The sequence below is a fragment of the Ovis aries genome, chromosome 3, assembly GCF_016772045.2.
Source record: "Ovis aries strain OAR_USU_Benz2616 breed Rambouillet chromosome 3, ARS-UI_Ramb_v3.0, whole genome shotgun sequence".
Lineage (NCBI taxonomy): Eukaryota > Metazoa > Chordata > Mammalia > Artiodactyla > Bovidae > Ovis > Ovis aries.
Window position 1 is genome coordinate 211,918,111 of NC_056056.1, and position 233,483 is coordinate 212,151,593.

General features: G+C 48.2%; 2 protein-coding genes and 2 long non-coding RNA genes across 14 annotated transcripts; 3 read left to right on the plus strand and 1 right to left on the minus strand.

The window, feature by feature from the left end:
- The first annotated feature begins 9,648 nt into the window (after positions 1-9,648).
- On the plus strand, positions 9,649-20,299 carry LOC132659638 (uncharacterized). Its single transcript, XR_009600298.1, has 2 exons — positions 9,649-9,828; positions 16,954-20,299. It is a non-coding gene; the product is annotated as an uncharacterized LOC132659638 (long non-coding RNA).
- Positions 20,300-26,150: 5,851 nt separating this feature from the next.
- Positions 26,151-64,597, plus strand: PARP11 (poly(ADP-ribose) polymerase family member 11). Of its 5 annotated transcripts, none has more exons than XM_042247636.2 (9): positions 26,151-26,555; positions 45,107-45,305; positions 49,434-49,562; positions 50,405-50,525; positions 53,168-53,243; positions 56,775-56,847; positions 56,930-57,060; positions 58,529-58,680; positions 60,553-64,597. In XM_042247636.2, the coding sequence occupies exons 2-9, from the start codon at positions 45,162-45,164 to the stop codon at positions 60,867-60,869; spliced, it is 1,143 nt and encodes a 380-aa protein (XP_042103570.1). In that variant the 5' UTR covers positions 26,151-26,555; positions 45,107-45,161; the 3' UTR covers positions 60,870-64,597. The 5 variants fall into 5 exon arrangements, with proteins under 5 accessions (XP_042103570.1, XP_014950467.3, XP_014950468.2 ...); XM_015094981.4 differs by having other exon boundaries at positions 26,151-26,362; XM_015094982.4 differs by lacking the exon at positions 45,107-45,305 and having other exon boundaries at positions 26,151-26,362.
- A 1,516-nt stretch (positions 64,598-66,113) lies between these two features.
- Positions 66,114-219,888, plus strand: CRACR2A (calcium release activated channel regulator 2A). 7 transcript variants are annotated; one of them, XM_042247632.1, is made up of 19 exons: positions 103,745-103,950; positions 128,592-128,739; positions 144,559-144,809; positions 153,060-153,171; positions 155,054-155,237; positions 159,385-159,531; positions 171,089-171,179; positions 172,235-172,330; positions 174,944-175,131; positions 179,868-179,939; positions 181,365-181,410; positions 186,857-186,963; positions 190,529-190,847; positions 195,691-195,823; positions 201,866-201,947; positions 202,058-202,172; positions 211,463-211,564; positions 214,177-214,253; positions 215,817-219,888. In XM_042247632.1, the coding sequence occupies exons 3-19, from the start codon at positions 144,594-144,596 to the stop codon at positions 215,899-215,901; spliced, it is 2,172 nt and encodes a 723-aa protein (XP_042103566.1). In that variant the 5' UTR covers positions 103,745-103,950; positions 128,592-128,739; positions 144,559-144,593; the 3' UTR covers positions 215,902-219,888. The 7 variants fall into 7 exon arrangements, with proteins under 7 accessions (XP_042103565.1, XP_042103569.1, XP_042103566.1 ...); XM_060413473.1 differs by lacking the exons at positions 103,745-103,950; positions 128,592-128,739 and adding exons at positions 107,058-118,373; positions 118,497-119,122; XM_042247631.2 differs by lacking the exons at positions 103,745-103,950; positions 128,592-128,739 and adding an exon at positions 66,114-66,224.
- On the minus strand, positions 103,141-104,549 carry LOC121819222 (uncharacterized). The gene is made up of 2 exons (XR_006059468.1): positions 104,401-104,549; positions 103,141-103,470 (listed from the first exon to the last, which is right to left on the minus strand). It is a non-coding gene; the product is annotated as an uncharacterized LOC121819222 (long non-coding RNA).
- Positions 219,889-233,483: the final 13,595 nt, after the last annotated feature.

A 233,483-nucleotide genomic window follows, 5' to 3' on the forward strand; every position in this document is an offset into this window, starting at 1 on the left:
ATGAAGTCATGAGACTGGCAGGCAACAGCAGAAAGGAGCCTGGCTCCTCTGGGGTGGCAGAGGCTAAGTGTCTATGAAAAGGTTGGTGGAAACTGGCTCACTGTCCAAAGACAGGGTCTGACTCTCCCAGAAGCTGTGGGATGAGGGAGCTGAGACCCAGCCTCCCAAGAGGGAATTGACCCAGCTTTCTTGTGTGACTCTGCAATATTCCTCACCACGGGGCAGGAGACCCCAGAAAACTATTATAAACCTGGCTATGGACGGAGGCTGCAGGGAGGGGTGGGGAAAGCATCCACAAAGCTTTTCAGTCGGGTGCAAGAGAGAGCAAACAAACAAAACAGAAAGCCTCCTGTATAAAGTAAGTGTTAATCACTCTGTCGTGTCTGACTCTTTGCGACCCCCTGGACGGTAGCCCGCCAGGTTCGTTTGTCCATAGGACTTTCCAGGCAAGAATACTGGATTGGGTTGCCATTCCCTTCTCCAGGGATGTCACAAAGAAGATTTTAATAGTTTTCAAAGAGGTGGTTTTATTGTTTGTGTATTTACTTATTTTTTTTTAGTGAGTGGAGGAAAAAAACATGTGTTACCTTAAAAATGCTTTCCTAAATAACTTTTGGGTTCAGAAGAAATCATACTGAAAAGTCCAAAATCGTTTAAGTAAAAATTAAACGTAAATACATATGATGTCATTAGACTTGTAAGGTTCAGTTAAGGCCTACATTTATAAAAAGAAAGAAAGGTAAAAAGTAAATGAGTTTACAGTCAATTCAAGAAGCAAGAGGTGGGGTAAAAACCAGAAAGAGCCTAAAAAGGGGAAGGAAGGAAAAAATAAGGGTGAATGAGAAAACTGACAATACAAAAGGTCAATAAAATTAAAATTTGATTTTTTGAATAAAAGAAAAATGTCTCATTCGGATAGTAAAGAAAAAGGCACCAAACAATAAAATAGGGAACCAAAAGGGGAACAGAACCACTTTGTCTCAGAATGGAGATTAAACAGATCATAAGAGAAAATGATACATCTATGCAAATAAGTTTGAAAAGTCAGAAGAAAGGATTAAGTTTATTTTTATACTGTAATAAAGGGAGAATAAACACTGGGATGAAATTAGCAATCTCAGCCACACTTTCTCGGCCTAGTTTATTAAGTTTTTTTTTTCTTTTAAAAAATCACAAGTCAGTGATAAATGTTATTGAATGCTTTTTCTTTACCTCTCGTGAGAAGCATACATTTCCACCCCCCCTTTGCATTCTGACAGTGGTGCAACATGACAATAAGAACCTGAATCTTTGAGATGTCACAAATGGACTGGATTTCTTGAGCATGGAAAATAAATTTCTTCCTTATTTAATCCTCTGCCATTTAGTCTTTTTGGGTTCATTTTAGCTAAGACTAATCCTAACTGATACAAAAAGAAGTGAAGTGAAGTCGCTCAGTCGTGTCCGACTCTTTGGGACCCCATGGACTGAAGCCTACCAGGCTCCTCCCTCCATGGGATTCTCCAGGCAAGAGTACTGGAGTGGGGTGCCATTTCCTTCTCCAGGGGATCTTCCCGACCCAAGGATCGAACCCAGGTCTCCCATATTCCAGGCAGACGCTTTAACCTCTGAGCCACCAGGGAAGCCCTGATATAAAAAGGGAACACATTAACTTACTAAAGATTATTTATTAAAATATGTTACAAAATGATACATAATAATCTGAGTGAGACTCCCCCTGGAGCTGTGCCCTGGGGGGCCTTGAGAGGTGAAACACAGTTAAGTCAGGAAGAAACAGGATTGCACACTCTAACACCTCCTTTTCCATCCTGTACCCAAAGTCTTAGCTAATATAATCAGATAAAGAACTTAAAAAGGAAAATGGTTTTTATTAGCAGATAATATGACAGTCCATGGGGCTTCTCTGATAACTCAGCTGGTAAAGAATCCACCTGCAATGCAGGAGACCTCGGTTCAATTCCTGGGTTGGGAAGATCCCTGGAGAAGGAAATGGCAACCCATTCCAGTATTCTTGCTTGGAGAATCCCATGAACAGAGGAGCCTGGAGGGCTACAGTTCATGGGGTCACAAAGAGTTGGACATGACTTAACATAGCACAGCCTGATAGTCCATAAGATATCTTACAAATTTTATAATAAATGAGTGGTCACTAAGCTGGATATAAGATCAACACATTGGTAGCCTACCTAATCACCAAAATTAAACAATTAAGAATGTAATTTTTAAAAAAATGTCTTATTCACAAAAATGAAGAGGATGCTTGTGGAGAAGATGATGGGCTGTTATCTAAAGAGATGGAAAAAAAAACGCATGGTGTATTAATTAGGATTATTTCACATGCAAGTAACACATGGCAACAAGAAATGTCTTAGCTCTATGAACGTTTGTTAGTCTTTGTAACAAGAAGTCCAGTATCGGCAAGTACAACGCAAACCTGTCGTCAGATGCTCAGTGTCTTTCCATCTCTCTGCTGCACAGCTTCTGCCTTCAGATTGGTCCTCCGGTGGCTGTTGGTTGGTTGTACTACCCACAATCTACCTGTAAAGCCTCCTTCCTACAGCCTCATTCTGAAGGAAGTAAAGGAAGCATCTCTTCACACACCCATGTTTATCAAACTGTTCTTGAAGAATGTCACACCCCCAAGATTAAGTTGTGAGGTCATGCTACCCGCAAGGGATGTTGGGAAGGCATCTCGTATTTTCAGTCTCTGTCGTGGGAAGTGTGCTCAGCCAATAAGAAAAGGAGTAAGGGGACTTTGCTGGTTGTCCAGTGGTTAAGACTTCACCTTCCAGCATGGGGACTGTGGGTTTGATCCCTGGTCAGGGACCCAAGATCCCACATGCCTCATGGTCAAAAAACCAAAGCATTAAACAGAAATAACATTGTAACAAATTCATTAAAGACTTTTAAAAATGGTCCACATTAAAAAAAATCTTTGAAAAAGAAAGGGGGTGCAGTGGGGTAGGTTACTAATGAAAAAGCCATTTATGCCCCCAAATAAATGGATGGGGAGACCCAATAGCATTAAAGCTCCTCAAATTTAAATCTATGAATTCAGGGCAACTGCAATCAAAAGGGAAATGAGCTTTTTCTGAGGCAGTTGAAAAGGTCATACAAAAATTAATACGGGAAGGGGAAAAAAAGGGCCAAGAATAGCTCAGACAATTTTGGAAGGAAAAAAAAAAACAACTAGAGCACTTGTCCTACCACCTTGTAAATCAAAACACCTTGTAAAGCCATAATAACTAAAGGTGAGAACATTTATGTCAACACCCACTTCACAAAGCTGTTACAAGAATCACATTATAAGGTCTCCATGAAAAATGCTTTGTTGACTGTAAAATGCCGTCAGGGTGCGAGTCAGTACAGAGGACAAAGATGTACATTGCATCTCTGAGCTACAGTACTTCCTCCAGCAGTGAAATTAATGACATTGACTTCTTTGCTCCGTACCTGCCGTAAATCTTCCCGTGAGCAGGGTCAAGGGAGGGCAGGAAAGAAGCGTGAAAATCTTCCACTTGGAAGGAGTCCCAGAGGTTATTATTCCAGTCTCCCACTCTGAGGAGGAGTCCTACCGACAAATTCCAGCCCCAGGTGGCCATCCTGTCTCGGCTTGAGCACTTTCCGTGATGGAAGGGTTGCTCCCTCTCAAACCCTGTTGGTCCATGGGCAGGCAACAGGAATCGTTACAGATGGAGCTGGAAGCAGACTCACTCCAACCTTTCCCACTTGCCTTAGTTCAACCTTCAAGAACAACACAAAACAAATTCATTCCCTTGGCCACCAGGGCCATTCCCTGGCATAAACATTCTCAGCTTTTTAACTGTCCCTCTAAGACCCTTCCCTAAACAGGCTGACCTTCCTGGGGTGCCTACTCCTTTGTCAATATTCTTCTCAAATCTTGTGTCACCTCTCTGCCCCTGCCTCTGAATGGAAACAGGAATGAATCAATTTAAACAAATGAAGGCATAGTCCTAAAACAATGGATTACCTATGAAAACGGTGTTTTTAAAGAATATATAATGAGTTGGGGGGAGGGATTTAGGATATGATGTTAATTTAAAAAAAGAGAATATAAACTCTACCTAAGCTACATTGTAAATTCTTCCTTCCATATGCCTCCATCTCACACACAAAAAAAGACTTGAAGGACACACGAAAACTAGTAATTATCCTGAAACGGTGACATTGGGATCATTTTTATTTTCTCCTTTTCAACTTCCTACATTTCTAGGTTTTCGACCACAACTGTACTTTTCTTTCGCAATTTAAAAAAATTACAGAGGCCCACAAAGCTGAATGTGGAGGAAAAACACGGCGCTTGGAACAAACCCGGGTGCTCTGATGCAGGTAGCCCGCGGCACACGCACCATCTTGGTGTGGCTGTGACAAACACCGGTATTTTTGCAGCCACATCAGAATTTTGGGCTCACGCTGAGTGTTTTGTTCACTAAAATCATAAAAAAAAATTTTTTTTTTCACATGAACTCTTTGTCAATAGTTTGAGTAACTGAGTCGTTGTTTTTTGAAAATCAAAATGAAAATCTTTCCCCCATTAAATTCCACGTGTTTGTTTTGGCTCCTTGCTCAGCAAACTGTATCCTGCTGAGTATTAACTTGTGTGTCTCCATCTTATATCAACTCTCATTTATCTGTTGCAGTATCTGACACGTCACTGAAAGGTATTTAGCAGAACCAGTCCCCACACAAGGATTGGAGGCTTCTGGCCCTGCGCCCGCTTTCTTTGGATGACTCAGCTCAATCCTTCAGTGCTTTCTCTATACACTGGTTTGCCTAGCTGTGCCTTTCCCCAACTGGAGATCATCTCTAATCCTTACCTATTCATCTTACCATAAGAAACTTTGCCCAAACCCCTGCTGAAAGACTCAGTACCTCTGGGAAAACCTGGTGGTTTTTGGTAAGCTTTCAAAAAAGAAAAAACTGTGAAATGATGTTCAAGTTGTCATTGGACCATAAAGAAGGCAGAGCACCGAAGAAATGATGCTTTTGAACTGTGGTGGTTGAGAGTCCCTTGAACAGCAAGGAGATCCAACCAGTCAATCCTAAAGGAAATCAACCCTGAATATTCATTGGAAAGATTGGTGGTGAAACTGAAGATCCGATACTTTGGTCATCTGATGCGAAGAGTTGACTCATTGGGAAAGACCCTGATGCTGGGAAAGATTGAAGGCAAGAAGAGAAGGGGACAACAGAGGATGAGTTGGTTGGATGGCATCACCGACTCAATGGACATGAGTCTGAGCAAACTCCAGGAGATAGTGAAGGACAGGGAAGCCTGATGTGCTGTAATCCCTGGAGTGGCAAAGAGTTGGGCACGACTGAGCGACTAATATTTTTGAAGCAATTGCAAGCTAGCCAGGTTAAGGTTTGCTGGAGCTCAAAGTTAAACTCAACTGTGAAGACTTCCCAGAACCTACATGTTCCCCCTGTTGACAACTCGGACTGCCCCTCGTCGCAAATCCCTTGGCACCACTCCTGAGATTCCTGAGAGATTACTGACAATGATTCTGTGACGAAACCTTCAGGTTCTTTCTTCCTTGGGGATGAAATGTGTCAGGGCCTGGAAATCTGAGCTCATTTAAAGAGACTGGGTATTTATTTTCCGCAGGGCTTCAAGCCTAGGGCTGCAGTTTCCTCTTAACCAGGTTGAAGATCTTCTTGGAGACAGAGGAGATGGCAGCTGGGTAGGAGGGGAACTGCTCTGCTTTTTTCTGTCATCTGCTAGCATTACCCCACCTGCCCCAAGCACGGGACTTGGCCCTTCCTTGTTCTCCCAGCTCAAAGTACACTCACACAAAGCTCTTCTCACTGTTTCAGAGCACTTTTTGCAAGTCCCAGCTAGATTCTGAGTCCCAGCCTTGCTAACATCATGGCTGGACGCCCATGATAGTTTTTGCTGTTTTTCTCTGGCTCTGTGTTTCTCCTTTGCACTTTTGGGAAGTTTCTTTCAGAACCTGATGCTTCTGAAGGGCTTCCTTTGCTAACTCTGGGTCTTCCCTCTGCTGTATCATCGAGATCACAGGCGGTTGTACTGTCAGAATTTAATTTCAGGAAGAATTTTTTTTTTTTTTAGTTGAAGTATTTGGACAGCAAGGAGATCAAACCAGATAATCCTAAAGGAAATAAGTCCTAAATATTCACTGGAAGAACTGATGCTGAAGGTAAAGCTCTAATACTTTGGCCACCTGATTCAAAGAGCTGACTTATTGGGAAAGATCCTGATGCTGGGAAATACTGAGGGCAAGAGGAGAAGGGGACAACAGAGGCTGAGATGGTTGAATGGCATCACTGACTTGATGGACATGAGTTTGAGCAAGCTCTGGAGTTGGTGAACAGGGAAGCCTGGTGTGCTGCAGTCCATGGGGTCACAAAGAGTAGGACACGACTGAGCGACTGAACTGAACTGATAGTAGATTTACAATGCTAGGTGAGTTTCAGGTGTACAGCAGAGTAATTCAGTTGTAATATATATGTATATGTATATAGTCTTTTCAGATTCTTTTTCATTACAGTTTATTATAAGACATTAAATGTAGTTTCCTATACTATGCAGTAGGACCTTGCTGTGTATCTATTTTATATAGTGTATATCTGCTAATCCCAAACTCCTAATTCATCCCTCCCCATCCCCTTTCCCCTTTGGTAGCCATAAATTTGTTTTCTATGTCTGTAAGTCCGTTTCTGTTTTGTAAATAACAGAAACACTTGTATCATTTTTTTTACGAGATCATTTGTATCATTATTTTAGATTCCACATGTAAGTGACATCATATGATATTGACTGACTTACTTCACTTATGATGAAAACCTCTAGCTTCATCCGTGTTGCTGCAAATAGCATTACTTCATTCTTTTTTTATGATTGAGTAATAGTCCATCTTATATGTATATATATTATCGCATCTCCTTTATCCATTCCTCTGTCTATGGACATTTAAATTGCTGGAAGAATGTTTCTTTAGTACATCTTCTGTACTTTTACCCTTTACACAATGAAACACTGGCATAATAAAGCAAGACACAGGAACAACAGCAAATTAGAAGTTCCTCTTGAGGTTTACTTCTCTTCACAGATGCACACGAGGTCTGCTGAACCACTAGGATTGGGCACTTAGGCTCCTCATGGTCCGTTTTCCTAGAAAAACATACGATGAATGATGAAAAATGACGCTTCACTTGCTTCAAATAAAAATGGGGAGGAGCTATTCCTTCCTATTTATTGTGCATGGAGAAAAGAGGGGAAAGGGCAGAGATGGAGAAAGAGGGGACATTAGTATTGGGTACCAACCTTCTGGTTTCATTTACTCTTCATATCAATCCTGGAAGCACTGTCTCAATTTTATAGATGGAAAAAATGAAACTTAAGTTACTTGAAATAACTTTGTGATCCAGTAGGCAGAGCCAAGGGTTGAACCCAATCAGTATGATGCTAAAGCTCATGCTTTTTCCTACATAACAGGTGGTAGGTAAGTAAGCAGCTTGCAGGACAATCCAGACGGGAGATGTGTGTGTGTGTGTGTGTGTTTGGACAACTGGTATTTAAGTTTTTTGAGTATATTGCCAACATTTATATTACATGCCCCCTTTCTCCCCACTCCTGTGTCTGCAAGTCCATTTCCTACATCTGAGTCTCTGTTCCTGCCTTGAAAATAGATTCATCTGTACCATCTTTCTAGATTCCACATATGTGTGTTAATATACAATATTTTGCTTCTATCTTTCTGACTTACTGCCCTCTGTATGACAGATTCTAGGTCCATCCACGTCTCTACAAATGATCCAATTTCGTTCCTTTTAATGGCTGAGTAGTATTCCATTGTTTTCCCACATACTTGTAAATCTGGATGCAAACGTGTGTCTCTGGGGGGTGTTCTAACAGGGCTCTATTCAGTGTGAGAAGTCTGACAATTACCTCCTGGAGATGCCGCCTTTGAGGCTAGATCTTGCAGCATTAGGGGAATAATAACACATTGTGCTTTGGGTCCTAAAATATCTTCTTAGAAGCACCTCACAAAGGCCTTCATGGATGCACAGAGTCAAGACCTTTAGCCACAGTAGACAGAACTGCTTCACGCCCCCTCCTTCCAGGCATGTCTCTGATGTTCTTAGCGACGTTTCCATTGATTGGAGCTCAAGTGCCAGTGAATACTCTGGGAAAGGATTTCTGTTTTTCTTACATTTTAAAGATGCTTGTATTTGTTTATTTATTTACTTATGTTGTTGTTCAGTTGCTACATTGTGTCCAACTCTTTTTGACCCCATGGACTAGAGCCTGACAGGTTCCTCTGTCCCTGGATTTACCAGTCAAGAATACTGGAGTGGGTTGCCATGCCCTTCTCCAGGATCTTCTTCCTTCCTGACCCAGGGATCAGACCTGCATCTCCTGCATTGGCAGGCATATTCTTTACCCCTGAGCCACCAGAGAAAGAAAGAAAGAAAATAAAGAAAGTGAAGTTGCTCAGTCATGTCTGACTCTTTGTTCCCCCATGGACTATAGCCTACTAGGCTCCTCTGTCCATGGGATTTTCCAGGGAAGAGTACTGGAGTGGGTTGCCATTTCCTTCTCCAGGGATTGAACCCAGGTCTCCCACATTGTAGGCAGATGCTTTACCATCTGAGCCACCAGGGAAGCCTTAATTTATGCATTGACTAATTTATTCATCAATTCATTAAAGTGGAGAAAATAAAATTAAAAAAAAACACTTAAGGTAACAGCCATTTTCATGTAATAAACTAGATATTGCTGGAATATCCCTGGTGGTCAGTGGTTAAGACTTCACCTTCCAATGCAGGGGGCTTCCCTAGTGGCTTAAATGGTAGAGAATCTGCCTTCAATGCAGGATAGCCAGGTTTCCCTGGGTCAGGAAGATCCCCTAGAGGAGGGAATGGCTACCCACTCCAGTATTCTTGTCTGGAGAATTCCATGAACAGAGAAGCCTGGTGGGCTACAGTCCTTGGGATAGCAAAGAGTTGAACACGACTGAGCGACTAACACTTTCACTTTCCAGTGCAGAGGTTGCAGGTTTGATCCCTGGTTGCGGAGGTAAAATCCCATATACTTCGTGGCCAAAAACCAAAACATAAAACAGAAGCAATATTGCAACAAACTCAATAAAGACTTTAAAAAATGACCTGCATAAAAAATTCTGGAAAAAAAAAAAAAAAGCCCAGATATTGCTGATAGTTCGTGAAATATGCCAGTCCTGGGCTTCCATGATCAGATTTAATCTTCAGAACAAACAGATGAGGTAGGTGTTTGCTGTCCCTGTTTGATAAATGCACAGAAGGAAGTTCCGAGACATTCATGGGCTCAAGACCAGGAGCTGGTAAAGGGCAGAGCCAGGGTCCCAAGCCCCAACTACTCCCCTGAATGCTTGTTTCTAAATCTTGATACGCCTTGATGGTGTTTAATGAGCATTTTTTTTTCTTGTGGCCACCATGGTGATGAGAAGGACATAAATCCTGCATCATTGCTTCTCCTCCTGCACCAGTGATGCCCTAGTTCCAGGAGGCCCTGGACCACTTGCATACCTCAGCCTCAGGAGAACCTCTGGGGGTGGAAGGAGGCAGGAACAGAGCCCCCTGCTGGTGGGAGGCCAGCTGTGCAGACACTCAGGAGCTCCCAAGTCCATCCTGGGGTCCCTGAACTGTGAGGTTAGCCTCTGCTCAGGAGGAAGGAGACTGTGATCTCACCCACCTCCCCGGAAAGGTCCAGCTGGGGAGTGGGCAGAAAGGAGCTCTCCTTCCCAGGCGTTGGAGATCAAGCCGGAGGAGAAGGGGAGGAACCATGCAGCAGCCAGGATCCAGGTGAGGGGCTGCCTGGAATTTGCAGCCTGGAGGGCTGGGGGTGGGGTGGGGTGAGGGTCAGGGGTTCAGGCATGGGAGGGATAAGGTTGGCTTCCCAGGCATAGGGTTTCCCAGGGAAAGCACTTCTTCCGCTCCAAGTGACAAGGTGAGCAGTGGTGCTTGGGAACTGGAGGAGCTGCTGCTTCGGTGCTGTATTTTCTGGGTGATTGCTACATGAAAGGATCCCCGGTGCAGGAGTCTATGTTCCCACGCCTGACGATCCATCCAGCAGCCCACATGGCCAGGCCGTTCCTTCACACACTTTTACTTTTGCTTTCCTGGAAGGAGTTCCAGTGTTATCATTCTGTTTAACAGTTATAAACACTCCCATTTATTACGAGCTTCCTAAGCACCGGCTTTTACTTCTCTGTGCCTGGGAAATTTGTGCTTATCACCCCCAAGCAGGGCAATGAAGGTGCTGTGCAAACACTGCTTTACAAGCAGGGAGTGACTTGTTGGTTTGCAGCTTTCATTTTAACAGTAAGCGCCAGGACCTCCCAGTCCCTGGCTTCCTCCTGAATATGGAAGACTCCCCTTAAAGCAGAGGTAGTGACCCCCAGGGAAGTGAGAGAGCTTTTTTTCCCCCCTGTTGTTTGGGGGCGGGGCTCAGGAGCATGGAGAAGGGTGTTTGCTACTAAGGCCCAGGACATGGCCGCAAGAACAAAGATGTTCACGTCCCCCTAAGTTCTGGGCCATAGGCTCACAGGTCCCTGTCACAGCTCTTCTTGTATCACAGGTATTCTCTCTTTATTCAACAGCTTCTCCCTTAGCACCGTGAATGCCTTGCCAGCAAAGTCTGTGTATCTTTTCTCTATTTCTACATCCCCAACACCATGTCCTCAGCAGCCCTTGGTTCACGGTGGATGCCCAGCGCGTGTGTCTCTGACATGCTTTGTGAGCTTATGAGTAACTTGTTTGGGGAAAGACTTTATTTTTCCTCTGTTCCATCTCATCCCAAGTCTTCTCTCACATCTCTGGTACTTTTACGACAGTGGTGTGATTCTGAAGTGTTCTGTTAGGATTACCCGTTACAGTTTACAATTTACTATGGACGAGAATTTCACAGATGGGAGGGGGTGCCTTTCCACATGTGAGCATTTTTGCACAGTCCATGTCTGCTGGAATATATATTGGTACTGATGTAGGACGCACAAAAGTAGTTTCTCCCTTCCTAAGAAATGCAACTGCACTATTTATCAGATAAAGTATAAACCTGGCCTTTGACTCAAAGCTTTAGGTTGTGCTGGTCAGTACAGGGAAGGTTGGATTAGCTCAGGCACCGATGAATCAGACTCTATCCTGAGTCATTCTGTACACGCAACAACCTTTCTTCAATCCCTAATCTGCACTGGCTTCGGGAGGAAAGTGAGCCAGTTTTGCGTTTATCAGTTGTGCACTAGAGCCCTTTTCTTGTCTTAAAATGTAAGAAGACACCAAGTGTTTAACTACTCGAGCTCACCTTTCCGTGACTTCTAAGGTGAAAAAGGTGCTTCCACCATGTTAGGTAATTACCTCAATGTTCTGATTAGGGAAAACTGATAAGGGCCTGGAATTCATGCAACATCCACATTGGTTTATTGAGTTCTCTGGGCAGTGCTCAACAAGGGTAAAGCAATAACTATACAGTTCAGCAACATACCCACACCCAGATGTCACAAGGATTGTCAGGACGAAGGGCCAGATGATCTGTACTGAAAACAGCAGAAATTTAGAGGAAGGACAGTCTGGGGCTGAGAGCGGGGAGGGAACACTTCCCGAAGGAAATGGGCACTGAACTGGGTCTTAAAGGGAGTGTAGGATCTGAGTGGGGTGGCTGGAAATACCAGTCCACCATGGGGAAGAGACCTCAGGAAAAGGTTGGGGGGGGGCGGGGTTCACACACGTGACCACTGAGTGGTCATGCCCATCTGAATGGAGAGAGAACTGGTACCCAGGGAAGGAAGAGGAGGAGACACAGGCAGGATGAGACATCAGGCCAGGTATGTCAGTTCTAAGTGCCAGACTAAGGTGTTTGGATTCGAAACCTCATTGTATCCTCAAAACCACAATGACAAGAAAAAAGAGGACCTAATTTCTAGAGTTGTTGATGGACAGGGAAGCCTGGTGTGCTGCAGTCCATGGGGTCACAAAGAGTCGGACATGACTGAGTGACTGAACTGAACTGAACTTATAGCACAGGAAACTATACTCAATATTCTGTAATAAACTAATAGGGAAAATAATCTGAAAAAGTTATCTATCTATCTATGGAGTGGAGTGTTAGTTGCTCAGTTGTGTCTGACTCTTTGCGACGCAACGGACTGTAGCTCGCCAGGCTCCTCTGTCCATGGGATTCTCCAGGCAAGAATACTGGAGTAGGTTGCCACCCCCTCCTCCAGGGGATCTTCCTGACCCAGGGATCTAACCAGTATCTCCTGCATTGCAGGCAGATGCTTTACTGTCTGAGTCACAGGGAACCCTGTCTCTCCATCTATCTATCCATCTATCTATCTATATCTGAGTCTCTGAAACTAACACAACATTGTGAATTAGACTCACAGGCTTAGAGCAAGAATGCATGGTTACTGGGGAGAAGGGTGGTGGGGAGGGATAGGCTGGGACTTTGGAATGGACTTGTACATGCTGCTAGATTTAACATGGATAACCAACAAAGACCTACTGTACAGCACAGGGAAAATGGCTCAATATCATGTAACAGCCGAAATGGGAAAAGTATTTGAAAAAGAACAGATACATGTATGTGTACAACTGAACCACTTTGCTGTAAATCTGGAGCTAACATAACATTGCTAATCAGCTATGCTCCAATATAAGATAAAACGTTAAGAAAATAAATCAACTATTCTTCAATTTTAAAAAGAGTAGAGCAAATTTTATTGAGAGGACACTGAAAGACAAGGCAAATGAGAACAACTCGTTAGAAAAGGTTTGATTGCCTGAAACATAAAACAGAGACCATCAGACCTTGAAGGGGCCTTCAACTTCATCTGATCCAAATGCCTGATTTCCCAGATGGGGAAATTTCAGCTGAAATAAAACCAAAACCTGCCCACGCGCACTCAGCAGATAAAGGGAAAAGCCAAAGCTAGAAACCAGTGTGGTGTTTTTTCATCTCCCCCCCACACCCTTAATAAATTCAAATCTCCAGACGTAGACAAATCACATCCCACGTTGCTCAAAGAACTAGCAGAACCCTTGTCAATAATCTTTGAAAAAGCATGGAGAATAGCAGAACTGTTAAGAGACAAGAGAAGAACAAAGTTGTCCCGAATCTCAAAAAAAAAAAAAAAAAAAACCAGGGGGGAGGGAAGGGGCACATTATAAAAACGATAAGCTAGTCAGCTTGACAATTATCCCTGGCAGAATTCTAGAACAGAATTTTAAAAAGCTATTTACTCCACAAACATTATTATAATGATAGAAACGAAGGGGGAAATAACCCACAATTTGACCACTTTAACCCATCAACTGAACAGAGTATTAAGTAGACTCTTTGTAAGTCTTTAGAAAAGGAGGGATCACTCAGAGCCAACCCGAAATCTCAGGAAACAAAACACGTCTTCATTTATTTCTTTTTTGATAGGGATGTTAGACTGGTAGAAAGCAGTGGCGTCAAAACCATGCTTGCTTTCAGCATGGCGCTTGACAAGATCCATCATAATCTTTGTGGGTGAGACATGAACTGGCTCACAGCCAGTAGGAACAGCCATGGCTGGGTAGGGATTGTACCTAAAGACTGCTGATTAGTGTGTACATCAGCTTGAAGGGACGCTATGGTGCTGAGCCACAGAGGTCTCTCTTTATTCCTCCCTGAGAGTAACATTCAGTATTTTTGTCTGTGTCTTAAAGGAGATGTTTATCTGATCTTCATATGACACGGACAAGGGGGAATAGCTAGTACGAAGGACCCTTGCTGTGTTCTGTGAATTGTGTTACACATACTTTTCCCACAAAACGATCACATTTCCATCGAACCACCCCTGGGAGGCAGATGGGAATGTGATCTGTTTCTGAGATGAGGAAATTGATGATCTGAGATGAGCCATGTGCTTAAGATGACACAGCTCAGCAGGGCAGGAACAAAACTTTGAATCCAGGGATGTCTGGTACCAGAGTCAGGATGAAATGATCGTGTGTCATTTCGACAGACCACAGCTTTGAGCTTAAATCCACGTGGTTATCACAGAGCCCAACATCCGCATTTTAATTCTAAAGATCAATTGCATATGCAAGGATTGGGTTGTAGGCTGCAGTCCATGGGGTCACTACTAGTCGGACACGACTGAGCGACTTCACTTTCACTTTCTTGCATTGGAGAAGGAAATGGCAACCCACTCCAGTGTTCTTGCCTGGAGAATCCCAGGGATGGCGGAGCCTGGTGGGCTGCCGTCTATGGGGTCGCACAGAGTCGGACACAACTGAAGCAACTTAGCAGCAGCAGCAGCAGTATTTAAATCAAGACAGCTAACGGTCCCACTGCAGAGAAAGGTAACTAAGAGAGATGCAGAAGCTCTGTTATATGAAATATGGTTGAAAAAAACGGATGCTGTTGTAGGCTGAGGAGGCCTGAACCATCCCATATTGAAGGAGAAGCCATTAAAAAAAAAAAAAGTTTAGTTCATTCTGCATTGCTCTAAAAGGCAGAACAGGGATGCATGTGTGGGAGTTAAAAAGGGCCAGGGTTTGGCTTAATCTGAGAATGAATTTTCTAACTATTGGAACTGTTTGGAAATAGAAGACAGCAGTCAGTTTGCTGTTCCCATCACATTTTAAAGACTGGACAAGCCCTTGTTGAAGTGGAAGAGGTTATGGCGGGAGCTGAGAGGGAGACAGAGGCCGTGCCTGTGCCCCTCCAAATCCAAAATCCGACCCTACTTGTTAGTTTTGTTGAGTCGCTAAGCCCTGTCCAGCTCTAGTGAAATATTCATCAGACGACCAGATAAATCCTTGCACAGATCTAGATTTGTTAAAACAATATGGTTTCTTGGGAAGAAGGAGAGGTCCTACTTTAATTCCTAATTTAATTTGGGGATACCTGAATTTCCTGGTGGCTCAGATGGTAACGAATACGCCTGCAATGCAAGAGACCTGGGTTTGATCCCTGGGTCGGGAAGATTCCCTGGAGAAGGGAATGGCAACCCACTCCAGTATTCTTGCCTGAAAAATCCCATGGACAGAGGAGCTTGGTAGGCTACAGGCCATGGGATCACAAAGAGTCAGACATGACTGGGCGACCGAATTCATATCAGCATCATCTCATTGGTAAAGACACGTCCATATCAGAATAAGAATCTAAAATTTATCACCTTTGATCATCGTTAAGTCTCCTGACCGCTCATCTTTGTTTTGGACACTACATAGTTTGAGAGATTTATAGTTCTTAAATTTAAAGTATTTATAGCATACTTTTACCCCTACGTGTGTTTCCTTTTGGTTTCATTCAGTCTTGACTATTTGGCTGATTTAGGGTAAAGCTGTACAGTTAGATTATCGTTACTCCAGAAAGCCATTCTGACATGTGCTTGACAAAAGCTAATCTTGGTCATCCAGAAACAAAGGAATTCTCTGGCTTATAGAAGTTTGTGCTCACATTTAAAAATCAGAGCCATTTCTTGCCTGTCTGCCAGCGCCACCTAGTGGGACTCTGAGTACATTTTCCCAGCCCTGGAGTAAAAAACCCAGTTTGGAAAGATCTATGTGGGATCATCATTCCTTTCTGGACCTCAGAATATTTGGGGTGGGAGAAACCTCTAGGGGTCAATATTTAATATCCCTGTATTATATAGGTGGGCCTTCCCCAAGATCCTACCCAGAGATACCAATTTTAGTCTAGTCCCCAGGCAGATTCTTTACTGTCTGAGCCACCAGGAAACCCTAAAAGGAATGCATAGTCGGCAGGATTTGAACCTGCTCAGGGAGACCCCAGTGGATTTCTAGCTCATTTCCTTAACCACTTTGCCATGACTACATAAGCCTCGTCCCCAGAGTGAGCATTAATCCTGAAGACCAGAGCCCCCAGGAAAAAGGAAAACAAACAAATTGAAAAAGAGAGAACATAGTGAATTTTTTCCTGTCTGTTTCCTTTGCATTTCACTTTTTTTTTTTTTTAAGAAATCAGGGCAGATTAAGACTTGATGCAAAGACTTGTGACCTGAGACTTGCAGAGGTTCACAGAGCCTCAGCAAATGGGATCGGACCAGATGGAAAAACACACAAATACCCTACAAAGTGGGGTAAGAACTTAATTCTTTTCAGGATTTTTGAGACGTGGTTGCTGGGCAGATCTTGCTCAGCTCTATGTCAGTGATGAGACTCGTCTTAAGTCATTTCATATTTAATCCACTGTGCTTTCAAGAAAAGGATATCATGTGCATTCTTGTTCTAGTGTCAGGATTATTCAGGATTGAGGATAATGTTAAGGATAGTCTATCAAAGAAAGAGTCCCTTGGATTGCAAGATCAAACCAGTCAACCGAAAAGGAAATCAGCCCTGAATATTCATTGAAAAGACTGATGCTAAAGCTGAAGCTCCAATACTTTGGCCACTTGATGCAAAGAGCTGACTCATTGGAAAGTATCTTGATGCTGGGAAAGGTGGAAGGCAGGAGGAGAAGGGGGTGACAGAGGATGAGGTGGTTTTGAATGGCATCGTCGACACAATGGACATGAATTTGAACAAACTCCAAGAGACCGTAAAGGACAGGGGAGCCTGCTGTGCTGCAGTCCATGGGGTCACAAAGAGTTGGATGCGACTTAGCAACTAAACAGCAACCAGGGACCCGGCCCATGGGACCTGAGAACTGGAAGGGTAAGAGCTTCCTTGTTGCCTTTAGATGCACGGGTGAGTCAAAGCAAGGTGATCTGGAGCAGTAAACTGATCACTCCTGACTCTCAGCCACTTCCTGTCCCTCGCATTCTTTGGATGGTTTGTCTCTTTACTTTGTGTCTCTTATCACATCTTACACGGGGCTCTCTTTTTACTCTCCTCTGGTAAATGAAAAGTTCCTCAAAGGCACAGGATGTATCTTTTGCTTCTTGTATCTCTTGGCTGACATACCTGACCTCAGTATCTGATTTATCTCCCTAGGGCATCAAATCATGGACTGTGAGGGCTGGCAGCCACCTTGAAGATTACCGGGTCCACTCATCTCTTCTCAGCTCAAGAGGGATGTGACTTGCTTCAAGTCCGTCACTCAGCTCATTTGAACCAGAACTGGGATCAGCCTCTGCATCTTCTGACTGTTCTGGACATTAACATGGCAGGTTCAGTAGTGGAAGGGAGGGAGGAACCTTCCTACCCCCAACCGAGAGCAGCCAGCCACCAGCAAGAAACTTCCCAAACCCTCATGGATACAAACATTGCCTTCTGCTCTATAATATGTACGGGTTTGTTTTAGCATGGAAATGTTAGAATATCTTTTTTTTGTCTCATCAGGAAACTTGGTGCTGAAAGTACAATGAGAAAGAGTTGTCTTCCTTGGCATCATGTTGCAAGCCTCAGAGTCAAAACAAAGTTGTGACATCATGCTTGGGATTGAGGAACCAGTTGGTGATGGACAGGGAGGCCTGGCGTGCTGCGATTCATGGGGTCGCAAAGAGTCGGACACGACTGAGCGACTGAACTGAACTGAACTGAACATCTTCCTGAGTGTGGTTCTGGGTTCCTGAGGATAGAGGTCAGAAGGAGGGTAAACCAGGGAGGGGAAAGCCAAGATTCTATCTTTTGAAAAAATTGATTGTTTTAACGCCTTATTGAGATGTAATTCACATACCATACAACCCCTCCATTTAAATTGCATAATTGAATGGCTTTGGGGATAAAGGTGCTTTGTCTTGAGTGAATAGCTGCAAAAACACATCCCTACACAGCACCTGTTAGAATAGAAGGAAAAGCAAGTGTAGTTTTTATTTTTAAATTCCATTTATGCTCCATCCTGCCCCTCATGATCTGTAATTGTTGTTTAGTCGCTAAGTCATGTCCAACTGTTTGTGACCCCATGGACTGCAGCACCCCAGGCTCCCCTGACCTTCACTATCTATCTCCTAGAGTTTGCTCAAATTTATGTCCATTGAGTCGGTGGTGCCATCCAATCATCTCATCCTCTGTCGCCCCCTTCTCCTCCTGCCCTCAGTCTTTCCCAGCATCAGGGTCTTTTCCATTGAGTCAGCTCTTCCCATCAGGTGGCCAAAATAGTGAAGCTTCAGCTTCAGCATCAGTCCTTCCAATGAATATTCAGGGTTGATTTCCTTTAGGATTGACTGGTTTGATCTCCTTGTTGTCCAAGGAACTCTCAAGAGTCTTGTCCAGCCCCACAGTTCAAAAACATCAAATCTTCAGTGCTCAGCCTTCTTTAAGGTCCAACTCTCACTTCCCTACATTACTGTAGAAAAACTATAGCTTTAACTAGAGGGACCTTTGTCGGCAAAGTGATGTCTCTGTTTTTTAATAGGCTGTCTAGGTTTGTCGTCCTGGAGAAGGGATAGGCTACCCACTCCAATATTCTTGGCTTCCCTCATGGCTCAGTTGGTAAAGAATCTGCCTGCAATGAGGGAGACCTGGGTTCGATCTCTGGGTTGGGAAGATCCCCCTAGAAGAGGGCATGGCAACCCACTCCAATATTCTTGCCTAGAGAATTTCTGTGGACCAAGGTGCCTGGTGGGCTGCAGTCCATGGGGTCACAAAGAGTCAGACATGGCTGAGGCACTAAGTAGAGCACAGCACAGGTTTGCCATAGCTCTCCTTCCAAGGAGCAGGCGTGATCTGTAGGGCATTATTAATCCATAGAAGCACCCCTTCACTGCTCCCCAACTGCTCCTCCCAAACTGAACAGAAACTCTATCCATATTCGCTTGATTTGCTGGGCAGAGACAATGGTCTCCGTGATGAACTTGCAGGAAAGAAGAGTTCTTGCATTAATGGGAAAGGGAGCAAAGGGATAGGGAGAGGGTGGTAGGTGATAAAGCAGGGAGAAACACTGCTTTTGAAAAGAAATTTCAAAATTTATCCTAGGGCAGTACTTGAATGCCAATTGTGACTGGATGACCAAAGCAGGTGGCAGTAGTGGACGACTGAAACCAAGAGCAGTGGTCAGGAGTGCGATCCTGAAGTCAGGCACCGAGGCTTGGATCCTTGCTCTTGGGCAGGTCAAATGATATCTGTGCCTTAATTTCCTTGCACATAAAAGGGAGTAAAGGCGGTGCCTACTGAATAGGGTTGCTGTGTGAATTCTACTTGTCAATTACATATTGTACACAGCTTTACACAGTGTCAGGCCCGTTCTTGCTGTTATACCAGGGCCTGTTTCATCTGCACCCCTTCTACACAACACACACAGACACGCACACGTGCACACACACTCCTTAAGAATTCTGACTGGCTGTTGCCTCTACATGGAACCCTCTTTGCCGGGGTACCATTCAACATGCTCCCTGACCTCCTCAAATGTTACTTTCTTAATGAGGATCATCCTGAATGCTCTCAATATCCTTTACTCTTAACTATGTTTCTTTAGCTGTTGCCACATTACAGCATACCATACAATGTGTTTACTTATTACATTACAGTATCTGTGGCCACCTCTCACCATCCCTCCCCAGCCTCAAGCCAGGCCCCCAACCTTCCCCAGCATGTAAATTCCACAAAGGTAGGAATTTCCCTCTGTTTTGTTCCCTGGTACATCCTAAGAGGCTAGAGCCTGTGCCTGAAATATGGAGGGAGCTTGCTAAATATTTCTTGAATGAAGAACTGAAGAGCAACTCATATTAGATAATCCGCCATGGTTTCCTGACCTCCCTGAATGTGATTCTTAAGAACTGGCGAAAGTTCCTGTGTCAAGGTCCCCCGTGTCTGCGGTGAGCTGAGTGCAGGCAGGACACGCTCCAGCTGTCCTTTCCGCCACTCAAGGCTTGTCCTTGCTTCCCTCCTAATTTTACAAAGGATTTCTTATAGACGTGCTTTCTGCTTTTGAACTCAAAGCCTCTCACACTGAGTCATGTCTGTGGTCTCTTTCTGGATCACCCCCATTAAGTCCTTTTTGACAGAGTGATGACCCAAACCCTGGAGTGGCGTTCCTGGAAGAAGAACCCCAGCCAGGAATGTCACAGCCTCAGAGGCTTTTTTCAGAGTTCTCCATCCTCTAATTAGGATGGTCGCTCATCTCAGCTGCCGCTTTGGGCCCGCGGCTGTGAGTTGCATGCTGATGTCCATTGCTGTGCCTGCATCATTTCCCCCAGCAGCCAAGGGTAATCATCAGCGGGATTTTCGAGACAGCCTTTCCATTTACTGTGAGTGAATTACTTCATGCTGCATTTTTTTTTTTTCGGTTGAATTTAATTCCTTGTTCTGTTTTCTAATTAGAAAGATTTATGGGATTTGTTCTGATTTTTTGGAAAAAAACAAATAAAAAAAATCCTTCCCAGGGATACTTATCCCAGTTTTGACAAATGTTCCATCTGCTTATTTCACCTCTTAATTCCTGCTGGAGTTGTTAACTGTCAGACTCCGACAACGGGGCTGATTCTGCAACTGCCTCATTGTTGGCTCTTTTTCAGACGGAGGCTGGGTCTTTATACTCAGGGCCGATGGGCACAAATACAGCTCTTTCTCCCCTCATTCCTGGACCCTCTTGTGGCCCCCCATCCTCTCTCTGTCTCCTGCTTACTCTTTCTGTTGGATCCTGCCGTCTCCCATATATTATACACTCCTAGTATGCTCGCCCCCATTTTTGGCTGTCCACGTGGCCCTTAAATATAAAATCAAGGACTTGCCTGGTGGTCCAGTGCTTAAGACTTCGCTTCCAGTGGAGGGGTTGCAAGTTCAATCCCTGGTTGGGGAACTAAGATCCCACATGCCTTGCACCCAAAAAAACCCAAAACGTAAAACAGAAGTGATAGTGTAACAAAGTCAAGAAAGACTTTATAAAAATGGTCCACATAAATAAATTTTTAAAAAACGTACAAAGAATCAGTTATAAAAATACCACTAAAATGGCTAAGACTAAATCCTTCAGCTCACCAATCACTTGGTTCTCTATTCTCTTTCTGTTGTCTTAGGGGACATTGATTTTTTTTCCACCATGAATTGACCTTGCCACTCTTTTCCTTCCTCCGCATGTATTCTCCATCTGATTATTTTCTTTCCTTCCAGAGATAAGATGGATCTCCTCTGCTCCTCCCCACCCTCACCTCTCCTTGCCCCTTGGGCCTTTCCTCTGCTCTCTAGGCATTCTGAGATCTAATCCATTCAACCAGGAAAGCTGTGACAAACCTAGACAGCATATTAAAAAGCAGAGACATTACTTTGCCAACAAAGGTCTGTCTAGTCAAAGCTGTGGTTTTTCCAGTAGTCATGTATGGATGTGAGAGTGGGACCATAAAGAAAGCCTGAGTGCTGAAGAATGGATGCTTTTGAACTGTGGTGTCAGAGAAGATTCCTGAGAGACCCTTGGATGATAAGGAGACCAAACCAGTCAATCCTAAGGAAATCAGTCGTGACTATTCATTAGAAGGACTGATGCTGAAGGTCAAACTCCAACTTTGACCACCTGATTCGAAGAGCTGATTCATTGGAACAAGAGTCTGATGCTGGGAAAGACTGAAGGCAGGAGGAGAAGGGGATGACAGAGGGTGAGATGGTTGGATGGCATCACCGACTGGATGGATATGAATTTGAGCAAGCTCAGGGAGTTGGTGATGGACAGGGGAGCCTGGTGTGCTGCAGTCCACAGAGTCACAAAGAGTCGGACATGACTGAACGACTGAACTGAGCTGAATCCACTCAACCAGGTGGGAGGGAGGATTCTGTCCCTCAGGATCCCTGGGCTGGGTTTAGGGTGGTTTAAGACATCTCTTGGGCTGCAGTCCATGGGGTCACTAAGGGTCAGACACGACTGAGTGACTTCACTTTCACTTTTCACTTTCATGTGTTGGAGAAGGAAATGGCAACCCACTCCAGTGTTCTTACCTGGAGAATCCCAGGGACGGGGGAGCCTGGGGGCCTCCTGTCTATGGGGTGGCACAGAGTCGGACACGACTGAAGCGACTTAGCAGCAGCAGCAGCAGCAAGACATCTCCACCCAGAACACAAGAAAGATAAATGAAAACGTCTTCTCTTTGTCTGGCTTTCCTGAGAAAGCTAGTGACTGTCCATGGTCAGGATGCCTAGTTTCTACGGCTGTGGCATTTAGCCCCAGACAATGATGCAATGGGAAGCCGTTCCAGCCTCAGGCTGCGTCACAGAGAGTAAGCTCTTGGAAGACTATGAGAGGCTGAACACATGTCTGGACCATCCCTGGAGACAGTTACAGAAAAATGCATGATGATGTTTCCTGTGAGAACATTCTAGAAAGTCCCAGATCCATTCCATTTCCTCAGAAACATAAGAGGAGTGTTATTATTAATTAGGAGCCCAAATACCCAAGGGGCTCGCGCAGGTAATTTGGACGAGAATAAGAGATACTTGTCTGGTGACTCAGGTAAACCAAGAGTCCATTCCTAGTCCAAAGTGGAGGGTATTGCCAGTTGTTGCACAGGAAGATGCTGTGTAAGGGGAGCTTGAGAGACCTATTATTTAATGTGAAATTTTCCAGGTTTTAAAACGGTGGCCATTTATCAAAACTTTTAAAATACTTTGTGTGCTAAAGCCTCTTAGCTCTCAGTTTGAGACCCTGTGACTTAATGTGACCCTGTGACTCATTTCTCACGCTTGCTCTCTAATGGCGGTTATAAGTCCAGAATAATAAGAAAAAAGATGATTGAGAAACTTTGTACTGTTCTTTCCAGTTTATGAAATGTGTTCTCTTCACATTTGGGACACAGCAGTATATTTTAAAAACATATCCATCTGAGGTTGGACAGCATCACTGACTCGCTGGATATGAGTTTGAGCGAGCTCCAGGAGTTGGTGATGGACAGGGAGGCCCGGCTACAGTCCATGGGGTCGCAAAGGGCCGGACATGACTGAGGGACCAAACTGAACTGAACCTGAGCTCTATGCATCTCACTCTCCAGCTGCCAGGCCAGGCAACCCCAAGGTTTCACAGAAATGAAACCCCACAAAAGGCCCTAACCTTTCCAGTTAAACTTTCATTGTGAAAATCCATTCTGTCTTAGGGAAGTGCTAGTTCCTAAATTACTTACTACTGTTCACTTTGCAAAACTTGTTAAAGACAATTGCCATAAGCCAGTAACAATTTCATAATTATAGATAAATTTTATTCCTAAATAGAAGATGAAAAAATTGAACCCAGCAATTTATTCAAAGAATAATGAATATATGACTAAGGAAAGTTTATTTCAAGAAGGTGAGGATGGGTTGAACATTAGAAAATCTGTTGATTCTTGTGTTATGACTTCCCTGATAGCTGAGACAGCAAAGAATCTGTGCCTACAGTGCAGGAGATCCAGATTTGATCCCTGGGTTGGGAAGAGCCCCTGGAGAAGGAAATGGCAACCCTCTCCAGTATTCTTGCCAGGAAAAGTCCCAGGACAGAGAAGCCTGGGGGCTACAGCCCATGGGGTCCCAAAGAGTCAGATAAGACTGAATGACTAAGCACATTCATATCTGGGTTGAATAAAATTTGAAAACTGTGGGAATTATGAATTAAAATTTTGCTTGGGCCAACATGAGGACTGCAGCCCAGGAGACATTCTTTTCGGATGGCTCTGAGAAACTGCCCCAAGGAGGCAAGAGGAGGAGTCAGGATATATAGGAGTTTTGCAACAAAGGGCAGGTAGTCATTTGGGAACACCAAAAGATTACTGTTAATGAAAGAAACCAGATATGTCAAGTTAAGGAATTTAGCACTTTTCTTTGCATGGGAAGATTCAAGAGTCTGGATGCACTGAAATCATTCCTTTGATCTGCAGCTCAGCTTTCTGGGGTAAGTATCCTGTATTTTCACGTCCTGAGTTCCCTCAGGGCTCATCAGCTCGCCCTCCATGGTGACTGCAATTGTTGGTGACTGTGACATCCTTTGTTAACTGATGTGGCAGGACATATTCCATTTCTCCTAGTGTAGTTCATTATATTCAGGAGTCAGAATAGACAAGGAACAGTGATAGAGCTCAATAGACAGTTGGTAAATTTAGTATCTTTCCCAATTAAACGCTTATAATAAATAAGGAACAGAAAGATGACGTGTGTGTGCTCACTCATGTCCGTCTCTTTATGACTCTCTGGATGATAGCTTGTCTGCCTCTCTGTCCGTGGGATTTTTCAGGCAAGACTACTGGAATGGGTTGCCATTTTCTCTTCCAGGGGATCTTTCCCACCCAGGGATCAAACCCACATCTTTTGTTGTCTTCTGCATCAGCAGAGAGATTCTTTACCCCTAAGCCATCGGGGAAGTCGTTAAAGATTATAGTGTTCTAGCACCAGCTAGGGGCAAACGCTTGTCATCCCGAGTTAAAGACTGAATGCCCTTTTTCTTGGCCAATGCAAGAGCAAGAGTGAAAACTGCATTATTTGTAGGTGACATGATTGTTAAAATAGAACTTTCAGAGACATCAGTTGATAAGCTATTAAAACTATAAGACATTTTCAGTGGGGTAGTACACAAGATAAATACATACAGCATTCCATAGCTTGTATGTATGTTACAGACATTTACATTTGAAATATCCATTGATTGATATTTAAGTCGTCTTCAAGTTTTTACTATTCCAAAAAATGTAGCAATGAACATTCTTGTACAGACCATTTCTGTACATTTATTCATTTACCTCCTTGAAATTAGCTCCTAGAAATGGCATTGTTCAATAAAAGATTATGGAAATTTCATATTGCCAAGCTATGGGGCAGGGATCTTTATTTAACCTTTTTTTTTTCCACTTTATTTTTTGTCAAGTGGCTAACCAGTGTCCCAGTATTACTTACTAAATAATCCATTCTTTCCTCACCACTTTGTAATCGATTTACTATACATATTGGATTGAAGGATATCTGTATATCCTATATTTCATAGTAAGTGAAAAAAGTCAGATTCTCAATCTGTAGGTATTCTTGGACAAATAAAAAACTGTAATCTGTGGAGTTATATAAAAGCTCAGAAGTATCTTTTTTTTTTTTTAAGTTTTTTTCCTTTTTTTTTTTTTTTTGACGTGGACCATTTTTAAAGTCTTTGCTGAATTGTTACAATAGTGCTTCCGCTGTTTACACTTTAGTTTTCTGGAGGAGGGGCTCGTAGCTCCCTGACAAAGGCTAAGCATAGGAAGGTGAATCCTTAACCACCTGACTGCCAAGGAAATCCCTCAAAAGGACCTTAAATTGTTTCCTTATAGTACTTCTTTGCCTAGAAAATCCTTCCCCTCTTGTAGCTCATTTTACCTAGGTAACTTCAATAGGAGGGCATCCTATTTAAGTCTTAGCTTAAATTTCTTGGTGGGTGTGGGGTAGGGGGGCTCGACATAGTGGGTAGGCAGACACGTTGTCCTAGGTAAGCATTCTTTCAAAGAATCCTGTACTTGCCATACTACCTACAAACCATCCTGCACGTTCTTACTTATCTAAATTATACCTTATTGTTTCTCTGGACCCCAAGCTCTATGAGGGCTGCATACGGGTCAGTCTTACTCACTCTGGAGCCTAGCACAGTGCCTGGCAAAGAACCTTCACTAACTGAGCACTTACTGTTTGCCAAATACCGCGCTAGGTGCTTTTAACAACCTCACTACACCCTTGCTAAGTCACTTCAGTCGTGTCCGACTCTGGGCGACCCCATAGACGGCAGCCCGCCAGGCTCCCCCGTCCCTGGGACTCTCCAGGCAAGAACAGTGGAGTGGGTTGCCATTTCCTTCTCCAATGCGTGAAAGTGAAAAGTGAAAGTGAAGTCGCTCAGTCGCGTCCGACTGGGTGACCCCATGGACTGCAGCCTACCAGGCTCCTCCATCCATGGGATTTTCTAGGCAAGAGTACTGGAGTGGCTTGCCATTGCCTTCTCCGCACTACACCCTTAGATACTATTATCACCTCAGTTCTGAGCGTGAGGAATCCGAGTCTGAGCGTGAAAGCTTGTCCTGGGGGCTATTAATTCCCAGGCCTGTCTACCTCTTGGTCACTACGCGGTGATCAATAAATATAAGAGGGAGAACAGCCAGCGAGGCTTGACGTTCTCTCACAGTGGACGCTACACTGCAGCTGCAGCCCTGGAAGGGCGCTTCGACTGAAAGCCCTTAAACAACCCCAGGACCACTTAGACTCTCGCAGGCCCCGCCCACCCCGCGCCGAGGGCGGAAGGGAGCGTCAGGGGCGGGGCGGGCTTCCGGGGACGGGGCGGGGCCGGCGGTGGTTGGCCGGCTGCAGCCGGAAGTCGGGAGGTTTGGGGTCCGAAGACGCCGGCCTGTAACAGGGGAAAAGGAGGCCTACGAGAAGGTTGCCTCTCCATCCCTTGGCTCCCGGGGACCCTCGGGAAAAACCGAGTGCCCCGACCCTGCGGCCGGCCCCTTCCCCTAGGCTCTCTCCGCTCGATTTCGCCACCGCTATGTGGGAAGCGAATCCGGTGAGTAGCCGGGAGGGATGGGGCGGACCGATGGGCGGGGTTGACGGGAGAGGGCGGGCGGAGTTCCCGGGAACTGCGTCCCCCACACCCCGCACCTCTCCTGGCCCAGCCGGCCGGCTGTTGAGTTCCGAGAACGCGGAGGCCCCGGGTTCGGCGGCTCCGGCAGCGCCTTGCGAACAGTGGAGAAGGCTCGGTGGGTCCCCAGCGCTGGGCAGGCTGTCTGTTCCGTCCCAGTGATTGATTTGGACTCGCTGTGGTTTCTCTGCCCCCCGTCACGCCACACCGTCGTTTTAGACTGCGTTTTGCTGTCTGGCTGGCGTTTCCTGGGCCTCGAATCTGTGAGTCTTCGTTAGGCTCAGATGTACTTGCCAGCCCCCCACCTCACCCCTCTCCAAAGCGAAGGGGCTTTCCCCCCGGACTCTCCCCTGAATGGGCCTAAGGGGAACCGCAGGGGCGCCGTTCCCCTTTCTGATGGACAGCCTGCGGAAACTGGGGTGGGAGGGGTGGAGAGGCGAACGTATGTTCTTAGATTTTTTTTTTTCCTCCCCCGGATGGACAGAAGTGGTGACCTGGAGCGTTTCCGTTGCAAGTCTTTTTCCCTCCGGTATTCTCATTGTGTCTACATATATTTTTGTTTATTTTGCTTTTGGACCTTAATATGCAGCTTTCAAAGAGAGGAGTCCGTTTGCCATCTCCTGTTAGAGGCGAAGTCGCCTGGTAACACAAATATACTCTGTTTACACCTTTGAGTTAACTGGAAAATGGCAGAATCATGTATCAGCGAATTGTTGGCCAAAATATGTGCAGCTACCCCGTCTACTGAGAGAAATTCCTAAATCTACTTTAATAACCTCGTTTCCATCAATACTACATCTTCCCCATCCCTGGAATATATTTCCAGGTAAATAAGAGAGTTATCAGTAAATTCCCATCTGTTTTTCCCCAGCAGAAACTAGTCTGTTGCTCTGGATTTTTTCGCTGCATGTTGTGGTTCCATCCCAGACCTTCGTGTAATGATGGTCATCATTTAAGACCTTTTTTTTTTTTTTTTTTGCTCAGACATAGAATCCTCTAATATAAGGCCACATCAGAGGAAAGTAATTGCTGGGTTTTGATTTTAGCAAAAATAATTGCAGATTGTGAGAATGTATTCTGCTTATATATTCACTTTCGCTGTCATCAGTCAGTTTCATATATTATTATTATATGTGTGTTTGTGTGTATATCCAAGTTTTTATTGGCTGTCCTCTTTCTGGTTTCTCCCTAACACATCTTTACTCATCTAAGTACATGTCTTGCTCAGAGTCACATGTCTTAAATCCTTCATTATGTTGTAAGCTCCACAGGGGCAGAGATTTTTGTCTGTTTTGTTTCCTGTGGCATCCAAAGACTAGGGAAGAGAGCCTGGCATATAGTGGGTGCTCAGTAAATGCCTGTTGAATTCACAAAGGCCATTGTATCAACACTGGGAAGACTCCTTTGCTCCATTTTTTTTCTCCTTCTCCATCACTTACAGATCAGAATTCACTGTTGGGTCACTGGTGTGTTTGTGAGGGTTATAGAGGCGCTAGTGAATATCTCCTGTATTTAGTTTGTTTTGTCATTATCTCACTTCTTTGGAAGGAATGCTTGGTTTTCTCTGAAATCACCCTAGCAATTTTGCTTGATTTCAGTAGAGCAGACTGACTTTTGTTAATTGTGATGAACTTTCCACCTACAAACCCACATTCTTCTTCTGACCCTTGTGATGCCACTCTAACATGTCTTAATGCTCCTGTGTTTTCTTACTGATACTGTTTTTCTTCCTCTGAGCATGTGAATACTGTCAATAAGGAAAGTTTGTGAAGTGGAAGTCGCTCAGTCATGTCCAACTCTTTGCGACCCCATGGACTACATAGTCCATGGAATTTTCCAGGCCAGAATACTGGAGTGGGTAGCTTTTCCCTTCTCCAGGAGATCTGCCCAACCCAGGGACTGAACCCAGGTCTATTTTGTATAAATACAGTCAGCATCCTGCATTTGGTTTTCCTCTGGCAATTTGTTAGTTTCTTTTAATAGAAGAAGCATCTGGATTGTCTGTCCAGCTGTGCTCCTGGAGTAAAAATTAATTTTAATGTTTTTCTAAACCAAACACAATTGGGAAGATGAAAAAAAATGCATCCTAAAGATGAATATTTGGGGGGGCTCCAAAATCAGTGCAGATGGTGGTTGCAGCCATGAAATTAAAAGACGCTTACTCCTTGGAAGAAAAGTTATGACCAATCTAGACAGCATATTGTAAAGCAGAAACATTACTTTGCCAACAAAGGTCCGTCTAGTCAAGGCTGTGGTTTTTCCTGTGGTCATGTATGGATGTGAGTTGGGCTGTGAAGAAAGCTGAGTGCCGAAGAATTGATGCTTTTGAACTATGGTGTTGGAGAAGACTCTTGAGAGTCTGTTGGACTGCAAAGAGATCCAGCCAGTCCATTCTGAAGGAGATCAACCCTGGGATTTCTTTGGAGGCAATGATGCTGAAGCTGAAACTCCAGTACTTTGGCCACCTCACGTGAAGAGTTGACTCATTGGAAAAGACTCTGATGCTGGGAGGGATTGGGGGCAGGAGGAGAAGGGGACGACCGAGGATGAGATGGCTGGATGGCATCACTGACTCGATGGACGTGAGTCTGAGTGAACTCTGGGAGTTGGTGATGGATGGGGAGGTGTGGCATGCTGCGATTCATGGGGTCGCAAAGAGTCAGAAACGACTGAGCGACTGAACTGAACTGAAAGATAAATACTGATGACTCTGTTACCCACCAGTGTGAATTACTGTTTACTATTTCTTTCCATTGAACGGTATAATAAATTCTACTTTGTGGAGGAAGGCATAGTGAACTGTTTTAATTGAAGACGTCTGCTAGTTTCTCCCTGTATTGTTTTGGTAGTATCCATGACTCTGATATGCCACCTGTTATCTGCAAATATATCTCCTCTGGCAAATACACCTCCTGTGTGATACTGTATTCTACTTGCAAGTGTTTTGGGGAGATACTGCGCTGACTCTGGCTGTGGTAATACTAGAAGCAGCCGCCCCCTTCCACCTGGAACATCCCCCAGACATGTTTGGAGTGTGGAAAATCACCATGAACTTGCAGCATTTCCTTGGGTGGGGGGAAACCCCACACAAGAAAACCAAGGAGCTATAAATAAACTTTATCTCAGCACACAGTTTTATTTTCCTTTTTCAAGACAGTCATGAGGTTGGTGGTGATTCTCTTCAAGTCTTTTACCAGCCAGGCACCGACCGAGGCAGACCCGGTTGACAGGCGGCTGGCTCTCAGTTCCAGTGGGGGTTCCTGGCAGTTCTCCACCCACTGGGGGAGGCAGCCCTTGGCCAGTGTCCCCCAGTTTAGGAAAACGGCAAGATCTGCAGAAAGGACTTGGAAGGGGCACCATCACTGCCTTGATTCTGCATGCCCTGATCTTGCCCTGCCTTTTGCTCTCTCTGCCGTTGTCTACCCCTCTTTGCTGAAAGTAGATTGTCAACATTATGACAACCCACTCCAGTACTCTTGCCTGGGAAATCCCATGGATGGAGGAACCTGGTAGGCTACAGTCCATGGGGTTGCAAAGAATCGGACACGACTGAGTGACTTCACTTTCACTTTTACATGGGAGGGAGTTCCAGCTTCTCTCTGATGACAGAAAGTGAAAAGTGACAAACGTCTCTTAAGATAACAAATCATCTCTTGCAGCAACAGGGCCTTAGTTCATAAAGAGTGATAAACTCTTGAGAAATTCCTTGTCCCTTGTTAGCTCGGACGGTGAGAACAGTCTAGTGACATAGCGGAGGGAGGAGGAGATGACTCTCCAAGATCAGGCAGGTGGGGAAGCCACGGAACCGTTAGCACCCGTGTCCTCGCTACCAAGCCTCCTTTTCCTCTATTGTTTTATAATCACAGCTGAGCTGCTTCCAGACCTCTCCTTTCTCTGTCCAGCGTCTTGAGAGAATAGTCTTACACTTTTGGTCATTCTTACTCAAACCTCAGCTCCGCCAGCCCCGCCTCTGCCCCAGCACCTGGCTTGCTGGGAGGTCACCGAGAGCTTAAGAATCACACAACGCCCACCTGCACACCTGACCCTCTTCTGTCTTTCTGCAACATTAATGCCACTGGAAGTATTTCTCACAACTTCCTCTCTTTTTTTTTGGAATTTTCTGGGACTGTACTTCTTTGGATTTCTTTTCCTTCCTGTGATTAATCCTTGAATCCTTATCCTGGCTTAGCTGCACTGCCTTCTTCTGCCCTGAAATGTTCCACCTTCCCCTTGTTCTTGTCTCAGCGTGTCTTTCTGAACTCCTAGGGTTCATATCACTCTGATGGCCATGCCTGCCCAATGTACACCATTAGCCCTAATCCCCTCTCTGAACTGGGGGATGGACAGAGCTACCAATTGTCTGTCCAAGAGTTCACAGGTAGTATGTCTAAACCCAGCTCCCTGAGCCATCGAGTCATGATTTGACCCCATCAACAAACATGAGATAAACACCTGCTTACTCCAGACACTAGGAAGGGACCAGTGCAAACCTGGACCACATCAGAGCCTGTCCTCAAGGGCTGGAGGTATAGTTTGAATGGGGCCAGTGTTGCCAGAGGGTATCTGGGGGACTGGGTAGGTTTAGTGAAGTAACTTAAGAGTTTGAGCTAGGTGTCCAAGTCCCAAGATGTGGTCTCATGGAAAGGACAGAGGAAGCAAAATAGCTGAAGCCCACGAAAGCAAGAGAGACTGACCCGTACAGCTTCAGTGGAGGAGTGACATGGAAGAAGAGCATGGCTGGTGGGTCAAGTCTAGGTGAGGACATTGCAAGAGAATGAGTGTGGAGGGCTGTAGGGGGCGGCAGCTGACATCTGTGGCTGTGTGTGTGGAGTAGGCAGTGCCTTTCATAGACGTACCCTTGGGCTGGAGAGGGGATGGAGGTAGGGTGGGTTCCTCGCAGGGAAAATTTAGACAGTGTAGTGTCTATGCAGACGTTCTCAAGATCAGCATCCACTTGGGGTTTGGTAGCAGCAACTGACAGCTGCTTCCAGACTTCTCTCCTTTCTCTGTCCAGCGTCTTGAGAATAGTCTTACACTTCTTGTCATTCTTACTCAAACTTCAGCTCCCCCAGCCCTTCCTCTGCCCTAGCACCTGACTTGCTGGGAGGTCACGGAGAACTTTGGCATTGTCTTGGCATTCTCTATAATTGTTCTGGCAGTGGGTTTAGCTGAGCTTAGAGAGGCGTGTGATGTGTGTGGTGTTTGGTGGCTGGGGGCAACACTGACTAGTTTTAAGGGGTACTTCTGTGAGGTGGGGCCTTGTAAATTACTGTCCTTTTGTTTATTGATGAGACAAAGGCTCAACCTTAGGTGCACTTTCTGAATATAGGCAGCCCAGTTTTCAACACAGAGCTTTCTGGCCCCAGAACAGGTGCTCTTCCCATTCCAACTTGGGATGTAGGATTTAGAGTGAGTAGAAAAGACGCTGTGGGGAGGGCTGCAGGGAACCAGAGCTAAAGGAAGGGCTCCTGAACTGCAGAAAACCCTTGTGATGACATCTCTGGGGATTCAGGACTTTTCTAGTGATGCCGCCCATGAGCAGGAGGGGAAAGACAACGCGGCCCTCCTGGGATGGGCACTGCGGGCGCCGCACAGGGCTTGGGGTGAGTCTGATGTCACGGCAGATCACAGAGTTGGGGACAAAGCTGGGGGTGTGTGTTCGTGGTTGAGGCCTGAAGGGATGGCGTGGGGTGGTTCACCGAGGGATTCCCACCTGGCCTGGTGCTCACGCAGGGTGTTGAGGCCTTTGGCACGTGCAGCTTCCCCTCCCAGAGTTAGACTTGCTTTGGAAATAAGGTCTGAGGTCGCTCGCTCATTTATTTAGCATTTACTACAAGCCAGTGAGTTCTCAGGCCCAGAGGTCACGGTGGTGAGCAGCCCAGCAGGCCTGGCCCTTGTGAGTGTGCGGTCTGTGCAGCGAGGCAGACATTACACCGATAACTGCACCGTAGCGTTCAGCTCCAACCGTAGTAGAAGCTCTGGAAGAAGAGGCACAGCGGGATGTGTAAGAGGAGGAGCCAGTGCTGGACGCAGAGATCCGGTCAGGCCACCCAGTGAGAGCTCCTTCTGCAGAGATCTGAGGGACTGAGCAAGGGTTAGCCAGGGACAGTCATCCTGGGAAGGGAAGAGGGCTGCTCAGACAGCAGAAATGCCCCGAGTGAAGGCCCCGAGGCAGGAAGGAGCTTGAGAGAGAAGCCGTCTGTGGCTGGAACGCCGGGAACCAGGAGTCCGGCCAGTAGGTCATTAGGAATAGGCCACGTGTGGATTTGTGGCACCTGTTTAGGATTTGACCTTTACCCTTGGAGGAGGGGTTTTACAAAGATCATTCTGGCTGCTGTGGGGAAAATGAGTTCTGTGTTAAGAGAGTGTGCGAGGCGGAGTGATGGGCTGCCAAAGATCTCCACATCCTGGTCACCAGAAAGTGTGACTCTTGTCAGGTCACAGAGCAAAGGGGAGTTAAGATTGCCAGTCAGCTGACTAACAGTGGGGAGTGTGTCTTGAATTGTACAGGTGTACCCAGTGTCATCGTCACTGGGTCCTTAAAAGCAGAAGATGGCGATAGGAGTGAGTCAGGGAGCGTGAGGCTGGAGGCAGAGTCGCAGATGTGCGTTGTTGCTGACTGGAGGTGGACTAAGGGAGCCATAAGCAAGCAGTGCGATTGGCTTTTAGAAGCTGGAAAAGCGGAGGAAATTGAGCCCCCCGACAGCCTCCAGATAGGAACCAAGCCCACCTTAATTTTAGCCTGTGAGGCCCACATCAGACCGCAACAGATCTGTGAGATGAGAAAGTGTGTTCTTTTAAGCCACTGAGTTGGTAGTGGTTTGTTCTGGCAGCGACTGGAACTTCCATGGACGGACGTCTGAAGGACCATGGGGAGGCACTTAGGGAGCTGTAGTGTGTGGTCCAGGGTTGAGGAGAGCAGGGTGGATCAACCCAGGTCAACCCAGTTGCCAAGTTGACACACTTATAGTATCAGATAACTGTAGGATTCAACCAGCCAGGATGTTTAGAAGATGGGAGCAAGTGGATTCTTGGACTGCTTCAGTCTCTGGAAAGTATCTGTTCCTGTTCTCTTGTGACACTGGTTGTGTTCTTTATATATTCACAATACTAAGGTCAGTCTTACTCTCCGATGAGTCAGGAAAACCATCAGATTCTTGGAAGAAATCAGAGCCTAGCAATTGAGACATTTCCAGCATAGTTTGGTGACTTTGTGAAATCTGGTATTGTATTCTCAGCATTAAAATTTGGGGTAAGAAAAGCTTTAGGGATATTTTGGCCTTGTAGTAGTAGGTTGCCATTATTTATGATGCTGACTGCTCAGCATCACTTGCTTAGGCCTCTGGAAATCAAGCATGACCATAGGCTTAATCCGTATCACGAAGAAGTGTTTTTAATCTCATCCCTACCTTCAGCAGCTCTTGTCAGCACTCTTATCCTTGGCAGCCGGTAAGTCGGGTGGGAAGAGGACTCTTACAGACACTGCCATTTCTTCCTTCAGCATCTGAAAGCACGTGCTCTGAGGTGGCAGGATTTGCTGGTATTAGGTTTTCACTTTTTCCTTCCGCAGCCAGTTACAGTCGGGAGGCGCATCGCTGCCTTCTGAGTGTCCCAGATGTTTAAGCATCATTTAGGAACCCAGCAGCACATCTCCTTGCTGTTTGTATAGCTTGAGCTCTTTTAGTTGTGAATAGATTGCACCTTTTCCTGCCCACGTCACAGCCCACAAAAGTATCACTGCCTGAATGAAAGCCAACTTCACTTGTACCATGAGTTCCCACCAGTAAACAGCACAGAAGGCTGTCGAGTTTCCCTACCCTGTTACATACTACATGTACTTCAAGAATGGATTTGTATTTTCTCTCTAATAGTCTGTTCAATTTTAAAACTAAATACATGTTGAAACACTCAAGTGATAACAATCACTCTGCTGTATCATTTGCCATTGATAAGATGTGACTTCCAACAGAGTAATTTAATAAAGAAATTTTGTCAGTAGCTTATTTTTCTGGGGGGGAGGGCACAGCAGTTAAATTGGGCATTAAATTTGGAATGACAGGTTCTCAGCAATATCAAGACTTTTACTCATTTTAGCTAGGTAATGCCTGTTTAGCCTGAGTTCCTCTGTATCCTTATCAACAAAGCAGATTGGTTTGGGCTCTGTTTGAAAATTGTGTGGAAGTTTATTTGTTTTTACACCATTATATTTGCTGAACACCAGCTTATATGAGCTGATTAACACAGACTGAACATAGGCATTATGGTAAGAAAATAAAGGATTTTTGTGAAAATCATTATTTTAATCTTATATTTCAACTTTGCAAACTGCATGTGAACAAATTTCTTCCTTTACCTTTTTTTCTCTGAATATGCCCTTGAACTACTTCCTAATTCTTAAGGACCATGTTTTAAAGACGCTAAGGAAGACAAAAAGGGACCAGGACCAAGCACCAGGAACCTGTGAAGTTATAGCCTGAATAGATGTAAAGTTGCGAACGGTTGAGGATCATGACCAGAAATCTGAGATGATATGGAGAGTGTGATTCAACGAAAACTGAGAAAACAGTAATTTAGATTAACGGGTAAAATGTCACTGAGAGATTAAATAAGATAAGGTCTGATAAAGGTGCACAGGACTGAGCACAGCTCAGTGGAGGTCCTGGCAAGCGCCTGTGTGCATGCGCGTGTCTGTCTGTGACAGTGGTAGGAGGTGCTGGGCCAGAAGCTGGAAAACCTAAGTTAGAGTAGCTTGTAGCATGCCTGGAAAGGGAACCAATAAGCACAGTGTGTGTAGACACACAGTTATAGTTAGTAAGCCTCCACGGGAGATGAGGCGGAATCCCCAAAGCACTCAACTGAAAAGAAGATTGAAAAAAAAGATGAAAAGGGGACAAAGACCAGGGGATAAGTAAAAAGCAAATAGCAAGATGATAAACCTAACCAATCAATAATAATAAATAATACGCCAAACATCCCAGTTAGAAGGCAGATTGCCAGATTGGATTAAAAAGCAAAACCCAACTCTAAATTGTCTACAGGTAACACACATGGGAAATGAAGACCCAAGTAGGATAAAACTAAATGGAAAGAGATACACAGTGCTAACTCTAGTTGAGACAAAGAGCGGTATATTAATACTATAGTAGGTCTCAGTGATAATGGTATTATTAGTTACAAAGAATGCCATATCCTAATGATAAAGAAGTCAGTTCATCAGAAAACCTTAAACATTTATACACCCAATAACAGTATCAAGATACAGGGAACAAAACTAATAAAACTGTAAGGGGAAATAGACAAATCCCAGTTGGAGATTTTAATACTCCTGTCTCAATAATTGATGGAATAAGTAGTTAGGAATGAGCAAAGGGTATAGAAGACTTGAACAACAGAATCAACATCAGCTTCACATAATCAATGTTTATAGACCATTAATTACATCCAACAACTGCTCAATACACATTTCTCTTTTAACTACACAGAGAATATTTAGCAACATAGATCATATTTCTGGGCCATGAAAGGAGTCTAAATACATTTAAAAGAATTTGGGTCATAGGTATACTCTCTGAGTGAAATGGAATTAAATTAGAATTCAGTAAACAAAAGATCTGTAAAATCCACGAGTATTGGTAAGTAAATAGTAACCTTACAAAACCCATTGATTAAAGAAATAAGGAAAAATAGAACATGAAAACCTATCAAATTTGTGGTATGCTGCTAAGCATTACTCAGGGCAAGTTATAGATATATATATGTAAAGTCACATATATATATAAAGTCACAAATCAGTGACCCCAGCTTCCTCCTCAAGAAATGAGAAAAAGAAGAGCAAATTAAACTAAAGCAGGAAGAAAGATAAAGTTTAGAGTGAAAATCACGAAAATGAAACAACAGAGAAAATGAAACCAGAAGAAAAAATAGGAAAAGGGAATACGGACTACCAATATTGAGAATGAGACCGACAATACCACTACATATTCTACAAATGTGAAAGGATAGTAAGGGGGTGTTATGAACAACTGAATGTCAATTAGTGTGATGACTGAGATAAAATTGACATGTTCTAAGACACAAATTACCAAAGCACCCTCAAGAAATAAATCACACAAATAGCCCAATATTTACTAAAGAATTTAAATTTGTAGAAGAAACTTACCCACAAAGAAAAGTGCAGGCGTAGTTGCTTGCCAGTGATTTTTATAAACATTTAAGAAAGAAAGAATACCAATTTTGCTTAGACTTTCAGAAAATTGAAGTTAAGGTAATGCTTCACCACTCATTCTATGAAACTGTCACCATGCCAATACCAAAACCAGTCAAAGACGCTATAAGACAACTACAGATCAACATCCCTAATGAATGTGGATGCAAACATTCTAAATAAAATTTTAGCAAATCAGACCTAATAATATATAAGGTTAATGCATCATTACCAAGTGGTGTTTATCCCCCAAATTCAAGGTTTGTTTAATATCTGAATAGCAATCAGTATGTGTTAGTCACTCAGTCATGTCTGACTCTTTGTGACCCCATGGACTGTGGCCCACCATGTGCACTTCTGTGCATGGGATTCTTCAGGGAGAATATTGGAGTGGGTAGCCATTCTCTTCAAGGGATCTTCCTGACCCAGGGATCAAATCGAGGTCTCCTGCATTGCAGGCAGATTCTTTACAATCTTAGCCATCAGGGAAGCCCAGCAATCAGTATAACTCATCTGCAAATACCCTAAAATAAAAAACCATATGATTTATTTCAATGCATGCAGAAAACGCATTTGACAAAATCCAGTATTTCTTCCTGATAAAAGGTCTAAGCTGCCTAGGACCAGAAGAAAACATGCTCAGCCTAAGAAGGGGTATACAGTTCAGTTCAGTCGCTCAGTCATGTCCGACTCTTTGCGATCCCATGAATTGCAGCACGCCAGGCCTCCCTGTCCATCACCAATTCCTGGAGTTCACTCAGACTCAGGTCCATCGAGTCAGTGATGCCATCCAGCCATCTCATCCTCGGTCATCCCCTTCTCCGCCTGCCCCCAATCCCTCCCAGCATCAGAGTCTTTTCCAATGAGTCAACTCTTCGCATGAGGTGGCCAAAGTACTGGAGTTTCAGCTTTAGCATCATTCCTTCCAAAGAAATCCCAGGGCTGATCTCCTTCAGAATGGACTGGTTGGATCTCCTTGAAGTCCAAGGGACTCTCAAGAGTCTTCTCCAACACCATAGTTCAAAAGCATCAATTCTTCGGCACTCAGCGTTCTTCATATTCCAACTGTCACATCCATACATGACCACAGGAAAAACCATAGCCTTGACTAGACGGACCTTAGTCGGGAAAATAATGTCTCTGCTTTTGAATATGCTATCTAGGTTGGTCATAACTTTTCTTCCAAGGAGTAAGCGTCTTTTAATTTCATGGCTGCAGTCACCATCTGCAGAGATTTTTGGAGCCCCAAAAAACAAAGTCTGACACTGTTTCCACTGTTTCCCCATCTATTTCCCATGAAGTGATGGGACCAGATGCCATGATCTTCATTTTCTGAATGTTGAGCTTTAAGCCAACTTTTTCACTCTCCTCTTTTCACTTTCGTCAAGAGGCTTTTTAGTTCCTCTTCACTTTCTGCCATAAGGGTGGTGTCATCTCCATATCTGAGGTTCTTGATATTTCTCCCGGCAATCTTGATTCCAGCTTGTGTTTCTTCCAGTCCAGCATTTCTCATGATGTACTCTGCATATAAGTTAAATAAGCAAGGTGACAATATACAGCCTTGAAGCACTCCTTTTCCTATTTGGAAACAGTCTGTTGTTCCATGTCCAGTTCTAACTGTTGCAGACCTGTATACAGATTTCTCAAGAGGCAGGTCAGGTGGTCTGGTATTCCCATCTCTCTCAGAATTTTCCACAGTTTATTGTGATCCACACAGTCAAAGGCTTAGGCATAGTCAATAAAACAGAAAAAGATGTTTTTCTGGAACTCTCTTGCTTTTTCCATGATCCAGCGTGGTTCCTCTGCCTTTGATCTGTGGTTCCTCTGCCTTTTCTAAAACCAGCTTGAACATCAGGAAGATCACGGTTCGCGTATTGTTGAAGCCTGGCTTGGAGAATTTTGAGCATTACTTTACTAGTGTGTGAGATGAGTGCAATTGTGTGGTAGTTTGAGCATTCTTTGGCATTGCCTTTCTTTGGGATTGGAATGAAAACGGACCTTTTCCAGTCCTGTGGCCACTGCTGAGTTTTCCAAATTTGCTGGCATATTGATTGCAGCACTTTGACAGCATCATCTTTCAGGATTTGAAATAGCTCCACTGGAATTCCATCACCTCCACTAGCTTTGTTGGTAGTGATGCTTTCTAAGGCCCACTTGACTTCACATTCCAGGATGTCTGACTCCAGGATGTCACTCCAGGATGAGTGATCACACCATGGTGATTATCCGGGTGGTGAAGATCTTTTTGTACAGTTCTTCTGTGTATTCTTGCCACCTCTTCTTAATATCTTCTGCTTCTGTTAGGTCCATACCATTTCTGTCCTTTATTGAGCCCATCTTGGCATGAAATGTTCCCTTGGTATCTCTAATTTTCTTGAAGAGATCTCTAATCTTTCCCATTCTGTTGTTTTCCTCTATTTCTTTGCATTGATCACTGAGGAAGGCTTTCTTATCTCTTCTTGCTATTCTTTGGAACTCTGCATTCAGATGCTTATATCTTTCCTTTTCTCCTTTGCTTTTTGCCTCTCTTCTCTCACAGCTATTTGTAAGGCCTCCCCAGACAGCCATTTTGCTTTTTTGCATATCTTTTCCATGCGGATGGTCTTGATCCCTGTCTCCTGTATAATGTCACGATCGTCATTCCATGGTTCATCAGGCACTCTGTCTATCAGATCTAGGCCCTTAAATCTATTTCTCACTTCCGCTGTATAATCATAAGGGATTTGATTTAGGTCATACCTGAATGGTCTAGCGGTTTTCCCTTCTTTCTTCAATTTAAGTCTGAATTTGGCAATAAGGAGTTCATGATCTGAACTCCCGGTCTTGTTTTTGCTGACTGTATAGAGCTTCTCCATCTTTGGCTGCAGAGAATATAATCAGTCTGATTTCGGTGTTGACCATCTGGTGATGTCCATGTGTAGAGTCTTCTCTTGTGTTGTGGGAAGAGTGTGTTTACTATGACCAGTGCATTCTCTTGGCAAAACTCTATTAATCTTTGCCCTGCTTCATTCCGCATTCCAAGGCCAAATTTGCCTGTTATTCCAGGTGTTTCTTGACTTCCTACTTTTGCATTCCAGTCCCCTATAATGAAAAGGACATCTTTTTGGGTGTTAGTTCTACAAGGTCTTGTAGGTCTTCATAGAACCGTTCAACTTCAGCTTCTTCACCGTTACTGGTTGGGGCATAGACTTGGATTATGGTGATATTGAATGGTTTGCCTTGGAAACAAACAGAGATCATTCTGTCGTTCACAGAGATTGCATCCAAGTACTGCATTTCAGACTCTTTGTTGACCATGATGGCTACTCCATTTCTTCTGAGGGATTCCTGCCCACAGTAGTAGATATAATGGTCATCTGAGTTAAATTCAGTCCATTTTAGTCCGCTGATTCCTAGAATGTCGACGTTCACTCTTGCCATCTCTTGTTTGACCACTTCCAATTTGCCTTGATTCATGGACCTGACATTCCAGGTTCCTATGCAATATTGCTCTTCACAGCATCAGACCTTGCTTCTATCACCAGTCACATCCACAGCTGGGTATTGTTTTTGCTTTGGCTCCATCCCTTCATTCTTTCTGGAGTTATTTCTCCACAGTAGCATATTGGGCACCTACTGACCTGGGGAGTTCCTCGTTCAGTATCCTATTATTTTGCCTTTTCATACTGTTCATGGGGTTCTCAAGGCAAGAATACTGAAGTGGCTTGCCATTCCCTTCTCCAGTGGACCACATTCTGTCAGGCCTCTCCACCATGACCCGCCCGTCTTGGGTTGCCCTGCAGGCATGGCTTGGTTTCATTGAGTTAGACAAGGCTGTGGTCTTAGTGGGACTTTGTGGTGGCTCAGACGGGTGGTCCTAGTGTGATTAGATTGACTAGTTTTCTGTGAGTATGGTTTCAGTGTGTCTGCCCTCTGATGCCCTCTTGCAACACCTACCATCTTACTTGGGTTTCTCTTACCTTGGGCGTGGGGTATCTCTTCACGGCTGCTCCAGCAAAGCACAGCCGCTGCTCCTTACCTTGGACGAAGGGTATCTCCTCACCGCTGCCCTTCCTGACCTTCAATGTGGGATAGCTCCTCTAGGCCCTCCTGTACAGAAAAGGTTAACTGAACAGGCCTGGGCTGCTCCAACTGCACATTCTCAAGAAAGAGCCTGTTTTCATGACTGTCCTTTCCTGAACTCCAAAGAACTAAACTCTTGGAATTGGTTATCCAATGAGTGTAATTGCATGCTTGCGATCTTCAGCCATGCTCTATCAGTGTCCAGATAGTTTATACCAGCAGTGTGATTCATGGTGAATTCTAACCTTCTGGAGGTCTGGAACTTTGGCAGCTGAGGTGGGTCACCCACACAGGTACTATATGCTTGTATGACCAATACCCAGTAGAACCCCTGGACACCTAGGCTCAGGTGAATGTCCCTGGTGGGCAGCACTTTGTTGCCCACATAGTTTCTGGGAGAATTAGGTGTCCTGTGTGACTCCAGTGGGAAGGGACACTTGAAAGCTTGAACATGGTTCCTCTGGACTTCACCCTGTCTGCTTTACCCATGGTGTTTTTTTCACTCTGTATACTTTTACTGTAATAAACTGTAGCCGTGAATCAACCAACTCTGAGTCCGGTGAATTCTCTCATGAGCCTGAGGTTGACCTTGGGGACCCCTGACCCAAGGGACATCTATGAAATAACCTGTATCTAATATCAAACTTGGTAGTCAAAGACTGAATGCTTTCCCACTAAGATCAGGAAAGAGGAAGTGATGCTTGCTGTTTATGCACCTTTATCCTAGAAATTATAACCAGTGCAGTAAGACAAGAAAAAGAAAGCACAGAAAAGAACAGACATCTGTATGCTAGGACAAAGAAGGAAAGCTTCAGTCTGTATGACGCCTGTATAGAAAATGTGATGAACTGTCCAGAAGTTTTCTACAAATAATAAGTGAGTTTACTAAGGTTGCCAAATATAGAAACCATATCCCCAAGTCAACATATCTCTACATACTAGCAACATTCAATCAGAAATTGAAATTTCAAATGCAGTTCCATTTACAGTAGTATCAAAAATGTGACATACCTAGGCATGAATCTTGCAGAAGTGATGTGTGGGATCTGTACACCAAAAACTATAAAATATTATTGAAAACAGTTAAAGAAGATATAAATATGAGGTATGTCAAGAGACATACCTCATTCACAGGTTGGAATACTAAATATTGTTGAGATGCCAGTTCTTTCGGGTAGCTCACTCACTATTCAATCCCAATCAAACATGAACGGACCTAGACTTGCCAAAGCAGTTCTGAGAAGGAAGAACAGATTTGGAGTGCTAACCAGACCACCTGACCTGCCTCTTGAGAAAGCTGTATGCAGGTCAGGAAGCAACAGTTAGAGCTGGACATGGGACAACAGACTGGTTCCAAATAGGAAAAGGAGGACATCAAGGCTGTATATTGTCACCGTGCTTATTTAACTTATATGCAGAGTACATCATGAGAAACGCTGGGCTGAAAGAAGCACAAGCTGGAGTCAAGATTGCCAGGAGAAATACAATAACCTCAGATATGCAGATGACACCACCCTTATGGCAGAAAGTGAAGAGGAACTAAAAAGCCTTGATGAAAGTGAAAGAGGAAAGTGAAAAAGTTGGCTTAAAGCTCAGCATTCAGAAAACGAAGATCATGGCATCTGGTCCCATCACTTCATGGGAAATAGATGGGAAACAGTGGACACAGTGTCGGACTTTGTTTTTTTTGGGCTCCAAAATCACTGCAGATGGTGATTGCAGCCATGTAATTAAAAGACGCTTACTCCTTTGAAGGAAAGTTATGACCAACCTAGATAGCATATTCAAAAGCAGAGACATTGCTTTGCCAACAAAAATCTGTCTAGTCAAGGCTATAGTTTTTCCAGTGGTCGTGTATGGATGCGAGAGTTGGAATATGAAGAAAGCTGAGCACCGAAGAATTGATGCTTTTGAACTGTGGTGTCGGAGAAGACTCTTGAGAGTCCCTTGGACTTAAAGGAGATCCAACTAGTCCATCCTAAAGGAGATCAGTCCTGGGTGTTCATTGGAAGAACTGATGTTGAAGCTGAAACTCCCAATACTTTAGACATCTGATGTGAAGAGCTGACTCATTTGAAAAGACCCTGATGCTGGGAAAGATTGAGGGCAGGAGAAGGGGAAGACAGAGGATGAGATGGTTGGATGGCATCACCAACTCAATGGACATGGGTTTGGGTGGACTCCAGGAGTTGGTGATGGACAGGGAGGCCTGGCCTGTTGTGGTTCATGGGGTCGTAAAGACACGACTGAGCAACTGAACTGAACTGACCTGAATGCTAAAGTGAAGTAAAGTGAAGTTGCTCAGTCATGTCCGACTCTTTACGACTCCGTGGACTGTAGCCTACCAGGCTCCTCCGTCCCTGGGATTCTCCAGGCAAGAATACTGGAGTGGGTTGCCATTTCCTTCTCCAGGAGATCTTCCCAACCCAGGGATCGAACCTGGGTCTCCCGTATTGCAGGTAGACGCTCTACCATCTGAGCCACTGAACTGAACGCTACCTGATTAAAAGATTCAGTATGAAACTGTGGCCTTCCTAAGTGGCACTAGTGGTAAAGAATCCACCTGCTAATGCAGGAGATGCCAGAGACGTGGATTCAATCCCTGGATCCGGAAGATCCCCTGGAGGAGGAAATTGCAAGCCAGTCCAGTATTCTTGCCTGGAGAATCCCATGGATAAAGGAGCCTGGCGGGCTACAGTTCAGAGAGTTGCACATGACTGAGCAAGCAACATGACATGAATCTCCACTCAAAACCATGTAGTCAAGAGAGAAAAAATGTTTATTAGAATAGAAGGTCTAGAAGTAGGCCCACAAACATACAGACAACTGATTTTTTTATAAAAGACTCAGCGGAAAAGGGCGGTTCACTCGGTGTTTTGTTAGAAGAACTGTTTAAGCCCCTTGTGCCAGTGAGGTTCCCCCTGTGCTGATGGATTGGTGTGCAGCCTTGGAGATGCCACGTCCGCCCCAGAACCTGCTCTGGCCACTCCTGGGTTGGTACAGCCGAGAGCTTGTGCACAGCCTTCCCAGTTACTTTTTGACTAGTCTGCCATTCTGCTTATATCAGAGCTTCTCCTTAATTTCATGAAAAGACTGCTATTTTTTTTTCAATAATGTTCTTAGGCATGAGGTTCTCTACTCTCTGTTCACGTAGAGCCAGCCCCCTCAGGCAGATACATGGATCTCTACATCCTAAGCAGGGGTGTACCTTTGCTCCCGTAAATAGAAGCCCAGTGTCACTGCACCTGGAGCTGGAGATGGGAGCCCATTCTTCCCAGAGTGCCACCTTTCTCTGAGTGGGCACTGGGTGAGAGGGGACAGCCCTTGGTCTTGACTTACTAAACCTCCTGCCGTGAATCCTTCACCCTGGGAGCAAACTAGGTGGAAGCAATCAGGGCCCTGTATTCACAGCACATTGGGTCTGGACAGGAGCTTCCACCAAGTGAGTGGGGACTGGGTAGAGGAAAGGAGATGAGTCCTTGGTGTTGTCTGCCCGAAACAGACCTTCTGCACGTGGGGCAGTCAGCCCCTTCCAGGGTGTCGTAGCCCCAGACTAGCAGCCGGGGAGAGAGGAAACCCATCTTCTTGTCTGCAACACAGAGCAGGGGGAGCGGGGCTGATGGAGCAGACCTCAGCTCAGAGGCCAGAGCCTCCCTTGCCTGCTCTGAGACTGCATAGATTTTCTTGAGCAAATACTTCTTTTGCCTTATGCTCTTAGGACAGTTTCCAGAGACTCAGTGTTGTTGTTCTTTTAAATAATGTCCACCAGTTAAAATGCAGTTTTGTCATTCCAAAAGTTCCACGCTGTTTCTAAGCTTTCGATGGCCAGTTTTGGACCTTCTTAGAATCAGGGGGGCTTCCCTGGTGGCTCAGTTGGTGAAGAATCTGCCTGCAGTGCAGGAGACCCAGGTTTGATCCCTGGGTTGGGAAGATTCCTTGGAGCAGGAAATGGCAACCCACTCTAGTATTCTTACCTGGATTATCCCATGGACAGAGGAGGCTGCGGTCCATGGGATCGCAAAGAGTCGGATGCAACTGAGCGACTAACAGTTCACACTTTGACACATATAAGAAACAAGGAGGTTTTCATTACCAAATATTATTTCCTCAAGGTGTTATGTTTATACTAACCAAGTAATTGATACTTATTTTAATAAACTCATCAGAGGGTTTTAGCCATCTGGAATGTCAGTTTTCTCCCACAGGCCAGGATTTTGACTTTAATCTTACCTTCCACCTAGCCTTTCAATTTGATGATCCAAACTGATTGCTCCCAGGCCCCATAAATATTCCCTTTGGAATAGCTAGCATTGTAGACAGGCTCTGCCAGCATACGCATTGCACTTGAAAATTTACAAAATGGTTTTTTCCACTTTACATTAACTTTTTTTTTTTCTCCTCAGCCTGATTTGCAGGAAGTATCATTGTCTGCCAGTTAACCAGAAGATCAAGCTGAGGATGGCATCCTGGCTGATCGAACCCATCTCACTGACATTTATTGACTGCCTCCTCCCTGGTGGACAGCTTGCGCACACTCCTTTCGTTGCCTATAAATGTATTATAACCTCGATACATTACTTCTGTGGTTACAGTATTTTAAAGGTATTCACTGAAGCTTGACTTAACTCTTTGAGCCTAATTATATACACTAGCCATTCCTTTGGAGGGTGAACTTGTTGAAAACCATACAAGTTAGTCTTATGAACTGAGTCTGTAGAAAGAAAGTCACAGCATCTGTGAAGCAAAGCGGTCACATTCACCTTTAGCCCCAGAGGTGAGAAGAGACAGGGGGCTGGCATCTTAGGGAAGAACCAACGCTCCAGAGGCCTCGGGTATTTCTAGGATCTTTGAACTGCCAGCTGTGTGATTCTAGACAATGTAATTATCTTTCCTCTATTTTGTCCCCCCCCAACATTAATTGGAGAGTAATGACTTCTTTTGTGCCTTGGGATGTGGAGGAAAAAATTAGTGTAAATTGACGAAGAATTTTATAAAATCTGAAGCTCTTTAGGGCAGTGGTACCAGCCTGTGGTATTGCCCTCTCTGTACAGGGATGATGAGACAAGTCTGTCCTGGGCGCCCCCTCTCTGGCCTGCTGACACACACACAGCTGCCTATGACGGGCCGCCGGGAAAGGACTGGTGAACACGCCCCTTCGTGACCTGGCTCACAGTGTGGTCCTGGGTTAGTGTGACGCGCTCTACAGCACACCGGTTGCATGTTTGCTGTGTCCAGGGGGCTTTTCTATTTCCCATCCCTTTCCTCCTAGATGGAACTCATAAGCCAAATATTTATCTGAACTCTTTCCTTGAAATTCATCCTTTGCAATTTTTCAAGTTATTTTCGGAAGAAAAACTAAATTTAGGTCACTCTTGCTTTCTGTGTCTCACCGTAAAATGGGCAAATTTGGTGAACAGTAAGTAATAAAGAAGGAAGAGTAGGCGCTGTGAATAACTTATACAACTGATCTTAAAATTTAAATCACTGCCTTTATTCCCGGGTTAAAATACATAAGGTGGAACGTGCGTATGTGTGTGCTCAGCTGCTAAATCACGTCTGACTCTGTGACCTTACGGACTGCAGCCCGCCAGGCGCCTCTGTCCATGGGATTTTCCGGGCAAGAACACTGGAGTGGGTTGCCATTTCCTCCTCCAGGGGATCTGCCCAACCCAGGGTTCAAGGCTGTGTCTCCTGCGTTGGCAGATGGAGTCTTTACCTACTGAGCCACACAGCAGAGCCTAAATCTACAGCTCTTGCTCCGAGGGTGATCTGGTTTTCATTTCTTAGCAGCCAATCCACTTTAAAACATGAAGGGAAATTCCTGAACATAATTTTACAAAGTGTTCCTTGGAGAGAGTTTCCAAACATGAATGAAAAAATAACAAGCCCCATCCCCTGTGCTCAGGTACTGTGCTTGGTACTCTGTAGGACTGGGCATCATGTCTCCCAGCAGCCCAGGAAGAAGGCTCTTCCTATCTCAGGTTTGTGAGAAGGAAACCGTGGTCTCAACAAGGGCATAGAAGCTTATCCCAGGTGACACCACTTCTGGATACTGTAAGGAATGAAATTTGAAACAAGTATTGTCCAAATTACCCAAGTAGTACATATTCTTTGCCAAAAAAAAAAAAAAAAAAAAATCAGAGAGACAGGAAATTAAAGTTTTGACAAATCACCAGTAACCATTTAACTTTGTGTGTGTGTGTATGATGAAACACACACACATACATGCACACACACAGCAAAGTCTGAATGATACAGTTAAGTAAAATAGTATTGATTAACCGTGGAGAAAGAAGCTGAGAGCTACCAGGAAGGGAAGTGACGGTCGAAGTCTTTATCTTGAATGTTTTGCTTTTTTTTGCAAGGAGAATATTTTCATATATTAGCTGTGCAAATTTAGTAATTTAAAAACCCTTAGAGAATGAGGACAGAAAGCTACATTCTAGGTAAAGTTGAATCTTCATGACTCACCTCTTTCCCTCTTTTCTGGTGACCTCCTCTTCATCACATTCTCCACCCAAAAATGTTTAAAACTTTCAAAAATAATAACATGTACATGATACAGACAAGATTATAAAGTCGTTGATAAGGAAATACAAAGCAGTGTTCCATGGTGTGGAAGTGCACAGACCCTAGGTCTGCACTGCCTGGATTTGAACCCTGGCTTCCCTGTTGTGACCTTCTCATTTATAAATGTGGGGTAATAATAGTGCCTGTGTTGCAGGGCTGTTGTGAGTATTGCTTGTGCAGTGCTGGGGCATCATTTGGCACCTAGTAAGAGTCCATCCTAAAGGAGATCAGCCCTGGGTGTTCATTGGGAGGACTGATGTTGAAGCTGAAACTCACAACACTTTGGCCACCTGGTGCAAAGAGCTGACTCATTTGAAAAGACTGATGCTTGGAAAGATTGAGGGCAGGAAGAAAAGGGGATGACAGAGGATGAGATGGTTGGATGGCATCACTGACTCGACGGACATGAGTTTGGGTAAACTCTGGGAGTTGGTGTTGGAGAGGGAGGCCTGGCGTGCTGCAGTCAATGGGGTTGCAAAGAGTCGGACACGACTGAGCGACTGAACTGAACTGAACTGAACTGAAGAATCATATAAGGGTTACTATTATATTACTATTATTATCCTAACATTCAGGGAAAAAGCCATGTTAAATGTATATCCATTTGGACTTTTCCATGTATATGCATATACACGTGCGTATATAGACGTATACACATTCATGTGGCTAAAGATAGATGTATATTTTTATTAGAATTGGATCATACTGTTTGCATTTATTATAGCCTTCTTTGTACTCTCAATACTATATATTATAAACATCTTTCCATGCCACTAAACGAAATATGAATACTTAATTAATTGCTTTTTAAAAAGATACACCATACAGCTTACAGGATCTTAGTTCCCTAGCCAGGGATTAAATCGGGCACTGGCAGTGAAAACTCCAGTCTCAGCCACTGGACTGCCAGGGAGTTCCCGAAATACAAATGTTTAAAATAAAAATCAAATGTGTCAGTATTTGGTCTTAACTAGTTGTGGTAGTGTGGATCCTTTAGCCAAATACATGAATGTAGGATAAGACACATTTCTCAGCGCTAAACTGAGAAGCTGGAGTGCCTCTAGGTGCTGATACAGCTTACTTAAGTGGTTGCATGGACATCGAAACATCCATCCAAGTGTCTGATTGTCTTATTTGTTAAGCAATGATAGTATTTTTTTTAAATGCCACGATTTTTTAACAGACCATGGACAGTTTTAATGTAAAATTAAAATTTGTGGTTTACTTCATAATCCCAGACTGAATCGAGGCTTCCCAGGTGGTGCAGTGGTAAAGAAGCTGCCTGCCAGTGTGGAAGACGTGAGAGATTCGGGCTTGACCCCTTGGTTGGGAAGATTCCCTGGAGAAGGAAACAGCAACCTGCTCCAGTATTGTTGCCTGGGAAATAACAGAGGAGCCTGGTGGGCTCCAGTCCTAGGGTCGCAAAAAAGTCAGATCTGACTTAGAGACTGAGTGCATGCAAACGGAAGCTTTCCTTTTTTTTTTCTAAACAGCCCACTCTGGGAACTTCTCTTATAAGCAGTTAATCCAAAACCTCCAAACTGTTTCTCCAGCAGTTGCTGTAAAAACTGGAGCTTTATGTTCCGTGTCCACTATGCAGATGTGGTATTCATCATTTTAGATGTCTATCTTCAGAGCCAGCATGCGAGCCAGTGTGCTGTCTGTCAGCATCACAGTTGACACGCAGCTCTTTGTGAGAAGAAAGAGGATGTGTAGAAGCTGCCTGGTGTCCAGTGGCTCAGACTGAGTGTTCCCAATGCAGGGGGGCCGATGTTCAATCCTTGGCTAGGGAATGGGATCCCACGTGCCACAACCAAGATGTAGTGTGGCTGCTAAGTCACTTCAGTCGTGTCCCACCCTTGGTGATGCTATGGACCATGGCCCGCTAGGCTCCTCTGTCCATGGGGTTCTCCAGGCAGGAATACTGGAGTGGATTGCCATTTCCTCCTCCAGGGAATCTTCCCGACCCAGGGATCAAACTTGTGTTTCTTAAGTCTCCTGCATTGGCAGGTGGATTCTTTACCACTAGCGCCCCCTGGACTTGCAGCCAAGTAAATATATTAAGTAAATAAGTAAAAATTAAAAAAAAGAAAAGTGATATGTAAACAGTGCACTGGTTACTCAGAGAACGATCTCTCCTCTCTCTTTCCGGCTCTTCAGGAGATGTTTCACAAAGCAGAAGAATTCTTACCCAAGACGGCAGACAGCGAGGTGGATGAGATGGACACGTCAGACACGCAGTGGGGCTGGTTCTACTTGGCGGAGTGCGGCAAGTGGCACGTGTTTCAGGTAGCGCCCCTCTGGGTGGGGCGGCGGGGGTGAAAGGCACGGAGCATCGTCCTGCTCATGTGAAAAATCAGTAGAAGCTGCACCCGCCAGAAACCAAACCTTAGAGAAGTCAGAGAGCAGAACTAAAGGAAAAATCAGGCTCTTCTGGCTCCTCTCCCCTTCCCCAGGTTTTCACAGTGTTTTCTTAGAAGGTATGGTGTGTGTTTTCTGTGTGTCCAGAGGGTGAGCGTGTCTTCGGGGTGAGTGTGTCTGCAGGGTGTGTCTTCTGGGCATGGGTGCACAAGGCCAGGCCTGGTTTGGTGGACAGACGGTTGGGGAAGAGACCAAGCCTGCACGAAGCGCCTCTGAGCTCCCATTGTCAGGTCAGAGGGTGTAGGTGTGTGTTCTCCTTCAGCCTCGTGGCAGCCTGAAAGCAGATGCTAACACTCTCTCAACAGCCAAAGACTGGGAAACTCAGGAAAGTTAAGTTAATTAACAGTTAAGCTGAGACGCGAGCCCACACTCAAAAGTTTGTGGTCTTTTTTCTTTTTCCACTTATGAGGCTACTTAAAAGATTTGAGCCACTTAAGGTGTGTCATTTTGGCAATAATCTGAAAACGTTGCAATACTTTGGAAAAACGCCTTATAACCAGTTGTTAGAGTTTTTTTTTGGTGTGTGCTGAAAATCCTTAAGCCATTGCCCACATGTTGTCTTAGCCGATCTCCCCATGTGTTGGTGACTAGGACAGGTCAGCAAGTTTCCTCTGTCCCTCCATTCTCTGTCTTGTCCCCCAGCACCTGCCTCTGTGGCCAAGCCGTTTCTGTGAACAGCTGGTAAATGAACTTTCTGGTTTGTCTTAAAGCCGGATACCAACATTCAGTGTTCAGTTAGCAGTGAAGATATCGAAAACAGCTTCAAAGCAAACCCTTGTGGCTCCATTTCTTTTACCACTTCCAAATTCAGCTACAGGATAGACTTTGCAGGTATGTTTTCTTTCCCTAATAGTTGTGTGTTCTTAGTGTGTTGATATGCTGAAATATACAGTTCTGCAGATCAGGATTAGTTGATATATTAATATTTGCAAACAGCGAAGTAAATTCTTTTTGTAACACATAAAGATGCCTCTACAAAAATTCAACATTTAAAATCTTTCGGATTTGCCTGTTATAAAGGTGTGTTCTTATGCTTATAGATACTGATGTATATGGAGAGTTTCGTATATCTTGAGTTCATATAACGCTTCTCACCTAAGGAACACAAAACACCTCTAAAGCTGTTGTTTTGCTCCTCATCCTTTCAGTCTCTTGAAATAGGTAGGAGCCATCAGGCGATTTCAGGATCAACCGGAGCAGTTACGTGACAAAGTCCTAGGTAGCCGGTTCTAGCTTTAAGACCAAAGTTCAGCCAAATGACCCATCTCTTGGTATCTTTCCTAGAAAACCACTCTTCAGTGGACATTGCCTTCAGCCACTTTCTGATTTCTGGCTCTCTCATGGGTTAGCCAGCTAATTTGAAAATCAGCCCCACTTGGATTTCATCAGTGATGAAATTAGTCCGGGATGAACATTCATCTGTGATGAAATCCAAGGGCATGCTTTTAGGGACCCCATGACAAACCTCTTGCACTCACACTGCTGTCTCCAGTTGCCAGCCTCAGCTGTTTACTGCTCAGAGGCAAACAGGACCTGGAGGGAGGGCGGCTTTCATAACAGAAGTGCCTTTGCGCTGCCACGCAGCTCTGTGATCCAGGTCAGGTGTTCTTTCCTGGTTTCTGAGAGTAGAATCAGAAACCTTGTAACAGCGAGTGCTGGCTGTGGTGGGGGGTGGGGGGCTGGTGAAACCCAGGAGACTCCCTTGGAGGAGCCAAGGCCCAGACATGCCTTCATGCCTGAAGGGGGTTAAATTGTCCACTAAGACATTGATGTAGCCAAGTTTCCAATGACTCCTGTGCCCCCAGAGTTGTTCATTTGTTTTTAATCAAGAGTTAGTGCTGACTATGGAGAAGGCAATGGCACCCCACTCCAGTACTCTTGCCTGGCAAATCCCATGGACGGAGGAGCCTGGTGGGCTGCAGTCCACGGGGTTGCTAGGAGTTGGACACGACTGAGTGACTTCACTTTCACTTTTCACTTTCATGCATTGGAGAAGGAAATGGCAACCCACTCCAGTGTTCTTGCCTAGAGAATCCCAGGGACAGGGGAGCCTGGTGGGCTGCCATCTATGGGGTCGCACAGAGTCGGACACTACTGAAGTGACTTAGCAGCAGCAGCAGCAGCAGTGCTGACTAAGCATAACATTTTTTACGACATTAGGCAAATTGGCTGCCTTTAAGGGCCGACGCTTGTCTTGGACAGAAGGTGCTGATGGACACGTGAGGCTGACGCACACCTGTCAGTGTTGAAGCCTCACTGAGACATCGCAACGTGCAGGCCTCAAGCTTCTCGTGGAGGGCAGGACTCGTCAAAGCGTTTGGTGGTCCAACAAGCCACGTGTCTTTGAAAGAATACTTCCTAGTGAACTGTATTTGGGGGAACATTTCTCTTGGACAGTGCAGTTTATTTTAAAAGAGTCTATCAAAAAACAGGAGTCACATAAACACCAGCTCCCACCCCTCTATATAATGACACTGTTACGAAAGTGTAGGTATTAGCATTTCCCATGTACACTGGCAAAATTAGCCCCCATCATTTTGTCACAAGCCAGCTCAGCTTCTCTTTATAAAAAAACTGGTGAGAAGTAAACTCAAGCTGGTATAAGATGAAGGCATCACAGGCTTACCTCCATGTGCTGGGACGACCTTGCTTTCTCACCGCATGGTGGTTGCGCCAGCGTGTACAGAGCTTAGGAGTACAGGAGGGGTGAGCACACTTCTCACAGCATCAGCCCGGCTGGGTGAACCACCTCATCTTGGAGTGGAATGACATCCACTTAGACAAGGTGGTAAATTGACCAGAAATTCCCTTGATAAGACTTAGCACCTACCTCGGTGGGGATGATGAGGTGGACCTGGCAGATACTGCCATGGCTGAGAAAGAGAGGAAAGAAGAAAGTGACACGTCAGTCAGCTCATTAGTCTCTTAGCACTAGCCTCTCTCGTGTGAGTCTGTATTGAGTCTAGCTAGGTTTTCTATTTTTTTGGTTTAGGTGTACAATTTAAAGAGAAGGCAAGAGATGTACAAATTTTTGAAACTGTGAGTTGTGCAAGTTTTATCCTGGTAATGTATCTTTTTTGTTGTTGTTATTTCCAACATTTTTGAAACAATCAAAGTAAACATTTAAGAAGCCGGTCAGAAGATGCAATACGTTCTTTCTCGTCCTAGTACTTTTTAATTTTCCAAAGTTGAGAACCCCTCTGTGTTCACGTGTTTAACTCAAGCGTGGTACGAAAAGGAATAGACCCTACATACCGAGCCGTGTGTGAGGCTGGCTTCCTCCTGTGTGAGCTTAGATCAAGCAGGGACGCTGATAACCAGACGTGTGGTCAGGTATCCCTGATAACGCTGGTGCTGGCAGCTGCTCCTGAAGCCCCGTGGCCCTCGACCGTCCCGTTGTGCGGCTGCAGAGCTTCGCGACATTGCGTCGCCCGGTGTGCTCCCGTGACTCACCTCTCTGTCTCTGTGCGCAGAAATGAAGCAGATGAACCTCACCACGGGGAAGCAGCGCCTAATAAAAAGAGCCCCCTTTTCCATCAGTGCTTTCAGGTATTGTGGGGGAAACGGGGTGCAGAGAGAGTGGGCTCTCTCTCTCTCTCCTCTTCTTTAACGTTTGGCAGAGGAATAAGTAGACGGAAACTGTTTTGGTGGGTTATTTAATGATCTTAATATTAATCTTTATTGAATTTCACGTTTGTTGATGCACGAGTTGTACTGTTATTTTCGACTGGCGTTTCCTTTCCTGTTGTCCTTTTCATTTCCCTTAGATAGATTATTTTTCAATTCTTCAGAGCAGTTTGAATGGTAGTTTAAAGAATGCCTGATGGTCTCTACTATAAATCCTTAAAATAACCTACCAAGGTAAGTTCAAATTAGCTTGGAAAGATTCTCCTGGAACCATCCAATTATTTGGGTTGTCAGTCCTAAGTAATTACCCACTTTGTCTTCACCTCCACTGAACCCCATTGGGCCACTCCTGGAGGTAATTTCAGATGTGCAGTGACTGAAGGGAGCCTGGGAAGACAGGAGTGCGTGGGATGATGGCCCAGCTGCCTGCTGTCCGTATCCTGAAAAGCTATAAATGCCTTGTTGTTGTTTAGTCACAAGTCATGTCCCACTCTGCGACCCCATGGGTTGCAGCCCCACCAGGCTTTTCTGTCCATGGGGATTCTCCAGGCAAGAATACTGCAGTGGGGTGCCATTACCTCTTCCAGGGGATCTTCCCGACCCAGGGATCGAACCCGCATCTCCTGCCTTGGCAGGCGGATTCTTTACCACTGAGCCACCAGGGAAGCCCTGCTATAAATGCCACAGGAGAAACAGGAGAATAGACAGGTGTTATTCACATGAATAAAGTTGAAGGGAGAAACTTTAGGGTGTGTCTCCTATTATTGGGAATGATCCCTCAGTCAAATATTGAGATTCCTGTTGTTCAAAGAATTTAAAATGAAGCAAAAAATGCTGTTTAATAGCATGTGAATTGTAGGAGATGCCCATTTGCTTCTTCCAAGGAGATGTTTTGAAAGGATTAAAGAAAAAAGTTTTTGAAGTTTCTATCAGTTTGCTTCTTGGGACTTTTGGCATCTATTTTAGGATCATGATTTATAAGTTATGCAAGTACTTGTATAATGAATGCTCTAGGAAGGGAGAGAACTTTACTTCCTTACCAGCTACATCATATCCTCATTCTTAAGTACAAGGAATTTAAGAAAGGAATTGCTTATCTTCAAAGGGTATGTAATCTGAGAGAAAAATGAGACATAATAATGGAAGATGTTATAGTAATTGTATGTCGCTATCTGGTGTCCTTTTGTGGGGAGAGGCCTGTAATGCAAGGCACTTTGTTCTCTCGCGGACCATAGAATCCATAGCAGAAAGACAGGAAAGGGAGAGAAATAACCAGAATGGAGTCTAAGACGCAGGATAATAAAAGGAAGAATGGTTAGGCAGGATACAGACAAGCAATGACGACAAGGAGGTGTTGATACAGAAATGCTTATTTATTGCAGGAATACGTCGACCGCTTATGGCAAGCAAAGTGAATAGCACATTTCCTGTTGGCCAGAAATTTGCAATTAACCAAGGCTGCAAATATTGAACAAATAAGCAAACAAAAACGTTTTACATAGCTGAAAGATACTTCTGTTGCTGCTTAGTTGCCAAGTCATCCCTGACTGTTTGCAGTCCCATGGACTGTAACCTGCCAGGCTCCTCTGTCCATGGGATTCTCTAGGCAAAATATTGCAGTGGGTTGCCATTTCCTTCTCCAGGGGATCTTCCCAACCCAGGAATAGAACCCAGGCCTCCTGCATTGCAGGCAGATACTTTGACACTGAGCCACCTGGAAAGCCAAAAAGATACTTCAGGCACAAGCAAAAAAAAAAAACCCAAAAACAAAGAAAACCTGGGAAAGGTATTGTTATGTGGTATCACAATCTCTGTAGTATCTAAAGTACTTTGAAGAGTCTCTAAGTAGAAAACCAATAGCCCTTTAGAAGAATAAGAAAAGAATTTGTGCAGTTCATGCAGCCTCACTTATAAAAAAGAGAAATACAAATTATACCAGGTTATTTCTTATTATCAGATTGACAGAAATTCCAGAGTCTGATAACGCGCCTCTTTGGAGAGGTTGTGGACAAGTAGGCGTTCTCTACATTTCTGCTGGGAATGTCAATGACTGTAGCCTTCGAGGAGGGCCTCTGGGAAGTTTCTGTTAAAGTCAGGAATAAATATATTCTTTAACCCAGAAATGCCATTCCAAAAATTTTATCTTAAAATTTGACAAGTGGCCACGTACAATGACAAGTGGACAGACTTGTTCTCTGTAGCATCTTTAATGGCAGCAGAGAGTTGAAAAACAGCTAAATGTCATCCATAGGGAATTTGTGATCAATAGGAGGGGATGTGTCCATGCACTGGGGTACTCTGCATCAGCCCAGTAGAATGCACGCCTTCATCCTCCAGTGTCCAGAGTGTCTGCCCTGTGCCAGGCTGTGTGCTAGGGAGTTCTCTCCGTGATACAGAAGGGTCTCTGAGAACACAATGAAAAAAATAGAGCAGCTACAAAAGACACAGGAATATGCTGTCATTCCTGTGTGCAAAACAAACAAAAAGACCCCATAGGTTTGTGTTAACCTAAAGTTCTAGAATACCCAAAAGACTAAAAGCAGTGATTGCTCGGCGTGGAGGCAAGAGGTGAGAACTAGATCAGGGACTGGAGAGGGAGGGAAACCATCCGCCGTTCACTCTCTCACAGCTTTGTAGTTCAGTCGCTGAGTCGTGTCCGACCCTTTGCGACACCATGGACTGCAGCACTCCAGGCTTTCCTGTCCTTCACTGTCTCCCTGAGTTTGCGCAAACTCTTGTCCCCATCTTTAAATCATGATTGTGTGATGTCCCCAAAGGTAAAATGAGTTAAAAAATAAAAAATAAGTTAAAGACAGGGTAGGAGTTGATACATTTCTTCCACAACCTCCAGTCACCAGACAGGATCCATGTATCAGTTACAGCCTTCTGCCATCAAGCTCCCCAAGGTCATTATCTTTTTCTGTGTTCACATCCAGTGGCTCAAACATGGTAGATGACTTTACCAGCTTCTGCTTTGGGTGAATTAATTAGGACCATGCAGGGGCCTAGTGGACAATAAAGAGAGAAACGTTTAGATTTGAGTTAATAATAGATCTTAAAGGACATTGAACATGTAGCTGAGGGTTCTGGGTGGTATTTAATAGACACTAAATCTGTTAAAGGAGTTTTATTTTAATCAAGAAGTTGATTTTCTTCTCGGAAATTGCTTTTCTTCACCTAAAGTCCTCCTACATTTAAAAGAAACTCTGGCAAATTCAGGAAAACAAGATCGAAATAATATCGTTTTTGAAGTTTCCCATCAGATTTCTCAACACAGCCCCTAAGAAAGTTGCACACAAGTCAGTATTCAGTAAGTGTTTTAAAATAAAGAAGCCAAAGATGACACTTTATTGCTTTTGTCAGATGATAATTCAGCTTGGGAGAAAATGTCTGAGTCATTGACAGTGATTATAATTGGCTTCTAACATGGTGTTTTGTCTTTTCTGCCCCAAGTTACATCTGTGAGAACGAGGCCATCCCCATGCCGCCACACTGGGAGAACGTGAACACCGAGCTGCCCTACCAGGTGAGGGCAGCAGCGTCAACCGCCTGCCCGCAGGAGAGGTGGGGAAGGACCGCGGTAACACGCTGCCAACTTCTCTTTCCAGCTTATTGCTTTGCACAGTCAGACACACGAATACAATGAAGTCGCTAGTCTCTTTGGGAAAACAATGGACCGCAACAGAATTAAAAGGATTCAGAGAATTCAAAACCTAGACTTGTGGGAGTTCTTCTGCAGGTGAGACCATTTCCACTGGGAACCCCGCTCCTTGGCCTCTGAGACTTTCTGCAGCCTCAGAGACGGCAAAGCACAAACGCTCAATGGTGTTCACCGCCAGCAGTACCCCGTGCTCTCCTCCACGTGTTTTGACCTGGTTTCCCAGCCTCTTCCTCATCCCCGGGGAGAGCTGCTGTGTAAGCTGCCAACTTCCTGTACAGCAGGGGTCCCCAGCCTCTGCGATCTAATGCCTGGCCCCCTGAGGTGGAGCTGGTGCAATAATAATGGAGATAAAGTGCAGACATTCCATTCGCTTGAGTCATCGCAAACCATCCTCCCAGCCCTGGGCCTTGGAAGGGTCGTCTTCCACAAAACCGGTCCTGGTGCCTGAAAGGTTGGGGACAGCTGTTCTTATCCACAGCTGGATAATCTTGACTACCTTCATTTGTATACAATACACATTATTATTTTGGGTTATAGGTCTCTTTCTGCATCGTTCTTTTGAAAAATAATGTTGTCTGTAAAAGAGTTATCGGTGTTAATACATGTACATCTATTTCATTATTTTAATTTTCATATCTAAATATGTAATTATGTGTTCAGTGTTTTCTCTTGAGAGGATTTTAGGCCATTTTCAGTATGTTTGTTTTTTTGCTTTTAGCGTAAGTCCTATGTGGAATATCTTTGTATGTTTTGGAAGAGGTTTGTCCGCTGAGAAGAGGGTTGAACTGAATAGCTTTATGTCCCTTCCAGCCCGAAGATTCAAAATTTAGTGCAGTTCAACCAACATGTAGCACTCTGGGGATAAATGATCAAGGCACAGTCCTTGCTCAGGAATTTCACTATTTAAAGACTCTGTGAACTCTGCTATTTATTGTCTGTAGTGTCCCCCTGGTGGCTCAGAGGTTAAAGCGTCTGCCTGGAATGCAGGAGACCCGGGTTCAGTCCCTGGGTCGGGAAGATCCCCTGGAGAAGGCAGTGGCAACCCACTCCAGTATTCTTGCCTGGAGAATCCCATGGAGGGAGGAGCCTGGTAGGCTACAGTCCACGGGGTCGCAAAGAGTCAGACACGACTGAGCGACTTCACTTTCACTTTCAGTGTCATTTTTAGGTATCGGCAAAGCTTGACTGGTTTAAGCAATCAGTCATTTTACTGTGATGGGGCATCATCTGGGAGATCTGTAGTGTTTTTTTTTTTTTTTAATTTTTAAAATTAAAGTATTAATTGAAGTATAGTTGATTTATAGTGTAGTTTTGGGTATAATTTTTACCCTTGTCTGTTAACTAGTAATTTCTGATGAACCAATTTAGATGTCCCAAGAGCATTTGAGATTATCTTTTTTCCAGAGCTGTTGTATGTCCACTTACGGTAGATGTTAAATTACCGCGTTCTGTTTCACCCTTCCTGTTGCGCTTCACTCCTGAAGAATCAGTGATGCCACTTACAGTAGATTTCTGTGTGTTTTGTGTCTGGGCATTGTGTTTTTAGAAAAAAGGCTCAGCTCAAGAAAAAAAGAGGCGTGCCTCAGATTAATGAACAAATGCTGTTCCATGGCACCAGCAGTGAGTTCGTGGAGGCGATTTGCATTCACAACTTTGACTGGAGAATCAACGGCATCCACGGCGCTCTCTTTGGAAAAGGTACTCATCCGAACCTAGTTGGAGTGCTAGGAGACAGTCTTCTCTTTGAGAGAGGTTTAATGATGATTCAGGGGCTTGAGAGGCATTAAGTTAATGTTAGAGGCAAAAGTGAAATGCTAGGCTCCTGGCACACCCTCAGAGTTTCCTAGCCGCCAAAAAGCCACTTCCTGCTTGTGCAAGATGGAAGGAAGACTTTCCACATCTCTCCGAGGTCAGATAACCACCTCCCACTGCCACCCCCAAGTCCCAGCCATTCAGATGGGGCATCATGTCTAGATTTGCTTGTTTTTGCATTAGGACATTTAGTTTCCACATGTAAGTCCTTTCCATGGATAAGTCTGTACACCAAACTGTTTTATGTCAAGTACACTAAAAAGTAAATCAGTTAGTGTGTACATGGTATATAGGTCTATTTTTTGTTTGTTTTTTTAGAAAATGATAGGTTGGAATGTTGATGAGCTTTAAGGAGTAATGGGGGAAATCCTCCCCTTTTCCCTAATGTTGTGGAAGTCTGAGTTCCTTAGTCTGCTCACTAGACAAGCACATTAAGGAGAGAGGGGAGGGGAAACATTGACATTAACATAAACATAAACATTAAGAGGTGGACCTTGACTTGGGCTTCCCTGGTGGCTCAGTGGTAAAGAATCCGCCTGCATTGCAGGAGGCGTAGGCTTGATCCCTGGTCAGAAAGATCCCCTGGAGGAGTGCATGGCTACCCACTCCAGTATTCTTGCCTGAAGAATCCGATGGACAGAGGAGCCTGGCAGGCTACAGTCCACTGGGTCGCAAAGAGTCGGACACGACTGAAGCAACTTAGCATGTATGCAGACATTGCTTGGTCCTTATTTTGTACCTTCCCTCCAGCAAGAGGGGCTGCATTAATTTAAAAAATAACAGCTGAAAAGGCCATCCCCTTTATTTAACTGTGTAAGAGGATCAGAAAGGTGTTACATAAATCCCACTGGATTTGGGTAATAGGGGATTTTGCAATTCATTTCCAAAAGTGTTTTGGGTAAGTATTCCCTTAGTGAGGGCAGCTTCCTAGACCTCCCAGTTTGGAAGAGTCAGACGCTTCATGGAGATTCCTGTTTAGCCCGTGGACCTGTGGGCTTGTCCTTCTGGAACGTTCGGGTGTGAGCTGCATTGCATTCTCTCCAGAAGTCTTTTCCTGGATGTGGAGTTCTGTCGTCTCCAAAAATATTATTGAACTGTCACCTTGTAAAACAGAAACAGGATTTCTTGGGGTTTGAAACCATCTGTGCAGACCCACGGTTTCCCTGTGCTCCCCAGTGGTGGGTGCTTAGATGGGTGGGTAGCAGGTGGGGAGAGGGTAGAAGGAAATAGAAGAGGGAGGGAGGTCCCAGCGGTTACGAGGCAGGCCTGCCACTTGTAATTACGGAAGCCACTTGGGTCTGTCTTACACACTGGATTTATTTATAAGATTTTTTTTTTTTTTTTTTTTTTTGCCACACCACGTGGCATGTGGGATTTTAGTTCCCCAACCAGCGATCAGACCTGGGACCCCTGCCTTGGATGCTTGGACTCTTAACCACTGAACTGCCAGGGAAGTCCCTGTAATATTCTTTTTGAATACCACTACACAAGTCTAGTAGCTGCATTTTGATGGGGATGGGGATGGTGGTGGGGACTGGTCTGTACTAACACACATACCCCAGTGGCCGCCTGCAACGCAGCTGTCCACAACAAACAGATTTCTGTTCTTTTCTTTAACACCTATAGTTGAGGGAGTTCCGCATCTGTTTTGGCTATATGATTCCATGTGTCTGTCCCCCTAGCCATCACAGTATTTTCGCTTGTGTTTCATACATTCCTTGGAGTAACCTTGGCTCTCCGGGGCCCTTTTTGTCTAAGGAACCTATTTTGCTCGAGACGCTGCTTACTCCAGCCGCTTCTGCAAAGATGATGTAAAGCACGGAAACACATTCCAGATCCACGGGGTCAGCCTGCAACAGCGGCATCTGTTCAGAACACACAAATCCATGTTTCTCGCCCGAGTGCTGATTGGAGACTACATAAATGGAGACTCCAAATATATGCGCCCTCCCTCCAAAGACGGCAGCTATGTAAACTTGTATGACAGCTGCGTGGATGACACCTGGAATCCCAGGGTTTTTGTGGTGTTTGACGCCAACCAGATCTACCCCGAGTACCTGATAGACTTTCACTGATTTCACATCCAGGTCTCCACGGTTGAGGGAGCAATATTCTTTTTCGCAGGGAGGTCTGCTCACCGATCATCTAGCCACTCAGTGTTAATGCTCTGATCCTTTTGAAGCAGAAAGAGGCCTCTCTGTAAAAAGACACGCTGACTTCATGGTTGGTTGGTTGTTCTGTTTCCGTTTGTCACTGACGTTTGTTAAAGCGCAATACCACTGCTGTTTAGAGGCGGTGTTCAAAATGGAATGGTCTGAGTCACTCCATCTTTAAAGTTTCCATGTGTGTCTTTAGGATGAATGTTTTCAGTTCAAGTAGACTTATTCCTATATATGATCAAAAAATAAAAATGTAGACATAAAAAGTGTCCCTTCAGAGGAACTGAGCCTTTGTAAACAAATTCTGAAATGGTCATCCACTGACCTGCGTGTTGCTTTGTTAGTCTTTGGGAGGATGGGAGGCAGTTTAAAACCTTGAAGCAGCCGGAGTAACTTGAGAGAAATCAGACACAAAAGAGTCACTGGCAGTGCTGCCAAGCAGGCCAGAAGGAGAGGGTCAAGACAGGGTACCCTCTCCTGATGCCTTTGGGACAGCCAAAGAGTTCCCGCGGGGTGTAAGTGGCCTTGCTCACCTCTTCTGCCTCCTGCAGCCCAACTGACTGCAATCAGCAGGCACCTCATCCCCTAGAGCTCCCCAATTCTTATACCCAGACTCACTGCACAAGGTACTTATTGCATCTTCAAAAGGAAATTTTTTTTACAACATGTTCTTGTTCAGTCACTCAGTTGTGTCCAACTCTTTGCGACCCCATGAACTGCAGCCCTGTCCTTCACTGTCTCCCAGAATTTGCTCAAACTCCTGTCCATTGAGTCAGTGATGCCATCCAGCCATCTCATTCTCTGTTTCCCCCTTCTGCCCTCAATCTCTCTCAGCATGAGGGTCTTTTCCAATGAATTGGCTCTTCACATCAGGTGTCCAAAGTATTGGAGCTTCAGCATCAGTCCTTCCAATGAATATTCAGGGTTGATTTCCGTTAGGATTGATTGACTTGATCTCCTTGCAGTCCAAGGGACTCTCAAGAGTCTTCTCCAGCACCAAGCGTGTACATTCCCTTTGTTTTGGGGCCTTACAATAATTACTTCTAAGAGATTTTTAATCCGATCCTCCCCCCCACCAAATGCACAGCTATTCAGCAGTGATTTATAAAACCCACACTTCTAAATTCCCCATTTTGAATCGTTGCAGAAAGCCTGAGATGCTTGCAACAAATCTGATTTGTTCTTTTGAGTAGCAGCAGACAGTCTGTTCACTGTCTTGAAAAATTAGGTACAATTCATAATCGTGCTCAGTGAAGTTTGTTTACCTGCTCCATCTGCCTGGCTGTTCTATTTTAAGGAGGAATAACTGACGTTGAAAGAACTTCCTGCCCCTAAAGCTATTCTAGCAGAGACAGGACAGCAACTTGGCAGAGATGTTACATAGGCGTTCAGGTGTCCAGTGGAGGATTTGGTCATATGATTGTTAAAGAGTTTTTCCAGCCTTGATTTTCTGTGGTTATACCTGGAAAAAAAAAAAAAGAACATTGGTATCTCTTTTTTTTAAGTTTTGCCATCTCCTTGATTTATTTATTTATTTTCTGTCTGCACTTCGAGGGCATGTGGAATCTTAGTTCCCTGACTAGGGATTGAAGCCGCACACCCCTGCCTTAGAAGAGCAGGGTCTTAACAACCGCACTACCAGAGAAATCCCCAGAATACTGGTATCGTTCCTGGAAAACCTTTCTCGAGCTCACTTTGCTACTAAATTCCATCTCCATTACCTTCACCCAATTTGGGCTGAAAGGCAGTGAAGGTAATTTAACTTCTCAAGAAAAACCCAGTAAGTGTCCACACCTGGGACGCTCAACTCTGTCCCTTGAACTGCAAAGACATCATACAAATAAGGCGTAGGGAGCAGGTTAGGTGAGGTGGTTCTTCAGCTGCCACCTCCCCCAGACTCACTGCAGCCCTGAGGGCATGTGACTGCGCCGAGAGTAGGTCACGCACTGACGCCTGGTGCACAGGAAGCTGTGTCCAGGACACTGATGCCCAGTGACAGCCGAGAGTTCCTGACTGATGTGCAGAGGAACAGCTGGTTTTGATGAAGTGCTGTTAGTGTTTTTAGAAAGGACACATTTTATAAACGTGGAAGTCACCATGGAAATACAGGAGAGAAAGTCACCAGGCTGCTGCCTTGTGGGAGGTGGCTCACCTCTGCTACGGACCTGCTCACAAAAACGACCTCAAAGACATCAGGAAGGCAGATGCTGAAAATCTTTTTCTTCTACTTATTTGTTACTTACATACAAACTGATGTTCAGACAGTCCCCAGTTCAGCACAGCTATTTTTTTTCCAGTTTAATTCGATGGCCTCCCCAATGCTTGAATGGAATAACTGTGGCAGATTTTATCTCAGTTGGTAAAGAATCTGCCTGCAATGCAGGAGACCCTGGTTAGATTTCTGGGTCAGGAGGATCTGCAGGAGATGGCATAGGCTACCCACTCCAGTATTCTTGGGCTTCCCTTGTGGCTCAGCTGGTAAAGAATGCGCCTGCAATGCAGGAGACCTGAGTTTGATTCCTGGGTTGGGAAGATCCCCTGGAGAAGGGAAAGGCTACCCACTCCAGTATTCTGGCCTGGAGAAGTCCATGGACTGTATAGTTTGTGGGGTTGCAAAGAGTTGGACACGACTGAGTGACTTTCACTTTCATTGGCAGGAAACTCCAGAGACATGGTTTTGATCCCTGGGTTGGAAAGATCCCCTGGAGAAGAAAATGGCAACCCACTCCAGTATTCTTGCCTGGAAAATCCCATGGACAAAGGAGCCTGGTGGGCTGCAGTCCATGGGGTCACAAAGAGTCAGGACTGAGTGACTGAGTACGTGCGTGCACGTGCACACACACACACACTTCTGGACATTAGCTGATCTCTCTCTCTCACACACACACACACACACACACACACTTCTGGACATTAGCTGATCTCTCTCACACACACACACACACACACTTCTGGACATTAGCTGATCTCACACACACACTTCTGGACATTAGCTGATCTCTGACACACACACACACACACTTCTGGACAGTAGCTGATCTCTGACACACACACACTTCTGGACATTAGCTGATCACACACACACACACACACATCTGGACATTAGCTGATCACACACACACACACATCTGGACATTAGCTGATCACACACACACACACACATCTGGACATTAGCTGATCACACACACACACACACACACACACACACATACACATCTATATTAGCTGATCTGACCTCCAGGAGACTAAGAGCCTGAGGTTGAAACTTGCAAGGCAACCCCCCCAGTGAACTCTGAACTTGACTAGCTAGCTCCTCTCTGTAGGCAGAGTGCGGTGAAATAGACATTGTAAGAGAGAACTGTGCTGTGATTCTTGTCTGAGGTTGTACTCCAAATCCTCTTTCATAAGAAAGACCCGATTTTGATGAACTTCTTAAACGTGGTCGTGTTGAGTTCATTGATGGTAGTGTCCTCTTTGTTGTGATCAGTAGACTGACTTGAGAATCGTATCCTCACTGTGTAATAAGACTGGACACCATTGTTTGCCATCTTTTCCTCTTGTCATCATGCGTGTAGGGGTTGGAGGAGAGGGAATCCATTCCAGATTCATGAATAAATGATTTTTAAAATTCTGCCCTGAATAAACTGCAGCTGATAGTAACTTTTCTTTTATCACTTTGGTAATGTAAGCTTCAGGGTAAAAAAAAAAAAATATGTGTTGATAAGAAACAATCTCCTAGATCTTGTGCTAACAAAGAAGAAGGTTTTGTATCAGTGTTGCTTTTATTTCTAGACTGTTCCTGTGAGGATGGTCAAGACCTGGGAGCCGCTCTGGACTCACAAATACACTCTTTCTACATGGAGTAATCAACGCTCCCTGTAGCGGGTCATGGAGGGCTGCATATGTTATAAATTTCTTCCTGCGATGTCTGTGTCTCATTTCCACCTTGCAGTATTTAAACCTCAGTTCTCAGCTCAGCGTTAATGGACTCTTGAGGTGTTTGTTCCCTGTAACTCTTACGTGACCCACTTGCAGGTGTGGGAAATGTGTTGCTCTCAGTTTGAATCATCACAAGCAACAGCCAAACATATAACCTGTGGTGGAAAGCATTTACTCCACGCAATTGAAAATTCTGAAACAAACCAGGGCCTGGCACCTTCACTCTCGCTGGCTCCTGGCCCAGAGGAGAATCCAGGAGGCTGTTTGCCCTCACCCAAAGAGTGAGCTTCCTGAGTCCACCGGCCTCCAGCCTCTCCCAGGTATGTCTTTTTGAAGCGAGTTAGACACTTCACTTAATCTTTCGGCTTATGTTGGTCAAAAAAGGAGGTGTTAAAAGATCCCTTAATTGTAGAGTGGTAGAAAGGCAAAACAGAATGACTAAGACTACCTACCCATGGAAACAAGCCAGGTTTCCCGTTTGCTGAAGCTAGGTCCCTGTCTGTCTAAATTGTACATTTATTGGGACTCATGATGATGAAAATTCTGCTGAGCTTTGATGGATGATGTAGAAAGGTGATATCTTTACAGGAGTGTGTCTAAGCCATCCAGGTATTTGATGTCACCTCCCAGGTTGCCCCAGTGGAACAGCAGGAGACACAAGGGACCTGGGTTTGATCCTTGGGTTTGGAAGAGCCCCTGGAGGAGGGCATGGCAACCCACTCCAGTATTCTTGCCTGGAGAATCCCATGGACAGAGGAGCCTGGTGGGCTACAGTCCATGGAGTTGCAAAGAGTTGGACACAACTGATTGACTACACGCGTATGTGTACGCGCGCACACACACACACACACACACACACACACAGATTGCCAAGAACAGTGCTAAAAACCATCTTATAGTGAGTGTTTCTGGTCACCCTTCCATCCCAGACTGCCCTCTGGCCTCTGGGGGAAGAATGTTTTATTTATTTTTCAATAAACATTGTATTTTGCACAAAATAGTCCATTTCTAGATGAAAGTATACATCCCTGTACTCGTAAAGTGAAAAAGGGACGGTAATGAAAAGATAGCAAGGAAAAGGAAAAACAGAAGCCTTGTCAAAAATTATTTTTGATCAGAAGCTTCAGCAACGTGACTTTGCTTCATTTTACCCCTTTGCCCTGAATGCAGGGAAAGGTTTGGTGAAAGAAGCCATCCTGCTTCACTTCCTGCGGATCACTGGATCATGATGCTTGGGCACTGCTGATGGAAAAAGAGAAACATTTCAAAGAAATACGAGGTGCACGGCTTTCGTGGGCTGCCTGGTCATCGAGAATGATGTCCATGGGAGAGGTGAGTCCCAAATGTCTGGGAAAGAAGTTCACAGCTCATCACCAACCCCCACTATTCCTCAGGGAGTGTCATTCCCAGACTCTAGGCTGGGAGCTGGCTGGGGAGTTGGTTTGGTGTGTCCCGCCTTTCCCCAACCCCTGCCGTCCTGTGTTCCATCCATTTTGCTTCTTCCTAACACCTCAGTGAGGGCTCCTTCCTGAATGTGACTCAGCTTGGCCTCCTGCTGCAAGATTATGTAAAGCGTTTTCTCAGCTCTAATTGCCTGGCTTTCGTTCCTCAGCCCTGCAGGCTAAGAGTTTGGCTTTTATTTGAACCTTCTCCCTGTGTGGCTGTGGATCTATGAAATTAGCACTGGTCTTATTTATTTTTAATGGCTCCTCGTGAGAAGGGAACATACAGGATATGCCAACGACGCTGTGTTCTCTGCAGCTTTTTCCGCTGTGCTTTGCCCTCCGCCGAGAGGCTACACAGCAAGCTGATCCCGGCTCCCACCCCACTGTTTAAGCCGGCTCAGGAGAGTCGCAATCCAGAGTTGAATTCAGCTCATCTCTGCAGTGTTAACCATGAACCCAGATGGTGCTTCTTGTGTTTTCCTGTTCCTTTTTAAGAAATACCTTGTCCTGAAGGGCTCATGACACAAGTATCTCCGCAGGTTGCATACAGAATCAGTAGGCATTCTCAGTCCGCATTTGATGAACATTCTTAGAGAATTCTTAGAGAATCAATGTCCGGCCCAGTTCCTCCTCTTTATTTATTTAAGAAAAGGACCATCTTGGGAGCACTAATCTGAGTCTTATTTCTGACCTTGCTGGCTCCGGGTGACCTTGGATAACTCACCAGAGGGGAACCGTCGCTTCTCAGAAGGTGGAGTTTACTGGGGACTGACCAGGCTCTTGGTAGAAGAACAACCTGTGGCTGGATTTCTCTAGGAACATCTGATTTGGCTGAGGGCCAAGGGCTTGGGACGGGAAAGGAAAGGGATTGACCTAGTTCTCCCCGAATCTCCCGCTACTCAGTCTGTCCCCCTCAAGTTCACATCTCTGAGTTCTAGGGGTGAGCCAGGCAGCAACCCAGTCCAGCGTAGCCCCAGCCTCGTGGGACTCATGGTCCAGCAGGAGGACATTCTGCACTGCCACAGGCTTTAGTGAAGGGGAAGTTAAGGCTGCTTGGCAGCCTGTGACCAAGGATGTAACCAATCCCAAGGGATCAGAGGAGGCTTCCCTGAGAAGTGACGTCTGGACACAGATCAGAAAGAAGGGTGGGTGCTAGTTAGGGGGACTCTGGGCCTGGCCACACCCTTCTATGCCTCCAGGTTCCAGGAGATGAGGAACAGGTGTGGATGTAGGCCAATGGGACGTTCTGTATTACTCGAGTGAAGATGGCAGGATCCGAGCCACTTCAAGAACCAGAATCTGTCACCCCAATGCCTGCACCTGGCCCTGAGGTCTGGCCTCCAGGGGGCTGGGTCAGTGCTGGGGGTGGGGGTGGGGAAGGGACGGGGGGTGTGGTGACTGGGACATCAGCGGATGTTGCAGAGATTTTTATTCGACTTAGAATCCAGATGCTGATTATGCAGAGTTGTTCTTTCCTGTTCCTGGGCCTTTGCTCATGCCTTCCTCCCCCGCTCCCACTGCCAGCCCAGAAAACACACGCACATTCCTCCTCCTACTTTCAGAGTCCTTCAGAGCCCCGTCTATCTGCAGCTTGGGCTCTGGGGTCAGATAACCAGGCTGAACCCTGGTTCCGTCTCCTGCCCGCTGTTTGACCTTGCAGAGGCAGAGGTTACTTAACCTCTCCGTGCTGCGCCTCTGTGTCTGTGAATGGGAATGATAATCGTGCCTAGGCTTCCCTGGTGGCTCAGCAGTAAAGAACGCCTTGCCAGTGCAGGAGACCCGGGTTTGATCCCTGAGTTGGGAAGATCCCCTGGAGGAGGGAATGGCTACCCACTCCAGTATTCTTGCCTAAAGACTCCCATGAACAGAGGAGCCTGGCAGGCTGTAGCCTAGGGAGATTGCGAAGTTGGACATGATGGAGCGACTAAACAACAGTGCCTGCCTCCTGTGCTGAGCTGACTGTGGAGTGTTTAGGAGAATGCCTCAGGAAAGGTTATTGGGTGTTAACATTCAAGACCCAGAGCTCTTGGGAGCCCGACAGGTTCCACACAGAACTTGGAGTTCTGGGCATTCTTTTTTCTTAGCGCTTGCTTAGCCAGACAGCCCCAGAAGCAGCCCTGGAGCTAAACAATCAGGGTTGTAGCCAGCAAGAGTCCAGACTTGGAGCCATGTGGAGTCCCAGCAAGCAGGGCTTAGGAAGAGCTTATTGAAGATCTGGGGGGAGCCTCTAGGGACGTGGGACTCTGCCCAAGATTGGAGGCTGCCAAGAAGCAGGCAAGTCTGCAACTGGGCATTTCGATGAGTCTTATCTGTGGTACAGGAAGACGAGCCGGAGGATGAGCTGGACTTGGTCACGGAGCAGCAGACGCTCCTTCTGATGTGGGGTGGGTGTTTGGTATTCCGTGGGTGGCTCACTGACCTTATTGTCGTCTGTGCTTAGACACAGTTATGAAGTGGCCTTGCTCTGTCTCATCTAGCCAGAGTCTCCTTGTACCTTCTCCTGAGGTTGGTATTCTGCAAGTTTATCAGTCAGTTCAGTCGCTCAGTCGTGTCCCAACTCTTTGTGACCCCACTGCAAGTTTGTGGCCACTTTCTAAATGTCAGAGGCTGCTGTCTTTTTCTCTCTTGACCCATGAGTTATTTATTTGAACTAATTTTTTCTTCCTCAAGAGAAACTGTAAGTGAATGTATTCGTTCATGCAACAAAGCAATAGCTGAGTATCTATGTGGACAATGTGCCGGGCAAGATAAAGTGGTGAAAACCCTGCCTGCCTTCACGGAGCTCCAAGTCACAAGTCAACACTGAAAGATCATCTGTGTCAGTCTAGTTTGCTCATCGGCTTGCCACCAAGAAGTTTTCCTGCCTGGAACTCCCAAACCCCTGCTTCCACGAGGCAGGGTTAGGAACTCAGTGTGAAGGATGAACCCGCCACCTCCCCATTCCTTGCACCCCTCGGACTGTGTCTGCCCAGGATAGGCCCAGGGACCAGGCGTTCTGTGCGTGTTCCGTGCTGTATCCACGTGCGGTCCACAATCAGGAGGGTTAAGGGAACTCGACACCCTCACATCTCAGCGCCGTATGCTCTCTTCTCATAGTTTTCTCAGAAGAGGATTTTAATTCAACAAGCTCCTTAATGTTGGTTCTCCTTTCTGAATGGCTTTGCTCTGTAGGGTGATTGTGTTTGGCTGGAGGTCAGAGGCCACCTTACAATTCGGTTCCGCTGCTCAGTCGTGTCCGACTCTTTGCGACCCCACGGACTTCAGCACAGCGCGCTTCCCTTTGCATCACCGACTGCCGGAGCTTGCTCAAACTCGTGTCCATCCTATTACGGGCGCTTCCTAATTAGACCAGCATCTGGGCTGTGAGATGCTATTGTAAGCAGTGGACACTAGAGGGCAGCATCTCACCCAGACCGCACACAGCAATGTCAGGCGCTGAGCTACCAGCGGTAAACTGTGGAGAACAGGGGGAAAGGACCCCCCCAGAAGGTTTCTGGTCTCTTCTGCTCAAGTCCATGCGGGCCTGCATTCATCTCTTTTGTAATAATTGCTGGGAAAAGTGAACCCTTTTCGAACAGTAACCTCTTAACAGGTTTTGTTTATTTTTAAAGCAATTGCTTTTTGTTTGAAGCACACAGTGCAAGAACTCCCTATATCAGATTCTTTAAAACATACACATCTTCTCTTCTGTTTTAGATCCCAGCAAATAGTGTGGTGGGGTATTATGTCTGAAGCCTGCTCTTGGAAGGGCTGGGGAAAAATTTCTTTGTCCTGTTTTTTTTTTTTTTTTTTTTTTAATTGGCATCATGTCCAACAGTGGCTCAGTCTGCCTGCCTGTAATGCAGGAGACCCAGGTTTGACCCTTTTGTAGGGAAGATCCCCTGGAGGAGGGCATGGCAACCCACTTCAGTATTCTTGCCTGGAGAATCCCATGGACAGAGGACCCTGGCGGGCTACAGTGCATGGGGTCGCCAAGAGTCGGACATGACTGAAGCTGCTAAGCACAGCACAGCACATTTGACCTCTCTAAAATATTTGCCCAGATAACCTTTTCCCATACCATCACTGAATCTTTATTTTCTTTTCTCATATGAAATTTTATGTCACCTAGCAAATAATTTCGAAGTACTTTTTGAGTCCATAAAGACCAAAATAGTTACTCTTCAAAGCTTCTCTCTCCAGTCATCAAATTAAATAAAATCACCATCTCTAATACTGTAACTTCTTTCTTGCTTTCAGTTCAGTTCAGTCACGCAGTCGTGTCCGACTCTTTGCGACCCCATAAACTGCAGCACGCCAGGCCTCCCAGTCCATCACCAACTCCTGGAGCTCGCTCAAACTCATGTCCATCGAGTCGGTGATGCCATCCAACCATCTCATTCTCTGTCATCCCCTTCTCTGGCCTTCAATCTTTCCCAGCATCAGGGTCTTTTCCAATGAATCAGTTCTTCCCATCGGGTGGCCAAAGTATTGGAGGTTCTGCTTCAACATCAGTCTTTCCAATGAGTATTCACGACTGATCTCCTTTAGAATGGACTGGTTGGATCTCCTTGCAGTCCAAAGGACTCTCAAGAGTCTTCTCCAGCACCACAGTTCAAAAGCATCAATTCTTCGGTGCTCAGCTTTCTTTATAGTCCAACTTTCACATCCATACATGACCACTGGAAAAACCATAGCCTTGACTAGACGGAACTTTGTTGGCAAAATAATGTCTCTGCTTTTCAATATACTGTCTAGGTTGGTCATAACTTTCCTTCCAAGGAGTAAGTGTCTTTTAATTTCATAGCTGCAGTCACCATCTGCAGTGATTTTGGAGCCCAGAAAAATAAAGTCAGCCACTGTTTCCACTGTTTCCCCATCTATTTCCCATGAAGTGATGGGACTGGATCCCATGATCTTCGTTTTCTGAATGTTGAGCTTTAAGCCAACATTTTCACTCTCCTCTTTCACTTTCATCAAGAGGCTTTTTAGTTCCTCTTCACTTTCTGCCATAAGGGTGGTGTCATCTGAATATCTGAGGTGATTGATATTTCTCCTTGCAATCTTGATTTCAGCTTGTGCTTCTTCCAGCCCAGCGTTTCTCATGATGTACTCTGCATACAAGTTAAATAAGCAGGGTGACGATATACAGCCTTGAGGTACTCCTTTTCCTATTTGGAACCAGTCTGTTGTTCCATGTCCAATTCTTAACTGTTGCTTCCTGACCTGCATACAGATTTCTCAGGAGGCAGGTCAGGTGGTCTGGTATGCCCATCTTTTAAAGAATTTTCCACCATTTATTGTGATCCACCCAGTCAAAGGCTTTGGCATAGTCAATAAAGTAGAAGTAGATGTTTTTCTGAAACTCTCTTGCTTTTTTGATGATCCAGCAGATGTTGGCAATTTGATCTCTGGTTCCTCTGCCTTTTCTAAACCCAGCTTGAACATCTGGAAGTTCACGGTTCACGTATTGTTGAAGCCTGGCTTGGAGAATTTTAAGCATCACTTTACTAGCGTGTGAGATGAGTGCAATTGTGTGGTAGTTTGAGCATTCTTTGGCATTGCCTTTCTTTGGGATTGGAATGAAAACGGACCTTTTCCAGTCCTGTGGCCACTGCTGAGTTTTCCAAATGTGCTGACATATTGAGTGCAGCACTTTGACAGCATCATCTTTCAGGATTTGAAATAGCTCCACTGGAATTCCATCACCTCCACTAGCTTTGTTGGTAGTGATGCTTTCTAAGGCCCACTTGACTTCACATTCCAGGACATCTGGCTCTAGGTGAGTGATCACACCATCGTGATTATCTGGGTTGTGAAGATCTTTTTGTACAGTTCTTCTGTGTATTCTTGCCACCTCTTCTTAATATCTTCTGCTTCTGTTAGGTCCATACCATTTCTGTCCTTTATTGAGCCCATCTTTGCATAAAATGTTCCCTTGGTATCTCTGATTTTCTTGAAGAGATCTCTAGTCTTTCCCATTCTGTTGTTTTCCTCTATTTCTTTGCGTTGATCTCTGAGGAAGGCTTTCTTATCTCTCCTTGCTATTCTTTGGAACTCTGCATTCAAATGGATATATCTTTCCTTTTCTCCTTTGCTTTTTGCCTCCCATCTTTTCACAGCTATTTGTAAGGCGTCCTCAGACAGCCATGTTGCTCTTTTGCATTTCTTTTTCTTGGGGATGGTCTTGTTTTCGTGCCTTAATTCACTGCAAAGTCAGCACCGTACAACGTTCTGCATATGCCATGTCCTTTACCAAACGTGTGTCCAAAAGTTGGGCCATAAACTTAGCTTAAAATGGGAATCTTTGACATATCAACACATATTTCTTTTTAAATTTTGAATATTATTGATTTACTTATTTGGCAGCGCTGGGCTTTAGTTGTGGCATGTGAGACCTAGTTCCCCAACCTGGGATCAAACCCAGGTCGCCTGCATTGGGAATGCAGAGTCTTAGCCCCTGGACCCCCAGGGAAGTCCCACAACACACACTTCTGAAATCCCTCTCTCAAAGTCCGAGGAATTGCACTTGGTGCCCTGCGGAGTTTTAAAAGGTCAACTTTCACACTTCCTGTGAAATGGAGGTGGGGTGGAGGGTTAGGTAATAAGCTGTCACTGCGAGGACAGGAAGTTGACTCCCGAGGTCACATGTCAGGGTCAGAGCTGGCAGAGACCCCAGACACAGGCTTTGTGGTCACCCGGCCAGTGATCCAGCTTTTCCTGCATCTTTGTTGTAACGTGGCTGTGATTGCCTGATCTTGGCACTGATACCCTCCATTAAAAAAAAACAAAACAAAAACTATGTGTTATAAGATCAACATTTAAAAAATATATGTGTCATAGGTTTAGAATTTTCTGTTTGTAAGGCAGTGTGCCATCATGGAAAATACAGGTTTCAGAGTCAGACCACCCTGTGTGATAGACCCAGCTCAGCCCCTTTCTAGCCGTGTGCCTGGGAGGAGCCACCCAGCTCCTCTGAGCTGCTGCTGCTTTGTCGTTTTTCGTATTGGGGTATTTATTTGTTTTTATTTATTTTTGGCTGTGCTGAGTCTTCATTGCCGCATGGCCTTTCTCTAGTTGCCTCGAGTAGGGGCTCCTCTCTGGTTGTGGTGCGTGGGCTTCTCATTGCCGTGGCCTCTCTTACTGAGGAGCACGGGCTCTAGGGTGCACCGGCTTCAGGGTGCCTGGGCTTAGTTGCCCCCTCTGCATGTGGAATTGTCCTGGACCAGGGGTCAAACCCATGTCCCCCGCCCTGGCAGGCGGATCCCTAACTACCAGGACCACCAAGGAAGTCCTCTTTGTCTTTTAACGTTGTTATAAGTTATCAGAGACTGGGCATTTGAAGGCACTCAGCACAGTGTCTGATGTATGTTGGCAGCTGCGCGATGGGGCCCAGTTTTATGGCTGGCTGAGTTCTTCCCGGATGTGGGCGTCCATCCCTTCAGGCCAAGGTGAAGGCTCAGAACGTCTGGGAGAAGTGACCCTGTGGAGCCAGAGTCAGAGCCCAACACAGACCTTCACCTCTCAAAGAGCTTGAGAGGGCAAGATGCAGGAGAGGAGAACTGAGGCACAGATAGGCCAAGCAGCACGAGGAAGAATCCATCTGTGATCTAGATGCCACCTCCCGACTTCCAGACAGCCCCGGTGCGCTGGGGGCAGAGCGCGTGGTGCGCCAGGGTAGCAGGGTTTCAGACATTCCTTCCAGCCCGAAGACTCTCTGCTAGAAGCCTGTGTACACCTCCACCGTCAGCAAGAACAGCGATGGCAGCTGATGCTTTGGCTCTTCCCACGTGACTGTGGCCTGCGGTCAGGTCCTCAGTGTAAGTGAAAGAGTCAGTCACTCAGTCGTGTCTGACTCTCAACGACCCCATGGACTGTAGCCCGCCAGGCTCCTCTCTCCATGGGATTCTCCAGGCAAGAATAGTGGGGTGAGTTGCCATTCCCTTCTCCAGGGGATCTTCCCAACCCAGGGGATTGAACTCGGATTGAACTCCTGCATTGTAGGCAGATTCTGTACCATCTGAACAATTTTCTTCTCTTTTCTTCTGACAGAACCTAGCTCGTTGCCTTCAATACTGGCACGTCTCCTTTTTGGTTTTAGAGTCACCTGCATTAACCCAGGTCTCATTTTGGCTCTTCCCCGACCTTGGCAGGTCACTTCCTCCCCCTGGGGCTCAGCTCCGTGTCTGTAGAACGAGGAGGTGGTCTAAGGCCCATTCCGGCTCCTGTCTTCTGTGAAACACAGCTCCCACTCTCAAAGCTGTCGAAAATAAAAGCAAGGTCACCTCTGCAAAGCAATTTATGTTCACAGCTCTCTGGCCTAGCATCAGATGTGGATCATAAAAAGGCAAGTAGACAGAACACCAGATAAGAACCAGCATATATTGAAATAAAGGACGAAGTAGCAGAGAGTAAGGGTGTTTCCAGTGTAGCCGGAGCTGTTTGAGAGAATGTGGGCCCTCTTGCTGGATGGCCTTTGAGAGTCTGGTCCTTTGCAGTAAAAGTAGTGATAGCACCAGGGGTGTGCTCCGCTGTCGCACAGGTTGTCTGCCCCCCACGGGCTGGGAAGAACCTCATAGGGGATCTAGATGTTGAGGAATTGCCCCTAATGACTGAGGTCATGCAGGATAAGGTAGTTGGCACAACCCAGGTGGTCAGTCCCCGCCTAGAGCAGAGAGAATACGGCGGCGTCCCAAGAGGCTGACGTCATGCCTTGGTCTTCTACATGAAAAAGCAAATTGCAGAGAAATGAGATGGGGCCATGCTCACTTCGAATCAACTCTGATGCACATGAAAAGTTAGATCACTCAAAAACAAATGCCCTTTATCGTGATAACAGTTTACGCATCACAGCTACTTGGAATCTGCTAATCGAGGGGAAAAACTCAGGACGGAAAACCGGGCATTTGCATTATTTAGTGTGTAGCCAGTGCCACAGGTTTATGGTTCATTTACCTGCCAGTGGCCCAGTGTGCACTTCGGAGCTCAGGGAAGATAAAAATCTATGTACTATTGGACTAATATGGCAGTGAAGAAGCTCCAGAAACACACAGCAATTTGGGGAGGTGGTTATTGCAGTAGCATTTTGGGCTTCCCTGGTGGCTCAGCTGGTAAAGAATCTGCCTGCAGTGCGGGAGACCTGGGTTCCATCCCTGGGTTGAGAAGATCCCCTGGAGAAGGGAAAGGCTACCCGCTCCAGTATTCTGGCCTGGAGAATTCCATGGACTGTATAGTCCATGGGGTCACAAAGACACAACTGAGTGACTTTCACTTTGGCAAATCTGAATAAAGTATTTGGGATGGAAGTAATGAAACCACATTCACCAATTCATTAGCTTTTAATTCACTCTCCTATCCTAAAGAGAACTAATGATATCCTAAAAGGGACTAAGAAGTTTTGGTAATATGAGGCTTCATTTATTTAAAGTATCAAATAAATGCTCAAAATTAGAAGCTGTTCATTGTTGCTTTAGTCATTAAACATCACAACAAGGCCAACTGTCCAGCACAGAGAATTCTATTCCATGCCCTATGATAAACCGTTATAGAAAAGAATATATGAAAAAAGACTGCTATATATGTATAGTTGAATCACTTTGTGTACAGTAATAATTAACAAAACACTGTAAATCAACTATACTTCAATAAAAAAAAGAAAAAGAAAAACATGGATTGGCCATCCACTGTAGGCCAGGGGATAGCCATTCACCTCCCAGGCTGGTGCTTGGTAGGACCAACTTGAAAGATGAACAGCGTGTGGTCCTCACCTTCTGAGGGCTCTTGGTCAAGTGAAGAGACATGCAGGTCAACAAGTGAATGATAGCTCCGTGCGATAAGTACTGATCAGAGAGAGGAACTCACACGTCCTGGGACATACAAAGGTATCGGACGTGCCTGGAGAGCAGGTGGGTTTAACTTGAGGGTAAGGCCGCTTCCTACCTTCATCTTGTTGTTGTTCAGTTGCTCAGTCATGTCTGGCTCTTTGCAACCCCATGGACTGCAGCACGCCAGGCTTCTCTGTCCTTCAGTGTTTCCTGAAGATTGTTCAGATTCATTTCCATTGAGTCAGTGATGCCGTCCAACCATCTCATTCTCTGTCTCCTCCGTCTCCTCCTGCTTTCAGTCTTTCCCAGCATTATGGTTTTTTTTCCAATGAAGAAAGATACCCAGCTGACAAAGTGAGAAACGACAGTCCAATCCAGGCAGACATGAGCTTGGGCGAATGTATGGGGCTGGAAGGGACGGAGGCAGTCTGTGTCTGAGGAACAGTGTGCAGGCGTGGCAGCCACGTGTGGTTATTCAGGAAGCAGAGAGGGGAACAGCTGAATCACAGGGGTATGGCTGGAGAGAGGGTTCGGGCCAGGGTGGGAGGGGCTTCGTGTTCCAAGTGAAGGAGATTGGATTTTGTTTGGGAACCTGACCAGAGTTCTTAGGAAGCTGAGGCATCAGCGAGACTAGATAAATCGAGATGTTGCTGGTGGAGATCAAGAGTACAGGCACAGGGAATTCCCGGGAGGTCCAGTGATCAGGGCTCTACATTCTCAATGCCAAGGTTCAAGGCCCCACAAGTCGCACATAGGGCCTAAGGAAAAGAGTACAGTACACAGAGCATCCTTGGAGAATGCAGCGGACATCGGTGTTTTATTTACCTGGCACAGCTCCCATCTCCTGGAACAGGAGACACACCTGGATGCACCTGTTCTCCCCCGCCCCAACTTCAATATGTCAGCCTTCCCAAGAACTGCCTTTCAAATGTAAATTTAAAAATCATAAAATATTTAATAAAAAGCCATCTCCTTAGCTACAATGATTGATCTAAGGGTGGATACCAGATACAAGCTAGTTCAATCATAGTATCTTATTGTCTCCACTCTGTCCGGAGTGTTTGACCAACATACGGGCATGTGACCCCAATCGGAGACCTTCCCTGGTAATTCTGAATTTTGAATTGTCACTAGGGGAAAGAGCTGGTTTTTTTTTCTGATGGCAAATCTGTCAAGTTGCAAATTTAGCGATGCTGCTGGTTATGTCTCTAATATTTGGGGAAAAAAAACTGGCCTTCAATAGAAAAAAAGTTTAACCTTAGCAGAGATGCAGATGTGAGGCTCAGAAGGAAGTTAGTTCTGGTGGCCTTTCAGCCTCTGGTTACAGGCATCCCTGGAGTTAATTTCATCCGCTCCTGTCTTACAGTTTGGTTAACATGAACCCATAAATTACCCTTTATACTGGAGGTAGTTCTTATTGGGTTTCTGACACTAACAACCGAGAGTCCTGACTAATGAAGACAGGGAGATAATTAAGTCTGATCTTGATACATTGCCTTTTAAAAGACTCTTCCCTGGGTGGTGGTGGAGCTTAAGGGGAAGAGCAGGACCAGAGATAGAGATTTGAAGGTCATGTTTGGTTTAGAGGTTGAGCCCTGGGAGTGAATGAGCTCACCTAAGGTAAGCGTAGGAAGTGATCTGAGGCCTAGGAGGGTGCCATCCTAGGAGGAGGCATTTTGAAGGATGCCAGCATCCAAGGGGACAGAGGAGGACCAGCTGTCTCACCCAGGCCATTTCTTATTTCACCCAGCTCTTCCACTCTCACAGTCCTCCTTGGGGAGAAGGCCACGTCTAAGTCCAGGAGGGGTCACTAGCTTCTCTTTTTTCTATCTTTCTTTTCTTTATTGGCCATGCAGCATGTGGGATCCTAGTTCCCTGACCAGAGACCAGAGATCAAACCTGAGCCCCCCTGCGCTGGAAGCTCAGAGTCGTAACCACTGAACCAACAGGGAAGTCCCCTTTCTTTTTTTCTTTTTTATTTAACGCTCTAGGTTACATCTTTTGAAATCTGCAACAGAGAATTCTAGTTCTCCATCCCCCCAAAGTTCTTCCTCTTATTTGAAACCTGTGATCTCATAATTTAGGTCTCCAGGGTTAAATTTCTCACTTCATTGAGCCATTGTTGTTCAGCCACTCGGTTGTGTCTGACTCTTTTGTGACCCCATGAACTGCAGCACACCAGTCTCCTCTGCCCTCCACTATCTCTCAGAGTTTGCTCAAACTCATGTCCCTTGAGTCGGTGATGCCATCCAACTATCTCATCCTCTGTTGCCCCCTTCTTCCCTCAATCTTTCACAGCATCAGGGTCTTTTTCCAATGAATTGGTTCTTTGCATCACATGGCCAAAATATTGGAGCTTCAGTTTCAGCATCTGTCCCTCCAATAATATTCAGGGTTGATTTTCTTGAGGACTTACTGGTTTGATCTCCTTGCAGTCCAAGGGACTTCACTTATCTGGTAATGATCAGATTTTACTGAACCCTTCTGGTCTTTCTCATCTGTGGTTGTTCTGCAGAGAGTTGTGATTTTTGGTGTGCTTGTGAAAGGAAGTGAGCCCAGGGTCTTTCTACTCTACCATGTGTACACATATCCTTCTGTATACTTTAAATCATCTCTAGATCACTTATAACACCTGAAATAATGAGATGTAAGTAGCTGTAAATAGAATGTAAATTCTATTTAAATAATTGTCGCATGTGGAAAATTCAGGTTCCACTCTTTTGAGGTTTCTGGACTATCTTTTGCAAGTATTTTAAATCTACAATTGGTTGAATCCATGAATGGGGAACCTGTGGATGCAGAGGGTGATGATTATCTGGGTGGAGAGCAAACTTCCCTTGCCCCCTAAACTGAGGTTTTAGATGAACTTTTGTTTTGGGTTCACTCCTACATAACACAATCATGTCTGACTCTTTGCGACCCCATGAACCGTAGCACGCCAGGCCTCCCTGTCCATCACCACCTCCCGGAGTTTACTCAGACTCACGTCCACCTAGTCGGTGATGCCATCCAGCCATCTCATCCTCTTCTCCTCCTGCCCCCAATCCCTCCCAGCATCAGAGTCTTTTCCAATGAGTCAGCTCTTCACATGAGGTGGCCAAAGTACTGGAGTTTCAGCTTTAGCATCATTCCCTCCAAAGAACACCCAGGACTGATCTCCTTTAAGATGGACTGGTTGGATCTCCTTGCAGTCCAAGGGACTCTCAAGAGTCGTCTCCAACACCACAGTTCAAAAGCATCAATTCTTTGGCACTCAGCTTTCTTCACAGTCCAACTCACATCCATACATGACTACTGGAAAAACCATAGCCTTGACTAGATGGACCTTTGTTGGCAAAGTAATGTCTCTGCTTTTCAATATGCTATCTAGGTTGGTCATAACTTTCCTTCCAAGGAGTAAGCATCTTTTAATTTCATGGCTGCAATCACCATCTGCAGTGATTTTGGAGCCCCCCAAAATAAAGTCTGACACTGTTTTCACTGTTTCCCATCTATTTCCCATGAAGTGATGGGACCAGATGCCATGATTTTCGTTTTCTGAATGTTGAGCTTTAAGCCAACTTTTTCACTCTCCTTTTTCACTTTCATCAAGAGGCTCTTTAGTTCTCTTCACTTTCTGCCATAAGGGTGGTGTCATCTGCATATCTGAGGGTATTGATATTTCTCCTGGCAATCTTGATTCCAGCTTGTGCTTCTTCCAACCCAGTGTTTCTCATGATGTACTCTGCATAGAAGTTAAATAAGCAGGGTGATGATATACAGCCTTGAGGTACTCCTTTTCCTATTTGGAACCAGTTTGTTGTTCCATGTCCAGTTCTGTTGCTTCCTGACCTGCATATAGGTTTCTCAAGAGGCAGGTCAGGTGGTCTGGTATGCCCATCTCTTTCAGAGTTTTCCACAGTTTATTGTGATCCACCCAGTCAAAGGCTTTGGCATAGTCAATAAAACAGAAATAGATGTTTTTCTGGAACTCTCTTGCTTTTTCCATGATCCAGCGGATGTTGGCAGTTTGATCTCTGGTTCCTCTGCCTTTTCTAAAACCAGCCTGAACATCTGGAAGTTCATGGTTCACATATTGCTGAAGCCCGGCTTGGGGAATTTTGAGCATTACTTTACTAGCATATGAGATGAGTGCAATTGTGTGGTAGTTTGAGCATTCTTTGACATTGCCTTTCTTTGGGATTGGAATGAAAACGGTCCTTTTCCAGTCCTGTCGCCACTGCTGAGTTTTCCAAACTTGCTGGCATATTGAGTGCAGCACTTTGACAGCATCATCTTTCAGGATTTGAAACAGCTCAACTGGAATTCCATCACCTCCACTAGCTTTGTTCGTAGTGATGCTTTCTAAGGCCCACTTGACTTCACATTCCAGGACATCTGGCTCTAGGTGAGTGATCACACCATCGTGATTATCTGGGTTGTGAAGATCCTTTTGTACAGTTCTTCTGTGTAGTCTTGCCACCTCTTCTTAATATCTTCTGTTAGGTCCATACCATTTCTGTCCTTTATTGAGCCCATCTTTGCATGAAAATGTTCCCTTGGTATCTCTAATTTTCTTGAAGAGATCTCTAGTCTTTCCCATTCTGTTGTTTTCCTCTATTTCTTTGCATTGATCACTGAGGAAGGCTTTCTTATATCTCCTTGCTCTTCTTTGGAACTCTGCATTCAGATGCTTATATCTTTCCTTTTCTCCTTTGCTTTTCACTTCTCTTCTTTTCACAGCTATTATTAAGGCCTCCCCAGACAGCCATTTTGCTTTTTTGCATTTCTTTTCCATGGGGATGGTTTTGATCCCTGTCTCCTGTACAATGTCATGAACCTCATTCCATAGTTCATCAGGCACTCTATCTATCAGATCTAGGCCCTTAAATCTATTTCTCACTTCCACTGTATAGTCATAAGGGATTTGATTTAGGTCATACCTGAATGGTCTAGTGGTTTTCCCTACTTTCTTCAATTTAAGTCTGAATTTGGCAATAAGGAGTTCATGATCTGAGCCACAGTCAGCTCCTGGTCTTGTTTTTGTTGACTGTATAGAGCTTCTCCATCTTTGGCTGCAAAGAATATAATCAATCTGATTTCGGTTTTGACCATCTGGTGATGTCCATGTGTAGAGTCTTCTCTTGTGTTGTTGGAAGAGGGTGTTTGCTATGACCAGTGCATTCTGTTGGCAAAACTCTATTAGCCTTTGCCCTGCTTCATTCCACATTCCAAGGCCAAATTTGCTTGTTACTCCAGGTGTTTCTTGACTTCCTACTTTTGCATTCCAGTCCCCTATAATGAAAAGGACATCTTCTTTGGGGTGTTAGTTCTAAAAGGTCTTGTAGGTCTTCATAGAACCGTTCAACTTCAGTTTCTTTAGCATTACTGGTTGGGGCATAGACTTGGATTACTGTAATATTGAATGGTTTGCCTTGGAGATGAACAGAGATCATTCTGTCGTTTTTGAGATTGCATCCAAGAACTGCATTTCGGACTCTTTCGTTGACCGTGATGGCTAGTCCATTTCTTCTGAGGGATTCCTGCCTGCGGTAGTAGATATAATGGTCATCTGAGTTAAATTCACCCATTCCAGTCCATTTTAGTTCGCTGATTCCTAGAATGTCGATGTTCACTCTTGCCATCTCCTGTTTGACCACTTCCAATTTGCCTTGATTCATGAACCTGACATTCCAGGTTCCTATGCAGTATTGCTCTTTACAGCATCGGACCTTGCTTCTATCACCAGTTACATCCACAGCTGGGTATTGTTTTTGCTTTGGCTCCATCCCCTCATTCTTTCTGGAGTTATTTCTCCACTGATCTCCAGTAGCATATTGGGCACCTCCCAACCTGGGGAGTTCCCCTTTCAGTGTCCTGTCATTTTGCCTTTTCCTACTGTGTAGGTATATGTGTATGTATACATATACCTGTATCTATACATGTATCTACGTCTATGCCTGTATCTATCAAGGAGGAAAAGCCCAGAGACATTAATCTCTTTGATTTGTCTCCTACGATGGGATAGTGGATCCTGTTCACCAGGGTGAGAGAGACATGAATTGAATCGTATGAGGAGCTAAGTCCCCACCTGTATCTGAGACCAGTCCTGGCGTCTGGCTGCCCAAGCCCAGCTGGCCCTATGCCCGCTCCTGCTCTGGCTGAAAAGAGCAGGCAGGTTTCCAGCTGTCCGGCAGGATGAGGGTGGCCGGGTGACCAAGGGGTGCTTGGAGCCCTGATATGTGTGTATGTGTGTTACTGGCTGGCCCGCGTGGGTCTCAGCGCTGCGTCCACCTGCAGAGCCCATTTCCATCTCTTGCATTCTGGCCTCTGAACCACGGGCAGCAGGATCTCTGCCGACAGCCCGACGTAATGGTTTATGCTTCTCTCCTTCAGCTGATTTGTTCTTGTCTCTGGTCACTAATGCACTGCAAGAACTGGTGATCAGACGCCTGTCACAGAGCACCAAGGTTGTGATGGGTGTGGCTGCTACGGCAGAAACAGCAACGCTGAAACGGGTGGTGTGCACTACCGCGGGGCCTTGTGCATTGGGTTCTCCCAGCGAGTTTCTTACTTTTTGACCAAAGATGATGTTGGTCTGCGAGACTCCTTTTTTAGAAACCTACAGATTCCTTCCTTGCCATATTCACCAAGAAAGTATAATTTAGTTTACATACAGTTTTCTTGGATCGAATAAATCAGCTGAAAGCAATCGTCTGTTTCTCCTGATTTACTGAACTCTGTGTGACAGGCTCTCAGTCCATCCACACCTCTACAAACGACCCAACTTTGCTCCTTTTAACGGCTGAGTCATATTCCATTGTATATGCGCACCACAACCTCCTTATCCATTCGTCTGCTGCCGGTGGAGATCTAGGTTTCTTCCACGTCTTGGCTACTATAAACAGTGCTGCAGTGAACACTGAGGTACCTATGTCATTCTGAATTGTGATCTTTCCAGGGTTTATGTGCTGCTGTGGGATTGCTGGGTCCCCGCTTTGGAAGAGTAGTGGAATTCAGAAATAACACCCACCAGATTGTTCAGTTCTCTGTGAGTGAGGCGTACGCTATATGTTTGTATCTGGCACAGTATGGTATTTAGCGGTATAGACCCTGGAGCCAGGCATTCTGGGTTCACATCCTGCCAGGAGCACTGGCAGGCCGTGTGGCCCCTCTGTGCTTCGGCTGCCCCATCAGTAAAGCAACACGGGTCTCCCAGCTGTGATGGCTGCATGGGTGGGACAGCTGAGAGTTAGGACACAGCCTGGGCTGTGAGTACCAGAGGTCAAACCCAGTGCCCAGTGCCTCCTTGGCTCAGCACAAGTCTGTGAATGAACAGCAGCAGTCTTCGACTGCTCACCTGGCTGAATCCCCACAGGTATCCTTACCTCTGGATCAGAAAGGTAGGGACATAGCTCTGGGTGGTGCGGGAGGGAAGAGACTGATTGGAATGACTGGCCAGGGAGGCTTTCTCTGGGATTCTCCTAACAATCCTGACTCTCCTGGCTCGAGAAGGCAGGGGTGGAGTCCTGTGCGTTTGTGAGGAGGTGGAGGCATGGGAGGGAAGGGTCCTATGAGACCTCAAACAAGAGAAAGGATAGTCCTGACTCTGACCTTACGCAGGTCCACGCTGGCAGTAGCCACTAAGCTCCACCAGAGGGCGCCCTGGGGTTAGCATCCCTGAGCCAGGATTCGCTCACACCCTTCCAGGGGGTCTCAGCAGAACTTCTCAAGGGCTGTTCTTGTTCTCTATTGAATCTTTACCTCCTAGAGCCTTGGCGCTGTCAGCACCCACTCTTCATTCTTTCCTGTGACCTCGAGCCTCTGGTTAAGAATGATGTCCTGTATCAATTCACAGTATTTAGAGATCATGGTGAATGAGATGAGATTCCTCAGAGGGGATTGTATGGGGTCTTCTAAGCATTACGGATGTGGCAGAGCCACTCACTGTCAGCCTGTCTTCAATATATGTGTCTGTGTGCATGTACGTATGTGCGCGTATAGACTCATGAATGTGATAAGTGATCATAGAACCTCTTGATAAAAGTGAGGACAGTGAAAAAGCTGGCTTAACACTCAACATTCAGAAAACTAAGATCATGGCATCTGGTCCCATCACTTCATGGCAGATAGATGGGGAAACAGTGGAAACAGTGACAGACTTTATCTTTTGGGGCTCCAAAATCACTGTAGATGGTGATTGCAGCTGTGAAATTAAAAGACGCTTACTCCTTGGAAGAAAAGTTATGACCAACAAAGACAGCATATTAAAAAGCAGAGGCATTACTTTGCGAACAAAGGTCCATCTAGTCAAGGCTGTGGTTTTTTCAGTAGTCATGTATGGGTGTGAAAGAAAGCTGGGCACTGAAGAATTGATGCTTTTGAACTGTGGTGTTGGAGAAGACTCTTGAGAGTCCCTTGGACTGCAAGGAGATCCAACCAGTCCATCCTAAAGGAAATCAGTCCTGAATATTTATTGGAAGGACTGATGCTGAAGCTGAATCTCCAATACTTTGGCCACCTGATGCAAAGAACTGACTCATTTGAAAAGACCCTGATGTTGGGAAAGACTGAAGGCGGGAGGAGAAGGGGACAACAGAGGATGAGATGGTTGGATGGCATCACCAACTCAATGGACCTGAGTCTGAGTAAACTCTGGGAGTTGGTGATGGACAGGGAAGCCTGGTGTGCTGCAGTCCATGGGGTCGCAAAGAGTCGGACACGACTGAGTGACTCAACTGAACCGAGATGTCCATGCACTTTGAAAATATAATGTTTATATTCATGTTCCCTTAAACTATAAAATGCCTTACTTCTCTTACTGCTTGAGGCTTCTGGCTTGTTGTGTTCCCTCTACTTTCCCAAGACTGCAATCTCCAGAACTTAACTTGTTACTGAAACCAAACTCGGTCCCTTCCCCTGAGTGCAGTAAAGTCAATCTACCGACACCAGGTTGTAAAGAAGGAAAGGAGCGTTTATTGCAGGTGCCAAGCAATGAGTCCAGGAAAGCTAGTGCTCAGAACACTTGGGCTCCCTAACGGAGTTCTCAAGAAAGCATCTTTAAAGGCCAGGTGAGGGAGGTGGGGATCCAGGGTACACGATCCGCTTGTGCAGTTCTCTGATGGGCTGATGGTGGTACCAGGGTGGTGTCACAGGAGTGAACATTATCAGTCCTCAGCCTCCAGGAGGCCTGGGGGTATGTGCTCATGGTCGTCGAGTACGTAACATTTTCCATTTGGTGGTGGTTTTAGCATTTGTAAAAAAAAACTCAGAAAGTTTGAAGAGGGAAATGTAATTGGAAGACTTGTTCAGTGTAGAAGATACTGGCACTTTGGAGAGGGCTCCAAGAGAACTCTAAGGGGTAGAGGATGAAGGGAAAAGTGGACAAGGAAGAAGCTTCAGAGCTCAGAGTAAAGAGCCCACATGCCCGCTGGCCTCAGACCCCAGAGGGGAGGTCCCTGTGTCAGGAAGCATGCTGCCTGCAGCACGGCGATGGTGATGCTCTTGAGGACGAAGGTGCCCAGAGCTGGTGGCTGAGGGCAGCCTGCCACCCCCCTGTGACGCCACTGGGGTGCCTGCTTGCTGCTGCTCTGAAAAACAGACAAAGGGAAGGGGGAGAAAAAGGCCCTTCTTTCTCTCCCAACCATGCATCGCCCCGCCCACACTCCTATTGTCCAACCTCAGGGCCAGCCAGCTGGCAACAGGAAAGCTAGCCTGCAGAGTCCAGCTCCAGTATTACAAAGCGGGAGAAGGCTGGGGGAGGCGGGTGGAGCGGAAAGATGTGAAATTAATAACTGGTACAGATGGAAAGTACATTTTTTCCTCCCAAGGATGGAAGGAAGCCCAAAACACCATCATGTAAAAGGGAGATAGATTGACTCAGAGAGGCATTTGCACCTAAAAACCGAAGGTTTGGGTGAAAACATCTCTTGGAGCAAGGCTATGAGATGCATTCTGCTTGCTGCCAAGGTATTGGGTAAGCAAGACAGGATGTTATAAAGCCTATTGTGCAAAAAATGTGCAGAATGCTGAGGGCTCTTCAACTGAGCAAATGCCCAATACGGAGTTGATATAGCTGAGAAATGCATTCTAGAAGAAATGGAGTCAAAAGTCAATCATTGAAAGATCGCTCTTCAGGGAGGCTCTTTATTACTTTGAGAAACGATGATAAACTTTTTCTGTGCACATAGCATTTGGCAAGCCTCCCCCTCCCCCCTGCCCAACACTCGAGCTCTTGATATTTCTGGAGAGTCTAAGACTGAGGTTTGTAGGATCTGGGGCACAGCCATGATGAGCTGTGAAGCCCCCTCTTCCTGCCAGAAGGGAGTGGGTCTGAGGGTGACGAGTGGGAAGGGTTGTTTCCATGTGATAGAGAGGCAGTCAGGGACCCGTCTGGCCCGGTCTGCTGCCTGCACGTGTGACGTGGTGACCGATCCCTGCAGTCAGCAGTTCCTCCTCTCTCCCCAGAACCCTGACTTTCCTGCCTCCATTGCCGCTTCTCTAATTGCAAAGTGTCCTCCCTGATTTGCTCTTTAGAAAATCATGTCTGTCCTGCGAAGTGCTGACTCCCAGCCTTGCTGGGCAAATTGAACACATCGCTCTTGGAGATGCCGGTGCTGCCTACGCCAGTCCAAGGGTCCCTCTTCTCCACCGGAAGCCTGCCTCCCCTCCTGTCCATCCCAGCAGTGGTGAATCTGAGTACGTGTGGGACATCTACCCCCAGCTGCACCAGGTCCACGAGGACTGAGTTGGGCCTGAAGCCATTCTATAAGAGTGATAAAGAATCTGCCTGCCAGTGTAGGAATTGCAGGAGATGGGAGTTCAATCCCTGGGGCAGGAAGATCCCCTGGAGAAGGAAATGGCAGCCCACTCCAGTACTCTTGCCTGGAGAATCCCATGGACAGAGGAGCCTGTCAGGCTACAGTCCACGGGGTCGCAAAGAGTCGGACACAACTGAACGACTTAGCATGCACACGCATGCATTATGCTCTGTGTACATTTGGAAAAACTCACTTTGTACATATGAAAAACAGGTATGTACATTTGGAAAAACGTAAGCTCTACAAATTTAATTGTGTATAAATTATTCCTCAATAAAATTTTCTTGAAAGTTAAAAAGTACTTTCATACACATTATTCTGTTTGTTCTCCATAACAGCCTGAGAGAGGAATGCAGTGAAAATTCTCCCCATTTTATGTTTCAGAAACCCAGCGTCCAGACAAAAGATTCTACGAGTTGCCTGAGATCTCAGAAATGGGATGAAATTCAGCCTTTTACTCCTGTTCCATTTTTTCTTTCTATTACATGTTCTACTTAGTGGTTTCAGCGGCACCGTGAAACAGGGTATAAATTGGGTCTTTTATAAATAAGTGAATGGAATGCAAGGTTCCAGAGCCAAACCAAACCTGCAAGTTTCCTGGCACAGTGGACTAAAATAAAAACCTGAGCGTGAAGATGCTTCCTGGTTGGTTCAGTGGTGAACAGTCCATCTGTCAGTGCAGGGGACACAGCTTCGATCCCTGGTTTGGGAGGATCCCACAGGCTGCAGAAAAACTAAGCCCATGCCCCACAGTTAACTGAGACTGTGCTCCAGAGCCCAGGAGCCGCAACTGCTGAGCCCACAAGCTGCAACTGCTGAAGCCTGGGCACCGGAAAGTCTGCGCTCTGCAACAAGAGAAGGCACTGTAAAGAGAAGCCCAAGCACAGTAACTAGAGAAAAGCCCACCCAGCAGTGAAAACCCAGCACAGTCAAAATAAATAAATAAAGCTGGACGTAAAAATGCCCTCTACAGTGATCATTCACATGGGCAGGCATGGTGTATATTTCAAAACTTTAAATTAAAATATGATTGGTATATTAACACCATAATATGTTATTTTCAGGTGTACGATGTTTTTGTTGTTCAGTCACTCAGTTGTGTCCAACTCTTTGCAACCCTATGGACTGCGGCACGCCAGGCTTCGCTGTCCTTCACCATCTCCTGGAGTTTGCTCAGACTCATGTCCACTGAGTCGGTGATACCATCCAACTGTCCCATCCTTTGCTGTCTCCTCCTGCCTTCAATCTGTCTCAGCGTCGGGGTCTTTTCTAATGATTCAGCTCTTCGCATCACGTGGCCAAATTATTGGAGCTTCAACATCAGTCCTTCCAATGAATATTCAGGGTTGATGTCCTTTAAGGTTGACTCGTTTGATCTCCTTGCAGTCCAAGGGACTCTCAAGAGTCTTCTCTAACACCATAGTTCAAAAGCAGTAGGTAGTAATTTAGTATTTGCGTACTTTATGGAATGATCACCATGATAAGCCTACATCTGTCCCTGTACAGAATTATTATAATATCATTATTTGCCATGTTCCTTATGTTGTATATTATATCCCCACAGCTTATTTATTTTATCAGCTTTCCAAGTAGCTCAGTGGTTAAGAATCCACCTGCAGTGTAGGAGACATGAGTTTGATTCTTGGGTCAGGAAGACCCCCTGGAGAAGGAAATGGCAACCCACTCCAGTATTCTTGCCTGAGAAATCCCATGGAGAGGAGCCTGGTGGGCTACAGTCCATGGGGTCGCAAAAGAGTTGGAGACAACTTAGCAACTAAACAACAGTATTCCCTAGATCCATCCATGTTGTCACAAATGGCAAGATTTTGTTTTTTTAATGTCTCAGTACTATTCCATTGTGTAGGTACACACGTAATATGTACATATATATATATGCATGTGTATATGTATACATACGTATGGGCTGCCCCCGTGGCTCAGTGGTAAAGAATCTGTCTACAATGCAGGAGCTGCAGGGGGCAAGGGTTCGATCCCTAGGTCAAGAAGATCCCCTGGAGGAGGGCACAGCAACCCACTCCAACATTCTTGCCTGGAGAATCCCATGAGCAGAGGAGCCTGGCGGGTACAGTCCATGGGATCTCAGAGAGTTGGACATGACTGAAGCGACTTCACACTGCATACATATGTGCATATCATGTGCATAGATATGTTTTGTTGTCTTTTTCATAGTAGCCCTTCTGACAGGTTTGAGGTTCTCATTGGGGTTTTACTTTGCACTGCCCTGATGATTAGTGATGTTGAACACCTTTCCATATGCCTGTTGATCATCTGTGTGTCTTCTTTGGAGAAACGTCTATTCAGGTCTTCTGCCCAATTGTTGGGCAGTTGTTTGTTTTTCGATATTGTCTTGCATGAGTTCTTTGTATATTTTGGATATTAACCCCTTATCAGGTATATTGTTTGCAAAAATCCTCCCCCAGTCAATAGGCTGCCTTATGTTTCATTGATAGTTTCCTTCATTGTGCAAAAGCTTTTTACTTTGACACAGTCCTATTTTATTTTGCTTTTGTTTTCCTTGCCTGAGAAGACGTATCCAAAAAATACTGCCAAGACCAGTGTCAAAGAATGTACTGCGTGTGTTTCCTTCTGGCAGTTTTACGGTTTCAGTTCTTACATTGTTATCTTTAGTACATTGGAGTTTATTTTTGTAAATAGTGTGAGAAAGTAGTTCAGTTTGGTTCTTTTGCATGTAGCGGTCCAGTTTTCCCAGTAGCACTCATTAAAGAGGCTGTCTTTTCCTCTTTGTATATTCTTGCCTACTTTGTCTTAGATTAATTGACCGTAAGTGCATTCGTTTATTTCTGGGCTTTCTCTCCTGTTCCACTGATCTATGTGTCTGCTTTTGAGCCAGTGCCATACTGTCTTGATTACTATAGCTTCATAGTATAGTCTGGGGTCTGGGAGACTGATTCCTATAGCTCTGGTCTTCTTTCTCAAGATTGTTTGCTATTGGGGGTCTTTTGTGTTTCCATATAAATTTTGGAATTGTTTGTTTTGGCTCTGTGTAAAATGCCATCGTATTTTGATAGATATTGCTTTGAATACATACATTTCCTTTTTGGTATGGTCACTTCGCCATATTGATCCTTCTCATACAAAAACACAGTACAGCTTTTCATCTGTTTGTGTTGTCTTCATTTCTTTCATTTACATCTTATAGTTTTCCTAGTACAGGTCCTTTATCTCCTGAGTTAGATTTATTCCTAGGTATTTTATTCTTGTTGATGTGACTATGCACAGGGTTTTTTCTTAATTTCTTTTTTGGATAGTTTATTATTATCATATAGAAATTTCACACATTTATGCATGCTAATTTTGTATGTTGCAATTTTAGTGAATTCATTGACTAGTTCTAATAGTTTTGGCGTTGTGTCTCGGGGATTTTCTACATACATATAGGATCAAGTCATCTGAGAACATCGCTATCATTAATTAGCTTCTTTTTAAAAAGATGACTTTGGTGTGAGTTCCAGCTTTGCCTGCTCAGCGGTTTATATTTCTGGGGAAACTTCAGGAAGTGTCCGTTTCTGTATCTGTCTCCCTGTAGAGGACACTCTTCTCATCCTAACTTCTGTACCTCTCTCCCTGTAGAGGACACTCTTCTCATCCTAACCCAGGTTTCAAGGTTTCCAAAAATGCCTAGGAGGAAGATGGCGCAGACATTGTCATGCATTCTTCATGAGAAGGTTCCCACACAAGGAATCTCCCCTCCTTCCTTCCATCCTCCTTCCTTCCTTCATCTCGTTCAGCAAAAAGTTTTGAGCACCTACTGTGTGCCAGGCATTGAAAGTGTGAATGACATGATCCTTCAGTTACATCTAATAACTGAGACAGATGTGCACCCAGACAATCAAAACACAATTAAAGAAAATGTTTATTTTCGGCTGGGTCTTCATTGCTGCTTGCAAGCTTTCTCTAGTAGCAGTGAGTGGGGGCTGCTTCCTAGTTGTAGCATGTGAGCTTCTTATTGTGGTGGCTTCTCTTGTTGCAGAGCACGGACTCTTGAGAGCAGGCTCAGTAGTTATGGCACGTGGGTTTAGTTGCCCTGTGACGTGTGGGATCTTCCTGGACCAGGGATCGAACCCATGTCCTCTGCATTGCGAGGCGAATTCTTAACCACTGGACCACCAGGGAATCCCTCAAAACATGGTCTTTAAGTGCTGTGACAGAGGAGGAAAGGTTGAGGACCCTACAAGAGAAGGTTAACTCTAGGTTGTGAAGGGACTTGTGTAACATCTAAGGTGCTAGATTTTCTCAGGTAAGGTGGGCAGGAGAGACTTAGCAGGGAGGTGTCAGGAACCCATCTGAGTTTGGAGAGGTCACCCTGGTCTCAACATGAAGGATGGATTAGGACTGAGAAGATCAGAACCCCCTTTGCTGGCTGTGGTCCCTCCTTCTCCTGAACGCAGATCCTGGAGGGTCACAAGTCTCCATCCTGGGCATTCTCATACCTGCCTTTATCTTCTCTTCCCTCCTATAGCAGCAACGCCTCCGCTGCTGCCTGGTAATCTCATGTAGTCCCTGATTTTAATATGCTCTATGGAGCAATGACTCCCAGTTTCACATCTCCAGCCCAGACCTCTCTCCTGATCCACAGTATCTTGCATCTGAAAGCCTTCTTGGCCTCCCCTGGACTGTCTTAACCTGCTCTTCCCCCTTGTTTTTCCCAGCGTAATAAATATCACCACCATCCACCAGTGAGTTACTTTTAAAATCTCCAGAACCACGTGACTTTCCGAAGCTGACTGAGGTAAAGGCATGGAGTTTAGTTTTAGGCATGGTAAAGTTTTAAAGGTGGACAGGACTTCAGATTGATCAGTCCAGCAGAGGGAAAAATGTCCACGTTCAACAGAGCCTGCCAAGTGGCTGAAGCGGAAAAAGGACCCAGGGGATGTCTAGCTCATTAAATCCACTGAGCACCCCGGAATCTGATCTCAGCTTCTTCAGATTGCTGGTGGCCTGGGCCGTGCTGTCTGGTCCTTGTCTCTGTATTAACTGAGCTTAATTGTCCAGTCATCACAGTCGGCGGCCAGCCTCATCCTTATCTATTTGGGGCCGATCTAGCTGCTGCTGTGGGATTTATGCAGCAGTGAGTACCTTTAGCAAGACATGTGCTTTGTGCTTTTAATGACTCTCTCAGCCTCCTCCCAGCCACCCTCACCATACCTGAGGCTCTGAAAGGGGGTCGTCTGACCTACATCTCCCATCCCTCCAACCCTCTTTCTGAAATAGGAATCCCGGCTCTCCCTCTTCCCTTTCTGTTCCTGTCACAGGACTTCTGGCCTCAGAAGGCATTTTGTATTCATGGCAGCGGCAGCCCAAGTTGTCCAGGGAAATGACCCCCAGAGGAGAGCTGGGAAAGACTTCACATATTTGTCAGCCTTCTAAACTCTTCTGACAGCCTGCCTGAGGCTGCCTGGTTACTCCACTTAAGAACTTTTGTCTGGAACAGTGGAATTAATAGCGTTCACATAGATCTTGAATCAGCATGGGCACACACACCATGCTGGCCTCCCGTTGTGCTAGCAGTGGGGACCAGCCCACCTGGTACTTGAAACATGAGGGACCACAGGTGTAGGAAGGCCATCCTCACTTTCAAAGTTACAGGAGAGATGGGCTTCTGAGTAAACCACGCCCAGGGCATCTCTCCGGCAGGCCAGTTCTCATTCCCATCATCCATACGTGGCTCTGGCCACCCCAGGCCCCAAAAGACAAGAGTTCATCTCCCATTCACAGCCTGCTAGGGCCCACTGAGCTTCAGTCTTAGGCTGGTTGGGGATGAAGAGTTACCCAGGACAGCCATCCAATGTTTTGTGACCACATGGGTGCTCTCCAGGTTTGACTAACGGATCTGGTCAGGGTGGAGCCTGAGTCTGCGTCTTCATTTCAGTGTCTTTTGAATCAGAGAAGGTTCACATTGCACGTCTGGAAGGGAATTAAAATCTTCCCTGGGAGTCAATGTCCCATGTGATTGAACTCCAACTTATATTTATAAATACATGTGCTGCTGCTCTCTAATACTTATTCTGTGTTTTAGCAAAAGGATATGGTCCTTTGCTCACATACACCGTTTCTGAAAGTCGCATCTTCCAGGCACGTATCTTTCCTTGTGGTCTGGCAGCTGTCACTCACAGTTAACATCCATCCTTAAGGCCTGATTTCAGCCACGCTTTCTCCATAAAGGACTTTCCTGGCTCTTTCCCTAAAAGATTTCTCTTTCCTCTATGCCCTGATGGCTCAGTTGGCATCACTGTGACCATGTTAGTGACTAGTTTAGGTATTTGTAGGCACCTTGTTTGCCTTCTGCTGTGATCAGATTGTAAACTCTCCAAGGATGAGCCATTCTCTGCCACCTCCGTAGCCCCATCTCATCTCTAAGAGAGCCTTTTGCACAAGCTAGGAGCTCCATAAACATCTGTTGTGAAATGAATGTGAATCAAGAAATGAGCAGTTAAGGAATTTTGGAAAACTCAGCTGGTGATGGAGTCCAGAGTAAATGAGAAAGTCAAGAGCAGGAAATGTGCTGGTTTGATCTCTCTTCGGAAGAAGCCAGCTGCAGCCCCAATGAAATTCTCTCCTTTAAAAAAAAAAAAAGGAAAAAACTAAAAGCAGCAAAGTTGGCAGAGGAAGTGATAACATCACCTTTCATTCCTTCACAGATGTGTCCCTCAACTAAAACTAGAAACATCAGATGACTGCATCTCCAGGCCTCATCTTCCACTGTTTACCGGAATGTGCGCGCGCGCGCACACACACACACACACACACACACACACACACTCCTTCCTGGGGAATGTGCACACACACACACACACACACACACACACACACTCCTTCCTGGGGGACAAGCATCAAGAATGTTTTAAGTGCTTGTAAGTATTCTTAGTGGGGCAGAAAGTGTCACCAACTTATGCAAGTATGAAGTATTACGGTACATTTTAGTTCTTTGTGTGCATAAAGGCCGAGACTGTAGAGAAGTGTTTATTTTTGTTGGATTTATGATAAATCCATGTGGGCTGTCACTGGTAACAGAAGTGCCACCATATTGCGATGCTGGAAAGTATTGAGCAGGGGGCTGACACCTGGCACCCTGTCCCAGAGCTCGTGACAGTGAGATCCAAGAGGCCACAGGGACACTGGACCACAGGAAAGGCATGGCCTGACCAGGACTGGGTATGGCCGGGCCCACCTGCAGTCACCCAGGGTGGCCCAGGGGGAGGGAGAGGGCATTTATGTCATTGCAGGATGTTGTCTGTCCTTATTGTCTGTCTCTCCTGTCATCTTCCAGAGGGCTCGTCTCTCTTGCTGAACTGATTCTGAGCATCAGACTTTATGTTTACAGATTTATTGATGTATTATTTACATACCTTAAAATTCACTCCTTGAGAGTACATGATTTAATTATTTTAATCAATGTGTAGAGTAGTACAGCCATCACCGTGAGCCAGTCTGAGAACGTTGCCATCGTCCTAAAAATTTCTGTCAAGTTCATGTGCAGTCAGCACTGACTCCCACCCCTCAGTCCAGGTAGTCATGAATCTGCTTTCTGTCTGTAATCTGTCTCTTCTGGACGTTTAATATAAATGAGTCATATAATATATGTAGGCTGTACGACTGGCTTCTTGAAGCATGGTTTGTTCAGGCTCATCCATGCTATAATAAGCACTGGTGTCTCATTCCTTTCTATGGCTGAATAGTATTCTACTGTGTGGATAGTCCACATGGAATTTATCCATTCAGCAGCTGGTAGATGTGTGAATTATTTCCAATTTGAAGTGATTATCAATGATGCTGCTGTGAACATTCACTTACAAGTCTTTGTGGGAACATGTCTTCCTTTCTCTTGGGTAGATTCCTTAGAGTGAATTTGCAGGTTTTGGGTAACTTTTTGTTTCACTTAAAGAAACAACCATTTTCCCGAAGTAGATATACCATTTTCATTCCTGCCAGGAATTTTTTTTTTTTAAGTGGCTTGTCTTATTATTGAGTTGTAAAAGTTCTTTTTGTATTCTGGATACAAGTCCTTTATCAATTACACGTTTTGCAAATATTTTATCCCAATCTATGACTGGATTTTTCCATTTATTAAGGTTATTTGTTGAAGCACAAAGGTGTAAAAAAATTTTTTTTGGTTCCAGACTTTAAACCTTTTATTTTGTGTTGGGGTATAGGCGATGAACAATGTTGTGATAGTTTCAAGTGAACAGCAAAGGGACTCTGCTACACATATACAATGTATCTATTCTCCCTGAACCTGCCCGCCCATCCTAGCTGCCACATAACATTGAGCAGAGTTCCACCTGCTACCCAGTAGATCCTTGTTGGTTATCCATTTTAAATATAGCAGTGTGTACATGACCTTCCCACTTTATCCATTTTTTAGTGACTCTTGTTTTGGAGCCATAAAGATTTTCACAAGACTTTTATCCTATGTTTTCTTCTACAAGCTTTATAGTTTTAGCTCTTTAGCTTAGCACAATGACTCATTTTGAGTTAATTTTTATGCATGATTGAGAGCAGGATCTAGGTTGTATATATTCCTTATCCCAGCTCCTATTGCTGCAAAGATGACAATCACTCCATTGAATTGTCTTGTTACTTTACTTGATAGTCAACGGATCATAAATGTAAAGTTTTATTTCCAGAATTTGAATTCTGTCAGAGACATTACTTTGCCAACAAAGGTCCATCTAGTCAAGGCTATGGTTTTTCCAGTGGTCATGTATGGATGTGAGAGTTGGACTGTGAAGAAAGCTGAGCACCGAAGAATTGATGCTTTTGATCTGTGGTGTTGGAGAAGACTCTTGAGACTCCCTTGGACTGCAAGGCGATCTAACCAGTCCATTCTGAAGGAGATGAGCCCTGGGATTTCTTTGGAAGGAATGATGTTGAAGCTGAAATTCCAGTACTTTGGCCACCTCATGTGAAGAGTTGACTCATTGGAAAAGACTCTGATGCTGGGAGGGATTGGGGGCAGGAGGAGAAGGGGATGACCGAGGGTGAGATGGCTGGATGGCATCACCGACTTAATGGATGGGGTTTGGGTGAACTCCGGGAGTTGGTGATGGACAGGGAGGCCTGGTGTGCTGCGATTCATGGGGTCGCAAAGAGTCGGACACGACTGAGCGACTGAACTGAACTGAATTCATACACCTGTCTTAATCCCAATATCACATTGCCTTGATCACTGAAGCTTCCTAATATATTTTGTAATCATGCAGTGGAAATCCTCCAATATTCTTTCTTCTTTTACAAAAGTTTCTTGGCTACTCTAGATCTTTGCATTTTGCCATAGGCAATTTTAGGATCAACTTGTCGTTTCAACCAAAAAGTCAAGTGAGAGAGAAATGACATCTTAACAACTTTGTCTTCCAGTCCATGACTATTTCACCTTCATTTATTAAGATCTTGCCTTAGATTTAATTAGCTCTTTTTCTAGCAGTTTCCTAAGATGGAAACGTAGGTTATTGATTTTAGATCTTTCTTCTTTTCTAATATATGCATTTAATCCTATAATTTCCATCTAAGCTCTTCTTTCACTGAATTTGACAAATTTTGATAAGGTGTATTTCCTTTTCATTTAGTTCGAAACATCTTAAAATTTCTGTAGCTCCTGCTATATGAGCTCCTCCTTGTGTTTTCTGCTCTTTTGGTTAGGATCCTGTTACGTGGATGTGGTGGTAAAGTGTTGGGGAGGGGAAGCATCCTAAATAATCTTAGGATAAAAGTCTCAGCCTTTTCATGCACCTTAGTCTCTGGGCTGTGCCCTTCAGAACTTCATCTTTCCCACCCTTTATTTATTTTTTAAATGAACTGTAACTTGATTTACAAGGTTGTGTTAGTTTCAGGTGTGCAGCAAAGTGATTCAGTTATAATGTTTATATTATAGCTGAAATGCCATGAGCCAATAAGACCTCCACTCTCAGCTGATAAATCTGAGACTGAGCTGGGCAGTGCATTCAAAGGTACAGGTATTTTTTTCCCCCAAGTCTGCTGAGGCTTCTATTTTCCGTCAAGCCCTTGCATCTCCATTGTGCGTGTGGGCAGGTTCCATTGACCAGGGCTGTGCGGGTGGCGTGGGCTGCTGCTGTCTGTGTAGTGCTTGCACCTCGGTCAACCCGTGACATGTGGAGGGTTTATCCATCTCCCCAGGGCTGGTTCAACTCCCCCAATTTCCCGTTAAATCTCCAGGTCATCACTGGTCCGTTGCTCCCCGATTTCAAGCTCTCAGAGCTGCCAGCCCTCCCTGTCCACTTATTTATGAGATGGCCATTTAAACTGACACCTCTCCAAACAGAGACCACTCTGGCTGTGACAAAACGCCACTCGGTTTTCCCAACCTGCCCTGGTGGAGTCATCAAACAACAGAACTGCAGGGGATGGGAACAGCTCCAGGCAAGAACACGAATTCAGTTGTTTTCACGAACAAACGTGTCTGTTTGTGTGTTTTCAGCCAATTTCCAGAGGGCTGAAACGGTTGTTTTTGACAGTTCTGACCAAGCTTTATAGTTGCTTTTTGGAGAAAGCATTTATCAAACTCTTCCTGTTCTCATGCTGAAAGATCCCCCCCTGGGCGGGAGGTTTTTATTGTGTGTTTTCCAAGACTGGTGATGTGATGTATGGGGAGGTTGGAGCTCTGGGCTGAGAGATTTCCGATCTGGACCCTGCCACTGGCCAGTCCTTGCCCTCTGCCCTGTTTCTTTAGCAGACAAGCAATGGGAGTGGACAGGGTGATGGCATTTTGAAAATGTTAAGTTTCTAATAGAATTCAGCTCATAAATATACACAGTGGATCTTAGAAGATTAATTGATTTCACCCTTCCCCCGATCTTTATAACATGTTTATGTCAAATTTTCTCTCCAAGGAAGGTTATGTATGTGTATATTTTCTTCTGTGGAGCAGGAAGTTCTTTGACTCTGGTGGAGAAAGAAAGAAGGCCATTGATTTCTTTTTCTTCCTTCTCGTCCCTTCCCTTCCCTCCTCTTCTCTCTCTACCTCCGCCCCACCCCCATCTGCCTTTCTTCCTTTGTCTCCCTCTCTCTCCTATGTTCTGTCACTGTACCACTGTGAGCCCTGACTTAGTCCCAGGCTGTGGACTAGATGCCATCTACGTGAATTACCAAGTTTACCCCCCACCGAAGACGACTTCATTGGGTCAGTCCTCCTTTAAGGACATTTGACAGATGAGGAAATGAGATCAGAGAGACTTCCCAGCTTGCTCAGGGTGAAAGAGTTAGTTCGTTTCTGCCTCTCCATCCCCTTCCCTTCCCTGGCACTGACTCCGCGAATGACTGGTTCTAAGGCTATGGTTTTTCCTATGGTCATGTATGGACGTGAGAGTTGGACTGTGAAGAAAGCTGAGCGCCGAAGAATTGATGCTTTTGAACTGTGGTGTTGGAGAAGACTCTTGAGAGTCCCTTGGACTGCAAGGAGATCCAACCAGTCCATTCTGAAGGAGATGAGCCCTGGGATTTCCTTGGAGGGAATGATGCTGAAGCTGAAACTCCAGTACTTTGGCCACCTCATGTGAAGAGTTGACTCATTGGAAAAGACTCTGATGCTGGGAGGGATTGGGGGCAGGAGGAGAAGGGGATGACCGAGGATGAGATGGTTGGATGGCATCACTGACTCGATGGACATGAGTCTGAGTGAACTCCAGCAGTTGGTGATGGACAGGGAGGCCTGGGGTGCTGCGATTCATGGGGTCACAAAGAGTCAGACATGACTGAGCGACTGAACCGAACTGAACTGAAGGCAGCGGGGTGATCAAGTCTCTGGGAGATGTGGTTGGGAGTCCGGGTGGGGCAAGGATGCTCCTCCTAGTTCTGAGATGAGGGCAAGGCCATCCTTTGAGAGCTGGATCTGGCCCTGGACTTCAGTTGGAGACAGTAGGGAGGGCCCTTTGAGCGGGAAAGCAAAGTTAGCACAACATTGTGGCTGGAGTCCCAACGAGGTGCTCTCATCGGCCTGCTGTGGGTGAGCTGCAGGAAGCAGGCTCTCAGGTGTCGAGGGCTTTGAAGGCCAGGCTAAAGGTTTTCCCCCATGGCTCAGTGGTAAAGAATCTGCCTGCCAGTGCAGGAGACACAGGAGATGTGGGTTTGATCCCTGGGTCGGGAAGGTCCCCTGGAGGAGGAAATGACAGCCCACTCCAGTATTCTTGCCTGAAAAATCGCATGGACAGAGGAACTGGGCTGGCTATAGTCCAAAGGGTCAAAAAGAGTTAGACATGACTGAGCACACACAATAAAGGTTTTGGATTTTATTCTGAAAACACAGAAGGGGTGTCCATGGAAGGGGTGTGTGTGTGTGTGTGTGTGTGTGTGTGTGTGTGTGTGTGTGTGTGCAGAGACGGGGCAGTCTAGACTGTGCTTTGCCTTTGTCATCATCTGGCCATGCTTTGTACAGAGTATTGGGTGCAGGAGAAAATAAAAAGTATAAAGTCAAGGGTATCGCCCAGAAAGAGGTGAGAAAACCTGAACTCAGGGCATAAACCCGGAAAAGAGACTGTGGGCAGGCCAAAGTCACTACTGAGGGAGTCCACAGAACTTGGGAGGATTTGCAACCTCTTGACTCAGTAGCAAAATCCTGCAACGATTCTGATCTTTAATTCCTGTCTAGTGAGCTGTTTTATAGCCTCTGTGTTGTTTTTCCTAAAACAGTGTTACACAGTTATGTCTTATTTTCTCTTTTCTAATGGGTCAAGAGATGACTGTCGCTTTAAAAAATAGGTCATTCCGCTTTTATCTTCTCAAATTCCAACTTGTGAGCTGGTATCATTCTTGATGTCTAAAATCTATTCTTGGTTGAGAACACCAGCTTAGAAAAATCAAGCTTCTTTTTCCGTACCCAAACAAAACATCTTCCCAAAATGATGATGCTGCTGACAAACTTTGGATAGTGGAAGACAGAAATAATTTGGAGCCATCTCGTAACCTCACTGGCAACAGATTTTCTTCATACTCATTATGCTTAGAATCTGGTTGACGCCACAGAACTCTAGGTTGGAGAGCCTTCTATGGAGCAGAGTCTCTTATTTCCTTATTTGTTGCATCAACAGCCAGGGCACTGGGGTTGGGGTTTGTGTGCGTGTATGTGCACCCGACAAGGTGAAATTAGGAGGCCAAAAGGTCTGTACTTTCCTTTCTCAGACATTCTATAAAGAGCAAAATTGTAGATATAAAACGTGAATTTCCTCACGCCCAAAGGGGCTCATTCTATCTGGATTTTCCTGTATTTGGGGAGCCATGTATTACTCATTGTAGAGTCTTAAACTTTTTTTTTAGCAGAAGAAGTGATACCGCTTCTCCCATCCTTTAGGGAGCGGCCTCAATTACATGGTGTCTTTTCCTTCCCTGCTCTCTAAGCTTGGGATTCAGAAATTCCTGATAGAAGACAGTAGTATGTCAGACAAGGTGGTACCAGGCACTCTGTCTCTCTTTTCTGTCTCTCAGATACGGCTTTTAGAAGTTTGTTTGTTTTTTTTTTAATTGGAGGCGAATTGCTTTACACTATTGTGTTGGCTTCTGCCATACAGCAACATGAATCGGCCGTAGGTATATGTATATGTCCCCTCCCTCTGGAACCTCCCTCCCACCCCCCGCCCCATGCCACCCGCTCTGGGTTGTCACAGAGCACTAGGCTGATCTGCATGCCCAGCAAATCCCCCTGGCCATCTATTTACATACGCTGGTGTGTGTGCTTCCGTGCTGCTCTCTCAGTTTGTTCCACCCTCTCCTTCCCCGACAGGACTGTTCTCTGTGCCCGCTGCCCTGCGAATATGTCCATCAGTGCCATCTTTCTGGATGCCATTTATCCATGTTAATAGACTGTATCTAAGTTGCGGTACATGTACACAATGGGAAGACAGCATTTATTCATCTATTCGGCTGTACCTGGTCTAGGTTTAGGCATGCAGGGTCTTCACTGAACCATGTGGGCTCTCTAGTCACAGTATGCGGGATCTATTCATACTTCCCTGATCAGGGATCGAACCCAGGCCCCGTGCCTTGAGAGTGTAGTGTCTCAGCCATTGGGCCACCAGGGAAATCCCTCAGAGGCTACTTTCGAGAACTGGGGACCAGACACAGTCCTGCAGTGGAGCCCACGAGGAATCGTGTCCCCACATCTTTGGTCAAGTCATCCTGGACCGTAGTTACATCATCTGCCATCATGGGGCTGGTACTGCTTTTAGCTCTCTCCCAGCTCTTTAGCCATGATACCGTCTGAGTGGGGAAGTCCATTCTTGCTGCTGGGGAGAGTAAAAAGTCATGGCTCACAACGAAGTGAAACCTTACCTGTCCTGCTCTAAAGGACTCTAGGTTTGTGAATTCTCTAGAGGAAGCATGTGGCTTTCAGAGGCATCCCCAAGGAGCCTTTCTTTCCCTACCTTCTTTTCTTTTATAAGCCCAGTGGTGAGCATGCAACCTGAATTGGGCCCTGCAATCTTAGAGAAAATGTCTCCTTTCCCCCCTAGTCCAGCTGATCCAGGAGGAGAAAGACGGGCAGTGTGGAAACCCAGGGCCATTGCTTCTGGAGTCTGCTTTGTGGCAGTGTGCCCAGCTCTCTTACTCTCTGACCCTTTTGTTTGGTTTTGCCTTTGCTGGCGAGGCTCTGGGAGGCAGGACAGACGATAGCCTTCTGTGGAGCACAGGAGAGTCAATATTAAAAGGTCTGTTTGTTTTGTTGGCCTCCACCTGTTGGAAACTCTGTAATCATAGCCGCTCATAATAAGGAAGAAAGGCCAGCAGGAAATTCCTGCACTGGAACAGGGAATGTCTCCACACTGTGCCCCTGGGTGCCACGCCCGAGCAACTGGCCTCTCATTACAGTTGAGGGCAATGTATGGGCAAAAGAACACAGACACCAGGAGAAGGGTGTGAGGATCAGAGGGGGGTGCTCAGGAAGAGGGAGCACCCCTCCCTGGAAATGTGCCCTGCAAGCCCACTGACTGCTCTCCCCACCCATAGTACTTGGGTCTAAGTGCCCCTACCCCAGCAGGGTCCCCCCACCTCTCCAGGCTTTCCTTGCTTTCCTGCATCACCGAGAAAGCAAGGCTGGTGTCCCAGGAGCCCCGCCCACCTTCCTCCCACACCTTGCTCCCTCTGATGCTCCCGACTCTCTGGCCTCAGTTTTCTCTTCTGTAAAATGGGGATGGGTAGGTTTCACATCATGTGATCTGCAAGAGCCCTTCCAATCCTCAGATGCTGATGATAAGGGGCTGGGAGGAGGGCAGGCCACCCGTGCAGCTGGCTCTGCTCTCTGAACTACCAGCCCTCAATCTGTGTGCTGGAGTGGCATCGAGACTCAGAGATGGACACAACCGTCTTTGACCTTGGGGCTGATGCAAGCAGGCATGCCATGTAATAGGGATGCAGAAGCCCTGTAATGGGCGGGGGCATCAGAAGAAGGGCGAGGGAGGCCTGACCACCTTCTAAACCTCTGGTGGCCAGGGCTTTGGTGCAGCCCTGCTGGTTGGGAGCGAGGTGGGGTGGGGGAGGCTGTGAGTCATGGTACCCAGGTTTCATGGAGAAGCAACACATGCGTGGGTGTTCAGTCACTCAGTCGTGTCCAACGCTGTGACCCATGGACTGTAGCCCGCCAGGCTCCTCTGTCCATGAGACTTCCCAGGCAAGACTGCTGGAGTGGGCTGCCATCTCCTCCTCCAGGGGATCTTCCTGACCCAGGGATCGAACTCACGTCTCCTGCATTGGCAGGCGGGTTCTTTACCGATGAGCCACGTGTGAAGCCCCAAAGTAAGTACAGCACGTAGCAGTTTATGACAGCATCTCAGCAAGTGTTCACTTCCGTCCCTCCTGGAACAGGGCTGAGTGTGGAGGGGAGGAGAGCAGAAATGGGGGGAGATGGAGGATGCTAATCCACAAACCAGCGAGGGAACCAGGAAGGGCTTCACCAGGAAGGGGCTGGGAGTTCTGCGGGGGCCAGTGTCTGGGGACGGATTCCCTGGGAAGGGAGCATTTCGGTGGGGCCAGGGTGGCTGAGTAAGATTTTTCAAGCAGACAGGGATGGGAACGTGCACTCCAGGCAAAGCAAGAGTGCCAGCAGCGGGCCAGTGGCAGCAGCCGGTGTGCAGAGCGGGGCTGCATGTGGGTGTTTTCGGAGAGGCCGTGAGGCTGGGAAGTTAGCTCATGTGCGTGGACAGTCTCGTGCATAGGGTCAGGGTCATCCTTCAACCCCACTGCCTCGGGAGGCCTTTGAAGGTTTATTAATATTTATTGCTTTATTAATTGGATGCTTTCTATTACACAAGCACTCATGCCCACAGTAGAGTATACAGAAGAGGTAGAGAAGTATTACTATAAAGAAGGACAAAGCCCCCAGAGATACCAGCTGCGGGGGAGCCTGGATGGTGCAGGTTTTCAGGGAGACATGCAGGAGACGCAGGTTGGACCCCTGGGTGGGGAAGATCCCCTGGGGGACAGCATGGCAACCCACTCCAATATTCTTGCCTGAAGAGTTCCATGGACAGAGGAACCTGGCGGGCTGCAGTCCCTGGGGTCGCAAAAGAGTGGGACATGACTGAGCGACTGAGCACACACACACACACACACACACACACACACACACACACACACACACACACGTCTGCATCTTCTTCCAGTCTGAGGGCAAGGCCCAGGACGGATGTCCACCTCTACAGAAAGTCCTGGAAACATCCTGGAATGGGACAGCCTCTAGGATTCCGGAACAGAGGGGCCCAGGAAGCCCGACCAGTCAGGCAGGCCACGTCAGCCCCGCCCTCGCCACCCAGGCTCCCCCGCAGGGCAGTCAGAGGTTGCTGCCTGCCGGCCTCACATGCGCAGGCAGATCCTGGAGGGCTCCCAGAGGGCAGCGTCTCCTGGCACCACTCCCACCTCTGCCGCTGGGGCCAATCCAGCTGCTGGGGCCAGGGGGGTCAGGCAGAGCCTAAAAGCTGTGGGCCTGCAGTGGTGTCGCTTGGAGACTGAGAAAGGAGGTCGCTGCAGGTGCAAGGTAGGTCTGGAGGAGGGAGGGAGGGGGCAGAGAGGGGGGCAGAGAGGCGGAGGAGGGCAAGGGGAGGGGAGAGGGAGGTGCGGCGCAGGTGGGTGCTCCAGGCCCCTCTGCCTGGCCGTCTGCCGGGTGGTGGTGCTTCCTGCTGGGTTCCCCGCCGAGGAGCGCAGGGAATGTGTGTAGCACGTGGAGTTCCTAGGGAGGCGTGAGCCCAGGAAGCCGCTGGGCTCCCCAGCCCTGTCCCCAGGCCTGATCCTGGCCCACCCCCCACGATGCTCTGAACCCCGTGGGGACTGGAGGAGGGCCAGAAGCCACAGGGCTGGGATCAGAAGGGACTTCAAGGGCCCTGTCGCCACACCCAGCCTCTTCATTTCAAGGATGAGGAGACCGAGGTTCAGAGCCGTGAGCCGCCTTGTCCAGGACAAGAAGGGTCTAGAAGCCCTAAGTCCTCACCTGGGGCTCAGGGCTGCCGGGAGCCCGTGCCGCGGGGCCAGGATGCAGCAGGCTGTTGTCCTGAGTAGAAGCAAAGCCCTGGAAAGAACGGAGTCAGAAAGACAAAGAGACAGAAGAGAACCTCTCAGAGCAGAGGACGGTCAGGAAACGGGGCGTCACTTCCTCCCTGGCCGCGCTTGAGCTGTGGTCTGGCCGCGTGACTCAGCCAGACTTGCTGCCTCCGGCCTAGGTGTGTGTGCCTGTGTGTGCACACGTGTGTGTCTGTGTGAGCATGTGTATGCCGTGCATGTGCGCATGTGTATACATGGGTACGTGTGTGTGTGCATATATACACTCCACGCTGCATGTTTGCTAAGTCGCTTCAGTCGTGTCAGACTCTTTGGGACCCCATGGACTGTAACGCGCCAGGCTCCTCTGCCCATGGGGTTCTTCAGGCAAGAACACTGGAGTGGGTTGCTGTGCCCTCCTCCAGGGGATCTTCCCCACCCAGGGATCCAACCAGTGTCTTTGTCTCCTGCATTGGCAGGTGGCTAACTCCACCTGGGAAGCCTACTCCAGCAGCTGCGAAAATCCTCTGGCTTAGGTGTGTGTCCATGTGTGTGTGCATACATACACTCCAGCAGGTGGGAAAGCCCTCTGCTCCATACGTCTGTCCCTGATCAACACAGTGACCTTGTTGGGAGCCAATCCTGGAAGAACCCTGGATGAGTTCGTGGCTCCAGAGGGCAGGAAGAGCCTAGGGGTGGGAGTCCCCAGGGAGATCAGAGCGCAGGAGAAGAACCTAACTCATGAGGTGGTAAGTTCCCTGTCTCTGGAAGAAACCAGCAGTTATCCACGAATCTTTTCATCAAGGCTGTGGGCTGAGGGACATGAAACTGGGGCAGTGTGTTCTGTACAGAACTGAAATTTTAGTTTGAGGGTCCAGGGTTTGTGCCCCTCTCTGGGTGGCATTAGCCTGCAGGGTCAGGTGGTGTCTGCCCATCAGAGCTGCTCTGCCCATAGGTTTGGGGGGTGAAGGAGAACTTGTGTCTGCCCTCTGAGGTCCCCTTGCTGCTTGGTACTGACTGGAAAGGGTGATGAATGCCCAAGTCTTGGGAAGCTGGCAGGAGGGGTCACCTCTGTAAGGAGTGGATTGAGTGGCTCCCTGGAGGTAGCACTTCACTACGCCTTGAGGAGGAAGCTGGGTCAGTGCATTTGAGGGGAGGGACATCAGGGTAGAGTTGGGGAGAGGGATGTGTCTGGGGACCACCAGGGAAAGCGCAGTGGGCGCTGTGGCCAGGGATGGACACACCAGTAGCATCAGCAGACGTGACGTTTCAGTCCTGGTCCGCCCTTCCCTGCTGTTCTCAAAGTTGGATTTATTTATTTATTTTTGGGGGGGATTTGCTAGATGGTGCTTAGGTTTATTTATTTATTTCATTGGAGTATAATTGCTTTGGGAGCTTCCCAGGTGGCTCAAGTGGTAAAGAATCCACCTGCCATTGCAGGAGATGCGGGTTCAATGCCTGGGTCGGGAAGATCCCCTGCAGAAGGAAATGGCAACCCACTCCAGTATTCTTGTCTAGCCCATGGACAGCCCTGACGGTCTACAGTCCATGAGGTTGCAATGAGCTGGACACAGCTTAGCGACTGAGCACACACATATAATTGCTTTACAATATCGTGCTAGTTTCCGCTGTACAGTGAAGTGAACCAGCTTATTTATGTAAACGTTTGGTTTAATGACCTTTGACACACGTACACACTCATAACCGCCAGCACAATCAAGATACAGAACATTAAAAAACCCTGAAGTATAGTTGATTTACAGTAGTAGTTTCAAGTGTCCACTCTAGTGATTCAAATTTTTATGGAGCATACTCCATGTAAAGTTATTATAAAATATTGGCTGTATTCCCTGTGCTGTGCAATATATCCTTGCGGCATATTTACTTTATACGTAGTAGTTTGTCCCTCTTAGTCCCCTGCCCCTATCTTGCCCTTCCCTTCAAAGGTTAACTTCACGTGATTTCACCCGTGGATGCGTCGCGTGATGGGGCGGGAGACCTGCAGGGTCTGTCCTCAGGGGCCTCTGCACCTGCTTCAGGCTGATCTCCCTCCTTCCTGTTTGTTGGACTGTAACTGCTCTGTCCGTTCAGACAAGGTCATCGGGATCGATGCACTGGGTCAGACGCAGGAAGACCCTCTTGTAGGCCAGTGTAGGGGATGGGTTCCAAAACCCACTCTGTCTGGGGGAACAAAATGACCTTCAGAGGCGTCTCTCAGCTTGAGGGATATAAGTTTTTCTTTTGCGACACTTTCTTCAGGAGAAGTTGCCTTCCCTTCGTCAGTTTGTTTTGGTTCCCAGCCCTGGTTTCTCAGAAATGCCAGCAGTTCTTTCTCCTCCGCCCGTTTGTTTACACACCCTGGTCGGGTTGGCAAGGCCGAGGCAGGGGTGTGGCAGTCAAGGGGTGGTGAGGGTCCTGGAGTCAGACCCTCCAGCATGGAGGCTGCAGGGAGGCAGGAGCAGACGGGTGTCCCTCGGGGCTCAGATTCCAAGGGCCTCTGAACCCACAGAGCCTGTGCTGAAGGCTCCTTGTTCGCATTATAGAGCAGCCTTGTGGCTGGTTGGCGTTGCCTGATCCTCTGTTCCTGGGGCCCCTGGGTCTGGGCAGCTCCATGTCCTGCTGGGCCAAGGGGACGGGTAAGTGGGCAAGACTTAGTGCACACACTGGGTGTATTGAGCCCTACCAGACCCAGGGTCCAGCACGGTGGACACCCGCCTTCCAGATCCAGGTTCCAGTGTGGTGGACACCCACCTTCTGGACCTGCACGTGTGTCTTTGGCCAGGCAGCCTCCTAAACTCCCTTTCCAACTCACAGCAGCGCCAGTGGAGGTTGGGGGCTGGCTCCAATGGCTCAATTACCAGCGCAGGCAGGAGGAAAATCTCCTATTACCTGGGCAATTGGCTGGTTTTCTCTTTATTTACTTAAGAGGCCATTCTCTGTTGAGCTCCGGGATCTGATGGATGGATGGAGCTTTGCCACGTGGAAGCTGCAGAAACATACACCCTTGCCTGCTGGCTTGGAAGGTCGCATGGGTGCTGAGGGAGGGGTGGGGAGGTAGACTGGCTTCCTGCAGCCTCACCCTGATCCAATGCAGAATGTCAGGAACCCCTTCCCACTGCCCCTTGAGGCTGGATGCACAAAAATGCATCAGGCATGGTTGAGAGCTCGGCTCCACATTTGGTCCTGTCCCTGGTGGCTCAGATGGTAAAGTGTCTACCTGCAATACAGGAGACCCGGGTTTGATCCCTGGGCTGGGAAGATCCCCCAGAGAAGAAAATGGCAACCCACTCCAGTTTTCTTGCCTGGGAAATCCCATGGACAGAGGAGCCCGGCAGGCATGGGGTTGCAAAGAGTCGGAGCCAACTGAGCAACTAACACAGGCCTCATTACAGATGAGAAACTCAAGGCTGAGAGCTGGAGTAACTTGCCCGAGATCACACAGCTCCCAAAAAGCTGAGCTGGGGTTTGAACCCAGGCAGGCTGGCCCCGGGGCCATTGGCTCCACCCCGCCCTGCCCCTAGAGATGCTGAGTGCCAGAAACAGTTCTGACTCTAACCAGTCATGTGTCCTGGGAATTCAGCCTCTAAGCTCGAGCTCCTTCCATCTTCAGTGAGATAGGAATGATCACCAGCTAGTTCAGGCTGTGAGAGGCTCTGTGGCCACGGCTCACATCCCCTGCTGGTGCTGGTGGCTTTGCCCACTGAGTGTGTTCTTGAGTCCTGCTGTCTAGAGGGTCCCTACCAGGGTGCCAGTGTTGGACTGAAATTCCCCAAAGGGAAGGGATAGAACTTCTCACTTAATTGGCATCTATACTTATTGAGCCCTGGCTGTGCCAGCTAAGGGTCCCTGTGCATGCATGCTAAGTCGCTTCAGTTGTGTCCAACTCTTTGCAACCCTAGAACTCCAGGTACCTGTGTCCAAGAGATTCTCCAGGCAGGACTACTGGAGTGGGTTACCATCCCCTCCTCCAGGGGCTCTTCCCAATCCAGGGACTGAGCCCTCGAACCTTATGTCTCCTGCATTGGCAGATGGGTTCTTTACTGCTAGTGTGACTTGGAAGCCCAAGGGTCCCCAGGGATCTGGTTTAGGAAGAGAGACCACAGCCAGCCAGCATCCTGGGGAACGATGATCTTCAGTGATGAGCGATGCTATGAGCACCTGCAGGGGAGCAGAGGAAGTGGGATGGAGTTGGGCCTGGAGGAGGGCAGGACTTGGGCAGAGAGGACAGTGGGCAGCGTAGAAGGGGAGGGGTCTGTGATCGGACTGAGCGTAGTGGACAGAGGCATGCTGGTGGGTGGGATCCCTTAGGGAGAGGTCTGCGTCACCGACTCATTCTGTCCATTTTCCAGCAGAACCTTCTACCAAGGAGCTGCCCCTGGGGCTGCTAATGACTGGGAGCCTGGAAATAGGCAGCTGGGTAACCCCCTTGGGCCCTAGCCTGTCGGTCCCAGGCTGGGGGCTTTTGCAGTCATGGGTCCCTGGGGGTATGGAGACAGACCTTTGGTGGCACCAGCCTGCCATGCCCTCTGGGGACAAGAGTGAGGTCATGACCAAGGGTGTTCAAGACACTGGCCAGAGAGACTTCTCCAGCCAGGGTTTGTTTCTCTCTGGGGAGGGAAGGAAGTGGTGGTTTGCTGAAGGTCTGCTTTCTATGACCTGAGCAGGATGGAAAGTTCGAGCCTTTCTTCCTGAAGGCAAGGGTTTTCTCAAAAAGAGAGAAACACCGCCGTTCCCAGATGAAGACACGGGGAGGAGGAGGAGTCCTTGGATGTTTCATTCTTCATCTGAATCATGTCAGAAATGACTGGGGAGGAACCATCAAGAGAGACACTGCTCTGCACATGAACCTCGTGACCTTGCTCTGCTGCCGTGGCCTCTGGTGGCCTTGGGTTTTCAAGCATTCGGGAGCTTGGGTTCCGTGGGCGTTCTGAGGAAAGATCAGCTCCACGCCATGGAGGTCTAGACTTGCTGGGCCTTGGGTGCAGGGGTCTGGTGCCCCTGCAACATCCCATGGACCGAGGGGACCCTGATCTCTGTGCTGCTTTCGTTTTAGGGTCTTTAGTGGGCTGACTTTTGGGTTTTAGGGTATTGTCTTATTTATTAATTTTTTTGGTAACTCTGTCTTTTTTCATCAGAGTAAAATATACTTGACATAAAATGTACACTTTTAACCCTTCCTAAGGGTACAGCTCAGTAGCATCAGGACATTCACAGTGCTACATAACCACCCCTATGGACACCATCCCAGGAACTTCTTCATCTGCCCAGCTGCTTGGGTTTGATCTTGACCTTGACTCCAGGGAGGCCCCAGTCTCACTGTGTCTCAGCCTCCCCAGTCTCACTGTGTCTCAGCCTCCCTCCACACAGCCCCCTTGCCATCCGATGCCCTCTGCACTTGGGCAATCTTTCTGCTGCTGATTCCTGTCACTTTCTGGTTCTTTAATTCTCTGCTTCAGCCAATGGGCTCCTGTGAGACCGCCCTTCTTGGGGCTAGGTTCTGCGTTAAGCACTTCCCCGGTGGCTCAGATGGTTAAGTGTCTGCCTACAGTGCAGGAGACCCAGGTTTGATCCCTGGGTTGGGAAGATCCTCTGGAGAAGGAAATGGCAACCCATTCCAGTACTCTTGCCTGGAAAATCCTATAGCTGGAGGAGCGTGGTAGGGTCACAAGCGTCGGACACGACTGAGCAACTTCATTTTCTTTTCTTTCACTGTCTTCTGTGTTTCTCCCAGCCATCCTGTAGGGGATCATTATCATTATCACCCTTTTCAAAGATGAGGAAGCACTGTCAGAGGTGACACACCCAAGGCACAGGATTTCAGAGCCAGGATTCGATTCTGGACCCTCTGATCTTCCTCCACCGTCGTCGTGTAGAACCAAGCACAGCCACCCCCAACTCCTCCAATAGCATCTGCTTTAGAGGGCTTTTAGAACCTGCACGGGTTTGGGTCTTCCATTAGGATTCTCAACGGGAGCCTTTATCCAGAAAGGATTGGTTTGGAAATAGCTTAATTATGGACCATGTGGGCTACCCTGGTAGCTCAGTCGGTAAAGAATATGTATATACATGCACCGCATCTTTTTTTTATCTGTTCACTGTCAGCGGGCATTTAGGTTGCCTCGAGGTCTTGGCTATTGTGAATAGTGCTGCTATCAGCATAGGGGTGTGTGTATCTTTTTGGATTATGGTTTTCTGTGGACACGTGCCCTGGTCTCTGGCATGTTTCTTGTTGCTTGTCATTACCCTCTCCACGAGCTACACTAGTCCCTGCTGTGTTGCCTTATACTCAGATTTTGGAGGTTCATTTTTGCTTGGGGCTCAGGGTTCTGGCTTCGGTAGATGTGATATAACTCTGAGGATGACGATAGCTGGAGAAAACAGCAAGGAATAGACTCCCACAGGGAGTCTGCAAATAAGGCAAGGTATTAAATGCCCGCTGTATGTCAGGCACTTTTTCTAGGACTTAGCATCCCCATTTTACAGATGAGGAAACTGAGGCTCCTAGAGGTTAAATAGGGCATTTGAGTTCATGCACCTAGTTCTGGTACAGACACCTCCCCCAGGGACACTTCCACACCATGCTCCTTCCACCCGACATGGGCTCCCTGCAAATAGCTGCGTTGGTGGGTGGGGGGCCCTGCTGGATTCCAGAGATTAGTTAACAGACTTGTAGAATGGGTGCAGGATCCCCTGACTCCCCACCAGGTGGGTTGCCCCAGGCGCAGGCCAGCTGGAAATACAGGCGTGGGGAGGGCCAGTTAAAACATCTACTATGGAACTCTTTTATGAGGAATGCAGTTTTAATACATTGAACCGCAGCTCGAGTCAAAAACAAAGACCCAGAAAGGAACTGCTAAGGGAGATGAATGTTAATGAAAAAAAAAAAAAAATGACTCGGCCTCCATTATGTAATCACACATTGCAAACTAAAAATATTTTTTTTTAACGCACAAGCCCCATTTACCGGGATTAGAAATAGAATAAAAAGCTCTAATTTGTACTGAATAGCAATCAGGTTATTCCACACACCACATCTGAATTTCCTGACATGGTAGGGACTAAATCAGTGTGGTTTTGTGGAATGCTAATGCCAAACCCTGAAAAATCCTCCAGAACACAAAAGCAGAATGCTTGAGCACCTACTATGTCCAGCGCTTTGTACTGGGAGAGAGAACAAAGCCCATAGGACTTCTTCTGACAGGATAAGTGACCCTGTCAAGGGAGTAGGTCAGACTCTATGTTCTCTAGAAGGAAAGGGCCTTTGCAGAAAGCTTAACTAGGTAGCCAAGAACAGAGCTGGGCTTGAAAGGATGGCAGAATTCAGCAGGTGGGGATGGCAGGGTTCTGGAAGGATGTTCCATGAGAGTCTTTCAGTCCCTCTTAGTAGGCAGTGTCTGAGGACCAGACCACATAGAAATTGAACCATTGAGGTCCTGGCTGGACTATAAGATGTGCCTTGACCCTCCCCGTATTTCTATGGGTGACCTGCTCTGCTGGCTGGCCTCTGCTGACTCGGCTCACCATCTAAAGCAGTGAGGAGCCAGGAGGCTGTTCTAGATCCTTTGAACCCTCATCTTTCCTATAGATACAGGGGTCATAGGGAATCAAGCACAGCTTGCCCTGCCTGGACACACGAGTGTCTGCTCTGGGGGTTTCTAGAACACGTGTGGGTGTAGGTGTGCGTCATATGGCCAAGCTCCGTTAGAAGGAGGCAGCGTTCAGAACCCCGAAGAAGGTGCTGTGGGGCTGTAAGAGGAAGCAGGCAGACCCACTCTCAGAGACTTGCACTTTTCATACCACGTTATCCACCAGGAAAGCCAGACAAAACAGAAGTCAGAGAGGAGAAGCCACGTGGCTTCCCTGGTGGCTCAGATGGTGAAGAACCTGCCTGTAATTTGGGAGACCTAGGTTCGATCCCTGGGTTGGGAAGATCCCCTGGAGAAGGAAATGGCAGCCGACTCCAGTATTCTTGCCTGGAGAATTCCATGGACAGAGGAGCCTGGTGTGCTGCAGTCCGTGGGATCACAAAGAGTCAGACATGGCTTAGTGAATGAACAACAATAAGCTTATATTTTTTATAGTCCAGTGGTTTCCATCCATTCATCAGATTGGGCTCAATTAACATTTGCTTCCTAGGTCATCACAACAGCTCCACGTGATGTTGGCAGAGGCCTCGGTTGTTGTTCAGTTGCCAAGTCGTGTCTGACTCTGTGACCCCCTGGATGGCAGAACCCCAGGCTTCCCTGTCCTTCCCCATCTCCCAGAGTTTGCTCAAATTCATGTTCATTGAGTTGGTGATGCTATCTAACCGTCTTATCCTCTTCAACCTCTTCTCTTTTTGTCTTCAGTCTTTCCCAGACTCAGGGCTTTTTGTCAACAAGGTGGCCACACAGTCTAGTTAGGGGACTGAGGCTTGGCCAGCATCCTATATTCCAGAACTTCCCAGCCACTGAAGCAAGACCCTCAGATGGCAGTGGGAAGGGTCAGGGCTGCCTGGAACCTCAGGGAGCCTGGACTCTGCTTCCATCCAGAGCAAGCTGGAGACACCCCCAGATCTAGTGGGACTCTGAGGCTTGATCACCTTTAAGAAACAGTCCACAGTGCACCCTGCTGTTCAGAGCTTCCAGCCTCCCTTTGCCAGTATTTGTCCAGGGCTATGGAGATCAGGTGTAACCGTGGATAAGAAGGAATGGAAGATGGTGGGGGTCAGGGAGTGTGGATGTGTGTGGTCAGACTCCCGTGGACTTAACTTGTGTTGATTCCATCATCTCTCATTCCCTGAGTATCTCCCATGTACAAAGCCCTGGGCTGTGAGACGGGGCTATTGTTATCACCCTTCATATAGAAGCGAGGAGCTGAGAGGCTCAAGGTCCCATAGCCAGTTGGGGTAGAATCAGTTCAAATTCGGCACTCAGGCAGCAAAGCCCTGCTCTTAGGAGTGTCAGTCATGGGACCCTGGTGATGGTCCCTCATGTGGATGCAGCTCTTTGCCATGTACACAGTAGTCCATGCTCTGCTTTTAGATCTTTACAGCAGCAAGGTGACCATTATGCTGGCTGTTATACAGCTGACCGTGCATAGTAAATGAAATTATGACTGTGGAAACACTCGGGAAATTGTAACATCCTCTACAAATATGGTGTAATTGTTGACTCCGACTTACAGGTGAGAGGAAGATAAAATCAGAGAGGTGAAGGGGTTTGCCTGGGGACACATAGGGGACAAAGGGCAGAGTAAGGATGCTAGCCCAGGTCCTAGAACCTCTGGTGTTATTTGCCTCCTTAAGTCATCAGGGGAGACTGCTTTTAGGCTTCTCTCTCCCTTGTCCATCACCACCAGTTTGGTGGTGGAAACCCCACCAAATTGGTACCAGATAAAAATTAGGCAGAGATTCCAAGGAAGACTAAGCTAGCTTTTCTTAGCTTGGCTTCCTTGTCCTAAAGGGAATGGGGGTGAAGTTGAGGATGGAATTGGGGACCGTGGCTGCCAGCATGGGGGGTTAGAATGCAGAAGCTGCACAGAGGGGTCCTTTGTGTGCCGCTACTTTCTAGTTGGTGGAAGAGCCCTGGAAAGGGGTGGGCAGGACTGGTCATTTTGCCCCATAGATGGACCAGCAGGTGTTTTATGATCTCAAAAAACTGTTGCTGTTCCATCACTAAGTCATGTCTGACTCTTTTCAACCCCATGGACTGCAGCACGCCAGGCTTCCCACTTCACTATCTCCCAGAGCTTGCTCAGATTCATGTCCATTGAGTCAGTGATTCTATCCAATCGTCTCGTTTTTCCTCCTGTCTGACATACACCTTTAAAAACTCCTTTATTAAGGGTCTCTTTGTGGCAAACTAGAATTTCGTTTATCAGATATTGCCTTCATTTCCTTCATTCTCGTAAAACTGTGAACGCGAATTATGTTAAAATTGTGAGCGAAGCTGGAATCTAGGGTCCACCCCTGGGGCTTGTGTGGTCACATGCAGTATTTATAAAATAAAGAAATCATAAATATTTTGTTAGAAAGATCTTAGGCTTGCTACTGCAAAGATGAAAAGACTAGCTTTAAAGCATCAGCTCTGCAGTGTAGCCTCGTACGACAGGAAGAAGTGCCAGCCTTCTATCTCACACTTGAAGCAGAGGGAGGAATTCTTTGTGGCTAACAACATCTTATTTACTTGCTTGTTTATTAATTTTTAAAGCGATAAGGAGTAAACATTTATTTCACGCCTTCTAGATGCAGAAGCTATGCTGGAAACATTTATATGTGGTCGCTCATTTATTCCTTACAAAGACCTCGCTTATGAATTTTGAAGATGAGGCTATCAAGACTGTGAGAGATGAACTTGATCCAAATTTCCCAGACAGTAAGAAATGGCAACTTGATATGGAGATAAATATGTCTGACTCCCAATTGCTGTTTCTTCAATAATAGACCGAGAAATCTATTTTCATTTTCTTTGTTTTTCACTCCTTCTTAATCTCAGATCTTCCATATGGAATCTTTCTTACTGTCTGGAATACCCCTTTAAAAATGTCTTTTATTAAAGGGTCTGCCTGTGGCAAACTAGAGTTTTATCAGATAATGTCTTTATTTCCCTTATTCTTAAATGACATTTTCTTTAAGCCTAAAATTGTGAGATGACACTTTCTTTCAGCATGCAGAAGGTATTCTTTTTTCATCTTCCTCATGCTAAAAGAAAGTGTCAACTGAGAATTCCATTTAGCATGGGCCGAATTGTGCAAGAGGTAAGTTAATTCAGTGGAGGTCGGCCTTCTGGACCTAGAAGCCTGCCCTGTACGGATTGGATTTTGTGAGCGATCTGACTGGCTAGTGAGATGTCTCAGGGGGGAGGTGTGGCTTACCCAGCAGAGATTGTTCTGCTCAGCACCCCACCCCCGGAGGACGTGATGCTGGAAGTAGCAGGGAGCAAACAAGAGGAGATTTGCAGAGACTTCCTCTCTGAAGAGTCATTTTATTTCTGAGAGTTTCCCAGATAGATGTAGGGGAAACCACTGAGTCCGAGCCGGCCTCCACCTCTCCATCTCCGCCTTTGCCACATCCAACCCCTCCATCCTCTTGATCCTGTATCTAAACAGCCCGAGCACCCATTCGTCTGTCCCTGCCACAACCCGTTCAGGACACACCACTGCTTGTCTGGACTGTGAAAGTGAAAGTCGCTCAGTCATGTCCATCTCCTTGCGACCCCATGGCCTCTACAGTCCATGGGATTCTCCAGGCCAGAATACTGGAGTGGGTAGCCATTCCCTTCTCCAGGGGATCTTCCCAACCCAGGGATCGAACCCAGGTCTCCTGCATGGCAGGTGGACTTTTTTACCAGCTGAGCCACCAGGAAGCCCTGGACTTTATACAGTCCTGCCTGGACGGTAATATTCCCCTAACTGGTCTCAGTGTATCCACTTCCCCAGCTCCTCCTCCTAAATTCATTCCCACAAGAAGCCCAGGTCACCTTTTTTTTTTTTTTTTGAAATTTCACAGAAGAATTTTAATCCAGGTCACCTTTTAAAAATGCAAATCAGATCCTGTCTCTTGCAGCTCTGAGGCGTCTCTTCAGTGATTCCCACGGCTGCATGGGTGAAGCCCCGTCCCTAACCTACCCCTCAAAGCCTCGCTCTTCAGCCTCATCTCCGGCCGCCTTTGTCAGCTTACCACTGTTCTGGCCGTCTTGGTTTCCTTCCTGTTCTGAGCACATTAAAGCTCTTCTCCCTGAGGGTGTTGGCACCTGCCGTCCCCTCTCCCTAGAACGCTCTCCGTCCCCTTTCCTGGCTCACTCCTACGCATCCTACAGGACCCAATGTGAATGTCCCTTTCTTTCCCGCATCCTCTGTCTTTGTCAGCCTTGCCGCTCCACGCTCCCTCCAGCAAGCATCTGCATCTTTCCGTGTCTTCAGCAGAGCAGGTACCTCAGTTGTGATCCCATCACTGACTTGCAGTGTCTGTTCATTGCGTGTGCTCCCCACTGCCTGATGAGGGCTGGGCTCACGGACGTCTGTTCTTCTCTGTGTCAGAGACACAGACCACAGCGCCCGGCCCGCCGCGGGTGTTGCTCACCTGGAGAACAAATATCCATCTGGCTTATTTAACCGCATGATAATAATTATGAAACAACGACCCCATCTACCTCACCTCTCAATATTTGAGAAACAAGACTCCCTCAGAAACTTTTATGTCCTTTGCTCTTCCTGTAATATGTACAGCAGCTGCCTACCTGTCTATCCCATACATGTGCATATATATACATACATATCAAAATTGTCATTGACATAAATTGACACATATACCAACATATAATATACCTGTATGATGTGTATATCTCTAATGTGTATGTATGTGATGTGTATGTGTGTATATGCTGTGGCTTATCTGAACCATCACCTCACCTCCTCCTGGTCTCTTTACCCCCTGTTCAACCTCCATTCCCAGCGTTTGGGCCAGAGATCTCATCCCAAAGAATAAAGCTTCATCCCACCACTTCTGCGATAGCAGAGGGAGGCCGTCCTGCATCTCCCTTAAGAGCCAGGAAAGCATTTCCAGGGACAGTCCGCAAAGCCCCTCTCCTGTCTCAGTAACCAGAGGTGGGTCAGAAGCCCACCCCCACCACCCTCTGGAAAAGGCTTGTGCTTGATTTGATGGGGCCCTGAGCTGAGCATAAACTCGCTTATTCTGAGTAATCAACAAAATCGGAATCTTGTTGGAAAGGAGGAAGGGAGAATGGATGATATTAGGCAGGTAACCAGGATCTGCTTCAAAACCTGACCCAGACTCAAGCTAGCAGTTGATTTCAGAAGCCCCAGGAGGAAAATTAAGTGACTCTCAGCATGTTCTCTGCCTTGAGCTCTATCATGAGTTACTTGAAGCCAAGCTGAGGACACTTTCTTGCAGTCTGCTCCGCCTGCAGGCCCTGCCCTGACCACATCTGTCCTTCAGGAGGCTGACCCACAGTTGGGCCGCTGGGCCGCTTGTCAAGGGTGGGCAGCAAGTCTGCCTCTCTCCCTTGTGATCAGTGCAGCCACGGCTCTTCCCATGAAGAGGGCTGCAGGAGGGGCGCTGGACAGCCAGAGCCCAGAGCCGGGGGTCCAGGGGAAACCCCAGGAAAGCCCAGGCAAGGTGAACTCCCTCTCCAACCCCAGGTGTGGAGCTGGACACAAGGCTTCTTATGGTGAGAATCAGAGGTCCTAGAGGTAGATATGGTGGGAGCAGCCACCTGCAGGAAGGCTGGGCCACATGAGCAGAGGTTCCGAGTGATGCTGCAGGAAACAGCAGCTCTGACCTTCGTAGCCCCACTTTTAAAAAGTCAATCTTCAATCAATGGTTTTTGGCTGTGCTGGGTCTTTGTTGCCACACTCAGGCTTTCTCTAGTTGCAGTGAGCGTGGGCTGCTCTCTAGTTGCAGGGCACGAGCTTCTCTTGTCGCAGAGCGTGGACTCCAGCGTGCAAGGGCTTCGGTAGCTGCAGCGCGTGAGCTCAGTAGTTGCGGCTCCTGGCTCGAGAGCACAGGCTCAGTAGTTATGGTGCATGGGCTTAGTTGCCCCAAAGCATGTGGAGTCTTCCCGAACCAGGGATCAACCCTGTGTCCCCTGCATTGGTGGGTGGATTCTTTACCACTGCACCACCTAACAAGTACTGCACACTGGGTGATTTCAAGCAACAGAAATGTGTTGTCTCAATTGCTCTGGAAGAAGGAAGTTCAGGTTCAAGGAGCCGCAGGGCCCTGCTCCCCCTCCGGCCTGTAGGGCGATCCTTCCTGGCCTCCTCCTAGATCTGGTGGTTGGTAGGCAATTTGATGTTTCTCAGCTTGCAGTAACAAAGCTCTTGCCTGCATTGCAACATGGTTTGTCTTCGTGTGTATCTATCTTTAGGTGGCTGTCTTTTTCTGAGGACACCGGTCATATTGGGGTACCTTCTGAAATCCTGGGGGTAAGGACTTCATTGTGCCTTTTCTTGGAGATCAGAATTCAACATTAAGTGAGCTCATTTCGGTGACAAGATTAGGATATGGGTGGGGCTGGGGTGAATACTTAACTGTGTCTCTTGGTCCAGGTGGAAGAGACGGGTGACATGCATCATCTCACCAGAGCCCCATGGGGACACCCTGTTCCTATTCCTGTTTTATAGACAAGAAAACAGTAACAAAGTCCCTTGGCCAGGATTCATAACTTGTTCATGGCAGACCTAAGACCTGAACCCAATAATTTCTGTCTTTAGAAACTCCTGTTTTATTCAATATATTATGCTGCCTCTGGAAAAAAAAAAAGTGTGTGGCTTATGGTTACACCTCTCACCTTTGTGATTGTTGTCAGTGGTGGCACAGCAATAACCATCAAGAGAAAGAGAACGTCTCTGAAAATGGGTGAAATGATGACGTACCCTGAAGAAGGTACGCAAAGAGGATGCTGTTTTGTTCTCCTGACAAAGGCGATGGCTCCTCCTTCGTGGGCTGTCTCATTGTAGAGAGGAATTGACTTCATCACGCCCTGTGCCCAAATATCAATGGAGCAACTTCTGCATGCCCGACTCTGTGCCAGGGGTGAGCGAAGAGACGAATGAGCCACACCCGGGTCCCAGGGGCCAAGGGATGACCCATTGACCAAACCTGGTACAGGGATGTGTCAGCCTGGGTCCTGAATTTCTTGACAAAAGAAACAAATTCACTGTGGAGTAAGGAGGTGAGTGGTTTCCTATCTTGGGCCCACCATTGCTGATGAAGGAAGGAAGTGGGGACCGGAAGTGGAGGCTCTGAGTTAAGGTGTTGAGCCATCACTTGCCCGCTACCCTGGGGGAGGCTGACAGTCCTGGGCTCCCGAGACCATGGGCTTCTTGACCCTGGACCTGGCAGGGTCTAGAGGCAGCCAGAAGGAAGCCTCCTTTCCCCTTTCCACCCCCAGCTCAGCATTTCTCATTCCTGGTCATTCATTGAGTGGCTGAGCCACGCTGCCTCCCTCTGGGGCATTTACCTTCTTCCCCAGTGAAGCTTGGGGGCCAGGATGAGTCAGGAGGGCACCTTCATAGGTCCCTGTGTTGGCCTTTTGAAGTCACACCCCAGCAAAAGCATCTGCAGGCCAGGGCTTCTCATCAGAGACATGCCTTTCTTGCCTTTTTTTTTTTTTTCAATTGTTTCATTCTCTCTTCCATCTCCCCCAAGTCTGCATGTATCTGTCATCTCTGTGGTTATCTTAGAACAAGAGGGTTGCTTTCTATTTATTCTTTCTTGAGTGTAACACTAACCACAAAGGCTGCAGGGGGGAGGAGGGAGGGAGCCAGTGACTCTTCAAGCCCTGTGGTCCCGGGTGCAGTCAGAGCTGGTGGTGAAATTGACAAGACAAAGGTGGCGAACCCACCCCAGGGCTTCGGGAGGATGTGGCCTCTGCATCTACAGATGAGTCAAGGGGACGAGTCGCTTTCTGGTTAAAAAAGAAGAATTTGGAGTCCTGAGGGATACAGACCACTGGCATTGCTAGGGCCACAGCTGGTGGGGTGGACTTTTCAAGAGAAAAGTCCCCTGTCTTTCTTGTCCTTGAGGAACCTGGTGGCAAGAAGAGGAAATAAATAACAAGGCTTCACTGTAGAACACAAAGAACTGTATTAAATATCCCATAATAAACTATCCTGGAAAAGGATCTTTTAAAAAAAGAACATGGATATATACATGAGAAAAGTGGAAGTGTTAGTCGCTCAGTCGTGTCCAGCTCTTTGCGACTCCATGGACTGTAGCCCACCAAACTCCTCTGTCCGTGGGCTCTTCCCAATATGAATGCTGGACTGGATTGCCATGTCCTTCTCCAGAGACTCTTCTCGACCCAGGGATCAAACCCGTGTCTTCTGTATCTCCTGCATTGGAAGATGGATTCTCTACCCCTGAGCCACCTAGAAAACCCATATATGTGTGTGTGTGTATATATATGCAGTTTAATAATAAGAAATCTCTTGCAAAATTTACATGTTACAATGATTTCCTTTGGGGCTGCCTGTGTGTTTCATTCTGACTCTGATGTTTTCATTAGTGATCTACCAAACAGCTTTTTCCAATTCAACTTCCTCTCCCTACCACCTAAAGAAAAAGGGTTTTTCCAAGGGTTTTTAATGCTAAAGACTGTGTGCCCGCCTCCCTCCGTGAGTGGAGTTTCCCGGATGGACACTTGTTCTCCGTGAAATTTTGTTCCAATTCTCAGCATGGCCAAGTGTATTACAGTATACTTGTATATAAGGCTTAGCTCGTTCACAAGAAGAACATTCTTCCTTGTTTCCTTGTTTTCTCCGTTTCCACATCATAATTTAATTTGGCAGTGAGGTTATTTCCTTCCTGTTATCAGATGCAGACAGGTAAATGTCCTCACATTTTTTATCTTGTTGTCCTGTGCTCTTTTATCTCCTCCTGCTGTTTATATGGGTGGTTTAGCCTAACCTTATCCATCAAGAGTAGGTGTGAGTATTGCCTGCCCCATTAAGTGTTCTAGGGCAGTCATGTGTGAATGCTTCCTTCCTGAAATAGTCATGATTTTGTTATAAGAGGCTTTCCCTTTTCTCTTTTATATCACAATTATAGCTCAATGATGCATGTAGGTCAACTGACTTATCGAGGAATTCCATCTCTGGCAGTGAAGAGGGCATTTCCAAATATTTGTTATAAAGATGGGGTATTGATTGGAGAGGGTGGGGTGTCACTGGGTGGAATGATCTCTGAGGTCTCTGATCTTCTTCTGCAACACTGAAAAACCAGGAGACCACAGACAGTGCGACTAGTGAGGAAACTGAGAATCATCCTATGGGTGAAAGGTAGTGTCGCTCCTAATGTCTGCCTGGATGGGAGGCTGGGAGTCCTTGAGACTCAAGGCACTGACTGCCTTCCCAATTCCTCCCATGATGCCCAGCACATGGTCAGTTGTTGTTCAGTCACTAAGTCATGTCCAACTCTTTGTGACCCCATGGACTGCAACACTCCAGGCTTCCCTGTCCTTCTCTGTCTCTCAGGGTTTGCTCAGACTCATGTCTATTGAGTGAGTGATGTCATCCAACCATCTCACCTTCTACCAACCTCTTCTCCTGTTCTCAGTCTTTCTCAGCATCAGGGTCTTTTCAAATGAGTTGGCCCTTTGCATCAGGTGGCCAAAGTATTAGAGCTTCATCTTCAGCATCAGTCCTTCCAATGAATATTCAGGGCTGATTACCTTTAGGATTGATTGATCTCCTTGCTGTCCAAGGGATTTTCAAGAGTCTTCTCCAACACCACAGTTCAAAAGCATCAATTCTTTGGTGCTCAGCTTTCTTTATGGTCCATCTCTCACAACCGTACATGACTACTGGAAAAACCGTAGCTTTGACTAGACGGACCTTTGTCTACAAAGTGATGTCTCTGCTTTTTAATATGCTCTCTAGGTTTGTCATATCTTTTCCAGTGGTCAATACATATATTCTGAGAGACTAAATGCAGTTCCATTTGAAAGTATTCACTTTGATGTCAGTCAGAACTGTGTATGACTTTTGCTCTCTGCAATGTAATGTTGTTAAAAAAAATATGGAAAATCCATCAATAAGGTGCAAAACATGAATTGATGAAGGTGAAAAAAAAAAGCACTGGGTCTCCCTAGGCTGGACTTCAGAAGCTAGGAAACTCTAAAACACAAAACAAAACCTCACCTAATACCTCCCCAGCCCGTGCACACACCTCATGCCTTGACCCCACTCAAGATCAGGTGAGTCTCTGCAGTGAGGGCCAGGGATCTGGAGTCTAAAAGCATCTCCAGATAACTCTCATGAACTGAGAGGGCTGTGATGGGACCCACGTCCCATCCTCCAGACCCCAGACCCCCTGAATTGGGAGTATGGAGTCTTAGCCACTGGATCACCATGGAAGCCCCTCGTGCTGTCCCTTTGCCTGGAGTCTCCTCTGCTCCTTTCCTTCCCGCCCAGTTCTCCGTACCACGTAGGGCCCACATACCTACCCCATCCTCCGTCAAGTCATAACTTCTCACCCAAATCATAGTTCTTTATCATGTGCTGAAGTTTTCTTGAAAAACGTCCTTTATCGTATAAGCAATATATGTTTGTCCTAAGGGGAAAGAGCTGAGAATATAGCAAATGGTAAAGAAGAGAAAAAAAATCACCCGTAAACCCAATAAACGGAGAGAGTTGCTGGTAACATCGGGGTATATTTCCTTCCCATCTTTGTATTCAGTACACACTCACACATACATACACTCACAAACATGCACACACACCCACACACACATGCTTATTCCCTTTCTACCTTACATTTTCGTTGCTCACATGCATCTGACTCCATTCAGTGCTGAGCTCTCTGGGAACCCTGACGCTGTGTCACTCATGTTTTATCTCTGTTCCCTAACACAGCATCTTGCATTACTGTGCGTGCTAAGCCGCTTCAGTTGTGTCTGCCTCTCTGCGACCCCATGGACTGCAGCCCGCCAGGCTCCTCTGTCCATGGGATTCTCCAGGCAAGACTACTGGACTGGGTTGCCATGCCCTCCTCCAGAGGATCTTCCTGACCCAGGGATCCAGCCCTCGTCTCTTGCATCTCCTGCACTGGCAGGTGGATTCTTTACCACTGGCGCCACCTGGGCCTCTGTCAGTGTGAGCCCAGGAGAACCGCTGGGTGAATTGGTTTGGCCTCAGGATGCAGATTGTGAATTAGAGGAGGTGAACGTGCAGTCCTGGCACTTGCTGATGATTTAAAACTCACATGCAGCCTTCCAGCACCAGCTGCTGCTGGCCCATCAGGCGCTCTGCTGGGTGGCTGGGGAAGTGGATCAGAAGCCACAGTGATTCCACCAGCGGCTGGGACACGGCTGGATGAGTCAGTGTATTCTACATCCCACGTCAGGCCAGTTCAAAAGCAGCTCTATCCTTGCTAGTTCACAGAGGCCCTTTTCTTCACTAGAATGACACACTTGATTCTGGCCAATCTTTCTTTTTTCTTTCGGATCAAAAATAGTGTCGGCGTTATACCTAGAGAGGGGGGGATTTTTTCCTTCTCTGAGACATCAGCTTTGGCTCTAAAATACTCTTGCTTAGATGAAAATTCAAGAGGTTCTTGAGCTGAAGTTGGAAGTGGAAATGACAGACTCTTTTCCAAAAAAGCATGGTATTTGGTGGAGGTGGGTGGGAACAAGTCAGGGAGGGGACTGCAGGGGAAAGCAGATCGGAGCACTTGAGAGGGTTTCACGGGAAGAAAGGCAGCAGAAAATGTTCACTGAACATCAGAATCCCTTCATGGCATAAATGGGGAACATGAGAGGCTGGCGGTGTATCGAGTACCTTCCTTTTGGGGAATGAAATGTAGACACGTCATCGGTATAGATGGCAACCGCACCAAGGGAGCAGACAGAGGGTGACAGGCCCATGTGTCTTCTGAGATGTGTGCTTGACTACAGCAGGAGGTTTGTTATTTAGACATCCTTTTTCTTTAAAAATATGTGGCAGAGCAGAAGCTATTTCTAGAATTAAATACCTCCGAGGGAATTTCATGACAAGATCAAGGGAAAAGTCTGCAAAGTTTTGGCTTCGGATGAAAAGCATCTAAAACCAAGTGAAATCAAAGGGAACCTTAAGCTAACACATTATTGATGTGGGTGTTGGGAAGCTCAGCTGGGGAGGCTCTCTGGGGACCAAAGCTGGGAGAGGAGAACGTGGAAATATTCAGGGTTTGATCTCCCTCTGCACACCAGGATCAGACAGGAAATGCAAGGGTTTTGGTGGTTGACATAGTGCCAAGGGCAAGCTTGGGAGCCCTATGCCCAAGGAGGCTGAAGCTGGGATGTTGGTGGTGATGGGGGTAAGGGAGATGTCTGTTTTAAGAAAATCCCAAATCTAATTTTCTTTCTCAACTCCGCATTGTTATGGGAGGTAAAGGGACTTAGTAGAAAGAATATGTGGTTGGGAACTACTTGGTCGGACTCTTGCTATTGGTGGCAAGTTTCTAATATTTCCCCAGACTCAGTTTGCTCCTGGAATCCCAAGGGCTTCCCTGGTGTCTCAGTGGTAAAGAAACTGCCTGCCAGTGCAGGAGACATGGGTTCGATCCCTGGGTTGGGAAGATCCGCTGGAGAAGAGAGTAAATGGCTGCCCATTCCAGTATTCTTGCCTGGGAAATCTCATAGACAGAGGAGCCTGGTGGGGGTAGCAAAGAGCTGGGCACCACTGAACGACTAAACAGCAACTACATGACTCCCAAACTAACCCAACCTCCTCAAGCGTGACCTCCATAACTTCTGACCCTGCAGGCTCCCTCCTCCTTGTGCTCGTGAGTTCAGGGCCTGTCCCAGGGGGTGGGGCCTGGACACCAGCAGGGAACCCGAGCCATAAAACCTTGGCTTCATGGGGCTCATGTGCTAGATCAGGGCAATGTAGCAGACGAATATCTGAGCACAGGAGCTTTCCAATTGTTCTGGTTGCCAACACAGAAGAAGGAAAGGAAGCAGGCAGAATTAACTTCATTAACATTTTCCTTTAACATAATATTCCCCCAAGGATATCATTTTGGCATGATATAATATCATGCTGTTGCTGCTGTTGTTCAGTCGCTAAGTCATGTCCAACTCTTTGCAACCCCATAGACTGTAGCCCACCAGGTTCTTCTGTCCATGGGATCCTCCAGGCAAGAATACTGGAGTGGTCTGTCATTTCCTTCTCCAGGGGATCGTCCCCACCCAGGGATCGAACCCGAGTCACCTGCATTGAAGGCAGATTCTTTACCGACTGAGCCACCAGGGAAGCCCCAAGTACCATACGAGAGCTTGCTGTTGTTATTGTGTGGTTAGAATCATTGTCAGAGTTGAGCTGATGGTGTGGCCGGAGAGCTCACTGCAGCCCGGGGCGCTGCAGTGGTGCCGGTAGTGTCAAACAGTAACTGACGTGACCTGCACTGTCCGCTCCTGGAGGGGCCCAGCACCCGGCAGGTTGACACTTCTCTCATGAATGTTATCACAATAGATCCCACTGGGCAGGTGACCTAATTAGCCAGGTGTTCTCAGCCTTTGCCAGCTCGCCCTGTGCTGAAATCATCTTTACATCCAGCTTGGGGTGGCCAGCAGCATGCCTGAATATTCAAAGCAGAGCTGCAGAGACACTGGGAAGCCCTCAGACATGATGGAGGGCTGGGAAGCCAACCACGGGTGTCCAAGGAGGAAAGGACACCATCAACTCAACCCCAACAATGACACTAACCACAAAATAACAGCAGCAAGCTTTTATACGTACTTTGGGCTTCCCTGGTGATTCAGACGGTAAGGAATGTGCCTGCAATACAGGGGATCCAGATTTGATCGCTGGGTCAGGAAGATCCCCTGGAGAAGGGAATGGCTACCCACTGAAGTATTCTTGCCTGGAGAATCCCATGGACAGAGGAGCCTGGTGGGCTACAGTCTAGGGGGTCGCAGAGAATCGGACACAACCAAGTGACTGCTGTGGGTTTGCCAGGCACCCTTATGGTCTTGCCGAAGGGGATTTCCTTGAAGACCTTCTAGATCCCATTCACTCTCTGAGGGCCACTTTAAATACTACCTCCTCCCCAAAGCCTTTCTTCATGTCAGCATGGCCCGGACCTGTCCCATCTCTCAGACATCCTGCAGTGCTGAAGGACTCTGCCCTCTCTTAGACACCAAAGCTCCCATCTTGCATTGTTAACTACACATGTTCTGTATGGCTGTGCCCTTTCTTTCTGTGGCTTCCCCCAGTGACAGTCACAGATTGACTTGCGACAGCCCTGGTGACCTGGTTGGTGAATTCCGCTTTGTCCCAGAGAGGGTTCCAGGGCTGTTTCATCACTGCGAATGCCCTGCTGCCGTCATTAAGTTTTCATCTGGCTTCATGCACTGCTTGTCCATCCAGAAGGAATACCCTTTGAGAACTGGGATCTTGTGATCTTGGCCTCCAGCTAGGATGTCTGCCTGGCTGACCTTGGGGCTCAGTGACAGTTACTCTGTAAGGAGAAAGGATCACCTGGTCCAAATAGCTCCCTCTGGTGCTAGTTGTTTGCACAACATCCTTTGCTTTTTCTTCACTGCCATGATCTTGACTTGTGTATATTCACTAATTTCGTAAAAGCGCCTTCCTGCACTGGGAGACCTTTTTGGCTCCTCACTCTATCCCAAGACCCAGTTCAATCTGATGCCTAGAACCCAGAAGAGAATTGGGAAAGACTATGGTTTAATAAATGCACTGATGAGTTCAGCAGCCTGGGCGCAGCAGGAGAGGCTCAGATGGTGGCAGGGAGGGGGGCTGGAGCTGGGGTGCTCAGCAGCTTTTGGGGGCCTTCTGTAAAGAGAAGCAAGGTTAACTATGGAAGGGCAGGACGGATAAAGAAAACACATTGGCCTTGCAATCAGGACCCTGAGCATCAGACATGTTCTTGTCCTGAAGTTTATTTTCTTTGTAACCTTGAGAAAGTGCTGTGAAGGTCAGGGGTGGTGTTTGTCGTGAAATTGCTTTATCAACCAAAAAGTGGCTTCAGTTCAATTCAGTTCAGTCACTTAGTCATGTCTGACTCTTTGCGACCCCATGGACTTCAGTAGGATGTTATCCATGCCTCCTTGCCCAAATGTATTTCTTATTCATTTGATTTAGCTAGGCCAGTTCGCTCATCTTTTTAAGAAATGTTTTTTTCCTTTACTGCAAAATAAGACGTTGTTATGATAAATATATTAGAAAATTCAGTGAGGTACCACCTCACACTGGTCAGAATGGCCATTGGCAACAAGTCTACAAATAACAAATGCTGGAGAAGGTGTGGAGAAAAGGGAACCCTCCTACCCTGTTGGTGGGAATGTAAGTTGGTGCAGTCACTATGGAGAACAGGATGGAGTTTCCTTAAAAAACTAAAAATAGAGCTACCATATGATCCAGCAATCCCACTCCTGGGCATGCATCCAGAGAAAACTATAATTCAAAAAGACACAGCCATTCCAATGTTCATAGCAGCACTATTTACAACAGTCAGGACATGGAAGCAACCTGAATATCCATCGACAGATGAACTGATAAAGAAGATATAGTGTGTGTATATATATGTATACACAATATATATACATGGTGACATATTACTCGGCCTTAAAGAAGAATAAAGTAATTCCATTTGTGGCAACATGGATGGACCTAGAGGTTATCGTACCAACTGAAGCAAGTCAGACAGAGAAAGACAAATACCATATAACATCACTTATATGTGGGATCTAATATGTGACACAAACTTATTTACAAAATAGAAACTGACTCGTAGGCACAGAAAACAAACTTAGAGTTACGTGTGTGTGTGCTGAGTCAATTCAGTCCTGTCCTCCCTTTGCAACCCTATGGACTATAGCCCACCAGGCTCCTCTGTCAGATGGGATTCTCCAGACAAGACTACTGGAGAGGGTTGCCATTTCCTCTTCTTTATGGTTCCAAACAAGTTTTAGGACTGTTTTTTTTTTTCCTGCAAGAAATTACATTGGAAACTTGATAGGGAATACAGTAACTCTACAGTTGGCTTTGGGTAGCAAGGACATTTTGACAATGCTAATTCTTCTGATCCCTGAACATGAGCTATCTTTCCATTTATGTGTGTCTTCTTAATGTCTTATAATTTTTCATTAATGTCATAATTTTCAGTGCACAGATGTTTCACCTCCTTTGTTGAATTTATTCCTAAGTAGTTTATTGCTTTTCGATGCTACCATAATTGAGGTTGTTTGCTTCATTTCTTTTCCAGATAATTCACAGTTAGTATATGGAAATGCCACTGACTTCTGCATGCTGATTTTGACTCCTACAACTTTTCTGAATTTATTGGTTAGATCTAACAGGTTTTAGGGCTTCCCTGGCGGTTCAGATGCTAAAGGATCTACATGCAATGTGGGAGACCTGGGTTCAATCCCTGAGTTAGGAAGATCCCCTGAAGAAGGAAATGGCAACTCACTCCAGTACTCTTGCCTGGAGAATCCCATGGACAGAGGAGCCTGGCAGGCTACAGTCCGTGGCGTCACAAAGAGTTGGACATGATTGAGCAACTGACACGCACAACAGGTTTTAGGTGAAATCTAAAGAAGATATTCTGTACATAAAGTTTTGCCATCAACACACACACGTTTACGTCTTCCCTTCTGATTTGTCTGCCTTTTACTTCTTCTTGCCTGCTTTCTCCAGCTAGGACTGCTGGCGCTGTGTTGAGTAGGAGTGGTGAGAGTCAACACTCGCATCTTGTTCCTGATCTTAGAGGAAGGGCTTTCAACTTTTGACCACTGAGTGTAAAGTTAACTGTGCGCTCGTCCTGTATGGCAATCCTTATGTTGAGGTATGTTCCTTCCGTGCCCGATTTGTTGAGAGTTTTTTTTTTAACCATGAATGGATGTTGAATTTTGTCCAGTACCTTCCGTGCATCTCTTGTGATGATCCTAGAAGAGCTATCTTTCATTCTATTCATGTGGTGAGTCACATTATTGATTTGTATAATTTGAACTATCCTTATAAATCCCACGGACAGAGGAGCCTGGTCAGCTGTAGTCCGTGGGGTCACAAAGAGTTGGACGTGACTTCACTCTTCACTTTATAACCCAGGCATGCATCCCGCTTGATTATGGTGCATGATCTTTGCAGCGGTGCTGTTGCTTTTGGTTTGCTAGTATTCTGTTGAGAATGTCTATTTTCATCAAGGATATGATGACAACACAATTGCTTAAACATCAAATGACAGAGATCTGTCCCAGCCCATTGGGGAAGTTGGTGAAACAAGTAAAATATCACCTAAGTTTGTCTAAAGGAGGCCTCTGGATGAGAAAGCTTGTCACTCTTCCTAAATCTTCTCGCCTTGTAGTTACATGTGGGCAGAAGGGTCTGGAACCTTTGCCAGCACCTCTCCATGGGACACTGCTGCCTAGGTACTTGTTACTGATAGAAGTCACCTCCCCATGGAGCATGACCCATCTCTCCATCCTCTTTCCTCTAATCTCCTCCCTCTCCCATAGCAATGATGAGGGCATGTCTACCTTTGTGTACAAACATCACTGCTCACTTTCATATTCAGTGTCCCATCTGACCCTCCTTCATGGGACAGGTGGAAAACAGTCCTGTGTCCACCCTGATGCCCCAAGCTCTTAGCTCTTTACTCTAAGTCCCTATTTTCCCTTTGATTATCATGTTCCACCTGCTTTTGAAACTTGGCAGGGAAGGACTGGAACTAAGGGGATCTGGGAGCACGTATTTAACAGAAAACATGCAGAACATTCTCATTCGTGCTGAGTTGAGAGAGCTGTCTTAGGCTGAGTTGCCCAGAAGCAGGCCCCGAAAGAGTGATTTGCTTGATTATGCTCAGTCAAATGATGTATTAAGGAAATGCTCCAGGAAGACCTAGTGAAGGAGTGATTCACAGGACAGGAGAGAGGAGGAAGCCAAGGGTTTGATGTGGGACGGAGGTCCAGCCTCAGCCTGGTTCCATAAGAGTGTAAACCCAACTCAGAGTCATGTCAGCTGGAGACTGGGAAATGGGCTTCCCCACTTCCGCACCAGGCAGGCATCGGCTGAGAGCTATTTAGGGGTGACTGGGAAACTTCAGGCACTCCTGGCTCTGCCCGTAAGAGAGAGTAACTCCAGAAGCCCAATGGTCGGCCTTCTAAGAGTCCCAGGTGCAGGGAGCTAGGGCAAAGGTGGGGGCAGTGGAGGGGGTTGGGTAGTGCACAAATGTTGGAAGGGATGTGGGTGGAGCATCTGTAGTGTTGCCTGGGTAACTGCATCCATAACCGTGTTCAGCTGTACCACACTGATGCCTCTGCCTCTAAAACCACTTTGAAGCTTCCTCATTGGCCAAATGGGGATCCTGTTAACTTGCCCGTTATCACAGGATGATTGTGAAAACAAAGTGAAAGAAGTCGGGGGCCCAGAACCTTCTTGACAACAATAGAGACATTACACAAAGCCAGGTGCCATTATCCAGTCATTCTCTCTCAGGATCAGAGGATATATTAGCTCGTGGTCTTTGCCCGTCTGGCCGGCATCAGCACTGACAGCCTTTGGAGAGAGCTTGTTCTGTTGGGAAGAAAGCAGGCACTTTTTTTTTTTTTTAATGTTGATACATTTTGCAGCGATGTCTTTAATATATACCAGCCGCCTTGAAATACATCTAATTAACCACCAGATCTCATGCTGAGCCTGTGGTTGGCTTTGATGTGCTCATCAGCAAGGAAATATTGGAAGACTAATCATAACAGGACTTAGCTCCTATAAAACACCTTTTATCTTCAAAGTGGTTTACAACCACTAATTATGAGAAGAATGAGGGTGAACAGCAGCCATCTCATGGAGACCCCAAACCATTATCAAGGCCTTTAATGTGTCTTATAATAGAGCAAGACAAGTGTGAGCGGGGCTGTTGAACATTAGCTGTCCAGACTTGGGAGAGTTGTTTTACAGTGGTAGAGACAGCTGTTCCCTGTCTCCCTTGAGGTGGAAAAGGAAATTGGACCTAATTCAAGGGAAGAAGAGGTGCGGTGTAGCAGTTGCGAAAGGCACAGCAGCTAGAGTGGTGAGTCGCCCTCTCAAAGGTGTTCCCATAAACCTGCCCTTATAAACGGGCTGGTGGGGCAGGTGTCCTTCCCAGTGGCCTGGGAGGGTGAGGTCACGTCATAAGGTCCTCTCCCGCTGGGCCTTCAGTGGTAGATTTCTGCGCTTCTTGACTGTGTCTTTTCTGAGGGGGTTTTGTTGTTGTTGTTTTTTTTTTGTTGTTGTTGTTGTTGTTTTGTCTATGAGTTTATTTGTTAGAATTGTATCAGGGGTGGAGGAAGCCAATTTGGGTTTCATCATGATAAGAACAGGCTTCCCTGGTGGCACAGTGGTAAAGAATCAGCCTGCCAGTGCAGGAGACATGGGTTCGATCCCTGGGCCAGGAAGATCCCCTGGAGAAGGAAATGGCAACCCACTCCAGTATTCTTGCCTGGGAATCCAATGGACAGAGGAGCCTGGTGGGCTACAGTCCATGGGGTCACAAGAGTCAGACACGACGGAGCAACTAAATGACAACAACAGAGTGATAAGAATAGTAACAGGAGCTGACACCCATAGGTGTTACTCATGCCCTCATTGTACAGGTGAGGACAGAGGGACTCAGAGAGGCTGAGTAGCCTGTTTGTGGCCTTGGACCTGGCATTCTTACCTCTGCAGTAAGAGCCTGCTGTAGAAGGTGGGGTGACTTGTCTGAAGCTCCCTGATACTGTGTGTTGAAGAAGTAAAGAGTAATCTGATATGCAACAGGGAAACTCTCCTTTCCAGACTAGCCTGTCTCCTGAGCTAAATATTTTAATCTTGAGCAGTGGGTGCTGAGGAAGCGTCATCTTTGTTCATCTATGTTCCGGTCCCGCCAGAGGGTCTGCCCAGGGCTGTGGGGCAAGGAGGGGGCACAGGCATAAATGATGGGCAGGCCACCTGTGCGACTCTGAAGCTTGGGAAAAACACATTTTCCCAGGTGCTAAGGTGGATTTAACTTATATGCAGAGTACATCATGAGAAATGCTGGACTGGGTGAAGCCCAAGCTGGAATCAAGATTGCCGGGAGAAATATCAATAACCTCAGATATGCAGATGACACCATCCTTATGGCAGAAAGTGAAGAAGACCTAAAGAGCCTCTTGATGAAGGTGAAAGAGGAGAGTGAAAAAGTTGGCTTAAAACTCAACATTCAGAAAACTAATGGGACCTGACATCTGGTCCCATCACTTCATGGCAAACAGATGGGGAAACAATGGAAACAGTAACAGACTTTATTTTGGGGGCTCCAAAATCACTGCAGATGGTGATTGCAGCCATGAAATGAAAAGATGCTTGCTCCTTGGAAGAAAAGTTAGGACCAACCTAGACAGCATATTAAAATGCAGAGACATTATTTTGCCAACAAAGGTCCATCTAGTCAAAGCTATGGTTTTTCCAGTAGTCATGTACGATGTGAGAGTTGGACTATAAGGAAAGCTGAGCGCCAAAGAATTGATGCTTTTGAACTGTGGTGTTGGAGAAGACTCTTGAGAGTTCATCCTAGAGGAAATCAGTCCTGAATATTCTTTGGAAGGACTGATGCTGAAGCTGAAACTCCAATATTTTGGCCACCTGATGTGAAGAGCTGACTCATTTGAAAAGACTCGGATGCTGGGAAAGATTGAAGGTGGGAGGAGAAGGGGATGACAGAGGATGAGATGGTTGGATGGCATCACTAACTCAATGGACATGAGTTTGAGCAAGCTCCAGGAGTTGGTGGTGGACAGGGAAGCCTGGTGTGCTACAGTCCACGGGGTTGCAAAGAGTCGGAGATGACAGAGGGCCAGAACTGAAGGGGGATCTTAAACATACCCTGACCTTTAAGTCTCAGGTTGGGAATACAGTCTACAGAGTCATCAGCCATTGTCACCTGGGTAGACAGTGGGGACTCACAGATCACCCTCTCAGGAGACCCTGGGCAGAAACAGTAGCCTCACCATTTTCCCTTCTTTGTGAGAGCTGATGGTTGGTGGGTTGACATCACTTGTGGTGGGAAGATTGACACCATAGCAACAAGCAGAAGCTGCAAATTGAGGCTCTCCCCCACCCTCCCCAGAGAACCAGCTGTGAAATATTGTGGTATCTTTTTTTCTAACACTTATTTCCAACACCAAATGTGTGTCCTTGGATTGTCAATTCAATTCTGAGGGCTTGTGAGCCCCTACCCTGTGGGGTCTGCGTTAGTCTCAGAATTGAATTGACAGTGAAGCCCCACTCAAGACAGATGAATCATAGTGGAGAGTTCTGACAAAACATGGTCCACTAGAGGCGGGAATGGCAAACCAGTCCTGTATTCTTGCTGCAAGAACCCCATGAAGAGTATGAAAAGGCAAAAATATATGACACCAGAAGATGAGCCGCCTGAGTTGAAAGGTGTCCAGTATGCTACTGGAGAAGTGCAGGGGGCAATTAGTAATGGAAAAGACCCTGGCACTGGGAAAGACTGAAGGCAAAGGAGAAGGGGCGGCGGAGGGTGAGATGGTTAGGTAGCATCACCGACTCAATGGACATGAGTTTGAGCAGATTCTGGGAACAGTGAAGGATGGGAGGTTGGCATGCTGCAGTCCCTAGGGTCACATAGAATCAGACAGGAATTAGAGACTGAACGACAGCAACAGTAAGAGGGAAGGTCAGTCCTGTGAGTCGGTATGGCTGTGACCAGTCTCAGTTACAGTGGGGACTCAGTCTCAACCAGGGGCTGGTTGAGAAGGGGATGTACAGAGAGCAAGAGAGTGGCCACTGCAGGGGGCCTGAGCATACACCCCAATGTCTGACCCACCACAAATTTTCAAGTCCCCTCCTCAAGTTCATTAACTCTCTAGAAGGGCACACAGAATTCAGGAAGTGCCTTACTTATCACCCTTTGTTACAAAGGATACAACTGGGAAGCAGTCAGATGGAAGAGATGCCCAGGGTAAGGGAAAGATCCTAGGATCCTCCAGGTCCCCCCGAACCCCATCTGTTGGGGCTTCTTTATGTTGGCAGAATTGATTAAATCATTAGCCACGAGTGACTAAGTCAAGCTCCAGCCTCTCTCTCCTTCCTGGAGGTGTGGGATGGGGTTGAGATTCCAACACCCTGTGAATAAAAAATGTCACCTGCCATTTCAGTTAACAACCATATTGCAACCCTCAAGTCATCAGCCACAGCAGCGGCTCCCTGTGGTGCACGCTGAGGGGATTTAGGATGGAGAAAAACCAGGATACTGGCCCTAGATAGTTAAGAGGCATATCAAAGGGATAATTTCAATGAGCCCATCTCTTGCATCTTCTCAGACAGTAGAAACGGGCTAAATTCATTAACTTAAAATGTCTGGGGTTTGTGTGTGTGTGTGTGTGTGTGTGATTAGTAGTAATCTTTTAATCTTTGACTGTAAGTTTTATTTTTTCAGTAAGAACTCCTGTGTACCCGGAGTCCTCCCTTGCCCCTTTGAGACAGAGTGATCTGAGAGGCTGTTTTCCAGGGCTGGATTCTTTAGCAGTCTCCTTGTATAAAATATAGTTCTCAACTTTCAGGCCATGCATTTTTTTTTTCCAGTTGACACTTCTAATCACACGGTTGGTTCATCTGGCCACCAGTCCCCATCCTGAAACCCACCCAAAGCCACCCACCTAAAGTCACTCCTTAGCTTGAACTAAGGTGTGGTTGAAAGGGGCTCATCATAAATAACAAAAGACTCTTCTTTCACACAGGAAGTTCTAAGGGTTTTAGGAGCTCTGCACCAGAAACCAGGCACAAAGACCAGATAGATATTTCTCCTTGTACCACCAATACTTGGGCCTCCCTGGTGGCTCAGTGGTAAAGAACCTGCCTGCCAATGCAAGAGATGAGGGTCTGATCCCTGCGTTGGGAAGATCCCCTGGAGAAGGAAATGGCAACCCACTCCAGTATTCCCACTCCAGTAATCCATCCAATGGTGGATTTCCCAGGCAAGAGTACTATAGCCTGGTGGGCTACAGTCCATGGGGTCGCAAAGAGTCAGACACGACTTAGCAACTGAATACACACACACACACACACACACACACACACACACACACACACACACTACCAATACTTATCCTTCTCAGCCCTCACTCTCCAGGGCCAGTTAGGAAGCCAACACACAATTACTGAACACCTGTCATATGCAAAGTACCAGGCTGGGCATGTGTTCATTTAAATGATCATATGTCAATTCCATACCTACTAAGATTTATGAATAGGGCGTTTGTCTTTGTGGAAGAAATTAGACATATTATGTACACTTGAAAATCTAGCCAACTGGACCAAGCAGTGTGTTCTAAAAAAGAGTAAGAAAGAGTAAGTACTCAGAGGCCAAGGCAATCCAGACCAGGTGGTCAGGGAAGACTTCTCAGAGGAGGAGGAATTAGAGTTGGGCCCTGGAGGCATGTCCAATGCTGAGAGCTGGAGCAGACTGTGAAGGATTCCCACGGGAGGGAGAAAGAACTGAAAACTGCCCTTTGCTGAGTCCTAGAAAACAAACAGAGCCCCAGGTTGCTGGTGTGGCCTTCTCTTACTCTCAGGGGTGGGAAGTTTGAGTTTCAGCTTGGCTTGATGGCCCCAGACAGGTCATGCAGGCCATCTCTCGGAGACTGAGATGCTCATTAATGAAAGGGGGGAAAGGACGGCCAGTTCTGACAGCTTCACATGATGGAGATGGATGGTGGAAGGGAAAGTTCTTTTGCAACTGAAAAGGATAATTAGCATCATTAGGAGTTTATACATCTTGGATTACCGTATCACCTTCCAAGGAGTCATCTCACTCAGATTTTCGAACTAGAAAGAATAATACTGAAAATGCTCTAGAAATGATCGCAAGAGTTCATTCACACTTACCAACCACTCACTGTGTGCCCGTCATCATTCCCAAGTGTTTTGCATGCTTTTGCGTTGCCTGGTCCTCATGGGAAGTAAGTACTGTCCCCTGTGTCTTACAGATAGGGAAACTGAGGTTGGACCCGTCTGAATTGCAGGTGGGTGGCCTGGAGACTCCCCTTCCCCCATGTTCTAAGTTTCAGATGTTGTTGGTGCCCTGCCCACTTCATGGAAGGGATAGTGCTGACCATTTCCAAGTCCTCTGGCCACTTCTAGCTGCCCCTTAGTCTGGGGGGTTTTCTCTAGAACCACAACACATGGCCCCTGGAGTGCTGGCGGCTGACATCCTCAGGGGCAGCTCCCCATGATTCAGAGGAGTTGACATACAAGGAATCCATTTCCTTGGCCTGGGGTTAGATCACTGAGACCTGCGGTCTATCCCCAAGTTCCTGGGAGGCTCCAGTAGCCCTTGGAACCCCCCCCCCCACCCATAGTTGGCTGGAGAAGTGCCTCTTACAGGCTGCCCTCCCTTTCTACTCCATCCATCACAAACTAGCCCCTTTCACCCACATCCCTGTCTCAGGGTTTCTAAGACACCACCTCTTAGGACTCGAGTATCCCCAAAAGACACATTGAAGTCTTAACCCCCAGGACCCTGGACTGTGACCTGATTTCAAAGTTGCCTGTGTGCGTGTTAAGTCGCTCAGTCGTGTCTGACTCTGTGTGGCCCCATGGACTGTAGCCCACCAGACTCCTCTGTCCATGGGGTTTCCCAGTCAAGAACACTGGAGTGGGTTGCCATATCTTCCTCCAGGGGATCTTTCCAACCCAGGGATTTAAGCTGTATCTCCTTCATTTCAGGCATATATATATATATATTGCAGGCATATATATATATATATATTTTTTTTTTTTAACTGCTGAGCCATTTGGAAGTAGGGTGATTGTAAGGGCAATTAGTGAAGTTGAAATGAAGTCATTAGGGCGGGCCCTTAATCAACATGACTGGTTATGTAAGATAGAAAGATGATAGGAACAGGTGTGGAAGGGAGAGGCCTTGTGGTGATGGGGGCAGAGATCAGAGGAGAGATACAGCCGAGAGACAAGGACTCCAGGCTGGCCGCCAGCTGGGGAGAGGCAGGAAAGTCTTGCCTGGAGTCTCAGAGTGAAACCGCTAGGTGGTATTTCGGGGTGCTCTGAAGAACTCTGGTCCTTTATGTCTCTTGTTCAGTCGATAAGTCATGTCTGACTCTTTGGGACCCCATGGACTGCAGCACACCAGGCTTCCCTGTCCTTCACTATTTCCTGGAGTTTAATCAGACTCATGTCCATTGAATCAATGATGCCATCCAACCATCTCATCCTCTGCTGCCCCCTTCTCCTCTTGCCCTCAATCTTTCCCAGCATCAGGGGCTTTTCCAATGAGTCAGCTCTTCGTATCTGGTGGTCAGAGTATTGGAGCTTCAGCTCTAGCATCATTCCTTCCAATGAATATTCAGGACTGATCTCCTTTAGGATGGACTGGTTTGATCTCCTTGCTGTCCAAGGGACTCTCAAGAGTCTTCACTAGCATCACAGTTTGAAGAATCAATTCTTCAGCACCCCACCTTCTTTATGGTCACAGCTCACACAGCTGTACATGTCTCTAGGTGGAAAGAATTCAGCAAGAAGTAAATTGATAGATGAGAAGGGACTTACTAGAACAGGACACTTGTGCAGCTTACAAGTGGATGGGTGGGAGAGTACCACACCCAAGAACTTAGTGATATATAGTTTTATAATCAAAGGGAAAATAGGGAGGTGAAAAGACCACTTTCTTCCTCATCTTTGAGTAGCCATCACACTTCCATCAACTCCTCCTCTAGGTTGGGAAGGGGAGTTTTCTTGTCCTGACGTGGTCAAGCCAGGACTTGAAAAATATTGTTCCAGGTCTCTGTACAATGAATGACTTTCCACCAAATGTGTGCAGAGAGCATGTCCTAGGGGTTATTAACTTACTGAGCTCACTGGGCAGGACGTGGGGCTCATGCCACCATTGTTTTATTGTTTGGAGGCATGTCTTCTGCCGCGTGGTTTTGTTGCTAAGCAAGCCTGCTTGGTTTTGTGGTTAAGCAAACCTGCTTTCTTGAGAGATCATTAACTTACAGGGGTTGCTCATATTTTTTTCTACTTAGAATCCCCTAGTGAGATTAATTGTTTCATCACCAGCTTTGTCTCTATCAAAAGGGAGCACAGCCCACTCTGAGACACTCGGGATTTGGGCTTCTAGCCTCAGGATTGGCCCTCAGAATATGAGAGAATATGTTCCTGTTGTTTAAGCCACTCAGTTTTGGGTCCTCTCTTGCAAAATGGCCCTAGGAAACTGACACACCTCCCGTCTGATGCCTCCTCAATTATTCCTTCACTTGCTCCCTCCCAGGGGCGGTTAAGAACCAGGCCCCCTGAGCTTTTCACAGCCTCTCTGGCTGCAGCTGCCTTTTGCTCAGCAGCCCTCCGGCACCTGCACAGCTTGACACGACTGGCCCATCTGCCTTCCTGTGATGCTGGCAACATGAAGTTAGTTAGTCATTGACAAGTGGGCGGTGGCGGTGGAGGTTTAGTCACTAATTCGTGCCTGACCTCTGAGATCCCATGGACTGTAGCCAGCCAGGCTCCACTGTCCACAGGATTCTCCAGGCAAGAGTACTGGATCAGTGCTGCATACAGAATATTCCTCCACTGGAGCCTGGGTGATTAATAGGATCTGATCAGATACTGACGATGCTGTGGGACTCAGTCCTACCTGCGGCAGGAGAGCTTCAAGGAAGGTCAGAGTGACTCTGAAGTCTGCCTCTGGCATGGTGGAGAGGGGGTACCAGCCTGCTCCATTTTTGAGGAGCCCAGAGTAACAGGGAAGGGGCTCAGAGCCTTCAGAGAGGATTTAGGCTTTGTCTGTGAATGTTCTGATTATAGCCATTACTGAGCTGTGAATCACTTTGGAAGTCTGGGAGATGCTTCTGGAAATATAAGAGGGCTGGATAATTTCCATCCATGTATGAAGGCTTTTATGGAGCCATTCTGGAGGAAGAATGGCAGTCTGCCAGCTCTGATGGAAAAAGGCAGATAAGAGCAGGCTCTCTCTTCCCTTTGTGATGGTGACACCCTTTGTCCACTGCCTTTGGGCCATATCCCACCACTTTCCCTCTTATGGAGGCTTCTTTGGTGTCTCAGACAGTTAAGACTCTGCCTGTAGTGGGGGAGCCCCAGGTTTGATCCCTGGGTCAGGAAAATCTTCTGGAGAAGGGAATGTAACCTACTCTAATATTCTTGTCTAGAAAACCCCAGGGACAGAAGGGCCCGGAGGGCTATGGTCCATGGGGTCACGTAGAGTTGGACAGGACTGAGCAACTAACTCACATACCTCTTCCCTCTTACGGAGTTACTGTCTGGTGGCCTGAAGCATCTTGGAGGCAGAAAGCTATGTTCAGTCCCAGGCCAGAGCATCACCAGGCTTCCTCCAAATGTGAGATGGCCCAGCCCAGCGCAGGGCTTCCATTCTATTTGGAAATGAAAGCAGAAGCTTTTCTGTGGCTTTGTCTTCTCTTCCCCTTGGGAACCCCACAGGTACTATGGGAAGACTGCTGGCCAGGTCAGAGGAGAAAGGAGGTGAGCTCACGCATCCGACTGGGGCAAGAGTCTGCAGAAGGAACCCTGCCTTGCTCCCCTCCTTCCCATGTTCATTTAGCTCCCACACTATGTGACTGAGGGTTTTCCCAGGGAAACTGCTGAATTTTCAGGCATTTCCCGCTTGCCAGAGTTGAAGGTCAAAGGAGGAGTCAGGATCCTGGAAATAAACACAGTAGGTGGTGCAAGATTTGCAAGTTCTGGGAAGCATGAGAAGGGGCTGGGTGGCCTATATATATATTTTTAAGTAGATCTATTGAACTATTGACATACAATTGTTCTGTCAGCTGTGTCCGACTCTTTGGGACCACATGGACTGTAGCCCACCAAGCTCCTCTGTCCATGGGATTCTCCAGGCAGGAATACTAGAGTGGTTTGCCATTTCCTCTTCCAGGGGATCTTCCAGACCTAGGAACTGAACCCATGTCTCCTGCATTGCAGGCAGGTTCTTTACCACGGAGCCACCAGGGAAGCCCATGTGTGTATATACATGTATGTATATATGTGCACGAGTGTCTGTATGTATATGTGTATCTCCAGGAAACCACCATAGCAAGTAAGATTTCGAACACATCTACACCGCCGAAAGGTTCCTCTTGCCCATTTGCCATTCCAGCTTTTCACCTTCTCCCACCCTCCCTTATCTCTTTCCTATCACTTAGATTAGTCATCCTTTTTCATAATTTTATATAAATGGAATCAAATAGGGTGCACTATTTTTGTCCAGCTTCTTTCACTCATGTGATTGAAATTCAATGCAGTTTGTTCGTTGGAACAACAGTCCTCTCCTTTCAAAGCTGAGTAGCATCCCATTGTGGGTTTATATTGCAGCTTTACCCACTCACATGCCGATGAACGTTTTGACTGTTTTTGGCTGCTACAAATAAAGCTTCTATGAACCTTCATGGACAAGTCTTTGTACAGACATATGCTTTTATTCTGTTAGTGAATATTTAGGATGGTAGAAGTTTGTTTGACTTTTTTAGGAAACCACAGAATGTCTTCCAAAGGAGCTGTACATTTGTATGCATTCTCACTAGCAGCATTTGAGTATTCCATCTGATCACCCCATATCTGTACCAAGACTTGGTCAATCTTTTTCGTTTCAGACATTCTAGTAAGTGTATAGTGGCCTTTTATTGTGGTGTTAAATTGTATTTCCCTTATGGCTAATAATGTTGAACATTTTTATGCAATTATTTGATATCAATATATCTTATTTGATGAAGCGCCTGTTCAAATGTTTGTCCATTCAAAAATTGAGTTGTTTATTTTCTGATTAATAAGTTCTGAGGGTTCTTTATATATTCTGGATCAAAATTCTCTATCAGATACATGATTTGCAAGTATTTTTCTCTGTGGAGCTTAAATGGTATCTTTCAAAGAGCAGAAATTTGAAATTTGTATAAAGTCCAATTTATCAGGGTTTCTTTTAAATGGATTATGCTATTGCTACTGTACCTAAGAAATATTTGACTTTAAGCCAAGGTCACAAAGATGTTTTCTTCTTGAAGTTTAATATTTTTAGATTTTCCATCTAGTTCTATGATCCGTTTTGAGTAAATCTTAGTATATGGGATAAGGTATGAACTGAAATTCCTTTTTGCAAATGGATATCCGATTATTCCAGTACCATTTGCTAAAAGGATTATACTTCTTCTGCTGAACTGCTTTTGCAAAAAAATTAGTTCTATATACAGGTCTATTTCTGGCTCTTCTGTTCTGTTTCATTTATCTATTTACTTTTCTGTCTTTATACCAACATTACACTGTCTTCATGACTGCAGACTGAGAATGTCTTGAAATCCGGTAGTGTTCTTGCAACTTTGTTTTCTTTTCTTTCTTTTTTTTTTTTTGAAGTTGTTTTGGCTCTTCTAGGTCCTTTGCATTTTCACATGAATTTTAGATCAGGTTGTCAGTTTCTACAAACCCCGCTGGGATTTTGATTGGGATTGAGATGAATCTATGGATGAATTTAGGGGAGAAATAACATCTTAACAGGACTGAGTCTTTCAGTTCGTGAACATTCAACTCTTTCCACTGATTTTGGTCTTCTTTAAATTCTCTCACCAATATTTTGTAGCTCTCTATCTATGAGTATTACATATTTTTTCTCAGATGTATCCATAAGCATTTCATATTTTTGATGCTACTGTAAATGATATTTTTATTTCAATCTCAGCTTTTTGTTGCTGACATACAGAAGCACAATTGATTTTCGTATAGAGAGTGTGTATCCTTTAAACGTGTCAAAGTCACATGTTAGTTCTAGCAGCTTTTTGTGAATTTCATCAGATTTCCTACTAGACACTCAAGCTGTCTGGGAATAAAGATAATTTTACTTCCTGCTTTCCAATCTGGGTGCTTTTTATTTCTTTTCTTGTCTCATCAAACTGGCGAGATACTAACAACAATGTTGGATAGAAGTGGTAAGACAACATTCTTGTCTTTTTCTTGATCATAGGGCAAAAGTATGTGGTTTTACACCAAGTATAATTTTAACTGTCACTTTTTTTTTTTGTAGATACCCATTTTTAGATTGGGAAAACTCCTTCCTATTTCTAGTTTGCTGAGAGTTTTTGCCAGAAGTTGGTGTTAGATTTTGTCAAATGCTTGCTCTGCATCTATTCAGATGATCATACAGTTTGTCTTTTTAAATTTGTTAATGTGGTGAATTATGGTGTTAATTTTCAAGTGTTAAGCCATTCTTGTACTCCTGGGATAAAACCCCACTTAATCAGAATGTATCATTCTTTTTATACAGTGTTGGGTTCAATCTGCTATAATTTCCTAAAGAATTCTTCCATCTATGTTCATGAAGGTTTTTGGCCTGTTTTTCTTTTCTTTTAATGTTTTTATCTAGTTTGAGTGTCAGGGTGATCCTTGCCTCATAGAATATGTTAGAAAGTATTTCCTATCCTTTAATCTTCCATAAGAGTTTGAATAGAATTGCTATTAATTTCTCTTTCAGTATTTGGTAGACTTCATCAGCGTAGCCACCTGGGCCTAGAGTTTTCCTATAGGAAGATTTTAAACTGACAGTTCAATTTTTTAAATAGATAAAGTATTATTTATGTTACCTATTTTTCCTTGAGTGAGCTTTGATATTTAGTGTGATATTTCAAGGAACGTCTCCATCTCATCTAAATTGATAAACTTATTGGCACAAATTTGCTCATAATTTTCCCTTATTATGCTTTTAATGTCTGTAGAATGTGTAATGGTGTCATCTCAAATCCCTGATACTGTGATATAGTATCTTCTCTCTTTATTGATCTTCTTAAAGTACTAGCTTTTAGTTTCATTGATTTTTCTCCATTGTTTTTCTCTATTGCTTTTCTATTTCATTGATTTCTGCTCTGATTGTTATTTCTTCTCCTTACTTGGGGTTTAATTTGCTCTCCTTTTTCTAGTTTCTAGTGGTAGAAGGTGAGGCTGCTGGACCAAGACCTTTCTTCTTTGCTTTTATATGTGTTTCGTGCTATAAATCTTTCCCTGAGTACTGCTTTAGCAATATCCTACAAAATTTGATATATAGAGCTTTCATGCATTGGAGAAAGAAATGGCAACCCACTCCAGTGTTCTTGCCTGGAGAACCCCAGGGACGGGGGAGCCTGGTGGGCTGCTGTCTATGGGGTCACACAGAGTCAGACACGACTGAAGTGACTTAGCAGCAGCAGCAGTTTCATTTAGTTCAAAATGTTTCTGAAATCCCCTTTACATTTCTCCTTTGAGCCATGAGTTTCAGAAGAACATTATGTAGTTTCCACATATTTGGCAATTTTCTAGAGGTCTTTCTGTTGCTGTTTTAATGTAATTCCAATGTGGTCAGAGTACATACTGTGTTTGACTGAATCCTTTTAAATTTGTTGAATCTTGTTTTGTGGACTGGAATATAGACTGTCTTGGTAAATGTTCCATGTTACACTTAAAAGTGTATTCAGATTTTGTTGGGTAGATTTTTCTATTAATGTCAATTAGGTCAAAATAGTTGACAGTTTGGTTCAAGTCTTCTGTATCCTTTCTGATTTCTGTCTCCTTGTTTTATTCATTATCCATAAAGGGATATTGAAATCTGAATGTGGTTGTGGATTTGTCTAGTTCTCTTTGAATTTCTATCCATTCTTATTCTGTGCATTTGCTTTTGGCATCTGTTATTAGGTACATTTGTGTTTAGATTACTTTATCCTATCGATGAATCATGCCTGGAGAATCCAATGGACAGAGGAGCCTGGCGGGCTATCATCCATGGGGTTGCAAAGAGTCAGACACGACTGAGCAACTGAACACACACATAACTGGGTTTCCAGGCTCCACCTAGGTTTCTTCTTCTTGTGCCATGAACTGAAAATTCTTTCAGCAATGCATGCATGCTACGTGGCTTCAGTCGTGTTTGACTCCGCAACCCATGGATGATAGCCCGCCAGGCTCCTCTGTCCGTGGGATCCTCCAGGCAAGATTCATCAATAGAATAAAGTAATCTAAACACAAATGTACCTAATAACAGATGCCAAAAGCATAGAACAAAACTGATAGAACTGATTGGATTTTCCAGGCAAGAATACTGGAGTGGGTTGTCATGCCCTCCTCTAGGGGATCTTCCCAGCCCAGGGATTGAACCCAGGTCTCCTGCATTGCAGGCAGATTCTTTACCATCTGAGCTACCAGGGAAGACCCAACCCCAGATATCTTCCTCTACTGCTGGTCACCATGACTGAAATCCCTCCATTCGAGGGTGGGGAAATGTGTAGAGGGATCTTGGTGTGGTGCCTGCCTCCAGAGGAACACTGCAGAAATGATAACTGATCCATCAGGATCCGCACTTTTGTTGTTGATTTACATCAACAACATTTGTTGATTCAATTCTCTGGCCGCCTCCTTTCAACCTGGAAACATCTATCCCCCACCACCCCCCACCAATCTTCTCTGCTTACTTGGATGGGCCGGCTGATCTGTTAGTGATCATGGTGCATTTCCCTTGTTATGAGCTCATGATAATTAAGAGAGATACAGGCACACTGATAATTGGTTCTCTGCTTCCCTCTCACCAACCCCCACATCCTTCTCTAGTCTCCTTCCATCCTCACCATGCCTCTCTCTCATCTTCCATCTTCAGGTTCTGAAGAGACTCGAAGAAACTGACAGATCCGGATGGCCACCATTGATGGGAGAATGGTCTCCAGACCCCAGGGATCTAGCCAGGGGCACCAGGGTAGCAGGGCCTGCCTGGGCTCCCTGGATGACCTGCCGTGCGAGGGGACTCAGGAGCTGGCACCAGCTCGGCTGGCCATGCTGAGGAGGGCACAGGAATTCTTTCAGACCTGTGACACTGAGGGCAAGGGCTTCATCGCCCGGGCAGATATGCAGGTAAGGGGGCCCTGGGCTGGGCCTGCTCACCGGGAATACCAAGGGCCTGGGTCTCCCTCTCTTGGGTTGGGACCTGTCTCTTGGGATGTGACGTCTTTAACAGAAAGTGAAAGCGTTAGTCGCTCAGTCATGTCTGACTCTTTGCCACCCCTTGGACTGTAGCCCGCCGGGCTCCTCTGTCCATGGAATTTCCCAGGCAAAAATACTGGAGTGGGTTGCCATTTCCTTCTCCAGGGGATCTTCCCAACCCAAGGATCAATCCCAGGTCTCCTGAATTGCAGGCGGATTCTTTACTGTCTCAGCCACCAGGGAAGCCCTTTAACAGAAAAGATGCCATTAACTCTGTCCTGGAAGGAGACGTCGACCCAGACTCTTCTGGGAGCCAGATCTCCTGGGTGCTCTCTTTTTCTGGTCTATACTTGCTGTCTGACTTGGGAGCTGTTTTCTCTGACTTGATTGTGGAAAATAGTGATTGCAATATAAGTTTCTTGAAGACATGTAGAAGAACCTTCTGGAACACAGGTAGAAAGGCACTGACTTGTTGCCTTGCAGCACAGCTCTGAGTTGTGCTCAAGCCACTCCCACGAGGTGCTGTGACTCTCAGCTCTGTGGCCAGGTTACTAAACCAAACTCGGATCCACTGTCCCATGCGCCATAAAGCTATCTATCCATGCTGGGTTGTGGGAAAGGAAATGTAGCATTTATTACCGGGTCAGGCAAGGAGCCCAGGACCTTCAAGCTCCCTGAGGGGTTTCAGCAAAGCATCTTTAAAGGCCAGGTTTGGGAGGGAGAGTTCCAGGGTTTGTGATCAGTTTGTGCACAGTTCTTGATTGGCTGATGGTGAGAGATCAGAGCGCTATCAAGGGGTTCAGGTGATCAACCCTCGGGCTCCAGGAAGCCCGGGGGCTATGTACTCATGATCATCAGGTATATGACGTCTTCCATTTGGTGGTGGTTTTTATCATCTGTAGAACAACTCAGGCAATGTGCTTCAGATACTATTATCTAGGTCTTTCATGCTAAGTCACTTCAGTCATGTATGACTCTGCGACCCCATGGTCTGTAGCCCGCCAGGCTCCTTGTCTGTGGGATTTTCCAGGTAAGAATACTGGAGTGGGTAGCCTTCGGAGAGGATCTAAAGCAGAGGATGCTGGGGAGGGGTCTGTCCTGGGAAGGCCCCAGAGGGTCCTGCTTGCTTACATCAGCACCAGCAGCCACAGACAGTGTGGCCCGCCCCCAGACGGGCCTACTTACCAGTACTGAAATGAACATTGTATGTCATTTTCATGTGTCACTAAATATTGTCCTTTTGATGATGTTTTCAACCATTAAAAAATGTAGAAGTCATTCTTAGCTCAGTGGCCATAGGAAAACAGGCGCTGGGTCCCACTTACAGGGCGGGGGGGTGGTTTGCCCCCCCGCCCCCGGTCTGGAGCCTTCCTGCCGCTAATGTAAAAGTTCTTCCAAGCGTCTTCCTGCAGTCTCTCATGCTGCAGTCGTGGTTTCACCTGCCCAAGACTAGAGGAAGCATAGGTTCTGCTGGAACTCTGACAGCATCTCCCCCACCCCTACCAGCCCTCACTTATCTGCCAAGTGCATTTTAGGTGGGGGACATACAGCGATGTTAAGGGGATGAAGACCCAAGATGGGCAGGTTTTCTTTTTTCCCCCCATCTTTTTATTTTGTACTGGGGTACAGCCGATGCTGTGGTAGGCTGCTGCCCCAGTGCTCCTGTTCTTTCTCCTGAGTAATGACAGGAAGTCCACTTGCAGCAGGTGAGACGGGCTCCAGATGTCTGACAGGTGCTCAGAGCAGCGGTGGGCAGCCAGCTGGCCCAGCAGGGCAGGACAACAGGTAGAAAGGAGCCGGTCTCGGGGATGGCTGGTTGCCCTGAGCTCAGGCTCCAGGGGCAGACATCCTGCCACTGGACCCTGATCTGCGTGGGTGCACAGGGTTTCGGCAGGGATGTGAGGGTCTTCAGCCCTGCCCGTGTCCCCGCCACACCTCACACCCTCCTCCACAAGGAGCCCCACTGTGTATCCCTTGGGGATCATTCCTGAGACAGCTGGGGTGAAGACTGCTTTGCAGGGAGGGGTCCCTTACGGAAGCAGAGTCGTGGGCTGGAGGGTCCTGAGTGAGAGGCTGAGGGACACCGAAGGGCCAGGCTGGAGAAGGGGTTGAAAGGACCCCTCCAGCTGGGAGAGAGCTGGAACTGGATGGGCAGTCTGCAGCCTCATAAACCCCGTTTCCCCATTTTTTAAGAGAAGTCTGTGGGCTTCTCAGGTGGCACTTGTAGTAAAGAAACTGCCTGCCAGTGTAGGAGTCACAGGCGATGCGGGTTCAGTCCCTGGGTTGGGAAGATCCCCTGGAGGAGGGCATGGCAACCCACTCCAGTGTTCTTGTCTGGAGAATCCCATGGACAGAGGAGACTGGAGGGCTCCTGGGGTCGCACAGCCGGGCAGACTGAGAGACTGAGCACCCGAGAGCAGTTTGATGACGTCACCAGTGCCAAGTGCACGCCTCCCGACACCGCCTGCGGTTTCTGGGTTAGCCAAGCTATAAAGAACCATCCAGCAGCCGGCCAACCAGCCAAACCCGGCTGCTCCCCATTTCTGTGAGCACAGTGTTACTGGAACCCTGCTGGCTCTTTGCATACCCTCCGCAGCAGATTCCAAGTTACAGCTCAGACTTTTAGAAGCTGTCACAGAGGTGCACAAAGCCTCAAAGAGGGACCATCCAACTCTTACAGGAGAAGCTGGATGACTCCTCAATTAGGGTAGCAAGGAGACTCTTAAAGAATTTTACGGAAAATTGACCACTTTTAATCCTGAATCTGCAGCTTACTGGCAGTGTGCATTTGTGTGAGTCTCTTAACCCCTATAAGCTGTAGTTGCTCATGTATGAATTATTTAAAACTACCCCCCCCCCAACCCGGTGCTAGAAGAGAGTCAGACACCCATGTTCATGCAGAGCACTTAGCCCTGAGCTGGGACCTGAAATCTCCCTATAAATGCTCACTCTGTGTGTGTGTGTGTGTGTGTGTGTGTGTGTGTGTGTGTGTGTGTGTGTGTGTGTGTGTGTGTGTTCATGGTGGTGGGAAACTTATTTATACCCTGATTCTTAATCCCTAGTGTCCTCCACGTTGTGATGCTTTAAAATTGTGTGTGCCGGTGTGTGCCTGCTAACTCACTTGAGTTGTGTCCGACTCTGTGCGACCCCATGGACTGTAGCCCACCAGGCTCCTCTGTCCATGGGATTCTCCAGGCAAGAATACTGGACTGGGTTGCCACGTCCTCCTCCAGGGGCTCTTCCTGACTCAGAGATCAAACCCTTGACTCTTACACTCCTGCACTGGCCGGTGGGTTCTTTACCACTAGCGCCAGCTGATAAATCCACTAAAAGTCTCTTAACCGTTTCTAAGTGGCTGTTTCAGTGCTTTTCAATACATTCAGGTTGCTGTGTAATCATCACTCCCTCTCAGCTCCAGAACTCTTCTTATTTTGCAAAATAGGAACCGTCCCCATTAAAGCCTACCTCCTCATCCCCCTCACCTAGCCCCCAGGACTATCCCGCCTTATGTCTCTATGGATACGGCTCCTCTGGGGACCTCATGTAAGTGGAATCATATAGTGTCCATCCTGGTGTGACTGCTGTATTTCACTGAGCAGAATGTCTTCAAGATGCCACGTGGCAGCACTGATCAGAATCTCCTCTCTTTTCAGGGCTGTGTAAGATTCCATTGTACCTATTTATCATATTCTGTTTATCCATTTAACCGTCAGTGGGCACTTCTGTTGCTTCACACCCTTGCCTGTGCACCATGCTGCTGCGATCAGGGGTGTACAAATACACTTGGCGGCCTTGCTCTCAGTTCTTTGGGGTGTGTACCCCAAAGCGGGATTGCTGGATCTCAGGCGATTCTATGTGTGGTGTTTGGAGGCGCCCTAGCCAGTTTCCACAGTGGCTGCACTGTCACACTGGGAGGTCAGGTGAGTGTCATCTGTTCTGCCTCCAAGGTCAAGAAGGGACATTTCTGCTGGAGAGTGTCCCCTCTGGTCATCTCCAACAGGCATTGATCTCGCTTGTGTCCAGTCTGTGGGAGCAAACGCGGTTATGCTTCTTAGAAGACTTTTGGCCACGTCTAGGGATGTTCTTTTTTTTTTTCTTTTAATTCTGTTTATTAGTTTATTTATGTTTGGCTGTGCCAGGTCTTTGTTGCTGAGCGGGCTTTTCTCCAGTTGCGGCGAGCGGGGGCTTCTCTCTAGTTCCGGTGTGTGGGCTTCTCATTGCGGTGACTTCTCTTGTTGCTGTTCACCGGTTCCAGGGCGTGTGGGCTACAGGGGTTGCACACTCAGGCTCAGCAGTGGCAGCGCCCAGGCTCCAGAGCACATGCTCAACAGTCGTGGCTCAGGGGCTTAGTTGCTTCTGAGCACGTGGAATCGTCTAGGATCAGGGATCAAACCCACGTCTCCTACATGGGCAGGCGGATTCTTCACCACTGAGCCAGCAAGGAAGCCCTGGGGACATTCTTGACCGGAGTGACTGGAGAGGGTGATGCTGCTGGCGTCTACAAAGCATTGTCCAGGGATGCTGCTGAGTGTCCTGTAAGACCCAGAGCAGCTCTCTCCCCAAGAAAGAATTCTCCATCCTGAAATGTCAGTAGTGCAGAGGTTGAGACACCTGTCTAAAGCCAGTCGTCAGCCTGGACCAAGCACCTCAAAGCACCAGGCAGAATCAAGGTAGAGCCCACCTCCAGACCTCACAGTCCTGTTCTGGAGACATTGGTTGTGGCTGGGCTCAAACATAGGGACAGGAGTCTGAACAGGAGACTGTGGGAGAAGAGGAAGACTTCAGTCTGGCTGTAAAGGTGGATCCCTTGTGGTTTTATCCTTTTTTATGAAAGTAAAACTCACTTCATCATCTTAAGAAGCACATTATAGACAGGAGGAAAATGAAGGTATGATTTCCACCCCTCCCTCCAAGTGCCACCCTCCGGGGAAAAACCAGTGTGCAGGGCTGGTATGTGTCCTTCTGAAACTTTTTTTTTTCTGTGTACATACGCTCAGTTTTATTCTTTTAAAATGAGATCGCAGAACATTGTTCATGTGCAGTTGTTATTCTCTTTGCAAAGTTGACTTCATTTTGTTGGTTTTCTCTTTAGTGAGTGTTTCCCTTATGTGTGTTTGAAGCTATGCAAACCTTAGTTTTACGCTGCAAGAGACACGTTAGGGGCTGGCGGCCTGGGAGACAGAGGCTCTGTCCTGCTGGGCTGCAGCAGGAGACAGCATTTGTCCCTGGCCCTGGGAGCCTGCCCCCTCAACACGGCTGTTCTAGGGCCTAGGCTCCTGTTCTAGGGCCTAGTTTATCAGACCTTGCTGAGCATTTCCAGGGGGCTGGTCAGGATCTGGAGTGGGTGGGGTGTCTACCAGAGCTCCGTGAATAGGAGTTCAGAACCGCCTGAGATCACTCGTAGTCACTTGTTTATTGATTCGCTCATTCAATAAGTGAACTAGTTGCAGATCCCTGGGTTGTCAACATTGGGCCAGATCCTGGGGGCGCAGTAGTGAGCAAACATGAGTGGGGCCCCTCTTCCCAGAGCTTCCAGGCCAGAGGAGCAGACATTTATCCACTAATCACATCCATCAGGATGTGAAGTACAAAGTGAGGTGAGACTTGTGAATGAGTGCAGCGTGTTTCAGGGAGTCTGGGTCTCTCCTAAGCTGGGGGCTGCCAAGCCTTCCTGGGGAAGTGATGCCAAGAGGCAGGGATTGAGGGTTAACTGGGAGGCGGTGGAGGGAGGCCAGGGTTTGGGGGGCGTGGACTTGTGAAGAGCTGGTTGGGCTGTGGGCTGAGTAAGGAGGGTGACCCTGCCTCCTCCCCAACTCCCTCCATCCTCTGCCTGCCTGTCCAGGTGGAGCTGAAGGGACACAGGCCCTACCCATGAAGCAAGAGTCTGGAAGGCTGATATGGGCGGTACTGGCTGGGCAGATTTTGGTGGCAGGGGTGGGATAGAAATGAGACAAGGGAATTAAGGAAGGGGTTCTCAGAGAACCAGTAGCCCACAGCAGAGGCCCTGAAGGAGAAATCACTTTTTTATCCCAGGCTGGCCTCCACTGTGACTTCAGGCAAATCTCCGAGCTTCACGGGTTATCGGCACCATGGAATGAATCATCGCGTCCCTCTCCATTTGGCTGGGCTCCCTTAGTTAAAAATGCAGACAGCGCTAGGTACCCAGGGGACAAGAGCAGAATAAGTTGGTTTTACACAGCTCTGCAGGCCCGGAGACAAAAGATAAATAAGAGGTAATTATGGTTATTAAGACTAAAGGATTTTGCAAGTAGGGCCCATGAAGAGGGGTGAAGAGATCTAGTGTAGGCAGTTTGCCGAGGAGGCTGGAGAAGCCCTTGGTGTCACTCTGCCGGGATGTGAAGACTGAGGATGACTCGGAGGGTGTTAAGATTGTCGTCCTCCCGCCCCTCAGTTTCAGTGACAGCAGGAGGAGGAAGCTGGATTGAGATGGAGACAAGGCGTGGGGTTCTGTCATGGGAAGGACTTGTGCTCAGAAGTGCTGTTGGATTCAGAAGTGGTGCCAGAGATGGGGTGTGACCTAGCTTTTCCTGGGTGATGCTAACAAGAGCAAGGGTACCCACCTGTTGGTGGTTAGAGGCAATTTGAGGGCCCCACTGACTCTGAAATTCCTTCCAGCCCATTTCTGAGTCCAGCACGGAGACCACATTTTATTATCTTTTGCATTTTTATTTATTTGTGGCTGTGGTGGTCTTCGTTGCTGTGAGCAGGCTTCCTCTAGTTGCGGCGAGTAGGGGCTACTCTCTAGCTGCAGTGTGTGGCCTTCTCATTTTGCTGGCCTCTCTTGTTGCGGAGCTTGGGCTCTAGGGCACGTGGGCTCTAAAGTGAGGGCTCAGTAATTGTGATACACGGGCTTACTTGCCCCACAGCACGTGAGATCCTCCTGGACTAGGGATCGAACCCATGTCCCCTGCATCGGCAGATGGATTTTTAACCACCGGACCACCAGGGAAGCCCGAGACCACACTTTAAATATCACATTCAGGCTGAGAGTGGGAGAGAGGCAGATTATCACAAGGAAAGGACTGGAATCTCGGTTTTCAGCCTGCCTCCAGTGGGATGCCTTTAGCTTCAGAAGAAGTTAATGGACTTCCCGCTTGCCAGATTGACCCCCCTCCTCGCCCCGTATCCTCTGCCTTTGGCTTCGGCACAGCTGGTTCATGGATTGTTGATAAGCTAGAGATTTTGTTCTTTGCTTGGCAGATGCACTTCCAGAACCTGCACGCACAGTCTCACTCCCCTTCCTTTAAGAAAAAAACCCATTCATATTTAATTCAATGATTCTAAACGGCTCCCACACCATCCTGCCTCCCCACATTGTGATCTATCACCGTCTTCCGTAATGCACGTACCTGCCAAATTAATCTTTATGGCTTATCAGCGAGAAGACTGCGGAGGATCAAGCTGAGTGTCTCTCAAGTTATGTCATGGGTGCTCACAGCTGCCAGCTCTTTCTGACTGTTCAGATGGGCGTGTGCCTTCCCTCGTGCGGCTCCGTGCATTGTCTTCAGCTGTCTGTCACTTCCACAGTAAGAAAATCTGTGCAGCCGTCCCCAGGGGAACAGGAGGAAGGGAGAGGGACAGCTGGGTTCTAATGAACTCCCTCGGGGAGTCACCACTGGGAAGTTTTGATTATTAGGGTGCAAGAGGGTGCTTGCTTCAAGGGTGCAAATTAACCCTAGCCTGGGGCCACTGCGCATCAGGCAGAGGCCAGGGGGAAGCTCAGCTTTGTTCTTCATCTGTCCGTGTCTGCCCTTCCCTCGCTGGGTGATTGGGGCAGCCCAGGACCAGGTCCAGTGACCTTGCACCCCACTCGGCCAGTTTCTATTTACAACACAAATACTCTTGTCCAGACTTTAAGCCAGTGGCAGTTCATGTTTTTTCAGTAGTTGAGAGCCCACCTGGGAAATCCTATATATATTAAGTTATATATAAATATAGTAAGAAATATACACATATTGACTTATAAATCACCCAGCAAGTTGCCAAACAGATGAGCAGGTACCCAAGAGATGGTGGAGTCCTAATATTCAGAGGAGAAGGAAGGTGAAGCTTCAGAATCCAGCTTCTGGCTGTCGTCAGCCGGGGATGGAAGGCGCTGCCGCCCCCAGGCAGCCCTCTGTGATGAGCAGTGCTAACCGCGGCAGTCTGCATTCTTTTCAGAGACTCCATAAGGAGCTGCCCCTCAGCTTGGAGGACCTGGAGGATGTATTTGACGCCCTGGATGCTGATGGCAACGGCTTTCTGACCCCAGAGGAGTTCACCACTGGATTTAGTAAGTTCTGATGGGTGCTGGGGCCCCAGGGTACGGGTCAGCCTAAAGCCACATAAGGGTTTCCCAGGCAGTGCTAGCGGCATAGAAACCGCCTGCCAATCAGGAGACGTAAGAGACGCGGGTTGGATCCCTGGGTCAGGAAGGTCCTCTGGAGGAGGAAATGGCAACCCACTCCAGTATTCTTGCCTGGAGAACCCCATGGACAGAGGAGCCTGGCGGGGGACAGTCCGGGGGATCGCAGAGACTCGGACACTGAGCGTCTGAGCACAGAGCCCCATGAGGAGCAGCTCTGCTCCATCATCTCTGAGGCAGCATGTTGTACACCCACCCTTTCCTGCCTCTCGAAGCTTCCAGATTGTGGGTCATTTGTTCTCTTTTCATGTGCCCTCCATCCCTGCTCACACCACTGCCCGCTTGGTGCCCACCCCCTGGAGAACGGCAAGGAGCGAGCAGAGGAGCTCTGCAGGGAGGCTCGGCATAAGAGGGGAGCTGAGGTGGGGTTTCCAGCCTGTCTGGGACCACAGAGAGGGAGGCTTACATGGCTCATTGCAACCTGGCTGGCTGAGTCTTTCAGGCTGAGGGGCACCCACTTTCACAGGAATTTGTAAGGGGTTTGAATAGACCAGTTGTTCTCAAAGTGACCAGGAGGGAAAGAACTGAGATCCATGAATGAGATTAAAAAAACAAACAAACAAACAAACAGTTACACCATCAGATCTGATACTGATCAGTTCAGTTCCGTTCAGTTCAGTCGCTCAGTCGTGTCTGACTCTTTGCGACCCCATGAATCGCAGCACGCCAGGCCTCCCTGTCCATCACCATCTCCCGGAGTTCACTCAGACTCACGTCCATTGAGTCCGTGATGCCATCCAGCCATCTCATCCTGGGTCGTCCCCTTCTCCTCCTGCCTCCAATCCCTCCCAGCATCAGAGTCTTTTCCAATGAGTCAACTCTTCGCATGAGGTGGCCAAAGTACTGGAGCTTCAGCTTTAGCATCATTCCTTCCAAAGAAATCCCAGGGTTGATCTCCTTCAGAATGGACTGGTTGGATCTCCTCGCAGTCCAAGGGACTCTCAAGAGTCTTCTCCAACACCACAGTTCAAAAGCATCAATTCTTTGGCGCTCAGCCTTCTTCACAGTCCAACTCTCACATCCATACATGACCACAGGAAAAACCATAGCCTTGACTAGATGGACCTTAGTCGGCAAAGTAATGTCTCTGCTTTTCAATATACTATCTAGATTGGTCATAACTTTTCTTCCAAGGAGTAAGTGTCTTTTAATTTCATGGCTGCAGTCACCATCTGCAGTGATTTTGGAGCCCAAAAAATAAAGTCTGACACTGTTTCTACTGTTTCCCCATCTATTAGTACAAATACAGGTCAGGTAAATCACCATGCATCTGCCTCCTTCCAGGAACCTTGTATTCGCTTAGACATCTCTGATGCCTTTCCTGACCTTCAGAAATTGATAACTGACTTGTAACGTGAAGCACAGTGATGCTGGTGGCCAGGAGGACTGGGTGATAACATGAAGCACAGGGAGCCGGGCTGCTGGAGTGTGATGGGGGGAAGGCCTTAGAGAAGGAATCCAGGAAGAGATCATCTGAGGCCAGCCTTTAAAGTTTTGAGAACTACAAGATGCCATTGTACCTGCCATGCAGTCTGCCTTTCCCAGGTTCTAGCATCCCTAGCAGAATCTCATCCAAGTAGGAAAGACACAGAATCCAGAGCATGTCATCCAAAGATCTTTGCTCTGAAGGTCTGACCTCCCTTTTCTGTCTCTCGGCTGAACCTCAAGTGATTCCTGGCCACTGAGAAAGTGAAGGTCTTCCTTGGTGAGCATTGCCTAATTCAGACCCTTGTGCCCATGTGTCCCCCAGGTCACTTCTTCTTCAGCCAGGATAACCCAAGTCAGGAAGATGCAGGTATGCAGCTGGCCCAGCTCCAGGAGGAGAAGGTGTATCAGAGCAGAGGGGACGAGGACCTGGGCGACATGGACAAAGATGAAGAAGCCCAGTTCCAGACCCTCATGGACAGACTTGGAGCCCAAAAGGTTTTGGAAGAGTAAGTGGTGACATCGACCTGGGGGAGGGGGCCCAGCCCAGGGACAACCTCTCCATCTGCCCCCTTCCACCTTAATGCTCATGAAACCCTCAGCCAGGTCCCGGGTCTCTGCTTCCAGCTAGACAAGTGACCCAGGGCAGCCTGCCCTTGGCCATGACCTGGCTGGGTGCTAGGATTTAGGGCTCAGACCTTGCTTTTTGCATTATTTTCATGGGAAACACCCTGATCCCCTGATCTCTCACTCTCTGCTGTTTATACTCAGCACGGTCCTTGGCTTAGTCTCCTTCACTTTAGGGGTGCTCACCCACCGGAGGGTAGTGCCAGGCTTTGAGGGTTTTCAATGAGTTGCACCTGAGGCTTCCTGTCACTGCCTGCTCACCTGCATCTCCACCTCCGCCGGATCCCTGGGTCTGCAGTGCATCCCTTGTGCTTCTGCCAAAGGCACCTTACGTGGACGGGACTGCATGTCCGATCCCTGAGCCGAACCAAACCTGTTCTGGAAGCGAAGGTGGGAGGTGGACCCATTTTCACCAGCTCATCACTTGGGCGATCAGTAACTCAGCTGAAAATTTTAGATGGTTGCCACTTCAAACCAAACATAATACTCCCATTTTTTTCCTTTTTGGCACAAAGTATTTTATAAGAAAGAGACACATAAATGTAAGCCCAGGCATTTTCAGTGAAATGATATCAAGGGATGTCGTAACAGGTGGAAACTAGACAGAGGCCTGAGAAACGTGGAATGACTTCTGTCCCCCGTTCCCATCATCACCTTTTGCCTCTTCGTGTTGGGGTCTCTGGGTCCTGGGTTGGGAGTGAGTTTCATGAGGGGCGGGAATGTCCTGATGATTGGAGCTGCTGTGTCTGGAGCTTGGAAAGAGGAAGATTATGGAGGAAAAGGATGAAGAGGAAGAAGAGAGTGGTCTTCACACAACATGTGGGCCAGGCTGGCGAGAGTATGGGCAGGCCAGAGGGGACACCAGACCCCACCTCTACAAGGACAGGAGGCCAGAGCCCAGTGACCATACCCATGACCCTGTGAAGCCTTGTCCTGGAGGAGGGGGCAGGAGAGGGCCTTGTGGGGGCCAAGGGACTGTCATGAAAGCCAGGTGCGTCTCTGTCCACTCATCACTTCCAGGCCAGCCACCTTACAGAGGCTGTGCAGAGGACCTCTGTCAAGGGCCCCGGGCAGGGCTGAGCCCGCATGATGGCTCCTGCAGAAGAGAAGGTTCCAGGGAAGAGTCGAACAGCGGACAAAACCAACACACAGAGTAGGGGGCCTGGGGACTTTCCTGGTGGCCCAGTGGATAGGAATCCGCCTGCCAATGCAGGAGACGTGGGTTCGACCCTGGTCTGGGAAGATCCCACATGCCTTGGAGCAACTAAGCCTGCGCTCTGGAACCAGTGAGCCACAACTACTGAGCCTGCATGCTGCGACTACTGACGCCTCCATGCTGTAAGGGCCCAAGAGCTGCAGCTACCAAAACCAGCAGGCCCCAGAGCCCCTGTACTGCAACCACTGAGCCTGTGTGCCCGAAAGCCTGTGCTCCACAACAGGGGAAGCCTCTGCAAGGAGATCGCGTATCACAACAAAGAGTAACCCTGCTTTCCAAAACCAGAGAAAGCCTGTGCGTGGCAGTAAAGACCCAGCACAGCTGAAAATAAATGAATAAAATTATATATATACATAAATTAAGATGGTGCCCGGGCATTGCAGTTTTCATTTAAGTTAAACACTGTAACATGAAACATGAGGGGGACCATCCAGACCGCAGGGCCCCAGACGAGGAAGCAGAAGAGGCTGGGAAAATTTCAGAGGTCTTTAAAGCTCTCACCAATCAAGATGACATCTTGTTGGTTCATGTGTTGTTCCAGAAGCAGGGGATGGACTGACCACCCAGAACCCCTTCTTACCCGCTACCCCTACATCCTTCCAAGAGAGTGACCCTGGCCTGGTCCAGATGTGGCAGGCAGAACACCCGGACTCCCAGCTTTTCTCAGTGCTCTGGCTGGCTGAGTGATTGGGCAGCTGATCAGCCTTGGCTTATCTTCATCCAGGGTTCAGAGACTTGTTCCTTTTCCAGAAATTCGGGGCTTCCCAGGTGACACAGTGGTAAAGAATCTGCCTGCCAATTCAGAAGAAGTGAGAGACATGGGTTCAATGTCTGGGTTGGGATGATCCTCTGGAGAAGGAAATGGCAACCCATTCCAGTATTCTTGCCTGAAAAATCCCATGGACAGAGGAGCCTGGGAGGCTACAGCTCATAAGGGCACAAAGAGTTGGACATGACTGAGTAACTGCCCAATACGCAAAAAAAAAAAAAAAAAAAAAGGTGCAACCACAACTGGGTGGTTCAAAGAGCTTTGAAGAGCACCACGAGGTCTGCTAATTTCAGAGGAGGCTCGAGCCCCAATGGCTCACTGCCAGGTTCCACTAGGAACCTGAGGGATGCAAGCAGACAAGCCTTGGCCAGTGAGGTGCATCTTGAGTTTATCAGGCATTTACTTCATGAGGGGCAGCCTGCCTCAGTGATGGAGGGTCGCTGTGGTATCACTCTGAGACCCTTCATCTCAGAACCCTCTGTGCCATCTCCATTGTATCTACAGTACAGTAGAGTGGATGACATGTTCTGTGGTGGGGGAGGGCCGGGGAAATGGAACTCATTCTGGAAAACAGGGAGGCTCCTTACCTCCCTTTCTCTCATTTCTAAAATCTCTCATGTCATCCAATTCAGTGCTACATTTTCAACAAGTAATAGATACCTGTTGGATGGATGGGTGGATGAGTGGATGGATAGATGGATAGATGGATGGATGCATGGGTGGGTGGGTGCGTGGATGCATGGATGGATGGACGGATGGGTGGGTGGGTGGGTGGTTGGGTGGATGGATGGATGCATGGATGCATGGATGGATGGGTGGATGCATGGATGGATGGATGGATGGATGGATGGGTGGGAAGGTGGGTGGATGGATGTTTGGATGGATGGATGGATGGGTGGATGATTGGTCTAGGTGAGTTGGTGGATGTTTGGATAGAATGGAGCAAGGAAAGGAAAGAGAGAGGGAGAGACAATTGGATAGATGATCAGATAACTGACCAGAGCCAGCCTCACTTCTTTGTGAGCCTCCTCTCTGCTTGGTGCAGAGAGTAATATCTATGCCCCAGGCACATTGCTAACATGGCACCATCAAGTATTACTTTTGAATACAATTTCTCAGATATCGTGCTTGTTATACAAGCACAAGGGATTTTATTCTTTATCCTGAGGGCCCCTGGTTGTAGCTACCTTCGGATCATAGTGGCTTTGGAATTTAATGGACTGCAAATCAGATTGCTCTCTGGCTGTCTGTTTGATCACTGGCTGTAGACTGTTGAACCTCTCCAGAGGGAGAGCGGGGGCTGAGGCGTGCCACTTCCCACCCCTCCCCTCCCTAATCACCATGACCCTGTATGTCTCTGTTAAGTGCACACACACGAGCCCAGGGTGCTGGCTGGGGCGGGGGTGGCGCAGTACTGGGCTCATCACTCTGAGTCTGTCTCTCTGCCTGCTCCGTCCTGCTCACTCTCCACTGTCTCCCCGTGTGCACACTCGCATCTCTCAGACTTGCTCCTTCCCTTCCTCTCACCTATCAGTCATGCTGCTGCCTCTGGGCCCCAGTGGGGCGCAGTGTCTTCCCTTCCATTCCCTGCAGTGACAGTTGTTTTCAGCCACCCGTCAGCTGGCACGTCTTTTCCTCTCAGCCGTGAGGATCGTCCTTCCTGGGGCGACAGGCCTTCTCCTTCAACTCCACGACGCCTGTCCTCACAAGCCCTGGGCTCCTGTCCTCCTGCTTCCTCAGACAGGCCTGAGCTTGCCTCCTGGCTCCATCGCTTTGCAGCTGAGTGACCTGAGATGTCTCATTCACCCCTCTCCGTCCGTCTCCTCACCCTTAAGCGGGGGTGTTAGCAGCACCTGCCTCACAGGTGGCTGTAGGACCAAATGAACAAACATTCATAAAGCAGCCAGCATGCAGCAAGCACTCAATAAATGCCAGCCCCTGACGTCACTGTCCCGACCACAGTGATGATGCTCCCGGAGCCTCAGGGTGTCCCAGGAAGCCTCGTGCCCACACTCCTGCCTCAATGCTCCTTTTTCTCTTGCAGTGAAGCTGATGTCAAGCAGCTCTGGCTGCAGCTTAAGAAGGATGAGCCTCACTTACTGTCCAACTTTGAGGATTTCCTGACCAGAATCTTCTCACAGCTCCTAGAAGCCCACGAGGAGAAGAATGAGCTGGAGTGCGCCCTGAAAAAGTGGGTACCCGTGTCAGCCTGCCCTCTGCACAGACACGTGCAAACCAGGAACACCCTTTCTGTCTTATATCCAGCGATGCCACCTTTCGGCCATCCACCCGAGCTGGGCCTGGGCTTGAGCTGACACTGTGTGTATGTTTCTAAGCCCTGGCTCATGTGTACTAGGCCCTCAGCTGTGCTCAGCACTGTGCTATCTTGTCTGTACAACTCATTCGGATATTTATCATCATCCACATTTTACAGATAGGGAAATTGAGGCAGTGGAAGGGTAAGTAACACATCCCCAGAATTCACAGCACGTAAGAGGCAGTATGTATTCCATTAAGCCAGATAGGCTGGTACCCAAGAAACCACCTTACTTGCCTCTGGGCAGTCAGGCCCCAGCATTTTGGGACCTCAGGCTGGGAGGAGTCGCCGTCTCACTGAGGAGGTCCCAGCGCCTCCTCTGTGGATGTTAGAAGTAGAACCAGGAAATCAGGAGCTCTGGGTCTGAGCCGTGTGTGGCTCTCTAGCCAGCTAGCTCTGTGACCTTGCTCTGCTCTCTTGACCTCTCTGAGCTTCGGTTTTTCTCACCTGTAAAATGAGGGGTTGGATTATTTTCTGCCGCTCATCACTCCATCTCTGACCCCAGCCTTGATCACCCGCAAGGAGCCACAGGAAAGTCAGGTGACACCCCCTTGTCCCCTAGGGAGGTGGGGGGCCTGAGTGGCCACAGTGACCCCACTCAGGGCTTAGAATCTTCCCTGCAGGGGGCCCCTCTGTGGCCTGCACCCCCGCAGGGAGAGACTTACTTCAGAGCCTTTCAGTCCTCACATCCATCTGTAAGTGGCCTCCATTCGTGCTTTTGTCCCAGTTTAATGATGGTTATAAAGTTCGTGAGCTGAAAGTCAAGGTCACTGTCGGCTGTGTGGGAGAAGTTAGTTCAGCCAGGAGTTCCAGCCCTCTGTGTCCACATCCCGGCCAGCTACCCCTACCCCGGGTCAGCCGATGGAGTCCACCGTCGGCTGGGGAAGGGGTCACTGAACTATCTGGCAGTCGATTTCCCAGAGGCCTGTAGCAAGCAGAGCGCTGAAACGGGCATAGGAGCACCCCGAGCTCCCGCCCAGGCCCTGCCACCGACCAGCTGTGTGACCTCAGGCAATGCGCTTTACCTCTCTGTGCTCCTGTTTCCCTACTGGCAGCCTTAGAGAACAGGATTGGTGCTGTTTAAACTTTCTGATGGAGACTCATCAGAAGAAATGCACTTGACTTTGGAGCTCACACACGCTTGCATGTCTGAGTAACTGAAACCAAAGTTTCATGAAACATGCTCACTCTCCTTACATGTGATGAGCTCTGAGGTTTTCTATTTTATAGCGCATGCATACTCAGTCGTGTCTGACTCTTTGTGACCCCATGGACTGTAGCCCACCAGGCTCCTCTGTCCATGGGATTTCCCAAGCAAGAATACAGGAATGGGTTGCCATCTCCTCCTCCAGGGGATCTTCCTGACCTAGGGATTGAACTGTGTCTCTTGTGTTTCCTGCATTGGCAGATGAGTTATTTACCTAGGAAGCCCAGCAATAAGAAATACGCAGTAGGTCCCATTGGAGTCTCTGCATTCTCTTCTCTTCCCTTAAAGAAAGAAAAAGCATTCATCATATCCTGCTTCCCAGTTCTATCTGAACCAGGTGATCCCTGGAGGTCCTTGTAGCTCAAGGCAAACAAGAAACTGAAACTCCAGAAGGATCAGTTCAGTTGCTCAATTGTGTCCGACTCTACGACCCCATGGACTGCAGCACGCCAGGCTTCTCTGTCCTTCACCATCTTCCAGAGCTTGCTCAAACTCATGTCCATTGAGTCAGTGATGCCATCCAACCGTCTCATCCTCTGTTGTCCCCTCTTCCTCCCACCTTCAATATTCCCCAGCATCAGAGTCTTTTCCAACGAGTCAGCTCTTCACATCAGGTGGCCAAAATATTGGAGCTTCAGCTTTAGCATCAGTCGTTTCAATGAACACTCAAGACTGATTTCCTTTAGGCTTGACTGGTTAGATCTCCTGGCAGTCCAAGGGACTCTCAAGAGTCTTCTCCAACGCTATAGTTCAAAAGCATCGATTCTTCACTGCTCAGCTTTCCTTATAGTTCAACTCTCACATCCATACGTGACTATTGGAAAGACCATAGCTCTGACTAGACAGACCTTTGTTGGCAAAGTAATGTCTCTGCTTTTTAATATGCTGTCTAGGTTGGTCATAACTTTTCTTCCAAGGATACAGAAGGATACTGGAGAAGGAAATGGCAACCCACTCCAGTATTCTTGCCTAGAGAATCCTGTGGACAGAGGAGCCTGGTGGGCTGCTGTCCATAGGGTCACAGAGTCAGACACGACGGAAGCGACTTAGCAGCAGCAACAGAATACAGAATAGTTAAATGGGAGGCTTTACAAATAGCTCAGGTGAGGCCAAGTGATGCTGGGACATCTAGGAGGCGAGTTTGGGAGTTTGGGCTTATTTGAGGGAGGGACACATTCTGGTTAGCGAGAAAAGGAGGTATGGAGAATTTTTAAAAAATGTATTTATTTGGCTGTCCTGGATCTTAGTTGTGGCACACAGGATCTTTAGTTATGGCATGTGGGATCTGATTCCCTGACCAGGGATCGAACCTGGGCTCCCTGTATTGGGAGCACAGAGTCGTAGCCATTGGACCCCAGGAAAGTCCCCTGGGGGAATGGTTTGATTTGGGCTAGAGTCGGGGGAACCCTGGTGACTGTCAGAGCATCTCCCAGGCTCCCCCTTGAGCCGACTGTTCAGTCCAAGGTCTAACTCGTCAGTCTATCTGGGACATGTGCATCACCCAGAGAGGGTGACAAGGCTTGACTGCTGTGGGCCTCCTGGGGCTGGGCACCAGGGCACGGCCGCGTGTGACTAGTAGCTGGCATGTGAGAGATGTGGGTTTGATCCCTGGGTCGGGAAGATCCCCTGAAGAAGGAAATGGCTACCCACTCCAGTATTCTCACCTGGAGAATCCTGTGGACACAGGAGCCTGGTGGGCTACCATCCATGGGGTTGCAAAAGAGTCAAACACAACTAAAGCAACTTAGCACGCATGCACAGCGGGCACTTACTCTGTGCCAGGCTGAGCTGGGCAAACGGAACACAGAGTCCTCATCTCTGAGGAGTTTACAATCACGCCCAGGAGGCAGAGCCGTAAAAATTGTGCCGCAGAGCCAACCAGAAAATCCCTGGGCTGTTGAAACACTCGACAGCGTTGCCATTGGCAGCAGCAGTAGCCTCGGCTTCCCCCTCCTTTTCTGAACCACACACCTCGGTTCTCTCTCCCAAGGGGCCCAGAGAAATGTGACTAACCTGGGGGCACTCCTGGCCCCAGCTCCCAGGCTGGCTGTGCCCCTCATGGTTAGTTTTGCTGCAGTGAGTGAGGAAGGGCCCCCAGCATCCTCCAGGGTCACCTCCAGGCTCTGGGAGGGAGGAGGATGCAGCGGGTGGGATGCTTGGGGGTGACATCTTGATGTCTGGAGACTCGAGGATTCAGATAGTGTCAGAAACAGCGCGGGGCCTTTCCTCCCTGCTGGCGATTTCATTTTCTGACTCTGCACCTCAGGAGCAGGGGAAGGAGGCAAGTCTGGGAGCCTTCGACCTCCCCCCACCCTGTCCCTTGGAACAGGGGTTGAGAAACCCTCAGATTTGGGCTAGAATCTGGGTTCGGTGTTTGGTGCTGCTGCATGTCCACGGGCAAGCAGCCACGACCCAGTGGGGTGAGGCAGGGGCAGGTCGAATGCAGGGACCTTGGGCTAATGCCCAGCTCCTCTGCTGCACCTCCAGAGGTGGGTGCGTGCCCTCCAGCGCCTCCACTTCCCTCCGAGGAAAAGGAGATCCGGTCGCAACCAAGCCATTCTTCTCTGCATGTACCATGCAGAGACTTGGAGAAACTTATACTTTACCTTAGGAGACACATGAGTAGTTTAACATGAGAAGACTTGTGGCCATCAGAGTGATGAACTCTTCCACTGTAGAAAGCATCTTGCCATTTATGGTGATTCAGGAAAAAAAAAAAAAAAAGGCTTGGGCTTTCCAGATGTAGAACAGGGCTGCCTGGAGGCAGCAGCAACAGTAGGGATTCTGGAACCACACCCCAGGAGGACCCCATTGGCTTGGTCTGGAGTGGGGGCTCTAAGTCCACATGTATAAAATCTCCTGACTTTGGACCAGAGCTGGAATATGCTGGAGGAGTTGCTGGATTGAGTTCCTTACCAGGATCTAACCCTGAGAATGGGGGAGAAAATGGATTAGGCTGTATCTGGGGAGTGCTTTGAGCTCTTTGAAGAGAAGTGCTTTCGAGATCAAAGGCAGCCTCGGCTCCATCTTCTGCAGCTTGGAGCCTGGAAACACCCCCAGGCTGCCCGTTCTGCATCCTGGGTGGACCACCCTTGGCCTTGGCGAGCTTAGCCCACACCCTCGTTGGCATCGGTCCCTCATCTGCACAGTGTTTCCTGGTCCAGATGTTCAGGCCTTGGGCAGTTTCTCAGGAGCGTGGAGGTTGGCGGGGGTGGGCTGCACTTGCAACTCCACCCTCCCGGCCACTGTCCCGCTGCTGTCCGTGCAGACTCACTTCCCTCAGCCCCGAGAAGGTGTCCCGACCAGGAGGGAAGGTGTCTCACAACCTGACAGGCAGCCCAACTGGGACACCTGGTATCTGAGACAAGCCTGAGAGCTGGTGTTCTGTAATGGAGGCGGGGGGCAGGGGGAATCACTGTTTCTTTGACCTTGCCACCAGATGGGGCAGGGGTCCCCAACCTCCGGGATCTAATGCCTGCTGATCTGAGGTGAGCTCATGGAATAATAATAGAAATAAAGGGCACAGTTACTGTAATGAACTTGAATCATCCTGAAAACAATCCCCCCCCAACCATCACCTGGGCAGGGGGGAATTATCTTCCATGAAAATGGTCCCTGGTGCCAAAAAGGTCGGGGACCACTGATGGCAATTAAAGCCTTGTGTGTATGACCAGTAGTCCTTGTGATGAATCTTAGCTGTGTGGTTCTGGCAAGTTAGCTTGTTTCAGAATGACCACAGGCTCTGGGTTAAAAGGTAGATCCTTAGGTTCCTACCCCAGAGGGTCTAAATCAGTATGTCTTGGGGGTGGGTTCTGAAGCAGATAGACCCCAGACCTCACTGAGAAATGCTGTCTAGCTTCTAGAAGGTGTGTGTGTTAGCCACTCAGGGGCTTCCTTGGTGGCTTAGATGGTAAGCAATTCACATGCAATGCAGGAGACTCAGGTTCGATCCCTGGGTCTGGAAGATCCCCTGGGGAAGGGAATGGCAACCCACTCTTGTGTTCTTGCCTGGAGAATTCCATGGACAGAGGAGGCAGACTGGTGGGCTACAGTCCACGGGGTCCCAAAGAGTCGGACACGACTGAAAAAACTTCCGGAAGGTACCAGCCTGCAACAGGCACACCCTGGCTCTTCCAGTCTATAACTCCTCTCCTGTTCTCTGAGTAGAGGGAACTTCTCGGGGCGGGCCCTCGGCCATGAGGCCACGGCTTAGTCACGCCCGTGTTTTTTTAATTGGTATCCTATCATCAGAGGCAGAAGCACATTGTTAACTTTGCCCTGAGAGCAGAAGGAACAGTGAGGATGATTGTGCTCTATGGTTACTGGGAGCATGATTTGTACACCTGACTAATGAAGAATGGTTTGCTTTATAGGCTGGGATAAAGCTGCAAAGTTGGTTTATACAAGGCAGCAGAATCTAATTAGGGAGAAACCATCCATCTTGAAAATCCAATTGGCGATTTTACAGCCTTCGCAGAATTTTCAACAAACTCGTATGTTTGCCTTTCATTCAGTGATACTCTAATCCTGTGTGTGTGTGTGTGTGTGTGTGAGAGAGAGAGAGAGAGAGAGAGAGAGAGAGAGAGAGAGAGAGAGAGAGAGAGAGAGAGACAGACGACAGAGAGACTGAGAGAGACTGCTTTCAGGGGAGCAAGAGAACCCTAGTGAATTTTTCTAGCAAGAGCCTCCCTTTGCCTCTGGAGACCGCAGTTGCAAGGAAAAGGCAGCAGGGAGCGGTGGCGAGTCTGCGTCCCAACCACGAAGTTGGCGGAGGCGGAATGCGCTTCCATTTTCTTCTCTGGCAAAGAGCAGACTCACTGAGATGCTTCTGGCCCAGGGTCTCCATTCTGTGAACAGAGCATGAGGGGCAGGGGTCGGGGAGACAGGGGAAGGGGGCAGCCCTTAGACATTCAGCCCCGCTCCTCGCCCCCGTGCTCTCTCACTCCACAATTGACAGACACCAGATGCAATTTGGATGCTGACAATCCAGAACACAGAGATGTGGAATTGTCAGCTTTCTTTTTAAAAATTTTATTGGTGTATCGTTGGTTTACAGTGTTATATTAGTTTCTGCTATACAGCAAAGTGAATCAGTTATACATGCATATATGCTGTGCTCTGCTTAGTTGCATCTGCCTCTGTCTGACCCCGTGGACTGTAGCCCACCAGGCTCCTCTGTCCATGGGGTTTCTCCAGGCAGGAATGCTGGAGTAGCTTGCCAAGACCTCCTCCAGGGGATCTTCCCAACCCGAGGATCAAACCCAAGCCTCCCACATTGCAGGTGGATTCTTTACCATCTGAGCCACCAGGGAAGCCCATATATCTACATGTGTGTGCATGTGTGTGCGTGTGTGTGCGTGTGTGTGCGTGTGTGTGCGTGCGCACACGCGCATGCTAAGTCGCTTCAGTCAGTCCGACTCTGAGATCCCTTGGACTGTAGCCCACCAGGCTCCTCTGTCCATGGGATTCTCCTGGCACAAATACTGGAGTGGGAAGCCACTCTCTTCTTCAGGTAATCTTCCTGACCCAGGGATCGAACCCAGGTATCCTGCATTGCAGGAGGATTCGTTATAGCTGAGCCACTGGGGAACCCATATATATGTATATGTGATATATAATATATCTCTTTAAAATTCTTTCCTCATGTAGGTCATTACAGAGTACTGAGTAGAGTTCCCTGTGGTATACAGTAGGTCCTTATTACTTGTCTGTCTTGTATATAGCAGTGAGTACATGTCAATCCCAATCTCCCGATTTATGCCCCCAGCCCCATTTTCCTCCCCAGTAAACTTACCGCTTAAGTTTACCGTAAGTTTTTTGCATCTGTGCCTCTATTTATGTGTTGTAAATAAGTTTATTTGTACCATTTTCTTTAGAGCCCATGTATGTGATATCATATGCCGCGAGGACAGGCTGGAGGGCATGGGCTGGGAGTTGAAGCCTGGGTTCTCCCGCCGCTCTGGCCCCAGGAACCAGGTGACCACAGACTGCCCCCCTCCCTGCCTCGACCCTCATTTGCCTTCCTGTGGACACACAGGACACTTGTCTGTGATGGGAGGGGCTCTTCCTCTCTCTGCATCTGCCTCTCTCCGGGCTCTGCAAACCAGAGTCCACAGGCAAACACATGAAATCAGAACGACCCCTCTCCAAGGCCTGTGGCCATTGCTTAAGCTGTCCTTTGAGTTCAAGTTTCTGAAATGTATCTAAAATGCAGACAAATGCTGCTTATCCTGTCCAAGGTCAAAACTACACCTCCATTTAGGGAAGGAAGACATGGCATTGTTTCCTGGAGTAATTTCAGCACATCCTGCCTAGAACCTGGACACTGGACCCGGGGATTTTCTGAGACCCTTTGTTCCTAAGGAAAGGAAAAGAAGAGAGCAAACTGGGGGAAAAAATATTTTGACCAATTAATAGTCGACAGCGGGAAGGCCTCGCCCATGTGCCGTTAGCTGGGGCCCCAGGGTGCTGAGGATTAAAATACTCTGCTCACGCCTGGCACCTTGACTGTCCGTGTGCGGTTGGTGAAGGTTAATTAATTTCCACGGTGCCTGTCAGAGGCTGGCAGGGAAAGGTCTTGCTCCCTGAGAATTCTGTCTGAACCTAAGCCTTGTACTGATGGGGAGCATCGCTATCTCCAGCCCTCCTTGTTTCCCACACACGTCCCATCCTTAGATCTCCAATACGCCTGATACTGTGCACACACACACACACACACACACACACACAAGTCATCCTTGCAAGAGGGGGAGTCCACTGCAGTCAGACACCCAGGGTGGCATTGTCTCTTTGAGGTTGGTTAGACCTTTTACCCTGGCTTTCGGTAGGTCATTCGCTCCAAAAGAGCTGGTTAGAAACAGCATTCTCTCTCACTGGAGCTGTTCTAAACCACTTTGGGTACATACTTGGTGGAGATATTATGGCAAGGACTCTAACACTGGAAACATGGTTGGATCAGACAAGCCTTTCAACCCCCAAATTCTTCGATTCCCCTGGAATCTGGCATTTCCCTGCCACCCCATGTGGTCCACCCATGGACTCCTGAGTCTGGTATCCAAAGTCTTATATTTATTTCTTACAGGTTTTCAGTGTTAACACTTTGAGCACAGCCCCTGTGGGTGACATCAGTGTCTGAGTGTCCATAACCTGGTGGAGACTGCATAAACCCAAAGCAAAGAGTCATTCAGGACTTTGAAAGCTTCAAATAAAGACATGCGGTGTTCTCTGAGGTCAGGGAAGGGGGTCAGGAAATTGGAACAGATGGAGCAATCCTCATGGAGAAGACTTCAGAGCCTGTGTTTGTGCATCAGGCAATCTGAGTGGTTCCAGAAACTGTGGCAACAAAGGGGTGTGTAAAAAGCAAACACAGTCAGTTGCCTCTTTCCTCTGATGGCAGAATGTGGTGAGCTTGGCTGGGGCACCACAAGCCATATGCCCACATCTTTTGAGAGTGCCTCTTGCCACTGTTTCTCCCAGAGAAGTAATTTCTCTGCAGCCCCTGCTCACACACAGCTTGCGTCTCTAATGGATCACTCCAACAGGAGGTTTTATTGACTAAGCTTTCTCTTCTTCACCTTTCTGATTGCTTCTAACCCTTTCCAAACCCAGCAGCCCTTTTTTCCTTAAAACAAAGACCCTCCACCCCTTGTGGAGCGCTGGCCCTTGCCCTCTGCAGCCCATGATAATAATTAGGATGATAAATAATCCCTTATATCTGTCTAGGACTTTGCAGTTCCAAACACTTTACCTGCTCGTTCACTGTGACGATGCTGGGAGGAACGGGAAGCAGCTGTTATCCTGGGATAAAAGGATGTCGGAGCATTTACCCAAGGTCACACAGAGGAAATGAGCTGGTTCTGGGATCATAACCCTGGCCATCTGCACCCCCTGAGCTGGGTTAGTGATGCCTGTGGTATACACAGCACCTTAATATTCTCATTCTCGAGCTTGTGTGTCCAGCCTTGGGTCACGGCTCAACCTCTGAAGTCCTTCACGCCTCAGCAACCTCCAAGGAGACCAGGTTTGTTCAAAAGCATTTCCAAAGTATGAGTTCCATGTGGGAGCCCATATGGGCCCAGGACCCCTGATGCCCACCTGTATCCCAGGGCTTTTTTGTGGTGAGTCCCTCCTCCGTGATGAGGGCTGGGGTAGGTGCCATTCAGAGGCTGCATCTCTCTTCCCTCCATTTGTTTTGCTGTTGTCCTTGAGGTTCAGACACTAAGTTGTGTGCAACTCTTCAAGATCCCGTGGACTTCCCTGTCCTACACCATCTCCTGAACATTGCTCAAACTCATGTCTATTGAGTCAATGATGCCATCCAACCATCTCATCCTCTGTCATCCCCTTCTCCTCCTGCCTTCAATCTTTCCCAGCGTCAGGGTCTTTTCCAATGAGTCAGCTCTTCACCAAAGTATTGGAGTTTCAGCTTTAGCATCAGTCCTTCCAATGAATATTCAGGACTGATTTCCTTTAGGATGGATTGGTTGGATCTCCTTGCTGTCCAAGGGACTCTCAAGAGTCTTCTGCAGCACCACAGTTCAAAAGCATCAATTCTTCAGTGCTCAGCCTTCTTTATAGTCCAATTCTCACATCTGTGTTTATAAAATTACTTAATTCACGACTAACAAACTGACATGTGAGCATGAAAAGCATAAAGTTTATTAATTTAATCCAATAAAACTTCAAGTTAATATAACAGATTTAATTATAATGTAGAATTAATGCCCTGCATGGTTATTAGGCTTACATGGTACATAGCTTATATGAATGATTGTAATTAGTATGACTTGAGCAGCGCCAAATCCATTTCGAAGTTTTTCTCATCTCACTTTATCAGTTCTCTGGTGCTTGTATAGTTGGAATCACTGTCTGTAGTTTTCCTGAATACCATTTGCCATGTAGCATTTGAATTTTGTCCATCACAGGAAGACAATTCCAGGCACCAGGAGAAGACTATCTTTCTCTCTGAAATTTCCCATCCGCTGTGTCCATTTCTGTCTCCAAGGGGTCCCTGTACAACCGCAGGTGTCTCAGTCCCTTGTTTCTCGCCAAGATTTTCTTGTAATTGTTGTGGGGTAGCTAAGAATCAAAGCAGCAATCCAAACATTTGTCATTTACTGAGAAAAGAGTTCTCCTTCTTTGCCAAAAAGGTGCTTGTTACTCCCAAAATGGGAGGTCCAGAGGTGAACAGAGAGCCTCAGCTCAGAAGAGTCTTGGGGAGCTGTGCCCTTCTCTCTGGGCACAACCCTGGGCCAATGCGGTACTCACTCCAAGTCAGGTTCACGGTCTTGGAGGTACAACCAGGAATGTGAACTCAGATCAGTGAGTAACCTTGACCATGCGTTCTGGGGTGGCTGTGTGGTTCCTGTAGAACTGAAAGGACGCCAATCAAAACTGTGGCCTGTGCAAGGGATGCCAGGTTCCCCCAGCAGATAGCGAGTGAGGAAAGACCAGCCCATGGGCTGTGGTGCGGGAGACTTGAATTCGATCCCTGGGTCAGGAAGATCCCCTGGAGAAAGGAATGGCAACCCACTCCAGTATTCTTGCCTGGAGAGCTCCGTGCCTAGAGGAGCCTGGTGGGCTACAGCCCATAGGGTTGCAAAGAGTTGGACACAACTGAGAGACTAACACTTTGAGTTTCACCCTCCCCATGGCCCTGTGCTGAGATGGTCTGAGTCCTTGGACAGGAGCGGCCCCTCCCTCTGTAGGGGGGTGTTGTGATGGAGGTGGTGGTCATCACCATGGAACCTTTTGAGAGCCTGTGAAAAACGAAGGTCACTCAAAGTTCAGCACACTAGGAGAGTACAGCTCAGGCAGTGCTGATGGAGCCAGGTGGAAAGAAAGCATCCAACATGGGAAAGAGATAAACCAAGAAACCAAGCAGAGAAAAAGCCCACACTTTTATGCTGTGGACAAGCATAGGGATCAGTGGGCAATGCGATGATGAGTGCCCGAGGCTGGGTGGGTTGATGCTGGCGTAAAGCATAGCGCGAGAAGATGGAGCCGGGACGCTCCCCTCCTCACCAGCAAGTGTGTGGATCATCTGGGAGGGATGGGCGGGAGACAGGAGGACGAGAGGGTCCTGCTGGTCCTCCGTGGTCTGCTGATCCTGAGGAGCTGACCCTGCAGTCTTGGCTGACCGACCTATGTGGTCACCCCCACCAACCAGAGCTCCACTGGGGAATAGAGGCATCTCATCAGACTCTCCTCTTGTCACCTGTACAGGAAAATCGCTGCCTATGATGAAGAAATCCAGCACCTCTACGAGGAGATGGAACAGCAAATCAAAACTGAGAAGGAGCAGTTTCTCCTAAAGGTGAGAGTCCATTCAAGTCTGGGGCTTGGCTGTGCTGGCCAGGCTGAAATAGTGAAATAGCACCTGCTCTGACCACTTTCCGCCTCCTGGACCTAAGATTGCAATACCCCCACGGCATTATTGATTTCCTATTTCTTGGCTTTTTTTTTTTTCAAGGTTGTTGTCACCTTCAAATTTGGCATGTAATTTACTGATTCATTTTGATCGATTGTGGTCTGTCACGTCCTATTAAGTTGTTAGCCCCAGAGAGCAGGGGTCGTCCTCTCTTATGGGCTGATGTGCCCTTGGCATTCCCACTGTGCCTGGAGCAGAGGAGGCAGGCAATCCACAAGTGTCTGTTGGATCAATGAGCCAACGAGGATTACAGAGTGAGGGGTTTACCACTGAAAGCTTCCTGAAGGCTAGGCTTGATTTTGGTCATTCCTGGAGTGAGCTAGTGTGCATGCTCCCTGTCCACGTGGACAGCGGGGGTCACTGAAGCCCTGGGATGTCATGTTGTTGTTGCTGTTCAGTGGCTAAGCCGTGTCCAGCTCTTTGCAACCCCGTGGACTGCCGCATACCAGGCTTCTCTGTCCTTCACTATCTCCCAGAGTTTGCTCAAACTCATGTCCATTGAGCGAATGACGCCATCCAACCATCGCATCCTCTATTGTCTTCTTCTCCTCCTGCCCTCAATCTCTCCCAGCATCAGGGTTGTTTTTTTTTTTTTTTCTTTCCCAGTGAGTCAGCTTTCACATCAGGTGGCCAAAGTATTGGAGCTTCAGCTTCAGCATCAGTCCTTCCAGTGAATATTCAGGGTTGATTTCCTCTAGGATTGCCTGGTTTGATCTTCTTGCTGTCCAAGGGACTCTCAAGAGTCGTCTTTAGCACCACAATTTGAAAGCATCAGTTCTTCAGCACTCAGCATTCTTTATGGTCCACCTCTTACATCTGTACAATACTATTGGAAGTCCAAAGGCTGAGTGGATCCTGCTGTTAAGCAGGTTCAAGGTGGTGAAAGCAGTCTCCATCCAGGTGCCTTTGGGCCTCACGTGTCCCTCTTCCTGGTCTGGCAGGACACGGAGAGGTTCCGGGCCCGCAGTCAGGAGCTAGAGCGGAAGCTGCTCTCAAAGGAGCAGGAGCTGGAACAGCTGGTCCAGAAGCAGAAGCGGGTAAGCTTTCCTCCGCATCCTCAGAGGACCCGACTCTCTACTCTATCCTCCCCTCTTTTCTTACCCACTTTCCCTGCCCTGCACTTAAGGACTTAATTTTTTCCAATCTGAGAAGAACCATTTAGTGGTACAAAAGAGAGCATTTGAAATCACAGGTGATCCCAAGATAAAACCTTTATACTCTCCCATGCCTGGTGTTTAACTTGGAAAAATTGCCGATGGTCGAGGTATCTGCAGACACGGAGGTATAATTATGCCTGGGAGCCACCAGAAAGCTGAAACGCTAGTTTGTTTCCTGCATCCTGTGTGAGAGCGGAGGGAAATGCTGAGACATGGGGACAGTCACTGATTTGGGGGGAGGGGGCTGCAGACTGTGATGTCTTCCTGCCAGAATGGCTGGGGATGCCTCCAGTTGGAAGAGGCTCCTCAAAGGTCCATTTGTCTGTTCCGTCTCTTCCCATGCACCCAGAAAATGCGCATCAGCCCCTTTGCGACTGCTCCCATCACCCCGCAGGATCAATGCCGACACCAGATGCTCCCTTGATGAACCTGAGTCCCCAGAGGCAGGCTAGGCAGTATCCCTGTGTCCATCCACCCTGTCTGGGAGAGCCTGGCCCAGGACCCCAGAGAGATGGACTCTCTAGGCAAGTGAAAAATGAATGACTTTGGAGCTCGCACACACTTGCGTGTGTGAGTAACTGAAACCAAAGTTCCATGAAACACGCTCACTCTCCTTACATGTGACAAGCTCTGAGGTTTTCTATTCTATAGCACGTGTGTACTCAGGCTCGCCTGACTCTCTGTGACCCCGGGGACTGTAGCCCACCAGGCTCCTCTGTCCATAGAATTCTTCAGACAAAATTACTGCAGTGGATTGCTGTTCCCTTCTCCAGGGGATCTTCCTGACCCAGGGATGGAACCTGGGTCTCCTGCATTGCAGGCGGATTCTTTACCATCTGAGCCACCAGGGAAACCTAGGCAAGCCTCCTCTCCAAAGCGAGGGGCCCATAGGTAGAGAGACGACCGTTGCCACTTGGCCTCTGTTTTGCTTTGTTTGGTGCTGGAAGGAATCCAGCCCTGGACAGACCCAGACACACTGCTTCCATTTGAAAAGAGAGGGATATTTTTAGCAGCACATTAAAATACGCTTGAAGACACCCCATGCTAAGGCTGGAAGACAGTTCCACTCCTGCGAATCCCCCAACCCGTAGATTTTGGTTTTTCTCCTGCAGCGAGATGCTCTCAATGTGCGGAACTGCCAGCTGCCTCCCCATCCCCCTGCACAGTCATACCTGGCTTCTCCTCCCGCTTTCTCCTCCTTACTGTTCCGTATTAAGTTCTTCCCAAATAGATTTATCCCTTCAATGAATGATTGCCACTCGACTTAATTACTGCATGCTTGCCTGATTACTCAGGGGCCTCTTGAGATTGGCACAGACGTTCTTGTTTTTGCTTCCTTTTTTCTCTTACTGGCCACATTCATTCAACTAAATCCATTATGATCTGTGTGCCTTGCTTTGCGTCTTCCTCTGGTGAGAGGGTTAGAAGCTCTGTACGGACTAATCACCAGCCAGAAAACCTTAAGGTGTTTAGTTGCTTTAGGGACATGAGAAAAGGTCCATGTTTGGTTGGACCGGTTTGAGCTATTTCCTAAGGGTTTGCAGGGTTTGTGGCTGCAAATCATGCAAACCCTTAGGAAATAGCAAACTTGTCTAGATGAAAGGACTCAGACTTGTTTAGCTGAGAGAGGAAAAGGGAATAAATAGATTGATATTCAGGATTCATGACCGGGGAAGGTGGCTGTGTGAAGGACGACACTTAGCAGTTTCCACCTCCATCAAGGACCAAGGGGAAGCAGCTAGTGTGGAGGACACGAGGGGTTTCAGGAGCGCCTAAGACATTGATGAGACCACTGGTGAGATGATGGTCATCAGCACTGGGATAGAGGGACAGATGATGGTCTTTCTGAATGGTGCGGCCCCCTCCCAGGACTGTTTAAAAAAAAAAATTGTTGCTTTAAAAACTGGACTTCATTTTGGCTCTGCTGGGTCCTTCTTGCTGCACATGGGCCTTTCTCTCGTTGGGTGAGTCGGGGTCACTCTCTGTCGCGGCGGGAGGGCTTCTCACCGTGGTGGTTTCTCTTGTGGAGTGTGGACTCTAGGACACAGGCACAGTGGCTGCAGCTCCTGGGCTCCAGCGCGTGGGCTCAATATTGTAGCTTAGTTGTGCCTCAGCCTGTGGAAGCTTCTCGGACCAGGGATCAAACCCTCTTCTCCTGCACTGGTGGGTGGATTCTCAACGACTGGACCACCAGCGAAGTCCTGCCCAGACTGTTTAGTAGCCCCGTGGAGACAGGGGAGAGACAGGAGTGCTCTGGAAGCTCCTTCCTGCCCCTGGAAGTGTGTGTGTGTGTGTGTGTGTGTGTGTGTGTGTGTGTGTGTGTATGTGTGAATTGAGGGCCAGGACGAAGCTGACTGAGGCTGGAGGGTGGTGAGGGGCAATAGCAAGGGCTGCTGCCCGCCACATGGAGGAAGCCAGGTGGGGCCGGGAGAGGCAGCCTGACGGAGCTGGTCCCTCATCACTCCCCCTGCATGCCCCCTTCCGCCTTTCCAGCTGGAAGGCCAGTGCACTGCCCTGCACAGTGACAAGCACAAGACCAAGGCTGAGAACACCAAGCTGAGACTCACCAACCAGGAGCTGGCACGGGAGCTGGAACGGACATCCCGGGAGCTCCAGGACGCCCAGCAGCAGCTGGAGAGCCTCCGGCAAGAGGCCCACAAGCTCCACCAGGAGAAGGAGATGTGAGTGTGGCCCTTGCCCGCCCGGATGCTGCCCTCTGCACTGATCCCCTGCTCTGAGCCTATGAGCGACGCCCCCCTCCCACCCCCACCCCAGACCCTTCTCCATGCTCATGACATGGGGACGGGGCTCCTCAGTCCCTCTTCTAACCTTCTTCTAGAATCCTGAGACATGAAGCAGACTAGCTCTGTGTCAGGCATTACCTAGGACTGACAAGAAACATGCAGCCTTGTTCTCAGAAAATGTATGAAACGATCAGGATGACGTTATCCAACCATGTAGCAGGAAGTCTTGGGGAAAGATGCTGAGTGAGGGGAGTGGCCAGACATTGACCCTGGAGGCCACGGCGGGCCGGGGAATCTTCCCAGGTCAGTGTGCCATGCGTGTGCAGAGTGTCACAGGGCATGTGACGGGCCTGGAAGCAGCATCCCAGCTCGGCCCGTTTTTTCCCCACCAGCCTTCCTCTGTGTGGGCCCTCTGGGGGCAGCCCCACGTCTCTGGGCATGGTTTGCTGATAAAGCCCTGCCGCCATCTGACTGCTGGCAAAACCTTGGTCCGTCGCAGGAAGTGTGTGTGCTCAGTCCCGTCTGACTCTTTGCAGCCCTTTGGACTGTAGCCCGCCAGGCTCAGTAGTTGTGATGCACTGGCTTACTTGCTCCACAGCATGTGAGATCCTCCTAGATCAGGGATTCTCCAGGCAAGAATACTGGAGTGGTTGCCATACCCTCCTCCAGGAGATCTTCCTGATCCTGGGATCAAACCCGCTCTCTTGCGTCTCCTATATTGGCAGGCAGATTCTTTACCACACTGCCACCTGAGAAGCCATTAGCCTAAATCAAATTGTTCTGCCGTCTGGCTCTTGTGTAGTGTCTTGTATGATTTGGGACTGATCCAGAGTGAGAGGCAGGATGTGTGTTTAGATTTGGAGATTTTTACCCTAGGAAGATCCCTCCAGTTGAAAAATGGTTGTCTTCCCTAGCTGCTGGGTTAAAGTGAAACCAGCCCTTCTATTCCAAGGCTTGGATGCCGGGTGGAGGAACGGTGTATTTCATTGGAAACAAGCAAAATCGGTTCCTCCCCATTGAGAGCAGGTCAACAAGGTGCTTAACTCTATAAACAGAATTAAGGATTCGGCCTCTTAAAATTCAATCAAGGCCTAAAAGCAACAAACATCTGAAATCACAGGCGTGAGGCGTGCAGGTGGAAGTAAGCACCAGAGCTAAGCACCAGAGCCGGGGTAGCCAATCACGGCGTGAGGATTAAAATCTGTCTGAAGCCTTATCTTCATCAAGCAAGCCAGAGACACAATCTCTGTAGGCCGGGAATTGAAAAAGAGGGAAGGAGGGGCTAGGAGGGAGAGATAAATGAGTGCAGAACCTTCATGGCTTGTTTTGAAGAAGCTTGCAGTGGCTTGTGCAGCTGGAGAGCCTGCTGGAGCCCAGGAGAGTGTGTCTTGTCCAGGGAGACAGGAGAGAAGGGCGGGGAGAGGCTTAGCGTGCCCTCCATAGAGCAGGAACCCTGATCAGCAGTATGGACAGGACCTTTGTGCTGGAAGCCACCTCTCCATTTCACAAAAGGAAAATGGAAGCTCAGAGAGGGGTAGCGGGGAACCTGCAGTCACATAGCTACACAGTGCCAGAAAGCAAGGTCACAGTCTCATCCTCCCAACCTGTGCATCCCCAGAGATGTCTGACTGCCGGGTGATTCCCCAGAGCAGCGGGGAGCAGGGAGAGCTGGCCTCTAGATCATCAGGCCCCATCATGTGTCAACTGGATCTTAGGATGGGAAAATAAGTCTTCCTGATCTCTGAAGATGCCCAAGGAAGGAGAACTAGATTTTAAAAAGAGATGAAGAAGGAACAGTCAGAGGAGAGATGAAGGTCAACTGAAAAGCAGCGTCGCTGTCTATTTTGTTAATCATTTTGTATCTGGGGCAGGTGGTTTATGACAAGGCACAAAATTCAAAGTGGTTTGCACCCCCACCCCCCGACCCCTGGCCTCCTGTGAGTAGGAGGCCACCAGTCGTGGCTTCTTGTGGATCCTTCCAGGGTGTATGCGCACACACACACAGGCACTTCCAGGCAGCACTAGTGGTAAAGAACCCACCTGCCAATCTAGGAGATGTAAGAGATGCAGGTTCAATCCCTGGGTGGGGAAGATCTGGAGGAGGGCATGGTAACCCACTGAAGTATTCTTGCCTGGAGAATCCCATGGACAGACGAGCCTGGCGGGCTACAGTCCATGGGGTCACAATGAGCTCACACACACACACACACACACACGCAGCGGCAGTGCACTGCTCTACATCAGCCTGCCTTTTTCACTTGACAGATCCCTTGGAGAACACTCCATATTTCTTTCTGATAAAAACCAGGCCGACAGCCCTTCCCTCCGGGCGGCGGTAAACCTCTCCCAGGCCGCATCCATGAAATGGCAAGCTCTGTGCTTTACCCTTCGCCCGTCAGCCAGACACAAACTTGTCGAATGCCTAGGTCAAAAGGACGTTCGGGGCATTTTGTTATATATCTAAGTATCTCTTTTTTTTTTTTCAGAAATGCTCTTCTTTTTGTTAAGACCCCCCAAATCTATCTGAATATGTGTGTGTATGCGTGCGTGTTTAGATAGGTGGGTATCTGAATGTCTACTAGACAAACAGCCACATGTGTGCACTGATGCGTACCATGTACGGGTGTGTATATGTGTGTGTGGTCACGGTGCTAGGGTCCCCTGGTGCTGTGTCAGCAGGGCCAGAGGAGGGCTGGAATGAGGTCCTCTTCATTGTGGAGGACTTGACCCCTCCATCAAATACTGCAGAGTTTCCCAGGTGGCTCAGCGGTAAAGAGCCCGCCTGCCAATGCAGGAGACACAGGAGACACAGGTCCTATCCCTGGGTCGGGAAGATCCCCCTAGGGGAGGGCATGGCGACTCACTCCAGTATTCTTGCCTGGAGAATTCCACGGACAGAGGAACCTGGTGGGCTACAGTCCATGGGGTTGCACAGTGTCTGACACAACAGCACACACGCAGTCACACTTGCACAAACACTGTGAGACCCCAGCCCTCAGGTCTCCACTGAGTGACTGTCCTCAGCGGGGAAAGCCATCTGCTCCCAGGAAGAAGCAGGACGTGGGGTGGGGGCTGGGGAGCCCCAAAGCCAGCCGGAGGCAACCTTGGCTCCCCGGGAACCAAGGAGCAAGCTGGCAGGTGTGCTCACGTAGTGCCGGTTGGTTGGAGCAGAGTCCCAGGCTGGGGCTTAGGGACCCAGCGTGGATAATGGGAGAGACATTGTTTTCCCTCAAGTCGAAATTAAATATAATTGGTAATAAAATGTTGGGAGTTTGCAGCTCTGCAGGAGCCAGAGAGGTTCTGTTGCTTAATTAGGATTGTCTGAGGTGAACTTAGAATTTGAGACAGTTTGTTACTGTTGCAAATTGACTTTCTAATTATTCTATAAAGGGGAAAAACCCACAGATAGCGCTGAAGGAATCAGAGATGGCGAGCTTGGCGGGCGCCTCCTATGGCCCCAGCAAGCTCAGTAGTGACATGGGCGGGATGGTCGGGGCACAGTCCTTGCCCAGCGCAGTATCGGGCTCAGGGTGCTTCCTGCTCTAAAGCTAGGCTGTGGCTTGAAAATGTGGAACCTTGGACCCTTTGCCGTAAGCCTGGGGAAGATTCAAAATCTCTGAACCGCGGGGCAGAGAGAGGGAAGGATGGAGGCAGACTTGCACAGTTAAGCCAGGTTTATTTGCCAGCATCACCCCGTTCTCTATTTTTCCCCTTTCTGAGAGAGGCTGAATTCCTTGCCACTGCTCCCTCCTCCCTTCCATCTCTCTTCCTCCCTCCTTCCCTGCCCCCCTGCCTCCCGCCCCTCTTTTTGCCCTCTCTCCTTTGTTCCCACTGCTGTTTGCTGACTGCGGCTTGGCTTTCGAGCCAGACACTGCAGTGAGAACACAGAGGCAAACGCAGCACACATGGCCCCACCTCACAGCCTAAGTTGGCCTCCAGCCACCCCGAGTGTGTCTTTCAGCCTCTCTCTCCTTCCCCCAGATCCTCTATTGACATGCTCACACTGTGATGTAAACAATGGATTACGGCTGATCAATTAAGTCTCTGCTTTGTAGCTACAGATGGAAATTTTAGCCAAAGGAACGAATGTGCAACCGTGGAAATCCCAGATCTTCAGGAACAGATTGGAGACTGTTGGGGGAAGGTGGAGACGGGACAGTGGTTCTTCAGTAGCTCCTGAAAATAAACTAAACCAGCGTGGTGGAGGTGGGGTGGGGGTGGGGGGGGGGGCGGTGGGGAAGCCCTAGCTCTGCTCTCACCCTCCGAGACTGGGCTGGAGAAGACAGTTGATTCTGATTCCCTGACCTCCGGGCAGGGCAGGGCCACTGGGAGCCCGAGAAGACGGTACAGTCATCATGAAGCAGTATCCTTGGCCCCAGGGGGGTCTGGATTAGGACCCTGGCTCAGCCCTGGGTTGTCTTGGGAGAGTTAGTGAACCTGTCTTGTGATCCATGTTTGTAAAACGGGGATAAGTTCGCCTTCCAAATAGGTGCCTGAGACGACTCGCTGATTCCTGGTATAAGTCCCTGCACGAGGCCCTGCACGAGGCCCTGCTCTCCAGCGGAGGACCAGCCCGGGTACCATCTCCAGGGTCTGACTTCATCACCACTTCGCGCCCTGGTAGTGCCCCACCTGGTGCGGTCACTCATCACTGCCCTCTTGTGCCCCCTCAGGGAAGTGTACCGCGTCACCGAGAGTCTGCAGCGGGAGAAGTCGGGGCTCCTGAAGCAGCTGGATTTCCTGAGGTGCGAGCTCATCCCAGAGCCCAGAAGGGCGCCCCCGTCTCCAGAGTCTCGCCTGTCTGCTGAGAGAGCACCCTCATTCCCTTGGTCCCCAACATCCTGTTGGGCAGCTGAACACCACCTCTCCACTCTGTTTGGTCCATTTACACAGGTGCCCACCCCCCTCTCCAGTTTGTACCTCTGCAGATGGGCGTTGCCCCGTTCTTCTGTGTGCCTGGCATGGTACTTGCTCAGGTGGGAGAGAACTGAACTGATTGAGCATCACAAACAGGGCAGCAAGATAGGAGTTTTCTCAGCCTATCAAGCTTACTGTAAATTCGAAGCTCACTGGTTTGATTTGGTTTGGAATACTCTCAAAAACCTCCCCCCAAATGACCAAACCCAACCAGGTGTGGGGAAAGATGGAATTTTCAATTTTGCCTCTAAGGTTTCTAAGTTACTTAACCTGCTGCCCACAAAACACCTCTTGGGAAATGGTGATGAAATTTGGCTTCTAAGTTTTTAAATTGCAAGCAGGTTTGAATTGGCTACCTTATTAAGGTTTTTAGTTTAGCTTTGTTTTTTTTTAAATTAATTTGAAAGCAAGGTAAGATCACTGTGTCTGGCGTCTTTGATGCCACCAAATAGAAAAATTCTTCAAAGAGAATGTATCTCAGATTTCTTGACTTAAGATGTGATTCAAAAGCCCAGGAAGATGGAAGAGATTTTCCTAGGTGGCCAAGTTCTCACGGGTGTGAGAGGAGGTCTGGATTCTCAGGAAGGATTTAGTGAAGGCAGAGAACAAGATGCACAGGAACGTGCTTGGTTGGGCTTTTTCCCTTCTTGCTATTTGTACTTTGAAAAAATACAAGGGCAGATACAGTGTGAGTGAGCAGGGGAGGCTGGCAAGGCACTGCTCTGCCAACATCTGTGAGTCTTTCTAATGGAGCCTAGGGCTTCCCTGGTGGCTCAGTTGGGAAAGAATCTGCCTGCAGTACAGGAGACCCGGGTTCGATTCCAGGGTTGGGAAGATCCCCTGGAGAAGGAAATGGCAACCCACTCCAGTATTCTTGCCTGGAGAATCTCATGATCAGGGGAGCCTGGCGGGCTACAGTCCATGGGGTTGCAAGAATCGGACATGACTTAGTGACTAAATCACCACCAGTGTCTGTTCAGAGTCCCAGCCTGGAGCCTCTCTGTGCCTCACCTGGCCCCCCAGCCAGCTGGCTCTAAGGCCATTCTGTCCTCCTGCCTCTGACCTGACTTAGACACAATCACCCTCTGCCCTCAGCCACCATCCCTAAGGAAAGCAGTTCCCCCCACCCCCACCCCCCGCCCCGGGCCTTCCACACACAGCGGTCCTCTGCACCTATCTGACCGTCAAACCAGTGCTGTGGACCTGTCGACCGCAGGCCCCATGTTTGAACAGATTCCCCTTTCCATCTGCAGGGAAAGGAACAAGCATCTCCGGGATGAACAGGACATACGTTTCCAGGTAAGTGGCCGGCGCCCCCTCTGCGTGGCAGGGGGAAGACAAGGACTGGGGTCCAGAGGCAGCCAGGCTGTGCTGGGACTGGTCCAAGAAGGTCCCGTGGCTTGGGGGTCTGGCTGTACCTTCATGTGGGCAGGATGGTGGCATAAGATTTTTCAAAAGTAGTAAAGGTGCAAGGTGACCTATAGGGTCACAGTGTGTTAATTTTCTGTGAAATGACACACTTTTCTTTTGATGTCACAAGACTGGAATACTTGGGAGGGTCCCTCACTTTTTGAACATAGAAACGATGAGTTGAAATGTCGCCATCACTTTTAAACCAAAATGTTGTTTTTTTCATTAAGATTTTGATATCTTGATGAAAATTTTACATTTTAGACTGTCATAGAGAGAATTAAAATGTGTATTTCATCATTTTCAGTTCAGTTCAGTTCAGTCGCTCAGTCGTGTCCGACTATTTGCGACCCCATGAATCGCAGCACACCAGGCCTCCCTGTCCATCACCATCTCCTGGAGTTCACCCAGACTCATGTCCATCGAGTCCGTGATGCCATCCAGCCATCTCATCCTCTGTCGTCCCCTTCTCCTCCTGCCCCCAATCCCTCCCAGCATCAATCTTTTCCAATGAGTCAACTCTTCGCATGAGGTGGCCAAAGTACTGGAGCTTCAGCTTTAGCATCATTCCTTCCAAAGAAATCCCAGGGTTGATCTCCTTCAGAATGGACTGGTTGGATCTCCTTGCAGTCCAAGGGACCCTCAAGAGTCTTCTCCAACACCACAGTTCAAAAGCATCAATTCTTCGGCGCTCGGCCTTCTTCACAGTCCAACTCTCACATCCATACATGACCACAGGAAAAACCATAGCCTTGACTAGACGGACCTTAGTCGGCAATGTCTGTGCTTTTGAATATACTATCTAGGTTGGTCATAACTTTTCATCCAAGGAGTAAGCGTCTTTTAATTTCATGGCTGCAGTCACCATCTACAGTGATTTTAGAGCCCCCCAAAATAAAGTCTGACACTGTCTCTACTGTTTCCCATCTATTTCTCATGAAATGATGGGACCAGATGCCATGATCTTCGTTTTCTGAATGTTGAGCTTTAAGCCAACTTTTTCACTCTCCTCTTTCACTTTCATCAAGAGGCTTTTTAGCTCCTCTTCACTTTCTGCCATTTACATAGTTGATTTTATATACAATTTTTTAATCCTATGGGGACCGCTGCTCCTCTAAACCTACATACTTTCCCAAATAACACAAAAATCCATTATTTACATGAAGATTTTCATTTGTGAATGAACTAAGCAGAATCTAGGCTTTCAGGGTCTCCTATCATCCTCCCCTTTAGACAGTAGCTATTGGATGCTCTGAAGGGAAGAAAAAGGGGGACAGGATGGATCCATGTCACATTCTATCAGGATTATGCATCGTAAATTTCATGTGTGATCTTGGGTAAATTGTTAGCCTCCATGGACGGCGACCTCAGTGATCACAGGAGGAAAGGGAATTCTTCTCCTTTTTTCCATTTGGTAGGGGTTTTTGTTTTTTTCTATTTAGTTGGAGGATATAATGTTGTGTTGGTTTCTGCCGTAAGCAATGCAAATCAGCCATAACTACATGTATATTCCCTCTCTCCTGAGCCTCCCTCCCATCCCCGCATCCCATTCCTCTAGGTGGTCACAGAGTGTCAGGCTGGGCTCCTTGGGTCATATAGCAGCGTATACTAGCTATTTTGGACTTCCCTGGTGGCTCAGTGGTAAAGAGCGCGCCTGCCAGTGCAGGAGACATGGGCTTGATCCCCGGGTTGGGAAGATCCCCTGGAGAAGGAAATGGCAACTCACTCCAGTATTCCTCCCTGGGAAATCTCATGGACAGAGGAGCCTGGCCTGCTACAGTCTGTGGGGTCGCAAAGAGTCGGACACGACTAAGTGACTAAATACCACCAACACCACTAAATATTTTACACATAGTAGTATATAGGGATTTTTTTTTGTGTGTGTGAAAACCTCTTGGAAAAGGAGATCTTGTGCTAGCCCCTCAGCTGTAAATTCCCTAAATGCAGGCAGCACCTGGCAGCTAGCTTGCCCCTCATTTGGTCGAAGCTGGTTTGTAGCTGCAAACCCCTTAGGGACCTTGCACATAACCGTCTCTCTTCTATTCCCAGCTGGCAGCAACACGTCTCTGCCGCCCACCTATGTGTACTGTCAGAGCAAGGCTTAAGCCTACACATGTTTGTTCAATGGTGATAATGGTTATGATTGTTTTAGAAATAACAATGGTTTTATTTTAAAACTTCTTACCAAATGTCACCCTAATCCCTTGACCTTGCTTCCCTCCCCCTGGCAAACTCATTCTGTTTCGAGTAGGGAATGGAATTGAGAACCTCCATGGGGAATAGAAAAAAGAGGATAAAATCGAGTTCATGCCGAATAATAGTTAAAGATTAATTTGAAATCACAGCCATACCTTCTGGGGCCCTGGGAGCATGGCCACCCCTCCTTCTCTGATTAAAGATCACTCGGAACCATGGGACTGGCTGGTTAATGAGAGACTCTTCTGTGATCTGAGTCCCTCTCATCTGGAAGACATCTGTTAGGGAGCCCTGGAGGAGGGGGGTGCAAGCCCCCAAGTCCAGAAGGCTCTTCACTGAGGACACGAGAGAAATTATCCCACCTAGCCTGCTTCCGCAGAAGATCTGAACTACTCTGTTCTAGCTTCGTAGCTGTGGGCAGGGCACTGGGCTAATTGATCCTCCTGTCTGGAAGGAAATCTATGACAGACTTAGGTGGTATATTAAAAAGCAGAGACACCACTTTGCCGACAAAGGTCCATATAGTCAAAGCTATGGTTTTTCCAGGGCTTCCCTGGTGGCTCAGCTGGTAAAGAATCTGTCTGCAATGCAAGAGACCTGGGTTTGATCCCTGGGTTGGGAAGATCCCCTGGAGGAGAGAACGGCTACCCACTCCAGTATTCCGGCCTGGAGAATTCCATGGACTGTAGAGGCCATGGGGTTGCAAAGAGGGACGTGACTGAGTGATTTTCACCTCACATGGTTTTTCCAGTAGTCATGTACCAATGTGTGAGCTGGTCCATAAGGAAGGCTGAGCACTGAAGAACTGATGCTTTCAAATTGTGGTGCTGGAGAACAGTCTTGGGAGTCCCTTGGACAGCAAGGAGATCAAACCAGTCAATTCTAAAGAAAATCAACCCTGAAAATTCACTGGAAGGACTGATGCTGAAGCTGAAGCTCCACCTGATGTGAAGAGCTGACTCACTGGAAAAGACCCTGAAGCTGGGGAAGATTGAGGGCAGAAGGAGAAAGGGACGACAGAGGATGAGATGGTTGAATAGCATCACCGACTCAGTGAGCATGAGTTTGAGCAAACTTCAGGCAGCAGTGAAGGACAGGAAGGCCTATTGTGCTGCAGTCTATGGGGTCACAAAGAGACACAGCTGAGCAACTGAACAACAGCAGCATCTGGGGCTTTGAAAATTAAGAGGGTCTGAAGCTCCACTGAAGAGTGTGTGTGACTAAAAGATGCACAGAGTATTTTCTGTGCATCCTACATTTAGCTCTTCATGACCCAGATAACCACGATGGTGTGATCACTCACCTAGAGCCAGACATCCTAGAATGCGAAGTCAAGTGGGCCTTAGGAAGCATCACTATGAACAAAGCTAGTGGAGGTCATGGAATTCCAGTTGAGCTCTTTCAAATCCTAAAAGATGATGCTGTGAAAGTGCTGCACTCAATATGCCAGCAAATTTGGAAAACTCAGCAGTGACCACAGGACTGAAAAGGGTGAGTTTTCATTTCAATCCCAAAGAAAGGCAATGCCAAAGAATGTTCAAACTACTGCACAACTGCACTCATCTCACACACTAGTAAAGTTATGCTCAAAATTCTCTAAGCCAGGCTTCAACAGTATGTGAACCATGAGCTTCCAGATGTTCAAGCTGGATTTAGAAAAGGCAGAGGAACCAGAGATCAAATTGCCAACATCCATTGGATCATCAAAAAAGCAAGAGAGTTCCAGAAAAACATCTACTTCTACTTTATTGACTATGCCAAAGACTTTGACTGTGTGGATTTCAACAAACTATGGAAAATTCTTCAAGAGATGGGAATACCAGACCACCTGACCTGCCTCCTGAGAAATTTGTAATCAGGTCAAGAAGCAACAGTTAGAACCAGACATGGAACAACAAACTGTTTCCATGGGAAAAGGAGTATGTCAAGGTTGTATATTGTCACCCTGCTTAATTAACTTAAATGCAGAGTGTATCATGCAAAATGCTGGGCTGGATGAAGCACAAGCTGGAATCAAGATTGCCAGGAGAAATATCAATAACCTCAGATACGCAGATTACACTAACCTTATGGCAGAAAATGAAGAAGAGCTAAAGAGCCTCTTGATGAAAGTGAAAGAGGAGAGTGAAAAAGCTGGCTTAAAGCTCAACATTTAGAAAACAAAGATCATGGCATCGGTCCCATCACTTCATGGCAAGTAGATGGGGAAACAATGGAAACACTGACAGACTTTTTTTGAGGGGTTCCCAAAATCACTGCAGATGGTGACCGCAGCCATGAAATTAAAAGACACTTGCTCCTTGGAAGAAAAGCTATGACCAACCTAGACAGCATATTCAAAAGCAGAGATTTTTTTACTAGCAAAAGTCCTTTACTAGCAAAGGTCCATCTAGTCAAAGCTATGGTTTTTCCCGTAGTCATGTGTGGATTTGGTAGTTGGACTGCAAAGGAAGCTGAGCACTGAAAAATTGATGCTTTTGAACTGTGATGTTGCAGAAGACTCTTGAGAGTCCCTTGGACTGCAAGGAGATCCAAGCAGTCCATCCTAAAGGAGATTAGTCCTGAATATTCATTGGAAGGACTGATGCTGAAGCTGAAAATCCAATACTTTGGCCACCTGAAGTGAAGAACTGACCCATTGGTAAAGACCCTGATGCTGGGAAAGATAGAAGGCAGGAGGAGAAGGGGACAATAGAGGATGAGATGGTTGGATGGCATCACTGACTCGAAAGACATGGGTTTTAACACACTCCAGGAGTTGGTGATGGACAGGGAAGCCTGGCATGCTGCAGTCCATGGGGTTGCAAACAGTTGGACATGACTGAGCAACTGAACTGAACTGAACTGATTTATCCTCTTGCAAATGATCACTACTCCTGTGAAGGGTAACCTCCCAGACCCTGGGACTCTAAACTGGTTCCTTCGATTAGATTATTAGACAGGAGGTGAAGGAATTCTGCTAAGAGATGACAGTGAAAGGAGAGCGGGTAAAGGCTAGCAAGGAGCCAGGCCATCACCTTCTTCCTTTAGGGTTTTATTTCAAGCCTGATCTATGAGGTGGGGAGACTGAGCCCTTTTCTGCTCAAACACTGGGACGAATCAGTGGGTGAGGATCTGAGAGCATTCTGTGTTTCTCCAGAAAGACAAGGCGGCCAGGGCAAACACAGCTGCTTCCAAGCCAAGCCGGAAGCAGAGATCTGGCTCTGTGATCGGCAAATACGTGGACGGCACAGGGATGCTCAGAAGGTAAGCCATCCCGCTGTGTTTACCTGTTATCTGTTCCTTGGCCTTGCAGGGTTGGGAGTAGGCTCTGAGCACGTGCTGATTGCAGTTGGCCCTGGCGGGAAGCCTGGGGTCAGCCATGTGCACGCATGTTGAATCTTGAAGGACATGTGCCTTCTTGCTCTGATGTCAAGGTGCAGGGTGAGTCCCAGGACAGGTCCTGGGCTGCCGCAGCCTGCAGTGTTCCTGCAGGGGGCGCTGAAGAGCGGCTGCAAATCAGCCCAGAGACAGACAGGGTGGGAGGATGAGGGGTCAGCAATGGGAAGGGCAGGAATGCCAGGCAGGGCTCTGCGGTCTGTCAGGCGGAAGGATGCTCCTGTCTTCCAGGCACCGGACTGTGTGTGTGAAGGGTAATTATAGTGGAGTATGGAACCTCCGTGGGCTTCCCTGATGTTTCAGATGGTAAAGAATCTGCCTTCAATGCAGGAGGCCTGGGTTTGATCCCTGGGTCAGGAAGATTGCCTGGAGAAGTGAATCCCTACCCAGCCCAGTATTACTGCTTAGAGAATTCCATGGACAGAGGAGCCTGCCAGGCTATAGTTCACAAGGTCACAAAGAGTCAGATAAGACTGAGCTACTAACACTTCACTTACTTCATGGAGTCTCCAACCATTAATTCCTGTGCAGATGAGCATGGTGTTTGTAATTCAGAGACTCCTTTCAATAATTCATAGTTAATTAACTCAGAGATAAGGTGCTTGGTTGCTTTTGGACAGCACTTGAGTCCCCAGAGGTGTGGCCCATTGCTCCTGGAGAGAGGCAAGCTACTCTCCCACCCTCTTTTCTATGGGTCATGTACTCCATGCCCATGATGGCCACAGAGAGGCAGAGACAGTCAGATCCCCAGGTGCCAAGCCCAGGAGTGACTGTGTGAACTCGCTCATCTGGGAGAGCTGAGGACAGCAAGCATGAAATAAAAAGATATGCAAAGCGGAGGTGACCTGGGGATGTCAGTCCACTGATCTGTCAAAATCTTGAACTTGATCATCATCAATTCCTTTTCTAAACAGCTGAACTATGAGATGCAACGTGGGAGCCAAATTCCTGTAGTAATTTTTCTCTTGGTTCGCTGGAACCGAATATATGCTCTCAACAAGCACTGCCTGATTGCCTACTGCATACCAGACATTCTTGGAGTTCTAGGAAGCCTCCAAAGATCGATTAGGCATGAGTCCTGCCCTTAATATCCGTTATTGAGTACCTGCTGTATGCAGGACACAAGGCTGTGTGCTGGGGTACAGGGGTCAACAAAATAGACCCCATTTCTGCTTTCAAGGAACCTACAGTTGAGAGGAGGAAACAGACATTAACTGACAAATAATCAATATCAAGAACTCTGAATTCCCGTAGACTTTGGCAGAGGTGCCTGTTCGCTGCTCACACATAGCGTTTGATGGCAAAACCAAAGAGGAACTTAGTCACGCTATACTGATGGTACTCCAGAGTGTAACAGTGCTTGAAAATTCCCCAGGGAGAAGCCTTTGCCAAGAAACGATTCGTTTTAGGGTCATTTCATTTTAGGGTCACTTCAGTGGTGATTTCTTTCCTGGTTGCAGGGACTTTAAAAAGCCATGCTCTGCCTGTGTGTGTGTGTGTGAGAGAGAGAGAGAGAGAGAGTATGTATGTGTGAGTGGGAGTATGTGTGAGTGGGTGAGTGTGTGTGTGAGTGGGTGTGAGTAGGTGAACGTGTGTGTGAGTGAGTGTGTGTGTGGGTGTGAGTGTGTGTGAGTGTGTGTGAGAGTGGGTGTGAGTAGGTGAACGTGTGTGTGTGTGAGTGTGAGTGTGGGTGTGAGTGGGTGAGTGTGTGTGTGAGTGGGTGTGAGTAGGTGAACGTGTGTGTGAGTGTGAGTGTGGGTGTGAGTGGGTGTGAGTGGGTGAACGTGTGTGTGAGTGTGGGTGTGAGTGGGTGAGTGTGTGTGAGTGGGTGTGAGTGGGTGAACGTGTGTGTGAGTGAGTGTGAGTGTGGGTGTGAGTGGGTGAGTGTGTGTGTGAGTGGGTGTGAGTGGGTGAGTGTGTGTGTGAGTGAGTGTGAGTGTGGGTGTGTGGGTGTGAGTGGGTGAATACATGTGTGTGCATGCATGTTGCCCACACACGCTCACACGTGTACACCTGTGCAGGCAGAGACAAAGCAGATGGGAACACTAATTGTGTGCTGAAGTGGGCGAGCACTTAGTAGGCTCATTAGAATGTAGGAGAAATTTGTTGAAAAGATGACAGTCAGTTTCTGTGAAAAACTAATTTTATCAGTAAATCTAAGCATCCCCGAATTCCTACAAATCCTTTGTTTTATACCAGGGGACCAAACTAAGTCAGCACTTTTGTGAGCAAGTGCTGCCTCCCCGTTTCTCTTTCAGAATCGTCCAGCTTCAGAACAGTGATACATACATGCTTTTCCCTTTTTCTTTCTGCTGTCGGTCCTTAGGAGCCAGAAATGCTAGAAGCCGGGGAGCAAAGTGAAGGGGCTTCTCCACTCGGCGTATTCTGTGTCCTTCGGCCCTGTCGCCTCGCCACTGCTTCCTGCTCCCTTCTCTCTTCTAATCCTCGTATGTGTGTCTCGATTTGGGACTCAAGTCCCTTCCCGTAAAACCATCCTCAGGTTGACTTGTTCACAGTGGCCCCGGGAGGCCTTTGCTCTCAAGCGTCGAGGACACAGCCCGCGCACTGACCCCATGTCCAGCTCCCGAATCCTCCACCTCCTGCTTCTCCTGCCTCTGGATGCTCAGACCATCTGAGGCCGCTCACTCCAGACTCTCAGGAGAAAGGGAGAAGAAGCGGGTGGAAGGCCCTGCCTGGCTTCCTCGCCAGCTCCGAGCAGGTGGATGCCTGCTGTGCTGGGGCCCCCTCCCCAGAGCAGCGACCCCCTTGCCTGCCTCCCTGAGAGCCACTTCCCTAACGGGTCGGATTTGTGCACCAGCTTATCAGGGAGGTGGGCAGGGCAGCCAGGCAGGGAAACCGGCCTGGAGAGCTGGCGTCTGACTTGGGGACATGCGGCTGAGAAGGGCTGCTGTCTGATCTGGGCGGAGGCCGCCAACTGTTGACCCAGGAGGTTTTGTTTCCGCATCTGTTAGGCTCCTTCTTCACAGCTTCCCTTTTCCTTCGCAGCACCTGCCACAAACTGGACCAGTGTAGTGAGTGTGTCAGGATGGCTCTAGACTCCTGAGCCAAGTGCTCTTTGAGAGCAAGGACCGTGTCATTAGCTTAATGCCTGGAGCCACCATCACCTTCACCTTTGCCATCTCCATCTCTTTTATCATCACCTTCAGCTTTACCATCTCCATCTCTTTCATCATCACCCTCACTGCCTCCATCACCCTCACCTTTACCATCACCTTCATCTCACCTTCATTGTAAAGACATTCAGTGAACGAGCTAGAGAACGCAGGGTCTGCTTCTCCCCTTCCTAGCTCCTATCTGCCCCCAAAGCATGTGCTTCCTCAACTGTCCGTCACAGACGCTGTCGGGCATCCCCTAGCCTCCACTCAGATCATGCTATGATATTGTCTCCACTCCTTGTCCCCCCGCAAAACAGCCAGTCAGAGGAGGAGGAGGATGTATTTGGCCTCCAGAGGCGGAGAAGCTCCCTGGGCCTGAGTGGGTGCCCCCTTCCAGAAGAGGAGCCAGGGCCCGGAGGACCACTCACCCGGCCGCTCCGCAGGATCATCTCCATCGAAGAGGACCCGCTGCCCCAGCTGCTGGGGGGCGGCTTTCAGCAGCCACTGAGCAAATGCTTGGAAGAAGAGGAGGCCTCCGGCCAGGGGGTGGATAGACAAAGCGGACCTGCCCAACCTCTGGAACTCACACCCACGTCTCCCCGAGGGCAGCCCGTCGGAAAAGAAGCCCTGTCTGAGGTACGGATGTTCCCACGCTGGCTTGTTGGTCATCCTGTGCCTTGTCCCTCCATCGTAGCCCAAGAGCCCAGGGCAGCTCGAGGGTCAGACGCAGCAAGCCTGACCACGTGCCGAGTTTGTGTCCTTTGGGTACCACCATCCCCCTCCATCGTGAGAATCATGGCGAAGACTTGGGGGCCTGGGGATGCTCCCCTGACAACTTCTGTTGCTGGCCCCACTCCCTACCCGATGTGCTCTTTTCTGAGTCAGATTTAAAAGCCTTCATGGAGTAGGATGGAACCTCTGCTGGGCTGTGAACATCAGATAGCACACACTTTAAACATGGTCCCTCTTCTGGTCCATTCTGCGACCGCTCCCTGCAGGTGCATCCCTGCTGGGGAGGTCTGCACCCCACCCCTCTCCTCTCAGCTCCTAATGAGCTCACCTCCTGCTCCTCCCGCCAGTGTGACCCTCCACCACCCCGGTCCCACGGCTGTGCCCCCTGCCAGCTCTCCCTGCTGAGTTCTCGGGAGAAGGAGGCACATAGACCGTCCTCTTCTGGATCACTAAGGAAACCCCTCACCCTGTTTGTGACTGGGATCAGCTCCTCAGCCCTGCGCCCACCACTGGACCCTCTAGAACAGCTCACGTGCCTCATGGCAACCTTCAGAGCTGAACGGTCCAGCAGTGCGTTGGCCTATGTGCCAGCCAGCCCTCTCCCGGCCCTGCACAGGGACTTCTTGGCTTCAGTTATCATTCTTGGGCCTGGATTAACACTCATGCCTACAAACCCCTGCTTGTAAAGGACCCTGGGCCATGGGACCCAGAGAGATTGGTGGGCGGAGCCTCCCTCCTACACACCCTTCCACATCCCCCAAAGTGCACAGGCCACACTGGCTGGCAGTGGGCACAAAATGGCGCTTTAAATACCCCATGACGGTGGTGAAAGAAGTGTTACAAGGTCCACGGGAGACAGGGTGGAGGAAGAGATGAAGCATCCTGTCTGCGGTGGCATGTGATCCTCACAGCTGTCCAGCAAGGGGCGTCAGAGACCTGATGCCCCCTTGGGAGTGTGGGGAAGCAGAGCAGAGAGCCCGAGGCTGCACCCCCCCACCCCCTGCAGCGACAGGAGCCCAGCCCCTCACCCGCCACTCTGCCTTCCCCGGCACCACTCCCAGCCTGCGGGCTGCACACATGTGCTGCCCTTTAGCTGGGGCAGAAGCTGCTGCCAAGAGGAAATATATCCGCTGGAAGTCACACAGCAGCCTCAGCAGAGGGTCCCCTCCAAGGCCGCTGAGCCCTTGGTTGGAACCGGCTTTCTGGAAAGTAGTTTGAGAATGGGAATCGAGAACTTTAAATGGCCCCATCTGTAACCAGCATTTCTACCTCTAGCGACCATTCCTAAGGAAATAATTAAAGTCAGACAGAAATTTCATTGAAGAATATAAGCGGATAAGAGCAAACAATGGAAAAAAACACTAGGGACACAAATTAGACTATAGTCATTTAATAGAATGTTGTGGTGCATTGAAGAACTGTATTTTCAAAAAAGCTTTAGTGACTCAGAAAACTGTTCATAATCTAATAATATATGATCCTTGGGTTGGGAAGATCCCCTGGAGAAGGAAACGGCAACCTGCTCCAGTATTCTTGCCTGAAGAATCCCATGGTCGGAGGAGGCTGGTGGGGTATAGTCGACTCATGGGGTCACAAAGAGTTGGATACAACTGAACATGCATGCAATAATATAGGAAAAATATAAAATTATATATAAATTTAAATTTATATATAGTAGTATAAATAAATTATATATAATAAGTCCAACCTCTCTCAAGAAAAACATATTGATTCATCAGATGTGAAAAGGGAATGTAGAATACCTGGAAGAAATGCATCAATTTAGAAATAGTGGCCATTTCAAGGTGGTGGGATAAATGATGAATAATTATTATTTTTCTCTCAACTAAGTTTCCTGGTTTTAAAACTTAGTTTGTAATATGTTTATTTTTTAAAAGCTTTTTTAAAAAGAGTGGCATTGAGAATGAGAACAGATCCCCTGACTTGCTAGTGGGGAGATCCTTTCTCAAGCCCCCTCCCCACAATTTGGTTGTCTCACTATCATGGGCAGGTGGATTGTTCCCCAGGTTAAGGGCTGATAGTGGACCCTGGGAGGATTCGCTGCTCATGTGAGGTGGATCCTGCTGAGCCATCCTGTGAGGCAGCCTCAGCTGAGCCATCACCATGGTGGTGGTATCCTGTCTGCAAAATAAGTGCTCTGCTAGGGTGGGGGTGGGGCTAGGGAGAGCGCAGAGCAAGGTCAGCCCCCCACTCCACGGCCTGGACCATCTCCTTCCAGCCTGGGTTTCATGTTCCTTGTTGTCTCGGGCCTGGGACGCACCTATGGCTGCACTGAGCTTTAGTCTCAAACAAATGCCACATGGAGACACCAGGCTGGCAGAGAGTGGTGCCTGTATAGGAATAAAGAACATGGGGCCGGGACAATGTTTCTGAGCATGGGTTTCTTTTCTCTTTTTTTAAAGATGAGTTCAAATTCCTATAATTGACCTTGAATTCCCTCCTAAGTACAGCATGGAATTGATTTCTCCCCAAAAGGCTGTTAATGGCTTTTCTCTGAAACTGCTAATACCGGCTGCGGCTGCATTACAATATTTGTCCATGAGAAGAGCTAATTCCCCCAGATCCACTTCTAAATGGATTCTAAAGAGCCTGCTCACTCGGCCAGGAGTGCCGGGCAGAGCCTGAGAGCAGGGTTTGGGCAAGTGGGTGGCTCTCTGGACTTCATGACCCTTGGCTTCCCACCCCATCCCCCTGGTCCTGGAGCAAGTCCATTTCCTACTGGCTGGAGCATCGCAGAGTAACACGCTGGCCAGCTCCAGGTCCCTCCCCCTGCTGGGCAGAGAGAGGGCAGTGTGACCGTGTTTTGAAAAGTTCTGCCCATAGCCTGGCATCTCAGGATTTGCCACACTGCTGATGGAGATTGTCTTCCCACAATTGAATAAAAACAATAAGGCCATAAATTCACCTCAGTTCAGTTAGTTCAGTTGCTCAGTCGTGTCTGACTCTTTGTGACCCATGGACTGCAGCACGCCAGCCCTCCCTGTCCATCGCCAGCTCTTGGAGTTTATTCAAACTCATGTCCATCGAGTCGGTGATGCCATCCAACCATCTCATCCTCTGTCGTCCCCTTCTCCTCCTGCCTTCAATCTTTCCCAGCATAAGGGTCTTTTCAAATGAGTCCTTCCAAAGAACACCTAGGACTGATCTCTTTAGGATGAACTGGTTGGATCTCCTTGCAGTCCAAGGGACTCTCAAGAGTCTTCTCCAACATCACAGTTCAAAAAGCATCAATTCTTCGGTGCTCAGCTTTCTTTATAGTCCAACTCTCACATCCATACATGACTACTGGAAAAACCACAGCTTCGATTAGACGGACCTTTGTTGGCCATCAATTAAACTATATTAATTTAGCAGAATGTTATAGCACTGTTAAAAATCACACTTTCAGGACTTCCCTGGGGGCTCAGTAAGGAAGAATCCACCTGCCAGTGCAGGAAACATGGGTTTGATCCCTGGTCCAGAAAGATGCCAAATGCCGTGGGACAGCTGAGCCCACGGGCCACAACGAGAGCCTGTGCTCCAGAGCCCGGGAGCTGCAGCTGCTGAGGCCGTGCGCTGCCATCACCAAAGCTGTGCTTCCCGGAGCCCACGCTCTGCATCAGGAGGAGGCACTGCAGCGAGATGCCTGCGCAGCACAAGCACAGAGTGACCCCGCGTGCCGCAACTAGAGCAGAGCCTTGCGGAGTGAAGACCCGGCTCAGCCAAGACAAAAATCAATTACTCTACGATAATTTTTAAAAATCACACTTTCAAAAACCTTTGGCGATTTAGAAAACTATTCATAATTTAATAATATATTAAAAATAGAAAATTACATGTAAATTTAAATTTATGTATAATATATAAGCAAATTACATATAATATCTCAAATCGCTCTCAAAAATCACCTATTGCTTCATCTATATAGAAAAAAAAATAACTGAAAGAAATGCATCAAAATAGAAACAGTGGTCATTTCAGGGTGGTGGGATGAATGATGAATAATTATTTTCCTCTCTACTAAGTTTCCTAATTTTTAAAATGAGTATTTATCACTTTTAATTTTTAAAGCTTTTTTTTTTTTTAATGAGTGTGGGTTTCTTTTTTCTTCTTTTATTTCGAGGGCAGATGGGGCCCCTAGATGAAGCTGGTGAAATGGGATGACAGGGTAGTGTACAGGAAGGTAGCCTCATTCTTCATCTGGTCTAGGCTTCCAGTGATGGGGCAGAAATAAGAGGCCTGACCCCCATCTGGGATGATTCTGCCCCCAAGATATACCTAAGCTTTCTTTTTCTATCTCCCCATCTCCCTGCCAACACCCCACCTTGTCCTTCCTAATCACTCCCCACAGGAAACCTCCACCTCCTCCATAAGGCCCAGCCCAAAGCCCCGTGCACCCCAAGACCCTTGACTGCCTGACCGTGCTCCCTGGACACGTGGAACATCACGCTGTGACTCTGTACATACGGCCTCCTTCCCTCCGCCACAAACCCAGCCCAGCACAGGGTCTGCAGCCCAGCACACGGGCATCAGTGGTGCTGGAAGGCATATCTCTCTTCCTGCATCTGGTGCTGGAAGGAGCCCCAGTGCCCTGAACCCCAAGCTTCCTGCATCCGAGGCCGAACAGCCTCCCTTGCTGGTTGCTGCTGTCTCTCTGGATGCTGCAGGGATGGGTGAGGGCTGGGGGTGGCAGGCATGGGGACTGGTGACCCTGCCAGTGATTGACCCAACTATCTGCCTTCCGCAGGAGGAAGGCTTCCCATCCACCCCAGACCGGCTCTTCAGGATCGTGTTCGTGGGCAACTCCTCCGTGGGGAAGACGTCCTTCCTGGGCCGGTTCTGCGATGGCAGGTTCTCCCCAGGCTCGGCGGCCACTGTGGGTGAGTTTTCCTCCTGAGGCTGGACCCCAGCCCACCTCTGGAAAGGGGTGGCTGTGAGAAGGGGGCCCAGGGAGGGACTTGGAGCCCTGTGGGAAGGGCCAAGGGCTGGGCTGGGCTGGTAGGTGAGGACCACGTCTGCCCAGTGCTCCATGAGGGTGCAACCATAAATGCTTCCTACGCCCGGCCTGAAGGGGACTTGAACTTAGCAAAGACGGACTGCTGGCCCTGTGTTGCCTTTCTGAACCTGTCTCTCTTGAATCATGCCTTCCCCACTTTCTGTGTGTGCGTGTGTGTGCACGCACCTGTGTAGATGGGCAGGGGACAGTGCTCTGGTGGCTTCTTTTACCCATCAGATGGCCCCATCCTACATCCCAGGCCTGCTGGCAACAGCTGGATTCTGCTGTGGATGCTCTTTAAGCTCAGCTATTAGTGGATCAGGTCTTTGTCTGCTCCATCACTATCTGGGTAATTCTGTGTTTAGGTGGGCTGCCCAGGTGGCTCCGTGGTAGAGAATCCACCTACCAAGGCAGAAGATGCTTGGGTTTGATCTCTGGGTCAGGAAGACCTTCTGGAATAAGAAATGGCAACCTACTCCAGTATCCTTGCCTGGGAATTCCCGTGGACAGAGGAGCCTGGCCGGCTACAGTCCATGGGATCGCAAAGAGTCAGACACAACTGAATGACCGAGCACAAATCTGTATTTAGGGAGAGGCCTTGGCCCCTTTTCCCAGAGTTGCTCCTTGCCTTGGGATATGCCAAGGGCGTATCGACCTTTTAGCTTCTCCCAAATTCAGTCACTCAAGCAAAAAATTAAATGAATTCATGGAGTTTCTTCTATGTGCCATTTAACCTTGCTGATAAGAAAGTGAAGTGAAAAATGTTAGCTGACCAGTCGTGTCTGACTCTTTGTGACCCCCATGGACTGTAGCCCAACAGGCTTCTCTGTCCATGGAATTTTCCAGGCAAGAACAATGTTGTATTAGCTTCCACTGTACAACAAACTGAATCAGCTGTATGTATACGTACATCCCTTCCTCCTGAGCCTTCCGCCCACCGCCCCACCATCCCGCCTCTGCGGGTCATGACGGAGCACTAGGCTGAGTTCCCTGTGTTATACAGCAGCTTCCCTCTAGCTGTCTGTTTTACACATGATCATGTCTATATGTCAAGGCTACTCTCCCAGCTCATCCCACCCTCCCCTTCCCTTTCTGTGCCCACACGTCTGTTCTCCATTCCTGCCCCGAAAATAGGTTCATCAGTACCTGTTTTCTAGATTCCATATATATGTATTAATATATGATATTTGTTTTCTCTTTCTGACTTACTTCACTCTATATGACTGACTCTAGATCCATCCACATCTCTACAAATGACCCAATTTCATTCCTCTTTATGGTGGGGAGTATTCTTTGTCCATTCATCTGTCGATGGACATCTAGGTTGCTTCCATGTCCTGGCTATTGTAGATAGTGCTGCGATGAGCACTGGGGTATGTGGGTCTTTTTACATTATGGTTTTCTGCCCAGGAGCAGAATTGCCAGATCATATGATAGTTCTGTTTTAGCTTTGTAAGGCCCCTCCATCCTCTTCTCTATAGTGGCTGCATCAATTTTCATCCCCACCTAATAGTTACCATTTCCATCTGTCTTCCCAACAACCCTGAAAAGGCAAGCACTGCTATCAGCCCAATGCACGGACCAGGACCCTGAGGCCCAGAGAGGTCCAGAGGCCCATCCTCATTCTCATCAGCTGGTTGGTGCTCACATTGCCCCCCCACCCCACTCACCCTTGCTGTTCCAGCTGACTGTCTCCGTAACAACACGGAGTTATGTGCTCAGCAGCCAGTTTCTGCCACAGGAGGTGGTTGGCATAGGCAAGGCAGTCTGCTGAGGTCCAGGGGGGCATCAGAAATCCTGGACCTTTACCCCACCTCTGCCACTGGCCAGCCATATGACTCCAGAGGTATTTCTTCTTTGCGCCCCAGTTTTCCTCACCTGGAAAAAACGAGAGATTTGAACAAAGCCACCCAAGATTGCTTCCAAGCCCAGTACCCTATCCAGATCACCCTTGACCCCTGGTGGTCTTACAAGCTGGCCCTCTGAGATGAACTTTCCTGCCCAGAGACCTGCTTTGGGAGATGCCAAGGTCTCCTCCAGGATAACCTAAATGGGCCCTCCTTTCCAATTTTCCTCCTATGGATGGGTCTCTCCTGCAGGCTGCAGGCACCCCATTCTTATGGCTGAGCCTTTGTAGATTCCAAATCTGGGGGCCCCTCTTGCCCCACTTCTGCCCTGTTCTACCTGGAGACTCAGAGCCTCCCAAGGGGAAGAATCGGGACTCTGACAGGAAGACACCCAGAAGACCCTGCCGCGTGTAGCTGGAGATGGACGGCTGGGAGTGACCCTGTGTGCCGAGGGTGGTGACCCCGGAAGTGACCTCTCTGGAGCGGGACTGGCCCTCCCTGGAGCATTCCGTGGGGTGACTGCAGAACTGCCCCCGAGGTCACACCTCGGGCATCAGCCTGTGGGAGCAGAGGGGAGATGCTTCGCCCCCTAGGGCAGCCCCCACGCCATGTGCATGTTGCCTCTCCTATTGGAAGAATCAGTGAATCGGGGTCTGCTTACACCTCCAACCAGTGTCTCCGAGATGGAGAACTCTGGAAAAGAGAATATCAGACTAATTTGCACTTCCCAGGAGGCCAATTACGGAAACACCGACAATTTAGGATGGGGAAAAATATCAGAGTTACTAGATGTCTAGAACACCCTTCCTCTCACTGTGCAAGGGGAGCCCAGAGCATTAGCTGGAATCCGCGTCCCTGGCACATGCGTCAGGGAGCCGATGTCACGTCAGCTGCCTGGAAGATGCTCCCTTTAAAGATGCAGGCAAGGCATCGAGTCCTGGACCCTGGGGGCTGAGGGCTCCAGCAGGCTAGGTCCCATAGGCTCAACAGCACAGACCTACAGGGACACGGCAGTGCTTGCAAGCCCTCCTCTTTCCCCAAAGAGATTTCCTGATCGCCCAGCCCCTTGTGAGTACATGACTTGTCCTTGCCCGTTGGCTTGTGCAGGATCTGGGTTCCACAATGCAGCGGTATGTCTTGGGGTGCCCTGCCTCCCCCACCATATGTCCCTTCAAAAGCGGGTGCATGGGTCCTGTAAGTGGCCTGGAAATGTCAAATGATGCTTCCTGTAGAATTCTGGAACTCATGTTGTCAAAGAGAAGAGAGGCTGTTGGAGGCAAAGGCTCTGAACCCAGGACTCTGAGTCCAGGGCTCTCCCTGAGGCCTCACCTTGGTTCACAGGCTCCTGCTTTAAACCATGGGCCATGCCCCAAGGTGCTCCTTCCAAAAGCTTTCCCTGGCAGGATGCCCTCTGACCTCTCCTGGGCTCCAGTCAGTTTCCATCCATCTCCTCTTCTGCACAGAGAAATTCTGGGAGCTTGTGTCCATGACATCACTGGCTCTCCACACTCCCAAGCCCGTGTGCTGAGACTGACTGCTTAGAAAGGTGAAGGTCGCCCTTCCTGGGGTCCATCACCCAGCTCTGACTTGCACATCCTACCACACGCACACTCCACGGTGAGGGGCCCCGGGGTCCAGTCCTCATTCAGAAACCACTTAGGTTGCAATCTGGGGGTCACCTGTGAGTGTTCACTGAATGCTGTAGCAGGACGTAAAGGTCATGGACACCCAATTTCCCCCACACCCCCATCGTGCCTCAGTTTACAGATGGGGAAAGTGAAGTTCCCCAAATACGGTGACATCAGGTCCTCAAGGTCACACAGCTGATTGGAGGCAGGAGCACAGGGTCTGGGCTCCTGGATCGTTGGAACTGGTGCAGCGGTTTCAGAAATTCCTCTAGTCCCATGTCCTCCTGTGAGGCCCTTTCTGCTGGACACTGATGCCCCATGGCCTCCCAGCCCCACACTCCCCTCAGGCTTGTTCGTCTGCTTCCCAGTCTTCAGGTCTGAGGCTGCAGGGAGGAGTGCCCTGTGGTCCAGGAGGGACTCCCCAAGCTCCTGGTCCACTGTGCTCCCTACAAGACAAGCTTCTCAGCTCCAGCAGAGCAGTCACCAGTGAGGTCAAGGGTCCCAGCTGGCCCTCCATCACCTGCCTTTCCACCAAACACAGGGCTTGTCCTCAGGTCCTCAGGGGCTTCAGACCAGGCCCTGGAGGTATCGGCTGTGGTTGGCTTTCTGCTGACCTGTTATCAGATGCCAGGCAGCTACTCTGTCTCCCGGAGCACCCATGGGGGAAGCCCATCCGCTTGAGCCATGGAGATCCCCTTGGGTCTGGTTCCCACCTGTTCTGATGGGAGCACTGAGTCCTGGACTCTGTGGGTGAAATGAAGCTACTGGGTGCCCCATGCCCAGGGTGCTGCTGTGAAGAGGGAAACGAGTCTCAGAACTGGGTTTACAACCTGGCGAGGTTGCTGACCGGCTCAGGCAAAGAGGGTCTGCTGTTCTTCAGCCTTCCGTGGTGGGGAGGGGATGGGGGTGGGTGCATGTGCATGTATGGGTGCGTGTGTCTATGCAGACAGCAAGCCGCACGTGGATGTCGCAGGGGGGCTCCGTGAGGACGGAGGGATGTCACGTGGGAACTGGGAGTGCCAAGCCTTCTACCTTTGGGACCATCCCTCTGTTCCTCACCCAGATGCGGGCACCCTCTTTCTGACCCTCTCCTGGGAACCCAGGGTGTCTGCGGTCCTGCTGACATTCTAGGAACTGATGGCCCTCCCATCTCTCCTGCCCTGCCTGGCCCCTCATGCCCCTTTGCCTGGACATTGTGGCAGGGATGCCCTTTTCTGTCACCTGCCTCTTATCTGCCTGTCCATCTATCTGTCTCTCTCTGGCCAGCTGCTGCTACTGTTCCTCCCTGGGCCCTCCAGAGTAAGGACCCCAGAAGCTGGGCCTTTTTGAAGGTGGAGGGGGTTTCTCACTGGTTTCAAGAACTGATGGCTTAAGAGGGAAAAGTGTTTTAACTGGTTGAACATTTATGAATATCCTTACAGGATGTGGGATAGAGGAATGTTTGTTATCAAAGAACCTGCATTTAGATCCTCTGTCTGAAGTCTGCTATGGGGCACATGGTGTGTTCTCCTTGCCCCGTGGCCTCTTTCTGGGGTCAATGACTCCAAGGGTGGGGGCGGCGGTCACAGCCTCAGAGCGATGATTACAAGGGGCTTGATGGCTGGGATTGGGACTTCCCTGGTGGCTTAGACCGTTAAGAATCTGCCTGCCAATGCGGAAGATCGAGGTTTGATCCTTGGATCAGGAAGATCCCCTGGAGAAAGGGAATGGCAATCCACTCCAGTATTCTTGCCTGGAGAATCCCGTGGACAGAGGAGCCTGGTGGGCTATAGTCCATGGGGTCGCAAAGAGTCGGACACAACTGAGCGACTAACACTTTCACTGGTGGCTGGGATTAGGAACTCTGGACCAACTCTAGGGGGAATGTTGCCTCTGATTCCCTCCCCAGCCCCTTATTCTCTCTACTCCCACCACCCCCCACCCACCCCCTGCCACTGTCAAGCCCTCCTCTCTTTCTGCTTCCCCCTCCCTTCACCTATCTTTGTATCACTCATGGGAGTCTGAACATGCGATCCATCCCCCCAGGGATATCTGAATTTTATTATAGAAATTTTGAAAAGGATTTCAGGGGAAAAGAAGAAAAGGAGGAAGGGAGCGGGGGAGGGAGGAATCTGAGGATAGTCTTTCTGTCTCCTCATTTTGACAATGAGGGAATCAATTCATGAATGATAATTTTTCGCCTTAGTAGATTGCTTTTCCATATGTGCGCTCATCTGATCCCTAAAGAGGGACACTGCGGTTCAGAGGTTCAGTGGTTGGATCGAGGTCCCACAGCTGGTCAGTGGCTGAGACAGGACCAGACCAGAGCCCAGGTCCCCGGGCTCGTTGCCCAGGGCTCCGTCCACGCGCCCACATCGCCGGCCAGGAGCTGCAGGGGGGAGGGCCGTCCCTAGGGCTGACGGGTGGGGGCGTGTCTTCGGGATTGGGCGTGATGCTCAGCTCCACCCACAGGCATCGATTACCGCGTGAAGACGGTGCGTGTGGACGACTCGCGGGTGGCCGTGCAGCTGTGGGACACGGCGGGGCAGGAGAGGTGAGGAGCCACGCCCACCCCGCCCTGGGGTAACCCCGCCTGCCCTCTCCCCGCGGGGGCGGGGTCTGGCTGCCCAGGAGGCCGCACACCTGACCAGGAGCTTCGCGCAGGTATCGCTGCATCACCCAGCAGTTCTTCCGAAAGGCGGACGGCGTCGTGGTCATGTACGACCTCACAGCCAGACAGTCCTTCCTGGACGTGCGGCAGTGGCTGAGCAGCGTGGAGGTGAGCTGCTGGCCTGCCGGGAAGGCCCTCCTCCTGGGCCCTCTCGGGGCCCCTGACTCAGACCCCACCTTCTCCCGCAACAAACCGGTTCAGGCGTCCATGTGTCTGTCCACCCAAGTGCCCAGCATCAGGCTGGTTACTGGGGACCTATAGGTGAACCCAAGAGGTGCGATCAGACTCTGCCCTCGTGAGGCGGCGTTGGGGAGGAGTGGCTGGGAGGGGAACCCAGGAAAAATACAGACTGTGAAAAGTGGGATTAGGAGTTGGGGAGGGAGTGCCAAGTGCCGAGGATGCGCAATTTTCCAGGATGTTTAAATAGAGTCACCAGGGCCTCTTCCCACCGCCTGCATTTTCCCAGCTCCAGGGGGCATTGGGTCCGCTCAGTGTTTGGGGGTCTCATCACAGCCCTTCACACAAAGGGAGGCTCATCTGCAATGTGAGGGTCCCAGGCTGTCCCCAGAGTCACCCTGGGCAGGGCCCTCGAGAGATGGGACTCCTGCTTGAATCCTGGATTCTCTCTAAGACTCTGCTTTCCCACGTTGTCCTTGCAACATGCTGCTCTGTGGGGCCTTTGTGCTCCTGACCACCTCAAGCTGTCCTCAGCCACCTGAATGCAGACGTCCCAAGGCCAAGGGCTTGTGCCAAGTCACTTATTCTCTTTTACAGCCCTGCCCTCCCCGGTCCGTTCACATACAAATAGGAGGTCCCACTCCTTTCACCAGCAGGACCCAGGCTTTGTTTATTTGTTCTGAATTCTAACAGGCATTATTCCGGGACCTGGGGGCTCCTGAAGCAGATAAAAGGGACAGTTTTCCTCTTTTTGCGGGGCTCATGCTCCACCCTCTCTTCAAGCCCACAGGCCTTGCTCAGCTCCTAACCTGCTCATCAGACTGTCCACTGCTGTCCAGGAAGGAGCTGCCAGCCCCGACCTCTGCCGCCCTCCACGCATCTTTGCCTTTGTGACCAGGGCTTGGCAGAGGCTCCTCTGTGCTCAACAGATGTTGGACACAAGTGTGGATGCTGAGTCTCCGTGCAGGCAGGATACTGGGGTTGTTCATTTCATTCTGTCTCGGCCCTGAGACCCATACTGCCTCGAACCCCAAATGTGTTCCTCTTGGAGTCTGGACTTGGATAGGCCACTGCTTTCTCTCCTGTTCTTCTGCTGCCTTGGTGTCACCAAGGAAAATGAGGAACAGGGATGGAAGCGAGGTTCCAGGGCTTCTCAGAAGTTTGCCTGATACAAATTTGATATAAATTATTTTTCGATATGATTGTGTCTAAAACAGGATAGAGAAAATGTATGTTTTGAAATGTAGCGAGTGGCCCTACACAGAGCTGATGGTAGAGGCAGATGGTGGAGTCATATGGAAGTGCATCCTCTTTAAAATTTGTGGTTTACAACCTGATTTTTGATGGCACCAGCAGATTTTATCTTCCTCACAGAGGTAAAACACCAGGAGAGATTTTAGGGCTTACCTAACCTGGTGGTTTTCAAACTTTCCTCCTTGGAGCCCAGCAATCAGCCTTTCCCATGGCCAGAGATGGTCAGGGAAGTATGGTGGTCACAGGTCTGGACTCTCTACCCCCCACCTCAGAGCCCTTCTATATTGTTAATTTTTTTCTTTTGATTGCTTTATTTATTTTTATTTTAGTTTTTGGCCATGCCACAGAGCATGAAGGATCCTAGTTCCCTGAACGGGGAATGAACCTGCATTTGAAATTCAGTCTGCACCACAGGACTGCCAGGGAATTCCCCGTCTTTCAGTTTTGTGAGTTGGAGTCTTGACTATGATTTAGTTAGGCAAGAGGGTTTCTTTTTGAAAACCACAGATGTAATATAGCCATCTGGTTCTCAAATGAAGAAATTGAGGTCAGGACCTCTTCAAGGTCACCCATTCTTTCCCCAGCCACAGACGTTTAATTGCACCCCACATCAAAATTTTGATAAACACACAGTGGGGTTTCTGCACACACCAAACTGGAGGATGTGGAACTTTCAGATTCCGGGCAGGGGGCTTGACTGTACTACACCTTTTTAAGTAAAGGACTTGAGCATCTGTGGGTTTTGGTACCCTCAGAAGTCCTGGCACCAGTTCCTTGCAGTTACAGAGTGAGTTCTGGGAAGAGACAATGCAGATAGTCTAGAATCAGCAAGGATGGATGGAGAGAAATTTACAGAAGTGTGCTCTCTGCATTAGTAGGAGCTGGGGTTTCTAAGGCCGCTGTCTTGCAGAGAGCCCGGGATTTAGCCAGGAAGTGGCACATCAGATTGAATTTGGGGGCGGTGGTGGCGGTAAAGAAATGTCAGAGGGTCTGATGCTGGGAAAGATTGACGACAAAAGGAGGAGGAGGCAGCAGGTGACGAGACAGCTAGACAGCATCACCATCACTAACTCAATGGACGTGAACCTGAGCAAACTCCAGGAGATAGTGAAGGACAGAGGAGGCTGGCGTGCTGCAGTCCATGGGGTCACAGAGAGTCAGACACGACTTAGTGACTGAACGACAGCAACATCGTCGCAGCATGAAGGCTGAGTCCAGTCATTCTGCACAAAGCTGGTGGAGCACTGTGTGATTAGCCTGCTCCTGCCTGCAGTAAGGCTGGATGGCATCACCTGCGTGCACCCCAACAGAGCCACCCACGGAAGCAAAGCTGAAATGGCAGATCCATCTGTGGCTAACTCAGAATTACCCGTGTGTGGACGGGGCTTCTCTGTGGAATTTGTGGTTTGCATTCTCCTGCTTTAGCTTTGAGCAGAAGGTACAGGTAAACTTGAAAAGATGATTCCAAACCTGAAAGAACGTGAAGATTACTTACGGAGCTTTCAACAAAAACAGACCCCAGGGCCTTCTCTCCCAAAGAGAATGATCCGGAACCTGGGAATCTGAGCAACAAGAAAAGCAAAGGTCCCCCAGGTGGTTTTGATCCTCAGCCACCATGGTTTCTAGCCTAAACCAGTGGCTTCTCAAACTGTAATATACATAAATAGTCTCCTGGAGACAAGGTTAAAATACGGATCCTGGGTCAGCAGGTGTGGGCTGGGGCCCCAGATTCTGCATTTCTAGCAAGTTCTAACAAGCCAATGCTGCTGGGCCAGGGACCGCACTTTGAGAAGCAAGATTCTAAATCCTTGTCAAAGACGTTTGTGCTCCTTGAGCAAGAATTTGAGGGGCATGACCCGTGTGCTCAGCATGTCCCAGGCACTCTGGAGGACCCAGTTTAGTGGCCCTGGATTTCATGGGCAGGTGCCAGAGGCTGTGTCATGAGGCAGGGGCGTATTGAGGAACGGTGGCATTGGAAATGCAATTGATCTCAAGGTTCTTGAAAAGCTAAGTTGTTCTGCCTTGGCAACCAGCCACCAGAGACGTCAGGTGATGGATGAAAAGTTGACACCTACTCGGATCGGAGAGGGACGGAACATAAGCAGCACTGGTGTTGGTGGCGCACCTCCAATTTCCACGGTGCTCTGCCAGCCAGCACCCCCCACCCGGAGGAGGGAGGCCGGAGCAGAAGCTTTAATAATAGCCTTTGGGTTCGGAAGCCTTATTATTAAGTGAATGGTGGCCAGCTGTTCCCAGCACCCCATCCCCCCTCAACCTGAAAGCTGTACCGGAGGAAAGGTCTGAGATTATACACGGCAAAGCCTGGCTCCTGGACGAGGTTGCCTGGGGTGGGAGCAGCTGCTGGGGAGGAGTGCAGTTCCCTGAACTCCACTTGGACCTTGTCACCATCTCAGCTCAGCCACTGCCTGGCTCTACAATGTGGGCCAGTCACTCAGTGAAGGAGTGGATGCGATGCTCTGGCCTTCACGTTCTACTGGGGCTGGCCCTTGACTGTCTCGGGGTGGGGGGGAGGCCAGGATGGAGCATATAGACGAGAGGACTCCAGTGATCCTTCCAGCCCAGAGGAAGGATCTGGGCTGGAAGGATCTTCACCCACCCAAACGCCTCGGGTGAAGAAAAGGGACCTCTGCCCCGCCTTATGAGGTGCTTTGCCCACTGCCAGGCCCCTTCCACCTTTACCTGCCCTGCAGGCCTGCTGCAGAAGAGGCCAAAGCTGGACCCAGACTCACTCTGTGAGGATCCTCCTGCCGCCTTACCTTTCCTGTGCACCTATGGGAAATCGCAGCCGTTTAGACCTTTCTGCCACCTCAGCGGCCCTGACCCATCTGACCCTAATCTCTGCTGCATGGGACTCCTTTAACCAGTCCAGGCTAGAGGAGAACCTGGACAGGATCTAAGGGCCCTGTTTTTAGACTGTGGAGCACCCTGGACGTCTGAAAACTTTGTCCCTGAATCAGGTCAAGAAAATAGGATTTGGTACAGGCCCAGTGAAAACTCTTGAGTAAGAAGATCACACCAGTCAATCCTAATCAACCCTGAACATTGACTGGAAGGACTGATGCTGAAGCTGAAACTCCATTAGTTTTGCCACCTGATGTGAAGAGCTGACTGATTTGAAAAGCCCCCGATGCTGGGAAAGATTGAGGGCAGGAGGAGAAGGGGGTGACAGAGGATGAGATGGTTGGATGGCATCACCAACTCAATGGATGTGGGTTTGAGCAAGCTCCGGGAGATCGTGAAGAACAGGGAAGCTTGGTGTGCTGCAGTTCATGGGGTCGCAAGGAGTCGGACACAACGTAGTGACCCAAAAACAAGCCCAATGGGGCCTCCCTGGTGGCTCAGTGGTAAAGAACCCGCCTGCCAGTGCAGAAGACGTGGGTTCGATCCCTGGGTGGAGAAAATCCCCTAGAGGAAGGCATGGCAACTCACTTCAGTATTCTTGCCTGGAGAATCCCATGGACAGAGAAGCCTGGCGGGCTACAGTCCATGGTGCTACAAAGAGCCGGACACGACTTAGTGACTGAAAACAACACAAGCTGGATAGGCTGGTATTTCTCCTGAATCCAGATTGCTGGTCCCCAGTGCCTGCAGTCCTGGCATACTAACTTCTTGTTTGGATCTTTCTGTCACCCCCAGAACTCTGTCCCGTTAAGCCTGTACGTCAAGAAAGTAGCATCTGAACCAAGACATGAACGAGCAAGACCAGTGAATCTGAGCTGGAATAAAACCATGGAGATTAATGTCACGTAGGCTGTTTGCCTTATAACTGAGAAATCCTGAGATGCAGAGAGAAGTGCCTTGTCAGAGGATCTGCAGCTGGTCAGGTGGCACAGCCAGGGCTGGAATCTAAGGTCTGCTCCTGCCTTCTGCTCCTCCCTCATCACATGGCCCCGGTTACACCTGCTTCTGAGAAATAGACGTTCATCTCTTTCCGGCCCTTCCGGCTTCCATCTCAAAGCAGAACAGCTCTGCAGGTCTCTGCTCCCCTCCTGGGTGACTAGCTGGCTCTCATTCTGTGGTCTTTGTCGTCGGTGACAATGTATAGCACTTGGCAAAAAATAGCAGCTTGATTTTTTTCCCCCATGTTCCAAGTTGAGCTCAAAGTGCTGGCAGTTTAGAACGAACTACGCAAATAAATCTTGTTTTGACTCATCTTCTGGGAGGGGGGGTTGGATAAATATGGAAACCCCCAAGATATAATTTTGCAGTCATTTTTTTGTTCTTAGCATAACTGCGTGCTTTAATGTGTTAAGATGTTTTTTTTCCTGCCTCTAGAGAAATACAGCACTCGCCTGGCTAAGTGCTTTTTATTGCCTCCCAGCCAATAGATATTAACACACACACACACACACACACACACACACACACTCTGTCTCTCTCTCTCACACACACACACAGCTACCAACCAAATGCAACAGCTGCAAGTCCTAAGCTTGCTCCGAGTTGACAGTTCCTATAAGTTAAAGTCAGAGATGGAGAATATTTGAATTTCAACAAGTCTATCTTCCAAGAAGTTCAAGTTTAGAGAAAAGTAACTGAATGGTGGAAGGTGGAAAGAGGCTTCTGAGGACAGTGGGAGGATAGACGCCAGCGCTGAAACCCACCTCTCAGCTCAGGGAGCAGAGAGGGGAGAGAGGAGGGAGCTGGACAGGTCCCATAAGCGCTGCAGCAGAGCTGGACAGGGCCTGGAGGGCCTGCCCGGAGACTGTGCCCAGCTGGTCACTCCTTCCCTCCAACCTGGGCTGCCCTTGTGACTTTGTGAAAGTGAAATTGACAGTTGCTCAGTTGTGTCTGACTCTTTGCAACCCCCTGGATTGCAACTCACCAGGCTCCCCTGTCCACAGAATTCACCAGGCAACAATACTGGAGTGGGTTGCCATGCCCTCTTGCGGGGGATCTTCCCGACCCAAGGATCAAACCTGGGTCTCCTGCATTGCAGGCAGATTCTTTACCGTCTGAGCTGCTAGGGAAGCCCCATGTGACCTTACCAACATCTGTAGAGCCGTCCACAGACATTGAGTGGCTGCAGACTTGGGCACCGAAGGAGGTGCTCCTCGGACTTTCAAAAGGAAGTATCACTTCATCTGGTGGGTCATTAAGAGCATCTTTGTTCAAGCAGTGGACGGACAGGCCAATAGCTAGTTAGGTAGGTGAATGACGTAAAGTGTAGGCAGAGGGCTCAAGTGTTGAGGTTCAAGTCAGAGAGGGCCATGAGACCCCAGCCCAACCCCGGCTCCTCCCATGTTGGAGACAGATCTAGGGTGGGGTGAGGACACCTGGCTGCCCGTGATGGGTAGCACATGCCGTGGCCTTACGTATGTTCTGACTTTTTTTTTTTTTTTTGTGCCACATCTTTGCAGATAGGCCTCGTTCTCCTAAATCACAGGGTCCACGGAAGAGAACTGAGGGGCCAGAGAGTTTGTATAGGAGGAGAACACTGCAAAGAGCAGAAACCACCACTCCAGCTGGGGCTTGGACTTTTTTTTTTTTTTTTCTGCTCCTTCTAAACTCTTTCATCTTTATTTTTATTTTTTAGCCAGGAATCGTTTTAGGAAAGAAGGCCGCCTCTCCTTTTTCAAGGGCAGCTCTGCTGCTCATGATACAGGTGCCAGGCTGCCTGCTCCTACCTCATCCCATTTGGTCATTCAGGACCCAGGGAGAAAAACTAGCCATTTCCAGTAACAATATCAGACTGCAGGCTAGAATCCCACCCTGCGATTTCAAGTCCGATGCTCTTATTTTCACAGAGTTTCCACATCAAGAAATCCCACCAGCCTTAAGTCATTTCTCACACATCCATCTACAAATATCTCTCGCGTGTGCTCCAAACAGCAAGGCTTTTGGCTCATTTTCCTACTTCTTCCTCTTTTGTTCCTTTTCTGTGAAAAACTGTTTGCAGGAGTTTCTGTGGCACAAAACAGGTGAGACTGTGGGGCATCCCTGGTCCTCGAAGTCTGGCTAAGAAGGAGTCTGGTGGACCGTGCATGCAGCCATGAGTATTTCCTACACACGGGTACCTGGAATATGGCGGAGCCCACCCAGCGCATCCCCCAACACGTGCACAAGTCAACCTACTTCTGATGTCTCAGAGGACACCGTAAGATCCGGGAGTGCCTTGAGTCACCATTCGTCTCACCATGGACATACAGAAATACTGCCTTTAGAGAGTTCTGGTTAATGAGACAGTAGATAGCAGAGGGGCTTCTCGGGTGGCTCAGCGGTAAAGAACCCACCTGCCAATGCAGGAGACTCAGGTTTGGTCCCTGGGTTGGGAAGCTCCCCTGGAGAAAGAAATGGCAACCCACTCCAGTATTCGTGCTTGGAGAACCCCATGGACAGAGGAGCCTGGTGGGCTGCAGTCCATGGGGTCGCCAAGAGTTGGACACGACTGAGCGACTTCACTTTCACTTTTCACTTTCATGCATTGGAGAAGGCAATGGCAAACCACTCCAGTGTTCTTGCCTGGAGAATCCCAGGGATGGCAGAGCCTGGTGGGCTGCCGTCTATGCGGTCGCACAGAGTTGGACACGACTGATGCCACTTAGCAGTAGCAGCAGCAGCAGCAACAAAGTAGCAGGGGTCATTGGAAATAAGAACTTAGAGCCAAGGATTTGAGAAAGGTGATCCATATACTAAAGGATGGGTCTTCATAACACTGACTTTACTGGCAGTTATTTTGGATTCTCTGAGCTCTAATGTTCTCATTTAATCAATGAGAATTTTTTTCACTACTGAACTGCAATAAAATGGAATGTGTAGACTGAGGAACCAGGGAGGCTTCATTTCAAATGTGATGACATTTAAACCTCTGTAGGCGTCCTGTTGGAGGGACCATGGATGTTTGCTTGACCAGGTCTAGGGTAAGGCAGCTGAACTGCTGGTGACACTGTAGCCACTGGCTGGCTTCTGGCATCCCACGGCTCTCTCTACTTGGTGAAACACAGAGCTGCAGTGAACAACTAGTTGTTACCAAATTATGATTAAAAGCCCCTAATTAAATATCTCACAAAACAAAAATAGCAACCTGAGCGAATGTGAACATTACCGTATTGACTCAGTTTCTGTGTGTCTTAGGCCCTTGGGGTGCAGGAACTCTCGGCTGCAGGGAACCTGCGGTGTAAGAGCCCTGGGGAGCAAGGACCCTGGAGTGCAGGGATCCCAGGGTGCAGGGACCTGGGGTGCAGGGACCCCAGTGTGCAGAGACCCTGGAGTGCAGGGATCCTGGGGTGCAAGTCTCCAGCTGACACATCACAGCTGCTGGAGGAGTAAGTAGGGTTGAGCCCTCAGATTAACCTGTTCTTCTGGCCCATGAACTGTGGGTGCTCCGGCCCCCATTCTTCCTGATTGAGACTTCTTCAGAGCCAGGGTACCCAGGACAGGGATCCCCGTGGGGTGACCTCCAGCGAAGCACACGACAGCCCTGTATTGGGCACTGTGGGCTCAGGACCATGAATCGGACCGGGACCCATCCTTTCAGAAGCATTGTGCCAAGTTCAAAGTCCCCAGAGGTGCCACTGCTGGCGGCATAGCCCCTGGACCACCTCCTAAGCCCATCACAGTAATTCCTTGTTCATTTGGTCATGTCAACCAAATCGGGTCACTTGGGAATGCCCGTGGAGGCTGTGTACAGACCCTTATTTAACAGCATCAGCTGTGCCCTCGTTCTTCTCCAGCCAGGACCCGAGGAGCAGGCTGGAGGGAGGTTCCCTGCACAGAGGACTGGGAGGCACCAGAGGCAGCCTCAGGCACTCACAGAAGCCCAGCAAACTAAGGCTCTGGGAGACTGAGGTCCCCTCTCTGCTCTGGGCTGACTGTCTTATCACCCAACCTCTGTGGCATCAGAGAATTTACAAGCCAGTTTGAGTCTTTGCAGCCAGTGTTTTCTCCTGCCCTTCCAGGTTCTCCTTAAAGATGTATCTCTCAGTTGGGGATTATCTTTTCCACAGGAAGCTGTGGGAGACCGCATTCCTGTTCTTCTGCTGGGCAACAAAATTGACAACGAGAAAGAGCGGGAAGTGCCGCGGGGCCTGGGAGAGCAGCTGGCCAAGGTGAGGGGCGAGCATCCCGTCTCTCTGGACTTGGAGGAACCCTGAGGGGGCTTGGGCATGTGCCCGGAGCTGGGCTGGGATCCTTCTTGGGGAAGTCCCTGGGAAGGAAGCAAGCAGGCCGGGGATGGTGTCCTGGCATCAGGGGGCAGTCCAGCTGCTGTGCACGTGGAACTTTCTGCAGAGAACCAAGTTTGCAAGACAGACTCGCCTTGGGTGTGGGGAATTTCCCAAATCCTCTTCCTTGGAACTCAGAATTATGAATCCTCAGAGGCTGCGGCTGCGCACACACTCAGTCCTGTCCGACTCTCATGTAGCCACCAGGCTTCTCTGTCCATGGGATTCTCCAGGCAAGAACACTGGAATGAGCTGCCATTTCCTCCTCCAGGGGATCTTCCCGACCCAGGGATCGAACCCCAGTCTGCCTGCGTCTCCCGAATCCGCCTGCGATGTGGGAGACGCAGGCAGATTCTTTACCTACCAAGCCATCGGGGAAGCCCAAACCCTCCACTAGGAGGAGGTTCCTTATTTGTCTCCCAGCTGATCCTTGAGTCCCATCCATCCCTGTTTCTTGACTTGGTCACCTTCACAGATGGCGCGCTCACTCCCTGCCAGGCCGTGTGCTCTTCCTCGGAGTGTGTTCTTCCTGTTAGAGCGTTCCTCCTTCCCACCAAGACTGAGTCTCCAAGCTGCAGGCTTGAGACAGACTCCAGGCAGGCCCTGCAAAGCCAACCATTAAAATAAGCACCAGCCCCCTCGCCCAAGCAGAGAACCACTGTGGCTTGAAGGAAATCGGACAGCAACACAAACCACTCTGGCTCTTGGCAGCCTGCCTTCCCTCGGAGCAGATTCTAGGAAGCGTGTGTCTGTGGAGCTGGTGCTCTGCAGCACCAGGGTTCCATGAGTCTTGGTGTGCTTGCTCGAGACAGGGACTTATGGCCTCTGGGGCTGGGCAGGCAGGCACAGGGGTGAGATCCACGGGAGGAGGAAGGTCTGGCAGCTGTGTGGTCAGCGGGCAGCTCCATGTCCCTGGGCCACATCCGCAATTCCAGGTCCAAAGAGCTCCGAACACAAAGGCTTTTTTGCATTTCATTTGTCAGAAGAACCTGACCAGGACTGCAATTGGGGCTTTTTATGGTTTTTGTTTACTTCACTTTGAATGAATACTCAAATGCTTCACTGAAGAAATATTAATATATTTGATTATAGGGTACTGTTGTATATCCACAGAGGCTATTATATAATATATATTATGGACAAGTATTATCTGTCTTGTCCTTATTTCTGGGCTTTCCTGGTGGCTCAGATGGCAAAGAATCTGCCTGCAATGTGGGAGACCCAGGTTTCATTCCTGGGTCTGGAAGATCTCCTGGAGAAAGGAATGGCAACTCACTGCAGTATTCTTGCCTGGAGAATGCCATGGACAGAGGTTACCATCCATGGGGTCTCAAACAGTCGGACATGACTGAGCAACTAACACTATTATCTTTCTAAAACTTAAAACTTCTGGGTTCCAAAATACACCTGGATCCAAGGATTTTGATTAAGGAACTGCAGATCTGTATCTTTATCATTCCATTTTATTTTTCTTTCTTTCTTTCTGTAAGTGCAAAAAAGAGAAGGCTGGGAGAAGTTAAGTGATCTGTTCAGTCATCACCCGTCCTCAGTGGTGGGGTTGGGGCTTGAAGCTAAGGGGCAAATCATGTCTCCAGTTCCAGGTCTATGTGCCCCCCCCCCACCCCACCAGGGAGCCTTCATCCTTCTGTGGACTGAAAGGGAGTCAGGACAGAGGTGTGCAGGGACCAGACCAGGCGAAGGCAGAGGACGGAGCTGGGCCGGCATTCCTGGGGCCTCCTGACCTGTGGCTATGGACGCATTTGCACCCAGCTGCCTGTCCCCCAGGGTGTCAGCCTCCAGGGTTCCTGCCAGATGCCACTAGTGTTGTCAGGAACAAAGCAGGAAGCCTGTTAATGGGAGTGATAAACGGGATAGGATGAGCCTTGGCCCAGCCCCCTGTCGCCACACTTATAGTCCACCCTCTGCCTGGTGAGGCGATGGACAGTTGTCCTTGTGGCCCCAGAGTCCTGTACCCCAGGGCCCGCAGCATGGGCAGCCGGAGTGTTCGTTAACTGGCGTATGAATTATTAACAACTGTGCCCGTGTGCCAGGGAAAGCGAGTTGCTGGGAGCCCAGTGGAGACCTGAACAGGCTCACCCACCATTTGTACCCTCTCGAGCCTCAGTTTCTCTGCCTGTAAAGCAGGAAGGGTGTCGCCCACCCTGGCCTCTGTCTGAGTCTTGGCCTGCATTGCAGGCTGGTGTGAGAAGAAAAAGGAGCCTGTACACCCCAGACAGCAATTCCAGAAAGCGTGAAGCACTAAGGCAGCAGCGTAGGTTGTGTTGTTTTATAGTTCTTATGGCTCCCCTGGGAGATGGTTCCGGAACCTGCATCCGTCAGGGAGCCTGAGGGACAGAACTCAGCCTGGTACAGCGTAGGGAGGGCACGTGGGGAAGTGACGGTGTGGCAGGTGTAGACGGGCATTCTCCCCCCACCCAAGGCTCCCTCCGTCCCCCCTCCCCCACAATTCTCCTTCACGCCGTCTCCTCTGATTCCAGGAACACAACCTGACCTTCTACGAATGCAGCGCCTATTCTGGTCACAACACAGAAGAGTCTGTGCTCCATCTGGCCAGGTAATGAGATGCTACTCAGCTGGTGTCTCTGTCTGCCTAAACCCCCTCTGTCTGTCTGAGCCATCTGGGTAGAGGGGCTGGAGCCCTAGGCCTTTGTGTGGGACCCCAGGGTCAGGAACAGACCTCTGAAACACAGTGACAAAAGAGAGCCTCCTTGCCTGTCCCCCGTCCCCACCGCCCCCTGCCCCTCCACTGCAGTCTTTGTCTTCAGAGTCTTAAAGGCTGCCTGCCATTTCCCAGAGATCCTCTTTTTAAATGCAAATGCTTTGGGAAAGGTCAGATCAGAGGCCCCTCAATGCTGCCTAATGTTTTATCAAGGATTAGTTGGCGGCCAGCTGGCTTATACTGTGGACTCCTGTTGGAGGGGGAGGGGAGCCAAGGAGAGGGGCTGCGATGCGGGACACAGAGGTACCCTAGAAGATAGCGCTCAAAGGACTGGTGGTGTAAGCCTCTACCTACACCAAGGCTAAGGAGAAGGACCACACAGGCCCCAGTCTCAATCCTTGGGCATTCACTCATTCATCTCTCTAGGCATCCATCCATTGCTCTGTCCATCCCTTCATCCCTCACTCCATCCCTCCCTCCATCCATCCATCTGTCCATCTACCCCCCGTCCATCCATCCATCCATCCACCTACCCACCCACCCATCCATCCATCCCTCCCTCCCTCCCTCCCTCCATCCACCCATCCATTTGTCCATCCACCCCCATCCATCCATCCATCCATCCCTCCCTCCCTCCCTCCATCCATCCATTTGTCCATCTACCCATCCCCATCCATCAACCCACCCAGCAGATACTGATTAGTGCTTATGTCATGCTGAGCATTCATTCTGCAGCATCTAAAAGATGTATTTTTAAAAAATAATTGAGAACACAGAACAACTTACTCGGTGCACTGGAAGCATTGTAGAGTTATGGAAGACCTAGGGGTTTATGGGGAAAACTCTAGGCTTTTCTCTGACACTGATTCCCAGGGCAAGTTGCCCTGCCTCCCAGGGTTTTGCCTCCAACATGGGAACATCCATCCTACCTTCTCTGCTCTTATGTGAAAATCGGTAGAGATGCTTCTGGTGAAAGTTCTTGGAGAATATAAAGCAAGGATAAGATCCCTGACACTGTTTTTGATCCTTCACCTCTTGTAGTTAATCTGGAGCTCTGGCCACATGGGAAGCCCCTCCATAAAGTTAATAACCAATAAATATAATGTTTGAGCCTCTGCTGGGTGCTGGGTACTATGATAAGCTTCAGAGACAGAGACAAAGGATACATCTCTGTCATCAGTGTCTCACTCTCTGCTGAGACGCAGTGATGGGACTGGAACAGAGGAAGGACCCAAATGCTACCAGGGGCACTTACATTATCCAGAGCATCAGGGGAGGCTGCCTGGAGGAGGTGTTGTGAAGGATCCATACTGATTACAACTCTAGCTTTTCAAATCACAGTTGTGCACCTGTGCCTGGCCCAGGGGAGACTTGGAACACTGTCTCTGATGCTCTTGGGAGGCTGGGTCCGTCCCAGCAGCTCCTCCGTTGCTTATCCTCCACCTTCCCCTCCCCCAGGATCCTCAAGGAGCGAGAAGACACCGTGAGGGAAGACACCATTCAGGTTGACCGCCCTGCCAAGAAGAAAGCCTGCTGTGGCTGATACGGGCCTCCCAGGACTCCCGCCGGGACCTGAGGCCACAGGGCTGCCCTGCCTCCTGTACAGGGGCTCCTGCATGGATGCCCCACCAGGACCCACTGGACCTTAGTCTCCATCGGCGATGGGCCCCCCACCACTGTGGAAGGAAAGCGCAACCCCGAGGAGAGCTGCTCTCCGGACATCTCGGGATCTCTCCCTCTCTTCTCTGTCTGGACCCAGGTGTCGCTTCCATTCTTCTTTCTCCCCCAGCTTGGTTTCCTGGGGAAACGGACAGATGAGCTTTTCCAGAAAAGCCACCCCGTGCCTTCTCCACCACCCTTCTCCCCACCCTGCCCTTAGGAGCCTGGCACTGAGGTTGCCGTGGCAACTGTGCAGGGCAGACTGGCAGCTTCCTGTAGGTCAAAGACGCGGGGCTGGGCACTGCTGGGCCATCGGTCCAGCCTCGGAGCCTGTTCTCTGGATGCCAGGGGACACCCTCGGCATGTGCTTCATTGGTCTTGAGGTGCCCGTGGGTGCTCAGTCCATCAAACTGAGATACCTGCTTCCTGTTCCACCCTCACCCCGAGGGGACCTGCTCCTTCCCCAGCTTCAGGGCCCCTCCTTTCTCAGCAGCTGCCTGGCCTCTGTGTTTATCCCTGTGGGTTCTTTGGAGCTGCGCCTTACAAAAGCCACAGCCTTCCTCCCCACCGCCCACCTGCTCCCCTGACTCCACAGGGTGGACTGTGGGTGATAAATGTACGCTGGGGTCAGGGAGTGGGCTGACCAACTGCTTAACTTTGGCGAGGAGATGAAAAGAAAACCCGGGCAACAAGACCAGCTGCTGCTAAACAGAGCAACCATGTCCGAGGGTATCAGTAAGGTACATAGAGCCGTGTAAAGCCAGTTTCTGAGTGTTTCTCAAAATAGCTCTTCACGAATTGTACCTGACGATTACTGGGGTAGATTGACAGGCAGGCAGGGAGACCCAACTCGGGTCTGCAGTTACTGACTTCATTTTATTTTGCTTTTCTAGAAATCTATATTTTTTTCAAGTGTGGCTGTGATGTTGACATTTGGGGGGTTCTGAGCAGGGAGCAAAGGGTAGCTGCCGGCTTTGGCACCCCTGTGACAGCCCCTGGACAGGGCACTTGGATGAGGACACTGATCTGGGCTGGCGTGTGGTCCGGTCCTCTGGGTTCTGAGGTCCCAGCCCTTGGCAGCGCTCCAACATCACTGACTAGCATCTGAGGCTGGCAAGGGCACTCTCACCCTGACTGGAAGCTTGGAGGCAAAGATCATAAACATCACTGCCACTGACCATTCTAGGGCTAGAGCCCGGCCCCACGTAGGAAAGTGGGTGATGTCCACATGCCGTTGGGGCATGCAGGAAGGGAGGGGACAGAGAGAGTCTGCAAGCCACCAAGAAGACGATTCAAGAAAGCTGCACACAGCCAGCTGGGCAGGGTAGGGGGCCGTCATTGGCCAAGAGCTCCGTAGGGTGTGCCTATGGCCTCCTGCCCAGATCGGCCAGAGGGTCAGAGACCACAGGCCACAGGCAAGCGCCAGCTTCCTTTGTCCAGGCTTTCTCCGTCCAGGCTTTCTCCCTCTTCCACCTTTGTAGGCACCTGGGAGCCCCCGGAGGGTGGGTGACAAGAGCCAGCACTGAGTGCCAGGAGGCACCCAGGATCTTGAGCAGTCCAGCTCCCTCCTGAGCCCCCGTGGCATCAGTAATGTAAGGGCTTTGGGGGGCTCTTCCTGCTCAGAGGGCTTGTGTTCATCATCTGATGGGCTCTGGCCCCAGCCCCAGTGTGGAGGGACTCACAGGAGGTCCTGGCCTTAGAGAGGGGGCTGCCAGTGTCTCACTAGTGAGATGTCACCAGCAGTGTCTGCCTGTGCGTGTGTCTGCGTGTCTGTGTGTGTGCCTTTATCCACAGCCCCTCGTCCCTAGCTTGGGTTTCGAGTAGGGTGGGATGACCCTAGTGCCTGGCCTTTCAGCCTGTGGGGTGAATCCTCACCAGTCCTCAAGGATCCAGGCAGAGAGAGGGGCAGGAAGGTAGTCAGGCCTCTGCAACTCCCTTCTCCACACCCACCTGAGAAAACATGATGTACGGGGATTTTGTAGAGACTCTGAGAATGTCCATGCCCCCGGATCTCAGTTGCCCCTTTCCTGCTATTCCTTTAAAGCCACACTGTTGGACACCAGCCCGGCCCAGAGCCGAGCACAGGGCATTAGCAAAGCCTCCCAGCTCTAGCCCCTCGTGGCAGGAATAGCTCTGAGCAAGTCACTTAAGCAGATTTCCTATGTGTCTGTGGACAGGAGGTTTCCACGTGGACCTCTGGGAACGCTTTGGGTACCATGGGAGGCAGTACATGTGAAGTGCCTGGAACACTTAGGTGCTGACAAGTAGGGGCTATTGCCATTGTCAGGGTCGAGCTTCTGCCCAGAACAGTTGCCTCCCTCGCTTCGGTTTCAGATTCAGCACCAGCCAACACTAAGCGTCTTCTCGTCACTGGGCGCCTCCCAGACACCACCTTGCTTTTGTTTCTGCTTGTCCGGCTCTTTGCTCAACTCTGAGCTTGTGTCTGGTGTGACCTCCTGGCCCTGCCCATCTTTGCCCTGTGGGCTTCCTGGTTTTCCACTCAGACCACATCCCGTCACCTTCCCTCCCTGCCACGGTGCTCCCAGTGCTTACCCAGGGATGCCCTGTGCTTGTCACCATCCCTGGCCCCAGCTGGCTGCCCCCATTCTGACTGCTTGGGCCTCTCCCGGGTCTGCTGCTGCCTCTGGCCACGACCTCTGGCACCAAACCAACACCCTGGTGGCTTTGCTCCTTGTCCAGCGCTCATTTCCCCTTTGGGGTCTTTTCAGTTCCTCCTGGCTCTCTCCCACCTCTCCTCTGCCCTGTACTGCTCTTTCCCCAGTGTCCATACCTCTGCCCGATCTTGGACGCCCCTCCAGCCTCCCCTCGCCCAGGTCTGCTCCAGGTCACACCTCCGTCATAGACAGCTCAACCCTTTGTTTCTGTCACTAGCAGGCCCTACTCCAAAGGATCTTAAACCAGTTTCAGCTAAGGTGTTCATGCCAGTGGTGTTCAGGGCCATATATGTATTTTAACAAAGAACTCTAAGAAAGGCATACTTTAACCCAAAGGAGTAAATCCCTAGTGGTAGACTACTAAGCCCCATAATGGGTTATGGGGTCAAATATCTAAGACAGAGCTGCTTCCCCTACTCCTCCTAAAGATCACAGTTTGCCTCAGGAACTTTTGGGCTCCAAGTTCCTGTATGCTCATAGTTATTTTGTCTTCCTGATGGTTTGACCCTCTATCATCATAAAACGTGCTTCTTTGTCTTTGGTCACAGTTTTTGCCTTAGAGACTGTTTTGTCTGATGTTAGCATGGCCACTCCGGCCCTTTTGGTTGATACATCTTCTGAATGGCACATCTTCTCTGTCCTTTTACCTTCAACCTATTTGTGTCCTTGACTCTAAAGTGGGTCTCTCGTAGACAGCATGTAGATGGAGTCCTGTTTTCTCTTCTTCCAATCTCTGCCTTTTAATTGGAGTGTTTAATCTGTTTATATTTAATGTGATGGGTCAAGTATGATTTACGTCAGCCGCTTTGCTATTTCTGTATTTCACGTGTCTTTTTTGTTCCTATATGTCTCCACTACTGCCTTCTTTTGTGTTAGTTATTTTCTAGTGTACAACTGTAATTCTCTCGTAATTGTATTGACAGTGTGTAATTTATTTGTTTTCTTGGTGGTTGCCCCGAGGGTCACCATTAATATCTCAGTTTGTTACAGTTTGGATTAAAAATGACTTAATCCCAGTAGTATAAACCATGTATTCCTATATAATTCCATTCCACCCTCCTTTTTGTTGTTATTATTACAAATTACATCTTTATACATTGTATGCTCATCAACATGGATTTTCATTTATTGTTTTATGCAGTTGTCTTTTAAGTCGGAAAAAAGGAGTTACAAATGAAAAGCGTGTTTATATCGTCCTTGTCGGTGTCATTCCTTTCACTGGTGCTTGTTATTTCTTCATGTTGGTTGAAGTTGCTATTTAGTGCCCTTTATTTCTGTAGTAGTTCTTGTAGGGCAAGTGTGCTAGAGACACACTCTCAGTTTTGTTTATCCAGAAATGTCTGATTTATCCTTCACTTTTAAAAGATGGTTTGGCCAGATATAGAACCTTTGCTCGGCTGGCGGGGTTTCTTCCCCACCAGAACTTTGACAGTGCCGTCCCGCTGTCCCTGGCCACCATGTTTCTGATGAGAAGCCAGCTGTTCATCTTACTAAGGATCATTTGCGTGTGATGAGTTGCTTCTTCCTTGCGTCTTTCAAAGCTCTTTGTCCTTCAATAGTTTGATTCTTATGGGTCTAGCAATAGACCCCTTTGAGTTTACCCTACTTACAGTTGGGCTGAGTTTCTTGAATGTAGAAATCAATGGCTTTCAGCAAATTTGGGGAGTTTGGGGTTATTATTTCTTTAAATAGTCTTTCTGCCCCTCTACCCCTCTGCCTTCCTTCTAGGACCCTGTTATACATATATTGGCATGCTTAATGGTCTCTCACAGGTTTCTGAGGCTCTGTTCATTTTTCTTAATTTTTTTAAAGTTGTGTTCCTAGGACTGGATAATCTCAATTGCCTTTTCTTCAAGCCCACTAATTCTTTCTTCTGCCTGCTCAGATATGCTATCAGGACCCTCTAGTGAATTTTTCACTGTATTTTTAGTGAATTTTATTATTGTCCTCATCAACTCCACAATTTCTGTTTGCTTCTGCTTTTATAATTTGTCTCTTTATTGATACTCTATTTGGTGAGATATTATTCTCATGCTTCCCTTTAGTTATTTAGACATGGTTTCCTGTAGGTCTTTGAACATATTTTAGATAGCTGATTTGCAGTTTCAAAGACCTCACGGTGGTAGCCATCTGCCCTGTGCACAGATCGAGCTCTGCTTGCCATCTCCTGCTGCCTTCCTTGCACTTCACCCAACATAACCAGGACTCTGGTCTCATTCCTTAGCCCCACCCGGAACCTCCTGCACAGGGTCTTTCTTCTCTTCTGGATTGGAGGAGGACCTTAACATCAGAAGTTGCTTGGATCTGAGAAGCCCTGCTCTCCACCTGGAGCTTCTGGCCACCCTGCTGGACATGAGCTGCTCAAGGACATGTCCAGTTCCTTGGGGAAGTGAAGAGAGACCAGGGATTCTCAGATAGTTGTCCCCTTCCTGCCAGGAATCCAGACATTCCACAAAGCTTCACTCACAAGGGACAGGTGTGGGAAGACTGCAAATCAGAAGCTTATTTAAAAAGTAGTTTAATTACTTCAAAATCATGAAATCATAGTACATAAGCATACAAAACCCAAGACGTAAGTAGCCTGTTGCTGACAGGCCCCAGGTGTCCTGCCGTCTTGCCTTCCCATAGTCTGGGGAACAGAAAGTGGCTCTTCAAATTCCAACCAACTCAGCCAAAATCCATAGTTATGAGCCATTCCCTCCCTCCTCATCCTGGGGTGTGTGTCGGTGGGGAGGAAGTAGTGATGTTGGCAGGATATGGGTGCTTTCTAAACCTCCCCACTTCCTATTAATGTTTCCATTAATATACATACTGATCCTCAGCCGTGGCAATAACAAAGAACATCATAACTCCACCCTTCACACAATGCAGGACAGCCACTTAATCTAAGTGCCCCACATAGGAAGAACCTCCGGGAAGTGATGGGGTTTGGGAAGCCATATGGTGCTCGGCAGAGGACCTAAAGTCAATGTGGAAACTGAGCAGCATTGGAATAGGCTGGGCTGCTTATCATCCCTGGGCAGGACTGCGTCAGGGTCGAGGACTGGCCCCCTCAGGGGACTGGACTTCATCAGGGCTTTGGCTCTGATTCAGAAGTGGTCCTTGCAGGTTCTTGTCACAACACCAGGAAAGTCCGCTGCCCAAAGTATAAGGACTCCTAGGGCCAGTGAGGCCTGTGCTGTTATAATGAATTATGACTGGATCCATCTGACCTATAACGGTAAATAAAACATAAAAACACTGCGCTGCTGATCACAAATGCCCAAAGAACATGGACAGAGAGAATGGAATCTCTTTTGACTCGAAAAGAATTAAAACGTGGTACTCAAGGGGACTCATAATGAGTTTGGATCATGTGACCGTGGAACTGGGTACATGTAGCATGAGGTCAAGGGCAGAAGATGGGGGTGCTGGTGTGACATTTGGTTGAGGGTTGCCAGGCTGCTCTGTAAAATTACTGAGTGGTGTTTATTTATACAGAGTAAGGGCACAAACATCCATCTCTGTGGCCTCATGTTGGGTACACTGGCCAGCAGCGTTTGCCTAAAGACCCAGCTGAGAGCAAAGCATCACGAGCACCTGGTGGGTCACTCGGCTGGCTGCCTGGACCCTGGTGGCCTGGTAGACCCATGGGGTGTGCCTGCTGGTTCCAGTGAGGAGCTGCTTCCAGCTTTAAAACAAAGTGTCCAGGAGCGTTCCAGCTGCCGAGGTATGATTGCCTTTCAGACTCTCTGCGGCCCATCAGAGCGTCCCTCTCATTGCCCTGAGCTGCCCCGGCTCCCGCTGGCAGTCATCCATGACCCACAGGCAGCTCGACAGCTCAATTTGACTTGGGCTTCATGCCTCTGAGCATTAAAAGATGCTTCCCTGCTGGCCCTCTTCTTTCCTTGTGTGGAACCAGCCACCTTCACCCAAGTGGTCCCCTCCCAAATACTTTCTCTAAAGATCTGTGCAGAGTGTGGACCTGCAGATGTGTGTGTGGCCATGGGCAGAATCTGGACCCACTTGCTGCTCTGAGCCCCAGCTTCCCAGGCTGTAAAAGAGTTCTCTCTGCCCAGCTACACTCACCAGGCATGGACGGGTCAAAAGAGAACTCTTGGAGACAGTGCTTAGTCAACCAAAAAGTTCCAGGCAAATGTTAGTTATTACCTCTGTCTCTTGTGAAAAGATCAGGACAAAACACAATAGAAAAGAGAGAAATCTCACATGCCTGGGTAACTGAGAGAAGCTCGGTTCTTGGGTAAGAGCATTTCCTGTGTCTCTGGACAAATAGAACAAGGAAACCCTGCATTTCTTCAAGCTAGAGATTCCGTCTAAGAACAGAGTGCTCTGTGTCTTCCCGCCCTCTATGGAAGGCGGACTGGGGGTGGAATCCAGACTCCAGGCTCCACCCACCATACTGCCTGCAGGGTTCGGCCTCAGTCCCTTTTGTATTTACTAGAAACTGGCATGCAACAGACACTGGTTGGGTGGATGGGTGGATTTAAGATTTTAGATATTAATACCACACTCCAGATAGAACCATCTTCACCTGCATGGTTTATACAACACTTGCACTCTGCAATGAGGCCCAAGTTCTGGCCTTGGAGGGTAGGGAAGGATGGCCGAACGTACTGCTGTGGATGTGCGGCTCAATGTTTCAGGATTGTACATTTGAAGATGGTTAAAACTGTAAATGTACACTATGTATATTTTCCTGCGATACATTTTTTGAACAACCTCTTTCACAATCATTTTTGTTCCATGAATGGGTGAAATCTTGGTTCTCTCCAGTGCCAACCACCAAGGCTCTAAGACACACGATGTTTGTCTCAGGCTGTGTCAGGAGATGGGGGATCAGGAGAGGGAAGAAGCTTGCTGTTAGCCCTTGAGTGTCAGGGCCCCAAGGGGAGGAAAGACCTAGAAACCCTGGACGTATATTAGCATGTTGTAAAATCACCATGACAACGATCCCAGCTCCCCTCCCTCAAGGACCTGGAGCCAACCCCACCCCAACCCACTCTGCCAGCCTTGTTGCCCTTGCCCACCCATGCACACCCTTCTTTTTAGGAGCTTGACTTCTCCCCCTGGAGATAGCTCCTGGGATAAGGGGACTTCCATACCCCAAATCCCAAAGTAGGCATAGCCTGGCCCCAAATTAGGAGCCAGAGTTTGTTAAATGACAGGAAAAATGAATGGCAAAGACTTTTGTCTTTCCTGGAATTCATCACATCAGGAAATATGCATTCTTACAGCAGGAAATATGTTCATTTAGCACCAAGAAATATTTTGGCTTTGCAGAGATTTATGGGGTAAATTTTGAGATTCCTTGATGGTGGCTCAGATGGTAAAGAATCTGCCTGCAATGCAGGAGACCTGAGTTCAATCCCTGGATTGGGAAGATTCCCTGGAGAAGAGAATGAGTACCCACTCCAGTATTCTTGCCTGGAGAATCCCATGGACAGAGGAGCCTGGTGGGCTACAGTCTATGCATTCTCAGAGTCAGACACGACTGAGTGACTAATGCTTTCACTTTCATGGGTTACTTTTATGGTAGGGAAACTAGGAACTGGCACAGAAGGACTGGAGGGGATAGGGAGCTGAGAACTGTGTTCAGAGGTGAGGGGCTGACTTTGGCATCATACACAGAGAACGAGGTTAGAACCAGTCAGCACAGAGCATGGAGCTGTGACTCATCCCAGGGAAGTTTATCCCAGTGACTGCTGTCCAGCAGAGGAACAGGCTGCCTCATGAGGTAGTGAACCCTCCAACATGAGAGGCATTCAAGGATATGTTGAGGTCTGCTCTTAGGAGTGCAGGTGAGAAACTAGATACCCTGAATTACTGAGCTCCTACCTCCACCTCCATCAACCCCAAAGGTCTGGGATTCTTTTGAGCTGAGATTGAAGTGAAAGTTTGTAGGATAAGGTGTAATAAGGGCTTCCCTGTTAGCTCAGGGAAGAATCCTGTTAGCTTGGTAAAGAATCCACCTGCAATGCAGGAGACCCTGGTTCGATTCCTGGGTTGGGAAGATCTGCTGGAGAAGGGATAGGCTACCCACTCTAGTATCTTGGGGCTTCCCTTGTGGCTCAGCTGGTAAAGAATCCACCTGCAATGCAGGAGACCTGGGTTCAATCCCTGGGTTGGGAAGATCCCCTGGAGAAGGGAAAGGCTACCCACTCCAGTATTCTGGCCTGGAGAATTCCTTGGACTGTATAGTCCATGGGGTTGCAAAGAGTCACACACGACTGAGCGACTCATTTAAGGTGCAACAGGGGTCAGGATGGGTTAAACCAGGAGGCTTCCCTGGACCAGAAGAGTGTAGGTCCAAATTATGTCTCTAGTTCCGTTTCCTGCCAGCCTTCCCTTCGCCCCCGGTGCATGTCCCCCTCCCTCCGTCCACAGGGAGAGCACCTGCCTAAAAGCGCCACCGGTTCATGTTCCTACAGCTTCCTCGGCGGTGCAGGGAGAGGCCCTGGGCGCTCGCCAGCATCCTGCCAGCCCCTCCGCTGTGGCAAATGAAATCACCAGCTTCACGCCGCAGATCTATTTAAACCAGCCTTTCATGTCTGATGGATTTAAAAATATGCTAGAAGTCAGCTTCTTGAACACAAGAAACACAAACAGGCAGATGAGGCTGCATTTTCCTTCCTCGGTGCCCACCCCATCCTCTTTCTTTCCTTTCCCCCTCTCCTGCCCCCTCCCAGAGCAGTTTTCATTCATGAGGCCCATCTCCCGTCCCTTCCCTTCTCTCAGTGGCTCTGAAGTCTGCAGCCTGAGAGTGGCTGTGTGCCCTAGGAGTCTGGGTTTCCTCCTCAATGCATAGGAGATAAGAGAGAGCACCCCACAGGTGGGCTAGCTCACTCCCAGCTCACTCCCTGCCTGGCCGGGCAGACCCGAGAGCAGGACTCACCAAGGCCCTGCCTGTCACAGACAAGGAGCCTGCAGCCCGCTGCCCTGGTGATCACAGCCAGCCTTACTGTCTGGTGCCTTCAAAGCCCCCAAGCTCCCAATAAGGCCCCCATGAGCCCCTCACAGGATGCTGTCACAGCAGGGGCCCCAGTCCTTCCCCAGATAATTCTGGGGCTTCAGCCCACTTTGGTTGAACTAACCCAATTTTCTCCTGCCGTTATTTAAACCATATTCTGTCTAATCCCTGAACATCAGTTTTTTGAGGCTTGATAAGAGGCCCTGCAGCAGGTCCTCCACCTGCAGGCAGGCTGCCAGGATTGCAGGGATTGCAGTGGTCGAATCTGGAGAGATGCTTTCCCAGAAATGGCCCACCCACGGCTCTGCCCCAGCTGTACCAGGAAGGCCAGGCCTCCAACTCCACATTCTCAGTCTCGGAGGCCCATGGAATCTCCTGGGGGATTTGTCTTTATTTTTACTATTTATTTTTGTTTATTCTTCTTTTAACTGGCTTATTTGGCTTGCTATTAAAAAAATAATTTTAAAATAATATTTAAAACAGTATCATCGTGTTTCTTTGGCGGGGGGAGGCTACTGTTTGGAATCTGTCTAGTATTTTAAAGTTCTTGTTTCATTTTGTTACTTTACCTGTCATAACTGGTGGATTATTTCTTTCAACATACTTGGTTGGTAAGTATTAAGGAAAAAAATAATACCAGTGCTTGTCCCAGTCCCCTTACAGGAAATTCTAATTCAATTAGAAGTTACAAGTTCTTTTTTTTAAACTGTGTTTAGTATCACCATTGTCAGCAACAGTAGCAGTGGCGCGGAGTGACAGAAAGTGGAAAGCCCCCCTGTGCGTGGACTAGGCTTAGGTCTGCGTCTCTGTCTCCGTCTTCCACGCTCTTTCCTGCCTCCACCTCCGTCTGGATTCCTCCAGAGAATTTCAAAGGTTTCCTCCGTCCACACAGCAGGCCATTCGTGAAGCGGCTGCCTGACAGTGTTCTGAGACCTCCCCAGAAATGCAGAGCCTCTAATCACCGGACCTGGATGGTCAGTGTAGGTGAGCCCTACGCTTGGGGGCGTGGAGGGAGGGGCTCACGTGCTACAGTCCCTCATCCTGGGCCTGTGGGTCTACAGCACATGCGGACACACTCACATACACACACACAAACACACATATACACACTCACACACACACAGTCTCTCTCTCACACACATACTCACACTCATACACAAACACATACACACACAAACACACATAAACACACATTCGTATACACTCTCATACACATACACACACACACTCATACACACACACATAGTCTCACACACACACTCCCATACATATACATACATACACACACACATAGACACATACACACACACACTCTCACACACACATATAGTCACACACACATTCTCATACATATACACACATACACACACATTCACACACAAACACTCACACACATACGCACACTCTCGCACGCACATAGGCACACACATACACACACATTCACACTCATACAGTCACACACACACACGAATCCACACATTCCACCCATTCCGATTTCATCCCTGGCTCCCTTCCCAGCGATCCTACCCCGATGGTGGGGACAAAGAGCGTCCCAGCCCTTTCTGTGAACACGGATGTTGCCGCCGTAAAGCCATCAGCCACTGCTGCTGCTCTCCGCTGAGAGGATTCAGGATGGAGAAAAACAGGATCCTGGCCCCAGGGAGCTGAGGTGCAGAAAACCCCCAGCCACCTGGTGCCTTGGAGTTCACGGGTCTCTCTTGTGACACCCTCTGTGAACCACTTCCTTTCTGTTGAATTGTGAGGACCTCCTCCAGAGCACGGCTGGGGCTCATCCAAACCAGGACCTTACGTCTGGGCCAGATCGCTGTTTGGATGTGAGCACGTCTATGGTCATCTCTCCCAGGCCTCCCCTGATCCCGGACCCCTGTCCAGCCCTGCCGCCCTCTAGGCTGCCCTCGCCTTCTGCAGAAGCCCGCCTCTCCAAAGGCCACTCATTAGGAAGCTGTGGCAGTGATGCCTGAATAGGAATCTGATCGGAGAGAATAAGTATGGGATGGAGTCATCAGTTCAATGGACGTGAGTTTGAGCACCCTGGGAGATGGTGAAGGACAGGGAAGCCTGGTGTGCTGCAGTCCAAGGGGACACGACTGAGCGACTGAACAATGACAACAAGAAAGCAGAGCTAACACCCTGCTGGATGCGAGCGGCCCAGCCCTGGCCAGCCAGCAGCCGAATCCTTAATTCCATTTCCTCTCGGTTATTAAAACGATTTTCCATGAGATAGTCCCGGCTCAGCAGAGTTGCAGACTAATAATGGAGCTGAGCGCCTGGAGGAACCTGGCAGCCTGGCTATCCCCTCCCCATCTGCTGTGCGCTGGCAAAGTCATGGGATGTTGTTGTGCTATAGTCCTGGTGGGAACTTCTTTCCTCCCCAAGCCTTTATTTCTCACCCTGACCCCTGATCTCCCAGCAGCCAATCTACTCTCCCCTCTAGATAGCTCTGGGCCCGGAATTTTCCTGGTGGTCCAGTGGTTTTAAGACTTTGCCTTCCAATGCAAGGGGTGCAGGTTTGATCCCTTGTCGGGGACTTAAGATCCCACATGTCTCCTGGAAAAAAAAAAAAAAAAGAAGAAGCAATACTGGACAAATTCAAAAATGACTTCAAAAAAAAAATCTCTGAGCCCAGGGCCACAAAGTAAGAGGCATAGAGTTGCAGAATCAGCTATCACAGCTTTTCCAGCTGGGTGGATGCCTGGCGACTGTTCTAGGCCGACACCTTCATTCATAAGTGAGAACCCAGAAGCCTAGGAGGATGGTGCTGACCTCAAGGCCATGTGTCAGGCAGCTGCGAAGAGCAAGAAGAGGGGCTTGCACCTGACTGGAGCATCGCAGTCATAAGTCTTCATCAGTTCATTTGGCAAATATTCCTGAACACCTGGAAGACTTTGGTGGGCGTGGTCTATACCTGGCACTGAACATAAACACGGATGAGAGGCAGAACCTGTCCTCCAGGAGACCACCGTCAAAGGAGACACGAGACCAGACACTGAAAATACAGCAGGTCCCACACCTGGGCACGTGGAGACACGGGGAGCCAGACGGGCTCAGCCAGGCCGTGTGTCCCAGCCCTGGAGGGGCTCAAGCGGACCCAGGTCAGAGCCACAGTCGTAACCACAGTCACGACAGTAAACCCACGCCCACTCACCGCACCCCCGTCACGGCTCCCACTTACCTCCATCAACGTCCCTGCAGAAGGGGAAAGGTTATAGCCAGTTTGCGAGTAGAGGAAATTGAGGCAGGGAAGCTGCAGGTCACGCAGCCAGGAGGTTGTGGGGAAACTGGGGGTTGAACCTGGAGCTCCAGCCCAGAGCCCACACTCCACTGTGCTCCAGGCTCCTCCCCTCTCAGGGGACCTTGGGTCCTCTGTGATGACCCCGCGGGAGCCTCCCGCCACCACTGGCTCCAGGTCTGCAGGTGGCCCCAGTCCTGAGTCCTATTGAACAGCCTGGGGTCCTCCAAGCCCTGGCCCTGCTCTGACCTCCTAACCGTCTCTAATCTGTGCATCTCCAGGCCAGCTGTCAGAGTCACCTCCAGGCAACAGAAGATGGTGGGCCCTGGCCACTTGGCCCCTGGAAGCAGCACGCTGACCCACTGTGCACAGAGGCTCAGCTTGGAGGGGCTTCTCCCTCCCAGGGGCTCCTGCACGCTCTTGTCCGGGGCCCTCATTTCTGAGAATGGAGAGCTACCATCTCACCATGCGGGGTGTGTTCCTGGGCCAGCTCACAACAGTCTGGGACAGAGATGTGATCATCATGGCATTTCACAGAGGAAGGGTCCACCCAGGAGACAGCAGTACTGGTAACTCACTGCAGCACTCAACATTGGCCGAAGACGCCAGGCTGCAGCCCCAGCTCTGTTTACTCCAAGGCTGCCTGGAGTTCATCCATGACTGCGAAGCTGAGCGGGAGCCTGAGAAGCCTGTGTCTTTGGCTTCAAGCTCCATCCAGCTGAGCTAACCAACCGTGGCCAGAAAGCAATCGTCATAATGTCAGAAAGCCATTACGACCTACGGAGCCGCTGAAAGATGCTTCGAGAGTCCTTCCTGAGAGTGGAAAGTGATGCTGGGTGTCATGGTCCCCTGGAAACAGCCGCAGAACAATCCCAGAGCACACATCAGCCTGGCTCAGACCCTTCGTGCCCTCCCGCCTCCCAGACAATTACATCCTCTGAGCCGTCCGTGTGGGGAGAACAGTGCGACATGACACCAGAAAGGAGGATGCAGACGATCTCAGAGCTGCACAGGTCGCCCCTCTGAGGTTCCCTGCTGGGGAGCGGGCAGTCCTGCGAGGCAGCCGTCTGTCCCCCTGCCACTTCCCACTGCAGCATCCAGAGAAGCCTCCCCTCCACCCCCTGCCCGGGGCTCCTAGGGGCGCTTCTGCCAGGCGTACTCACGGGTACCTTTTCTGTAGCTGATTTTCTGAACTAGGCAATAAGTGAAGTCTATTGCCATTTTGCAGGGAAAGCAGCTGCCAAATTGAGCTCATTAGCTTCAGAGCACGTGTGGCCTGCAAACCTCATCCTGTCACTTTCCTGCTTAAAGTCCCAGTGCTTTCTCACTGACCAAGGAAAACGTCTCCCTGACCTGCACACGGGCTCTGGGCCGTGGACTCTGGCTGCATCCCGGGCCTCCCTTCTCCCTGCCCCCCAGTCTCAGCTTTTCCCTTGTCTCTCCTTTTCAAACGAGCCTCCCTCTCTGGACGCCTTTGGGTAGGGCCTCAGCAAGTGTCACTTCTGCCAACCGCATCCTCTACCTTACCCTCCCCTCCTCATCTGCTTTTTCGAGTTTCCATTTCAAGTCGTGTCTTCAGAGAGGCTCTTGATCTCTTAAAAGTCTCTACTCCCTCGTAGCATGTATCACCCTTGTGGAGAGTCTCCTCCTGGCGTCTGCTCCACAGGAGGGACTGACAAAAGTTGATGGAACGAGAAAGTTGGAAGAGACTCCTCGCGTAGCTCTCCTGAGTCCAACTGAGATGCACTGGAGCCACTGTGTTTAGAATGGCCCAGCACCCTTGCCTGACCTGGAAGCCCCAGCCAGCCTTCCAAGGTCACAGGCACTAGTGTATCTCCCTCCCCACCCCACCCCTCAGGCAGGACTTCCGCATTTGGAGATCACACAGGACTCATTGGAAAAGACCCTGCTGCTGGGAAGGATTGAGGGCAGGAGGGGAAGGGGGCGACAGAGGATGAGACGGTTGGATGGCATCACTGACTTTATGGACACAAGTTTGAGGAAACTTCGGGCGATAGCGAAGGACAGAGGAGACTGGTGTGCTGCAGTCCACAGGGTTGCAAACAGTTGGACGCAACTGAGTGACTGAACAACCACAAAAGGATTCCTAGGCCATGCCTTCCCCCTGCACGGGCCTTCTCCTGGGAAGCCCCCTCCAGCCCTGGGCACAGGGAAGGACCCTCCTGTTCTGTACGCCTGACTCACCACAGCATGGTGGCATGTGCTTCTGCCTTATTAACGATGATTTAAGGCGGGGAGGATTGGGCCGGTTATCTCCTGTTCAGCGTAGCCAGACAACTCTGGAGCGTTTCTGTGGCTGTTACGCCGTCAAGAAAGGGTTGTCGGGTCTCACTAGTCCCCACCTCCTCCCTTTTGCTGGTCCCCAGAAAGTTAGAGGCACGTTTGAGCCTCTAACTCTGGCCATCAAAGAGAATGGTACCCCTGTTACACCAACTTGATGTATTACTTGTTGTTATTGTTCAGTCGCTAAGTTGTGTCCGACTCTGCCACCCCATGAACTGCAGCACACCAGGCTTCCCTGTCCTTCACTATCTCCTGCAGTTTGCTCAAACTCATGTCCATTGAGTCGATGATGCCCTCCAACCATCTCACCCTCTGTCACCCCCTTCTCCTCCTGCCCTCAATCTGTCCCGGCATCAGGGTCTTTTCCAACGAGTCAGCTCTTTGCATCAGGTGGCCAAAGTATTGAAGCTTCAGCATCAGCCCTTCCAATGAATATTCAGGACCAATTTCCTTTAGAATTGACTGATTTGATCTCCTTGCCATCCAAAGGACTCTCAAGTGTCTTCTCTAGCACCACAGTTTGAAAGCATCACTTCTTCATGTCTCAGCCTTCTTTATGGTCCAACTCTCACATCCGTACAATGACTCTTGGAAAAACCATAGCTTTGCCTAGACGGACCTGTATCGGCAAAGTAATGTCTCTGCTTTTTAATACGTTGTCTAGGTTTATCATAGCTTTTCCTCCAAGGAGCAAATGTCTTTTAATTTCATGGCTACTGTCACTGTCTGCAGTGATTTTGGAGCCCTCCGAAAATAGAATCTTATATTATTAACCCAAACCAAATATGACTTTTCCTGGGGGAAGCAGTGTGTGTTGAATTCCAAGGGGAAGTGGACGTTGCGGGTTTCCACCACTCTTCTCCATGCAGACAAAGCCCTAGGCCAGGTGGGTCTCCAGGAGGTTCTTGGAAGTACAGGTAGAGAGCTAGAAGTGGGGGCCTGCAAAGAGCACCCGAGGCAGGGCTGTGACACCTCAGTGGCAGAGTAGCATTCAGCTCTAATGGAAGGCCATGCATGTCTTGATGCCAGGTGGTCACTGCCTACCGGGGAGCTGGGAGATGAACAGATGAACATCAAGATCGCAGCGAGACACATGTGAAGGCTTTAACGAGCTAATGAGCACAGTCACCATGCAGGCCACTCCCGCCCAGGGCTTCTGGCAAGAGTCTCCAAATGCTGCCCTGCTCCCTGGGCCTAAGCCCGTAGCCCTGGGATCTGGCCAGCTGCTGACCATGGATGGTGGTGCCTACTGCTCCCCAGAGACCTTCAGAGGCCCACAGGCCTCAGGCGCTGGCACCCAGCCATGCTTCTCAGTGTCAGGGCTGGAATGCAGGCAGAAATGTTATTACTATAGCAACCATAACTGGAATGTCCATTGTACTTTCAGTTTCCAGATGTGTTTTCTGGTTCTTTTCAGTTGATTTCCTTGGAGTCTCAGGGAGGTGCAGTGCCTGGCCCAGACTCACACAGTTAGCAAGCAGCAGCGCCAGGATTTGACGGGGTGGTTTGGCTCCAAACCTCTGTCATGTGGCAAAGTTGTCCAAGGATGGACGCTTGCCTTTAGACCAGGGGTCCGCAGGGGTCCTTGACCCAGCACCCTAGGGGCCTCTTCTGCCCCGTGGATTCTGGCTGCCCTTGAGGCCGAGATGTTGGCTGCAGCCTACAGGTTGGTAAAGATCCTTTTCACTTCCATGGTGAGACATGATGTCTCGATAGAATACAAGAGGGGCCCAGGCCTCCTTCTCTTAATGTGACAGCCTGGGCCCCCATGGGGGTTTGCAGAAGCAGGTAGATTCAGCATGATCTCTTTCTGGACCAGCTCGGGAGGCAGCCCGCCTCACTTCAACCCAGACACAGCTCGCATCACCTGCCGAGGGGCCAAGACTGTGGGGGTCGCGGAGAGGGGCTGTGCTTAGGGAGAGTGGCTGAGGGACCCTGACTCTTTTCAGAAAGGAGCAGGCCCTGCCCACCTAGAGACTGACAAGCAGGCAGTGTGGACCGGAAGCCCCGAGGGCAGGGATGGGGCTGTGGACTCTGCTCTGTTGCCAGCGTCTGGCTGAGCCTGGAGCCCGTGCCTTTTCCAATACATGTTTCTTTCGGCTAAATTTCAGATCACTGAACAAGTTGTGTCTGGGTCTCACCTGAATGTAGGCTGATTGCTTCCAATGGGACAGGGGCACAGCAGCCTGGGTGGCCCTGGACAGGGGACCGGCATGTCCCCTGTGGTCAGACCGCTCAGCCTCAGGAAGCCAGGCTTATCCCAGTGGTCT

Coding starts and splice junctions, on each gene's coding strand:
- PARP11 (XM_042247636.2), top strand. CDS start 45,162: ATGGCATCCTGGCTGATCGAACCCATCTCACTGACATTTATTGACTGC. Junction 53,244..56,774: donor TTTTCCATCAGTGCTTTCAG/GTATTGTGGGGG, acceptor TTCTGCCCCAAG/TTACATCTGTGAGAACGAGG. Junction 58,681..60,552: donor CGGCGCTCTCTTTGGAAAAG/GTACTCATCCGA, acceptor TTTTTGTCTAAG/GAACCTATTTTGCTCGAGAC.
- CRACR2A (XM_042247631.2), top strand. CDS start 144,594: ATGGCCACCATTGATGGGAGAATGGTCTCCAGACCCCAGGGATCTAGC. Junction 155,238..159,384: donor GCCCAAAAGGTTTTGGAAGA/GTAAGTGGTGAC, acceptor TTTCTCTTGCAG/TGAAGCTGATGTCAAGCAGC. Junction 179,940..181,364: donor AAGCAGCTGGATTTCCTGAG/GTGCGAGCTCAT, acceptor TTCCATCTGCAG/GGAAAGGAACAAGCATCTCC.